Genomic DNA, 202850 nt, shown 5'->3' with positions numbered 1-202850 from the left:
AGACTGACATTTGTTGCAGAGATTAGGCAAAGCTGGAAACATAATGTGCCTCTTCTCGGGTGTAATATAAAGCCTATTTATAAGTTTAAACTGCCTCTCCCAAATAGAATTAGATGCCAAGGCTTTGAAAGGACAACAACACAACTCATCCCAAGCCTCAGCATCTATAACGCCTACATCTGATTCCCATTGGCCCTTGACTTTGTTAGAGTTATCCATTCTAAGATCAGAGAGAATGTTATAAATCTTTTTAGTGATACATTTTAGTTGGGTAGTTTTTACCATGAGTGATTCTGTAGGAGAAAGACCAAACCCTCCATTAAAATCCTTCAATTTAGAAGTAATATAGTGCTTTACCTGAAAGTACTTCAAAAAATCCTTATTGGTCAGACCAAACTTGCTTTTCAGTTGATTAAAAGTAAGAAGAGAGTTCTCATGAACAAGATCACCCACTGTATTAATCCCTAACTCTGCTCTTTTAAGATCATCATAGCATATGAAAATATTACAGCAGTACTACCTAGCTACTATTTTTAGTATGATAATGTGAAATTCCCAAGTAAAGTTTGAAGTAGCTCAAACTGTAAAAACCAGCACTGAGCCCTGTTACATTTATATACAGTGTTAAAGTAATGGCTACAATCTACAGCCTTTAAACTTGTGGTAGTTGGAGTTAAAAGACCAGAGACAGGGTGATTACAACGATAGCTGTAACTTCCGTCACCCCTTATATTACTGGCATCGAGCAAGACGAAGAGTAGAGATGACACTATTAATTTAAGTACATTTGTTTTAATAACACAAGAGCACACATTCATATTCATGAAGGACCATGTTCATCTAATCTCAACCTCTCTAAAACAGTATGTTGAATCTTATCAGTGAATGTCCAGTATATTGCAATGAATAGCATTTAATTTCATGGAGTATGCACTGTCACCAAAACTGCTTAGAGTCAGTACAACCTCCTGATCAGCCTCAAACATGTACCGTCAGTCCGGACTTACCTAATTTCTCCTCTCTTCCCTCAGTATACCATAACACACTCTCCAGATCTGGAAGAGAACCCTGTGTTCCCCTGTATTTACCATAACTCTTTTGTGTGAAAATAAACTCTAAAACATTAGTTTCTTTGTTGGTTCAGCATTTAGGCTCACTCTTGTTATCAACCTCATGGCCTTTTTTGACAATATCACAATGAAAACATGCTGTAAATATCGAAATCCGTGAAAACATGGCTAATCCCGCTGATTTAAAACTAAAACTTTAAAGCTGCTGGAGTTGTTTTAAGCGCAGTTGTTTTAAACTGTACTTCACCAAAACCATGGAATGAAGTACAAACTGTGTGTCACATTGTCACAGGATTGCACTAATTTGGATGATTTAGAAAATGTATAAAATGTTGTAATACTTGATTCAGGCCTGCTGCTGACTTTCTATTACGCCTCTGGAAAGAACACACACTAAGAATATCTTGTTAATCAATCAATTGAATTTCACGTTAGTCTGCAACAGACTGAAGCTATTTCCACATCTCCTTTATTGGGCTGTGGGACAGTTGGCCAGTCTCAACTACAGACCCTGGACCATTTCAAATGGCATAGTTTTTGAGTTATCATCATAGGGCGTGGCCAACCTATCCGCCTCAAAAGTGGTGAGAATAACCGTCAGACCATCATGGCGATTCAGTGTGAACATTGTGAGTTTACATAGAACGGCCCACCTCGATGATGTTAAATGACAAAGCTTTTGAAGTTTCGTGAAAAGGTGTGGCCATGGCTGCACGTTGAGCTTGACCATTCGCCAATCTCTCCCAAGCTTCACGGGCATGATGAGAGTCGAGCCCTGAACAGATTGATGTGCCATTTGGCTGCAATAGTTAGAGCACCTCCTAGTGGGAAGAGGAAAGACATAGTAGGTTATAATCATTATTGATCTAGATTACATTTTAACTGGTGGTTCCAACCATGTTATGCGTCAGTTGGTCATTTGGTCAAATGGTACTCTCCATCGCCACCTAGTGGGCATAGGATGTGTTCAGCAATGCTCAACTATCACTGATAGTAGTATCAAACATAACACAAATGAATGCATTATTGTCATTAATGCATCTACTAACAAAATAAAAAAATTATTTCTGTCAGTTAAATGTGTTGTAAACACACTAAGAATATCTTAGTGTGTTTACAACACAGTTGTAAACACATTTAACTTCACATAATCCCTGGGATATCTTATAAGTATTAGAAAAAGATGCTTCAAAAGTACGTCTCCAGTGTTTCTTCATGAAAAATGTGTAAAATTACAAAGTTCTACTAGCTCATTGCCCAGACTGACCTGTCTTTATAAAACATAAAGTTTTTGTTCTCTTTTTTTACTATAAAAACAAAAACTCTCTCTTCTTGCTTTCTGTCTTTCTTTCAACAAACTTTGATTTGCTTTAAAAAAAAAAATCAAAACAAAAGACTCCCAGAAATTTCTGTACTAGATAGTGGGAAAACGGGAATTTGTTTGTGTGTCATTTAATTTTTTAACTATTACTTAAATATTTTGGAGTAGTATGAATGCCAGCTGGTGAAGTCTTCAGTCAGTACAAAATCTGTAAAACCTAAAGTTAAAAACCTATGCACTTCATCATTCCCCCCCCCGAAACCTTAGGGTAGACTAGATAGGAGTCTTTCCTCGGTCGATTCTGGCCCCCGACCTTACGTTTGACACCACTGTTCTAGAATCGTTGCGTGAGCAACACTACGTCATCAATATTGGACGGAAGACGGATCGTCACGTGCAGCCGTAGAAGGCTCCAGATAAACATGGCCACCTGTGTCAAAATGATAGGAGCTGCTAAACAACTGCACAGAAATTCGGCTTTTGTTGCTAAACTACACTGGCCTGGCGTTGTCTCCCGCTTGACCGAGACATCACCACTGAGCCGGCAACAGCCAGCGCGGTTCTACACCAGCATCGGAACCCCACAGAAAACATGCATGTCCCCCACCACAGCACTGACAGCTGGCAGCAGGCTGACCGGCAGACCTCGCCGGTGGATACGTGTCGGGGCCGTTCCACACTTCCAAGACAGTGTCCTCACCCGGAGCTGTGGACCGTATACGCTTCAACGTAGGATGTATGGAAACCGGGCAGGTGCGGGCTTCTCTGGACAGGATGGCGAGGACGGCGCAAGCTCCGGGGGAGAAGAGCCTGGGGGAGACGGCGGAGCAACTTACAACGGGGTTCAGATGACGGCTCTCACCCCCATGATGGTCCCCGAGGTGTTTCCCAATGTGCCTCTGGTTGCCGTTAGCAGGAACCCGGTGTTCCCCCGCTTCATCAAGATCATCGAGGTGAGTCTGATGTAACCTTGCACATTCTGTCCGCTACTTGGTCTGGTTGAAGGGAGGGTGACGCAATCACGCAACAAACTGAGAGTGATTTGACATTTAAACGGTCTTCGGTAAAACTTAGTACACCTTAGGTTATCAGAGGAAGTCCAGTCTTAAACTGAAGAGGCGATAGAGCCTTTTATTTTATTTTTTAGTGGTGGCTCCTAATCTTTGGAACATTTAGTTACAGTCATGTATAGTGTATATGTTTTATAACCTGTAAACTCTGGTTAATTAAGGTTGTTAAAATTGTGCTTCGGAAGTAGAAGTGTGTCTTCATTTCACTTAATGCCACATTACCATTATTATCTCAGTGTCTGTTTAAAACTACACATTTTGAAGAGAACACCATGTGACTGCCACAAAGGTGTGTGAGGAGTGGGTAGAAATGCTGTTGCATAGCACATTGTTTTTTGCTGTTTGTTTTTTCTTTTTTTTTAAATTAAGACTTAGTTTCTCTTCTTTATTTAGTCAATAAAGTAAAATGTCTCACAACCGATAAGGGCATTTTCCAGACAACCCCTGGAAACTACTGTTTATTGTATTCCAGTGTGTGATGTTTCTCTCTTCATGTCAGGTTAAAAACAAAGCACTGATGGAACTGCTGAGGAGGAAGGTGCGTCTGGCTCAGCCATATGCTGGAGTCTTCATGAAGAGAGATGATGCGTAAGTTTGGAAGTCACTTCTCCAGTTGAATTACTGATCACCAGGTTGTTGCATGCCTCAAGATGAATACTGATCTCAGTGGTGTGTTTTTGCTCCATGTGGTTATACAGTCTGAGTGTACTTTACAAATATAATTTATTGTTATACTCAATTAGTTGATGGATTAATCTATAGGATACTAGTTGAGTGGCGTTTTTAGTTTGACATCTGCATCACAGCAGAGGGGTCGGACTGAAGAAGTTACTAAAGCAGCTGTTTTCTTAAAGCATTTTCATAGAATTGCCATCCTTTCAGATGTCAGCACTTCTCCTTTGCCTTGGGGGGGAAACTGAATGCTAATTGATTCATGACGTCATCATTGTGGTATAGACAAATAATACGCAAAGAGCGCTGTAGAGCAACATCAGACTTCAGGCTACAGTATAATGCGGGCCAAGAAAAATAGTGCAGTGATTAATAAGTGAATCATCCAGTGCCAACTCAGACGTCCGTCTGATGGATCCATTAAGCTCACAAAGACATACTGCAATTGCTAACACTATTGCATTCCATTTATCCAACACTCACAGTGAGACCAAAGGCTTTGGGAAATGGTTAACCCTGGTAATTATGTTTCCCAAGTGGCAGTACCTGTACTGTATGCAGCATTGCAGGTGAAATAGAAAGGGATTTCATTAGGGCTGAACGATATATCGCATTTGCGATAATATCGCGACATGATCAAGTGCAATTTTCTAACCGCAAAGGCTGCGATTATACTGCGATTATATTATACAATTCATGGGCTGCATCCTCCTGAGGCCGCATTTGTAGACCGATTACGTCACAGCGACGCGCCGAAGGCTGTCCAAATTACTACCATATCCCAGAATTCATAGCGCGGCCCAGCCAAACTCCAGTTTCCAGCAATGGCGGCCGCTACTAAGTTTTAAAATTACTCATACTAATCTTTCTGGGTCACAAAATAAACTTTTAACATATTTTCAGGCGAGAAAGTAGTTGTGTAAACATCAAATATCTGCTCGGTTTATCAAGATATCCCATATTTGCAAAAGTGCTTCGACGTTTTCAGAGGCGTCTGCTACCCACCAGCTCGACAGCTAGCCGGGAGCTCGAGGATTACTGATGCGGCCGAGAACGGCACAACTCCCGGCACATCATTTTCAGATCACCGCGGAGTTTCGCTGCTCGGGTTAAACGTAATATATAAGTCACTTAGACAACCTAAAAATGTTATTGTTGGGCTTTTTTCAGTGTTTTGTTTGTTCGTGAGTAAATCGGTTTGGCTGAGATTAAAGTTATTAGATTAGATAAAATAAAACTTTATTAATCCCCCGGGTGGGTTCCTCCTTGGTTTTCACACAGCTGACTAAACGTCAAACAGAAAACTTATTAAACAGAAGTATGAGACAGTCGAGAATTTACGCCAGTGTCTGGTTATATTTTAGATAGCAAGAAGCAGACGGCCGAGTTTATTAAACTCCACCGAGACAGCGGTGACGCTAATCAGAACTAGCCTTCTGATTAGCTAATCAGAAGGCTAGACCGTCCAATTTCACGCCTTTAAACTTTAAAGGCGTGTTTGTGTGTGTGTTTATACAATTGCTATTATGTTTGCACTTTATGTGTAATGTTACTGACTGCAGAGATCAGTAAGATGTGTGTATTTTTTATTTATTAGTTTTATTTATTTAATATTATTTTTTAATTGAATGACTGTCTAGTAGTTCACAGATGTCGAAAAACTGAGTGTGGTAAAGCCACTGATTTTTTTTATGTATATTTCTGCAATCTGCACATTGTACTGACTTTCATTTTAATGTTTACACCAGGGTTCCTTGTCAGCACTTTATGCTCAGATGTTTGTAGGCTAAAAATAAACTATTGTGTATGTTCAAATATACTGTTGTGATTGAAGAAGTTAAATAAAAATGTCAGTCATCAATTCATGCATCACCTCATGTCATCATAACAGAGGTCTGTCTTCCAGGAAAGAACAGTTTAAAATTAATGTAATATAGTATTGGCCATACTATATGATGTATTGCTTGTCTTTGTTTAATAATACAGAAGACAAAGACCTTAAAAAATAATCGCATATCGCATCGCAATCGCAATATTGGGGCAAAAAATCGCAATTAGATTATTTTCCATAATCGTTCAGCCCTAGATTTCATAGCTGTTAAAAGTTTTGCTTTAAACTTTATTCACATCAGAAGACTGGACTGGCTCAAGACTTTTGCACAGGACTGTGCATCTCACTTATGCTGCAATAGGTGTAGGCTGCTGTAGGGCTGTTCGATATAACGATATATATCGGATGTCGATATGAAAACGTCTATCGTTTCATTTTACGCTATCGTTTGTTTCGTGGTGTCACAAAATAAACTGTTTACGACAATATTTTTTTATTGTTTTGGTGGTCACTGTAGAATTTCTTAAAGTTCTCTCTTTCTCTTATATTTAATATAACCACACTACGGACAGACAAACGACTGTTTTTAACAGTAAAACCATCGCGTGGCTCCGCCGTTGCACCTTCTTATCTAGTGCACGTCTTTTATTTTGACAGCGAATGCGCACCTGCGGACCACTTATGTGCACCCCTGATTATAAGGGACACTGTCGATTTTCAGAAAAATCAAAGGATTGATTTTAAGTGTGCCGTATTTTCCAAAAAACACGGTAATAACGACGGCCCGCGAGCATGCTCTATCAAAAATAGTGCTTTGTTGTGTATCTGATGGACGAAAGCTAAACCAGTTCCACACCACTGAAGTTGCAGCATTTTTACAAACAAATTCATGCGGATACCCTTTTGGTTCATGCGGATACCCATTTGGCGCCAGCTGCGGTCACAAGGCTGGAGCCAAACAAAAACACCCTGATAACGACTGTGTTTAGTCTGTTCCTTCCCATTCCATGCAAGGCCACCTGGGTTGGCTGGAAGACTGTTTACTTAGCCTAGCAGGGCGAAGGACACTGTCTCAGCTGAACTCTGGACACACACACATACATATACACTGATATGCACACACTCATCCCCCCTCCCTTTCCAAACGCTGTGGACATTTATGTGCTTTTTTGTGCAGAGGAGTTTTTTTGTTTCCTGTTCTCATGCTGTCCTCCGTGGGGTTTTTTTCTGTAACGCTACCGATCTCCGACCTGTATCCCCATGTGATGTCTGTGTTGTGTGTGTAAGGTCGGGGGGGGGGTCGTCCTATTTCACTGCAGGGCAACCTGCACGTGGCGAATAAAGCCTTGATTGATTGATTGGTTCATCCGTTTCATTCAGCAGTCCACTTTCGCCCTTCTCGTTCTCTGTCGCCGCCATGTGCATATGAATACAAAGGCACTGCTCATGCGCGTTTTACCCATATTCTATCGTGATATTTCATCTTCTTATCGTTGCCCAACATTATACCGGTATTACCGTGAACGGTATGATATGGCCCAGCCCTACTCTGAACATAAACACAAGCTATGCGATGTCTCTGATGTTTATCTGTTTCTACCTGTGCTGATGCTAGCATGACTAGAGCTAGCCAAGCAGCAGTAAATATGTGAAGCAAGGCAGAAGGATATACTCATAAAATGAACAGAATCATAAGAATATAAGACCACAAGCACTGCATATGTAACAAAGATATGTTGACATCAAATGGTATGTTATTTGAAATCTATATGAAACAATGACACATCTATTTTTTTCCCAATTTTCCAAATTAGCCTGTGATTGGCTTTAGTGTCCCAGAAATCTTATTTATATACAACTAAATATGACTCAGCAAATATGTTTTAAACGAATGATTCCTCACTTGATGACAAATCATCCATTTCCATATCTGCTGAGTCCTAAATTTGATGTCAGTGAGCTTATCAGTGGTTGGTGTTTAAAAAAAAAAAAAAAAGCCCCCAAATCCCCTATGAGCAAGCACTTGGCGACAGTGGAGAGGAAAAACTCCCTCTTAATAGGGAGAAACCTCTGACAGAACCGGGCTCAGGAAGGGGTGGCCTTCTGTCTCGACCGAGTGGGGTCCAAATGTTCACTGACAATTTAGTTGTATATAAATGTGATTTTTAGGACATGTTGTTGAGACCAATTAGGTGGAAAGGCGACGCAGCCAGTTCCGCTTCTTCTTCTTCTTCTTCTTACTTGGCGGAATCTCTGGCAGGCTCTTAACTTCAGTCTCGAGTTCAGCCACCTTCACAGTGAGCATTTTCTGTGTGTCTCATTGTCTTTGCAAAGATTCCTGTACAGACAATGCAGCTGACTCTTCTTTTTCTATCTTCTGTTGTTCTGTGGTGTCTTTTTCTTTCTGAGGCTCCTGCAGAGACATTGCAGTAGATGGCAGTGAGTCCTCTTTTTCCATCTTCTCCTGTTCTCCAGTGTCTTTTTCTTTCAGAGGCTCAGATTTTGACATTTCATTTGCATCGGTGGAATTTTGTTCTTTTTGCTGCTGTGGGATTTTAAGTGAGGAAGCTTTGGCTTCTTTCAGCTCCCACTTAAGAGTCTCTACCTTCAAATCACGAAGGGCCTTGTTGGAGCAGAGCTGGGATTTGAGGTCACTGATTTCTGTGTTGACTGTCTCCTGCTCCTGCCTATGTTTAATGTCCTGTTCTTTGAGTTGATTTTCAGCTGCTAGGAGCTGTTTCTGGAACATCTCTATCTGCTCTTGTTGATTCCTACATTGGACCTCAAATTCAGCCTCCTTAGAGGACGTCAGGCCTACAGAGTGTGTGTGTGTGTGAAGCCTCCTGCAGGGTAACCATCACCTCATCAAGTTTGACAATTGCTTCACTGTTGCTATTGGGCTTATTACTAGAAGCCTCCTCCAGCTGCTCTATGAGGTCTTTAATCGTTTCCTCAGGATTTCTCTTGTTCTCGTGCATTTGTGCATGAAGGTTGTTCACCTGAAACAGGTGATAAGAAGCCCTCTTGTTAGCAGCTACCATTTTCCAATAAAGGGCGTTCTGATGGCTCTGGGAGACTTCCAGTTGCTGTCTGAGAGCAGCATCTCGTGCCATGGTTTAAACTGGACACTGCCCTGATGGGGTCTAAATCTGGGATTGGGCTGATATTGCCAAGTCTCTCCATTAGGCCCAGGGTTTGGTCTGCTGGGGTTATTCACGTTTCCCTCTCTCTCCATATTTATGTCCTCCTTTGCTTTTGAGATAGTGAGGGATTCAGCTTTTTCCCTTTCAGAAGTGGCTTCAGTGTTTTCTTGCATTTCTTTATTTCTCGGGTTTGTTCCATCACCTATGTTGTTTTGAGCTTCAACAAGAGCGCAGGCATATGCCCGAGTAATTGGTCTTCTTGGTTCTTCAGCCACTTTTTGCTTTTTTGTTTTCTTTGGTTTCACCAACATTTCATTTTGAGCTTGTGCCACAGGAGACTTTTCAGGATTTGGTCTTCTGGCTTTTTCAAGCTCATTTTTTGGTCTTTGCAAGATTGTTATTTTTGGTGTGATGACCATTTCGGTTTGTGCTTCTGCCATCGTGGATGCTTCAGCGTTTGCGGCTGCGTTTCTCTGCGTCTGCCTTACCTTTGATTTAACAACCAGGTTGTTTTGTGTTTCTGCAGTCTAGGTGACTGACTGACCAATTTATCCACCTGATAAAAGCATTGTTTCATTTTCCTGGACAAGTCCATTTAAGAGACCTGCTCTCTGTCTGGTGTTTTGATAGTAAACATGTCTTTCTGTCTGTTGCAGTAACGAGTCGGATGTAGTGGAGTCTATAGATGCCATCTACACCACAGGAACCTTTGTTCAGATTCATGAGATGCAGGACTTGGGAGACAAGCTGAGGATGATTGTCATGGGACACCGCAGGTTAGATGTACTGCTATTACTGGTGGGTGAGAAATTTTAGGTTAAAGGGCATAGGGATTGGTTTCATTAGAACTCTGGAGACAGTGCTCTCACTTATGAGTATGTATGTTATTTCTTCTGTATATCATCTGGGCTGTAAGGATCCGGATCACAAAACAGCTGCAGGTGGAGCCTGAAGAGGAAATAGCTTCAACTGTGTCAGAGTTGGAGTCTGAGCCAGAGTCCCACCAGAAACCTACACAAAGACGCAAAACCAAACGCAGCCGCAAGGACCATCTCAGTTCTCTGCCAGAGCAGCTTGAGGACAAGGTGAGAAACAGGAGCCTAATATCACATATGCCTTCTATGCACGCAGTCGAGAGAAGGACACAAAGATTCATTTCACCACAGCGTTCATTTTCTTTTGGACCTCTTCTTAAGTTGTCTCGGCTTTAAATTAACTGCCAGTGGTGCAACGGATCACGGTTGAAGTTTTCTGAAATCCGAACGGATCCCACTCCACTTTTTAAGTCTGCTGGTCCTTAACTTTGGGAGAAGCAACCTGTCACTGAACAGACTCCTCTGGTTGTTTATGGCCGTGTGCAGAGGATGCCCAGCATGGTCCATAATGTCCATATTGCACCTTAATTTGTTTTTATATAAGTGAGTGGAATGAGTCTTCAGTTGAATGTTTTTTAATAGGCAAAAATACTTAAATAAGTAAATGGCGAGTCGAATTTTTGTTTTTGCTGATCCGAAAATTGATCCGATCCGTGACTTAAAACCGCGATCCTGTGAGATTTTTGATCCGTTGCACCACTATCAACTGTATGCGGTGGTCCAAGGGGGCGTGCTTTTACATAAAGTTATGTGTAAGCAAAACAGTACAAAGAAAAAGTCCTTAACAGGAACGCCTGAGGTTAAACCAACACAGTCGCATTGTTTAGGCAATGCTTCCTTGCACATGCCTAACTGCAGGAAACTTCAAGGTAACCACATATAGACTAAACCAGCATCGTTTCTAAGCACAGGGTTCACAAGCACACTAAACCTGCTATAAAAAAGCATGGCAGGTTTGATCAGATTTCCCCCAAATGTATATAATCACAGTGTAAGGCGTTTTCACATTGCCGTGTTGCTTGTGTCGTAGGTGTCGCTTGACGATTTTCACACACCCTGCGTCGTGAGACACAATCTTTGTGTCCCGTCGGTCGGTTGTGCACATCTTGAGCCGGGTTGAAGATACAACTGTACGGTTATGGTTTAGCTCCATTTTAATATTAATCCTGAACAGAAGCTCAGAGACATACACAGAGGAAGATGTTGGAGCAGTTTGAAATCGGTGCTTATGATTTAATCACACTCTAGATCTTGTTGTAACATATGATATAGAAACTGAACATTGTAAGAGTTTCTTGAAAACCCCTTTCTTGTCTGATCATTTCCTAATAACATTTCAATTTAAAATAATTGATCACACAGCAGTGGGGAGTAGAGTTCATTACAGTAGATGTCTTTCTGAACCTGCTGTAACTAAGTTTAAGGATATAATCCACCCGCTGTTATCATCTTGCCCTGGAACAACACAGAGCAGAGCAGCTACCTGAACACTACTGCAAGAGAGGTTGATTATCTTGTTTATAATTTTAACTCCTCACTACGTACGACTCTGGATACTGTAGCTCCTGTGAACAATAGAGCCTCAAATCAGACGTACTTGACTCTCTGGTATAACTCTCATACACGCACCTTAAAGTAGGTAGCTCGTAAGCTGGAGAGGAAATGGCATATCGCAAACTTAGAAGATCATCATTTGGAAATAGTTTGCAGCTTTATAAGAAAGCCCTCCATAAAGCCAGAACATCTTACTATTCTTCACTAATTGAGGAAAATAAGAACAACCCCAGGTTTCTCTTCAGCACTGTAGCCAGGCTGACAAAAAGTCAGAGTGCTGTTTTAGCCAAACATCCCTTTAACGTTAACTAGTAATGACTTCATGAACTTCTTCACAAAAAAATTAACCTTTAGAGAAAAAATTACTCATATTAATCATCTCACAGACATAACATTATGTACAGTTGCTTTCTGTTCCACTGGTATGTATTTAGACTCTTTTTCTCCAATTGATCTTCTTTCTGAGTTAACTAATGACTTCCTCCAAACCATCAACGTGTCTTTTAGACCCCATTCCTACAAAACTGCTCAAAGAAGTCCTGCCATTAATTAATGCTTCAATCTTAAATATGATCAACCTATCTCTAACAATCGGCTATGTATCACAGGCCTTCAAGCTGGCTGTAGTTAAACCTTTACTTAAAAAGCCATGTCTTGACCCAGCAGTCTTAGCCAATTATAGGCCAATCTTCCTTTTATCTCAAAAGTCCTTGAAAGAGTAGTTGCTGAACAGCTAACAGATCATCTGTGGAGGAATGGCTTATTTGAAGAGTTTCAGTCAGGTTTCAGAGCTCATCACAGAAACAGCTTTAGTGACGTTACAAATGATCTTCTTATGTCCTCTGACAGTGGACTCATGTCTGTGCTTGTCCTGCTAGACAGTTTTATCTGAGTGGCGACACCTATTGTTTAACAGAATACTGCAGCGACTTCTTGCTTCTTAACTGGGGGTATAAATCACTGCATCTGTGTGATGATGATGCGGCGGTGCATGAAGCAACCACAGCGGAGGGTACATTGGCAGCTTAAGTAAATTTAAAAAAAAGAAGAAGTTCCTTTTATAGAAGTGTGTAAGCTTTCAACATGACCTACATTTGTTAAGGATGGTTTGAAACTATTTGGTTCAGTCAGTGTCCACCAAGCTGTGCATCTTGGTTTTGATAATGTGTCATTAGTGATGGGTATAGTAATATTTATAGTTTACAGTTCTTTCCACATTGATAGTAATTATTTTTGTTCTATTCAGATATCAGAGGCAGACCTGAGTCCAGAGCTTCAACCTTTGCCCTCCTCCAACATCCTGATGGTCGAAGTGGACAATGTTCAGCATGAACAGTTCACCGTCACCGAGGAGGTCAAGGTACAGAAAACGCATCAAAGTAGCGCGTTATTACATCATCTTCAATCAAGTGATTTAAAAAAAAAAATAAATTAAACTGTTTGTCATTCTTTAACACACACGTCTGTAATGTCATGTGTTCTACAGGCGCTGACAGCAGAGATAGTAAAGACCATCAGAGACATCATTGCACTTAACCCCCTCTACAGGTCAGTTCTACCATTTCAGTTTTATCATATGCAATCTGTAAACTTTCATTTTACTTTACTTTTTTACTTTATACTGCTTGTAGTTTCAGGTTTCCATTCTATAAACCTAGTAAGGGTGTTCAACATCTTAAAGCAATTTCCAGGCAATCTGTGCTCGGTGCACCTTTTCAGCTGATGCTGAATTAGGCTGTTTTCTAATTTGCCAATGAAAACACTTTAAAGTCAGATGTTTATATTAGTACCAGGCTGTCGGGATGAAAACAAAATCCAACTGTAGTATTGATGAAAGGGACGTTTTCTGAAATGTGCTTGTTTGTGTGTGAACCAGAGAGTCGGTCCTTCAGATGATGCAGGCTGGTCAGCGTGTGGTTGATAACCCCATCTATCTCAGCGATATGGGAGCAGCTCTGACGGGAGCTGAATCGCATGAACTACAAGACGTCCTGGAGGAGACTAATGTGAGCAGTCTGCCTGCTTATAGACCTTTATGACACTCAGTGTGTGAGCATTTTCCAGAGCAACCAGTGATGTGCTAACTCGTGACTCCTTTTCTTATCCTAAAACTTGTTTTTTGATACACTAATAGTGTCCAGTTGATTTTCAACTCTGAGTGGAGTGTCTTTATTTGATTCTAATACCCTCGTTTATGCGTGTGTACAGACTTATTAAGAAACGCTTTTCTCATACAAAATAATAATAAATCAAGAAAGCAGCGTTTTTTGTTTTTTTGTTACTGAGAGATTACTACAGAAACGTCATCTCCAACTCTGCTGTTCTATTTCATGAAATCAGTGTTGCAGAGTTCTGTTCATTAAAAGTTTTGTGTGCAGTTCATTGAGTCCTGTTTCTGTGTCCATGCAGATCCCGAAACGTCTCTACAAGGCTCTGTCTTTACTCAAGAAGGAGTACGAGCTGAGTAAGCTACAGCAGCGCTTGGGTCGTGAGGTCAGACGTCATCATAATGTTGAAGTATTAAATAACTTCTGCTTAGGTTGTTACCCTTGGCCATTCATCCGTGTCTCTTCTATGTTCTCAGGTGGAAGAGAAGATCAAACAGACCCATAGGAAGTACCTGCTGCAGGAGCAGCTCAAGATCATTAAGAAGGTACACCAGACTAATCTGTGACAGACCACCTCTGTCTTCCCTTTGCCTGACAGACCCAAAGTCATTCAGGAGAAACACTTGGGCTCTCAAAAACTCTGGGGACTTTCAGCAGTCAACTGTCAGCATACTGTTAAGACACGTCTTACAAGCCAATAGTCTCAATCCGGCACAGCTGACACCTAAAGCACCTTTTCCGTTAGTACCTACTCCGATCGACTCGCCACGATTCAACTTAGATCGACCGGTTTTCTTTTACAAACAGTGCTATCTGACACACATGTCGTCAGAGCGTCCTGCGAGGTAATTAGTATGCGACACAAATGCTACAACAAAGGTGGACGTTGAGGCAAGAATATACCTGCAGCTCGGTCTGTGGCATTTTGTAATTCTCTGGGATCATGGCGATGTTTTTGTAGCCATTTCTTGTTTTCAGGTTTCAAAAATGGCAGATTTGATTTTTGGGAACTCATCAAATGATCAGCCATGTAGTGGCATGTAGTCGTCTGACGTCACATTTTAGCACCTGCTCGTATCGCTTGGAACCCCGGGCGAGCAGGTACTAAAAAAGTACCAGGTACTACAGCATGACGTAATTGAAAACTGACTGGATACTACATCAAATCACCTGTCTGGTGTACTTTGAACCATATTTTCCATTTATATGCTTTTGGTATTGTTCTCTTGGCAGGTGCATACACAGTTTCAGATTTAAATGCATAATTTTATCTTTATCATAGGCAAAGAAAATGTGAGCTGCACTCAGAGTACAGTAGGAGCATGCGCCGTGGATGCAGGTGTGTGAAGATGTGGCTCATAAAATATTCTGTGTTTTTGTCATTAGGAGCTGGGTCTGGAAAAGGAGGACAAAGATGCTATTGAGGAGAAGTTTCGTGAAAGACTGAAAGATAGGATGGTCCCTCAGCATATAATGGATGTGATCAACGAAGAACTCAACAAGCTGGGTCTTCTGGACAACCATTCATCAGAGTTCAAGTTAGTCGTCTTGTTTTAGTCTTCAAAGGCCTTTGAACCACAATACCACTTTACACTAAAAAAAAAACAGGAGTCAACTTGAAAACTACTAAACAGAATAGAGGGAAATGTAGTTTATGTAGTTATGCTATTGGAAAATAGAACAGAGGAAGAGGAAGCAGAGTTTGGCTAAGGATACTTTAACACGTGTTATCTGAACCCCTCTTTGCTCCATGGTGCGTGTGCGCGATTGCATTGGTATTTGCACTTATGCAGTATCTAACGAACCCAATCACTAAAACAGTCTCCTGGCTAACACGTTACCTTGGAGACTTGGGTCGCGCACCCTCACTTCCTTTTATCGCTCCATTTTCTAACAAAATGAGGCATCTTTGCTTTTTAGCTGCAGTTTTATAGAAACATCAGGTAGGTGTGATGTGTTTTGCATTTTATTTGATGTAGTTCTGCTCCCACCATATTTCGTGCACTCCAGCTGTGTGTCACACCACTCTTATACATTACTGGTGTATAAAAGACGTCACGAAGCGAACACCTGTGTGTCTCCAGTCACAGCTCCCCTGGCAGCCTCCTTTCTCCTTGGTCCTCTTTCTCTTTGAGTTTAAATGAAGTAAATGAGTCGAGACAGTATGACGAGCTTACGTAAAGAGAGACAAAGGAGAGAAGAACAAAATAAAGAAACGAGAACATTTATGAGAAAGGAAATCTCAGTTAGGGCAGCAGCTATTGATTATTTTAGTAACTGAGTAATCTCTCGATTAGTCCATCGATCAATTGAGTAATTAGATAAAAACAATAAATATTCAAAAGAGAAAAACCACAGGTCTTTCAGAATGAACTGTTTATTTCCATTTTAGGTATTACAATGTTTTAAAGTTTGGCTGCATACGGCATCTGTTAAAAATAACTTAATGGGCTTAATGTTGTCAAACGTTTTATTCATATGCTGCTCATAACTACGTCTCCGTGTAGCAAAGCTCCATCTGTTTTAACATTGGCTGTCCATCTGCTTGTTTTATTGACTATTTGCAATAATCAGGAATCTACTGTTTGTTTCAGTGTAACCCGCAACTATCTAGACTGGCTGACCAGCATGCCCTGGGGTACCAACAGTGAAGAGAACTTGTTACTGGACAGAGCGAAAGAAGTCCTGGAAGAAGACCATTATGGAATGGATGATGTTAAGAAACGCATACTGGTACGCACACACACTCTAATACTCTGTATTTGATACATCAGATATATCCACACCCACAGAACAGTGGATCCTTTTTTATAGAAATGAACATCTTTCTTTTTACAGGAATTTATAGCAGTGAGCCAGCTTCGTGGCACCACCCAGGGGAAGATCTTGTGTTTCTACGGTCCTCCAGGTGTAGGAAAGACCTCCATCGCCCGCTCGATAGCCAGAGCTCTCAACAGAGAATACTTCAGGTTCAGCGTGGGAGGCATGACAGATGTGGCTGAGATCAAGGGGCACAGGTATGATCTGTGCTACTGTTATTTCTGAGAGACCTTATCCTGGATTACATTGTCAGTATCATGTGCAGAGAAGGTGGCATCCTGCACAAGGGCAGATAATGGTAGAATTAAATGTGATGGACTATGATGGGATGCAAATCAAGATCAAAAAAGGCAACTGTGCACACATCCAAGCAACAAAAAACTTGGAGTGCTGTGGATTGAGTCGTTTAGTTGTTTTAATTGGCCAGTATTAGTGTATTCTTCACCAAAATTTGTAATCATGGTGGATTTTTTTATGTCACTACTAACTATGGAATGAAAAATGATAGGGCGGCGCTTTGCTAGTAACTTTAACTTTAACGTTCTCTGCTTTCCTGCTGACATGAGGGATGGCACTGATGAACAGGTACAAATGGTAGAGTAATAACTTATTGGCTGCTTGACTTTATAAAGGAAAAGTGAAATCTTCCCTGAATTAGATTTGGCTGGATGCCGCTTTCAGGTTGCCTCTCTGTGCGTCTCTGAACCAGTTTAAGACCTTCTGTAATTGTAGATCTCTTACGGATTAATGGAAACATCCACAGTGTGTCCTGGTCTTCTCCTCTGTGTCCAAATGGCAACAATTCAACTTTCATTTTGAGGAAGACGATACAAATCACTCACTGTAAAAATTGCATGTGTGTGTATCCAGACGGACATATGTTGGAGCAATGCCGGGAAAGATAATTCAGTGTCTGAAGAAAACCAAAACGGAAAATCCTCTGGTGCTGATAGATGAGGTGAGTGTTGTGATGATGCTCTTGTAGTTGTCTGTTGATTTCAGCATAACGTAACCAAAGCAACATTAATATGAAGGCCATCTGTTCATGTGTGATTTTTGTGCTGATACGATGTTTTAGCTTCACTTTGATAAACGGATATTTTTGCTTCATATAATCTGGCACTGAATGACATCTATAACTATAAGGTTCTGTAGTATATTGTTCGTGGCAGTGCTAAAATCATGCACTCTATATCAAAAAATGCCCAGTCAGTAAAAGGAGAAACTGTCAAATTAATTTAAAGCCACTGAGTTGTTTTGCTGACAGCAGTTTGAGAGATCTGTTCAGGGACCATCAGTAAGTCAAACAGCAGTGTGATAGTTTATAGGCTGGGTAAAGTAGAAGCTCAGGCTTCATACTGCTCTGCTCTGTCATATTTTTTACTTTTTTTTTTTTTCACTTTGCTGAGCTGATACAGTATCACGTCCTGTTCCTGCTACAACACACGTTGGGGGATAGTTTATCTGTGTAGCCCATTTAATTAACGTAACTTTAGACAGGTGTTTCATAGTGCAATCATAAAGTTTTATCTCACATAGGAGGTCATCTGATTGTTGGGGTTCTCTCTTTTTTCGGTATTAAACTAGCCTTTTTACCTTACAATGTAAAGTGCGTTGAGGCGACAGTTGTTGTGATTTGGTGCTATAGAAATAAAACTGATTGTTTTTAACCCACGCAGACATTAGGATAATGCACATAGAAGTGTCCTGCCCAGATGATGCGTTCAAACCCCGGCCATCTTGCTGTGAGGCAACAGTGCGTCCCTGTTCTGGCTCAGCCAAAGGCTTTCCAAGGAGATTTTAGAGCAATTCTTTAATTATTACATCCTATTAAGTAAAAAAGGGATTAACTAGTTTTTCAGCACTGTTCTAAAACAATATTTGTCTAATTATAACAATATTACACCAAAGACAGAAAGCAGTCCTACATATTTAGAAAATATTTAATATGCACATAGGACATATCCTGGTCAAAATTTACTCCAAATTCCTCTTGCCATCCAAATATCTGGTTATACAGCATGTTTCAAATGATTATTTTCATGGATCCAAACTGTCAGGCCAGGTCTGCAAGTGAACCTTGTGCACTGATTTTGTGATCTAACCGGTTGGCATGGAGTTGTTGGTTTCCAAGTTTCATCAATAGTTATATAACTGGTATAAAATGATGTGATGATGTTCATACCGTGTCATTACCAGGTTGATAAGATGGGTCGTGGTTACCAGGGCGATCCATCCTCTGCTCTGCTGGAGCTCCTGGACCCTGAGCAGAATGCCAACTTTCTTGATCACTACCTGGATGTTCCTGTCGATTTGTCAAAGGTAGGTACTGTGTAACGAGTGCTCCACAGCTCCTCATAATATGTGGTTTTAATGTGCACCGTCTCTCCTCCTGTAAAGGTTTTGTTTATTTGCACGGCCAATGTGATAGACACCATCCCAGAGCCACTCAGGGATAGAATGGAGATGATCAACGTTTCTGGATATGTGGCTCAGGAGAAACTGGCTATTGCTGAGGTAAAATCTGCAAATGCGGGTTACACGTTACAATGTCTGTAAAGCTCTGTTAAGGGATGAACACAGTTTGTTTAAATATATTACCACAGTGGGTGTTTTCATTGTGGTGGTGTAATAACGGCGAAGGTGACAGAATATGATGTGAACTTTTAATCTTCTTTAAACCATTCCACAAGCTCTTGCTCCCAGTGTAGTGCCAGTTACTTCAGTTCAGTTTGATTTAATTTAACTATTTTAATTACCATCAGAATAGAAATGTTTAGGATAAATATGATCACTCAGAATTAATTAAAGAGCTAGCCCAGTGTAGCTTAATATTTAGGGGAAATCTCAATATTTGGGCTTTGCATCCCATGTATTGTAAACTTGAAATAATGATTTTGACACAAGGTTTCTGCCCTTGGCCACCGCCCAGCATAGACAGTGCACCCGACCCTACAGCACCTCCTGCGGGTAGTGGACACGTCCTTTAATAAGTGGAAGAGATGGATGGATGGGCGGGCATTGCATATTAGCGTTTTCTTTTCTTTTGGCTCAACCTCAGAGTATTTTTTTTTGTTTGTTTTTTCATTTCTGTGTGTAGCGTTACTTGGTGCCACAGCTGCGCTCACTCTGTGGTCTGACAGAGGAGAAGGCTTCAATCTCATCTGATGCTCTCAGTCTGCTCATCAAGCAGTACTGTAGGGAGTCTGGAGTCAGGAACCTGCAGAAACAAGTTGAAAAGGTAAAATATTGTAAAAGTGCACTCAGAAAACAACATTCTGCTTGTAACAGAAGCTAAAGACTTCTTTGCTGGGAGTAGTGGTATGAATATAATGTGTGTATGTAGTTGCTGGTTCTTTGTGACAAAAACATCCTTTTTCATTTTAATAGCAGTTGTGCCAAAAATGATTTTTTTTTTCTGTGTCATCCTTTTTTTTTAATCTATTATTTATCTCCTTATTGTTCTTCGTTTATTGCCCACAGGTTTTCCGTAAGGTGGCGTTCTGTATTGTGAATGGTGAACAAACCGGAGTGATGGTCACTCCTGAAAACCTGCAGGAGTTTGTGGGTAAACCTATTTTCACAGTTGATCGGATGTATGATGTCACTCCACCGGGAGTGGTTATGGGGCTGGCTTGGACCGCAATGGGTGAGAAAGAGAGACACACACGCACACACAGCACCAGCAAAAGTTACCTGTACTGAGTGTGCATTTATCTCCTGTGCAGGAGGATCGACGCTGTTCATCGAGACTTCACTCCGCCGGCCTCCAGGAGGAGCGGACTCTAAAGGAGAGGGCTCATTGGAGGTCACAGGTCTGTCAGGAGTTTCCCATCTTGCGCCACCGCATTGAAAACAGTGTGTGGGTGTAGGAAAAAACATTCTTCCCTCAGTTAGTCCTTTACAAACGTAATCTGAGCTTTGTGTATTGGTCATAGGAGAAACAGAGTTAGAAAGCCTTCAAACCATTTCAGAGGTTTTAAAAACATGATCCTTAACAAATGCAGGTAAACTGATACTAAAGATGTGGCTCTCCTGCAGGTCAGCTGGGTGATGTTATGAAGGAAAGTGCGAAGATCGCTTCAACCTTCGCCAGAGCATTCCTTATGACTCAGGAACCGGAGAATCACTTCCTCATCAACTCCCACCTGCATCTGCACGTCCCTGAGGTAACCATTTATTTCATTTCAGTTCCATTTTATTTTAAATTTTATAAAGCGCCAAATCACAACAGTTGTCTCAAGGGGTTTTATATTGTAAGGTAAAGACCCTACAACACTGCAGAGAAAACCCCAACAATAAGGTGGTGCGGTATGACCAAGTATTTTGATGACAGTGGGAGGAAGAAAAGCCTTTTAATGGGAAGAAACCTTGAGCAGAGCCAGGCTCAGAGGGGGAGGCCGTCTGCCACAACCAATTAGGTTAGACTGACTGACTGAGTGCATCATGAGAATCCAGCAGCAGCCTACACCTATTGCAGGATTCAGGGTCACCTAATCCAGCCCTAACTATATGCTTTAGCAAAAAGGAAAGTCTGAAGTCTAATCTTAAAAGTAGAGATTGTGTCTGTCTCCTGAATCCTGACTGGGAAGAGAGAACAGGTGCACAGGCGACCTCCAGACTCACAAACAACTTCTTCCCCTGGGCCATTCGGACTGTTAACAAACATTGCCCACCCTACACTCCACTCCTACCCACCCACCTCACCAATCTGATCATGGTCTGAGTAACCTTCATCACTAAGGTCACTCACACACAGACTCTATACTCAGACCAAGTCCTTTTCCACTGCTTCCAAGCACTTTGTTCTCCAATTTGTGGTCGTCTATTGTTTGTATGCATTTCTCCTGCTTATTATTTATTCCTCCTGTCTACCATTTATATTTTATTCCCACACAGTTGGCATGCAGCACCCATAATTTCGTTGTACATGTACGATGACAATAAAGGGCTATTCTATTCTATTCTATTCTATTCTATTCTATTCTATTCGAGGGGGCTGAAGCTGAAGGCTCTGCCTCCAATTCTATTTTTAAATACTCTAGGAACAACAAGTAAGCCTGCAGTCTGAGAGTAATGTGCTCTAATGGGGTGATATAAGATAAGATAACCTTTATTAGTCCCACACGTGGGAAATTTGTTTTGTCACAGCAGGAAGTGGACAGTGCAAAAGTTATGAGGCAAAAATTAGAATACAATAAGAATAAATACAGTACACAACTGTACAGAATAGAATAAAATAAAATATCTTATCTTATCTGATATGGTACTATGAGGTCATTAAGATAAGATGGGGCCTGATTATTTAAAATAAAATAATAATATAAAGCAACTAATTAATTAGTTCTAACTTCTGTTAGTGTCAGTTAAAAGCCTTGCTGCAGCAAGAAAGATAAAAGCTATAAGGGACTTTTTAGCCTACAGCCTACAATAATAATGTAATGAATGCATGAACCAGAAATATCCTGCTGATGCTTCTTGCGATAATGGTAGAACTGAACTGTGGCTGGCAGTGCTCATTCCTGTCTATTTTCACTTGTTTCTAGGGGGCAACTCCAAAAGATGGACCAAGCGCTGGTTGCACTATTGTCACGGCACTCTTGTCCCTGGCAATCAACAAGCCCGTGCGTCAGAATGTAGCCATGACTGGTGAGGTGTCTCTGATGGGCAAAATACTACCAGTAGGAGGGATCAAAGAGAAGACTATTGCTGTATGTACAACAAATATTCTTTGCTCATTTCTTTAACATGGATATCGTTCATTAACTAACAGCTAAAGTAATTGATGCTCACAAAACAGCTTCATGAAGGATTTTGAGGTCAGTACAGCTCCCATTTCAGCAACTCTGAAGAGGTATCATAAATGTTAACATGGCCAGCACACATATTAATGTTAGCTGTTTAAAGAGTAGCTATTGCTCGATAGCTACATTAGCCATATACTAGCAGGTCATGTCTGTGGCTAACAATAATGAAACAGTTGCATTATTGTGGCAGCTGAGCAACAAGTTTTATCCATTCTGCCAGACTGTAATAAAGTGTGTTCATTTAACAGAATAACACAATTATTTGTGTTGAATAAGTGTTGAAATGTAGCTTACACTAGCCCAGGACAAGTCACCAGAAGCGTGTGTGTGTGTGTGTGTGTGTGTGTGTGTGTGTGTGTTAGCTGTCTGTCATGTGAACAAAAAATTATGATTACTTTCAGAGAAATCACTTGGAATCACTTTTAGTTAACTTTGGTCGTTTGCTCCTCTGTCAGGCTCGTCGTGCTGGTGTGACCTGTATCATCCTTCCAGTTGAGAACAAGAAAGATTTCTCGGACCTGCCAGACTACATCACTCAGGGCTTGGAGGTCCACTTTGTGGATCACTACAGTCAAATCTACCCCATCGTCTTTCCACAGAACGAGTCTTAGCCTGTTTTCAACTATAGCACCTGACCAAGATTGATGGCACTTGACAACTCAGTACCTATTTATTACCCAACAGCAATAGCGGTGTCATTCTCGTCGTACATGGTGAAATCAACTTGTTACTTTTTGACTGAATGGACTCTGAGGTCCTGTTATAGAGACTTGGCACTACATCATCTGTTGCAGTATCACAGTGGAGCAGCAGCCTTGTTGGTCACTCGCACATGATCCTGTTTTGGTTACCATAGAAGCCTTTACTGTGTGGGTACAGCTGTGACGGAGACAACAACACTGAACTGAAATGTGCCAAATATGGACACGGAAAGTCAAATGGTGACGGTGACACGTGACCATGTCACTGATTAGCAGAAGTCAGATTGAGGACTTTGCTGCCAGGCAGCTTGTTCATCCAGGTCTGTGGATGGACTCTTTCATAGATTTTGTGCATTTGTAGTATACCAGATGTCAGGATGATGATGTTGAAATCAACAATAAACAGACATAACTGAATGCTGTTGCCTGTTCTAGCCCACCTCTGACTGTGTGAGGGCATTTTAATGGTTTGATTAAGTTAAATAGACTGGAATTTATAAACCACTTTTGTACTCTTGGTGAGCAATTAAAGTGCTTGTTTCAACTTTATAATTTTAAAAAAGGAAGTATGTAATTAGATGAAAATGACAACAAATGATCCAAAAGTGTTGCAAACAGTCAAGTTTGAATCAGACATGATGAGAAAGATAAACGGAGTGTAAAAAAACTTTGATCACTCAGATTAATGCTATATAGATGCCAGAGCATTCCAAAGAATGAAGTGTTCTACTTTCAACTCGCGCAGCTTTTCTGCACCAAAGCTACTTCCTTCTTTTTCATTTTTAATAAAGTTAAAAACCCATCAAATAATGACTTAAAGTAAGTTTCAAAGTAACTTTTTTTTAAAAAATTTCTGCTATATTACTGTCATAGACCTATGCAGTGTTGTAGCAAAAAAGGTGGCTACGAAGGTCTATTGTGATTCTATTATTGGAATTGAATTGAGCCCATACACAGTTAGCACAGTGTCAGTGTACATCTCAAATACAACAGTTCACCACAAGATAACCCACTGAAAACTCTGTGGAAGAGATCAGGTTCAAATTAGCTTTAACATCCTGTCAGGCGTCTGTTTGGTCAAATAAAAAGCTGCTGATGCTACTCAAGCAACCCTGACAAGTAGAAGCTTATGTATGTTACATGTATTATCCATTATGTATTTTAAAGTGTGTGGTTATATGTCAGACACTACAGATTTGCTCAATGTAGATAATTTTGGGATAAAAGTAATTAAGAACTTGTTGCCTTTTCCTTTTTGTCTGGACAAGGAAACACATGTTTGTCCTTAAAACTGTGCCTACAGGTAAAGGCAAATAAAATCTGGGCTTTGACTAAGCCACTTTGTAAGCACCTGTCTGCTTTGGGTCATTCTTCAGTGGTTTTGTTAGTGTGTGCAGAATTCATTTCCTAAAAGGAACTGTTCCAGTTCATCAAACAGATGACCTCGCATCACTGTCACGCATTTGTATTTGGGAAGAGCAGTACAAAGATTAATCAGTGATGAGGATCCTCTCATAGACCTGGACCCGAACGTAGAGTTCTAATTTTTCTTGAAATAAAGGTGAACTTTTTGCCGTCTCTGTGATTACAGTAACTTGATACAAGAAGTTGCCTACCAGCAGATCTTCTGATGTCATTTGGATTTCATTAAACACAGTCTCTTGGGCTCGATTTGCAGGGCTGACCAGCCCTGAAAGCCCGGTTGTCATTAGATGATCGCTTGCATGTATCAGAAATCCTTTTAAAACCTCGCCACACTTAGTCTTTTTTGAACACACACTTTTCCAGCTGGGCTGAGATGTTCTTGAAACCCTGGTTGTCTTTGATGCGTTTGAAGACGCGATAAATGTCGCCTTCTTACCTTGTTCACGTGACTAATAATTGTATCTATATTAACCATTTCTGTTCCGTTCCTGACACCTGAGAATATTTTGTTGGCACTGTGACGGTGAGCGTAATGAAAATGTCCACGGTTTCCACGGAATGCAGATTTACGCACTACGTTAGCGTGAGATGGCAATCTGCAGGCGAACGACCACAGATTCTTACACAGATGAGTTTGATGCACAACATTTATCACGAAGACTTTGCTGTGATTAACGTGTGCAGGAGACGCTTTTGTGCTTCTTGCGGAGCACTGCTGACTCGACGATCGTCCTGAGGAGCAGCAGCGTGGGGTAAATGGATGGGAGGGTTCACTGGGAGTGACGAATGAATGAACAGCTGGATGATGGCATTCAACAAAGACATGATCTGAACCGCACTGCACTGATTTGCACTTAGTGCTACACTATCAAACCTGCCATAATATTTCGCTGCTGGCTCCCGTCTTTTGTTGACATCATAAGCGTGTGTGCGACGGCCCGCGGTCCTCTGCAAACTGTCGATTTTTTCCTCCCCTCTTCTACTTTCATTTATTTGAGGCAAATTATTAGAACCGTCTGCTAAGAAGGAATAAGAAGACGTCGTGCAGGTCGGACGTCCTTTTCTGGGTCTCCCACGTCCTTCCCCAACGAGGTATTTATTCTTCCACACGCATCCATCATGGTGCTTCTTATCTTATATGCGTTTGTCTTCGCAGAGTCCATTTAATCACCCTTTGGCATGCACGCTGCCATCAGATACTGGTTACTGTTATTGTGTAGCTTCTGTGTTATTAAGGTGGCCTTTAGCACAGCATATGACTGCTCGAGTGCATGTTTAGCTGCCCTTAAAGACAGCTTTTCTGGTTTCACTGCTGTCAGTCAATGGAAATATTTTATGTGTTTCATATCTTACATACAGATAAACCCAGTTCATGCTGCAGCAGCCCTGTAGTTACACAGTAGAGGACGTTTACAGGCGAGCAGCAGCAGCAGAGTGAAGTGGCCTTGATGGTAGATCCTTTTATGCAAGTCAAATCCTCTTGGCATGAGCTGTTTCTATGGTGACAGAGATTCACCAACTGATATGAATATGGAAAAGATTACATTTATTGAGATGTTAATCAGAATAAAACTACATTTACAGTCATGGTTTAAAATAAATTACACTCACCTTTAATTCTAAGGCTTAGGTCTCAAAATGCAGTAAACATAACCTCAGATAAACTACAAAAGCATGTCATAGTGTTATATTTATTTAACAAAAAGTAAGACCGAATGCAAACGCAGTGTGTGAAGTAGGCCCTTGCTGTTTTTTCATAAGAATTGAGAGGGTAGGTAGCAGCCAGGTGCTGCTAATCAGATATTTTTGATCATCAGGAATTATGACCTTCACTATCAGAAAAGAGGTTTTTCCACTTTATTGTTCTTGGGTATTCAGTTGTGTTAACACAATGCCAAGCAGGAAAGACATCGGAAATGGTCTCACAGAAACCGTTGTTGTTGTTCAATAATCTGGGACGTGCCATTTCCAAACAATTTGAAGACTATATTTTTACAGTAGAAAAATTATTCACAACTATAAAATACTCTGGATTAAACCAGCTCCAGGAAAACATCAAACACCAGCTGTTCGCCCTGAGACAAGTGGATAATTTGTGAAAGGTACAAAAAAAGCAAGAGAGGGTACGATCACATTTTTATGGAACCCTTTAAGTTTCTAAAATCACTTTTCACCATAGCAAAAAAGGGAATACCTGAAGACAAGGCAAGAACTAGACACACATTTTGACAAAAGTATACAATGACAAGAATTCGTTTGAGCCAACACCTAATCCAGCACCCATAAGAAGACAGAGAGTAATATGTTTCTTCGAGAGGAAAAGGTTGAGGCTCCCTAGATGTTTGAGGAGTATCGAGTTGTTTGGCCAGGAAGCACTTTTTCTCCATCAAGCATGATAGAGGTAGGCCTTTAAGTGCACCAAAATGAAACGATTATTAGAATCTACAAATACAACAATCAGAGTTGCTGCCATTTGTGTGAATGTGTGTGTGAATGGGTGGATGACTGAATGTGTAAAGCTCTTTGGAGTCCTTAGGGACTAAGTAAAGTGCTATACAGATACAGGCCATTTACCATTTATCTATAAACAGGGTGAATTTGGAAAGCTGGGATTGCAAATCAAGAAGCAAAATCTGCTTTTCTCCATAGTGACATTCTTGAGAATACACCTGGGCGTAGGACTTAGAACAGAGGTGGGGAAACTCCAGGCTTCAAGGGCCGGTGTCCTGCAGGTTTTAGATATCATCCTGGGTCAACACACCTGAATAAAATGATTAGTTTATTACCAGACATCTGGACAACTTCAAGACACGTTGAGCAGGTAATTTAGCCATTTGAATCAGCTGCTTGGGATCAAGGACACATCTAAAACCTGCAGGACAGCGGCCCTTGAGGTCTTGAGTTCCCCACCCCTGATTTAGAAGCATGCGACAACACTTTGGGAAAGCATCTGCATCAGACTGTATAGAAAAAGCCATGGCTGAAATCCACTAACAAGAGGAAACATCAAGATGTGCTTGGGCAGTATCCCAGGTGAAACATAGGTAGTGGATGAAATGTTTAGGTGTGGGGAAAATGGGAGTACCACCTCAGAAGAGTTATGAAAGAGAGAATGTTTGGCTGTATCATCAGATCAACATACAAAACTCTCTGACGGTGTGAAGTACATCATATTAACTGGTACAACTGAAATGATAAGGGGAGAGTATTCTGACAAAGAAGCAACAAAGCTGCAGTTCTGGACCCCCACACAGTACAATGTCTGATCTTGCTAACTTAAGATCAGACATTGTACTGTGTGGTAGTGTGTTGAACTCACACTGTGCTGCCTGCTTTATTAAGTTCGCAGTGCCCTGGGAAGATGTCATAAAGGAAGCCAATGGGTTGAAGAAACTACGGCGTAGTGAAATGTAGTGGAAGCAAGGCAGAGAGGCTACATGGCAAATATCTCTACAATGGAGATTAGATGCAGAGAATTTCTTGCATCATCTCAGTAAGACTCTTGAAAGGCATATGTATTAAAAGATAGACGCTGCAACTACGCATGAAAAAGAAATTGTTGGCAGAACATTTTTAAATCATCCTCTGATGAGCAACCGTTGAACCATGAAGAAACTTTCCTTAACTTTATTTGCAATGTATAAAAGCAAAAGGGAAAAAAAGAATAATTTTTAAGAAATAATTTAATTTGTAATTCATGGATGTGTTTTTCTAGCTTTTATTTTTACAATATAAATATATTCCTTATGCCAAAAAGTTGATTCATCTGGACGTAGCGTTTTCAATGGGAGAAACATTTTGTCACTCATTGAAGTGACTTCTTCCGTCTCAGCTGACTGCAGGTTTCCCCAACTTTATAAACAGTACATTTGCATAATGACTGAAACCAGCCCACTGAATAAACGGTGAGCTGTGAGGTCAGTTTCTTCATCACTGAGTGAATGGAGCTCAGTCTCTGTCTTTCTCGCTTTCTCTCATCGATATGGAGGTAATCATTCAAATAAGATATTTATATAAATATATAAGATATTTATAAGTAATAGTCTATAGTGGATAGTAGACTATCCACTGGTCAAAAGTTTAATATGCATATTGAAGGACATATCCTGGTCAAATATGACTCAGAGATTGTTCACAGTACTGGATGTCAAGGTAATGCTTCCTAATGTTCCTGCCTAGGAGAATCGTTTATAAATAATGTAAATACAACTGGTCTCAGCACAACACCCAGAGGAAGTTCATAATTAACCTTAGCTTGTCAAGAACACTTTCCTATTTACATGAATAAACTGGAGTTTATTAGATACAAAAGATATTCAAATCCCTGCAGCACAGTGCCTTTAATACCTGTCGCTTGTTCTACTCTATGTAGTAAAATATTGTGGTCAATAGTATCTAATTCTGCAGTGAAGTCTAGCAGGACAAACGAGAACATCAGTTCATTGTCAGAGAGGTCAGATCATTCTGAACTATCTCTAGTGCTGTTTCTTATTGTAAGCAATTCTGAATCCTGACTGTCAGATTTTAGAAGAATCAATTCAGTTTTATTTATTTTATATAGCACCAAATCACAGCAACAGTTGCCTGAAGGCACTTTATATGTAACATAAACGCCCTACAGTAATACAAAGAAAACAGAGAAAACCCCAACAGTCATGATCGCCTATGAGAAAGCAGGAAAAACTTTTTTAACTCTTTTAACAGGAAGAAACCTGCAGAAGAACCAGGCTCAGGGAGGGACAGCCATCTGCCCCGAGGAAGACAGGAGTAGACATGCTGTGGAAGGGAGCCACAGTTGTTAGTTAATAAGAATTAATGATTAAATATAGAGTTGTGTACAACTACATATTGAGTAAAAAGGTGACTGAAGAAGAAACACTCAGTGTATCATGGGAATCTCCAGCAGTCTATTTCTTTTGCAGCATAACTAAGGTAGGACCTTGTATGTGAGGAGCAGGATTTTGAATTCAATTCTGGATTTAACAGGGAGCCAATGAAGACAAGCCAGTATAGCAGAAATATGCTCTCGCTCTTTGTCAGTACTCTTCCTGCAGCATTTTGGATCAACTGAAGGCTGAGATATTGCACAAATGGAAGAAGTCATTTGTTTGATATGCACATTGAAGGATATATCCTGGTCAAAAATGACTCCAAGATTCCTCACAGTGTTGCTGGATGCCAAGGTAATGCCATCCAGAGTAAGCATCTGATTAGATACCATATTTCTAAAACTTTCAGGGCCAAGTACAAAAACCTCCCTTTTATCTGAATTTAGAAGCATTGAGCGGTAATCCAGGTCTTTATGTCTTTAAGACATCTCTGTAATTTAATTAATTGGTGTGTGTTATCTGGCTTCATGGGTAGATAAAGTTGGGTGCCATCTGTGTAGCAGTGAAAATGTATGCTATGTCTTCTAATGATACTCACTAAGGGAAGTATGCATAATGTAAACAAAATTTGTCCTAGCACTGAACCCTGTGGAACTCCATAATTAACCTTAGTGTGTTAAGAGGACTCTAGATCTGCATGAATAAACTGGATTCTCCATAATGACTTAAAGGTACTCCACTCCATTTAATATCTACAGCATGCTCTAATCGCTGTTATAAAGTATTATGGTCAATGGTATCAAACACTGCACTGAGGTCTAGCAGGACAAGCACAGAGAGGAGTCCACTGTCAGAGGCCAGTCGCTGTACTGTGATGAGCTCTGAAACCTGACTGAAAATCTTAAAATAAACAATTCCTCTACAGATGATCAGTTAGCTGTTCTACAACTACTCTTTCAAGAATTTTTTTTAGATAAAAAGAAGGTTTGTGATTGGCCTATAATTAGTTAAGACAGCTGAGTTAGCCTGTCAGCCTGGCTACAGTGCTGAAAAGAAACATCAACATGATTGTAATGCAGTGGCAGGAACTTTCTGAGCAACATTATAAAGAACAGTGAGCCAAAATTGATCCACAATACTGTGAGAGACTTCAAGTTGCCACAAAATGTGGTTCCACAAACCACTAAATCAAATGGGATACTACATGCTGCTTTTGCATTTTGGCTTTGTTCTTGTTCAGTTTTAATAAATAGGAATTGTTCGGAGTCTGAAATGTCACAAAAACAATATGCCAATGAGACCTTTGACAGAATCCTAGGATGTATCCATTGGATTGTATGGCTCAAGCTGATTTGAAAAATTGTTTGTTGTTACAGTATTATTTTCAGGCTAATTTGTGTAGGAGGGAATTCCTCCTCACTGACCATTTTACATATTTTTGTTCGGCCTCAAAACAAGTCAGAAGAATGCTGATCATGACTCATTCTGTGTTCTCACCTTTCTCAGTTTTATCTCTTGACGTGATGGCTGTGTTTTTGGTGCTTCTTCTCTCCACGCTCCTCCTGTCTCTACACTCCACTCCTCTACGAGCCTCTCCTTCCTGCCCTGTGGGCTGTCGCTGCTACAGCCTCACTGTGGAGTGTGGCTCCACAGGACTGAGGGACATCCCCAAATACATCCCTTTAACCATACAGGTAGGATCGATGCCCTAAGAAGATTCAATTTAATTCAAATGCAAGAAAGTAGTCCTATATATTTGTTTAATGTGAGCATTAAAAGTCGCCAAGATTCCGCACAGTGTTACTGGAGGACAAAGTAATGCTATCCAGCGTGAGAATATTTATACACACAGTGTTTCTAAGATTGTTAGGAATAAGTATATCCGCATGAAGTGATGGTGCTTTTTACTTTAGTGCGATCAGCTCATATGAATTTCAAAGCAGTTCTACAGTCCAACACTGGTCTCTCAATCTCCCATTGGAGAGCCGCGAGCTTCGCCATACTTGCGTTCTGTGATGTTGTCATTTCTTGTGCTCAAGGAGCCGATTTCTGAGAACTCACGGCAGTGTGCCTCCTCGAGATGTCATCCAATTTGTGCCCAGAGATGTTATTCCGAGCTAGTCCTTCCGAGATGTATCCAGTCTGCAGTCAGAGATCTTATTCTGAGTATTCACAGCAGCCGTAGCCTTTCCAAGATCTTATCCATGCTGACTCAATGGGCCCATTTTGAGAAACTCACGCCTCTCCCATCGTTCCAATCCCAGGGGGCAGCCTTGTGGGGGTTTGAACAGCCGGTTCCGCTTCCTTAATTCTTCGATAAGTCAGGGCCAAGCCAGCTCCGATCCGCCAGAACCCTGTTACCATGGTTCCGAATAGGTAGATATCTTCAGCACTCAGGCTCACCCAAGCCCAGACTTCTCGTTGAGAAAGGGGTGTCAGTTGCATTTAGGGACCAGTTGATCCAATCCAAATAAAATTGGTCCTAGCACAGAACCCTGTGGAAAACATGAACAAACTGCAGACTGTTAAATAGATGGAGCTCTTCAAATAAACAATATCTCTGCACATGCCCAATTAGCTGCTTTACAGCTACTCTTTGAAGAAATTTTGAGATAAAATGAAGATTTGAGCCTATTAATAGAGATAGATTGATCAGAGCATTAATCACAATGTATCAAATGTTTTAAGACAATAGTGACTAAAACTCCTCTTTTGTCCCTGCTCATCTCTCCATCCAGACCATCTTTCTCCAGGACAATGTGATTGGTCAGATCCGTCGACAGGACCTCACCATGCTGAAGCACCTGCACTATTTGTACCTGCAGGTAATAAATGCACATACACTCTTAAACACTTACACTAAGACTCTTTAGCCTTCAGTTTTAATCTGTTGACTACATCACAGTTTATACTAAGTATGGATTTGTATACATTCTAGCAATGGTATACGCTGTGTTTACTTCACTCAGTAGTATCAAATTATAGCGAAGTATTACCCTCCAAAATGTTTTAATGCAACAGAGGAAGGATTTCACTGAGCAGGTTTAAGAATACAGCAGGGTCGATGTCTTGTAAGGCTGTAGCAAAAGGTTGTTATTGCTAACTAAAACTAAATTAAAGTGGGTTGAAATTTTGGTTAACTGAAATAAAAATAAAAACTAGACTTTTCAAAATACATTGCCAGTCATGGCAAAAACCCATATAGGCCAAAATTGGCTCCAAAGGCAGATGTCTATCAAATACATGGCCTTCTATTTATACTCAAATTACATTACAGTTTTCATTGTTTTTAAAACCCAGCAGTGCACCTGCAACCACTTCAGAGTTTGAGGTATATTATATTAGAGGGCACTACTGTCACCATGAGCTGCTAGCCTGCAGCAGAGATAAGTAGTTGTAGACATCTAATGAACTTACCTCTTTCTGACTCCACACCGCCAGAAATGTTTAATTTTCAACTCTGTGGTCATCATCTCCAACCAAAGCTGAGAACATGTATAGTAACACTTTCCTTACTCCAGCAAACAGACATTAAGAAAATCACTGGCGTTACCTCTTATGAATCTATTGTACGTATTTTTTGAAACAGTGAAATTGTGAATTGAGTCACTCTCCTCCTTGTGCCAAAAACACTGTCAAATGTTAGACTGCTCCAAAATAAAAGGATCACAACAGAGAAGACAGAAAATGTGTTTCAAAGGCATCATCAGAAGTATTTGGAATTTAAATTTATTTATTTAAAAGGGACAGTGCAGTTTAACATAGTTCAAGTACAAAACATGAAACTGATGTAATGCACATAAGTTTATAGCTATTGCTAATTTTCAACAATAGTCCCTTGTTGGGCTTACAATCAAAATAGGTACATTTTACAATAAAACATAAATTTTCATAAAACCAAATGACATCATAGTAGTGGTAGTTCCAGGAGATTAACCAGAAGCAGACATTTTTCTAGTTTTCTTTTCATGTCCCTCTTCCTCTAGAACAACACCATCTCAGCCGTGGAGCCTGGCTCTTTCCAGAGCCTCGGTCAGTTATTGGAGCTAGCACTGAATGGAAACCGCATCCATTTGGTGACAGCTGACATGTTTCAGGGACTCGAACATCTACGCATTCTGTACCTGGCACGAAACGACATCACACGGCTGCTGGACTACACCTTCCGTGGCCTACCGGTACAGTCTCACTTTCCTGTTCAACACAGCAGCTTTGCTGAGCCCTATATGAAGCTTCATAGATAATGTACATCATTCTCTTGATGTCTCAGCGTCTGCAGGAGCTCCACTTACAGCATAATAGTATAGAGACGTTAGCCGACCAGGCTTTAGTTGGTTTGACTTCTCTGGCTCTGCTGGACCTGAGTAGGAATAACCTCCACACAATTGGCCCTGCAACACTGCGACCTCTAGTGAGCCTGCAGGTCCTGCGTATCACAGGTGAGGCTCCTTTACTGATGACATTGGAACCCATGTTGTGTTTTGGGTTTTTTGTTGGGGTTTTTTATACAGTTTCACGCATAATAACATCTGTTCACTGAGTTACAGATAGCTACTCATGTAGAGCCTAGTAATATGGTAATCATCATGACTCTTTAGGGCAGAACATTAAGTGGCTTCTGTCTTGTGCTATGCTGCAGATAATCCATGGCGCTGTGACTGTGCGTTGCACTGGCTGAGGACCTGGATTGATGAAGAGGGTCAGCGTCTGCTTAGCTCTGCAGAACGTCGACTAGTTTGCATCGAGCCACCACGCCTGTCCCATCTGAGCTTGGTGGAGGTTCCTCTCAACAGCTTGGTCTGTATCCCTCCCTTGGTGCAGCTGGAGCCCAAGAGGCTTGCAGTGCATCTGGGAGAGAGCCTCAGGGTGTCGTGCCATGCCACTGGTTATCCTCGGCCACAGGTAATGATAATTAAAGTGAAATAAAGTGGTAATTAAAGTTTTAATATTCTTTTAAATTATTTTGTTTTCCCCACCATTTGCCATAAGTCCTGCCTATCAAATGAGTGAATTTGTTTGTACTGGTCTTCTTTGACTGTTCCAAATACACTGCATGCAATCAGTGTGGTCAGCTAAAGTGGTTACTTCAATTTTCCTCCTTTTTTCATTTATTTAAAACATCTTGAATGAATCATCAGTTACATACTCCAGTTCAGGTTGACAGTACTGTAACAGTAGTATCTGTTTTTCTTTTTGTACTGTGATGGTTTATCCTTTGTAAGACCACTGAAGAAAGAAATGTCAATACCTTTTGCAGGTGACCTGGAGGAAAGCTTCCCAGGGTAAAGTAGTCCTTTCTCCCAGAGGCCTGGTTCAGGAGTTGGATGCAGGTGGAGGTGGAATGGGAGGAGCAGAGGAGCCCTCGCAGGAAGGCAGAGTCAGTCTCCAGAAGACTAATGGCGAACTCTTTGACCCCGACACTGGCAGTGGCATGTTGTTTCTCAGTAATGTAACTGTGGCTCATGCAGGCTTCTATGAATGTGAAGCATGGAACGCAGGAGGTGTGGCTAGAGTCACCTTTCAACTTGCCATCAACTCATCAACATCCTCCTCATCTTCTTCCTCCATCTGGGCTTCATGGTCCCAGGTGTCTCTACCGTACTCACCTGCCTGGCCTCGACTGAGGAGCCACGGTCCTGCTTTGGGCTCAGATGTAAGCCGGGAACCCCTGTATGCTCTGGGCAGCATGGCCTTCAGTGCTCTGGGAGCTGCCACTCAGACTGCCATTGCTGTGGGCATCTCACTGCTGACTTTGACTGCTCTGCTGCTAGTCGCCATGATCTACAGTCGACATCACCAACGGGACAAAGAGGCTGATGGGGCTGAAAAGGTGCATATATGTTCAATACTACAAATGTGATTGGCATATTTAAAAGTAGAATAAAGGCATTTATCCTCATAGTAGATAGGAATTTATGAATGAATTTTCAATTATTTGTCTGTGTCAGTGTAACACAACAAAATCAGAGGAAGCACAACAAGATGACAGAAGTAAAACTGCACTGACACACACAAATGTTTTGTCAGGTGAGCATTTTACATGGACCATCTGTTTGTCGAAAGAGTTTTGTTACAACTGAAGTAAAGTGCGATGTCGCAAATACAGACAAATGTATTGTCCATGTAAACAGCGTTCATGTTAACAAATTTTTGGCACAAATGGTACCTTATGACCACATGTGTCAAGATATGTTTTATGAGCTTATGTTACGATCAGTGTATCTGGTTAAAAATAACTGTTCTTGTTATAACTTTAAAATTTGTTATGTGTGATCAAACAAATCTGCAGCAGTCATATAACAATAGAGATACACACAACCTGATGATGTAGATGCGGTTTTATGTATTTAGGTTTGCTCAACAGTCTACATGTGTTCTGTGGACTGTGGAGGAAACTTTTCCACATCCCTCGGAGTATCCTCTGGGGTATGCTTTGGGACCATGGTGTGTCTGTCCTATTGCTATTACAGTAGCTTGGTTTACATTGCAAGTCCGACTTGTTCATGGTGCATGCTGGACTCCACCAGGGCTGCCCTTTGTCACCAATTACTATCCTACTTTTAAATATCCCACAATTAACCGAGGAGTCTAAGAGTCAAGTGTAGGGCTTGACCTTATGTGTTCAAGACCTTGTATGGAAAAGGATTTTAACTTTGATTCTGGATTTTACATGGAGACAATGAAGAAAAGCCAATATGAGAGAAATATAGTCCCAGTGCTCTCAGTGCAGCATTTAACTGAAGGCTTTTTGGGGAGTTTTTAGGACATCCTGATAATAACGAATTACAATAATCCAGTCTAGAAGTAATAAATGCATCAACAAGTTCAGCATCACTCAACAAAGGATGTTTCTAATTTTAAAGACATTGCACAAATGGAAGAAATCAGTCCTACATATTTGTGTAATATCCTGGTCAAAAATGACTCCAAGATTCCTCACACAGTTACTGGAGGCCAGTGTAATCCCATTTAGATTAAAAGATGGGAAGTAATGAAGTACAAGTACTTTGTTACTGTACTTAGAATTTTCAGGTATCACTATATAAAGACTGGCTCACAGCTGAGCCAGGGATCACACCTCCTCCACACATTACTTGAGGAAAGTACAACTACTCTGTATTCTGATAACTTTTTACTTTTACTCCCTTCATGTTTAAACAAATATCTGTACTTTTTACTCCTTACATTTTCAAAACAAACTCATTATTTTAGGTTCAACTGTATCATCTATAGCATTTATAATCCGAGTTAAAATGGGCCGGAAGAGGTGCAGGTTTCCGTAAGTTGTGGTTGCGGTACTTTAGAATCTAGCTATCTCTACACAAGAGGAGGAAGCATGAAAAGAGTGCTATTTTTAAGAAACGGGTAATTTGAAGTTCAATGTTTCTATCAGCTCAACAAACATCAGCAAGCACACAAACTGTGTGCAGTTTGTTGCACTGTGTCTGCTAGCTAAAGGAGAGAAAACGGTGCCAGATAACTTCACTTGATGTTGGACGACAGACAGGAAAGGAGAAGGAGAAAGGTTAGATTTAGAGAAAAGTTGAAGTACTGAAGAAACTTCCTTACTCAAATAAAACTGAAAAAGTACAGGCTTTAAAATGTACTTCAAGTACGAAAGTAAAAGTAGCTTTTAAGTAGAAGTATAGATAGTTGCATTAAGTAGAGAAAGCCTGTGCTTCTGCCATCTCTGTCCAGGGTAAGCATACGTTAGACACCATATTTCTAAGATTTTACAATACAATTTTACAAGTTCAATAACCCCAGTTTCATCTGAATTTAGAAGCAGGAAATTGGAGGTCATCCAGGTCTTTATGTCTTTAAGACAGTCCTGTAGTTTAGTTAATTGATGCATCTGGCTTCATGGATAAAGTTGGGTGTCATCTGCATAGAATACGAAATACGAATACAATACGAATGACAAAAATTGTATATGCAGGAATAAATAACACATTAATGTTTCAACTCACTGTAGAGTGTCTTCTCTTGTACTCATGTTTATTAAAATTATTACCAACATATGCCAGGGGGTCCACTGGGGGTCCTGCAAATTTTGGCCAGCCATTGGTGGTGCCCCTGAAATAATTAGCTAAAACAGCAAGTGATTGCTTTTTAAGTAATGGCTTAATCACTGCCAGTTTAAAGGCTTCTGATACATGGCTCGGTACATAGCCCAGTAATAGGGATATATAGATCATAGTCTAAATTGAAGCATTAATAGACTTCTCAAAGGACTTCTTTGAGCACTCTTGTAAGATGTAGGGGCCTAATGGACATGTTTATGATTTGGAGGAAGTAATTACTGGAGTTAACTCAGAAAAATCAATTCAGAGGCTAATAGATAGAGAGGCTAAATTATCAATAGAATTGGAAGAAGTACATAATGATACATCAGTCAGATGGTTATGAATATTTTTTCTCTAAATAGTCAAATTTTTATTTGTCAAGAAATGTGAAGTAACGACTGGTGAAATGCTTGGCTCGACAGACTCTCTGTCAGCCTGGCTACAAGGATGAATAGTAAGACTTTCTAGCTTTATGGAGAGCTTTATTTTAAATAGAGCAACAATCTTTTTTTCCAGGCTAAATGAAAATCTTCTAAATTAGTGAGATGCCATTTTCAGTGTTGATCAATTATTAAATCTTTTACTAACAGGGACTAAAGTTTAAGAATCCACAGTTTTACTCTTTGGTGCTATATTGTTCTTTCTTTGTGATTTTTTTTTTTAATGTTTTTAAATCATTTTTGCTAAAAAAAATTTGGTTTGTTTTTGGTGGTCTGGGAGCAACTGCAGTCTCTAAGGGGATGGAGTTTAGGGGATGACAGAAGGAGACAGGCTGCAGAGAGATGTAGACAGCAAGTCTGCTTCATGATCCCAACTCCAATTCAGGAATCCTGGCCTACAGAGCTGAAAACAGGCTACATTTATTACAAGAACCATTATTAATAAGGGAGGCCGAGGAGTAACTAAACCTCTTGCACATGGAGCAAGAAGGTGCAAGATGGACGGGTGAAGATGCTGTGCTTATAGCAAGTTAGCTATGAGCTAAGCTAAGCTAGCAAATCCCTACAGACACAATGACTAAATACTGTAAATATAATTAGCAGGTGGTTTAACAGAGTTTGCTTTGGATAAAGCAGATGGATATTATGAATCATCTGCACTACAAAAATCATCTTCATATTACACTATGAAAAAATATGTTTTCCAAGAGTTTAAATTAAATGGGCTAGCTACACAAAACACAAGAAGTGATAGTGTACCACAGAAAGAGCAAACACCAGGTGAGAGTGCCACCAACCAAGTTTAAGTATCTTGGGATCTTGTTAGTGAATGAGGCGAGAAGAAAGTGAGAGATTAACAGATGGGTTGGGGCTACAGTTGCAGTGATGCAGATGCTGGACTGGTCCATTGTGGTAAAGACAGCTGAGCATTAAAGAAAAGCTCTTGATTTATGTCCCTACTCTCTCCTGTTATCATGAGTTCTGGGTAGTGACCGAAAGAATGAGATCATAGAGGCTAGTGGCAGAAATGAGCTTTCCCCACTGGGTGGCTATCTCACTTAGAGATTTAGTGAGGAGTTCAGTTATCTAAGACTGGCTCAGTTTACAGCTACTACTCACATTGAAAGGAGCCAGATGAGGTGATTCGGACATGCCTCCTGGGCACCTCCTGCATGAGGTGTTTTAGGCATGTCCTACCAGAAGGCAGCCCTGGAGCAAACCCAGGACATGCTAGAGAGATTAGATCTTTTGGGTGGCCTGGGATTGTCTCAGTGTTCTCCCAGATAAGCATGAGAAGTTGGCTGAGAGAGGGAGGTCTGGGCATCCTTGTTTAAGCTACTCCACCAATGACCTGGCCCAGGACTAGTGGAAGAAAATAGATGGAGGGGGGAGTAAGACTTGTAATTTTTTAAAGAGGTCTTGAGCAATAGTTCTCCAATCCATCGTGGAGATCGTGGCTCAAGAGTTGGGAGTTCGCCTTGTAATCGGAAGGTTGCCGGTTCGAGCCCCTGCTTGGACAGTCTCGGTCGTTGTGTCCTTGGGCAAGACACTTCACCCGTTGTCTACTGGTGGTGGTCAGAGGGCCCGGTGGCGCCAGTGTCCGGCAGCCTCGCCTCTGTCAGTGCGCCCCAGGGTGGCTGTGGCTACAATGTAGCTTGCCATCACCTGTGTGTGAATGGGTGGATGACTGGATATGTAAAGCGCTTTGGGGTCCTTAGGGACTAGTAAAGCACTATATAAATACAGGCCATTCACCATTCACCATCTGAAAGTAGTTTAAAGTTTTTCTTCAGCCACTGGCAGATAATTTTCAGTCTAGTTCTTGTATGTGATCATTTTCAGATAATGTTATTAGTCAAAACTACTTACCACTGACCTGTGAATCACTCAAACATACAGGGAACTAGGGTTGCCAACCGTCCCTTAAAATACGGAATCGTCCCGTATTTAGAAACAAAAGTACACGTCCCGTATTGAGCTAATAAGGGACGCACTTTGTCCCGTAATACAGTGAGAATCAAAAGTAGTCTATAAATGTTTATGGAATTAACGCTTTGTTTGAAAACATAATTCCCAGCCCCTCTCCTGCTTTGTGACCAATGAGCTGACAGCACACTTATGACAATTCGAGTATGACAATTCAGATTACCGCTCATCTCATTGGTCGAGGAAAGGTCGCTTATGGAGAAAATACCGGAAGACAACAGATGACCACAACAAGAAGCATGGCCAACAGGGAAACAAACGCCGACACTGCGGTGCAAGTCTCGGACGACAGTACACCTAAAGCTGGGCAAACACTGTGCGATTTTTTTCAGTCGCGTTATTCAGCTCCTGCTCAAACTGCACGATTGACTCGCAGGGGTTAGAAGTTCGTATGTCACGATGTACTCTCACACTATACCGCCCGATGCTCTGATGCGACCTGAGAGCTCACACTGTGCCTCCATAAAATGAAGGTTATAACAGAAAATCTGTCGCTCGCTCTCTCTGTCTTTCACTCACTCACACAGACACGCACACCACCACCATCAACTTTGCCAAATTGCTAATGAAAAACATTGATCAGGCAGCTGTGATTAAGCAGCGATGTAGATCCAACTATTTTCACGGTTGTTGTGGTCGTGATAATTTTGTGAGGCCACATCGAAAAGGCTCGGATGAGCTTTCCAAAGTTCTACAAGTTGTGCCTCCATCGCTTGTGTCCAGATCACACGCTGCACAGCCGTGCTGCTCCGTCTTTTTCACCGACGTTTACCTGTTTGCGCGTGAGCAGCTGCAGTGACACCCTCACGAGCGATTGATGATCGGGAGCTGGTCGTGAGGTGTTAATCACTTCTCGTTAACCCACGTATACTACACGACGCACGATGAAGACCAAAATCGGGCCGATCACCAAATCGGTCGCATGACTCAAAAATGGTCTCAAAATGGGCCAAAAATCGCACAGTGTAAGCCCAGCATTAGAGCAGCAATATTTGTTCGCCCAGAGAAAGAAAAAAAGGCTGCGAAAGTACAGGGAGGAATGGGAAAAGGAAAACACTGGGCTGGGAAAATGCACGATAACGCCTATAAAGCGCACTGCACTGTGCCGGAGCACTTTTTCCATAGGCATGCTTCTAGTGGTGGGCACATGAAGAACATGAGGGGCGTGAAAGCTCGGGGAACCCTTAACCAATTTCTTGTCCACCAGGCCACGGCAGAAGCAGATATGGTATGTAAACACTGGTTTGTTTTTTTAAACCCTCTGGTTAAGGTTAATATGGGCATGTGCAGTGAATATCAGCGCTATGTGGCCAGAAGTGTGATAATATAACTTATTTTGTGTAATAAACAACTGCAAGGATAGATGATTACAACAAATTGATGACTAATACATAAAAGTAATACATAGATGAATAATGATGATGAGTTATGATGCGTAATCATGGGAACAAGCGGGTTTACAAACAGGAGCAGCTGATTAGCATTAGAAAAGCTGAAATAATACCTCAACTGAAGCCAATTGTACTAAATGCACTATATGTGCACTGTTACAAGAATATTTTTCGTTCTATTGCTTTCTATTAATTTATATAATTTTAAGTTAAGCAGGACAGAGTTCTTTTAAAGAAAGATTTACTTATATTCTCAAAAGTTAAGCATGACAGGCTTCTGTTTAAGAAGGAGACCTGTTTTATTGTGTTAATGTTGTCATTTTGAGCTAAAAATAAATGGCTAAATGATCATTTGTTTCCCATATGGTCATATCACAAAGAATATGCATCTGCTTAAATCAAATTCAAGTCAAATGGTTAAAAAATAATTTCACACACACAAAAAAAGAGCTACCACACTGGGAAGGGTGAAGACAACTGGGTTGCCCGGCCCTGGCCACGAGGTGTCCCTTATTTATTTTTCAGGGAGTTGGCAACCCTACAGGGAACCTAACATGTATATTAGACCCCTTACCAGCAGCCTGTGGCAAAAACACACATGTATTTTTGTCACTCTTTAGTTGAATCTACCAAGTAATGCCACACATAACTCAATTTGACAAGTATAAATTAGTATTTTTGTGCTAGCAACTTCTAAAGAGCTATTAGCCTAAATCTTGCATATCCCAGCGTGGTTTGCAGTCTATCCTTAAAAAACTGAAGAAACTATCTGTAAGATGAGGATGAACAATATCTAAAAGTTTATGTCTTCAAGATAAAGGGGAAAAATCCAGCAAAGACCTGACACAGGACCTAAGTAATGTATCTAGACCCTCTGTTGTAAAGCCTTATCAGAAACAATCTTAGTCGTTGTCAAGAAGCCATTTTTAAGGAAGGAAAGACTGAGGTGTGTTACACAAGACCTGAACTAAGAATCATTGGCAACAAATCTGATGGAGTGATGAATCCAAATTGTTGATTCAAATATCAATATATATATCGAGGAGGTCAGGAGTTTGATGTGTACAGCCATTTGTAAAACACAGTGGAGGCTCTGTCAAGGTTTGGGACTGCATTTCAGCCACTAGTGTTGGATATTTTGTCAAAATTGATGAAATCTTTAGCACAGAGAAGTATTGTAGAATTTTGATTGACCAAGCAATATCATCAGAAAGAGTCTGATTGGCAACAACTTTATTTTTCTGCCAGATGATAATCAGAAACACAGTGCCAGAATACCTGGATAGGAAAATACAATGCAACTCTATCAGTCACTGATAGTCTGATGAAGAGCTTGGTGTTGAGTTTTCTTGTAAAATATATAAAAAGAGGGGTGACTCAAGACTTTTGCAGGGCACTGGGAATTCAGTAAGAATCCAATAAAAGGAAAGAAAATGAAATCAATTAAATGGGGGCAGCGCTGCAGTGTTTATCACTGAGGGTCTTGGATTTGCACCACCTTCTTTTGCCAGTGTGGGCTCTCTATGTGAAGACTCCTTCCACAGTCCAAATGCTCTAAATTACCTGTTGGTGTGAATGATGGTCTGTCTCTCTGTGGTCACCTGAGCACGGGATAGCTGCGGTCCCTACATGTAACGCCTGTTTGAATTCAATTTAATTCAATTCAATTAAAGTCACCTCTAGGCGCTTTATATTGTAAGGTGTTTTTTTTTTGTCGTTTACATTGTCATATTAATGAAGGTGAATTTGAATTCACAGGAGGAGAGCATCTTGTATGTGAACGACTACTCTGATGGCCCCACTACCTTCGCCCAGCTGGAGGAGTATCGTGATGAGCGTGGCCATGAAATGTATGTCCTCAACAGGGCCAAGCCTGTGCTTCCTCCTGCTCCGCCAACAGCTGTGTCCACCACTAACCTGGGCTGTTCAGCACCATCCGATACCTCCAGCCACACCCTCTCCTCGGGCCCTGGCCAGACCATGAGCCCCACTCTGGCCCCTGACAAGCAGCAGCAGCAGGATGGTGACATACGGACCATGAGGAGAATGGCAGGGGAAGGAGGGGAGGCAGAGCCCGTGATCACATTAGAGGCAGAAGGAATGTTTCTCAACCACACAGGCCTCTTCATAGACTCTCCCATTGCTTATGAGATTCACTGCTAAAGGAAGAAAGCAATCCTGGAAGACAGAGCAAAATATGTGTGTGACCCAGTGGTTTACAGCTCAGCCTTTCTTGTTTATGGACTAACAGGAGGCCATTATTGGGATGTACCAAAAAAGGCACAGAAGTACTTTTCTGTGTGAAAGGATTTTCCTTCTGCAAAACTACACTGACAAATGTTAACGGAGTCAATTCCAGTACAAAGCAGAGCTCAAACTCTGTCTGACCTCTAAAACACAGACATACTGTGATGTTGTTTGCCAAAAAAGCGAGTAGGTGAGTGACTCGGAGTATAGGAACCTCTGACTGACCACCAAGACAGCTTCACTGTCCTGCACATGCTTAACTTTCACACATTTTAGCATTACTGGTGTGCTAACATCTGCCCTGTCAAGACCTCAGAGCTCACTGGGAGGCTGAGTACAGGAAAGAGAGAAATCATGGCCCCCTCCGGTTCATGAATATGTGGGAAATCTGTGTTATATAGCCTAACTGCTGTCAGTGTCTGGAAGTTTTAATTTAATCCCAGGGTAGAAATACAGTGCATTTTGTAATTATATAACTGTGTAGAAAAAGGTCAGTCTGAGTTTTATTCTCATTCTCTCTCATCATCATTTTACTCATCTGTGTTGCTTAGTGTCCTAACAGACACAAAAAATGAATCTCTCCTCTCTGTAGTATGAACTGAGCTCAGTTTACCCCAACTCTTTTGGATTTATCCGTCTTTATTGATACTAGCATGTGCGGTTGGGAATGAATCTGAGTTGCTGCTGAGTTTTCCAGTCCACACGGAGGCAGAGTTCTTAGCTGAGCAAAAAACATCAGCTATACGATACGTATTTGACTGCTTCTGAATGAACGAGCTGCTGTGATTGAGAAATAAAGTTTTCAAAGCAGAAAGAGACAAGGCTCGAAAAAACAAGAAATGAAGCTACCTGACTGAATGTTTTTGCTTTTAAATGATCACGTGTGAATTATTGTTGCCTTTATAAACTGAGAGAATCTTTTGTCTCTTTTCTCCTGTTCCTTGGATCTGTTTTTATTCTAAACATGTAGTCTAGCTCTTTACAATGATTAGAACACAGCTACACATTATTTTCGTGGTATACTTTGAAACTAACCACATACTCGGGGCATGCTTTCGTTATCTGAATTGACTCACAGTTAGGGTTAAATTACATACACTCACCGTGACATGGATTTCATGGTCATTTGGGGCTTTGAATTCTTTGAGCGGTTTGTTGCGCGTGGTGGAACGATTGTACAACACACATCTTTTAAAAACCGAAATCATTTACATTTTGTAGTAAGCGGTGTTGGAAGTTCTAATGTGTCTTTTACTTAACAAAGCCAAAGCCTATTTTCGTTAGTGATCATGACGAACAACAACAACTAGTTCTTTTTGCCATCATAAAAATGTTTTTTTTTTTTTTAAAAGAACCAGTATTTAAAACAATGGGGAAGTCTGAGGAATTCAGTGAAGATTTGAGGAGAATTTATATTTACACAAGTTAGACCCATTTTTGAACAACTACACATTCCAAGGTCATCATTTCAAACATTTGTACATAAGTAGAAGTTATTCAGATGTGTCACCACTTTGCGAGGAAAAAAGCCCAAACTGTCACCTTCAGATCACAGGAAATTCCACAAAGTCCACAAATAATCAACAGATTGGCGTCCTGTCCTGAATCACATATTGATGCTTATTAGAAGAATGGGAACATTTTTTGCAGTTTACAGGGAACAGTCCAGTCAAGGAATAAAGTTGCATCTCAGAATAATCAAGGATAGACAGATTTAAACACTACTGAAACATTTTAGACCCTCCTACCTGCACACTGAGAACCAAGGGATCTCTCAGGAAGAGTGATATGTTTGTAGAAAAACCTACCATGGCAATGTATCCCAGTAAGAACAGACAGACCTTTGCAATGTAGAAAACCCAGCTGCACAATGTAAATCACCTGGTTACTATAGCGATCCGCACAGTCTTGGTTTATGATACATGGCCCTTGTGTAAGTCCACAGAAATGTGGACAGTTATGAAAAGTGCGATTCAATTCCAATTTAATTTTATTCAATAAAATTGTATTTATTTAGCACCAGATCACAACAACCACAAGGTGCTTTATATTGTAAGGTAAAGATCCCACAATAATACAAAGAAAACTCGAAAAATCCAATTACTGATTTCTTAATGGTAGAGACTAATGAGGTTCAGAAGTGTGTAAAATTCTGTGTAAAACCAGTAAGATTTTAGGAACCAGTGGTTTACGATGGCAGAATATCAGAAAAATAAAATACACCAAGAAGAAACAGACCAGTCTGCTGATGCTGTCTACTTATCACCTTCCTAACTTGTGTTACACTGCCTCACAGACTACAGTTCAGTGTTCAACACTGTAGTAAATGGACTGGTTCTTATATAGCGCTTTTCTACTCTATCTGAGCACTCAAAGCGCTTTACACAACTAATTCATTCACCCATAAAGATAAGACAGCGTACAGAGCGGAGGTAGACGTTGTCCCACCGGTGCTCAGAAAAAACCTGAAGCCAAACATCCTTAAAACAAAAGACTCCTATGGGCACAGACAGGTCCCCTCCCCTCTCTTTATATGGAGAACAAGTGGAATGTGTCTCTGACTTCAGGTTTCTGGGGCTCACATCTTCGCTGAGCTCACTTTTTTCATCTGTAACTCCCGTAACACCTGAACCGTTTACTGAACTGGAAGAATTCCAAAGGTTCAAGAAAGCAGTGACTCCGCGCTTTTCAGGCGTATTGGGGTGATTACAGTAACCCCAGGCGCAGTGCTGCAGCAGCAGCGAGATTTGGATGTGGCACTCTACCTAGATTTATCGCAATGACCCTAATATCACTGAAAAAGCACAGAGTTGGTTTTAGGAACCATTTTTCGATTTCGCCAGTGGTTCAAGTGCTCAAGCAGAGTACAAACATGCCATGTAAGTACCAGTCCAGTTACCCCAAGCCCACTGTATCATATTAACATGTATCACGGTAATACAGCAGTGTCCGATTCTTTAACCTGCAAAGACCCCTGGTTACTTTTTTATGTTTTTAAAATGGCCCTTTTGGAAAGCTGTATGCTCATCAAAATATTTATTTTTGGTGTGTTTTACCTGGCTGAGCACTGAGCAAGTCTGTTTAGCAAGTGCTTAACATTTAGTGCATTTGGTCACTGGCATCAAGCTTACACAAGACAAAATTCCCATTTAGCAGCATCTTTTAGCTCTTTTAACATCTTGGGGGGGGGGGGGGGGGGGGGTTAATAAATTAGTTAGATAACTGCCATTGTAGAAATATACAATGAAATTGTGTTCAGTGACAACCAGCTGCACTGGATCACAAGTATCTTTTTGAAAAGACACACAATTGTGTCAAAAAGGTTGTTTCAAAGTGCTTTATGCTGTAACTACGTTGCAATGCAGAGTCAGCCCAAGGCATTACAAATACGAAGTGCCTGCTTAGGGTCCCTGAGGACAGAGGGTTTATTTTTGCACGTGTGAGTGATAATTCATATGTTAAAGGTATCAGTGTACAAAAAAGGAGTATTATGCAAACAGAGGAATGTTTGTGTAGCGATTTGTCCTGCCCCTCCGCTCTGAGCTCTGCTGGTAATGTCCAACGAGCAGGCTGAAGAACAAAACAATGTTAGAAGAATATATCCTCTAGGCACAAAGTACGGAAGAGGATTGGGGCTACTGGGGGAAGAAAAGTGGGCACATCTTTTTTTTCTTTTCCAGAATTCTGACATTAAAGTCAGAATTCTGACTTTTTTCTCAGAATTCTGGAAAAGAAGAAAAAAATGCCCACTTTTTTTCCGGTGGCCCTAATCCTCTTCCGTAGCAAAGAAAAAGAAGAGAGGGGGAAAAATAAAAACAAAAGCACAAACAAACACCAAGATAACGGTAAGTTTCCTCAAGTTAGGGAAATCTCTGTATGAATCATTGACATTTTGAGCCTGTAATTGGCTGTGAAGCAGGTCAGTAGGGATGGACGCTCGATACTGACTTTTCAATTCCGTGCCGAGTTTCTGAAGCACAGATATTTCAAAACACTGCTTTGAAGTGGGTTTCAAAACCCAGGTCACGTGATCATGACTAAATCCGAGATTTAGACAGGTGTCTTACCTGCTACTTCTAGGCAGTGCTTTGTGGCAGGATTCCTATTTTAAGAACCAGGGTTGTTTGCATTTACTGAATTAATGTTTTTGATAGTATGACTGCTATTTATTACACGCACATGTATAAAAGAAAACATCTTATCTCTCATTATAATTACTGTGGACTGTGAAGACCAATACAGACTATTGACTATGGACTATTACTTAAACACTGGAATCCACAATTTAATGAAATAAATATTATTTAATTATACAAATAGTAAACAAAAAAACAGCAAACATTTAATAACCAATCACAAAAGTCATGAGAAAAAAGTCATATTACTATTTTAAGAAAAAAAAAGTCAAAATGTCATGTAAATGGGTGTAAGCATCTATATCCTTTGCAGTCCACTGCCAGCCACTTCATTATTTTACAAATCCACTCTTCAAAGTTTGTCTGTTTATCCGTCTCAACAGATCTTTTCAGTGTGCTTACACTCATGTGCTAAAAGAAAAGTCATTTCCTTCCTCTTTTAAAGTACAATTTCACTAACTCAGAGGGTATAGCAACCATGGCAATTTGTCTTGAAACAACAACTGTAATCGCCACAATTTCTCAAAATAGATTTTTAACTTTAATCTTGAAATTTCAGAATAATATATACACATATATGTATTCCGCCTGTGCGGAACTCATGATGGGTTCCAGCTTTTGGCCAACACCTGCGAGACATCCTCTCACCTGCTGCTCATTATCTCAGCATTCCTGACACTACTGTGGGGCGATCGTGGCTCAAGAATCGGAAGTTTGCCTTGCAATCGAAAGATTGCTGGTTCGAGCCCCGGCTCCCACAGTCTCAATCGTTGTGTCCTTGGGCAAGACACTTTACCCGTTGCCTGCTGGTGGTGGTCAGAGGGCCCGGTGGCGCCAGTGACCGGCAGCCTCGCCTCTGTCAGTGCACCCCAGGGTGGCTGTGGCTACAATGTAGCTTGCCATCATCAGTGTGTGAATGGGTGGATGACTGAGTGTGTAAAGCGCTTTGGGGTCCTTAGGGACTAGTAAAGCGCTATACAAATACTTAAGACAATAGATCGACGCTACCCGTCGCTGGATTGTTGTGCCACTTGCGTCAGTGTAGCCCCGGCTCTAACTAACTGATTCACCCATCTGTGTTTGCCTTCAGTCTAATCTGTGTTCTCTTTATGAATAGACCTCCTACACCCATCTCTGTTCTTCCCTGGAAGTGATTGTCATTGAGTTTGTGAGTGACTTGTCTGCTGTGATAGACTCAAAAATTCTAGTAAAATATGACGATCAACTAGACTATTACAGCAAATGGTCCATTTGGGAACGTAAATGTGTGGGGTATTTTTTGGCCTTCAGACAACAATTCTGATTCTTACATTGCTGGACAGGAACAAAGAAAAAAGTGGAAAAAAGCCTTTTTTTATTTAACTTCTGCTGGTGAATGAACCCGTTTTGTAGTGTGGGCGGTCAACTGGCTTTAAAAGGTCAATGTTAAAACATGTGACATTATGGTTCATTAACAGACTGTACTTTAGAGTAGGCAAACAAAAGCAGACATTCAACCTGAAAACCTGGCAATGGTCAAAAGCTGGCATTGTAAAGCAAAGGAACAAGTCTATCAGAGAAAGAAAGAAAGAAAAGAAAAATACAACTTAAAAAAATGTCATACGTTTTCTGTATGATATTTAAATCACACCACTCATCCGCTGCCAAAGATGTTCTTAATGAATACTACAAGCTGTATCTTTACAGTATGTTGCAAGTTACTGAATAATGAAAAGCGATGGTCATGAATAGTAAGATGGCTGTCACGGCGGGTGCGCCGGTGTGTTTGTTAGAGTGGACCCAAAGAGGGGGGGGGTTATTACTAACCTTGAACCTTTCGAGGTTACAAAATGATGGCCAAAAATCTCAGCCTCGTGATTTTGTTGACTTTGTCAGAAAGCATGACATTCACACACTGCCGTTTGTGTTATAGTAACATTTCCAAAATAGATTTTAAATGTAACTGTTCTTTGTTAGTGTTAATAAGTTTCCATGAGCCCAGTCATTCATTCTGTATGCAGACCATAGTTAAAGAGACTGTTTAACTTTAGCTTTCACTACTATAAACAAATCACTTTGACAAGACTAAGGAAGAATAGAAAAAAAGCAAGAAAAACGGGATTTGTTCTTTTAAAATATTTAGTAAATATTTATTTAACAACATTAAACATAGTTTATGTTCTGCACTCTGAGGAGGTCCCGTAATTCTGTACTTGAGCAGAAGTAAATGGACTGGTTCTTATATAGTGCTTTTCTACTCTGTCTGAGCACTCAAAGCACTTTATACAACTAATTCATTCACACAAGCACTTCTTCTAATTTTAAGTGCTGAGTATCTAACAGTCATACACATTCCAATGGATGCATCAGAGAGCAACATGAGGTTAGTATCTTGCCCGAGGATATTTGGCATGCAGACAAGGAGCAGCCTGGGATCAAACCACCGACCTTCTGGTTAGTGGCTGATCTGCTCTGCCACCTGAGCTACAGCCACCCGAAGAACAGATGCTAGTGTTGAAAAATACTCCAGTAAAAGTTAAAGTACAGATTGAACTTCTTTATGCAAGTAAAAGTGAAAACGTAGCTCCTTGAAGAACATTTCTACCATCTATTTTTATGCAAAGCTGACTGAACCTTGTGCAATATTAATGTGACAATAAAATAATATTAGTAGATAGAAATACCAACTTTATTTCAGTCTAAGTTTTGATTCTAATCAAGGTACTCAGCTTGAATCAGGTAAGCAGAACATGAACAGAGAAAAAGAAGGATTTTTTTTAAATTGCCTACATTATAGAGGGTTACTTTGCCTCTTACCTTACAGTTTACCTCCTCACGTCAGATTCTCCAAAAGCCTAGAAACTTTTAAAACTGCTCTTAAAACTCACCTCTTTTCATTGGCTTTTAGAAAGGTTTAATTTATTTTATTTTATTTTATTTTATTTTATTTTTTATTTTTTTATTTGATCAGCGAGGTGTTTTACGAAATTGTGTTCTATTGTATTTTTATCTGTATTTACTGTACAGCACTTTGGTCAGCCTTGGTTGTTTTTAAATGTGCTCTATAAATAAACTTGACTTGACTTGACTTGACTACCTTTAAATAATAACACAGTTAGCCTACCTCAGTTTGTTTTGTAGTATGTTTGACAACATGGAAAAACATTATGTCAAATATACAGACCCAATATCTGATTTAAACACGAGGACTTAGATGTAAGCTTGAAAATGTCCAGTTTATCACCACTGAGCAGTCCTTACCTTTAAATCTAAGCTCTCTTCCTTTCCTGCCCTCTTTTTTTAATCTTTCTCCATCTCTGAGTGGAGTTAGCTCTTTCTTTTCTCTTCCTGTGAAATACAGCAGCTAGTCCTTTAGCTAGCAACACACTGTGTGACAAACTGCACAGTTTTGTTTTGTTGAGCTCATAGAAAAGTTGCATTTAAAATTACCTGCTGCTTAAAAAAATTACTGCCTTTACGCTCGCTGGTCTTCTGTAGAGCAAGCTAGATGTTGAAATACGCAACCCGAACTGATGGACAGCTGCAGTCCTTCTGTGTTGTGCCAAAATTCTACCTGCAGAGTATACAAAGTGTTTGTACTTCGTTACCTCTGACTGCATAAAAAAAGGTGAGTGAAGAAGGAAACAGTCAGAGCTTCATGAGAAGCCCCAAGCAGCCATGGCCTATTGGATCCAGGGTCACCTGTTACAGCCCTAACGAGCTGAGTCATCAAAAAGAAAAATTTTAAGCCTAATCTTAAAAGTAGAGAGCGTGCCTGTCTCCCCAATTCAAACTGGGAGCTTGTTCCACAGAAGAGGGGTTGAAAACTGAAGGCTCTGTCTCATTTTACTTTTAAGTACTTTAGTCAGCCTGCAGTCTGAGAGCGAAGTGCTCTAATGGGGTGATATGGTACTATTAGGTCATTAAGATAAGATGGGGCCCGATTATTCAAGACCTTGTACTTGACGAGGATTTTAAATTCAATTCTGGATTTAACATGGAGTCGATGAAGGGAAGCCAGTATAGGAGAAATATGCTCTCTCTTTTTTAGTCCCTGTCAGTACTCCTGCTGCAGCATTTTGGATCAACTGAAGGCATTTCAGGGAGTTCAGTAGGACATCCTGATAATAACAAATTACAGTAGTCTGAAAGTAATAAATCCATGAACTAGTTTTTCAGCTGCACTCTGAAACAGGATATTTCTAATGCTGCACAAACAGCAGAAAGCACTTTTACATATTTGTAACCTTAGTGCATAAAGAATTAGATTTGTCCACTTACATGAACAAATAGGTATCTATTGGATAGACCTTTAACACCTACAGCATGCTCTAATAGCTATAATTAAATATTATGGTCAACAGTATGAGGTCTGAGGTCCAGCAGGACAGGCACAGACATGAGTCCACTGTCAGAGGCCATAAGAAGATCATTTGTAAAGCTGTTTCTGTGATGAGCTCTGAAACCTGACTGAAACTCCTCAAATAAGCCATTCCTCTGCAGATGATCATTTACAGAAGCATTTTACAGCTACAACCTTATAAAGGAAGGTTGGAGGTTGGCCTATAATTAACTAAGACCGCTGGGTCCAGTGATGGCTTTTAAAGTAATGGTTTAACTACTGCCAGCTTGAAGGCCTGTGGTACATACAGCTTAATAACTGACAGAGGCTAATCATTTTTAAAATTAAAACATTAAACTTCCTTGAAAAGCCTTGTAAGATTGGGGTCTTTAAGACAAGTTGATGGTTTGGAGGAAGTAGTTACTGAAGTTAACTCAGTTTAGTTAGGGGAAAAATAGTCCAAATGAATCTAAGGAGCTTGGAAAGAAACGCATCCAGAGGTGCTGTGGCTTAGCTGGTCAAAGCGCCTGTCTAGTAAACAGGAGATCCTGGGTTCAAATCCCAGCAGTACCTCGCTGTTATCTTCTTCTTCTGTTGATGCGTTTGTAATTATCCAGTTAGGAAATTCTGGGAAGTCTGTTTCAAAGTTAAATTAATGGACTGGCTCTTATATAGGGCTTTTCTACTCTATCACTCAAAGTGCTTTACACAACTCGCCTCATTCACCCAAGAACTGTTTTCTATGCTCTTTCTAAGTAACTGCTCCTCTATGAGCAAGCACTTTGGCAACAGTGGGAAGGAAAAACTCCCTTTTAACAGGAAGAAACCTCCGGCAGAACCAGGCTCAGGGAGGAGCGGGGCCATCTGCTGCGACTGGTTGGGGTGAGAGAAGGAAGACAGGATAGAAGACATGCTGTGGAAGAGAGACAGAGGTTAATAACAGATATGATTCAATGCAGAGAGGTCTATTAACACATAGTGAGTGAGAAAGGTGACTGAAGAAGAAATACTCAATGCATCATGGGAATCCCCCAGCAGCCTACACCTATTGCAGCATAACTAAGGGAGGATTCATGGTCACCTGATCCAGCCCTAACTATATGTTTTAGCAAAAAGGAAAGTTTTAAGCCTAATCTTAAACATAGAGATAGTGTCTGTCTCCTGAATCCAAACTGGAAGCTGGTTCCACAGAAGATTAGTAGGTGACCTGCTCTACCTCTAGAGTGGCCTAAGAAATTTTATAAACAAAATAAACATGCAAATGTATACCATAAATTATATTTTATCAGTATTGTGTGTGGTTGTAGCTCAGGAGAAAGAGCAGGGCATCTACTACTTGGCAAGTTAGTGGTTCAACCACTATATAATCCAGTTTCTGACTCATATAATCTCTGACCTCAGCAAACACTTTCCTGATTATTTTATGTTGTTAGTCATTTCCAGTCAGACAGCACCATATAGTTATGATGGTTATAGTCCCCTTTAGATTCAAAAAGGATTGTGCAACATTGTAGCCTGTATGTGATTAACAGGTTGCTACTGTCTTTGATATTGTCTCTTGTGTCCCTGAGATTCTTCCTTCACAATGGGTGAAGGAAGTTAACTCAGAAAGTTCAATTAGTTCAGCTAGAGGAAAAATAGTCCAAATAAATCTAAGGAGCTTGGAAAGAAACACATCCAGAGGTGCTGTGGCTTAGCTGGTCAAAGCGCCTGTCTAGTAAACAGGAGATCCTGGGTTCAAATCCCAGCAGTACCTCCCTGTTACCATTTAAAACCACCTTCTTCTTCTTCTGTTGATGCGTTTGTAATCATCCAGTTAGGAAAGTCTGTGTATGTCCTCAGTTATCCAGCTCATGGTGCTCTCCAGATGCTTTCCTTTCCAAGCTCCATAGACTACAATGACCTACATGACTGAGAACCTTCACAGACTGTCTAAACAAATATCAGTAGCTGTACTTAATGAAAGTTATGAATAATTGTTTCTCTAATGGTTAAAACGGTTAAAAGTTCATGAATTAATTTCTAGTCAGCATTAAAGGAATAGTTAGCTCAACAGTGCTCTGACTTTTTATCAGCTTGGTTACAGTGCTGAAGAGAAACCTGGGGTTGTTCTTATCTTCTTCAATCAATGATGAATAGTAAGATGTTCTAGCTTTATGGAGGCTTTTTTTTATAGAGCAACAAACTTTTTATCCAGTCTAAATAAAGATCTTCTAAATTAGTGAGAATCCATTCGCTCCAGTTATCTGCTTTTAGGTGCCCATTTGAGAGTTATACCAGGGAGTCAAATACTTCTGATTTCAGGCTTTCTTTTTCACAGGAGCTACAATATCCAGAGTCTTGTGCAGTTAAAATGTAGTGAGATTACCAAGTGACATCTGCAGGACCCTTACGATTACTGTGACAGTGTCAGACACTGAATGTTTCAAAGTTAAATTAATGGACTGGCTCTTATATAGGGCTTTTCTACTCTATCACTCAAAGTGGGAAGGAAAAACTCCCTTTTAACAGGAAGAAACCTCCGGCAGAACCAGGCTCAGGGAGGGGTGGAATGAAAACAATTTTTTTTGGATGTACGCCACAGGAATGGTCTAAAAAAGAAAAATGTTTACTAAGTGCCTTGCTAGTTGCAAGTAAAAAATGTATAACAAAGAAATGGCTATTACAAGATGTACCAACTTTATAATTGTGGTGGGAAATAACACTTGAGTTTATAGGATGGAGGAGTTAACAGCGTATGTGAATAACAGAGTAAGTTGGTTTTTGTCATGCTTGGATAAATGGGTCCAATACACTAATATACATAAGCCGAATTTAATTCTCAAATTTTAAAATCAATAATCTGGCAACTGGTCACTCCCGATTGTTCAGTGTTTCTCTTTTGTTTATTTTTTTTGCAAATTGTGTTAATCAATACCTGTAACTAACATTGTAAACACTAAAACTCAGAATTTTTTTAAAAAAAAGATAAGTTATAGTCCCTTTAGATTCAAAACGGATTGTGCAACATAGTAGCCTGTATGTGATTAACAGGTTGCTACTGTCTTTGATATTGTCTCTTGTGTCCCTGAGTTTCTTTGTTCACAATGGGTCACAATGGGTTTCAAAATTCCATTAATACTAAATAACTGGCCCGACTCAAAGATTTGGTACGCTTTTGATGATTATGCTTGTGCTGATAAGAATTATCAGCCATGTTAAGTGGAAAAGTGTTAATCTTTTAGTCCTGTGGTAAATCAACACATCAACACTTTGCCTGTTGATGTAAATAGCAGTAAATTGCATTTCGCAAACTTTAGCAAATTTCTTTGTATGGTTTTTTGAAATAACCAAATTCTGCATTCTAAATGTGAAAGTCACACAAATACGTTTGCAGTAATTAGTATGCTGACTGGCACTTAAATGGTGCTTTTCTGATGAGAATGCAAAGTGCTTCTATACTTTTCACTTTCTTGAATCTTCATTACAATAGTTTTTTGTTTTTTTGTTGTTGCTTTTTTTTTTTTTTATTCTTAGTAAATTAAGCAATAAATCTGGCCATGGATGTTTTTTTACCACCTCCAGCTTGATGTAATCCACCTATACTTGAAAAAACGCTGTAGCATTGCTGGGTAAAAGTTTGTCTGAAGCTATTTTGATCTAAAGAGTTCTCTTGGGTCATTGGGTGTAAAATAACAAAAAACTCTCTCGGTGTTCTGGCATTTGAATGAAATGATAAAAATATGCTTAACCTCTTACAACCAAAATAAATAACAAAAAGAAAAGAAACAAAAAAGTTTTATTAAGTACTTTTAAGGGTGTGGAAACCCCTTAAAAGGATAAAGATCCATGTCCTTGTGCCAAACTTAGGATAGAAGTAATGTTTAAACAGCTACCCTGGTTTATTCTAAACACAAATCAAATGAACAAAGTTGGGCCAAATCTGAACTCTTTTCAAACATTTTGATTGTAATGATGAGCAAAAAACAAAATGTAAGATCTGCAGCTGCTAAAAATCCTACAATAACATCCTTCAGTTTAAATATCGACTGTGTACGCAGTGTGATGAAACTGACTGGTTCGGTAAACATTTCAAAATATGCTGAGCTCCTCTGATTAAAGTTCATGTTTGTCTTGTGGTCGCTTCTATTTATTTATCATTTATTTCCTAACCCACTGACATATGTTAACCAATCCACTCTATATAACAGCCCCGTAATAGTGGCCTGCTCCAGTCTTCTCTGCGGTACCATGAGGACGTTACGAGTCCTGACACTTCTTTCGGCAGCAGTCCTGCTTTGCAGCGCTGCCCCAGGTTTGGAGCCACTAACATGCAGTGAAGGTAACGGTCCGGCGGCAGCAGATAAGGCAGTGCATCACATCAATGAGCATCACGACCATGGCTACAAGTTCAGACTGCATGAAGTTCAAGGGAACAGTGTGGAACAGGTATGATAGTAGCAGTAAATGTGCGCATTTGCAGTTCACATTTGAGTATTTCCACTTTGGCAAGAGGAGCAAAGAGATAATAAACAACAAGCGGGACAAAACTTAAACAATAGAAGAGAGTAGAAAAAACAGTAGCAGTTCTATAAAAGCATAGTGAGTGACAAATCCAAGTCCACAATTCTTTTGAAATGTTTTTCTTTTTAAAAAAAAAAAAAATTATTAATGTTTATTGTAGTTTTCCAAACATTAGCTTTTCATGACAAAAAATCCTTAAAGTCTGTCATGGTGTTCCTGTGGTGATGTAGGAAACTGCATCAGTAAATATGAATGACAGTCTTACTCTCTGCTCTTTCCAGGTTGATGGTGGATGTAACGTAAAGTTGCAGCTGGATCTTCGGGAAACAAAATGCCACACTATCAACCCGAAACCCTTTGAGGACTGTGAAATACGTGGCATGGGAGAGCGGGTAAATGCAAAGCAGCTGTTTGCTTAATCCACCTGCCTGCACTGACTTCATGCAACATTCACCTCTGGTCAGAAGGTGGACGTGCTAATCTGGCCAAATTATGCAAAGTTACTTCAGTGATGTTATGAAATAAAACTGCATTCTCTGTGTTTCTCTGAAGGCAGTGAAGGCCAACTGCACTGTGTTGATGACTATAAAAGATGGTGATGCCGACATAACCAAATATGAATGTGACACACGACAAGGTGGGCTCTCTCTGCATCATAGCTGTTCACCATTTCACTGAGAAGATGCTACTGTAGATATGATCAAATACGATCATTTTTGATTACTTGTTACTCCAAGGCTGTTGGTCTGCCTGTTCAAAAACACACTCGATGTGGCCAAAGACAGACTTTGGCCAAACTTCCTCATTTTTCATAATTTGTCATTTAAGTTTGACTGCAGATAAAAAAACAGCATTTGTAAAAGCAGTACACTAATAGCAAATATTAAAACTGTGGCATTAAGTTTAGTTTAAAAAAATGCTTATTTAGAATTTAAATCATTTAACATGTCTCAAAAAAGTTGGGACAAGGGTGACAAAATACTTTGTGTGTAACGCTAAAAAAATACAATGAAGAAACTCACGATTGAAAAATAATTTCAAACAAGCATCCTAGTGAAGAGGAGTCTTTAGGAAGTAAACATGGGGAGAAGTTCATTATCTTGTGAAAGACTGCAAGGGAGAATATTTGACAGAAAACGCTAAAGAGCCTCAGCGAGTGACTTTTGGAATCCTCTGAACGTACACTCAGTACAATTCTTTGTGTGTTTGCAGAAAAAACTAACTTGGAGATGGTACACATCTGCCCTGACTGTCCTGTGCTGCTGCCTCTCAACAACTCTGAAGGTCTCAAGTCTGTTCGTGAAGCGACAGCAGAATTCAACAAGAACACCAGTAACCAGCATTACTACATCTTGAAGGAAGTGGGGCGGATATCAACTGGGGTACAGAGGATCCTTTTCTTCCTCCCCCTCTTTGTGAACTCATAAGATCAGTCATTGTTTAACTTTACACTTTCTTTTCTTGTAGTACATAATGGGATTAGGAATGAACTACTATCCTGAGTTTGCACTTGTGGAGACTTATTGCCCAATGGGCTCTAGAATCGTAATTGAGGCATGCATTCCACTTTGTCCTAACAGAGCTGTAAGTACAACTCACACACTTCAGAAAATCCTGAGCCACATTTTGATATGCTGTGTACTAAAATTAGTCAAGTGTTTAGCTGTGTGTATTCAGTGAGATCATGAGTACCACATCCCATTAAAATTATATCACAATGTTAAAGAGTAACAAGCGATTTACTGCACAGTTGTAAGAAGTATTAAATCAAATACAAACAATACAGATAACCAGCATTTCTAATCCCTAAATGACAAATACCTTTTTTATGGCTTATTCCTGTTAGTTCTCTCATTGTATATATCCTTCCTTTTTTAAAGCGTCATGCTTTCTGCCGTTCATCTTACTCCAGTCAAAATGGACTCCTGTCCACTGAGTGTGATTTCTATCCTGCAGAGGTGAGACCAACAGCAGCTTTGCAATAAATTTCCTTTTTTATGGCAACTTATTAAGAAACGACAACAAAAAAACAACTCTTGCATTTGTTGTCTTTGTTCTCAACAGAACACCACTGCCCTTGGGCCTGGTGAGAAGGAGCCTGTCTGTGGACGTCATCCACATGGTCATGGTGGCCCCCCTCCACATGCTCACGACCATGGTCGTGGCCCCCCTCCAGATGCTGCCAAAGGACGCCCTCCACATGCTCACGACCATGGTCATGGCCCTCCTCCTACTGGTGGCAAGGGTAAAGGGTCATTTCACCCCCTACGGCGCTTTCATCCATGTCACGGATTCCTAGTCAATCCTGACCCAGCTCTCCACCCTATTTGCCCCTGGCCTCTTCCTCACCGCCCACACAACTAATCCAGAATTAGCTGAACATTGCCAAATAAAGAACATGGTTGTTCTGCATGCAATGTGCCAAAATATAGTGCATACAAAATAAACCATCGAGGTGTTGACTACTTGAAGCTGGAGTAAGCACAATGATTGTTATTTCTGAGAATCAGCAGACTCAGAACAGCAGTTCTGAAGTTTGGTTTGATTTGGCATCTATTTAATTCCATTATGATGCTGGCAGCAGCAATGATGCACTCAGCTATGGGCAAAGGTATCAAATGCGAATCTATATGTACAATGGTTGGTGTATGGTTCACATTTTGTAAATTGAAGGTAAACTGATTTGAGGATAGAATATTACTAAACACAAAAAAACCCAGCAGAAAGCACATATTTTTATTTTGGACATTATACTAAATGCGATATTGGATCAATTTTAAGATATCCAGAAATGAAGTGAGACTGGAAAAGTTGTTTATTCAAGAGTACACTGTATACAGTAAAGCACAGTTTGGGGCAAAAACATAAGAAAAACAGAACAATTTTATTTCACATACAATAATACATTCTCAGTGATCACTAGAATTAACCATAAGAATCACTCATTAAAACAAATTTATTTAATGCAACAGTAGCAGTTTTGTACAAGAGCCGAAGACGTGACTTGATGGTTTTAAGTCCATTTCCATTGTAATCTTTCTGCAGATCCTGAAACTTCTGTTTTATGCAGAGAAGTAAGCTGAAGCTATAGATGGCTTTGTACTCTGAGGAAACTCTGAACACAAAGCAAGCAAACAGAATCAAATTACTGTTACTTATTATCACACGCATTCAGCATCTCAATCAAAAAAACAATTTTTTCTTCGTATTTTTTTTTTTTTAAAGGCACCTAAATTAGCATTATTGCCCCACAGATTTACTGCTGCATCCCAAAAAAAAAGAGTTACACTACTAAGCCATGAAATGAAAAACTTGACGCACTGAAATTAATATGTGGTAGATGCTGATCTTTAAAAGATGAGCACTTTTACCTCTTTGACGTGGATTAGATGAAAGACCATAGATCGAGATGCAATCATCTCTCTTCTCAAAGTACTTCGAATCCAGACCAGCAGAGTCTCCACTAAGGACAAAGAGAAAACACAAGCCTGAGGAACACAAAATCACTTTGCATTCCTGACCAAAGAGACATATTCACAATGAACATTTAAAGCAAACAAACAAAAAGAGTTTGTTGTTCTACCACTGGTATTGTCGTGGAATCAAAATCATTTTAAATATATAACTGCTGTAAATTGCATACTGCTATAAAGAAACACATTTATCAGCCTGGATAGAGACCTTAAACTTCTTCCTTCCCTGCTAAAGCAAGAGAGACAGCTATAATGATAGGGAAGTGTATTTCATTTGTACACAAAAGTACAATATCAGACAGAAATGGACCAGATAGTATCTGTAGCAAACTTTTACAGGAAAGTTAGTGAGATTTTGTGCCTATACCTGCATAAAACAGTGCTTATTATTCAGGTGAACACCCAGGTACCTATAAGAGTCCACTATCTCAATGTCCACTTCCTGGATTTTCACCGGTGTAGTGCTTCCAATTAGTACATGACCTGCTCTGCCTCCTGAGCTAGACCCAACCCATGTCTGAGAAGTGCACTAAATTCAGTTATACTAACATTTTTTTCTTTATATTCACATTTGATATGAGATTAATTACAATAAATGAATACCAATAAAAAAATAACATATATCAATAAATGTGTCTAAATACTTCCATTACTCAAAGATAATACATTTTATAAATTGCACAGTTTTACTTTGGCTCATTTGTCTTTGAGTGTAATGTATACTCAGTCATACTAAGTCAACAAACTCACATCTGTCTGTTTGATGACTTCCCGAGATGCTCATCAGTAAGATTGATCCCAGCAGCCGCCATGGGAGATACAACAGGTTTGGCTGTCTGAGGATAAAACTGAAGTGCCAGAAAAAATACAGAGATATCTTCAGGTGGTGTTAGTGCTGTTGATCTGCTATAATGTGCAAACATAAGACTGTTGCACAAAGACACAGTGAAGCCCCTTCAGACCTTCTCTCTACTTCTCCATCAGCACTCTGAAAGCAAACTGCTGCTCACTGATCATCGCCCCTCTTATTAACTTAGCTTCAACAACTCTTTCCCTTGGCGCAGCTTTCTCTCTCTGTAGTTACTACAGCTCTTCACCTGCTTTCTTAAACATTTGTCCCAGTACGCTACTTCTCTTTCTCAGGCATCCCGTCATTCTCTAAGCTTATGTTAAACTAGACGTGATTGTTTTGAATTGATTATTTCTTTATTGTAACAATGCTTCTTGTGAATAATGCATTTGTTGGTCAAACCCACGAAAAACCCACCAAATCTTTTCTGCATTTATTACTTCCAGGGTGGATTATTAGGTTCATAGGCTCATGTTGATGTGTATATTGTTAAATGACAATTCGTTTCAGGTCATTTAATGGAGAAGTTCGAATCTAATATAATGAATAGTTAATAAATTACTGTCTTCTGTGCGTAATTAAGTAGCGTACAAAAAAGAATGGGATGCCATCCCATATAGGTGTGTGACTGAGCAGGTGACCGGCATAAGGAGGTGGTGCAGGTGGTGCCAGGCTGCTGTGGCTGTGTACGGTCCTTCCACATGCTACTGAGGCCCCTTTTTGTTGAATGAATAAATTGCTAGATGCCAATATGTCTCAGACTTCAATCACCCAATCTAATAAATGTGGCGCAACCCACATGCCCAGTGCTGCTGTTCAACCTGCAAATGCATTTTTCTCACACACCATTTAGTGTAACAGCAATTACACAGGCTTTCCAACAATATAACATTTATTGCCAACAAGCATTGCTTCAAGAAAGAAACTGACCAAATTGAAATTTTCTTGCTTTGCCGTCTCTTACTGCCATAATCTCTCACTCAATGACACAAAACATATTTATATTGAGCTGAATGGCACAATAGGAATGAAGCTTGTAGTAATATCTAAGAGGAAGGATGAAGAATAAACACCATCAGTATGTTGTCACCTACCCCAAGTCCTGCTGTTGTGGTTGAGACTGCAGGATTCTCCAGTGATTCCAGACCCCGTGCTTTTCTGGACAGCTGCTTTTCATTTAGCTGCTTGTTAAGCCAATTTATAACTGTGGTAAAATGAAAATAAACACACTAGTAAATGTGCTACACTTAAATAGCAACTTTCATAATGTGAATGAGATTGCTATTCACAATACAAATTATTTGTCATTCACACATTTATCAAGGCAGCCAAGGCAAGGAGCAGATACTCACAGTGCATCTGGAAAGAATGTTTTTTATGTTATGACTTATTCAATAATGGAATTAATTCATTTTTCACCTCAAAATTCTACAGACAATATTCCATAATGACAAAATGTAAATCAATTTGTTGATTCATGTATAAACAGGGACTCAGAAGGAGGCAGACGCAGCATCTAAGGGGATGGGTTTTGGAGAGAAGCTGCAGAGAGGCGTGTAAGACAAATGAATCTCTGTTGCTTTGTCCCAACCCATCATGTTCTGGGGGTTTTAATAAATTTGTCCAGATTTCTAGAAATGAGAGCTCCTCCATCCACAATGGGGTGGATGCTGTCTAAAAAGACCAGATTTCCCCTGAATCCTCTTTGTCCTTGGAAGTCATCAAATAGAATCTGAATAGTATTTTCCAAGGCTTTCAGATCTCTCTGACACCACTTTTATTCTGTTTTAGCTATTCTGGTCTTCTCATTGGATGATGTTTGCATGAGTATACGTATACATGTATTTTATGTTCACGTATGTGTGCTTGTGTACATTTTTAATTCTTTTTTATCATATCATCCCTCTGTTCAGCCCTTTGGCCGACACTTGATGTCTTTTAAATGTGCTATTTAAATAAAGGTGACTTGAAAGTTTCCCAATCATCTTTAGAGCCCACTGATTTTTTACTACTCAGACAGCCAGCAATCAAAGGGAAATAAGTGCCTAAAAATGTCACTCCTGGTCCGATTAAGGAGGGTACCAGAGAAAATGACTAAGCCCAAGATTGTTTTGGTAAAGTTAGTCCCCAATTCAATATTCATTTAGTTACCTTCGATTGATGCAACCAGGTGTCATTACTGTTGACGTGAATTATAATTTTACAAAATGTACATTTAACTTTAACCAGCAGTTTAAAAATTTCCCTGAATGTCACCTGCTCTGGCCCCTGGAAGACAACTATGTCTTTTCAAGGGTCTGAAGTGAGGTCAGCCTAAGCTGCAAAAAGGCTACATTTACTACAAGTATTGTTATTACAAAAGGAGGCAGAGGAGTAACTAAATATCTGACACACTGAGCAGGAAACTGCAGGAGGGACAGGTATAGAGGCCATGCTGCTAGCGAGTTGGCTACAAGCTAAGCTAGGCTAGGCAGGCAAATCACTGTGAATACAATTAGCGGGTGAATCAACAGATTGTGCTTTGGATAAAGCTCACAAAGTTTACACTAAGAAATAAGATGCTATTTAATTAATCTGGCTAAGCAAAGACATAGTGTTTCTTCTTCACTCATCTATAGTTTCCCCTTCCCCCCCCCCATCTCTCTGCAGATGGCTGAGCCTGGTCCTTCCCACTGTCATCAATTTCTTGCTAATGGTTGTGTGATTGTTGGTGTTTCTAATATTGCCAAATCACAACTGTTGTTGTTAACGAGCGCTATATAAATAAAATGTAGTTGTAGTGTACGTCGCCATATGGAAGTGGACTCCATAAACACTGATGGATTGAGAAGCTTTGCTGGATTTGTAAACCTTAACGATTTTGAAGACATGAAAGTCCGTTTTCAGAGGGTCCATTGAACAGGACTAGCTTCCTTACCATTCTCATTAGTTTTCAGCACTTCTTTGGTTTCATTTAGCTTCTGTACCGTGGCCTCCAACTGCTCATTTAATTTTAAAATCTGAAAAATAAAAAGAATATTTTGCACTGGTTGTTATTCTTGTCAGGAACCTTAGGCTACATTTCACACAGGCTCACCAAATCTGGACAGCAGAATATTGGAATAACAACGCCTGGTCTAATAAGTCTCAATTTCTGCTCTGACATTTGGATGGCAGAGACAGAATGACATGAAAGGACGGATCCATCTCGCCTAGTATCGATAGTTCAGGTTGTTATTTTATTTTATGCTCACTTGCATTTAAAAGGACACAGTTCACACAGTACTGTACTTTTTCTTTTTGTATTTTTTTAAAGTACTTGTACTGATTTACTGGTTTGACTGATGAGATCTCCTTTACTGCTTTACCAAAAGAAAAGGCTTCAGTCTGTGACATACCTGTTCTTCCTTAGTGTTGAGCTGCTGCTGAGCGCTTTGTAGATCCTTTTCAACACTCTGAAGTTTCTCTGAAGTTTCCTGGAGAATCTTTTCCTGCGACACTGTCACAGTGTTTTTGACTTTTATTTTTCCTACTAAGGTTCGAACTTCTCCTTGCAGCTTCTTAATGATACCGTTAGCCTGTATGTATAAAAGAAAAAAAGGATAGATCAAAAAGAGGAGTTGAGCCTTTTCAAAACTCACAACTTCTATTTTTTCCCTATAACAGAGATGCAGTCCGTTCACTTTCTTTCCAAAGCAACCAATATCAGTAGAAGTGAACCAGAAAAGGGAGTGGTGCACGTCTCTTGTTCTGGAGCTTACAGGGAACGGAAGAAGCATGAAAAACATCAAAGACCAGAAAAGAGATAATGAAAAGCACACGTAACAGCTACAGGGGACACGTCTTCATTCTTTTCAGCGCATCTGTTCATCTGTTATAACTTTGCTCTTCTATGCAGCTGGCTGGAAGACCATCAACAGCACAAACAAGAGTCGCCCACAGCTACAACCATCGCCTCCAACTGGCTCACTGCAGGTAGATGGGCTATTCATTGCTCCCTACAGGCTGCGAAAGCACTGCCAAGGGCTGGAACTACCATTTATTTTAGTAATCGAGTATTCTATCGATTAACTGGATAAAAAAATACTTTTTTCTTGTTAATGAGCAACAATAAAGATTTTAAAAAGAAAAAACAGGTCTTTTAAGTTGAACTGCTGATTGTGCTTTCTAAAATGAAAACCAGTGTTTTAAAGATTAACTGCATTCATCTGTCAAAAAATGTAAAATTAATTTTTAATTACATTTAATATGGCACATAAAATTACATGGAAAATACAGAAATACTCTCAATTACAGCCAAAGGTCAAAGTCAAAGGGAGGTTCTCTGACTTTGTACTGTGACTCATAAATAGTTATTTATATTTTCTGATTATATGTTATATCAAGGAAGACTGAGTTATCATTTATTAAACAGCATTATTATATAAAATTATCCATCATCCATTCTCTATCCCAGCTACCATAGGGTAAAAGGTAGGGTACACCCTGGACAGGTGCCAATCTGATGCAGGGCTAGCACAGTGGCGCAGTGGTTAGCACTGCTGCCTCACATTCCTGGGTTTAAATCCACCATCTGGCCACTGCCTTACTGTGTGGAGTTTGCATGTTTGCCTCATGTCTGCATGGGTTTTCTCCGGGTACTCCGGCTTCCTCCCACAGTCCAAAGACATGCACAGGTCAATCTGTGATTTTAAATTCCCCACAGGAGTGAATGTGAGCGGGGAAGGACTAAAAAGAAAGTGTAAACTTCATCCTACTCCTTTTTGAGCACGTATATATCAGAGATATTAGTAGCAATTAGATTTTTTTCTACTTCGTTTTCTGTTTAAAATATATTTCATTATTTAGATTTACATATGTGAAATAAAAAAAAACAACAACCTTAAAACCTCCATTCAGATGCATGTCTGAAATCTTCTCCAAAACCTTTTATATAAAAGTCTTGAGTGCTTGAAATATAAAATACAAAACAATGGCTAATGACTGAGACGCCCAGAATGGCTACCCGAAGACTGGAATATCTTGATCCCAAGGATCCCCAAGAATGGATCGGTCCCAGTACCAAATACCAAGGAGCAAAAACACCAGCGACTGGTAGACAGAGAAGTCACTCGAGAATGTAAGACTAGACTGACGAACCTATGCACTGCCAAGACCCCAATATGTGGAAGGTCAAGGCAGCAGTGGTCCCCGTGCTAACCGAGGAGGCACTTGAGGCAGTGACCCCAAACTGTGCCAGTGGTTCCAGCAGATCCCTAAACAACATCAAAGATCTCTGTCTAGAAGATATAGCAAAGATTCTGTGCTCCAAGGCCCAAGGACTTGAGCTTGAAGGATAAAAACTGTGAGTTTTGAACACAAACACACAAACTGACAAACCTTTATCAGCTCCTCAGAAAGTGATTTCACCGTAGCTTCAAGTTTTCGAATCTGAAGTTCCTTACTTTCTGCATTTTCTTCCACTGATTCCTATAACAAAAAGCAAGCTGGTTAAAAATATCAGAAGGGCAAAATTTTATTAAACAAACAAACAAAAACCAAAAACCTTGAAGGCTTGATGAACAATCCTGATTTAAATTTGGCCTCCATCAGGGTAGTCTCCTGCTGCACCTCTTCATTTTTAGATAAACCCCTGGCAACCCCTCGTGCAATGCCATGTGTGTAAGTCTAAAAACAGCAGCTTGTCAACTTGAATTTTATTTTGATGAACAAAGTTTTTGTAGGCGATTCCAAAAACACATCTACCTTTCAAACATGCTGTGTTCGTTAGTATGTTGCAGTTGTTGCATGTTCACTTCATTTCAGGTTCTCTGCGTCACATGTTCTTCCTCAGATGCCTCCGGACATCACAACCAAATACCTCACTTATACTCTCATAGTAAAAAAACAAAACAACCCCGAGGCATTCTCGGGGCTTTGAGACCGTATACCAAGTCTTGTCACCAGTTATGACTTCCAACATAAAAGTTGGACCAGTCTGACACAGATGTTTATTTTCTGCATAACAGTTAGTTAGCAGCAGAGTTGGTAGTGGATGAGCGATGAAACATTTCTCCCACTGAAAACACAACGTCCAGACGAACAGAATCAACCTTTTGGGATTTACACACCTGGATGGTTGAGCGCGCATCAAGACAGAAGGATTCATGAATTAAACTGAATTGAAATTGAATTGCACAACACTGACATCCTGAGTCTAACCATTCGTCTGTACACGGTGACTCCTGGTGACTTCCTATTCATAACGTCATATCATTTCTCTCATTCTGAATCCTTAATGCCCCCCTGTCCCCGAGGGCTTCCTTACCTTCTGCTGCTGAGTGGCTTCCAATACTTCTTTGGTGCGGTTCATCAGCTGATCCTTATCTTTGACCTCCTGTTCCAGAACAGCCACTCTCATCTGCATCTGGCTCACCAAACGGTCCTTTTCATGGACCTCTGCGTCCAGGGTGCTGTTTTCCCTCCTGAGAGACAGGACCTGCTGCTTTAAATGCTGGCATTCCTATATGAAAGAGAAAGAAAATAATCAACAGCATTCTCTTGCTGTGGGGAGCTTTCAGCACGGCTTCCGCTGCCCCCATGATAGGATGATCTACAGAAGATGGACGGATGAAATTTATATCTGCTGCCAATACACAAATTATAATAAAGTTTCAAACATTAAGAGCAAGTCACCTGGACGCAATAATTCCTCATCCTAAACATTCACTTACCTCGTCTGCACCAACTAGTTTAATCTTCAGGTCTCGGATGGCAGACTCGTTCTTGTATTTCTTCTCAGTCAGTTCTCTGCACGAGGCCTCCAACTCTGTCAGTCGACTATTAAGCTGATGGCTGCTCTTTTTATGAGCAGTCTCCAGCTCCTGACGAAGCTGCTCTGTCTGCTGCTGAAACCTGCTCTGTAACTGGAAGACAGACAAACAATCTCCAACCATTTCTGCAGGGCAATCTTTAGCTTTGCTTTTGATCCCTATAGTTTCAAAGGTTCCAAATAAATGACTGCTTCCACGAGACTGAGCTAAGAACAAAGCCACACGTGGTTAATATTGTGTGACAGGGTTGTTAACTATGCAGAGGATAGTGTTAGTAATTTGTATGGTACGACCCACAAGCATAGACTAAGATTTACAACTGTGTGCAGTGATTTGTGTTCTACTTTTGAGGGCTCACAAATGTGTGCTCCGATCCACAAACAGATACAAAGAAATCTGATCACACGGAAAACGACATAAATGTGCACACATAAACCTGAATAAATCCTTCAGTGCTTACGAATCTGAAAATACATGTAACAGCCCTCTCGCTCACTATTAAAAAATTTAATGCATGTGAACGAATTGCCTGAAACGCACCGATACCACACTGCATGCCCACATGAGGTTTTGAGACAAATTTCACACTGTCATGCAGAATAGAACAGAAATATCCTTTATTGTCCCTCATTGGGGAAATTCATGTGTTCCAGCAGCGTGGAAGTGGCAGGCAGAAAGAGCTTGAGACAAAAAGCTAAGTATATAAAATAAAGAACAAGAATAAGAGACTGTAGAGGGCAAATTTACAACATAAGATGTCAATGAATATAAGATGCTTTTAAAAAACTGTGTAGAGCGATGAAAAAGCGACTTCTACACTTTATATTTTAGTCGCTGAATCAACATCAGATTAAATCTACTACTACTAATTGACACTTTATTCAAACGACCGATTAAAACTAGTTTAAAATTTGCTGTCAAAATTAACAATGCAAACATATCACTGCACACACTTGTAAATCTTAGTTTAAACTCGTGGATCACATAGTACGTGTTTGTATCACTTTTAAAGGTTCATTTCTCCCACTTTACATACAAGAAGGTAGTAAATGCAAAACACAACTAACAAAAATGTAGCATAAGCTAAGGGAGCTAATCTGAAGTTCCATGTTAATGTCACAGTAATTTGACCCTGACTAGGTCAACCTCGAGCCCTACAATAACCACACAAATATTTACATCGCATGCTTTTTAAGCACTTGCCATCTAAAATATGAGCTGACTTGTACGGAAGAGGAATAGGGCCACTGGGGGAAAAAAAGTGGGCACGTCTCTCTCTTTTTTTTTTTTTTTTCTTTTCCTGAATTCTGAGATTAAAGTCAGAATTCTGAAAAAAAAATTGATGAAAAAGTCAGAATTCTGACTTTTTTTTCTCAGAATTCTGAGATTAAAGTCAGAATTCTGACTTTTTTTTCTCAGATTTTTTTTCCAGTGGCCCTAATCCTCTTCCGTAGACTTGCTTTGAACAATTATTTTTAAGTAATTTCATGAATTATAATGATTTAAACTAATAAAGTTTAATAGATTTGTTTTCCATTTTCTACGTTTGATACGTTGGCATAAAGAAGTACAACAAAGTACTGAGTAATGTACACACCATAGTACTCTACAACTCAAAATTGAAAACCTGGAATCTAAACAAAACCTTGTAACTTTTTAGGAAATAACATTTTACTTGTGTGACTATGTTTTTTTTAAACAGATCACAAATCTGTGGAGAGATGCTCTTTCTCCAAATATGTTTTTTTAGCTGCTCTTTGCTCCAAGTCAGGTAAAATAACTTCTATCCTGCCGAGCTTCCTTAGACACAGCGCTGTGCACAGCTTGTTTTGACATTAATACCCATATTAAAAACATAGCTGATGAATTTGTGCTGATTAAAAGAGAAGTCTTGCCTCCAGAGCCTTGTCTCTCTCCAGCTGCAGCTCCTGAGAATGAAGGCTGGACAGCGAGCTGGTCTGAGTCGTCCACTCTGAGCGCAGTTTGTCCAACTCTTTGGTCTTCTCAGACAGCGTCTATGATCCACATATGATCACTTGTTCAGCTGCATGTTATAGTTACATAGAACACACCGTGGACAACGCTTTGTGGAACTCTTTTTAAATGTTGATCTGATAATTACAACTTTGCAGATTCCAGTTTTCCTTGCTATATTTGACCGCATACAAAATAATTGTTCAACTTTTGTTTAATAAAAAGAAATTACATGAAAAAAATCAATAAATGGGCAGTTTATTAATATAACATTAATTGCTGTAATGCAAGAACTACTAAACTGAGTACGTAAGTAAGCTGTATCATATCTTAAAAAATAAAAATAATGCACACCTGTTGAGCATAATTCAGCTGCCTGGTCAGATCATCTTCAGTCGTCTTAAGCTTCATTTCTAGGGCATGCTTCTCTGCCTGAAACAACAAAAAATGACACAAACATGACAAAACCTGTTAAAACTCAGTTTTGCTCTGAAAAACAAAATAATTATTTGACTAGACAATTATATTCAAACAAATGTTTTTACATAATATATATACACGTTGCCTTCAGCTGATCAAACTAAACTAAAGCTAAAATACAAGTAAGCTTGAAAACATGAAGCCCACCCAAGCAATACAAGCTCCCATCTTTGGGATTAACAACTACACTTAACATGTACATGACAACGTTTTACTTACATGAACTAACATTAAAATTTGGTATTTATTTAAAGGGTTGTTTTTTTGATGAGTGGCATAAAGTATGAAGAAGCTAAATGGAACCAACCTTCAGAGAGGAGAGACAAACTGCCAGGTAATCTTTAACCTCTTTGTCAGAAGCTTGAGAAAGTCGTAAAGACAAGTGGTTAAGGTGCTTAAATGCGTTTGTCTCTATGACACTGAAGTTGGCGGGACCTTCTAGCACTGGAGACTGACATGACAAATGAAGAAGAAATCTGTGGAAAGGACAACAGTTAGTCTGTGCAAAAGGGTTTAATTTATATCTTTCAAATTACTAAGTCAGTAGGACATATTTGTAATGTTTTTAAATATTCCAGTGATACTTAATGATGAGCATAGGGACGTGCAGCAAGCAACTTTATCGTTCACCAATTTCAAATTCCAAGGCTCACCCTCACCTTTACTACAGAGTCCTCTCCCCACTCTCCTGCCTCCCTCGCTTCCCCCCCTTCCTGACACCATGACACCCCCCTCCTCCAATCCCTCTCTCAGCAGCAAGACATCTCCCCCCCTCCCCTCCTCCCAAACATCTCCCAGTGTCACAGTGGACCAGGTCAGGAGACAACTGAGGAAGCTTCGCCCCAGAAAGGCAGCAGGCCCAGACAAGGTGTGTCCTAGGATGCTAAAGGCGTGTGCTGCTGAACTTGGGGAGCCGCTACAACGAGTCTTCAACCTCAGTCTGCGACTGGGGAGAGTGCCCGCCCTATGGAAGACATCCTGCATCGTCCCGGTCCCCAAAAAGAACCGGCCCAATGAGCTGAATGACTTCCGACCGGTGGCACTGACGTCACATCTTATGAAGACTCTAGAGCGGCTCTTCCTCAACCTCCTCCGACCACAGGTACAACATGCCCAGGACCCACTACAGTTTGCATACAAGGCGGGTGTCGGAGTGGAGGATGCCATCCTGTACCTCCTACACAGAGCCCACTCACACCTGGATGGGGGAAAAGGCACGGTCAGGATCCTGTTTCTTGACTTTTCCAGTGCCTTTAATACCATCCGGCCCTGTATGCTTCAGGAAAAACTGAACAGGATGGAGGTGGACCCCTGCCTGGTGGCTTGGATCTCCGACTACCTCACCGACAGACCACAGTACGTCAGGCTGAAGGACATCACGTCTGACACTGTGGTCAGCAGCACAGGAGCACCACAGGGAACTGTGCTGTCCCCTCTTCTCTTCACCCTGTACACCTCTGACTTCTGCTACAACTCTGAATTATGCCACATTCAGAAGTTTGCAGACGACACAGCCATCATGGGGTGTATCTGGGATGATCAGGAAGAGGAGTACAGAAGTCTGGTGAGGAACTTTGTCGCATGGAGTCACACAAACCACCTGCAACTCAACACCTCAAAGACTAAGGAACTGGTTGTGGACTTCGGGAGGTCCAGAGAAGGTCCACTGCCGGTTCAGATAGAGGGGGAGGAGGTGGAGGTGGTCAACAAGTACAAGTACCTCGGGCTGTGGGTGGACAATAAACTGGACTGGTCATGCAACACAGAGCACCTGTATAAAAAAGCCCAAAGCCGACTGTACTTCCTCAGGAGGCTGAGGTCTTTTAACATCTGCAGGAAGCTCCTGAGGATGTTTTACCAGTCAGTGGTTGCTGGAGTACTTTTCTATGCAGTGGTGTGCTGGGGGAGCAGCACAGCAAAGAGGGACTCATCCAGGCTGGAGAAACTGATCAGGAGGGCTAGCTCTGTGGTCGGCATGAAGCTGGACACTCTGGTGACAGTGGCAGAGAAAAGGACATTAAAGAAACTGATGGACATTATGAACAATGCTGGGCATCCTCTGCACACGGCCATAAACAACCAGAAGAGTCTGTTCAGTGACAGGTTGCTTCTCCCCAAGACAAGAACTAACAGACTTAAAAACTCCTTTGTCCCACACGCCATCAGACTGTTTAACTCCTCTCTGGAGGGGAGAGGGAGGGGAAACAGGAGGACAAAGGAGGGGGGAACAACTAAGCTGTAGTGCCTCTTCACCTCACTGTGCAATACCTTTGTGCAATACTTTTGTAAATAGTCAACAGTGCAATAGACTCAATACTTGAAATGTGCAATTCACTTGTATTTTTATTCCTATTTATCCCCTTCATATATTTTATTTATATCTGTCTCTGTATTTATATAAGTGTGTGTGTGTGTGTGTGTGTGTGTGTGTGTGTGTGTGTGTATATATATATAACATTCTGTAACTGTAACTTCTGTCGGTGCTGTGCTTTTTGGAAACCGAATTTCCCAGAGGAACCCACCCGAGGGATTAATAAAGTTCTATCTTATCTTATCTTAGAATCGTGTCTACTTTTATCACAGCGTCACTTGAGAAGGGATGACACTGGCTGATAAAATACATTAATTTTTTTCTCAAATATTTATTTATTGCTTTTCCAACAACATTTTAACCAATAGGAAGAGATAGTTCAAATAAAACAGAGGAGGAAATTAATTTTTTTTTAAATTGAGTGTATAATAGTAGTGTATGTACATCGTGTATGAACAGTGTTGGGGAAACACATAGATATAGTTATACATACTCTCCCATGTAGATCATTCAGATATTATTACAGAAAAAAAAAATTATATATAGATAAGTAAAATAAAACAAAACAACCCCCCCCAAAAAAAAAAAACAACAACAACAACAAAAATATATTTATGGCATATATTTGCTTAGCTTATTCAAACAGTGTGATGTCATGTGTTGGTTTTCTTCATACCTTGGACTGTCTGACGTTTGTTCGGAAATGCACAGGTTAAGCAGGTCAATAAACTTCTGAGGAAATGATGCAAAATCGATCAGTAGACCCTGTTGGACTTTCAAGCTACACAACAATTCAAACACAAATGACATTAGTTAATATTGAAGATGCTTTGTCCCTTAACTCTAACACAACACACTACTTCATACAAATCTTTTTACACTTACCTTTGGAAATCCTCTTCTGATATTGCAAGGTTGAAGAGAAAATATGGATCTATATCATCTGTTATCCGTACTAGAAGATCCTAATGTAATATGTAAAGAACAGGAAATGTTAAATGATATAATGTAAGTGTAGTGTAGTATATAGTATAGTTCTCTCTTTATTTTAAAACGATAAAACGTCCCACTCACTCTTTTGTGCACTGGACTTGTTGTCAGCTGAAGTTCAATTGTGACACGAATATTTGCTTTTCTGTAAAATGAAGCAATTAAACATGATGTTTGGTGACTCAATAAGTCCTATGTGAACTTGTATTTCAGTGTTCACCTCATTTCAAAAATCCACGAACAGAATAAAGACAGGAATATGAAAATGTTTCATTTTCCCATAAATGTTTGCAAAATACACTAACACTTGCTTCTGATTCTGCAATGCTTTCCATGCAGCATTCACAAAGGCTCACTTACCCTTATGTGAAGTAACTTATGAAGGCTGCTAACAACATTAGCATGTCACCTGCCTTTACCTTTCAGTATGCCAAAATATTAAAACACTGACTTAGCACTAAGTGTCCGCCCTTCATTTTCATCTATGCCAGTAATCTTTTCCTGTGTCTAATTTACCATCAGAACTTCGCTGGTACTGCTGCAGTGAACATTGCTGTCAGAGCACCATCTGGTTCAATATACAGATGTGTTCTCTCACAACTGTTTGTGTATGTGAAGCATAATTGCACACTTGTACAGTAAAAGAATTTTGAATGGTTACCAAAACCCAAAATGCACAAAAAAAAGTTCTACTCTGTTTCCATTATTGTGTATATTTACATTACAAGTATTCTGACAAAGACACATTTTTGTGATTTTGTCTCTGTAACCCACCAGGGTGGATTTTAAATCAAACAATCCAGATGCACCTAAAGTGAAGACATTTAGTTTTAATTCAGGGGTTTACCTGCAGAAACTGCTTAGGACACACAGCAGTTTGCATACATAGACTGCCGTTTTCAGAGGCTCAAACATAATTAGACAAGCTAAAGTCAAACCCACGGACACCACTACATGTTGCCTTGAGATGCTCTGCCAGGCCTCCAGCTGTTTGTCTCTGAATCTCTCAGCGTTGTCTTCTGTAACTGAAAAACATGCTGCTGGGTTGAGAACAGCCGACTAACTTTACCATTCAAGAATATCCCATTTCTTTGCCTTGAGAAACTCTTGGATTTGCAGTACGCTTTGCGTTATCATTCATTTGATTAATATTAACGTGCTTTGCATTAGTCTGTGCAACACGTTTGTTTGTTTTCCCCGGTTGGATTCGACCGACAGCTGTTTGCCGCAGTCAGGATGGGGAGGTTTCGTGTGTGCCGACAGAATAACCGTAATTATTCTTCTCGTCAGGTGTAACTTCAAACCAAGCTGTTTAAATAGTGCGTCCGTGTCCGTGTGCACAGGCTTACCTTTCCTCGCAGTCCCTGCATCTGACATTAACCTGCAACACTTTGTTGAAGAGCTCCTCCATGACAAAACCCGTCTTTCCCTGCGGTGCCGCTGTGACGAGTCAGAACATCGATCAACGTTAAAGGTTCGTATATCAGAGTATTTCTGAGTGATGCTGGTTTTCATCAGTCAGCTGGATCAGTAGTGTTTGGTATCTTTCAATTTGGCGCTTTTCAGGCGCCAACCGTACAAACGGAACATATGGTCCTTTTTTTGTTCTACGCTTTAATGGTGGACGGCAGACATGAAGCCTGGTACCGACACCGCCACCTGCTGGCCACAGTGGAAACAGAACACAGCGACCCACACGGTGATAGTGTGATACATTTCATTTAGTTTAGTTATAATGATAGAAATTGCTTTCAGGTAGGTAAGTCCTACCTTGAGTAATCTTGAAGAATCTTGAATAATCAGGCCCCGTTTTGTCTTAAAGACCTTATAGTATGGTAAGGACTCCAATACAGCTCTCAGACTTACTTGTCATTCCAAGAGTGTTTAAAAGCAGAATGGGAGGGAGAGCCTTCAGTTTTCAGTGCCCTCTTCTATGGAACCATCTCCCAGTTTGCGTTCAGGAGACAGACACGATCTGCTTTTAAGATTAGGCTTAAAACGCTCTTTTGTGCATATACAGGGAGTGCAGAATTATTAGGCAAGTTTTATTTTTGAGGAATAATTTTATTATTGAACAACAACCATGTTCTCAATGAACCCAAAAAACTCATTAATATCAAAGCTGAATGTTTTTGGAAGTAGTTTTTAGTTTGTTTTTAGTTTTAGCTATTTTAGGGGGATATCTGTGTGTGCAGGTGACTATTACTGTGCATAATTATTAGGCAACTTAACAAAAAACAAATATATACCCATTTCAATTATTTATTTTTACCAGTGAAACCAATATAACATCTCCACATTCACAAATATACATTTCTGACATTCAAAAACAAAACAAAAACAAATCAGCGACCAATATAGCCACCTTTCTTTGCAAGGACACTCAAAAGCCTGCCATCCATGGATTCTGTCAGTGTTTTGATCTGTTCACCATCAACATTGCGTGCAGCAGCAACCACAGCCTCCCAGACACTGTTCAGAGAGGTGTACTGTTTTCCCTCCTTGTAAATCTCACATTTGATGATGGACCACAGGTTCTCAATGGGGTCCAGATCAGGTGAACAAGGTGGCCATGTCATTCGTTTTTCTTCTTTTATACCCTTTCTTGCCAGCCACGCTGTGGAGTACTTGGACGCGTGTGATGGAGCATTGTCCTGCATGAAAATCATGTTTTTCTTGAAGGATGCAGACTTCTTCCTGTACCACTGCTTGAAGAAGGTGTCTTCCAGAAACTGGCAGTAGGACTGGGAGTTGAGCTTGACTCCATCCTCAACCCGAAAAGGCCCCACAAGCTCATCTTTGATGATACCAGCCCAAACCAGTACTCCACCTCCACCTTGCTGGCGTCTGAGTCGGACTGGAGCTCTCTGCCCTTTACCAATCCAGCCACGGGCCCATCCATCTGGCCCATCAAGACTCACTCTCATTTCATCAGTCCATAAAACCTTAGAAAAAGCAGTCTTGAGATATTTCTTGGCCCAGTCTTGACGTTTCAGCTTGTGTGTCTTGTTCAGTGGTGGTCGTCTTTCAGCCTTTCTTACCTTGGCCATGTCTCTGAGTATTGCACACCTTGTGCTTTTGGGCACTCCAGTGATGTTGCAGCTCTGAAATATGGCCAAACTGGTGGCAAGTGGCATCTTGGCAGCTGCACGCTTGACTTTTCTCAGTTCATGGGCAGTTATTTGGCGCCTTGGTTGTTCCACACGCTTCTTGCGACCCTGTTGACTATTTTGAATGAAACGCTTGATTGTTCGATGATCACGCTTCAGAAGCTTTGCAATTTTGAGACTGCTGCATCCCTCTGCAAGATATCTCACTATTTTTGACTTTTCTGAGTCTGCCAAGTCCTTCTTTTGACCCATTTTGCCAAAGGAAAGGACGTTGCCTAATAATTATGCACACCTGATATAGGGTGTTGATGTCATTAGACCACACCCCTTCTCATTACAGAGATGCACATCACCTAATATGCTTAATTGGTAGTAGGCTTTCGAGCCTATACAGCTTGGAGTAAGACAACATGCATGAAGAGGATGATGTGGACAAAATACTCATTTGCCTAATAATTCTGCACTCCCTGTAGAGTAGAAAAGAACCAGTCCATTTACCACCAATGGTTCTCCTCAGTTCTCAGACATCCAAAATAACCTTTTTACTTCCTTTGATGTGTGTTTTATGCTCTAAATCAACTTAAATCACTTTTATTGTCACATCACATGTGGAGGTACCCTGGTACAGTACATGTGAGTGAAATTCTTGTGTTCAAGCTTCACAAGCAACAGAGGTGTGCAAAAATACAATAACATAAGAACAAGCAAAATATAAGAATGGCTAAATCTGAGAGTCTATTGTAAATGCAGAGTGTGTTTACGAGAACTGCAATTTATAGCATGGTTTTATTTACACTTTACACAGTGTCACCACTTTTTTGGAAATGGGATGATCATTTCAAATTTCTCATCAAAAGAGATCTTCACATTTGGAGGTCTGTTGGAGGTCCACTAATAAATCATTCTCATTATAATAACAGCAGATATGAATGAATGAACAAACACAGAGCCTGCTGGCTGAGTTTTAGAATAGCATGTTTATTAATGGTATATTTTTGCATAGGGAAACATACTCATTTCCAGAAATGACTTCATTAGAATCTGTCAATAGCAATGTCTAAATGTGGTTCTAAAGGTTGAATATCCCCCACAACAGATGAATAACATAAGGTCATAAACACTGGTTCAGACGGCTTTCACGCAAACATTATACATTCAAAGGGGATCAGACCGGTAAGTGCGAGACTTTAGTTTATGCCATGCAAAAATATATGACTGACAATAATTTCAGCTGAAAAACAAACAAAAAAACAAAAAATCCACATAGGAAAAAGTACTTAAAAGGCTCGGTAAAGCTGCCAAGAAACTACTTTCTGCTTGAAGCAGCAGCCCTTTCCACAGTAAATCTCGAGGTCAGGATTAATGTCAGAACTTCAGCTTTCCAATATGGAATGGAATGGACTCAGCTCTATCCAGATGTTAAAACTGTGACCAAAGTACACAATAATGAACACAGAGGCGTTCCCATATCGCTGTAACAGGGGACCGCTCTCTGCTTCACTGCAGCGTTGTTATTTTTAGGTACCAGCGTACCTCAGTGTGCATCATGCATGCCCATTTTAAGTGATAAAAAGATTTTGTTGTTGTTATCACATGGCTAACTCAATTCCAACTATAGAGTTAATGTGAAAAGGACGACAGTCTATGTGAATTGCAGTCATGCAATAACTGATGACATGTTTTAATGCCTATGCCTTCTCTGATGTAAGGGATATATGTCTGGAAGCAAGCAAGCAGTTTTTTAATATAATATCTGGAAAAGTTATGATGGAAAAAAAATGTTCAAATATGCATTCAAATATTCTCTGAGAAAAAAAACTTTCATTCATTACATACTATCTTGAGCACATGGAGTAAACTGTGCAGTAGCAATGTACTTTCAGTTACACAAACAAATCAATATGGCATCACTGTCAGGGGAAAACCTGCAGCTCTACAATCCCATTTTTAGTAACCAAGTGTGGTTTCCTGCTGTAAGTCTGAATTACAGGAAAGGTTTTCAAAGGCCATTAAAAAAATTAAAAAGCAAACATGCATTTCAAGTAACAGCAAAAAAAAGAAACACATATTAGAGTCACCAAATCAATGGAGTTGTTCCAGGAAACAGCAGCAGTAGGGTAGAGCATTGAATATCATTGATAGTTCATAGAAAAGAGCCCTCTGCAGTCCCTTTGTTCCTCATACAGCAAACAGTTCAACATCTGATCATCTGCAGCCGTGAAACTAAAAAACAGGAAGTACCACCTGCAGTACGACTGTTTGCTCAGAAACAGCTGTTCACAATACTGAACATGACCTGCTAATCACAATCATCGAGCAGTTTGGACTATGGTGTGATGCAGTGTAACATGAAATATATGGACACATACATTGATTATCAGAATTTGAACTATAATAACAGTGGCCGCCTAAACAGCACTTGTTTGTCTTTAAACCACAGAGTTTCAAAAAAATCTAGAGGGAACCAAGTCAACCCCACGCTCAGTTAACGCCAGTCTGTATCTGTGGCACAAAATAAATATGCATGTATTTACTGCACTGTGTGTTTGTGTGCGTGTTCGCGGGGGTGGGGTCTTACAAAAGACGGTGAAGCGAGCTAGCTTGCAGGGGGAAATAGTAGACAGTGGGTGAAAGCAAATCACAGAGCTGATTACTACAACTGACACATTATTATAACTGCATAATAATGATAATACAGACCTCCATGCACTGACAGCACAGTGGATAAATCAACTGATACAGATGCTCCGTTTGTAATGTGGCATCACATTTGTGCTGCATTTATAATGTTTTTCACGCGTGACCTATAAAAGCTGAAAATAGAACACAGCTGTAGGCCCCGAACGTAGTACAGCATAACATGAAGTACCATAAACTGCAAAACCTCTGAACTTTAGTGTCCCCCAAAATGCACACTCAGTGTTATCTCTAGATTTCCTTCAACTCTTTGGTTTGTTGTATGGCTTGTTACTTCAGGACCTGCACCGGTGAGGGCAACGCTGTTTGTCACCAAACCATGTAGGGTCTGAAAACAACACCTACAGCTTACAAAATACCTCCAACAGTAAAGTGATAGGCACTGCTTATTGACATTGTTTTTGGTAGAACTTTTCAGTTGCTGCTGCCCTGCTGGTTTATTTGAATAGAGCGAGGAACTTGATGAGTTTGCATGTCTGTACACTTTCGGTAAGAGGACAGTGTCTGCATGAGAGCCTGAACTGGTGTGTCGCTTTCTTTAAAGTTGAATTTTATAGCAAAAAAAAAAGAAAGATCATAATATCAAGACACATCACATGCCAATTATGATTAATTAATAGCTGTAATTCTTGATCAATTTGATCTTGATTTCAGTATTTTATGATATGATGATTTGATTATGATAGACCTCTATTTAAAACATTGTGTAAACATGCTGCACAAGCTTGAAATGCTATCACCTTAACAGTACTGGGCATGTGTCTTCCACTCAGCAGAGTGAGTGTGTTACTTAGGCATCCTGTTGTCAGGTTTTCATTTGGTGGGAAACAGAAATGAAGACGCACATCAACAGTTCACACTGTTTCCTGACAGCATTGCATCCAAAATGTGGATTTTAAGTCACGTGCCAGTAAACTGTGCGTACATTCTTTCCACAGGTGAAGGTTTGCGTGAGTTTCTATCGTGGTCGTCAGCTGGAGGAGAAGGAACAACTCCAAAGCTTGTACAGTTTTTTGTAAACCACTTGCACATTTTGCATGGGCATTTTTGGCTGTGATGTTTGTTAAAAATGTATTTGAAACTTTTAAAGCAACTAAATCTAAAAGCAAGTTCTATATTTCCTATACGCGTGAGGAAAAAACATGTTTGCAAATAGTGGGCCTCATCACAACTTAACCGCAATCAGACCCATCATAGGTTAATACTCTGCTTCATCGTTTTAACATTAAGTAAAGTACATAAAGATTTGGTAACCGTACAAGCAACACAGTCTGTCTTCATACAGTTTTGGATATATCACCATAGTCAGGTTACTAGATATCATTCAAGCCAAAATACATGTTATTTAAGGTTTATAATCACAGCCACTATCAAAGTCCATATAAAGCCCTGAATTAAAGCTTCTACCACTCAGCTTCAATCTATGATCTTCCAGCAACCATTACACTTTCCACTTTGGCTCATAATTTCTGATGGAACTCCCATCAGGAGGTCTCTGAGGATCCTCTGATTTGCTAAAGTTGTACACCTGACCAGGATTGGTGGGTTCTTGCTGTATTGCTACAAGTCTTAGGTCTGTGTGTGAAGAAACTAATACCTGAGGGCACGCCCTATAAGCTCCCATACCATCACCATCCTCAGCGGGTAAAAGTGTTTGTGCAACTGATGTGCAATAAAATGACCAGATATTGCTCTTTTCTAACTTGCTAGAGCGTCACGGTGCTGCCATTCTCTCTCTGTCAGTGTTTGCCCTATTATGGATGACGTGTCAGTGGTGAAGACCTTTATTTTTGAAGCAGCGATGGACCAGTATAGTCCAAGACTGAATGCTTTTTTAAGCCCTATTTCGTTTAATTTTCACCAAAATATTTGGATAAATGATTCCTTGTTTTTCTATGTATACCATTTCTGCACACAAGTACTTGACCTAAATATTTTTAACTGTTGACTCAACCTTCATTGACGCTTGCAAAAATAAGGCCATATTCTTATAAGTGTGGTGCTACAGTAAGAAGAAGCATTTCATTAGTCAAGCCCAATGAGTAATTTCAAACAGCTCGATCCTATAAAAAAGTTTCAATATTTCAGGACATAATTTATGTATTACAAAAACATTGCTACATGTGACATCACTGTCAACATTTCTTTATCACAATGACACATTTAGGAGATTGTGAAGTCTTAGCAGTTGTGCATTGTGTCATTTCACTTCAGTTGACGTCCAAACCAAACAGCTTTGTTGTCCACATTTTTCTCTAAGAGACACAATTTTCCCCATTTCATGGTTTCCACTTACTGTATAAGACAGCCACAAATGATTTAAACATTCTATACATCTTGATAACTAATAAGTGCATTTTGTATATATTTTTATACACACTGATGTGTTTAAAACTATAATTCTAAAGCAAAGTAATAATAACCCAAGGAAAACCTAAAAATAACCTAAAGCGAAGATGAGTAAAAATAATGTTAACTCAAAGTTATTTATGGCCTTTTATCACATGCTGAGTAACAGGATCGTCATATAGGCAATTGGACGGTGTTCTCATCACCAGTCATAAAGCTGCAAAGCCCTGAAATCTAAACCTGTACATGTTTAACATGCTTCCATTACATGGCAACCATACGTGGCCATACTAGCTAAAGCCCAACAAGATTTTTCCCTGCAATAAGAACCTTTAAATGTGTCTATATGCATCTAACATGGGACAATAAAACGTTAAGTAGATAGAGCTGAGCAGTGCCTCTGAAAATGGCTTTTGTTTGTATTGCGAACATTTAGGCAGGACTTACCACCAGACTTGACTTTCTCAACCCATGTTTTAGCCTCTGCAAAGTGTATTTTCAAATCAAAGCTTCCATCCATATTTAACCACGCCCAGAAAAAACATTTTACTACAACACAACGGTGTCCACATTTTCATATAACACATATCTAAGCAAATATCAAACAATGTGTGCATGTGACTTTACACATAGCAACACCAATAATGTTCACTTACATTAGCCCACAGACACCTCAGCCTACACGCCAGCCTTAAACAGCACAGCCACTGAATCCAATCAGCTATATGAGTGCAGGCAACACCTGAGTATCTCAGATAACACCAGAAAAATCCACAGAGTCTAAAGGAACTGGGAAAATACTGGGAACTGCAGTCTTTTCCATGTGTTCACGTGTTTTTGTTGCAATAAATCAAGCATGGGACCTAAATGATATATATGACAGCAGGTGTATATACTTGGAGGCTGGATCACAGTCTACAGTTCTCACACTTAGGCCTCAGTCACACCAGCCTAGAGACCTGTCAACTTCTGGGAACCTTCCAGTGAAAAATGAATATTTCCCAACCAGATGGCGAGTGGTTGCTGGGTGAAATTGCTCACACAGATGGTGCTGCATCAAAAACTTCCTTGTGATTGCTTTAGATGCTAGCAGACTGTCACAGTAGTTTGCATGGAAGATGCCAAGTTGTCTCTAAACACTACACCCGCAAGAGCAAAACTTGCTATGCAAAGTGAAAAGACAGGACATTAGCCTTCAAAGTAAAAGTCAAGCCTCACTGCTTCAGCCAACCAGCTGTAAAAGGCAAAACTTTTAGTTGGACGGCACAGGTTGTCCATTTCCGGTTTGTGTGGCACTTTTCACTACCGCTCGGAGTAGCCGAGGACACGTTTTTCTCATGTGTAGTTGCCAGATGGTAGTCAACTGATCTCCAGGCCTGCGTCACTGGGGCCATACAGACCAAGTTCACACTTTCAGTAGGTCATGATACAACAGCTGAGCTACCTTAATTGCAACCAAATGTATATTATTTAGGGAACAAAGTTGTTTTCTTCATACGACAGTAAAAAGAGCATATTTCCGCAAAGTTTCACACACTTCCTTTCACACTGTAAAAATTGCTCTATCTTTAGGATAACAGAGTAGATGATAAACAGCTAGTGGAAGCTTTCATAGAGCTTAGCCGTAAGTTACTATCTCAGGTGGCGCACCACCACAACCAAAAAATGTGCACTTGCTACACTGGTTAATGTCGAGTAATCACACATGCAGCTTTTTTGTACCGTGAAACATATGATCATGTTTCCATAAAATATTACTGTTCTTTAACTAAAGGCAAGGCACATAATGTGTTTTACGAAATATCGTGCAAAAGTTTAACAACAGAGCTATTATTAAATTCAAAGAAACATATAGCCTTCCATCCACTTCCCTCTGATGTAGTCTGCAGAACAGAGGGAGGAAAAGAAGGATGAGGAAGAGCAAGACAGAGATGGAGAGGTATTATCAAGTTGAGCCATGCATTGGTTAGGTCAGCACAGCGACCAGGACAGCACCATGCAATATACATCAGCTTTAAGACAACTTTAACTGAACCTTAAACTAAAATCCAGTTCATATCAACACTTTCTGTCCATGTCATTGATCCCTTGTAGGCACTAAATTAACTTAGCTATAGCCCCCAAACCGTGGGAAAGAAAAAGGAAATGCACCGACATCTCTGTTCTAATGCAAGGTAAAGTACATTTTAGGTGTGGCCTGACAGAAAACAGACAAGATCAAATCAAATTTCAAGATATAAGATTCAAATTATATGGGGACACGTCCAAGTAAGATTCCTTAGAAATTGATCATTCATGCCCATTCCCATAGTAACTCACACAAGCATTTATAAATGTAAAGACAACAGGAGGCAGGAGAAACAGAAGGAAAATGTTAAAATGGAATTTCTGTTTTTTGTCCGAATTGCTGTACAAACACACGCGTGAAGCCTGTCCATATCTGTGAACTGCTGTCTTTTTCTGCTGCTTGGTGCATTTTGGTGCAAGGCGTTTGCATGATCCCACAGATGTTTGCTTCCAGTGCAAAGTAATATCTTGCATGATCAAAACTGTAAATATCACTGGAAATCCTGGGTCCAATATTTCCAGTGACTATACCACCTGCTTTGCTAACAGTTCACTGGAAGCCCAGTGAAGCAATTTTCTATCTTCTTCAGCTGTTGAACTTCAGCACATTCTCTTTAAAGCCTCTGCTTTAACTTGAGCAGGTCTGAGCATAAACCCTTTTAAATACACAGCGCCACAAGCTTAGGGGTTCAGAATTAATCACGTAAACAAAGCTTCCTCACGCAAAAAAGTCAGTCATGAAGTTCCATTAGATTCTGTACTGGGACCAGTACCTACATTATATATGCTTCCTTTACGGACTATTATTAGAACACACTGCAAACATTTATTTTATCTACTGAGCCAGTTTTAGTGCTGTTGAGCCACATGACAAATTCAAATGGCTAAATGCTGCTGGGGCACATGCACTTCTCCTCCCCTTTTTTTCACTGTATTATATCCTAATGTTTACCTTACCATATAAAGACAAAACTGTTGTCGTAAACTGGTGCTATGTGAATATTATAGAATTGAATCATTGTCCTGCTGAATGATAAAATGTCCTCGGGTAAGTTTTCCATAGAACGTGGAAACAAAGCTCTGCAAGATTCTGTTTTCTTTTCTGAGAACAGAAAGTGTTCAGACCTACATCCTAGGGAGCATTGGGTTTCCTAGTTAAAGCTGAAAATATATGGCTCTCTGAACCAATATCCATTTTATTATTTCGCATTGAAGGTGCTGAAGCATAGGACTTGAAGAAAACTGTCATTGGTCAGACCACAGCAGTGGGGACACTTTAAAAAAAAACTTTCTTCCAATAAGAATATTTGTTTCCAAGGAGATGGAGACAAATGTGGGTCATGAAAACAGCCTACAACAACTACACCAAGGAACAATGTCTGGAGTTTTCTCTTACTCTCTGTGCACAGAAAGCAAGTGGAAAAAACTGACGGACTGCAGAAACAATCCAGCAGAAAATTTCCTGTGAATAATACAGGTTACTCGGAAACTCTTCTCGTGTGGTATCCAATCAGATTGCACTATCAAAAACACATTTTTACATCGTTACATCCACGGAAAAATAACAAGTGTTTAGGAAACTGCTTTAGACTCACCAGTTCTTAGAAATAAATTATGGCACAGACTATAATGTATTACTTCTTAAAAATCTTGACATTGTCAACATGTAACATTATCTTACACAAATGACATTGTGTAAGATTTACCAAAGGGCCATGGTGCACATGTCTACTACAGTTTCTTTTAGAGTTTACAATGAATTTTATTTGCCAGAACTGATGATGTTTAAGGTGCATTCAAGAATCTGATCCTCATTTTATTCCTTCTTTCATCGTTATGTTTTTTCACCTTTTTAAATGTTTCTGAAGATTTCAGTCAATGTTAAAATGTAGCTTGCAAGCCTTTCAGTAGACCACTATAGAAATGTATTTGATAACTGAAGCTGTGAAACGTCAGCGATAACAGAACACTGCTTTGCCTCGCAAGCAATAATGCAAACTCTATATCAACATTTACACAGAAAACCAAGGGCTCGACCTACCTTAAAATGCTTAATTTGTTGATGTTGGCACTTCAAACTGGAAAACAACTCTAGCACCGTTCTTCTGTTCACCTGTGTCGCCCAGCCCAGTCCCAAATCAAACCCTACTGCTGCTGTTCCATCACACGTTGTTCAGATTGGGTTGGGGTTGAACTACACAGAGCAGAACTTGTCAGGGACCACCACTTATTCTACAGCTAGACGACACACCCAGATTTTGTCCACAGTTCAAGTCATATATGCATAACATGCTCATCAGCATCAACACCTTCATCAAAAACAAAAAACAGTCTGCTAAACCTCCAGCTTGGCAACATACCACATCATAACTTTTGAAAGAAACGTATTTTACTGTAATCATAGTGCAGCACCTGCTTTATCTCTTTCTAACCCACCCACACACAAACACAGATCCTGTCATTTTGAGACAAACAGAAACTACAGGACATCTCTTCAAAGCAGGAATGAGTGTGGAAATGCAGGAACCATCACATTCTCATACACAATCATCTACAGACACACACGCACACTACATTACACAACCAGGCTACAGTTCAGCCACATTCAGCAGCCAATGTACTGCTGGCTGTGCTGCCACATCATCCAGGTATGTGTTTGCCTTTTGATAATTCTACTGAGGAAGTCACGTCAATGTCAAACACTGTACGTTTGGAACTGAGGTCATGGCCCACTCATGCACTCTAACATGGCATAGTAAAACTGGGCCTTGCTCCACACTTGCTTTCAGCTGTAGCATTGTGTGCTGTGGAGGAGGAGGCATGAATATAGCTCTTATATTCCACTATTACTCGTTGTTTTCTACCAAAGAGCACAATCAAACAGTCTTACAAACATGAGCCTTGCAAAGCAACTAAATAATTTCAGGTGGATGATTGTCAATAAAAAAGATGAAGCCTCTGTGTTTTGTTGGGAAGAGTGAAAGAAACTGCGCTATTCAGCTTGTAATTTTCTTCAGACGTATCAATGACATACTTAAAAAGTGCAAATAAACATTAAATATTAACAACCTCTTCTGGTCGGTTCAGAAATTAAAGGAGGCTTATTTGCATATATTATAAGCAGCACCTGCAGCGGAGAGTGGGGCATTTTAAGTGTTGAGGGAGGGATGAGGTCTATATAGGCCTTGTAGTTGACTTAGTGTCGAGATCCAGGGTACAGGGGTCAAGGCTGACATCCATCCCAGGGAAACAGGACTCATCCTGGGGACACAGTTAAGTTTCAGGCTTCTGAGAATCTGATGTGTTGATGCCTGGTTCTGGTCTGTAGTTCATTTGGACCAATGAAACCTCTGCATTAAGTCGTTACTTTTCTTTGAAAATATGCCATTTGTGACAAACATGTAATGTCATAAAGCATAGTTCATTCTGGGGATATAAAACGGCTGAGAGAGCCCAGCATCCTTCTTCCATCCAGGACGTCTCTTTACACATATATAAATATATTGCAACGTATATTTATATATATGTATGACCAGAGGTTAATACATTTTTCCTCTGGAAATGTCTTCACAACATGATTTTTCCCCCCCAGAAGTTTACTGTCATGACAATCACGTTTCCTCCAAAGTTCCCTCAGTTGCCCAAATACCAAGACTGGAAAGGAGACAGACACACAATTAAAACACAAATACAACGACTCAGCTTAGAAATGTACAAAGTCAGAGTTCCTCTCACACACAAGTATAATCCAGGACTTTCTTGATCATGTTGAACTAAACACTGCTACTGAAAATATTTATGTGCAGTATTAGGGAGACGTTTGCCAGCAGCAGCTACAACTCAACCTTTGAAACTTCCATTTGGGAATACACGACACAGAACTAAAAATACCAGAATTTTCCAGATATTGAACAGTGAAATCTCTAAATTTCTGGTGTTTGGGGTCATCTAATCCTTCCTGAAACGACTTTTACAATGAAGTAAACCATACTGACCTGCGCTTGGTAGAGTCCACCTGGGTCTCGAGGGGTGACTCCCACGAAGGATGATCGATTAGCTGGAGGGGTCCCCGGGGCAGAGTATGCTGAGGGTTAACAACAACAACTCTGCTCACTGTAGAATATTTGGCTGAATTAAGTTTGCTTATTGTTCGTCTTTCCCTTCAGAATTATCTGAGAAATTGATGTGAACTGGGCAGAGTATTGCCCATCTCCTCTTTACTCTATATTCTATAAATATATTATATTTATTCTGTCTGTATTGCAGGTTGGAAGTTGGAATAAAACCCCAAACTCCACAAATGTCGCCCAGCTTAGATCTGGGCTTTAAGTGTCCACTGTATATGAAATACAACTGACACACATTTAAATGTTTACACAGAAATGAGCAGAAAGGTAACAGCAATGTAAACAAAATATTCAATTAACTGCTAACTAACAACGACATTGTAACAACACTGTCTTTATCAGGTATTAACATCAGTCCACCTCCTGCGTCTGGACCTGCCAGTCTATTCTCATACCTCTTTTTACAAGAAAGTGCAAATGGGTCACCTGCTCAACCAAGTGAGTGCAGAAAGCAGTATCTCAAAAGGCAGAGTTAATTCTTTTCATATTGTGTTTGAATGATAATGACCATCTCCTAACAGTGTCGTTTTTGAAAAACATTTTCCACTTTTAATGTATGTAGTTGATCTGAATAACAGTATGGCATCAGATTTCTGTCAGAAATCACAAACTTGACAAAATATGAGAAAATTCTAATATCGTGCATTGAACATGGAAGTGTACACAGCAGCTTCCACTGAACTGTTTTATTCTGGGCAGCATATTAATATTTGCTTATACTTTGGAAAATCAAATTTGCAGCGTTTACTAATAACTTTTATTTGACCAGCTTGATACTGAAGATATACTGGAAGTTATTTGATTTTATGGAACAGATCATTAGTTGCTCTACTTGTCACTGATGCTCTAAGCCTCATTTTCACCGGTATTCACTGAAATGTTTTGTACAAACTGTATATATATGTATATATTATCTGTATATATAGTAGATTATTTATGACCACTTACTGGGTGATGTGGGGGAGTTTGCTCCTGCATCAGAGGACGTGGTAGTAGCTTTTGACTCTGTAGGAAGGGTCGGCCTAGAAAGGGAGGATGGGGGACTCGCCAGAGAGGGTGCAGGTCCAGGGGGTGCCAACATTTGTGACGAGATGTAGTGACTGGGCACTTTGACCTGGTTACTTCCATTCAGCTGGAATATTTTGGAAATATGAATTTTGTTCATTAAAGAAGCATTAAACCCACAGTAATATGAAATATGCTAGTGTTATGGACAGAGGTGATGTCATGTGCCCCTGAGGGGTTTCTCCTTAGGGTGGAGACTGGAACTCACAGGAAGTGGTCTAATTTATACATTGCACTGTGGATATCCAGTGTGGAATAAAAAATTAGATGCGATTTCCTCTTTCTTTTGGTTGCTGCCTTTACGGGTCGCTACAACAGATCATCTGCGTCCATCTCACCCTATCCCAGCATCCTCCTTGGTCACACAAGCCCTCTACATGTGCTCCTTTATTACATCCATGAATCTTCTGAGGTCTTCCTCTTTTCCTCCTGCCTCTCAGCTCCATCTTCATCATCATCCTCTGTCTGATATATCCGCACTCGCTCTCCTGCACATGTCCAAACTATCTCAGCCTCTCTGGCTGTCCTTCTGATGTCCTCATTTCTAACCTTCTATATTTCTACACCTTGCATGTTCACCTTTCCTCCTGTCTCCCTCTAATTCACGCACACATATCCTGACTTGCTTCTACCTTCACCGCTCCACATTCAGGGGTTTTTTTTATGTAAAAAAAAGTACTTGCTGCATCAAAGTTCTTCTCTTTGTGTCTTTTTTTACTTTTATGTTTATACATGTGGAGATATTGTCACTCTCCATCTATAGACAGGGGTGCGCATAAGTGGTCCGCAGGTGCGCATGCGCTGTCAAAATAAAAGATGCACACCAGATGAGAAGTTGCAATGCGCATTTGTGTACATAAGATTTTCTGGCTTCAAACAAATGCCAGCTCACCTCCTGCAACCACTTTTCCGAGAATACACGCTTCTTTTGCGGTTCGGACTCCTTCTGACATTTCTTTGGAGGTGGAGGAACACCAAAGTAATTGCTTAAAGGAGCTTGCTTCTTCGACATCTTTAAGAGTTCTAAACAAACGTCTGTCCTCCTCCAGAAAATCTTATGTACGCAAACGCGCGTTGCAACTTCTTATCTGGCGCACGTCTTTTATTTTGACAGCACATGTGCATCTGCGGACCACTTATGTGCAACCCTGTCTATAGTTACAAAGTGCTGCAGGTCTGGAGGAACTGCTAATATGGTGATTGAATTGGTTGCACAAGAAATATCTGTCTTCAAAAACATTTGTACTTATTTTTGCAGCATACATGTAATACTAGCTTGAGGTGCAATGGAGAAAGGGAATAGTGTGTTGGCTTGTGTTGACTAGATGTACTCACTGAGCTAGGGGTTTGATTGGCAGGGTCACAGGCTAATGAAACCAGATCCTTTAGAGGGTCTTGGGCAAGATGAGGAGGATAACGGATCGCTCCATGGGGGAAGTAGGAGGAAGATGGGAAATGAAGAGATGAGGAGGGATGTGGACTCCGGGACAGACCTGAGAAAAAAAATGACATGTTGTTCTGTGCATCCTTTAAGTAAATAACAAATTAACATATAACATTAACATTAACACACACACACACATATATGTGTGTGTGTGTGTGTGTGTGTGTGTGTGTGTGTGTGTGTGTGTGTGTGTGTGTGTGTGCTACTGACCACTGTGAACAGCTATAACAGGCCGGTGGTGCTGAGTAAAGGAACCCATTCTTGGTGAGTCTTCCTGGGGAGAAGGACTGTCCAGTTCTGCCTTCTTCACCGGGGGAGACAGCCCTAAATGAATCCCACAACACACAGACACACACACAGACACGCACGCACACACACAAAAGCACCCAAAATTTTCTGTCATTTGTACTTATGTTAGTTTCTCTAGAAATTGGTCTTAAAATAATATAATATATAATCATGAAGCACACGATCCTGACTCAGCAGAAACCAGTTGTGTACTAGACCACAGGTATTTGTATGGCTTATAATGGAAAGGTTTTCCAACTGTTTCCCTTTGTGCTGATGTTGCATTTTAAAACATTTTGTGGCACCTAACCAAAAAAGTAAGACATTGTATGTAAGTGATACTCAGCTCCATCAAATTAGAATCAGAATTTCCAGGTTAGGCGCCGGTGATTAGAACTTTGTTAGAGTGGCGTGAGGAACCTGTCATTCTTAAATGTCAGACGTGGTCTGCCGTTCTTCTTTGGTATTTGGAAAGTATAAGGCAAAGAGTGCAGGCATTGGTGCCCTTCCATGTGCATACGTGGGAAGCTGGAAATGAGAATAACAGTAAGAGCCCCTCCCAGAGCCCCCCAGAGTAGACAACGGTCACAGAATATGGACTGACTGAGTCACATAGCATAAATGTGGTGGGATGCAAAAGCTAAAGCAGATTAAAATGCACAGTTTTCAGTTTCAGTTTTCAGTTTTATTCGTCATATGCAAGTTAGCACAGGGTCAACATTGCAATGAAATGTGTTTGACGAGCAGCAGTCACTCAGCAGCATGATACAGTAGAAGAAAATATAATAAAATATAATAAAATAAATAAAATAAAATAAAGTAATTAAAAAAATAGAAAAATAGTAAGGAGCAAAATATTAGAGAGACGTGGTAAAAGAGAAAAGATGACTGAATATATATGTATCTATAAATATAAATATATGTACACTAGTGATTAAATAAGAAAATCTTGAAAAGAAATATGACGGGAGGGCAGATGGGATATTGTACAGGAATGAGCAGCAGAAAATTACAGTATTGTACTTTTTAAATATAAATAACAATAACAATAAAGTGGAGTGACCAGTGCAGATTAAACAGAGTACTTGTGAAGCTGCAAGTAGCTTCTGAGTGCGTCCTGTGCACTGTGTTGTATGTGTTTGAGTGTTGTGGTTGAGGTGTCGTATGGCTTGGTGGTAAAAACTGTTTTTAAGTCTTGTAGTCCGAGCAGACAGACTCCTGTAACGTCTGCCAGATGGTAACAAGGAGAACAGCTGATGTGCTGGGTGGCTGTGGTCCTTGATGATGCTGTGTGCTTTACGGAGGCATCGCTGGAGATAAATGTCCTGAATGGCAGGAAGCCTCGTGCCAGTGATGTGCTCTGCTGCCTTCACAACCCTCTGTAGTGATTTACGGCTGCTGGCAGAGCAGCTTCTGTACCAAACTGTGATGCAGCTCGTCAGCAAGCTCTCAATTGCACACCTGTAAAAATTTGAGGTGATGTTGGCGTTCATGCCAAACTTCCTCAGCCTCCTCAGGAAATAAAGCCGCTGGCGAGCTTTCCTGATAGCAGTGTCTGTGTGAAGGGTCCAGGAGAAGTCCTCTGTGATGTTGACTCCAAGGAACTTGAAGCTTCTGACCCTTTCGACCTTGACACCGTTGATATGGCTGGGCTGGTGTTCTCTGACTGGTTGTTTCCGGTAGTCCACTATCATCTCTCTAGTTTTGCTGATGTTGAGAGTCAGGTTATTTTCCAGACACCACTCGTACAGTGCCATCACCTCCTCTCTATAGGCCGTCTCATCATTGTCTGTGATGAGGCCGATGATGGTTGTGTCATCCGCAAACTTGATGATGATGTTGGAGTCGTGTTTAGCAACACAGTCGTGTGTGAACAGGAAATATAGGAGGGGGCTAAGCACACAACCCTGTGGCGTACCTGTGTTTAGGATGAGTGATGAGGAGGTGTGCTTACCAACTTTCACCACCTGGGGCCTGTTTGTGAGGAAGCTTAGAATCCATCTGCAGATCGGTGTTCCCAGCCCAAGGTCGACGAGCTTCGTGGCAAGTTTTGAGGGGATGATGGTGTTAAATGCCGAGCTGTAGTCAATGAAGAGTATCCTTGCATATGTATTCCCTTTCTCCAGGTGAGTGAGGGTGGTGTGCGTTGCCAGGGCGATGGCATCCTCTGTGGCTCTGTTTGTCTGATAGGCAAACTGAAGAGGGTCCAGTGTGTCAGGGAGGAAGGAGCAGATGTGACTTTTGACCAGCCGCTCCAGGCACTTCATGATGACGGATGTCAGTGCAACAGGACGGTAGTCATTCAGACAGGAGACCACTGATTTTTTGGGAACGGGAATGATGGTGGATGCTTTGAGGGACGTGGGGACCACTGACTGCCTCAGGGAGAGGTTGAAGATGTTGGTGAACACCTCTGCCAGCTCGTCTGCACACACTCTGAGTAGCCGGCCTGGGATGCCGTCCGGTCCCGGAGCTTTGTAAGGATTGACCTTTTTAAAGGTCCATCTCACAGCTTCTGTTTTCAGAGTTAAAGTTGCAGCCTCACTGTCCTCCTGAGGGTAGAGGATTCTGACGCAGACAACAGATCTGTTGTCTGCGTCAAAACGAGCATAGAAGTTGTTAAGCTCGTCTGCAAGAGATGCAGTGGGCTGAACACTGACTGTGTTGTCCTTCTTGTAGTCAGTGATGCAGCGCGCCCTTCATTGCAATGTATAGAAGGTATCTGCTGAGCCAGCAACAATATTTTTTTAAATGCCAAAAACCCGTTTGTGATGGTGCAATGTATTAGTAAACCTGGCCCTAATCTGTTCAGCAGCATGACTGTAAATAGGAAAGTCGATATGGTAGTCTTACCTCCTTCCATGTCATCAGTCCAGTTCCTGGAGCTGCTGGCTGGTGAGGAAGGTGAATGGTAATACTCCCCACCTGGACTATCAGCCTCTTCCTCTATAGAGCCAGACTTATGACGTTTACTCCTGAAGACACATAGAGAGATGCTCACACATTTAGGATCCTGGTTTCACTGAGCACCATGTGAGGAGATCAAGCATAGTCCAGTGTTAAAATGCATAAGATAAGATTACTGGGAGGCCATAAGGACCTGTGTGTGGGCTGAAGTCAACTTGCTTTTTAGCAGCATTACTGTTTCCCGTTTCATTCAGAGACCCAAATCATTTACAATCCAACCCTGGCAGCCCATTTTCATTTAACCATTTCTGGGCCTTTCTGGCCTTTGCTGCATGTCTCCCCCCCCCCCCCCCCCCCCCTCTCTCTCTCTGCTTTCCTGTCAGTCTCAACTGTCACTATTAAATATTATTAATATTATTAAATAAAGCCAAAAAAGGGCAAGAATCAAAAAAACATTTCTGTAAACTATTGTGTACTGTTATCATGTCAGATAAATTCTGTAAAGAATAAGTGGTGTTTCTTACTTTTCCAACCATATACTGATTTTAGTCCGCACAATAACACACTGCACACTTAATGTTCCTCCTAAGTGCAATTGATTTTCCAATGAATACTTGTTGCAAACTTAAGATGCCTAGTGAATAAAAACATTCAACTGGACACATTCTTTCATCTCCTGCTGAATTTGCAAGTCTGCCCACTTAGAAAGAAATGAACGGTTTCTCGTTTTTATGACAGTTTTGTTCTGATGGAGAGCGACAGAACGTCAAACAGGAAAACACATTAAATAAAAGTTCTGAACGGATTTTCACGTCATTGTGAAAAAAGTATTTGATTCTCAAGAACAACATGACTTAGTACTTAGTGGATGAGTAAACCAGCAAGAATGGTAAATTGTCTGATTCTTATATAGCACGTGTCTACTCTTCCAGAGCACTCAGAGCGCTTTATACAAAAATGCTACATTCACCCAATCGTACAAGCACTTTCTTCTATGCTTTTAAGTGCTTACTAACTAACGTTCACACACATTCATGCTCCGATGGATGCAAGAGCAACTTTGTCCAAGGACATTTGGCATGCCCACTGGGGTGAGTCAGGGATCGAAGCACCAACTGTCTTATCAGGAGATACCTCCTGAGCTACTTCTTACTGCTACATGCAGGAAGAAGTTTCTTGTATTTGGTTACCAGGTTTACACACATCCCAGGAGGGATTTCGGCCTACTCCTCTTCACACACTCTCTCTAAATCCTTTAGGTTTCTTGGCTGTTGCTTAGAAACTGGAAGCTTTAGCTTTCACCACCTTAATGTGCTTCATCTCATCAACATCCTGGCTGAGAGAAGGAGGTTCTCATCCAAGATTTTATTGTGAAATCATCTTTAGCAGAAAAACAGGCCAAACTATGATGTTTCCAACTCTGTGTTTGATTGTGCGGATGATGTTCTTTGAGTCACATTCAACCTTTTTCTGCCTCCAAACATGGCGGGCGGAGCTGATGTCAAAGAGGTCAAATCTGGTTTCATCTGACTGCAGCATTTTCTTCCAATCCTTCTTTGTAAGTGAGCAAACTTGCAAATTGTGCAGATATGTGTGTGTGATATGGCCGGGGAAATCAAAAGTTTGCCACAGACGTGTGTTTACCAGGCCGACTGAATGAAAAGCTGACTAATTCTTCACTGTGACAAAGAAGAAATTCTGCCAGTCTTTCCTGTGGTAGTTGCTCATTTATTACTGCCTAACATTAACCCTTCAGCACAGATACAGGCTTGTCTGAGCTTTATCTTATTTTTGGCACAAATGTACTATAGAAAGTTTATTTTTGTATTGGGGTCAATGACTAAAGGTGTTTCTGTACCTACAGTGAAAAAAGTAAGAAAATAGTAAGAGAGCAAAGAGCAAAACACGGCCTTAAAGAAAGAGACTTTTGCTTGAATAAATTCTTAAAGCTACTTTATCCTATTAAATGTGATTTAAATGAGCAATTCAGAAAACTGTGCTCTCCAATAAAACAAAGGCTGAAGTGTTAGAAAGGTTAAACAAGGACAGGGAAACTAAAGCAGCAGTGGGCTAAACAAGATGATCACTGAGGTATTTTTCTCAGGGGTATCCTGCCATACCTCACAGCACTGTTTACATGAATCTTACTGCAAACAGACATCAGAGCCTACAGTAACTGCAGTCAGGGGATGAGTCTCTGTACCATTTCTTGGCTGCTCATCCTTCCCAGTGAATCCGTTTTAAAATAGACAGGATTATTGGACAAATGGATTCCCTACTTCCATCTTTTTTCCAAAGAATTAAAAAGGTAAACCTCAAAAACCTACAACTCTCACACATCACTTGTCATCACTTACACTTTTACAGTGTAAGTGTAAACCTCTACCTTGCAGAAGTGCAATTGCTCTAAATATTTATCAGCCACCTTCTATTCAAAAGTTTTTAAAGTTGAAAAGACTTATATTTCAGCAAGTCGGTCCAATCTTTTTGATAATATTTCTGAAAATTTTCAGTCGGCTTTCAGTGCCCAGCCTTACCTGCAGGCATACATAAATGTACAGTACAGTACAGTATATGTGCAGTATATAGGCATCATCCTTTATATGTCAAAAAATCTGACTGAGCAGCTTTAGGCATAGACCCATCTTATGCTCTCAGAGTACATGCCTCCTGGTTGTCCCTTTATTATCTTTCTATGTATTTGTTTTCGTTCTCCTATATTTTAATGTGCACTTGCATTTTGCCTTTTATGTGCTTGAACATTCACCAGAAATTGAAGTCTCCATTTACAACCCTGTTTGTGTGTGCATGTTTAGGCATCTTTGTGAGGACAGAAAATTGTACAGTCCCTTATGGGGACAAAATGCAAACCCGCAGGTTTGAAGACATTTTTGAGGCTCAAAATGTGGTTTAAGTATCAGTGTTACAATTATGTTTAGGCATTCATTTTTCATGGTTAGGGCAAGCGGCTAGGGAAAGCATTATGTCAATTAGATGTGCTCAGTAAGACATGAAAACTAGTGTGTGTGTGTGTGTGTGTGTGTGTGTGTGTGTGTGTGTGTGTGTGTGTGTGTGTGTGTGTGTGTGTGTGTGTGTGTGTGTGTGAAAAATACCCGCTGGATGAGGTGCTGGCCAGTGATCGTCTGAGACTGACTGGCTGGTTAACAGACTGGTTGAGATCATAGGCCAGATGACCCTGGAGCTCCCCCACAGAGAAACCAGGCCCTACTCCTGTTACAACGGGAGCTACATGGGAAAAAGACAGATTATGAGTTACGCACTTAAAACAGAATATCAGGTACACAAAGTGTGTGGCAAAGCCCAATACTGTGCTAATTGACTAGTCTTTAATTTCCTATCTAGATTTCATTATATCTACTCACAAAGCAGCAAGGAAAGCTTTGTTAATCATGTACATGTAATTCACTGACTTTCACAGTCAACACTTAAGATTTTGCTATGGCCTCCCCCACTTAGTTCAGATCACCAGTCATACCAGATCAGTTTACTTTTAAAGGTCACGAATAAAAACAAAACAAGACAAAAGGCTGTAAATGTTTTCTGTTTGAATATTTTACATGGTTAATAAAAGAGACAGTGTGGTTTGATTCCACATGTTTAGAAATTCAATTTAGAGGAAATGACTTGAGTTGTTCTGTGGGTCCACTTTTATCCTGAGATCAAACTATCCTGATAGGATTGATGTACTCCACCATGACATGTTCTCCACCCCCAGGAGACAAAGGCGCTATAAACAGCTAAATGAGGGTGAAAATCGGATATGGATATCCTGTTGTTACCATATCTTACCAAAAAATAAGGCCAACAAATTAGAAATGCTGTGCTTTTCTACTTTACTTGAGCACTCAAAGCACTTCATACAGCATATCTCACTCACCCTTCTACATATAAGTGCTTCCTATTGAACATTCACACTCTGAGGAATGCATCAGAAAGCAACCTGGGGTTCAGTACCTTGCCCAAGGACATTTGGTATACAGACTGGAGCAGTCAGGGTTCAAACCACCAACCTTCTGATTAATAAACTGCACTGCTGCCTCAATTGACATCATAAAAACAACTTGAAATTGCACTTGCATTTTGTTCTTATATTCTCAAACTAGTCCAAGAATAATATGCCCTTCAACATTTTTCAAATTCAAATATTTAAACCAAATCTGTCAAGACAGAGCTAAAGAAGGGTTGGTGTTACAATGACAATACTAGCCTCTGTAAGAACACTGCCAAAGGTAGCGTAGCTGTGTAAAGGTAAACATAATGGTAAAGCAGGCTTACTTCTCGAGACCTGAACAAGCTCAGTAACACTAAAAACTCCTGATGTTACAAAACTCTCCTGGAACTCTGGACCATCTGCAAAAATAAAACAGCAGCAGTTACACACTAAGAAAATAGATAAACTAAGGTAGTATTTATATAATTACACTTTGGATCTTGATGTTTAATTGCCTAAATAGCTTATTTGGTCTTTGCAGTCCAAAGCAAAAATATAACTGATAGATTGGGTAGTTTTCTTAATTTATACAGGTCCATGTTTCCGCTTGTAATAAATATTAATAACAGCATTTAAAACTTGTAAATACAAGGCACAGCTCAGAATACTGCAGTCTTTGTTGTTACTTTGTGTCTAAGAAGTCAACCCATGCTCTAGCAAATTAGACTGTTTATGTACAAGATATTTATTTTATCTGATCATATTACCTGATAGAGACATATAGAGATATGTAAACAGATTAAAGAAAAATAAAGAAATATACTTTACATTACCCATGGTGGCAGTTCGACTGTCCTCCTGATCAGAACCCACACCAGTGCGACTGGGACTGCTGCTCTGCTCGGCCTCTGAAAGGAGAGAGCGAGAGTGAGACAGTGTTTGTGGATGAGGCAGAGAACAGAACAAGATTTCAGCAATTTCAACAAGCAAAGTAGGTCAGCCAATATATTCTTTCTTATAGGAAAATATAAGAACAAGCATATTTAAATATTGTTAGCTCCATCCTCAAAAAAGTTTAAAGATGCAGTAAAAACACAGAATGGATATGTATTGCATATTGTTTTTTGTTGTTTGTTTGTTTGTTCTTAACTGACATGCTCATCCAAAACCAGCAGAGGGCATATTTTAACATACTAACTGCATATTTTGTGACTGAAAACCATTTTCATGGCAGATTTTCTTGATTTGTTCAATGTGTTAAATAAGATCACTCATGTTCATTTTCTATTTAGCAACACAACAGTTTTATTCAAATACACCAGGCAAACAGGCATGTGATCACCATCCACCTTTTATAACCTGTTTATTAATGAAAGTCACCATTTTGCATTGTTATTCATACATTAAATCTTTAATTTATTCTAACTCAATTATCATAATTATTTTCTTAACATTAGAAAGTGCAGCATTTGTCCTAAATTATAGTACAACATAAAAAAGTCTCTTAAGACTTGCAGAACATATCTATTTAATGTTAAATGTTAATTTAAGGGGTTTTTTTCCCATTTGGGGACTAATGTTAAATTTCACACCAGTACAGGTTCTGACAATGATTAACGTGTGTTTGCATTTAACACAAATTATTCGACATCTGTGGCTAACAGATGAACACTGTTCTGACACTAATACCAAACTAACACATAGAGAATACAGAACGGCATTTTAAAGTGAGGAAAGTTAAACTTTCCAGGATATCCTGAAATCATAAGAACAAATTTTGATTTAATAGAAATGTAGAACAGAGAATCTTGAAAGAAAGAAGTTTTTTTTCTTCTTTACAACAAGATGCACGATGCATCGTCACCATGTAGCAATCTCATATTTTATCTAATATTACCAGAGGTCTACTATATCTAAATGTATACATGAAAGTCAGCATGAACAGCAATGTTGAAGTATGTAGTATGTAGTGCATACCTCTCTCTTGCACATAGTAAGCAAGGTAGAGGTCGAGCTCCTTGACAGAGACAGAGATGTGTCGAGGCTGGACACAGAGGACTGGATTGGAGCACTGGCCTCCTTTCACCAGCCGTTCACCATCTGTGCTTTCCAGTGGGATTCCTTTAAAAAGGATAACCATCACCAGGTCTAATCTCCACACCTTGGAAAAACAAAGCAAAAAAACCCCACTTATGTCTGACTAAAAACATGAGTCTCACTTTTGCTATGTTTAGTGTGAAACTGGTCCCCTGAATGGGCCAAGCATCCATCCTTTTCCTTGACCGCTTAAGACACAGAGTTACGGACTATCAGAGACTGACAGGCAGGGTACATACAGAGCCCCATTTTATCACAGGGCGAACATATTCAGAATTGTAACCAATTTAGATTCACTAATTAACCTTGCAAGCATGTCTTTGGATTGTGTAAGGAAGCCATAATACCCAGAGAGAACCAATACAGGCACAGGCAATGAAGCAAACAGTTAGCTATAAATTTAGCATTTCCTAATTTTATTAAGCCAACTTCAGGGTTAACTAAAATTGTATTACAAGTTTCATAAAGGCTATGATTTTGATTCGCTATTTTGCTTGACTGTCTCTGATTTTAGCGTCATATATCAAATACTTTTCAAGATATAAAATGGTCCATCAACCCACTTTCAGGCCTTTTTTTGAGGCAATGTTTGAACAGGAAGATCACAAATACAATTAAAGATCAGAGCCTAAAAAATTCACTAGCTTTTCCAACCATTAAAATAATGATGATCAACAACTGGCAATCTAACTTTTTAACACATTGACTTGCTCTGACTTCATCTGTTATTAGACTCAACTGGCTTCTTTGAAAATGGAAATGAACCCACCCACCACTTTAATCCCACTAAACATCTTGTTCTGATATATGGTATAAAAACTGTACATTTAACAGTATTCCCTGAAAACCCTCTTTTGTATGATCACAATGGACAACTGTACCCTCAAACACACAATAATAACATGGACTGAACCACCACTCACAACCACTAGCACTTTATATAGCCTCTGTAGGAATTATATCTCACTTATCTTAACTGAACTACTGTATAGCTCTGTGTAAATAATCATTCTGTACATTCGATAATTTTTAATCCTACAACTGTTTACAACTTGCATAGTTCCCATTTCTGTATAGCTGTATATCTCAGATTTCTGTAAAGTTATTTATTTCATATTCTGTATAGTTTTTCATATTTATATCCTGTTCATAGCCTGTTCATAGCTTGTACTCACTACAGCCTGTACATACTTATAGTTATAGAATATTCACAACATACTTCATACCGTGTACATTATAACATACCATAATAGACCCATTTCTGTAATATACTCACATATCTATATTATTGCTAATATATATTGTAATATATCTATATCACTAAAGCACTTCTGGATGGATGCAAACTGCATTTCGTTGCCCTGTACCTGTGCATGTGCAATGACAATAAAGTTGAATTCTATGCTATTCTATTCTATTCTATCACAAAGATAAATGTGTACACACGGGCGATACAATTCATTACAATATAAAAATAAACAGAAAAAGCTGTAACTAAATTTAAGGACGTACGGGGAGAGGTGGAACAGAGGGTTCAGGGGCACGGACAGTATGGTGATGGTATATTTATAAGACAGTTTCTTAACTAAAAATCAGAAATCTTTAAAAAGTAGAAAGGTTATAATATTTAACCACCAATTTTCAGCTGCTGTGAGTTGTTTGACCTCCTTTAATTAGGCAAGGCAAGTTTATTTATATAGCACAATTCAACAGCAAGGTGATTCAAAGTGCTTTACAGAGACACATAAAACAAACCTCCCTGTCTAAGTCTGGTTCTGCTGAAGGTCACTTTTGTTAGTTCATATATTTTTCTTGCTAGCCTCATGTTTGATGTAAAATCATGAAAAACAAAAACCTGATACAACCTTGCATTGTCACAAAAACCTTTTTAATGAAAAAGTCATGGAAAATAGCATTCATAAGACAAGGAAAATCAGCTGTTAAACCCACTCACAGCAGCGATTGTGCAGTTCAGGCAGAAACAAGCCGGCTACAAGTACAAACAGTAGGTAAATAAACTTACCTTCGACGGCAAAGTTGATGTCACTGCTAGTCTGAGTTAGACTGAGTTAGTTTAATTAATTAAAAACTGCTTGATATTTCACATCTTTGACAGCAATTTTAGTCTGGGGTTAGAAAAACTATCTGCATTTCTATCTCTCCAGCCAAAAGAAAATACAAACCAACTTTTTAATTTACCTTGTCAGCTTGTCGGAGACAGTCTATGCGTCTCATTTTGCCTTTCTGGTCAGGGTTTGATAAGACACAACATGCAGCTTTCTTCCCGGTGATTGATAGGACAAAGTCTTCCCTGCATTCAGGTCTAATATCCTTTCTTAGCTTAGCCAAAAGACGACTGGCCCACTTCTGTTTCACCTAGGAACAGAATAAGAAACAGAAACTCTAACTGAACAAGTCAGCTTTGTTCTAGCATATTCTTAGTGTAATTGGGGAAGATGCAATATAATATGGGTATGATATAAAACATTGATTGCTAAATATAAAAATCAGACTACTGTAATTCATTATTATCAGGGTGTCCTAAAAACTCCCCAAACTCCCCACTGTCACCAGTAAGTGCTTGCTCATAGGGGGTCGTCTGATTGTTGTGATTTTTGTTTTCTGTTTTCTTTGTGTTATTGCAGGGTCTTTACCTTACAATATAAAGCACCTTGAGGCAACTGTTGTGTGATTTGGAATTAAAATTATTAGAATTTAAAAAGTTAAAAAAAAACTTTTTAAAATAAAAAAAAGTAGTGCTTATTTCAGTTATCCAATATACTTATACCACCTCTGCCTTCTCCCCAAGTAGTTCATCTTTGACAGCTCTCTCTTCTTCTTTAGTCATCCTCTTCTCATGTTTTTTGAAGTACTTCCTTTTCCTGGCCTGGAGGTTAAACCACGTGTAGGCAAAGGCACGAACCTGGGGTAGCAGAGCCTCAATGAACGGATGGAACTCATCCTGGATGATAGAGACACACAGTACAGACTCAGCAATCAGTAACTAAACCACTAAAACTCAAACACAAAGAGTAGGACATGTAGCTTTGGATACTAACGATATACTGGTAACGAAACCCTTAACAATGAATCTGCTTCTTGAATATTTTGCCTACATTGTTTAGATTTGACTTGTGCATCAGCAGCAAGACAGAACACTGACATTTTACACATCTGGATAAGACGCACATACTAACAGTCTCTATGATATATAAGCTAATTTTATATGAAAAAATAAGGAATATGGTTTTCTGAGAAATTAAGTGTATCAGATCCAGACATATAAAACGTGCTATTAAAACGTTTAGAGATCCTCTTTCACATTAACAGAATGTAGCATTTGGGTACATTGCAACAGTCAGCCTACAGCAATATCCCAGAGCACAAGCAGCACACTTCACAGTAGAAGACTGCACTCTTCAAGTCATGTCAGTACCAGTACCAGATGACCAAGCCTATAGGTCTGATTCTTCTTTAATAGCCTTACTGCTTTCTTTTCAATGTATCAGAGAGCAGTAATTATGTTTTTTTAAAGGTAAAAAAATAGATGTTTTCAGGAACAATGTAGCTGTTCCAAATCTTGATACAGTGGAAAAACAGGGTCAAAAAAGAGCATGCATGAGACTTGTGTGAAACAGCTCCACTGTTTTGAATGTAATCAGAATAAAAATAATTAACAAAAATAAAAATGAATAAAAATAATGGGACACCGTGTGTCATTGTAACAGTGTATTTATGGCAATTTAGGAAAAAGCATAATAGCTCCACTTCAATTTAAATACTTAGAAAAACAATGTTTTCCATATCTACACATTTCAAAGCGATTCACTCTAAACTAATACAGACTTGTAGGGGTAACCATGTAACTCTTGGAAGGCACACAATGGTAAAAGTGGCCATTCATTCCAAATTTCTCTTTGATATTTGGGCTGACTGGGGCCCGATGAATGTAAAAACAAAGAATTACCAGATTTTTTTTTTTACCTGATTTTTGTTTCTAAGAGAAATGAGAGCCACATATGAGGATATTCATTTAAAATTTCGATAGAACAGTAGCAGTATAATGTCCTCGTAAGTGGATACCAGGCCCTTGTAGAGCTAAATTGAGTATTTTGGTCTAAATAACCCAAATGTCCACATATGTGGACGCCAGGTCCTAGGAGGTTAAATAAAAATTATAAATTGAGTTTCAGATCATTGAGTGAAAAAAGCATTTTTTCCCTTACAACCTAGCCAGACAAAGATTGTCTGTGTGCCACATTCAGTCAATTAAATTTTACTTATATAGCGCCAAATAACAACAACACTTGCCTCAAAGTGCTTTATACTGTAAGATAACGACCCTACAATAATACAAGAAAAAGAGAGAAAACCCCCAACAAGCTCCTTGTGGGAAAGAAAAACTCCCTTTAAACAGGAAGAAACCTTCAGCAGAAACAGCCTCAGGGATCTGACAGTGAGCAGATGAAGACAGGACAAAAACATGCGATGAAAGAGAGCCAGATATTACTAATAACTAATAATTAAATGCAGAGAGGTGTATGAACACACAGTGAGTGAAAAAAAGGTGACTGAAGAAGAAAAACTCAATTATTCATGGAAGCCCTCAGCAGCCTACATCTATTGCAGCATAACTACGGGAGGACTCAAGAGTCACCTGAACTATATCATTTAGCAAAAAGGAAAGTTTGAAGCCTGATCTTAAAAGTAGAGATAGTGTCTGTCTCCCAAATCCAAACTGGGAGCTGGTTCCAAAGAAGAGGTGCCTGAAAGCTGAAGGCTCTGCCTCCCATTCTACTTTTAAATACTCTAGGAACAAGTAAGCCTTCAGTCTATGAGAGAAGTGCTCTAAAGGGGTGATACGGTACTATAAGGTTTTTAAGATAAGATAAGGCCTGATTATTCAAGACCTTGTATCAATAACAGACAGTCCTAGTTTCAACTCATTATGTGAATAAAGCACACGTGTCCACAGAATCAATTTCTTCCATTCCAAACGATCCACCACTATGAGCAAGACAAGGGCTGTCAAAGGACATCAGGAAGAAAACTGTTGATGTGCACAAGGCTGGAATGAGCTACAAGAAACGTGGTGAAAAGATGACAGCTGCTGGTGCAATTCTTTGAAAATTGAAAAAATATCAAATCACTCAATTTGGAGTTTCATGGAAGATCTGGCCTCATGGGTGAGGATGATCATCAGGCATGGAAGAAAGCACTGCAGTCAGATAAAACCAAAATCGAACTTTCTGACCTTAACGTGACCCGCCACTTTTAGAGGAAGAGAAATGCTAAGCATGACCCGAGGAACACTAACCATTTTTGTGCTAAGAGTACGAGAAGACCAGTGGGAGAGACCTTTGAACAGGACCATGTACTATAGATTTTCGGACGAGAACCTTCTTCCCTCAGCCAGAACAGTTAAGGTCATGGACCAGTCTTGACAATGACCAAAAACACACAAAAGGCTAAAGATGAAGCACACTAAAGTCATACCTCGGCCAGGCATAGCCTGTCTCTACACCTCAGTCCTATAGAAAATCTGTGGAGGAAGCTGAAGTTTCAAATTTCCAAGCAGCAGCCAAGAAACCTGAAAGATTTAGAGAGATTCTATAAAGTGGAGTCAGTTAAAATCCCTCCTAGGATGTCTGTAAACCTGGTGACCAATTACAAGAAACTTCGTACTGGTGTCTTTGCCAGCAACGTCTCAACCAAGTACTCAGTGAGTATTAGGCCTTTATAACTATACAGCATCAACAATATGGTCAGATCTTGGGGGTCCAGGGCTGGCAGCAAGGTCACTGCGTCCACCCAGCTGAATTCTGCTGATACATTAATTCCTACAATTTGATCATAAAAGACTTAAACACCACCACTGCCAATAAGTTACTGCAGTGCAAGCTCAGTTTAATTGTCTAATTCACAGTAGTTTAGTCCTTCTGCACCAATCGTAGTAACCAGCATGACTGAGGAGAACACTAAGCAGTTGACCCTAATGTGCACAGTTTGCACAGTACCAGCATGTCTCTTTGAAACTAAAAAGAGGTCATTTAATCTGGTGCGGCTCATTTCAAAGCATGACACCAATCAAAACATTTTTTTTTAAAAGGGAATATGTTGAGGATTTTGTGCGCTCACAAAGAGCTGTGTTGTGATTTAATTGATTTACTTCAGTACTTAGAGAAAATGTCTTTGTTGTCTGCCTCCTGCTTTGCCTATAAGGCAGATATTTTTGCACTTTTATAACTGAGTCTACATTTCACCTTGACTGTAGTTTGTATAAATCATTTTATCCTTTTTTTGCCTTTTTTGTATAGCAAAGTGACTTGATACCAAGGTATCATGTCTGTGAAAGTTCTCAGTGATACCTTGATACCAAGGCTTTCCTACATTCCTACCACAGTTGGTTCACATGGTCTTCTAGCGAGCCAAATGGTTTGCTGTAGTTAATCCAGTTTGCTCAAAGACAACACAAAGTTGCAAAGTTATTGCTATTATTAAATTCTAATTTATTGTTAGGTCCATGGGATTTTGGACACATTCAAGCTCACATTAATTTGACAAAAGTTACATTATTCCATGTCCATGTAAGTTCTCAATCATCCAGGTCATGGTAATCTAAGGAGTTTGGAAAGAATGGCGACTGGACTTTAAGTTTCTTGAAGACGTTTCACCTCCCATCTAAGAAGCTTCTTCAGTTCTAAAACCAAATGGTGCCGAGTCACAGGTATTTAAAACCTAGTGGGAGTTTCCCTTAAGAGGGTCATTAGACCAACTATTGATCACATGAGTCAAGGTGTCAAAAAGGGTGTGGGTTATTATTAGCAGAGGTTTCAGGTGAAACCATTGTGAGAACTTGTGAGATGTGAGTGGCGCCTGAGAAGGGATCTCAAAACTGGATTGTAGGTGGCAGACAGTTTGTGTCCTTAGCCACCCCCTCTGTTCAAGGATGGTCGTTCACAGTGGACAGAGATGGCTTCTTTCACTCCTCTTTCAAACCGACTGTCTCCTCTATCCAAAATGTGAACATTGGCATCCTCGAATAAGTGACCTTTAACCTTTAGATGCAGGTGTAAAGCTCAGTCTTGTCCTGCCAAGGTGGCTCTTCTATGTTTTGCCATGCGTGTATGGAGTGGCTGTTTGGTTTCTCCTCACTGTACTGCAGTTTTGTCCTCAGGATGAACCAGTTTTTGTATGAAGTAGCTTAGGAGGTCATGCTTGTAGAAAATTCTCCTGAGTTTCTCTGATAAACCTGCTACATAAGGGATGACCATGTTGTTCTGTTTGTCCTTCTGATTCTCCCTAGTTGGTGTGCGACCTTCTTCCCAGTTCATCTTTGCTGATTTGATGAAAGTCCATTTAGGATAACCAAATGTTTTAAGAGCTTTCTTTACATGTGTGTTCTTTTCTTTCCCTTCTGCGCACAGCACAGTCCAGAAATGGCAAACTATGACCTTTGTCTCTTCCCTGGTGAACTTTATGTTTTTATCCACTGAGTTGATGCGAGCAGTGAAGGATTCAACTTCTTGGGCAGTGGCTTGGTGCTGTCCTTTTGAAAGAACCAAGAGCTTTACTTTCTACTTCCTCCATGTGAAGGTTGACTACAATGGATGACAGTGGGAAGCCCATGACACATCCATGTTTTTGTCTGTATAAACCCTTGTTGTATTTAAAATATGCTGTGGTAAGGCCGAGATCTAACAGTTTGCACATTTGTTTGGGGGTAAAGCCGGTTCTGTTTTCTAAGGAGCTGTCTTGCTGTAGTCATTTCCTGACAGTTTCCACTACCTCAGTTGTAGGTATGCAAGTAAAGAGTGAGACCACATCAAAGGACACTATGGTTTCATCCAGATCCAGTGTAAGTTTCTGGACCTTGTTGGTGAAGTCAGAGTTTCTGATGTGATGGATATTAAATTTGAAAGGCAGTTTTAAAATTATTATTGAATTGACAAACAAAACAAAAGTTATGTAAACCTACATGGCCCCATGCAAAATAATAATAATTACCCACTAAACCTAATAACTAGCTATGTCACCCTTGATAACAAAAACTGCAAATAAGCATTGCAATTACTCGCAATAACTCTTCCACATCACTATGGAAGAATTTGACCCACTCTTCTTCTGCAAAGACGAGTGGGTCAAGTGTTTTAATTCAGGCACATTAGACGGTTTTCCAGTACGAAAGGCCCGCTTGGGCTAATACCATCTCAATCTGATTTAAGCCTGGACTTTGACTAGGCCACTTTATTTTCACTCCATTTCATTTTGCTTTTTGAGCAACTTAGAAGTGAACTTGCTGGTGTGTGTCTGAACTAATGGCTGTTCCTTCAAGATTTCCTTGTAGAGAGCAGAATTTACGGTTTCATCAAGTACAGCAAGTCGTTTAAGTCGTGAAGAAGCAAAGCAACCCCAGACCGACACACTACCACCACCATCTTTGACTGTTGGTATGATGTTCTTATGTAAATGTACTGTGTTAGTTGGATGCAGTTAGTTGACTAAACAAAAATGGGGTTAGTTTCCTTGGATGTTTTACCTTCAGGGTTGGATACTCTGAGCTTAATTAACAATTTCCATTTTATGTGTAGCATGATTGATGACATCACTACTATGCTGTCTACAACCTAGAATGACGAATTTGCAGTTTTCTAAATGATTTTGTTGTAAGCCCTACTGAACAGCTTATGATGTATTGTAATAATTTAACTTAATGTTGGCTGTTTGCAAGAAATAAAAATGAATTCATATTATGAGTTAAAAAAATTATAAAAACTTAATCCATCACTTAACCCAGCTGCCTTGGCAAACTCTAGGCTAATCTCCTACCTTCCTGTCATCTCAGAAATTCTTGAAACTAACTATAAAACTGAAAAACATGCTTACCGAGGCTGGATTATTGGAATTCGTTATTATAAGGCTGGAAAAGTTGTGTATTTCTTCATATTTCTCCAATAGTTGCATTGTTCCATAGTTTTACTGTTAAATCTGAAATTAAATTTGAAATCATTCTCCTCATATACAAGGTCTTGAATAATTAGATTGTATCTCATCTTAACGACGTCATAGTACCATATCACCCCATGAGAGCACTTCACTCTCGGACTGCAGGCTTACTTGTGGTTCCTAGAGTATTTAAAAGTAGAATGGGAGGCAGAGCCTTCAGCTTCGAGGACCCTCAGATAACCTCTATACTTGTAAGATTAGGCTTAAAACTTTCCTTTTTGTTAAAGCATATAGTTAGGGATACTGGGTGTGTTGCCATGATGCACTGAGTGTTTCTTCTTCTTTTGACACGCACTATTCGTTTTTAAGCCACTTTGTATTTAATCATTAGTTATTATTAATCTCTGGATCTCTTCCACACTGTATCTTTTGTCCTGTCTTCTTCCCCTTCCAACCGGCCATGGCAGTTGGCTGCTCTTCCCTGAGCAGGGTTCTGGCAGTAGTTTCTTACTCTTAAAAGGGAGATTTTTCTTCCCACTTTCACTAAGTGCTTGTTCATAGGGGGTTGTGTTACTGTTGGTGTTTTCTCTTTACTTTTGTAGGATCTTTACCTGGCAATACTAAGTACCTTTAGTACATAGCACTGTTTTTAGTGCTATGTAAATAAAATAAAACTGAATCTCTGTCTGATTTCCACACATAGCAGGCAGCATTAGACAGTGCAGCTTTATGGAAATATAGCATTTTTGAAGAGTTAAAAAAACCTCCTGCGTTTGTAGAGTGCATTGACTGGTCAGTAAAACTAGAAAGATGCTATGTAAAAAAGTATCACAATCCTTCCTGATTCCTTTTGTTTTTGCATATTTGTCACAGTCACATATTTCACATCATCAAACAAATTTGAATATTAGACAAAGATAACCTGAGTAAATAAAAATTTTCATTTATTAAACAAAAAAGTTATCCAAACCTGTGCTATACAAAAAAGTAATTGCCCCCTAAACCTAGTAAGTGGTTGTGGCAGCATTCAGAAGTGAACTAGCCTGAGTTTTAAGGCTTGAACTACTGGCCAGACATTCTCCTTCATGGATTTCTGGTAGAGAGCAGAATTTGCGGTTTCATCAACTGCAGCAAGCAGCAAAGCAACCAAAGGCCATAATACTACCATCACCATACCAACAGGCTTGTGCTGATATGAGGTTCTTTTTATGAAAGGCTGTTAGTTTTATGCCAAATAGTTTTCCAAAGGTCTTGGGGATCATCAAGGTTTTTGTCAAATGTGAGATGAGTCTTTGTGCTCTTTTTGGTCAGCAGTGGATTTCCCCTTGAAACTCTTCCATGCCATTTTTGTCAAGTCTCTTTCTTACTTACATTTCTTATCACGAAACCTGACCTTAACTGAGGTTATCTGTGATTAATCTTTTAATTTTTTTTTCTTTTTTCGGAAAGCTAAGTTCAATTTCACTAACCACACTCAGGGCTGATTCTTCCAGACCTGCTGAATCAATAAGTCACTTAAATAGAACCTTTCTGAAAAAGTGTAGTAGGCTAAAAGAGCTCAAATACCAACACATCATGGCACAATCTAAACAAACAGATGGGAAACGAAGTCCTTGACATCTAATAGTCTAGAAAGAGTTGCAAAGCCATTTCTAAAGATTGAACATGGAAAAAAACCACAAAAAACATCCTGCTGATCTCCAAGACCTTTGGGTAAATATTCTGTGGACTGATGGGACAAATGCTGAACTTCAGGGAAAGTTTGATTCCTATTACATCTGCCATAAAACTAACACGGCATTTCATAAAAACAACATCATACCGTGGTCAGACATGGTGTAGGCTTGTGCACTGAAGCTCAACTGTGTTTGGGTTTTGCAGCAGGAGAATAATCCAAAACACATCAACAAGCCCACCTGTGAACAGCTCAAAAAAGATAAAAAAAATGAAGGTTTTGAAGTTGTCTAGTCAAAGTCCAGAATCAAACCTGATTACGATGCTTTGGGAGTTTAAACAGGACGTTCATACTGAAAAACCTTCGCACTCATTGCTTCAAAAGGTGCCACAACCAGTTATTAGATTTAGGACACAATTTGTCTTTCACACAAACCCAGATAGATTAGGATAACTCTGTTTGTTTAATAAATGAAATCCTTGTTTAAAAAATGCATTGTGTATTTACTCAAGTTATCTTTGATAATCTGGAAGATGCAAATGTGAAAAATATGGAAAACACTAAGAATCAGGAAGCAGCAATTAAAATACAATTTTTTAACTTTGTTGTTAAAAAGGGGTTTTTTCCAGAAATGACACCACTGATATGTAAACTACTCTTGTCCACAGATACTGGGAAAACACTTGAACACAGATACACACTTGCAGATGCACACACAAGTACATGTAGGCAGACAAATCTCAAAAAGTTACTGTAGAGAAACTGAAGTCTGTTAACCAGTAACTTCAATGCATTCCAGCTACAAACTCCATGTTAATTCCAGCCCCTGATCAGCAGGTTTGCTGCAGTCTGCAGGATTTGTTTCAGCCTTCGCATATGTGCCTGCTTTTGATCAAGCACGAATTTATATTGCGACACTGTTTGATTGAAGATGTCAGTCACCAAACAGAGTTAGGGCACATATAACCAGGACTGTCAAATCAACAAAGGCTGTCTAGACTAAAGCTTCCTTTCAAAGTGGGAAAGCTTTCCTTTAACAGCTGAAGTGTAACAACTGTGGTGTAGTTTTACCTGAGACAGCGAGAGGGACGAAAACATCATTTTGACGAGATGGAGCTGAATCACAGCAGGCTGTGCGTTAACATAAACATTTAAATCCTCATAGCGTACTTATTTGTTTTTGGAGATATCTGTATGTTCTTCCATGTCGGGATTCAGTTAAGCAGCGATCCCTCTGGGCGGGAGAAAACGCTGCATTTCCTGGGCTGTTAAAATGGGCTTTTCCAAAGAATCCACATATGAGAGCGAACGACTGCTGTGTCAACTCCAGAAACGATCACACGCCAGAAAAGTTTCGGCCCCGGAAAAATGTCCCGCGGGGGGGAAAAAAGAAAGTTGTTCGGAAAATATGGCCAGAGGTTTAACGGAACATGGGAGTTGTGTCATTTAGAGAGGGAAGGAGATGAGGGGGCGAAGAATAAAAGACAGAGCGCTGAAATGACGTTGTGAATTCAGCCCATCCCAAACTATGAGCTTAAAGCTGCAGCTGCGCTCTCACTGCCCAGCTGCCCTATAACGCGCACAGCACTTTATCTCAATAACAGCTGCACCTCCGTCCTGCAGTCTTAAAAATCATGGATTCAAGGTGTTCAAAGTCCTGACCGACTGCATTCTAGTGAAATGGGAAGCATTAAAAACCTGACCAAGGTTTATATTATAATTGGATATCTCATCCACAAATCGGCACAATGGTTCCGCGATATACAGGCAAATGGTCAATTAGAGACACCAACACCGATAAGTGTCCTATTAATGTGTTAGTAATCCAACCACGTGCACCCAGAACCTTCTGCAACGTACCCCATCACCTTAATAGGTGTTCAGCAATATCATCAACAGGCACAGCATGTGTTTCACAGTATTTTCCTGCTTCTCAAACCATGTGAGTCATCCTGTCCTGTGGACACTTGGAAATATTTCATCACAGTAAAAGTGATTACTCAGAATAAGTTTGTTTGGCTTCACTCGACCCTCTAAGGTGACTGTTGACCAAACTTTCCAAACTGTGGCAGCAAGACTGAGTACTCTCAGGGTAGATAAACCTATTTCTGTTCCATTCGGCTTTAAATGTTGCACTGGTCTGCACATAGCACCTTTTAACCTTAGTGGTTAAACAAAGCACATTACAATGTTATTGTCCATTTTTCCACAATGAGACACAATAATGGTGGCAGAGCTGGCATGCAAGAGAATGGCATGTGATAGCATTGTTGTGCCTACAATTAAACTGTATCCCATATTTCCTGCAATTACTAAGTACTTTATATTGAATTGTATTGATAGTCATAATTATAAGTCAGGGTATTTACAAATGTTTTATATACACATTCAACCAACAATAAGTTCCACTTATAGCCTATAATCATACATTTGTACTTTCATGATATATTTGTATAACACGCATGTACTTCCTTTTCTACTCAGAATACTTACTTTTGATATTTAAATATAGTTAGCTCATAAGGACTGGTTTTATTCGTGTGGTACACAGTTTACAGTAGTCGTTTTCAACACTGGATTTACAAGATGTGAATACCTTCACATAAAGTCCCAAGACACAAGAGTCGTGTACTGTGTGAGCAGGGGCATGCCATCTCAGTCGGTTGAATAGGCTAAAGCTTTTCCTCAGGCAGACATTCCTCTGGGTCATGTACCGCATTTAGAGGGACTGATGAGGGGCAGCATCTGACTCTTTTCTACTCTTGAGCGGATTCTCGGATGTTTGCTCACTTTGCAAGTTGAACATGACTCTTTGAGTGTTTCCAACTGATGTGGTTCAGGAGGACTGCCTCCACTAACTGTATTTTTTCTCCCTCTTTCAGGCAGCTCTCTGACTGGGCTGTAAGCCGGGGCAGGAGGCCCTCTGTCGGCCTGTCATTCTAACTCAGCCCGCTGGCTCTAACTGCGGCCATTTTCTGCTGACTAACACAAATGCCCAGAAACATCCACACATCCACAGCCGAGAGGAGGAGGCGGAGGAGGAGGCTTGAGCTGAACTTCAACTTGGCCTTCCACCGTCCCGCGTGACGAGTGGAGCGGTGGCGGAGGGCCTGCTGCTGCACGCGCTTCAACAAAGCCCCTAGCTCAACAACTTTCACCCCCTACTCCACACCTGATACGCACACAGCAGGGCATATTTTCCGCTTAATCGGTCGAAGTCAGGGCCCGGAACCCATAGCCTGTGGGAAGAAGCTTGTGTAACGCTAATACGCCACGTTCAAAACTTCATTCAAAATTACAACAGTTAAAATAGTTTTTGTTTTATCGCTGGCCTAACTAACATTCCGTGTGTAACATGAAATCATTTCGTGTCTAAATACATTTTTGGCAAATTCGGTGCGCATAAAATACTCAGAAAGAGCTTTACGGCAACGAAATTTCCACTTTCATAATCGTAATTGCTGCTGGCTTCCGCCTTGCACTCAGCGTTTGATGGAAAACGTCAGCTGGATAAAAGGGCAACCCGACAGGCAAAGTTAAGATTTTATTGAAGGGTGGGCTTTAACGTGTATCATATGTGTGCCGAATTTAAGGATGGGCCCTGACAGTTCAACCTTGTTCCCACTTATGTTTTGACTGCGTGTATATTTGTTGTCATGCGCAGGACAATTTATTTTGCCATATTTTGAATGTGATTTAGCGGGCAGAATCTCTCCAGGAAAACGCCAGGGATCGGACCGTGTTCAAATGCTGAAACAAACTAAAAGAAAAAATGAGAAATACAGACGCAGGCTTGCTGACATTAGGACGGAACTATCGCACCGCTTTCTGCTCCACTTTCAGCTGCGTAGCCTGCGTTACTCAGTCAACTCCTCGCATTGCGTCTTTTTCGGAAAACACGAAACAGCACACCAGTGGGAAGGGTTGGAAGGGACACACTGCTACATTGTTGTACCGGAACAGGTTTTGTCCTACCATGTCGAAGCTGAGCCGCCACCGGGGAAAGTTAAAGCTGATATCAGTGCCTGCCCATCTCGCGCTGTCGTTCGTTACCATTCCATATTCATGTCTACCATTGTGCGCGTGCCAGCTGGAGTATAACCGCGGTGCTCGAGACCAGAAACGTCCCGCGTCAAGCTTCGGGCTCCACGGCAATAACCCCCCCACCACACGCGCGCGCGCGCACGCACACATACACATACACACACACCGCCTGGAAGGCTGCGGCAGAACAGACCAGTGTTACATTAACCTTCCACCTGTCTTCTGTTCAGCGTTCTCCTCGCTTCTGTTTTCCTCATATTAGCTCTTCTTCCTGATACTGTGAAACGTTTTATTCCTTCCTTTAGTTTTTTTTTTCACTTTTTCCTTTCTCACTTTGTTTGACTGCTTTGTGTTCATGTCTCTTCACCCTTTTTCTAAGATCGTAGATGAGCAGATTCAGTCCTTAGAGAGAATTAAGGGTGAGCCTTCATCTACAGTAGTCAGAAATCCTTTGCTTTATAAAGTCTAAATATTCACTTTCTGCCAAGGTTTGAGCTTCATTTGTCTTAGTTTTTTCCTTGGGATACACTCCATAAAGTGAAATGCAGTGTTTTGAGACCAGAGCTGTGATTTTATTATTAAATTAAAAGCTGAACAATTAATGAATCCATCTGCTGTTCCTGCTGTTCGACAGTTCCAATTAAACTACATAAACAGTGGTAACAATGTAAGCTTGTGAAGATTTAACTGTGATCAGACAAGGCTCTCGTGTCTGTGGCATGGTATCTTATGTTTTGACCTCTATGGATTCAGTCAATCTATTGCCGGTACTAAAAAACGCAAAAAAAAAAACAAAAAAAAATCGGAATCTTTTGGTACAACGTGCCATATTTTATTCCTGTTAATGTTTGGCTTTGTTTAGCATTCACTAAAAATAATAAATTAGTAATAATGCACATAGTAACGTGTTACTTTGTGGAATCTGTATGTAGACTGAGGAGATATACATATAGAAAGCATCAAAGTACTGATAGATCTGCTGCTGGTCACCAGATGTCAGATTTCCCATCTGGGTCCCGACAGTGTGCCTTTCTGGATGAGCAACAATACGGACCAGTCATTAATAATCAATCTATAACTTCACATTAAGCAGTCTGTGTGAACTGAATAACCACTAACAGCAAAACCAAAGCATTTCCCAAAGTGGGATGAATAAAGTATTCCTTTTATCTTTATTATTAATTCAAAGCATCTTTCATGTATTTTTTTTTTAAAGAATGCATAATGATTTCAGCTCATTCATTCAGTCATGAATGCAATTTATCATAGAAAGCACTAATGCTAAACTTCCACTAACATGCATATTTCTCAAGTTTACAACACATTTGTTGCACACATGAATTAATGTTTCTTTTACATTCTTTAATAATTATCCAAATATGTATTATGTGATGGATACATGAATTTACATAAATAAACTTAGAGGCATGTAACTGCCTTTAAAGAGACATTTTGCTGGTTTGCAGAACAGTTGTGGATCCTAGCCCTCTTAGGCTCTTCCTGTGTCCGCATGGGTTTTCTCCAGTTTCCTCTGGTTTCCTCCCACAGTCCAAAGGAATGCATGTTAGGTTAATTTGTTACCAATTAGTCTGGCTTCTTGTGTAAGGTGCTCTAAATGGTCAGGAAAATTAGAAATGTGTCATGCACATCATGCCACATCATGTGGTTTGCCTGTTTCGTCATCATTCGGGTTCTTCTTCCAGGTTCCCTGTTACAACGTAACCCTTAAAACTTGGATCTCTAAAGGTTTTATCTTTATGAAGCTACCTCTAAGCACAAAACGTGGGCTGGGAGGTGACCTTGGAAGCCTGCAATGAAAAGTTGGTTTGTGGTTTGCAGTTTTTTATTTGAGTAAGTGGTATCATAAATAAATTGCCCAACACAAATTGGCTGGGTGACTGGCTCTCTGATAATATTTTTGCTCCTTACAAATGAGAGAAAACTGTTTAGGCTGACCTTTTACAACACAACTAATATATTTTATCTAGGTGACTGACAATGCGACTCGTCAGGGAAGCAAACTGTGTTATCAGTAAAGAAAAGAAAGAAAGGAGATGGAGAGGAAGTGAAGTGAGGCAAATAAGTTGTTAAAACAAAATGCAACTAACAAGTTTAGGTATGAACAGAAGTTAAATACAGGGACCCAGGGTCAGATGCGAAACGTATCCATCATCATCATAACCCAGCACAAATGAACACCATGAAACCCATCACTCAGAGAGAGTGAAACAGCATTAGTTCCATCTCCAAACCATATGACACAAGGTGAGCTCAGATAGTGGCAACTAAAGATAATCCCAAGCAATCATTTGAATCAACAGCAGGGCAAATTTTTGAAGAAGCCAGTGTGTTGGATTTGAATCCTCTGGCTGACTGAGGCCTTTCTGTGTGGAGTTTGTATGTTCTCCCCATGCCTATGTGTGTTCTCTGGTTTTCTCCCACACTTCATGCATACATGGGTTAGAGTAAGGCTGAGGAATGAAGGTTAAAATGTCGTAACATTTTAAACCGTGCAGACTTGTAGATATATATATATTTATTACATGGGGTATATGACCAGTAATTACTGGCTACTCTAATGGCCAGACTGTTGTGTACATTACAAGAAGGAAACAGACAGCTTATGTATAGGACTCAGAGTTCTATGCAGCTGTCTATAATGGATACATGCATTTTGATCCTCTTTGAGTCTACTGAGTCTCATCTATGGTAACACATGGTGAGACATCACTTTGTAAACTGTAAAACTGCAACACTATGAAATATTATGCCGATCTATAGCATCTTATACTCCTATACTCATAATACCCTGTACTGCTGAAATGTATTCATACATTCATACATTTTAGTACCTCCAATGGAGCTCTAACACTTCTGCGGTCTTAAAGAAGGCCCAACAGCGTCTCCACTTTCTGAGAATCCTCAGAAAAATGGACCTGAAGAAGGAGCTGCTGACCGTCTTCTACCGCTGCTCCATTGAAAGTGTGCTGACATATTGCATCGGTGTGTGGTTCTCCAGCTGCACCACAGCACACAGAAAGGCACTCCAGAGGGTCATCAACATGGCCCAAAAAATCATTGGACATCCTCTTCCCTCCCTGAAGGACCTGTACAGCACTCGCTGTCTCAAGAGGGCACGCAGCATCCTACGGGACTGCACACACCCAGGACACCGGGTGTTTAAGCTGCTGCCGTCTGGCAGGAGGTTCAGGCTGCTGAGGTCCCGAACAAATAGACTCAAGGACAGCTTTTACAACAGGGCAATAGCCCTGATCAATGTAAATAGCTGACCTGACTGGATACCTCCCTGGACTTTTTAGGGGGAGGTAACAATGTTTAAAACGATAACAATAATATTTATATTTATAACAAGGTGCAATAATAATTAATGTGCAATAATAACAGTGTGCAATACACATACACTTATTCTTCTTTTTTATACTAAGTTAATATACTGTGTTGTGTTGTTTGTTACGTTGTGATGTGTCATATCGTGTCGTGTTGTGTTATATGTAGTGCCGACGTAGGACAGTTTTTCCAATTTCATTGTACTACTGTACTATGTATGACTGTGCAATGACAATAAAGAGTTATCTTATCTTATCTTATCTTATCTTATCTTACATCACAATAACACATATTTTTGTGAAGTGTTGTCTTTGCACATCTTATGCATATTTCATGGTTCTTATTTTCGTCATCACTTTACAAACTGTTGAACTACATAATTTAAAGCATATTTAAAATATTCTTTGCAGATTTTATATTCTTTTCTCTTGTAGCTTTACTATAATCTTTTTCTAATATGTTCTTTGACAATGTTTGCTCTCACTTTCCTATTTTTCATGTTTTTTGCTTTATTATTCAGAATCAGAAACAGAATATTTTATTAATCTCCAAGGAAATTATGATTGATATGCGCCAACAGTCGAAGACAAATTCCTTTTAGAATTGTCTTCAGTTGTCAGTAGAGACTCTGTAAGCTTCAAACAGCATCCACGTTAGGATCTGCTTTGTGTTTAAATAACTGATCTTCCCTATTGGACCAAACAGGTATCATTATACATGAGTGTGTCCTAGAAAAAAAAAAAAGAGTAGTTGCTGACTCAGCTTACTGCAATCTGCATAGTGCCCCCTGCTGGAGGCATACATGTTCACTCACACAGATGCATAAACTCTCTGCCTGAAGGTCTTTTTACATGCGCAACTTAAAAGTTGGTCATAGTGCTGAAATATGAATAGTAGTAACACAAAGCAGAGAGGAAAGGTAATCTTTGCATAATCCCTAGCAGTTTATAATTTCATGGAGTCAGCAGACAAAATGAGATGTTTTGGCCGCAGGCTGGATCTGCATGACTGCAGAGTGAGCAGGCACAGAATTGCAAATGGGTATGATTGGACTTAATTGTCTGCCCAGTATCACACTTGATGCCCAGTATCTTTTCTTGCTGTACGTCTTTTATGCCCCCCTATCTTTTGTGTGTGTTTGTGTTGCTGCTAGAGGGCAGTATTTACCTTTTCACTGTAAATCAAAGCAGCTGTGCTTTTTAGTGGGCACACTCTCCATCTAACCTTCTGGAGCTGTGTTTAGGAAGGCTATCTAATGCCTCTCTTAGCATCCAGGGGACAGATGTTGGGGAATTCATTATCTGCTTTAAGACCGCTCAGCTGGACTTTCAGCGCCCAGAACCTCAGTTTTAGTCCAGCATGTTGGACAGCTACTATCAGCACTTTTTTTCCTGCAAATGTCAGGTAAGCTATAAACATGTAGAAATCCTGGATGACTCCCTCAAAGTACAAACCGCAACAATGAGAAGACAAGTGTTGTTAGAGATCAACTTTTAAGCAAACAAGCTTGGTTGATAGTGGTGGTTTAGGGTTAAAGGTCATTGTCACCACCTATAAGATCATACCAGGACCCTACAGAAGTTGCACTGCCTGTCCAACTCCTCCAGGTTGGCAGTATGTACCACTGACAGAAGGTTTGCTGTGTCTTTCAGCACAGTCTCAAGAGCATGGAGGATATTCTGGGACATAGGCATACATGTGACAGATATGAAAGGGGTGTAGAGCATGTGTGGAGAATGTTATGTTGCCTGTAACATCGTTGAGTATGAGTGATTTGGTGATGAGTCAGTCATGGTCTAGGGAGGAAATATCCAATGGATGGACGAAAAGACCTCCACAGGATAGGCCAGTGGTTTTCAAACTCCATTGCGGTTTATTTCACACCTCAAACATTTAGCAAACAATTAAGCAAATACAAGTAATCTTCAATAAATTACAGGTAGTAATAAAATACACTACTAACTCTTTTACACTATGTCCACACCTGCACGGGTATTTTTGAAAACGCAGCTGTTTCTATGCGTTTGGACATTTCGTCCACACGTAAACGGTGTTTCGAATCACCGAAAACTGAGATTTTTTTAAAACTCCTTTTTGCGTTTACGTGTGGACGAGAAATACAGAGTTCGTCAAAGGCATGTGCCCTTTTTCACGTCACGCAGTGCGCCATGTTATTGTTTACATGAGATGAATTGCAGAATGGCAGATAGAGACAAAATACTGTTAATATGACTGTCTTCAGGTTTTACACCTTACATATACACACGCAGTTACTGTCCCTCTATTTAGAAAGGCAGAGGCGTCACGGTGTGATTATTTTGCGTGTAGTTGTTTTTTTCCTGTGTAATAATTTTCAACATTGCTATCAATGCATTTTTCAAAAAAATGCCTCTCTGTGCAAAATAGGTTCAAAAACATGAAAAACTGTGGGATACTGTTTGTCTGTGATTTAGACAGGGGGAACAAATCGTGGCAGGATGAGCCTGATGTTATTTGTATCCAGCTGTAACTTTACTGTATAACGAGCTAACATCTCCAAAATGTCAGGAGTAGTTAGTCATTACAACAAGTGTTTGTGAACTAAAAATCAAGAATGTGCGATACTGTTTGCCCATGATTTGGAGAGCCCAGCGCTGCTCCCGACGCAGGGAAAACCAGTTCTGCAGGGGAGACCTACCGTGGCACTTGTGCAGGTGAAGCCAAAGGGCAGACATGCTTCACCATATTTTCTAGTCTTTGGCTTAGAATGAAGTTGGTTTGGAAACATATTCAGCGATGCTTCATCTCCTGCTTTGCGTTTGTGTGGGCGCCCCGTCAAAAACCTGTCCATTATGCTAGCAGTTTCCAAGCGTTCTTTTTTTCCCCTCCCTTTTCATGGCTACTAGCCTTGTTTTGACTTGTGGCTAATACTCCTCTTCACTGCTGTCATCTAGTAAAGGACAATCCAACTGCTCTTCAGGCAGGTTAAGTTTTGAAGCCCTGGTACTATTGGGTGTTCTTAGCTTGTCAATGGAGCACTTTACTGTCAGACTTGTATTGGATCCGAGCATTTGTGATGGCAACATCAATGAAATGACTGATGACACCTATCATTCATTTCTTTGTTCAGCATTCGGTCACACGGAAACCTGGACATGAGCCTTCTGCTACAAATATCTTCTGGAGCTTTCCCAGACACAGTCAAAGCCATCAGTACTGTTATAGTGTAATGGTAAATGGGCTGGTTCTTGTATAGCACTTTTCTACTCTATCTGAGCACTCAAAGCACTTTTACACACATACACCAGCATAAGTGTATGTAGCATTTCTATGTAGCATTCACACGCATTCAAACTCTGAAGGATGCATCGGAGAGCAACTTGGTTGCCCAAGGATATTGGCTGACAGTCCAGTCTGTCTTATGGCCTCATGGTCTTATGTTTTACGATCATAAGCTAGTTTGCTTGCCGTGAGCAAGCCGTCAAACTATTTGGTGAATGATGGTTCAGGCCTCCTCCAGACAATCATTAGAGATGCTCCCCGACCCTCTTTTCGTAGCTGCTTATCTCCTCTTAGCTAGCATGGCTTTGGTTCTTCAATGTAGTTCCAATTGCTAGAAGACCTTTTGCGAACAAAGTATCTGCGATATTAATTGTTGTGCAGTATCAAGCAAAGAATATGCAAGTTCCTGTCTGAACATATTTAACCAATTGCAAGACAACTCCTAATCTTTTTTTCCTGAATGCATTTTCCCCTTGGTACACAAGGAGAACAAAGACTTTTAGGCCAGTAGGGTTTGGCTTACGAGTGGCGAGGTACACAGGTCACTAGTTTTTAGCAGGGATAACACATAGACAACCATTCACACTCACATTCACACCTATGGCCAGTTTAGAATCATCAGTTCACTGTTCTGTTAATCTGTACATCAGTGAGCATTATACATAAACACACATGCACTCATGCTAGTTAACAGAGATGCAGCGCATAAGATGAGCAAATAAACCAGCAATATGAGGTTTGTTTGTTTTTTAATTAACAATATAGTTTTAAAGGATAGCAAAATTCTAACTAAACCTTACACACACTAATTCCCTATGTTTTAGCAATACCAATCTGACAAAGTAATATAAAAGATATATATAACCAGAGATCCATTTTTTATGTGTATAATTTACATTGTAATTTTGCTTTAATGTAGGTGAAAAATCAGAATTGCTCACCCAAGCTTTAAGATGCCATTTGAGTGATCTGTGCGTTCCTAATGCTCTTTTAAAGAATGAAAAGAAATTAGTTCTGGCAAGCAAAAAGACTTCCTGCAGAAATGGGAGCAGCTCAGAGGATTAAGAGGGGATGTTCTAAGTGCTAAGCACCAATGGCTTCCATTCAATTTGATCACTGTGAGAGAATTTAACTACACAAGTACAAGACATTTGTTAGACTTTTATGAGTCTCCAAAATCACTGATTTCAATTCAAACTTTCAATGCTTAGAATTTTTATTTAACAAAACAGTAACAACCCCCCCCCCCCCCCCCCCCACACACACACACACACACACACACCCAGCATTTTAAGTCAACAAAGATACATCCCATGTTATTATTTTCAGTATTGCAAAGCTTCTGTGTAAGTTCAATAAGAAAGATCTATAATCCCTCATCTGCCTGCTTTCCTCTGTTAGGTTGCTTTTCAGTTTTTCAGCCACTTTCTGTTCAACCACTTTGCCATGCTGTCAATCCTAGTACTGCCATTGTTACTCTAGTCCAATCAATTGCCTTCTTTGAGCCTATCAGCCTTCACTTTGCATGGCATAATTCTTTGCTCTCTGTCATTTTCCCTTTCAGACTCATTCATACAACCCACCTCCTCCCCATCTCCACCTCACAGTCACCTCAGTCATAGCTCCATCCAAGCCTCAGTTTTCATCTTCACCTTCTTCTTCTAGTTGCTCAGCAGTCCTGAGCAAGCACTTTAGCAACAGTGGGAAGGAAAAACTCACTTTTAAGCTGAATGCTCTGCCTTCCATACTACTGCATACAACTACTACAGATGGGTTTTTAAGTAATGGTTTAATCACTGCCATCTTATAGGCATGTGGTACTTAGCCCAGTAATAGGAATAAACTGATCATATTTAAAATTATAGTATTAATTAATGGCAGGACTTCTCTGAGCAGTCTTGTAGGAATGGGGTCTAAAAGACACGTTAATGAATTGGAGGAAGTAATTACTGAAGTTAACACTGAAAAATCAATCAGAGAGAAACAGTCTAAAAAAATTAACAATATTACTGAAAGTAGCTGTACATAATAAGATTATAAGTAATTTTTTCTCTAATGTTTATTTTGCATTTTTGAAAAAATTTATGAAATCATGACAATTTAAGGTTAAAGGGATGCTTGGCTCAACAGAGCTCTAACTCTTTGTCAGCCTGGCTGCAGTGCTAACAGAAACCTAGGGTTGTTCTTAATTTCCCTTAAAAAAAAAATAGAGCAATAAACTATTTTTCCAGGCAAAATAAAGATCTTCTTAATTAGTGAGATTTCATTTCCTCCCCACCTTACAGATTATCTGCTTTAACGTGTATGTTTCAGAATTGAATGCTTCTATTAAATTGGTTTTTGGTGAAGACCGAGTCTCTAAATATGCAAGGCCTTTCCTGAAAAAGATATTTTCTGTTTGAAGCACATGTTGTGTATTCCTTTCAGCACTGAATGATGCAGCACTCAGTGGTGAATCGTGTTCAGAGCATGACAGCGCTCTGACCTGCACAGTGAGCTGTGTTCACACAGTGATTTCTGGAAGTATTTCTGAGACCATGCACTGATTTCCATTACATAATCATACCTGGCCTTATAGCAGTGCTGCCGAGGGCCTTAACATTATATAAACATTTATAATAAATAAATTATAATACATTACATTACATTATAATAAAATTTAATATAACATTAAATTTTTTTATAGAGCACTCAACTTTTTTTTTAATTGGGTTTGTAATTTTTATAAACAGAATTTTATAGAATCAGCAGTTCTATTAAGTTAGGATCAAAGATACTAGGTGAATTTTCTTAGACAGTGTAAAGTGGAACCTATTATACTGACATGACAAGGTGTAAAAAAAAAAACCTCTTTCAGACATTAGGAAAAAGGTTTTGGATGCTTATTAATCTCCAATGGACTGAAAAATTATTGAAATAAAACTTACAATTATCTACAAGTTGTGAACATTTAAAACAACGTCTGTTCTTTCAAGAACTGATTGGCTCAGCAAATTCAGCCCAGGAGCAGACCGTTGTAGGCAAAAAGAAATTTGAAATTTCTCAACCTTGAGATTTCTCAGTTTTTCAAAAGCAACTGCAACAGATTCTGTTAGCAGTAAACTTTTAATCTATTCACATTTTACCTGAAAGAAGCAAACTTTTTAAATTTCGTTAATAAGCAAAATCCAGATTAACATGACATAGCTGAAAAACTACTGCCGTAATGTGAATGATAGAAACAGAAAACAACCGACTCTCTTATTTATGATATATTTGATGGACACACTGTATCTAGGTCTCTCTTTATACAGCTTAAGCCAAATTTGAAGTTGGCCCATTTGGGTGCAACTCAGCAGGGTTCTTGTAATTCCACTTTGATATAACTGTGCCTGACTATCCTGCGCAAACAACTTTAACTTACAATAAACTGACAAGAGCACTGCTTAGAGGTAAACGAGAACAGGTTTGAACCTTGCTCTCCATGCGATTGATACATATTTGCGTGGGATTTATGTTTTGTTGCATTTCTGCATTTAGAGCACAGTTACCTTCAATGCATGTGCAAATCTCTGGGCAGATAAACAAAAAAATGTTTTTAAATCTGTTCCTTCCATTTACTATTTTATACACTGTTGGTACGATATAAGTTGCAGTATGTGACAGACATGAAAGAACACTTTAATAGTTTTCATCTGTCTGTCTGGGACTGTTTTCGAGGCTTCTCATGCTATCGCCCTTGCTCCGCGACCACTCCTCTTCTTCCCTTCTTACAAAGATTATTACTGCCAGCTGACCTCCTACACACCACTTGCCACCCAGTAAGTTGTTTAAATACAAATAAGATGGCGGTATAAGAAAACACTGGAAGCAGAGTAAATACTACAATTATCATGCTTTTGTTTTGTTTTGTCATGTCACACAGTCAAAACAATACAATATCCACATCTCTGCAGTATTAAAGTGTAGAAACCCTGAATGTTAGCCATGTCTTTAATAATTCCTGATCTAATCTGAACAAATCCAAAAGGCACATGAAGCTCAACATTATTTTAAAAAAGCCTCAAACTACAAAAACATATCAAAATAAGTGACATTAAGTTACATTAAAGTACCAAGATAATGGACAAAAATGATCTTAGTCATTTTTTATAACATATGGTGTGTTCAGCACATTTGACTGAATATAAACAAGAGGGCAGAATGACACGCAAATTTAATGCCATATGATTATAACGTGATTCATCATAAAACATGAGCTCTTATTCTGACTCATAAACAATGTGGAAACAGAAAAGGGATTAGAGAACAACAAGCCCTCTGTCTCTCGCTCTCTTTCTCACACACACACACACACACACACACACACACACACACACACACACACACACACAGAGTTCAGCACCCAAACTCCAGCGCAGACCTCACACTCACTGAAGGGCAGAGCCGAAAACAGCAGTCTGCTGTACGTTCATCCCTCATAATTCATAATTAAGATTCAAAGTTTGTTTAAGGAGGAATGAATCCTGTGCAAGCTGTTAGTGTTGTTGCTTTTTCTGTGGGAAAAAAAACTCCAACTTTATTTTATATTAAAATTAAAATACCAAACTCATAAATCTGACAAATAAAATAAAAACAGATTAGCACCATAGTGCTCATTATTATTGTACTCACCATCCACCATGTCTTGGCACTGACATCATAACACAACTGCCACTTCACCGAGCTGTCTGCTTCACCGCATCCTCCTGGTGCAGATGACATTGCCATGACAACAGAAAGGGAGCAATCAAACCATCAGTTCATGGCTTTTGAGGAAAACAGAGGACTCGATGATAAGGGATGAGCTGCGCTTCCCGTGCTTTTGTCTGTATTTCTCAGCCTTTTTCGGATGCAGTCCTGTGCTGTTGTAGTTCAGCTCTGGGTCTTTATACAAAGTTCCTGAGAAGAACAGAGCAAGAAGCAAGTGGCAAACTAATGCCCAAACCGTCCAGTATCTAAAAAGAAGGGCTTCGATGTTTGGTTTCCAGTGCAACGAAGATTAATGTACATTTGACATATTCAAGAATCCTCTGACATGTGTCGACACTTTGTATTGCTTGTGTTTGATATATTCTCCCTGCTCAACAAATCAGTCAAGCCTCCGAAAAACAAAAAGTTAGTTATATTTAGTGCAGTTTTAAATAAAGCCTACATTATAAAAGCACAAAAAAACAGCCTTGAACTATATAGGAACCCTGATCCAGCACCGTTTCTCCTCTCTGTCCCACTGGACTCCCACTAAATCCAAAAACTATCAGGCAGAGAATTTCAAAAGTCCCACTCCACCATGGTCCATTTCCAGTCGTCAGCTTCTTGCATTTCTTTCTTCATACAAAAGCCGAGCTGCTTACCTGTCACGTTCTGTCCCCCACAGCCTCGAGGGAAACCTCAAACTTTGAACTCCAAACAAAACTCAATGTGATATTGTTCTCTTGTCAGTTATGCTTCCCCTGATCATTCCCTCATGTGGCTCCTGACAGTCTCTTCATTTTGGAAAATCAAAATAAATAGGCATTAGTTATTTGTAAGTACTGAATATATTCCTGTATTGTTTTTCCAGGTCCTTTCAGCACCTGTCCAAGTTCAGCAGTATCTCTACAGAGAGTCCCATTTAAAAAAGTTCAATCAAGCTCCATTCTTTCTGACAATTTTAAAGTGGAGGAAAAACAGCAGCCAACAACCAAACCGACAAGCCAGCCACCCCCTTTCTTTATTCCACTGAGTGGGCTGTCACTTTGAAGAGGCGGATTAAGAACTAGTAGACACACATGCGGGTACACACATACATCAGATGCTTGTTGCCAGCTGTCTAATCACATACATGTACAAAAACATACACACGTTGCTTTAAAAAACACTAATGTGCAAATAAAACAAAAATGAGCCAAAAACCCTTTAGGTCGAGATGTCCACTGTGACTCAGTGCTCATTTTGAAAAAATGCACTGACCTTTCTCTGTCTCTCACTCGCTCGCTCTCTTTTTATCCAACACCCCCACAGCAGCACGGGCTGGTACAGGGATCCTCAAATCTAACGTCTTCAGTGGTTCATGGAAACGTGAAGTTCTCTAATGTCCTATCATTTCAAATCTTTCTTATGTTAGGAAGAGACACTTTCGAGTTATTCCACAATCAAATTATAAAACTCAAGGTGAGAAGAAAAGATGATACGTGACTCTGAGAAGCTTAAGAAAAAGTGGATACTAATACTGCGAATACTGAGATTGTTAATACCCTAACTATTTGGGAATTCACAACTATATAATTGCTCCTAAATTTGCTCTGATTCTATTGTTTTGTAGTATGTGAGTTTTCTGTTATGATTGTTGTGCTGGAAACTCACACCTGCCCATTCTGCTCTGAGTCTCCTCTGTCAGCATGACAAAACGTGTTAAAATTATACGCCAGGACCACGGGAAGAATCTGGTGCCTCACAGCAAAAAAGTCTTGCATTCGACTCCACCACCTTGCTGTGGAGTTTGCACGTTCTCCCCGTGTTTGTGTAGGCTATCCAGGTTCTCTGGTTTCCTCCCACAGTCCAAAGACATGCAGTTGGTGAGGTTAGGTTAACTGGTGATTCTAAATAACCATAGGTTGTCTGCCTCTCTGTGTTAGCAGGGTGTACCCCATCCCTCGCCCTATCATAGATGGGATGGGCTGCAACCCTGATAAGAAAGAGGACGTGTGTATCGAGTCAGATGGACATAGCTTTGGCCAATACCCAAGTAACCAGGTGAGTCAGCAGACCCTCAGGCTTTGAAGCTTTGACTCCAGCACACTAAGGCCAGTGTACGTGGGCCAGTTTCTGAAGCGTTCATTCAAACCATACTATTAGTTTTCCTACTCCACTCCCCTCTTTTCACCACCCGTGCATTTTTGTCCCTTTAGGAATTTATGTGCATTTAGGTGTTAATAGTCTTGATCTGCTCTCCCCTGTGCTTTTGTGTTGCCACGCTTGCTAGTTGTTTGTCTCTATATTTGTCATTTCTTTTTTATCTGTCCACAAAGTCCAACCAATTGTGGAAAAGCCCTTTACAGGTCTTCTTCCTGTTAAAGGAACTTCATCCTCATAAGAGTTTGTCTAGTTATTGGCATTTTCTTTATCTTACTTTATAGCTGATCTTGAGATGACTGTTGATGAACTAATGTTATGTCAATTAAAAATAAATGAGCCAAACTGAACTGCTCGGTATTGTACCTCAGCCGAATGCTTCTGGCTTCCCAGGAACACGGGGTCCAACCATTTTGGAGACCTGGGGGCTGCAACAACTCTACAGACCAGTTTTAGCAGAAAAAAACTAATAGTAAAATTGCTGTTTTGGTTAAATGTACCCAGCCACTCACCCACCCACAACCACACACACAGTCTCGCTAGATAGATAGATAGATAGATAGATAGATAGATAGATAGATAGATAGATAGATAGATAGATAGATAGATAGATAGATAGATAGATAGATAGATAGATAGATAGATGTCATTTCGAATCATACTTCCTTCACAGGGATTTTGCAATTTTCTTTTAAAGTAAATTAACCAATTTACAGTACTACCTCTGCCCTTTGCTGAGCTGCCTTGTCTAGAGGACGGGTGGTTTTTCAGGGTGTGGTGACAGTGCGGTTGACTTAGTGTCTATGTCAGCCCATAGAGTTATAGCCTTACAGCTGAGGGCTTGAGGTCTCCAGATCAGGCCAACCACAGCCCACTGACGAGAAGGTCAATACTCCTCCACCAAATGTCAAACTGCTGTTTTAGGCTTGCCTTAAACTGGCATTATTATTTAGGGTACTATTGTTCTTCCCTGGTCTTTTTAGTAGTTTTTCCCTTTAAATGCCTAAATACTGCTTTAAATACTAGAGAGGATGAAAACTTACTGAGGGTTTAGCAGTATGAAACAGCCCACCTCTCACCACACACATGCACATAAATTTAAAACACAATCTTGTAATTACTAGTTCAATCAATCATCTCTAAGGTTCCACCCCCTCACTTAATTAGACAATTAACCTCCCTCAGAGGTGTAAACATGCAGCAAATCAGGCATAAACACAGCACTGTTGGTCCACAAAAACAACAGGACATAAAGGGAGTAAATTACAGGTCAGAATAAGCACACACACACACACACAGTCCAGTACCCAAACCCCGGAACAGACCTCACACTTACTGAATGACAGAGCAGAACAAGCCTCTCTTTTCTTGACTTCAAAATCTGCTCTACTTTCTTGCATTCATGATCGTTGTCCAACAAAATGTAATCTTATGATTCACATTAAACACGATACTTATATATAATCAGCATAGCTGGGATACACAGTTCAATTTGGTTTTATTTATATAGCTCCAATTCACAGCACCATTCATCTCAATGTGCTTTATACATTTATATAAGAACACTGAATTAAAACAGAAAGCACCCCAACAACAATCTGATGATGTCCTGTGAGTAAACACTTTATAAGAACCTTCAGCATGACCAGGTTTAGGGAGGGGCAGCCGTCTGCCTAGAGAAACAACAAACATATTGATATATATTTTATTTAATAGATATATATATTAAACATATTTGATTTATATTTGGTTGTATTTGAGCAGAAACTGAAGTGGCTATACACATGCCCTGTAGTTTGTGAAGTTCAGACAGTTTTTGATTTATTTATTCAGTGGGGTGGCATGTTGGTGTGGTGGTTAGCACTCAGCAGGACGGTTCTGGGTTCAAATCCAGGCTGGGGCTTTTCTCTGTGGAGTTTGTCTGTTTCCCCCATGTCTACCAGGTTATGTCCATCTATCTTCTTCTCAAAGACATGCATGCAACGGGCTAGCAACTTCCCAAGGTCAACCTTGCCTCATGCCCTGTGACAGCTGGGGTAGGCTCCTGTCCCCCCAACCCTGAACTGGATGAATAGAAGATGATGGGTGGATTAATACACATACCAGATGTTATCACAGGGAACTTATTAATTTATTAAAGTAAATACAAATCTGCTATTAAACACTCACTTCGGGACAGTGATTCCAGCTCTTAAGCAAGCTACAGTGGAAAACAGCGCTCGTGAAGCACAGTGGGCAGCAGTACGTGATACACAGATGTAGGGCAATGGGGCTCTTGATCTCTGAAGCCATTTAACAGCTTATAAAAGGCTTAAATGCTTTGGCACCACCTGCTGGATGTTTCCAGTGCTGCTTTAAACAACATGACTCTAGATCAGGCTTGGCCAACTCCAGGACTCGAGTGCCGGTGTCCTGCAGGTTTTAAATAGTACTCTGGATCTACACACCTGAATCAAATGATTAGTTCATTAGTTCAAGACATGTTGAGGAGGTAATTTAGCCATTTGAATCAGCTGTGATGGATCCAGCAGGACACCGGGCCTCGAGGCCCAATTTTGCCAATACCTGAAGGTTTTCAAACAACTCTTCCTCTTCCTCTCTGGGGGATCTGCCAGCATCCACAACACTGAATTTGGAATAATATGTTGTTTGGTTATCTTTTGAATAGCATAGCTCAAAATGTGTTAAATGTATTTATGTCTGTAGCATTTTTAGCTCCCACTGGTCCACTCCTGCCACCATTGTGCACTCTTACCACTTTTTTTCCACTATGGTGACTGTGATAAGGAGGGAGCGGTTCAAAGAAAAGAGACGTTTCAGAGTCCTGTCGATGGATGGTTTGATCTAGTGAATAAAAATAGTTCTTTATGGATTAGAGACATATAATGTGCATAGATGACAGCGCTGCATGAATAACTGAGTTTGCAGTAGGAACAGGAAGCTCACTGCTGTGGTTTGTAGCTGACGTTACTGGTTAACAACCTTTAACAGATTCAGCTTCTCCACAGTAACTTTTTGAGTTTACCTTCCTACATATACTTGTATGTCCATCTGCAATCGCATTTCTGTACAAAAGTGGGGGTTTTTTTTCTGTGGATGAGGCTTGTTTATATATCAGTGGCATAATTGCTGGAAAGAGACTTATTTTATTTGTTGTTGAGGGTTTTTTCCATTTATTTATTTTTTTAATTGAATTTTGAATCATTGTCTTGCTCTTAAGCTTCAGGGCATGAACTGAAGCCCAGATATTCTCCTTCGGGATTTCCTGGTAGAGAGCAGAATTCATGGTTTCATTATTCACAGCAAGTCGTCCGGGTCCTGAAGCAGCAAAGCAACACACAACCATGACACAATCACCAGATCTGACTGTTGGTATGAGGTTCTTCTTCCCAAATACTGTGTAAGTTTTACTAACAGACAAGTTTTGTTTCCATCATTTTTTTTGATTCTTGATCAACATGCATATATTTTCTCAAATACATTTATGAAGGATACAAATTATTTAAAAGCACAGCTTTATGTAGGGATGCATAAAAATTAAAAAGACGACAGGATATTGGAAAAACAACTTAATCACACCACTTCTTCTTCTTTCATTTATTCTTGATTAACATATGAAGCAGTGGGATTTGGTACATCAGGTGTGAGCTCCAGTAGCTCTGGTTAACCAATAAACCAGTAACCAACCAGACCTAGTGCATCATTGTAAACATAACCTTTAAAACTAAATATATCATATTTTGTTTTATTTTATTTGCAAAGAAAAAACCCAAAGTAAATTGCAACATTTATTTTTAAAGAGCAAAATGTAAATAAATGCCTGATGTTGCAAATACAACACAAATCAAAACTTAATTTGTTTTGTAAAATGTTTAACATAATTTATAATTCAGCAACAGATTCTATATTGATCAAATATTTGATATAAAATAACTCTAAAATGAATTAAGACACTACATGTAGGATTTAAATTTCCAGTTTTCCAGAACAGTTCTTGGCTTTGCAAATAATCTCTCGTCTTCCTCCCGTTTCTTACATCTTTCTCCATCTGTCAGTTTTGCACATGAATGTTTTTTTCCTCTCGCTGGAAAATACAGCAACTCTTTATTTAGCTCACAGACATGTTTTGCGAGAAAAAGTGCTTTTTGTCTTTGCTGATATTTTCTGATATTTGCTCAACCATCAACTTAAAAACTCGATTTATAGCAATATTCACTAAATATGACCATGATAACTTTATTAAATAAAAACAAGTGAGTGAGTGTGATTTAGCAGAATCGTGCTCTTCAGTTGGTCATGAACAGCTACAGACTGGTTTGATGAATTTCAGCTCCATCCGCCCCTGCTGGCTCGTCATAACCATCCTCCCTGCAGAAAAAAGACAGTGATGATCAGACAGGTTATTTGTTTAATCGCTTTTACCTGTAGCTACCTTTGAATACCGTGAGTGACTTCATAATGTAAGAAAGTGCATCCAAATTTATGTCTAATGGATGTGAATACTAGATATTTTTAAAGAAAAACAAGGTTATTAATTTCACCACCAAGTTAACTGGTAATTGTAATGCAGAAGTACAGTTTCTATTGTTGCTGTGGAGGGAGGATGTGGTCTGTGGCTTAGCTGCAGGGGAGAGGTGGTACAGTGGTTTCAGGGGCACTGCCAGGGGAGGCTGACTGACCCAGCTGTCAACGATGGTCTAATCATGCCTTACCTATTTCAGTAGCACGCTGGAGCCTGGCAGAGGGAGGACAACACTGGGCTGGCATTGAGAGACAGAGACAAAACGAAGGCGGCTACTGAGGCCTGAAAAAGCCTTTGTAAATAAGCGTAGCCCATACACGCAGTCCAGGTACCGGTGAAGATGGTTGAGGAGCTGCCCACTCTGCATCAGGAGATTGAGGCAGTGCATCAGCAACAAGATGAGATGCTACAGACCCAGGCCACAAGACGCAGGCGTGCTCAGAGGATCCACCAGGGAGCCCTCAGCCAATGGTGGCAAGACCATGGCTCCTTGCCCCAAAGAGGAGACCCTCCATCACCACCTGAGGGAGAGGAGCTGCCCTGTTCATATCCTAGTAACCTGTTTCTCTCTGCGTCCCTTAATTCTGATTAAAGGATGTGCCAGATTGGACTAGGTTTAACAAACTGATGGGCAATGGCATGATGGGCAATGACATGTGATGTCTGTGCTGCGCTCAGGGGGATATCACTTTGTTTTAGTTCTTGTGGATTATGCAGTGAGATGTCTCAAAGCAGCGCTGCTGCTTAGCATTTTTGCAAGGAGTGTAGCACAGATGCTGTTTTAGTTCACCTCCTGAGTCAGCATCCCAAAAGGGATACAGATGGACCACGGCACCTTGTCTCACACTTTAAAAGAACACTATGAATTATTGGGCTAAAAGTCTGTTCGGACCAGCGTCTATCACTTGCGCACTGACAGGTTAGTGGGGCATATGAAGAAGACTTTAAAGTCTACGACTCGTAGGTTCATTTACAAGGATGAACACAATTGGCATCACTGGCTAGACCCACTATTGTGGTTGTGCATGAGGTGCCGCAGGACCCTGCAGGATTTTCTTCCTTTGAGCTGCTGTTTGGCAGGAAGCCATGAAGGTTGTTGGAATTAATTAAAGAAAATGGGGAAGAAGGTACAGGAAGGCTATTAGTGTTAGGTGCATGCCATTAAGCAACTTAATTCATTTAAAAAATAATGTTACAAAAGCTTAGAAATAAAGCACACCCAGGGGGCTTGAGCTCCTGGCATAAACATATAGGTTTACAGTTCATCAGCATATTTTATTTTCATTTCAGTAGATTTTCTATTGATTTGTTGTTGTGTAAAACAAACAGCCATGGATGAAGTACGGCTGCTTCTTCAAGTCAAAGTTTGTTTATCAGGTGCCTGCTAGCTTTTTCCCAGTCAAGGTTTTAATGGTGATTACAGGAACAGTGCTGCTGTTTTGGATGCTAGAGAAATGCACCTGAACTGTGTCTGCAATGGTTCTACCTTTTCACTCTTTGATGTGTGTGTGTGTGTGTGTGTGTGTGTGTGTGTGTGTGTGTGTGTGTGTGTGTGTGTGTGTGTGTGTGTGTGTGTGTGTGTGTGTGTGTGTGGGCGTTGGCCTCCTTGCTCTAGGCAACGGGGCTAGCTTCTTTCTGCTAGGGAGGTTTTACTGTGTTTACTTTTTATTGCTGTTTCGTATTGTAGTAATTCAGTTTTTACATCGTTTTATACATTATCTATGCAATCACTGTGGTAGTTTGTGCTCGTGCAGCACACTGTGCTTCTGCCTAGAAATAAATGAACTTTACCCTACCCTAAAAATACTGACTAATTGTGAGGTTTGGTTTATATGCTGTGACATCGCTCATCACCGTTGCCTCCACCAGTGTGTGAACGTGAGAGTGAATGAATAGTGGAATTGTAAAGCGCTTTGAGGGTCTCGAAAAGCGCTATATAAATGCAATCCATTATTATTATTATTATTATTATTATTATTATTGTTTATAAAGTAAGCTATGCTTGCATTCATTTTTGCTACATGAGATTTCATATATTTCATATTTCCTCTTTTTTCCCTAAAACAAACCTTTTCTTAAGTAGTCTTTGAATAACCAGAATAATGAAGACAAGGAGAAGGAAACCGACAACAGCTGTCAGGCCGAGTAGCCAGGGCTGAAGGGACACTGGCTTGGATCCTTCTGCTGCTCTCATGCCATTTTGAACACCTGCACACACACAGACTTGCATTATTATTGGGGGGGTTCTAATCACCAGATGATATTGCACTTTGCACAGATTTCCTGTAAACCTTACCCTAAATGCTTACTCTAAACTTGGGTCTACCATAAGCTTAAACTGATTGTTTAACATCATAGTTTAAAGTATGGGTGCTTCTGTCTGTAAAAGGAAGATGAGTCCTCAGTGTGTGCAGAGAATTATAATGACATTTGTGATATCAATGCATAACTGTAAATAAAGTGAAAGCCAATTTAAATTAATTTGTATGTTTTTAATGACATAATCATTTTTTTTAAATTTGACGTTAGGCTCAGAACTGCTCCTTATCAAAAACAGAGCGAGTCAGAAGGACAGAGTTTACATTCTATTCATTTCGATAGACCTGGTAATTATATGTAACCTGGTGGAAGCAGTTTGTAGGAATAATTGTTCCTACAGGTTCACACCGCACTGCAACAAGGGTCTCATATGTGACATCTTCAATCATTAATGAACAAAATATGGAAACAAAGTTGAGTAACAAAGAAAACACATTTTATGGTACCACAAAGTGCCATAATTAGACAGATTAGTGTTTCACAAGAACAAGCATTTTAGCGTTTAAGGACACCAGGTTAAAATAAATCAAGTAACTAAACAATGACCTAACGTCTGAGCTGTAAACAGTATAGCAGATAAAAGAAAATCAGACACACCGACGCACATATATGTAGACAGCAAGACGATATAACCCACACTTGTTTGTAGTAAGAAATACAGAATTACATATGAATTCAAACAGAAGGCGGGACATGTTTTACCTCTGTCAGCTAAGCAGATGGTGGCACACAGCAGCACGCATGACAAAAATATTTTCATTGTGAATTCAGACCAAGTCGATCCAACAGCTCACTAGAAATGGGACTCCAGCTCACCTGACTTTCTGAGAAAACACATGCACCTAACACTAACTGGGGTCAAAGTTCACAGTCCACACAGATAATATCACAGAAAGTTATTGTGCTCTTACATTTCAGCATTTTCACGTGGTTCATGTACAGCCATAGGCCTCATAAGGGACAATAGTTAATTAGGCGAGCACTGCTGAGTAAAAATCACAGGGCCATTACAAAGAATCTGAATATACTGAAATATTTTATAGCTTTAACAGCAGCAGTTTAACTTGATTGCTGAGCCTAGATTATCCAAGTGGCATTCTGGGCAAAAAAACAAACAAACAAAAGCGCTTCTTTCTGCACTAACATAATAATCTGGGTAGGCTATGTAAGAGAATGAAACAAGTAGGAGTTAGGTAAGCAAAGGAAAGCAGAGGACAAGAAAAAAAGGTGTGCCATTTTTATGGAAGTTGCCTACAGAGAAATTGCTTTGCTCAACATTAAAGTTGCTGAGAAAATCTTCAGTATGCCGACATGTCTGTGTCCTGATGGTAGATTTAACATGAACTCGAAGAAATTAGATTTGAACTCATAAATAAACTTTGTCTCTGTTTTCAATCTAATGTCTGATTCGATCATTCAAAAACATTAGTGAATTTTTATTAGGATATTTCCTTTGTGGATGGATGTATACACCGTGTGTACATCTATCTTAGAGTCTCAGAGCTTATCCCAGCTGCTATGTGATGAGAGGCAAAGTACAAACTGTAGCACAGCAATTTAGAGTCATTAATCTAACCTAACTCTAATTACCTCGGGAGGAAGCTCCAGAGAAAACCCACGCTGGAGAGACCCACGGTGAGGACATGCAAACTCCACACAGAAAAATCAGATCATGGTGGATTTGAACCCGAGACCAGGGATGGGAGTTTTGATGCTGACGTTTCCTCACTGTGTCGAGCTCCCAAAGCACAGATGTTTCGAAATACTGCTCTGAAGTGGGGTATCACTGGTGCTCTTATGGTTTTCAGATTGTTTGTGCCAAAAAGCGATGGTCTGCCAAAAAGTGATTACCAGTATTTAAACTGCTGAAAGTAATTTGTTGTCTTTAATATGTGAAACATATGTCAAATCCATCCCTCATGAATGACATCAAGTCACAAACAACATTTCTGCCACGAGGTAGAAGCTGTAATCAGTTTTTTTGGCAAAGTGACTTGTATATATTGCTTATTTGTCCAGTTAAAAAGTCTTGTTGACATTAAAAATGTCTTTTTGAAGAGAGACCTGGCCAAGAAAGCAGCAGAAATGGCAACAAGTATAACAATAGTCCTATAAAGATATTTTAAGTGGCCAAACACTAATCACTACTAATCACTACTCAGGACCTTTTTACTGTGGTAACCTTAAATGCTATGTCATAATCAATATAATAATCATAATTTTTTAAGCCTTTCTATTGAAATCTAGCTGGCTAGTATCCATCAGACATCTGTGTCCACGGGTATGTAAGCTCACGATCCCTGTATGTCTGTCACTGAGGCTTTGATGCAATATAACTGCAGCTGGAGCTGAACTCCTGAACATTTAGCGCCCCCTGTTGAACCCTTTGATATGACAGCGTGTGTAACCTGAGTGTGCGAAATACTTCCAAGACCACATCAAGCCAGAGTTTGAGTCGTAGATTTTTAAGTTTTAAATGTCACTTGTTCGTGTTTAAAGGATATTTTATTTCTTATGCCGCATAAATCGATTGATTAGAAGACAAAGTGTGAATAAAGGACTTTTATTCTGAAGGATCGTAAACGGAAACGCTTTTAATTTTGGCGGAAGGCTGTGGGTGGGTGAGGTGCTGAGGTTAAACATCAGCTGAGTTCAACGCGGGTTTATTTCACCATGTCTCGATTCAAAGGGGGGTGTAAGGATTCTCTGGCGGGCTTTAAGGTGCAAACGGCAGAGCCGACTGTTCCGTACGGCCTGCTGAAGGCGGCCCGGAAGAGCGGGCAGCTCAACCTGTCCGGCCGAGGACTGAAAGAAGGTAATTTTATGTTAGCTCACACATACAGCACTACTAAAAGACCAGATCTGCCATTGATTTAATTAAAAAAAGTAACCTAATATATTATAATATATAATAATAATAATAATAATAATATGACTACACGTTTTCTTCCTCGCTGGACTTCTTTCAGTATATATTTTGACTGAACAAACTGAACCTTGATATTCCCATATTGCTCATGTTTGAACACTGACACATGATCCTGCCTGTTTCCAAAAAGTATATTTTACGCCAGTGTAAGTCTCTCTGCTTAATCTACACTGCTTGTTAATGTAATCATGTAATCAACCGGCCACATGACAGCAACCCATTTATTCATGTAGACAGGGTTAAGACGACCTGAGTATAAATAGAGTATGAGAATGGGGAAGAAAGGGGATCTAAATGACTTTAAAAGTGGGAGGATTGTTGGTGCCAGTCTGGCTGGTGAGTATTTCAGACACTGCTGATCTGCTGGGATTTTCCTGCACAACCATCACCGGGGATTACAGAGCATAGTCTGAAAAAGAGAAATGTCTGGTGAGCAGCAGTTATCTGGGGGAAAATGCTTTGTTGATGCCAGAGATCAGAGGAGAATGGTCACAACACTTTGACCTGTTAGGAAAGCAACAGCAATTTAAAAAAAAAAAAAAAAAAAGTTAGCTAACAAAGTCAGACAGATAAGGCTGAAATGGTTTGGACATGTGCAGAGAAGGAATAGTGTGTGTATATATTTGATGGATGATGATGAAGATGGAGCTGCCAGGCAGAAGGAAGAGCTTTATAGATGTAGTAAAGGAAGATATGTAGAGGGTTGGTATGGCAGAGGATGCTGAGTGAGATGGAGGCAGATCCACTGTGGCGACCTTCTGAAAGGTAGGCCCAGCCGGACAAAGTTTATTGTTCTTGTTGCTGTTGCAAAGGTTAAGATGAAACCTGGGGTCCAGGAATTTATTGGCTTTGTTACTTTGTGACTCGTACCATGTTGTGCATACCTTCATGGCAATGGTCTCTTTCCACAAAAAAATTACACTGGCCTTTGTTGTGTCAGGTGAATGGTAAATGGCCTTTATTCATGCTTATACAACTTGCCTCATTCATCCATTCACACAAGCATAGGTTTATGGTTTGTCTAAGTAAGCGCTTTCTAACATTTGCACGCATTCATATTCTGATGGATTCATCGGAGAACACACAGGGTTAAACCTTGCCCAAGGATATTTGGCATGGGAGCAGCCAGGGATCGAATTTCAACCTTAGTAGATGACCTGTTCTATCTTGTGAGCTACAGGCACCACTTTTTCTTACTACTACTATTATTTTTATTATTATTATTATTATTATTATCATCATGGGAGCATAATCCTATTTTTACTTTCATGTTGTAGGCCAGTTATGTGAATGGAAAAAGTGTTATGGTTGGGGTTAGGCAAGTAAAAATTAGGCTTGAGTCTCCAGGACATGAAATGAATTTAATGTCACCAATACTGCGTAGAAACCCGACTAACACGTGGCTCAGTTCCCCAGAACGTCTATCGTCTAAACATCGACACACCAGAGGAGGCCCAGCAGAATGTGTCCTTTGGAGCAGCAGATCGCTGGTGGGAGCAGACAGACCTCACAAAACTACTGCTCTCATCCAATCAGATTACATTATTGTCAGATGACATCAGCCTGCTGCCTGGACTGACTACACTGGATGTAAGTAGTAGAAGCCTCAATCAACAAGCTAGCTGAGTGTATGTCTATTATTTGTGTGTGTGTGTATATATATATATATGTGTATATATTACTTTTTGGGGGGGGGGGGGTTCTCATGTTTTGGGTTTTTTTTTTCTTCCCCTCAATAATAAGCTAATTGCTAATGCTGTGTTAGTCAGAGACAATACATTCAACTAACCTAACAATGCAGTAAAACTATGTTGAACAAAAGCTGATTAGAATTTGACATGGAAACATTTTTAATCTAAAAATGTTTCCAACATATATTTCTGTTTTTAAATGGTAAATGGACTGATTCTTATGTAGCGCTTTTCTACTCTCCCGGAGCACTCAAAGCGCTCTATACAACATGCCACATTCACCCAATCACACCAGTTCTCACAAGCACTGCCTCTATACTTAGTGCTTTCTAACTACTTGTGATACAGTGCATGAAAGCTACCAGCAAAGATCAAAACCGTTTTATTGTACCAGGCTGTAAACGGGACTGTATGGGCAATTGTCTCAGAATTTAAAACTAGCCTCAAGTGCTGATTAGAGGAAATGCAGTTTCTGTTTTCACCTGTGAAAATTATGACTTGAAATCCAGCTAATAAACAAAAAATGTCAACTTTTGTTTTACCAGCTACATGACAACCAGTTAAGTAGTTTACCCAGTGCTTTGGGAGAACTGCAGAATCTTCAACAGCTGCGACTCAGGTACACACACTCACACACACCATAAGTCCATAATCCTAATGGGAAAGAGAAATCTGAAAAAGTTTGTGCACACTCATAATACTCCAATAAAATATCTTATGTTACAATACTGTGCAACAGCCACCCCAGTTTGTTTACATTTTGCCAGGAAAATAGATGTAGCGGTTTATTGAAATGTGCAGATACACATGGAAATACAGTATGTAAGGTGTGTAATGTGTTTGAAAGTCAGTATGTGGTATGACCACCTTTTATTTTACAGCCCAGCCTGAACTCTGGTACTCAACCACAGTCTGGACTATGGTTCAGTGGGTTAGCGCAAAAGCAATCTCCCTGTAGAGTGTGTTTGTGGCTGGAGGCCGTGTACAGACTGTGCAGTATACCCGGTCTGCTGGCCAGTCTTGTGTCCACTGGAACCACAGAGGGAGTTTGTAATCGGTTCTGTTAGTTTGTCCACAGTCCAGTTTCCAAGATGTCAGCTTCAAATTCTCTGTGATGATCGATAACGGCTCAAGCTCATTTAGTTTTGGTGAAAATCAGGTTTGGTTGCACCAAATATGAAAATCAGTAAAAACTTTCATTACCCAAAATTAGTTATGTATTGTTTTCAAACTTCACAGTAGCAGACTAGGCCTTGGGTAACATGAATACTTAGGTCGGCTAAGGCGAACTAAAAAACATTTAAAGAAACCATATCAAGTCATATGTCGTGTGAAAGTGCAGGAAAGAGCTGTACACTTTATTTTTTCAAGATGTCACAATAGATCTAAAACTCTCAAGTTTGTACAGCTTATGGAAGCCAAAGATTTCAGCCACGTCTGCTTCAATCATATGGATAAAGCTAAAATACACCATTTTATGATGTAATCCTTCAAGGTCAAAAGTCAAAGTCACACGAGTTAAGAAAAAGCTTTAGTTTCTGTTGGATCAACTCCAAACTTCAAAACAATATATTAGTCATTGGAGAACAAAACCTAGTTTTCTTTGTTTGAGCTCTTTAATGTTTAGTTTAACTCTTCATAATCATACGTACAACAGTACAAAAGAGAGACGAGCAAAACAGTAAATGAAGACTAAATACAGAATTTGCTGGAGCTATCAGTCATTTTAGTAATGGAGTGTCCTATTGATTATTCCACCAGTTCATTGTATAAGAAATACTTGTGCCTTATTAATGAGCAATAATAAATATTCAAAAGAGAAGACACTGCAGGTCTTTCATAAATGAGGTCTTCATTGATTTCTATTTTAGAAATTGCAGTACTTTAATAATTTAAGTGCATTAAACAGCTGTCAAAAAACAAATGATGTATTTACATGAATTTAAGTGTGCAAGTGAAAGAGAGGGCTTGTGTCTGCAGTCCTTTAAGAAGCATGCGGGGGCTGCAGTGAAGAAAAGTGAGCATATCAGCATTCTGAAGTTGGCAATAACTAGTGATCTGTTGTGTTTTTGTTCTGTGTGGCCAGTCATAATCAGTTAGACTCTCTGCCAGTTGAGATGTGTACTCTAAAGAACCTCCGTAGCCTCACACTGCAGCAGAATCTGCTGGAGAACCTGCCAGAGGATCTGGGACAGCTCGCGAACCTCACAGAGCTGGTAACTAATGCATAATGCATGCACTCTAGTGTGTCTTCCTCTCTCTCCTGTATTGGAAATGCATTGATAATCCATTTATTTCCCAATTAAAACAAAGTGGAATGAAAGACTGAAATGGAATGATGGTCAATTTCTGTCCATCCTGTTGAATGATTAAAGGACGCGTCTAGCAACCAGCTGAAGAGCCTGCCCTCCAGTTTCGGGTGTCTCGTCAGTTTACAGAAAGTGAACCTGTGTCACAACCAGCTTAGCGGGCTCCCAGACAGCCTAGCCCGGCTCACAAGTAAGAGTTGCAGAAGTGCTTACAAATAAGTTGTGAATGAGAAAGCGTTTGTTCCGGCGTAACAAATTATTCCATCCATTTATTTTCTTCAAAAGCAGCTCGCAGGTTGGCGACCACACCGAATAGATGTTTATAAAAAGAATGCAATAATATAGATTTGACATAAAATATGCACTAAAGTATAAACATCTATGTATGCATATGACCACAGCCTTATAATTAATAGTCTGATAGACATCAAGATGACCAGAAACAGACGAGGATCAGGAGAAAAAACAGCCACTGGTGACAAATGTATTTGTGGTTTGAGGAGAAACGGTAGAGAACTGGGCAGGTGTTTTGTTTAGTGAAGGACCATAGCTATTGTTAGCTAATGTTGTTTTATTGAATAATAACATAACTCTGTGCATATTCAGATATATCAGAATTGATTTTGTTTACTGTTGGAGAATTGGTGCTTATCTAAAAGATGAAGATCAGCTGCTATAAAGCAAAGCAAAGCACAAGCAAGTGACTAGAGGGAGTGTGACAGAGGGTAATGTTTGATGCTCACATTCACACCTATGGCAGACTTCGATGTTCAGATCAGTTGCATTAAAAAAAACAGCAACAATAGTTCATGCAGAGCCTTTCTTTTGTTTTTTAAATTTCATTGAAAAATAAACGACGGCATCAATGCCGATTTTTGTGGTCGTGCCGGGTGGATTTTGAATGAATATCCAGCAAAGCTGCAACAGCATCATGGCTCCTCCTCTTGTTTCCTTCTTGTAAATTCACTGGAATTTTATTTGTTTGCTTGGGGTTCTTTTACCCCCCAGGTAGAACAATGGTGCAGTAATCAGCACAGACACCTTATAACAAGGTTCTGTGTTTAAATCTTTGTATTTATTTCTGGATAACACAATAGTGTCATTTTATGTCTGCCATAATGTTCCACACAACAGAAAATATTAATATAAGACAAACTCGTGAATGAATAGGTCACAGTAGTACAGCTTGAGCTTTATTTTGGGCAGCTCTCTCTGTATTTTTATGTTTGCTACAAGCTGGCCAATAATTCCCCAAGATGTGGGTGGAGGGACAACAAGTTATTTCTTTGACATACACTAAGGCCCTGTAATAAGATGGGCATGTCAGCAGCTGAAAGCTGTGTTACTTTTTCTGGCTTTTTTGAACTCTGGTTTAATTTGGCAGATGTTAAGCTGCTGGACTGCAGTGACAATCAGCTGACTGAGATTCCTGAAAGCCTATCGGAGATGCTCGCTCTGGAGCAGCTTTACCTTAGACATAACAAGCTCCGCTTCCTCCCAAAGCTCCCCGCACCTGCGCTCAAGGTATTAACAGCAAAATGATGTTCCAGGAATTAAAACTCCTTTGTGGTGTGAGTGAAGCTGACGGTATTGGAGCAATGACCAAATCGCTCTGCGCTCTGTATTGTGTCTGAGACATGCTTCTGTGCATCCATTACTCTGGCAGTGCAGAAAGATGTAACTGTGTGTGTGCGTGTGTGTGTGTGTAGGAGTTATATGTGGGGAACAACCAAATTGAGCAGTTGCAGACGGAGCAGCTATCCTGCCTGACAGCCATCTCTCTTCTGGAACTCAGAAACAACAAGATCAAAATAGTCCCTGAAGAGATCACTTTACTGAGTACGCTAACGCGCCTTGACCTCACCAACAATGACATTACCAGGTAAGCTTTCAGTATGATGACACACTGCTCAGTAAACCTTTTATACCTGCAAGCAGCCAGGATGCGACTGAATTCAGCTGGAAGGAAATATAATCACTGCTCTACACTGAGAGCAGCTGCATCAAGTTTCTAGTGCCATTAGTCTGAATTTATGCCTAATTTGTATTTTATTCTCGTTTTCTTTATTTCAAGTATTTCTTGATGTTATATCTGAAAAGTGTCCACCTTTTCAGAGTAAATCCTAGCAGGTAGATTTTCATACAAATAATATTTTGTGTCCTGCCAGCCTTCCAGCGTCACTCAGCCTGCTGCCCAATCTGAACGTGCTGCTGTTGGAGGGAAACCCTCTGCGAGGAATCAGGAGAGACATCCTCTCTGTAGGTGACACATGAGGACTCAAATACAGAGTATGCATGGTAAAACAGAGGAAAGGAAGAGAGAAAGGAAACGTGGCAGCTGAATATGTAAAAACACTGAAATCTGCATTTACAGGATTATATGGAGAAGTTGTAATACAACGTGAATTCCAGAAAAGTTGGAATGTTCTTTAAATTTAAAAACTAAAAGACTTTTAAATCACATTAAATATTATTATCTTTGAGTAATTCATTATCTGCAGTACATAATATCAAGAAAATATTCAGAGAATCTGGAGAAACGTTGTCTTTTCTTACAGAAAGGAACCAGTGAGCTTCTGAAGTATTTGAGAGGAAGAGTTAAAGGTAAAGTGGTTTTTTGCCCTACCTGTATATGTAAATGGGATACTAACTAGTAGTTATGCTATATAAATGAACGTGCTAACACCTTATTAATACCTTAATAATGCTTAGTAGTGTGATGGTATTGCTATCAATGCTTTAGTTCTTCTTGTCCTGGGTGCAAATCTACAGATTCTGCTGTCCTTACATGATCTTTTGTCTGTTTTTTGTAGAGGAGCCTGACAAAACAGATGGAGGAGATACAGCTATGATGTTACCCAGCCAGGCCAGGGTCAATGTGCATGACATTAAAACTCTCAAGCTGTTGGCATACAGGTTAGTTATATAGACTGGTTTCTGCATTTCCACAGGAATGTGCATGTACTCCGTCAGGGAATCAGAAAACTATACTCACCAGGCTCTTTGTGCTGGTTTTTGTCTTTGCTTTGTGCTGTTGGATTTGTCTTCATACCTAAATACTAAGAGAAAGATCATATGTGTCTTCATCCGGATAGGGGTTTGTGTTGGTGTGTGGGACTTTAGCCTCAGGCTTATAGTGTTAAATGGTGATTACAGGTCATTTTATGGAGAAACACAAAAGTAATGTAACGAGTAGTTACATTACTTTACATTACTAGGTTTATATCTGGGACTCTCCACCATTTGACCTTAGAACTGAAGAAGCTTCTCGGATGAGAGGTGAAACGTCTTCAAGTAACTTAAAGAAGTCCAGATGCTTTTCTTTGCAAGCTCCTTTGACTGTAACGAGTAGTGTAACAAATGACTGACTCGTGGGAGTAATTAAGTAACGTACGCCATTACTTTTAATGTTCTGTGTAATAATTACTGTTTTGGAGTAATGACCCAACACTGATCCCAACAAAGAGGAGAAATACCCCCAACATGCACAAACATTTGACCACATCATGCAATTAATTTGCAGAATGTAAAGTCTGTGATATGCAGTTTAGTTATGGTGGTAGCTCACAAAGTAGCGCCAATAGCAATCGATGCGAGAATGAATAGTTAATCAAGTGGACAAGGGATCGAGACAATGGGATTGCTAAATTCTTATCAATTCCCATGCCTAATAATTATTGGTTATTACAGTATATTTACGCTAAATACTCCAATGTGAATGTGTTTGTGACCAGTGACAAGCAAGCAGGGAGTATCCCAGAGGAGCTGTTTGATGGTGCAGCTGGTCAGAGCATTGCCACAGTTAACTTCAGCAAAAACCAGCTGACTTCAGTTCCTCCCAGGTACACGCACACTCCCTCGCTCTCTTTCTTTCACACACAGAGCATCACTGTGTGACAGACGGTAAAGCCCCAACAAAAAGCCATTTTAATGCAGATGATTGCAGGCTAATCACACTTCTGTCTGCAGGCTGGTGGAATTCCAATCTTCGCTGTCAGAAGTCAATCTGGGTTTCAATAGACTGATCAGCTGTTCACCTGACATCTGCAAGTTACTCCAGCTTACACACATCGATCTCCGGTACGCAGACACAGCCGACACTCAGATATGGACAGAATCTATTTCAGGAAGCTCCCATTTATTATATAATATGCAAATTTTGAGTCCAAAGTACAGAAAGGACAGAAATCCACCGCATCATTCATGTGTGTGTGTGTGTGTGTGTGTGTGTTTGTGTGTTCTTTTGCTTTATTTTTGCCTTTCTAAATCAGACACCACATCATTGCAAACCACTGCCAACATTTTAGCTCTGGAGTCTCCCGTCCTGTCCTGTTTAAATTAAGCTATAATCTGACATTACATAATAATGGGTGTTGTTTTTAGTACTAGTCAGTAAGATGTATGAAACCTCTGAAAAGGGAAGGGTCAGGTGTTAATATTTTATGCTGTATTTGTTTCTTTCGTTTGTTTTAGGAATAATCAGCTGAGTGATTTACCGTCTGAAATGCAGAACTTAACTAAACTACGTTCCATTATCCTCGTTTACAACAGGTAACTTAACTCCACATTGCAGCCCCATCATCCAGCATTTTTTCATCACACCCCGCACACACATACGCAGCTGCTCGAGGGAGCAGCCACAGCAGTCCCAGCGCCTTACTTGGATTCCTCCTTGATGTCTGATCAGCTCTGAGGCGATCCTGACATGGCTTGCACATTACCCCATAAAGCACTTCAGTGCTGTTAGCTTGTAATGTTGTGTGTTGTGATGTTCCATATACAGCTTGTGATCCATTGCAAGACCTTCCCTTGACTGACCTTTCTGAGCACCACATCTAAGCACTAAATAAAGAAGAGTGTGCAGGATGGAAAGATGGAACTCAGTGGGATGTGATCTAAACCTCTGCCCTTAGCAGCTTAGCATGAAGCATCCACTGTTGTCTTACTCGATCTGATTCCACAAGGGATGTCAGCTGACATGTTGATTCCTGCCTACAGTATGTTGTACGGTTTGGACCTCAGAATATGATGCTGTGCATTGAAAATGAAGTTAATCACAGACTAGACAATGATCCTCTGCTCTCATGAAACTAATAAGAAAAATATGTTATCGTCATGGTCTTAGCTACAAATCGCTTCACGTTGTTGTCACGGAGTTCGGCCTCCTCGCTTTGTGGCTCATAAACTGTAGGTAATGGAGCACATGTACAGTGGTTCAGTAAGTTGGCCTGTCTGACCTGTGTTTGTGTACTCGGTGTATTTCTGTTGCTCACAGGTTCAAATCCTTCCCTGACGTCCTGTATGAGACCCTTTCTCTGGAGACTATATTGCTTGCTAATAACCAGGTGTGTGAGGTGGATCCTAGTCGCCTGATGAAATTGACTCATCTGTCAACACTAGATCTGGCAAACAATGACCTGCTCAACATCCCTCCTGAACTGGGCCTGTGTACCAGCCTCAGGTAAGGACCTTACTCATTATTTATTTTATTTTTTTAAGTGAGATCACTTTATCCTGCTGGATAAAGCAGATGCTGACAACGTTTATCTTTGAGGACAGAATTTGAAGTTATAAATGACAATATATGCTTCTGTGAGCATGTCACAAAATGCTAAATGGCAATAATATCGTACCATGAGTGAAGTATCATGATAATATCATATCATGGGCTGTCTGCTGATTCCCACCTCTATACCATAAGTGCATCTACTTAAAATCGCAGCCGAGTTTGGAAACACTGTAAATTCCTGTAAGATGTACAATAAATTCCTCACAAAATGAGTTGAATTTGGTGTTGTTCCTCAGGTGTCTGAGTCTGGAGGGAAATCCTTTCCGCACACCCAGAGCAGCAATTGTGGCCAAAGGAACAGATGCACTGATGGAGTATCTGCGCAGCCGCATACCAACGTGATTTGTGACCATGTTTGGATCAAGACGTTTAAATGCAATCTTTTTACATTTTTTCACACATCTATGAAAAATGGTGCAGACTGCTTTTTGAAGATGTTAAGGGTAATAAAATTAAACCATTGATCTGTTTTTCTTTTTTCCATGGATGCGAGTCAGAATAGGATTTATATTGTTCGCTATTCTGCGGGCAGCACTTCTCCAAATAAAGTTGTTTGGCTAATTGTGACTGGTGTGAATTTCATAACATACTAAGTACAGCTAATAGCCCACTAAAAGTATGAAAACTAAAAAGTGCTGTTTATCTGAGCTCTGCATAGAGTTTATAGAACGTCTATACACACTACAGTCCATTTGAAAGGTTTTAGGTCCACTTTTCGGTCATGTTGTCAGATCAGTTCTTTTTCCCTCATTAATCACAGTTACATAACAGAAAACACCTTTCAGTGTAAATTCATTTATAAAAACATAGCTGATATGTCCAATATAGTAATTTTTACCCTTCAGCTGTAAAAGACTGATAGGTATTGTTGTCACCCTGCCAGGCCCGCGTGTAATGTTGACATCCAAGTTTATGAACACAATAACTTGAGAAAGACTTTCGATTGATTCCATAGAGACCTTGGTCAAGGTCAAGGTTAGAAGCCAAGTGTTCTGAAAATCTTGTGAATATGATAAGAAGGTGGTCAGAATTTTGAAAATGATAAGATAGGTTTGTCTACTAGGAGGCTGACAACACTGTCGAGAAAGGTGGGACAGAGAGAGATCAAGTCCCCCTGACATCACATCTGATTGGGGATAAAAGGTCTTAACATCCAGCCTCATGTTTAAAATGATCATAGTGCTAAAACAGAGCTTCTAGTAAATCATTGATTTTGATGGTCTGAGAGCAGAGAGTCTCTATGGGGATGCAGTTTGTGGAGGATGACAGAAAACGAGAATCTGCAGAGAGGCGTGTTAGACTGCAACTCTACTTCCTGGTCCCAGCTCTGGATAGTCATGTTTTGGGGAATTTGATACATTTGTTCAGATTTCTAGGAATGAGAGCTGCGCCATCCATAGTGGGATAGATTCCATCTCCCCAGCCACCTCCTCCAAGATTTGGGGGGACACCAAGATGTTCTCAGACCAGCCAAGTGCTCTGGGGCTTCAACCAGGGAAGCATCCTTGTCAGATATCCTGAACACCTCAACTGGTTTGTTTCAGTGTGGAGGAGCAGCAGCTCTACTTTGAGGCTCAGCCACCCTTCTTCTGCAGGACCATTGGGGTCATGTGTTGGTCAGCAGTGAAGGATGGATGTCCTGGAGGTGTGTTTCCTGACTTTTGAGGCTAGCTACTCTGATATTTTTTTAAATGCTCAGCAGCCTGGCTTATTAATAAACTACCAAAATAATAACACTTAATATACCAGCTTTCATGTCATGAGCACAACCAGAAGGAGTGTTTTGCAACTTCCTGGTTGTCCAAACTTCTTTTTTAATTAAAGCAGAATCAGTCCAAATCTAAAAGCAAAATCAAATGAATTTATTATTCAACCAAATTGCACAGACATTTTAAAAAAATGATAATCTGGCCATGACAGACACACAGATAGAGACACATGGACAAGAGAAACTACGACTTTGGAATCTCATAGTAACTACCACTAATATATCCCCAGCACTGGGAGAAGAGCCGAGTTATTTTAACACTCCCATGCAACTACAGGTCAACACACAACTTCTAGCATCCTATACGTCTTAGAAAAACAGAAAAAAGGTAGTTGTAGTACGTGTGTGTGTGCGCTGTTGGAATGACAGGCTGGTTGTTGGTCGAGACCGAGTATGGATGGTTGATGTTGAACGTGGATCTAAAAGTCTTCAGAGCACCACTGTATACCCACTTTTGCAAAATGGCCAAACTCCTTACAATATTTACAAAAATATAAAATGTAAATAAAAATACAAACAAATTTTCTTTTTAAACACATTTTTGTTACGAAAGGAGGACTGAGGTGTAGAAGGTTTGCTGGCTGTCTTTCAACAGTGTCGTCCTCCGTGCAGAGTGGGCGCTGCAGACACTACTGATCTGTCTTCTGCTTCTTGCTTTCAACCTCATCCTGAAAACCGAGAAGATCGAGGTTAGAGGTGATGCTGCACAAAAATACAACACCGCTATTGATGTTTTGTTATCCCCCTTTTCACAAGTAAAAATGAATGTTTGCCAGCAGGTTAACAAAACATATTTCAAAGACGTGCTCTGAACTTTTCTATCCCTCACTAAAAAACGTTTCAGGTAAAGATAACATCCATCCAGATACGTGTTAAACAGGACATTGTTTTATGTTTTTATTATCATTATTATTATTATTATTATTATTATTATTATTTAAAGGAATCTTAGATAACTGTTGGATTATGCACTGTAAATCTGTAGGGTTTTTATAATTTGAAACTATACAGAAAACTGAGCTAAAGTTTCAAATATATGATATTTTGAGTATCAAATCTGGGTTCAGGATAAATAACACTGAAGCCCTTCAGTGTGACTGATCTGCTGTAACCCTAACTGTTCTTGCTGTTTTTAGCATAAAAAGCTGCTCCTGTAAGCTGGACACATCCTCACATCGTCATCGTCATCGTCATCAGCTGCTCTCTTCCCCCTCGGTCCATCAATGTCATCTTCTTCATCGTCCTCCTCGTCACCTGAATACAAAAAGATAAAGCTTGTTAGAATGAAACAGTAGAACAAATCGAGGCTTCAGTTCAGTATTTTTCACCCCACCTGGATCACACTGTGACTGCTGTGACTTCTAAACAGATGTCTTGTCAAACTTTATCAATAAATAATGCAGACAAATTTCTATCTACTTACATGAATAATTGGTCTTATGTGTAGTTATCCATCGTGTGTATGATTCATAATTTAGATATGTAGCAAACCCTTGGCCTTCTCTCAATAAGCTTCACGATGTAGTCACCTGAAATGGTTTTCACCTCACAGCTGTGCCTTGTCAGGGTTCATTTGTGGAATTTCTTGCCCCCTTAATGGGGTTGGGACCATCAGTTGTGTTGTGCAGAAGTTAGCTTGCTACACAGCTGAGAGCCCTATTTGACTACTTCATATTATGGCATGAACCAATCCGCTAAGTACAGAGAAACAACAGTCCATCGTTGCTTTAAGAAGTAAAGGTCAGTCAATCTGGAAAATTGCTAAAACTTTGAATCTGTCCCCAAGTGCAGCCGTAAAACTATCAAGCACTATGACTAAACTGGCTTACACGAGAACCTCCCCAGGAAAGGAAGACCAAGAGTCACCTCTGCTGCTGAGGGTATATATTTCTGAGTCACCAGCCTCAGAAATTGCGAGCACCTCAGATTAGAGCCCAGATAGAGAGACTGCAGGTATCAGGCCTTTATGGCCAAATAGCTGCTACAAAACCACCACTCAGGAAAAGCAACAAGCAGAAGAGATCTGTTTGGGCCAAAAACAAGAAGGAATGGCCATTACACCAGTGGAAATCTCTGCTTTGGTCTGATGAGTCCAAATTTGAGATCTTTGGTTCCAACCATCGTGTCTTTGTGTGACACAGAAAAGGTTGAATGTTGAATCCTCACCCTATCTCTAAGAGAGATAGGGTGAGGATTCATTTCCCCCATTTGGATCTGTGATCTCATTCTTTTGGTCACTACAGCTTGTGACTGTGGGTGAGGGTAGGGACGTGGTTGACCAGTAAATTACAGACCCAATATCTGATTTACAAACATGAGGACTGAAAATTTCCAGTTTATCAAACACCACTGAGCAGTCCTTACCTTTAAATCTAACCTTTCCTCTTTCATATCTTTCTCCATCTCGGAGTGAAGTTAGCTCTCTTTCTTTTCTCTCCCTGTGTAATACAGCAGCTGAACCTTTAGCTAGCAACACACTGTGAGACAAGCTGCACACAAGCATCTGTGTTTGCTGATGTTTGTTGAGCTCAAAAACATTCAAAAATGTTGGGAGGTGTTACAAAAATCCAAACTCCTAAAATGACCCCAACACTAAAAACAACGCCACGTCTGCTTTTTCCTCTCACCTCTGCATTATATTGATTGACATGTTTTGTTGTTGTTCTGTTTCATCACCTCTTTGCTCAGCATGGCATAAAAAAAAACCTACCTTCTCTATCCTCCTCCTCTTCGTCGCCCACATCCTCCTCATCCTCCTCTACCTCATTGTCTTCCTCACCATTTTCCTTTTCCTGACACGGTGAGACAGATTTATGTTGGTCACCAGTAACACACAAGGACTATCCACGTCCTAAAAGGTGCGAGAGGCGTTAACAGGAGCTGTTCTTACATTTTTGCCATTGGCAGCAGAGTCTTCTCCATTCTCTGTCTCTTCAGTCTGTTTCTTCTCCTTCAGCTCCTGAAACAAAACATATTCTCAGACATGCTGGCCCACTTTTATGAATGCAGGAAGAGCACATGATTAAATGAGATGACCTAATGACCAAGTGTGATCTCAGCATAACTCACTTTATGGTTTCAGAAAATTTTTTAGGAAAGATTATTTAGTTTAGAAAGAGAAAATTGAGCAAAAATGAGAAAAAGGTAAATATAAATTGCATTGACTTAAAGTTTAACTAAATACGACATCTGTCAAAAAACTAATGTAGTTTTGTTTTTTTGTTTTTTTGTTTGTTTTTTTTAATTGAACTTTTAATTGCAAAGCAGGAAAACAGCAGTCACCAGCATATACATACACAGGACAAAGATGCATCTACATGTATAGCAGGACGTGAGAGGCAGAAAGAAAAAGCCAACAGCAATAGTAATAAACAATGAAAAAGGTTAACAATCGTCCCTTTGTTGCCAGGCTAAATCCCGTAAGCCCGATTTCAACCTCTGAGCAGAAGGAGTGTCCAGATAGGCCAAAAAAGGGTCCCGGTAGAAAAGGAAAGGTTTGTCCTTAAGTGCCGTAGAGAAGGCTTCCATTGGCACAATACTTATCACAGACTAGCCAATGGTTGATAGATGGAGCCTTATCAGAAATCCACAGTAAATGGTAAATGGCCTGTATTTATATAGCGCTTTACTAGTCCCTAAGGACCCCAAAGCGCTTTACATATCCAGTCATCCACCCATTCACACACACATTCACACACTGGTGATGGCAAGCTACATTGTAGCCACAGCCACCCTGGGGCGCACTGACAGAGGCGAGGCTGCCGAACACTGGCGCCACCGTGCCCTCTGACCACCACCACAGTACCATAATGCACTTTCGAGCGTAGTGTAGCAGTATGTGAAGGAGATCTTTGCTGCGAAAGCCGGCAGGTAGCTCATCATTTAGTCCTAACAAGCAAGTCCTTGGACCCAGATGCAGTCGGCAATTAAATATAACACATAGCTTATCTATGATCTCCAAAACTGTAGAATAACAGGGCAGCTCCACAGACAATGAAAAAAGGAACCAACAGCAGACTGACATTTGTAACAAAGATTAGGCAAAGCTGGAAACATTATGTGTCTCTTCTCAGGTGTAATATAAAGCCTATTTATAAGTTTAAACTGCCTCTCCCAAATAGAATTAGATGCCAAGGCTTTAAAAGGACGACAACACAACTCATCCCAAGCCTCAGCATCTATAGCGCCTACGTCTGATTCCCATTGGCCCTTGATTTTGTTAGAGTTATCTATTCTAAGATCAGACAGAATGTTATAAACCTTTTCAGTGATACATTTTAGTTGGGTAGTTTTTACCATGAGTGATTCTGTAGGAGAAAGACCAAACCCTCCATTAAAATCCTTCAATTTAGAAGTAATATCGTGCTTTACCTGAAAGTACTTCAAAAAATCCTTATTGGTCAGACCAAACTTGCTTTTCAGTTGATTAAAAGTAAGAAGAGAGTTCTCATGAACAAGATCACCCACTGGATTAATCCCTTTTTGAGACCAGTCCGCAAAACCAGCCCGAAGACCAGGTAAGAAGTCAGGGTTTTCATGAATAGGAGTAAGTAGGGAGAAACAATTAAAATATCCTTCCAGGCGCCTGACTTTGCGCCAAATAATGAGCATATTCTTTAGCACCATATTATCTTGTGTTAGAACTGTGGCTTTACCTGAGGAAATATATAGCAGGTTCCGCAACGGATACCCTTTAAAGAAGTGGACTCAGCGCTGAGGTAAATAGAATCCGGATCGTCCATAAACCATTCTGTAAGAAATTTAAACTGTGCAGCCAAGAGGTATTGTGGGAAGGAGGGAGCGGCAAGACCGCCTTTCTGAACAGGCAAACACAGAAAACTGTATCTCAGCCTAGGTCTTTTCTTACGCCATATAAAAGAAATAATTGAACCATTTAATTTTGACAAAACCTTTTTGGACAGAGCAAGCGGTAACATCTGGAATAAATACAAGAGGCGAGGGAGGATATTCATCTTGACCAGGTGAATACGACCTAAGAGAGACAGAGGGAGGCTGCACCACCTACCCAAATCGCGATTGATGGTCTAAATCAAAGGGGTGTAGTTCAGACTATACATTTCTTTTAGATTCGGTGAAATCTTTACCCCTAAATAAGTGAAACCGGAGTAATGTAGTTTTTTAAAGAAAACATTTTCTTAAATGCAAAAATAGATAAATGATCTAAAGTACTGTAATGTCAAATGATATAAGGTATACATGCAACATAATACATAAAATAAAACTGTCTGTTAGGCTTTCTTACGTTAACAGTGGGAAAAGGTTCTGACAGTGTTGTATCTGCTGGATGACATAGATTAGGTATGTGTTCATGAGTATGTGACTTTGTGCAGGTGTGTGTCTGCATGTTTACATGTGCAAAATGATTGAGTGAGTTTGTTTTTAAGCCTTTAAAGGAGCATGTGGTAGCAGCGGTGAAGAAAAGTGAGCATATGCACATTCTGAAGATTTTGTCCTGCTGAACACAACGTTATGATGCTGCACATGTTAATAATTAATGTCAGTAATCATTTGGTGCAACGTAACAGCCCCAGGCCAGTGGCTCATGATCCACAACATTTTTATTAGTCTGTGGGGGAAAAAAGCTTTTCATTTTATATTTTTAAATATTAAAACAATTTCATTAACACAATATTTTATAATATTTCACTTTAAATCTGAAAAATAATGTTACAAAAGCTTCAAATAAATACTGTCTAGTACACCTCATGGCCCCCTTTAGACTCAGGTGTTGCAGGTCACCTGCAGCAGCCTAATCTAAACGTGGTATCAGACTAAGTGAACAGTTCATCTGCATATTTTAATGTAGCCGTACGTCTGTAGCTTAACTGTAGATTTGTTGCTGTGTAGAACAAAGAGCCGTGGATGGAGCAGCTACAGGGTTTGCTTTTCTTTACATTGGAGTTTGTTGATCAGGTTCTTTGATGACGGGCTCCTGCCAGCTTTACCCACTGAAGGTTTTAATGGTCATTACAGCTAGAAAAAAGTTTTCACTCCAGCTGAGCTCAATGTGTCGTCTCCTCTTTGCCCTTTGTAGTGCACAGTGTAGACAGACGTCAAGCCAACGTTAATATGTGACATTATCATCACTGCTTCTGTTGTGTTACCAGGCTTTCTGTTGAAACACTGGGCTCTGCGTGGGCTTTATGTTGTCGTACTTTTTACTCACATGCATGCTTCTAAATACGTTTCTATTGCAGGTCTATTTTTTGTTACAAATGTGGGCGAGCGTTACAGTACGGAGGAGTATTTTTGTTTTCTTTTGTTTCTTTTAAACAAAATGTGCAGATTACAGTTGTTTACAGGCTAGCTTCCACAGCTCCTATACCCTCTACAAAATGTCTTGTGTGGTTGAGTTAGTGAAACAAATTGATCGACCATCTTGTGACACAACCTACATCCTCTGTATTGCACATGGTGTAACCATCGATATCCTTGCACCTGTCCACTGCAGCCACTTCATTTTTTACAAATCTGTCCAACTCTTCCCTGACCAGATGCAGCTTTCTGCACCATCTTTTCAACATTGGAGTGGATAGACTGTAAAATCTAATTAGTTCACAAAACTTAAAAAAAATTAATCAAATATGCAAACTTATTGCCTAAAAAAAAAAAAAAAAAAAAAAAAAAAAAATAACGAAAAGAAAAACATACAAAAAGCTTATTTAAAATAACCAAGTTAGGGCAACTTATTAATTATGAGTACATTGGTCATAATTAGTTCTTACAGAGTTTTAAAAAAAAAATATGCAAGCTCGTGGCCTCAAAAAAGAAATAAGCGTACTTAAGATCACCAACTTAGGACAGCTTCTTCATTGTGAGTACACAGCACTAAGAATATCTTGGATTTTCTGAACAATAGTAAATGTTTGGTCAATGACAAACATTTCAAGATCAATTATATTAAAAAAAAAAAAAAACTTCTGAAAAAAAAAAAATTGTGGTAAGTTACTATTTTTAATTTGTCTACATACAAACTGAATGCAACTAAAATCACATTGCTTTTTATATTCCTTGAGTTTAAGAGATTTCTAGTTCAACAACACTCAGATATAAACACTGTCAGTATAATTAAAAACACTTCTCGTAATGTAGTTAAAATCAGCCCAACTTTTATTTTCAAACGCAAAAAAGTATATCAGCCAACATACTGGACACTGTTCTGCTGAACAACAAACAAGTATACTGCCGCTATAGTAGCCTGTGTTATTGAATTTTATTTTAAATATTACCAAATGTAAATTTCATATTTATTTGTTACACAATTTAAAGCTTTAATAACCGTATAATGAAACAAAGTCCTAGTTTCAATTTCTGTCTATCTATCAAATGTTCAGTGTAGTCTGTAGCTCTAACACCACATTTGTTGTGCATTTAAACACACAAGCTTGTAATACTTTAAGGATGTGAAGGTCCTGGCATTACTTTCAAAATGACTGTCATAGATTTAGGTGATTCAAATATAAGTGCCTGAAGAAAGTCTTTAACATTGTCCCAACATCCCCGTACAGTGGCAGTGGATGTGGGTTGGAGATCCAATGACCTTGAAGATGCAGGTGACCATCTTCACTGACCACACCATCTGTGACGGAGGACTCATCTCTCCTTGCGTTCTGCAAGGAAACAATCATATTCTTTAGAACTCATTCATTCTCTTCCGCTTATCCTTTTCAGGTTGGCGGCGGGAGGCTGGAGATAATCCCAGCTACCATAGAGAGGCAGGGTTCACCCTGGACATGTCGCCAGTCTGTCACAACACATGAGACAGGCAACCATTTACACTCTGATTCACACCCACTTGCACTTTCGAATAACCAATTGACCTAACCACATGTCTTTGGTCATGGGATAGTCCGGAGTACCTGAAGAGAACCCACGCCAACACGACCATGCAAACTCCACACAGAAAGGCCCTGGCCAGGTGGCGGAATCGAACTAATCACCGCGCTGCCCATTCTTTAGAACACCAAGTTATATTTGCTCTTAAAACATTTTTTCTGCATTTTAGACAATCAAGTTACATTATTACACTGTTTTCAAAAAATGCCGTCAATTTGATATAACCAATTATGCCATCCATCCATTTTCTTCCACTTATCCACAGCTGGGTCGCGGGGGCAGGGGCCTAAGCAGAGAACCCCCAGACCGCATGTCCTGGGTCTGCTCTGGGGCCTCCTCCCGGTGGGACACGCCCAAACCACCTCGACTGGCTCCTTTCGATGTGGAGGAGTAGCAGCTCTACTCTGAGGATGATTGCAGCTGTGGCCCCAATCCATCTGCCAATCTTTTGTTCTTCTCTCTGCTCATTTGTGAACAAGACCCCAAGATACCTAAACTCTTCCATTTGGGGCAGCAACTCATCCTTTAGCCAGAGTGGACGCTCCACCCTTTTCCAGCTGAGGACCATGGCCACAGATCTGGAGGTGCTGATTCTCATTCCCGCCACTTCACACTCAGCTGTGAACTGCTCCATTGCGAGGCGGAGGCCACCACCTGGCTAACCAAGGCTGGTAGGACTCTTCCTTCAGCTTGATGCCTCCCTTCTGAGATTATCACCACGACAGGCACCAACCACCTACCGGCCGCAGCTCCTTGCTGCAGCAGCATCAGCTATGGAGGTGCAGAACATTGTCCATTTTGACTCAATGTCCCCACCCTCCCTTGGAAACTGTTGAACTGGGATATTAAGATCTCCTGAACTGGGGCTTCTGGCAGGCATCCCATGTGCAGCCTATATGCTTGGGTGTGACAGGTCTGTCCAGCATCCTCCCCCACCACCTGATCCAACTCAGTTGAGTTGATAGCTCAAACGTTCAGACTTTGCTATATACTGTACAGACATTGTGGTACCTCTAAACTAAGTTTGTGAGATATAATCTTTCAAGAAATGCAGCCCAAACTGTTGTTTGTATTTACTTACACAACATGTCTAATGAAATGTACACAAAGTCCTGCTTTAATGCGTCTGAGGACAACAGCATAATGCAGTCATATCTGAGGACTAATAACAGAAAGCACGAAAAGCTTGGTAAAGAAACAATTTCCCAAAGCCAAAGAATAAATTAGAGGAGTAAAACAGGTTGGTCTAAAGTATGATTAAACATTTAGCATGATTGATATAGATGACACTGAATATTACTAATCTACTGGAAAACAAAAAATACTTACCACTCAACTGATGTCTGTCCAACAGCTCCTTTTCTAGACTTGCAAGAGTTCAGTGTAATGTGGGCAATCATTAAACTCTTTCAGTCTAACGACAATTCTGCAAACTCTGAGAAATCTCTGACAAAGTAAAAAGAAAAAAGAAAGAAAGAAAACAAGAATAAAAACCAGCAAATTATTCAGAAGCAGATTAGATGCCTAATGGCTGTGCAACCATAGATAACTTACAACATAAAGTTCTGTTGTTTACAACATAGAACTTAATGTTGTTAAAGTTGTTACTTGTTACAGTTTCTTGTTACAGTTTCTAATAAGCAAGATGACCAGATAAAACTTGTGGCTGTGTTTATATCTAACACAGGCTACCCCAAAATGTTTCTGGATGTCTTAAATTTGACTTTCACAACAAAACTTGTATACGAATACAGTTTTTAGTAAAAAGTAATGGTATTAAGACTACTTTTTTAAAAATGTAACTAAGCAGAAATGTTGCTAGTTAAATAGAATAGAATTCAACTTTATTGTCATTGCACATGCACAGGTACAGGGCAACGAAATGCAGTTTGCATCCATCCAGAAGTGCTTTAGTGATATAGATATATTACAATATATATTAGCAATAGTATAGATATGTAAGTATACTACAGAAATGGGTCTATTATGGTATGTTATAATGTACACGGTATGAAGTATGTTGTGAATATTCTATAACTAAGTATGTAAAGGCTGTAGTGAGTACAAGCTATGTACAGGCTATGAACAGGATATAAATATGAAAAACTATACAGAATATGAAATAAATAACTTTACAGAAATCTGAGATATACAGCTATACAGAAATGGGAACTGTAAAAGCAGTAATGTAAAAGCAGTTTGTTTATGTTGATAAAGAATGGCTAGATTTGACATTCACAGATGCCGCAGATGTAGCCATAAAGCATTAAAACAAATGCAGGAGTTTGAATACATGCTTGTAAATTATTGTGCTTTTGCCACCTAACAGTTTGTGTGAGGTGAAAACATGACAACGCTGCTAAGAGGCAAGGCAAGGCAAGTTTATTTGTATAGCACAATTCAACAACAAGGTGATTCAAAGTGCTTTACAGAGACATTAGAAACAAGAACAAATAAAAAGCATGATTTAAAATTGAATAAAACAAGCAAATAAACTAACTAACTAATTAACAAACAAACAACAGTATATAAAATCAAAACAGATAAAATCAGAACAGTAGATAAAATCAGTAGTTAAATGTAAGTTTTGAAATTTAAGCTTAAAGTGTGGATTTGGTGCTTTATTCAAATGCAGCTGAGAACAGGTGAGTCTTCAACCTGGATTTAAATAAACTGAGTGTTTCAGCTGATCTGAGGCTTTCTGGGAGTTTGTTCCAGATATAAGGAGCATAAAAGCTGAATGCAGCTTCTCCGTGTCTGGTTCTGACTCTGGGAACTGATAAAAGACCGGATCCAGATGACCTGAGGGATCTGGATGGTTCATACTGGGTCAGGAGGTCATTGATGTATTTTGGTCCTAAACCATTCAGAGCAGGGCTGCCCAATCCCGGTCCTCGAGAGCTACTATCCTGCAGCTTTTAGATGCATCCCTACTCCAACACAGCTGAATCAAATGGTTTGATTACCTCTTCAGCATGCCATCATGTTTGGCAAAGGCCTGATAACAAGCCATTCATTTGATTCAGCTGTGTGGGAACAAGGATGCATCTAAAAGCTGCAGGACGGTAGCTCTCGAGGACCGGGATTGGGCACCCCTGATTCAGAGCTTTATAGGCCAGCATCAGAACTTTAAAGTCTATCCTCTGACGGACAGGCAGCCAGTGTAAGGACCTCAGAGCTGGACTGATGTGGTCCACTTTTTTGGTCTTAGTGAGGACTCGAGCAGCAGAGTTCTGAATGAGCTGTAGTTGTCTGACTGATTTTTTAGGTAGACCTGTAAAGATGCTGTTACAGTAATCAAGCCTACTAAAGATGAATGCATGGACTAGTTTTTCCAGGTCCTGTTGAGACATCAGATCTTTTATCCTTGATATATTCTTGAGGTGATAGTAAGCTGACTTTGTTATTGTCTTAATGTGTTTTTCTAAGTTTAGGTCTGCATCCATCACTACACCCAAATTTCTCGCCTGGTTTGTGGTTTTTAGGTGTATAGATTGAAGTTCTCTGGTGACCTGTAATCGTTTTTCTTTGGCGCCAAAGACTATTACCTCAGTTTTGTTTTTGTTTAGCTGGAGAAAATTGTGGCACAACCAGTCATTGATTTCCTCAATGCATTTACCAAGAGCCTGTACAGGGCCTCGGTCTCCTGGTGACATTGTGATATATATTTGTGTGTCATCTGCATAGCTGTGATAGTTTATTTTGTTGTTGTTTATAATCTGTGCCAGTGGGAGCATGTAGATGTTAAACAGAAGGGGTCCCAAGATGGAACCTTGGGGAACTCCACATGTGATACTTGTCTGCTCAGATGTGAAGTTACCTATTGATACAAAGTATTTCCTGTTTTCTACGTATGTTTTGAACCAGTTTAGTACAGTTCCTGAAAGACCTGTCCAGTTCTCCAGTCGTTTGAGTAATATGTTGTGGTCAACTGTATCAAATGCTGCACTGAGATCCAGTAAAACTAGGACTGACATTTTTCCACTGTCTGTATTCAGACATATGTCATTAAACACTTTGGTCAGAGCGGTTTCAGTGCTGTGGTTCTGTCTAAAACCTGACTGGAAGGCATCGTAGCAATTATTCTGTTTTAAGAAGTAACTGAGCTGTTGGGAAACTGCTTTTTCAATGATCTTACTTAAAAACGGGAGATTTGAGATCGGCCTGTAGTTGTTCATTTGTGTCTTGTCAAGAGCTGCGAAAACGTCTCGTCTCTTATCTAATGATTTATAAGCTCACCTTTCCCATTTCGAATCAACAACAGTTAGTTTCACTGAGAGAAATGTAAACGAAAAAGTTAAAGCTGCAGGGTTTATGTTTTTTTAACCAACAGAAGCCGAGAGGCGGCAGCATGCTACAAGGCTAGGCTAACACTGGCTAGCAAGTTTATAAACCTGACACTGCAAGAAGGCAGAAAAAGTAAATTATTTACTCACCAAATCAGCACACCTCCTATAAGAATCACAGTAATGCCAACAATAACCACTTAAGCTGAAGCTTCTCCAGCTGCATCCAGGTTTGCTCATCATAGTCCAGAAACAAAAAACATACATGCCATGAAAGTGGAGGAGGAAAGCAGCCACATGGCATTTTTAAACCACATCATCTTATCCTTCCACTGAAGGAAGACTGCCTTTTGCAATTTCTCTGCAAAGTCATGCCATGATGAATTAAAACAAAATAAAATGACCATTTCACATGGTTTTAACTGGTTTAGTAGGCATTTGTATGACCTAAGATGCATGTTCTCAATATAGTTCTTTGTTTTTGTGTAGAAACAAAAAAAACAAACAACAAAAAAAAATACTAGGAATAAAAAAAGCAATGAGAAAAAGCAAATCAAAAATTTATTAATTTTTTTTTTTTTTTTTAGCTGTACAGCTGGGTGACTTTATATAAAATTCCAATAGTGATACAAACTGTCAGATAATGAAGTATCTGAAGTACAATTTCATTAAGTCACCTACACAGAGGGTATGGCAGCCATGGCAGTTTGCCTTGAAAACAACAACCGTGATCTCCACATTTCAGCTTTCCTCAAAATAATAAGGAAACACCACAGAGAAAGCCTCTCATCACCACAAACCAAAAGATTAGACAAAAGACTAATTACCGCATCATCATTATTTATCTATGCCTAAAACAAATAGAAAACAAATACTCAAAGTGAATATTTTTGTCAGTATGAGCGCAAAACCTCTGGGTTTTTCCCTCCTGTCCTCACCTCTGTGGAAATGGGATGCCAGTTATCGTTTACAAACACAGTGCTTCGACGCTTTAAGTTGCAGTTGGCTGGAAAAACAAAAGTTATTTTTAACAAAGTAGTTTTCGGTGCCTTTCATGAACGCTCACTCTGCTTTCCAGTAGCACGCTCTAAACAGAGCATATTTACATGAATGCAGCATTTCACAGGATTCCTTCTAAACATGGCTGAACAGGACTACAAATCTATTCTTCACTCGTGAAATTGGGGTACATGATGCTCTGTGCTGAGTTTGCATAATAAAACGCGCGTTTGCACCCTGCCACTCCAGGTCTTTGGAGTGGTTTTCCAGTGTCTGTGTGCTAGTTTAAGTGCTTGATGAGTTGTTGGACTGCCTCTGTGTGGTTAAGAGACTGAAATAATCTCCATGTCTCTCATCTTATCTGATTGCCATAAATAGTTCTTAAAACACTGAGCCTTTGCCTTGGGTTTGATAACTAAAGGCTCCATATTAAAACGAGTGGATTAGACTGAAATTTCTACTTACTCTGAATTATTCTTAGACACTACACTAGGTTATCCAACTAATTAGGCTGCTTTTGAAGGTGTAATGATTATTCAATTGACCTGAGGTCTGCTGATGTAAGAAGGGCTGATTACATTTGCAAAGAGCATATTATGAACAGCACATTATGATTGGGAGCTGAGCCCCCCTAAGAGTTTGAACCTAGAATGGCACCTGGTTAGACGAAAGGAAGGCTTCCACCCCTCGTGGAGCGCGCGAGTCGGCTTGCAGACAGACATGCACAGCTTCACGGGCACGGCTCGCGCGCCAGCTGTTTGAATTAGCGTGTACCTGTAGAACACCCTGCGCCGCGTCGCTCGCTGTCAGCCTTTGTTTGAAATGGAGCTGCTCGGAAACAAACTGAGCAGAAACCACCAGCGTCCCCTCGGCATCACTCAGTACTACAGTACCAGCGGGTACACGAGGCGCGAGGAAACTGAGACATTAAAGAAAACTCGGTTAAAGAAGAAGAGAGGCCCGAGGGTCGGGCACAGCAGCCTGCCTCCACCGTGACGACACGCTCCCAGCTCCGCTGAGGGCCACAGTAGCAGTGAGGTGGAGCTCCACATGCATAAACTCAGATTATTGCTCGATCGCGTCACTGGAGTTACAGACAACACAGAGCTGGACAGTTAGAAACATGCGTGTCCACGCCGTTTCACCGCAGCGGAACTACCATTTGCTTTTGTGAATGATTACACGAATACGTATCAGAAGCACTAACAATGAAGCCGATATTTACTATTTTAAACCAAAACCAGAACAGTAGTTTAACAAGACTAGATGTGGCTCTGTGATAGTCCCGCGGTCGTGAATGGAAACACTCGGTGCCGGGCGGGAGATAACCCACTCTGCTATCCTACCTCCATCCCTGAAGGTCTTTATTTGCTTTCGGTCACTGCTTCGACTTCTAAACGTTCCCCAAACAGTAAAAGTAATAGTTCTGCGCGCCTCAGCCGGTTCAGTTCCCTCAACTATCCGAGAGTTTGGCGACAGATCGGGACAGCCCTCACAGAACACACACCTGCATTGACGAGTACAGCGGCCGTATATGTAGTTTGTGAAATGACAGACAGGCATCCTACACTCTTAGAAAGGATGTGTTAAAAAATGACACAAAAAATGTGTTGTTACACTATTAACACATTTTGTGTAAATTTTAACATAACATGTGTAAGAAAATGTGTAAACATTGAAAAAATGTGTAAAACGCTTAACACACTTGATGTGTTGCACAGTTTAACACATTTTGTGTGTTATTTTCAGAATCTAACAACAGGACCTAAAATTAGCAGCTCAGTAATTTGATGCTAGCCCTGTGTTTAGTGAAATAAATTGTAGATTAACAATGTATTATAACTATATTAACTGAATAAATAAAATGTTTAGTTATTGTTTGTTTTCCTTAATCCTTTCCTCATTACTTTCAACAAATAAAACATTTTATAATGTAATGTGGACCAAGGTGTATGGTGTACTAAAATTCTGAAAGAGGATTAATTTTTTATTTCTCAATATGTATAGCATACCAATTAATGGCCATGGCTATACTATAAGCATAAGTATCCACAAAGAACAGGCTTAATTTTGACCGTAACATGTGAATACAATTGAAGCAAAAGTAGAAAATGAAATGAGTAAGAACACACATGCTTAAAATTGAAACAAATTCTGCCCAGCAACATGACATACCGGCGGCGGGAAGGGGGCGCTATCTTTCGCGCCAATGAGACAAAGGAGACAAAGATGGAGGTTACGTCGCCTAGTATGTTGTCAGACCTTACAGTAAGTATCATTTACCAGTTTATCTTAATGTACTGAAAATATGCCGGGGTTCTGGAAGAATGTGAATTTATATAAAATATAGGAGTTTAGAGTTTAAGTTAATTACTGCTTAACTATACCTAGCTAACCTTAATGTAACAGTCTTGCTAACATATCCTACTCTTAATTTTATTATTAGTTCTTGGATTTCGTGCCATACTCCATTAGAGTTAATGTGTTTTGGTAGTATTTTTATGTATTACTTTATTCATGTATTTATCTATTTACTTTATTTATGTATTAGAGTATTCAGAAATTGCTCTTAGAACCAGTGTGGTAGTTGGCTAGCGGCTCCGACAGGCATTATGTTGTCTATGAGCAACGCCAGAGTCAGCACCTAACCGTAGCAGTGTTGAGTAAAATGACAATATTGTCGTTAGCTCTGAATATAGCAAATGTAGTTATCACCGCGACCATTCGTTTACTAGCAGAGAATAGGAATAAAGACTGAGTAACTTTAACATGAAATATACCTCATATTGAGGAGATAATTATTTTTTCAAGCAGTTAAAGCAGTTTTTGCATCTAGTATGATTAACTAAAGTATGTGCACATTCTTTTTTAAGGCTTATTGCTGGAAACATGCTCTGATATAGTTTCTTTTTTATGCAGAACTTCTGAGGAAGTAATAGTCAGTGTTATTTAAAAAACCAAACAACAGCAACTTGACTATGCAAATTATCTTACTTATTTAGCCATGTGTTTCATTTTTTCAGCACACATATGACAACTTAGAATCTGTCAAAGTCCTTGTAACCACTTTTATAGATGAGAAAGAAATTTGTAAAAAAAAAAAAATTCTTATTGTCAGCAGTGCCACAGACATCAGACATCACTATTAGTCAGGATCAGATTTATTCACCAAGTAGCAACTAGAAGATAAAATCAATTTATTTATTATTCAGAATTTCTTTTAGTCATTGCGTTATAATCACGTAGTTAAGAAACCGCCTTCTTCTGCTGCAGCTTTTTGAGTAAACTCGTGCTTTTATGCTCTGTGGAAATTTGCTGTCATGACTTTGAAGATTATTGCAGAGAGGTAAAGTGTCTGGTGTTGCCTTTACACAGTCTACCATTACCACAGAAGAACAAAGTCAACCCCTGAAGTCACTCAGGAAAGCCCCACAGATTCTTAAGGAGTATGAAACCTGTCGGTGCCATCGAGGAGGCTCCTTGTGAAGACTTGCATTGGGGATTTGGTGGAGAGGTGTGGTTAGTAAGTATCGCACTTTACTGTACTTTGTTAAAATTTTGCAATGAATGTTTTCCTTTAAAAATGTTGAAGTGCACAGAAGTAAAAAAGTTTACCTTTGTTTTCCAGTTACCCTCTTAGTGCAGAGAAGCTAACTGTAGCAAAAAGCATCCTCACCACTTTTCCACCCTTAAGTGGCAGGACAGGGGGAAGGATTTGTAAGTAAATTTAGCATTTTAATAATGTAAATTCCACTACATACTGTAAATTGCACTTGTTCCCACTTACTGTGTATCGTTTAACCTTTATCTAATTATTTATTAGAGCTTTTTTTCTCAGTTAAAATTGCTCAGCTGTTACCCATATACCTCTGTCCTTTCTTCCTCAGGAGCATTATTATGATCCAGTCTCTCATTGTGGATTCCTAGAGACTAAACTGCGCAACCTTAGACGGAATCTCGACCAGGGGCAGAGACATTATAAGAAGCGAAAAGTGACAGATGACTGTGGTGAAGACAAGAAGCTCAGGCGAGAGGATGGGAATACCAGCAACACAGATGAGTGGGTCACCCAAGTTATTGCGGCCCTCAGCTGAGAACCTTCCAATTATCATGTCAGGCATGGAGGAAACATACACCAGTCTCAGAGCCTGGAATATTCGGAGAGTACCCACGGTTTTTGGACATGCCAAGTCTGGTAAGTTGCTTGGTTCTCTGGTAATGGTTTATGTACTCCTTCTCCACTCAGTTGTGTTTTGCATACAAAGTATGTAACAGGAGTCGATACATTTGGAGGTATGTTTATGAGCTCCTAGTGAATATTTTGAAAGTTTTATAACTTCAGAGTTTGATCATTACTCCCTGCGCACTGATTACAATGAGCATCACTTTTCACATGGTCCAAAATCTTAGTCGTACCACCAAATGACTATCTAATAGTAGGGACATCAAATGACAATGCAGAAAGTGCTGCTCGTGGAAGTGAAAACCCTACAAAAAATCACCTAAATCTGTATGAAACTCTGCTTTCAGCAGCACTATTTTCAACAAAAAAGCTCTACAGGACAAACCGCAGATAGACAACATAAGAAATTGTCTGCTAGAAAGTTGAACATCAGCTCAAAAGTCCTAATTTTTTCTCAGGGTCTGATGGGACCCAAATCATAGCTAAAATTAAGGAATAATGGACTTGTATTCAAATACCACTCCAAGTAAATTGTTGTTTCACTGTGTAGGTAAGCTTGATGTGGAATGGGTAACAGAAATGTGATACTGTAAAGTTTGATTTTAGCCATACAGCTACCAAATGGACAGAATGTACTTTTGATTTAATGTATTTAATGCTTCATTTTAAACTTAAACACTTCTTTTATTTCCGTAGGCTGAACTTGGAGTTTGGCAATTTTACAGGAGGAAAGGTGGATCTCTTTTTGCGAAAATGGGAAGCCAGTATCATTCCGAAGCTCAAATCAGTAGCTGCCCTGGAAACAAGAACCCCCCCGCCATGTGTTAACACACCTACTCCCACCAGTTGGTGCCAGTCGTTGCAGCCTTTTTTGCACTGGTATGTATTCAGTAAAGTTCTCACGGTATTTACTAGGGGGTGCAACGATACACAAAATTCACGGTTCGGTTCGGTTCGATACTTTGGTGTCACGGTTCGATATTTTTTCGATACAAAAAATGTTCATGCATTTTTAATTTGTCATTTATTAAAATTATAAATATATATTTTAACTCAAAAGTACAGTTTTTAAATTTAACCCTAACCCTTGTGCGTGTTTTTTATTTTGACAGCGAATGCGCACCTGCGGACCACTTATATGCAGCCCTGGTTTTTTAGCTCATCATATTGCAGCCACAGAAATTCTTTTGTCCATGAAACCATAAAGCTGCTCTTTCTTTTTGCCTTATAGTCTGATTTGTCATAACTTCTCCGTTTTGTGGTAAGCTTTTCTTTGGCTGTCACTTCTTCACCCTGACCTGTCTTATTTGGCTCAGCAGAACTGAAATGCTTTTACACACTCACTCACAAAAACTCAGCGATTCTCTGCGCGATCAACCTCTCACATGTTTAAGCTTGCTGCGGGAGATTTCACTTGTCATGTTTGCATAGTAAGCTAACGATTAATAAGACGATGTCAGAGGAATTGGTGCACAAATTATCATCACTCACAGATCAGTACTGTCGCTCTCTATACACAGTTCACACGATTGCAAAGTGAAAGCAAAAAAACAAGCGCAAATTCAAACGCGACTTCAATATGTCACATATTGACAGTGGCTCACCGATGCCAATGACATAATTACCCAGCTACATTTCCGAAAGAATGCAAAAGCATTGACATATATTTTTCCTACAATAGCCCGACGGGCAGGGAAGAGATAGATTTTGGTAGCCCGACTGAAAAAATCGCTAGCTCCGGGACGTCGGGCTAGCGATATTGCAAGCCCTGTATCTGATTGAGGAATCACTCATCTTTGGAAAAGAGAGTTTATTACAGAGAAATGGCTCTTTCCAAAATAAAAGCTATACTATCCGCTTCTTCTGGGCTATATTCTCAGCAGCATAAGGAGAATCACGTGCTAACAGCTGTCTAAATGACTCGGCTAAAGTTAGTAGCATGCTTGCTTTTTTTTGTCTGCTTCCACTTGTCTTTGCACTAGGATGATGTCGGCGTAAATGTGCAGTCATATTCGTTGTGTTCCCACTAGTGCTTTCAGGTTAATCTCGTTGAAATGACCTTAACGCCACAACACGGCAAATCTCCGTTAACGAGCTACCGCCTATCGCTCCGTGCATGGGGCTAGACGGCCAACACATTAACGAGCTAACTGCGCTAACACACTAGTTCACACCAATGTAATTGAGCATTGCATGGCACATCCAACATACTGTTTTACTTTAGTCCATGACTCGCTTACCTTCAGGGTCATACGTCACATGAAAACCAAAATAATTCCAAACGCCAGATCTGAATGAGAGTGGGGGAGGTCCATCTTGCAAGGAGAGCTTAACTTCTGTCTCACTAGCTTGCCCTGCGCTCTTCCTTCTGACTATGCTGTCTGTGTTGAGCGCTCAGTGGATCTGCGCTCGACAGTGCAGCCTAGGCGGAGTAGTCGAACACAGATTCACTGAGCGCTCAACACAGACAGCATCGTCAGAAGGAAAATTGATAAAATAAATTACAAATGTTGTATTGTTCGATACATATGCGTACCGAACCGGAAGCACTGTATCAAATGGTTCAATATCGATACGAATATCGTTGCACCCCTAGTATTTACCTGAGGAAAGCATTTGTCTACACCTCACTGAATACTATCTTTATCTTCCCCCATCTCCAAGCCTGGAACAAGTATTGCATCGCTTTGCAGTGATCCTGAAGCATCATCCACAACACACCAACCCCAGCTGATATGCATCGGTGATCTAAAGAGGGCAACCAGGCAGTACATCATTGTTGCTAAGAATGACAGAGTAACCATTTCTCTGAATGATGGCCTGACGTGTGCTGTGGATAAGCTTTTCAAACTGTACTGGGTATGTAACTTGTCCTATCCAGCACCACTTGGCTCCGTCTTCACCTTCTTTGAGTTTGTCTATGACCTGCCGCTGTCCACCCAAAGGAAAACCAAAGTACTGGAGCTGATTGCACAGATTAAAGGATGCAAGTAAAATGTTCACCTGTCCAAAATGTAGAGAGTCTCTGTTCACAGAGGTGAGAAACCTCATTTGGCATCTTTGTCAAATACACTGCTTATCAGGACTGACCATTTTTATGCCTATGCAGTGGAAAGGTCAGACAATATGAACTGATTGGCTGAAATTTTTGATTTTTGTATTTAAACCCAAGGTACAAAATTGTATAACCTGGATGCTATATTCGCCAAAATGTATGTTTTTCTGTTTGCATGCAACTGCACATTTGTTAAATGTTGACAATTTGTTGAAGATGACAATTGTTACCTTTAAAAATTTTAATTCATGTATTGTCTGGATTATATCAGAACATTATATATATATATTGAAAAAATTGAAAAATTGAAAAAAGGGCAATCATATATATGATTGCCCTTTTTTCAATTTTTTTTTGACATTTTAATGATCTAGAGAGATAGAAAGCTAGTCAGATATGAATTTTGTTTGATTTTGTAAAGTAAAAATTGTGATATAGCTTTGGCTAAAATTGAATTTAAAACATTTTAATTGAAAAGATTCTGACAGTTGTTGTTCATTCAGTTTGTAATGATTTATAATATGCCAAATAAAAAATGGAATTCAATAAGTGTATAATATATACCCATCTTTTTTCTCCTTTTTAAAAAAAAATTGAAATGTACACATTTTAACACATCTTTGTGTCAAAATAACACATCTTTGTGTTTACATTTTTTAACACAGAAGATGTGTTAAAGGAGCAGACACATTAATTGTGTTAAAACTGACACATCATGTGTTGTCCCTAATCTGATGCAGCACATGTGTTAAAATTTAACACATGATGTGTCAATTTTAACACATCCCTTCTAAGAGTGTACAATCTCTGCATGTCTGACTCTAAATGAAACTGGGAGGCGGTATTAAGCTGCCCACCGAGGAAGCTTAGAAATGTTCCCTGTGCCAAAACTAGTACCTTAATAAGCCCGTCTTTATTCCTCATCCATTAGCTCCGATCCTTCAGTACATATGTCAATGGATGGCAAATGTGTAGATTTATATTAGAATTTCGTGCATACAAGCAGGTCATAATGAATATCATCTAGAAAACTGGTAGTCTTCTTTTTCATACGCACTGTGCTTAAAATAGAAAAATTAGTAACATGTTACAGTTATAAATGGAAGCAAGAGTTAGAAAAAGCATCGTGCCCTGTCTCCTTCTATTGTCCTTACCTTGGTGCTCAGTTCTCCGCTGCTTTCCACCTGGCTGTCTGCCATATTAGATATATAAAAGGAAATTATTAATATCCAGTCAGAATATAGCAAAAAATAAAAATGAACGTATTGTAATTATTCCAGCTGCTGTGTTAAGATAATCGTTGCGCTGTCAGCTGCTTGTCCGCCAGCTGGAGCTCCCTTCTTTATAGAGCAGTGGGCGGAGAAGGGTGTCCAGAAGCGAACTGTGATTGGTGGTTTGGCTTTGACAATGTCCAGCCTACTATTGGCGAGGGGAAAACAATACCCAGCCCTCCTTGTGAGTGTGTGTGTGGGTCCTGACATTGATACACTATAAATCTCACACATGCTGTGTTGCACACACACACAGTGCATGTTTAACTTGAACAATTTCACAAGCTAGAGCCTGCACTTTATACTTCATACTACAATATCGTGGCTCAAGAGTTGGGAGTTCGCCTTGTAATCGGAAGGTTGCCGGTTCGAGCCCCGGCTTGGCAGTCTCGGTCATTGTGTCCTTGGGCAAGACACTTCACCCGTTGCCTACTGGTGGCGGTCAGAGGGCCCGGTAGCGCCGGCAGCCATTGAGTCCCTGAGGACATGTCAGTGGAGTGCAAATGTGTAGATTTATATAATTATATTAGAATTTCGACGCTTTACTATACAGACCATTTTACTGTCATACATCTGCTGTTCAGTTGTGTAAGAAGCATCGCCTAATTACGCGTATTGAAAGGAGCGATGCTGAGGTAAAATACCCCAACAGCATAATGGGCAGGCACCTAGATTTTACTTCAGTAAAAGTACTAAAGTATTTCCAGTGTCATTTAAAAAGCTGTCATCATGCTATATTACACTCCTTTATTATTATTATTATTATTATCATTATTATTATTATCCTTCGGAAGTGAACATGCAATAAGATTTTCCTTGACTTTTTTTAAAGGAATAATGCAATCAGTTTCTCTCAGTACTACATGTATCAATTGTATGTGTAGTGGTTGTTATATATGCTTAGCCTACGTGCCAAGATGTGCCAAGATCGCATTTTATGTTCGTTTTTTTCGTAACTGACTATTGCTTCTATTGTCTTTCTATTTGTTCCCAGTTATAGTACTTCTGTATAAGAATGGGAAAGAGAAAGGCTGGACAAGGTAGCGAGATATAGAGAGGAGGGAGAGGAGGGAGGACGGAAGCTTGGTGGCAGGATTGGAAAGGCGTTGTGGATCCAAAGGAGGAGAAAGTGTGAACATATTAATATGAAAATATTCTCTGTGGACAGGGCTGCATTTATTTTTTTTTTTTTTTTTTTTGGACATTTTCATAATGCGTAGTAGGTTCTTTACTATTAAAGGAAATATTCAATAATCCTAGTAAGACGTTAATACTGGAACTACAAAGTGAAGAAGAACGCTACACTGATTGAATCCGTCCTGTAATCAGGATAGCTTGCATTAAAAATCCCACAGAGGGCTTCGGGGGCTTCCCTCACCAACATGGCGAGTCTTGGAGTCCGTATTGCGTCTTGAATGTTTAACATTTGTCCTGATTGGTTAGCAAACCGGAGTTAACGTAAAACTGACGCTTTGCGCCATGTGAGTGGCTGACAGAGCTGCCAATCACGCAGAGCCGCTTATGAAAGTGTGCGCGCTGTCGGGCAACAGACAAAGACAGGAGCGAATCGGAAGCAGGTGGACGGGCTGTTTCTGAGCTGCTCTCAGGCCTCAGAACTCAAATGAAAGAACCTGAAATAACGCATTTCGTACTTTTAAATTAAAGTTACGTAATGTTTGAACACATTACAGAGCAAACTATGAACCAGTATGTAACAAAAGGAGAGATCCTTAACACACGGTTAAATTCTTTTGTCTTTTTATATCGTCTGTGTCACTTTTCATCAGAGACATCCCAGAGGTCTTGGAGGTGGAGAAGAAATTCCAAATATGAGCGACCAGATGGTTGCAGTGGGCACAGCAATCCTGGAAGAACCAATGTGGTCGATCTCCATCTCTGCTGAGTGTTAGGTATTTTAGTACCATGGGAGCATTTACTGGATATTGTTTTATAGTGACATTATACAGGAAAACTCTGTCATTCAACAAGGTTGAAATACCACAGAGATCACTCCCTCAGCTACATTAGTTTCTTAATCTTTTAGACGCCTGTTGAAGGCCAAATGGTTTGTTTCAGATTTCACTAATGAAAGAACTCTTCGTTTTGTGCCTTGAAAATATGTCGCTGAGATAATCACAATTGTAGCTGAACTAATAAACTACACAAAGGATGCTTCTTCACCCAAGGGCAGGAAGACGCTCCCTTATCTTGGTCTGTACTGGTTTAAACTGATAAATCTGCTGTCTCATGAATTTTACCCTCTATATAAACTGTTGTACTTGTGAATAAAGTTGAGTCACTTTGGGAAGACAATCTAAAGCAGTCTCTGTTTTCTTGTTCTCCCAAGCTGCTCCCGAGCTCGTACTAACACGCTGAATGGCATGCTTGAATATTACTTGAGAATATATTTGACTGTGTTACAGACTAAGGGACATTCTCTGCTGATAGGTGAAGGTACATTCTCTGCTGATAGACGTCCACGCCTCGGAGGAAGCCGATCCACGGAGTAGGCCCTGGAAACAGTTTCCTTCACTGAGACTGATGCTTGGCTCAGAATTTGGCTTGAACAGCCCATAGGGCCAACCTGGCCTGTATCAACAGTCTGGCTGCTGTTGACAATGTAAAAATAATAATATAGAATAGAATAGAATAGAATTCAACTTTATTGTCATTGCACATGCACAGGTACAGGGCAACGAAATGCAGTTTGCATCCATCCAGAAGTGCTTTAGTGATATAGATATATTACAATATATATTAGCAATATGGGCAATGTTTTCTTGGATCATTTTAAATACCAACAAATCATTGTTGCTGGTCTTTACTGCCACAACCTACCCTTTTCTAATGACCACCTGAGTGCCCCTCCAAGTCACAATCATGTAAATAGAGAAAACAATAGTACCAAGCATTCTAACCAGTGGGTGGTATGAAGGAGGATGCAATTGATGTTTCTTTCGGAGTAATTAATGTTTGATTTTAATTAGGGCTATAGAGTAATCCATCGATTAACCAAGAAATCACATAAGAAATACTTTTGTCTTATTAATGAGCCTTTGGAAAGCTTCATCAAATACATATTATATAAATAATATACAATGATTACTGTCATATAGATAACAGAAAGCGAGAAAGACCAAGACTGGTGGGTGAGCTCCATTTCCTCACATCAGCAGAGAGAGCGTGGCACACTGTGATGTATAATAATTCAAATATGTCAATAAAAACCGACTCTGCTTTCAAGAAGAAAAATAACACAGGAGGGTTTTTTAGCTCTGATTCTGTCTGGTCTCTAGTTTTTTTCTTGAATTGTGCAGGGCTTGTCTGCATCTTACACTTGGTATACGTGACGTGACCTGAACATAGGACAAGGACTATCAAAATAAAACAGGAAGCACAACAAATAGTCAGACGTGGACGAAGACACACAACCTTAATGCTGGGAACAGGGGGGCATGACTGATTTGGAGAGACAGAGAGGGCACCTGGAACACGGAGTCAGAAACCTAAAGACTAAAAACTATAACATAAGCACAAAAACAATAAAGAGAACCAAAACAATGACTGACACAAAACCAAGGAATATTAACAAAACTCAAAAAGACATGAACACTGGGTCACCACACCCAGGACCATGACAATTCCTCTGCAGATGATCAGTCAGCTGTTTGAAAATCACTCTTTCAACGATTTTTGAGATAAAAAAGAAGCTTGGAGCTTTTTAAGTAATGGTTTAAATACTGCCACCTTTCATGGTCTGTGGTACATAGACAATTATTATAGATAGGCTGATCATATTTAGGACTGAAACTTCATTAATGGTAGGACTTTTATGAGCAGTCTTGTATGAATGGGGTCTGAAAGACACATTGATGGTTTGGAGGACGTAATTACTGAAGTTGACTCAGATCAACTGGAGGAAAACAGTCTAAATGAATATCAACGCTACTGAAAGTAGCTGTACATAATTTTATGTCTGTGAGATGGTTATGAGTAATTTTGTCTCTAACCTCTTAGGACCTGACGTCCACATATGTGGACATCACATTTTGGGTTGTCTAGAACAAAATACTAAATTTTGCTCTGATATCCACTCATGAGGACATACTGCCACTGTTCTATCGACGTTTTAAACGAATGTCTTCATATGTGGATCTCATTTTTCTCAGAAACTAAAATCAGGTAATTCTTTGTTTTTGCATTCATCAGGTCCCAATCAGCCCAAACAGCAAAGAGAAATTAAAAATGCATGCCATGAAAGAGTTCAGGTCTTAGGAGGGTAATGGTGAAAATGATATCTGGGAAGAAGTTCATGAAGTCATTACAAGTTTATGTTAAAAGGATGTTTGTCTCAACAGCGCTCTGGCTACAGCGATGAAGAGAAACTTAGGGTTGTTCTTATTTTCTTCAATCAGTGATGAATAGTAAGATGTTCTGGCTTTGCGAAGGGCTTTCTTATAAAGCAGCAAAGTGTTTCTAAATGATCTTCTACATTTGTGATACGCCATTTTCTCTCCAGCTTACGATTTAGCTGCCAGGGAGTCAGGTACTTCTGATTTTAAAGCTCTATTGTTCACAGGAGCTACAGTATCCAGTGTCATACGTAAAATTATTAACAAGATAATCAACCTCTGTTGGAGTAGTGTTCAGGTAGTGTTGGTACAAGGCATTGAAGAAGATAACTGTGGCTGAAATATATTCTTAAACTGAGTTAAAGCGCTTTGAGAAAGACATCTGTGATGAACTCTACTCCCCACTGCTGTGTGATCCATTCTTGTAAATTCACATGTTATTAGGAAATGATCAGACCAAAGAGGGTTTTCAGGAAACACTGTTAAATGTTCAGTTTCTATGTCATATGCCAGAACAAGATCTTGAGTGTGATTAAAGTGGTGGGTGGGTGCTTTGCCGTTTGCTGATAGAAATGTTGCATTTAAAATTACCTGATGGTTAAAAAACGTGACTCCCTTTATGCTCGCTCGTCTTCTACTAGGGGTTAAAAAAAACAAAACACAGTCCCACTTTAACACCTGACTTCCTGACTTTGAAAACACGGTTCTGACTCTCTCATCTTTTATGCGACATCCCCTGATGATTCATATACAAACAGGACTAACTTTTATGTGTTGCTGTTCCGCAAATTGGTAAAAGTAATGAGCCTGTTTTGAAAATGTAAGGAGTAGAAAGTTGAGATATTTGTTTAAAAATAGTTTTCGTTCCAGCCCAGACCTGAGGAGAGCAGCTGCTGGGCTTTGGGAGGGAATATTGTCCCATTCTCATCTTTCAGAGCACTGCAGCTGTTCAGCAGTCCCTGGTCTCCATTGGCCTTTTTCAGTTGTTCAAAGGTTTGCACTACAGACATGCCAGTTCAGCACCTGGACCTTTCTACTAAAAAGCCATTCTGTTTTCCAAATAGAAATAAACATTTTTATTCTCCTGACTTTAGAGCAGTTTTCCACTTTTCCTCAGTCCATTTTAAATGAGCTTTGATCCAGACAGGATGGCTGTGTATATTTTTTATTTATTTATTTACTGCATATAATTGTACTTTGAATTTGAAAGGTAACAAATGGGTATCAGTGTTCTGCATTTGCTACTAACACATTTACATTGGCTGACTGCACTGATGTTAAAGTTTTACTCATAACTAGCAGCGCATGCATTAATCACTGCTTCACAATTCCAGCCCCTATTTTCAGATACATTTCTACTTCCTTCCTCAAATCTCCTCTCCCTCTTCCACCATCACAGGATTGCTGTAATCCTATTTGAAATGGCGGATGAGACAAACATGGGAGGGAGGGAGAAGTGAGGCACCGCAGAGGCTGCAGGGAAACCCAGAGTGGAGCTGCAGTGTAAAGTGGAGCTGGACTGACCTAACTGCTTTGAACACAGTTAACTTACTGAGAGTCAGCAACTTCAGCTGTGCCTGTTGAATCAACCGCCCCACAACTGTGAAGCATAAGGATGGATTTTTCCTTTGAATGAAAAAAGCAAAACCATAATGAAATCTAAAGCTTCTTTCTTTCACTGACATTCACTGGTCTTTGAGGGTCGCCACATGGTTGATTTCCAATCCCAGTTAGCATAAAGCTAGTGTAAGATTTAGAGTTTAGCACATTACCTTAAACATCCTAAAAAGTACCTGATGTAACCCAACAGGAGCAACACACCCTGTTAACAGCATCACTGAAAAACTTCACCACAGTGCTGCAAACTAGTTTAGCCTGCAAAACATTTTTTTTTCATGCAAACTTTCAATAGCACAAACTTAAGTTTTGAATGTTTTTTTCCACAAAACAATTCAGCAACACATTGTTTATAGATCTAATATCCAAATATAAACTAAAATAAATTAGAACATTATATGTAAGATTTGCTTTTTCAAATGATAAAGTTTCACTTCCTGAGCAGCCCTTACCTTTGAAAATAATTCATCTTACAGCTTCCTCCATCTCAGTGTCATTTTTCTCAATCACTGGGAAATAGAGCAGCTGTCCATGAGCTAGCAGACACACTTGTGACAAACTGCACAGATGTACTTTATGGTGATGGTTGTTGAGCTCTTTAAAAAGCTGCATCTGAAATTACCTTGCACTAAACCAAGCTGCCATAACTCCCTCTACTGCAAAGTCTAGAGGACACATGAAGTTAAAAAGTGCCAGCAGGGCAAACCACAGATTAAGCCTCCAAATAAATCGTAGGAATTTATTCACGATTAACTTCCACCATTAAAATAAATCGGAGCAGAAAAAGGAAGCGGTTCAATGTCAAGGTCTCCAAGGCCACAACAAAACCTCACTCTTACTAGAAAGTAAAGAAACACCATTCTCAAGATTGAAACCAAAACTCTAAAGAGGCCAAATGGACAGAAGCGCTTGCTGCTCTAGCTTTATATGGGAAACCTGAAAGGAGAAAGTAGCTTTCTTTAAGAAAGGTCAGTGAATGCAACCTTAACCTTCTTCTGGAGCACATCTAGAAAGCAGTATGCTCTCTGCAGCATGTATATGATTGCGTCACCTATTTCCAGATTGGATCTATGTGCAAACTGCTGGTCTCTGGTGGGCATACTCCCACCTTCATCACATGCGATGTCAGGGCAAAACGCCATAAACCTGACTCAGGAATCACACACAGCAGGCTGACACAGATCCATAGAACACACCAGATCCTGCACTGGTGTAGTGCCTCCAGCTGTCCCAACTAGTAATAACAGTCAGTAATACCACAGGAGACATCCATCCATTGAACTTTTCCACTTCTCAGGGTCGCGGTCGGGCTGGAGCCAACGCTAGCTAGACAGCCTGTTGGCACTTGGGTATTTTGGTATATACAATTATATTACGTATTAAGCTGTCCTACAACAAACCTTCCAGTAGGCTGTTTGATATTGCATTTTCCTTTATTTTCCTTTTCTTTAACAGTTGTAGTCAAATCTGTGGAGCCTGCATGTTGTCCCAGCACTTGTGTAGGTTCTCTCTGACTTCCTCTCACAGTCCCATCACATGCATGAGTTGCGTTTTCTGGCAATCCTAAATTGGCCACAGGTGTGACTATGAGCATGAGCGGTTGTCTGCCTCTCTGTCTTAACCCTGCAGTTAACCTTTGACAGCTGGTTAGTAGAGCGGTGTAACTAATAGAAATGAGAACTTTTCCTAATAAACTTTATTAATGCATAAGATGGTCTGCTAGCAGCAGTGGCTGTATTATAAACTCACACACATGTGTAGATGGAGCTAACATTCTCATGTCATAGCTGTAAAGAGGAAACAGGAACATTTATTGATAAAACATGTAAAACGAACATCGGCAGCCAAACTAGACAAGCGGCTTGGAGACGTTTTAGGCCAATGAGCTCCTCCTGACAGAAGTCTCTGATCTTCTTAAGTATCCATATGTACTGTTGCATAAATCCTTCAACACAAAAGTCTCTGGTAAAACTGGATTTTGATCTTTTCTTCAACAAATCTGTTAGACATATTCAATGTGGATTTTAATAACGTCCCCTTTATGTATCACTAGACAACTCATTGATGAAAGTCACTCCGACACATGAGAGAATTAAAACAAGAAAAACCATAAAGAAATCAAGTTTCCAGTCATGTACGTTGATTTTTCCAGTAGCACAAAGCAAAATCAACAGCCTCTGCAAGAGCTCGTGTCCTCTTCATCACTTCTTTGCACCCATTGTCAAACTGAAAAACAAGGGAACACCACATTAGCGTACACTGTTATACACAGTTAAACTCAGAGTCACAACTCTGCTGTCGAGCACAACACTGTTCAAATTTCATGTTATCAGGAGTGGAAATAAACTCAGTGGTAAAACGTAGAAATGGAATTTAACAACCTTGTTGAAAAAGCTGAGTCAGAAGAAAAGTGCAACACAGAGCAGAGACCAGATCCTTTAGCGATGAACAGGCAATAAATATTAAACATTTCACTTATTAAATTTAGTTGAACTAAATCTGTATTTACAAAAATAAAGGCACGAGTTTCGGATACGATGCAGATGTGAAGCCCGTTAGCTGTTTTCTTGCTTATGTGTTGTGGACAAAATAGAGACTGAAGAGTGTTCATACATTTTCCAGAGGAAGTAGTTTGTGTTTTTATTTGGTACTATATAAAACTAATGACTGCTGCCAGTCCTGACCTCTCGTCAAGTTGACTCGAACTGAGTTCAAGGTCATTGTGTGTTATTGCATTTACAAACTTCAGTGTGCATGCTGCCCACCTGCCTGGGTTACGACCAGGGATGGGCAGTAACATTACTGTAATCCAATTACTTATTTCAAGTAGCGAGTAGAGTAAGGGATTACTATTGCAAAAAGGTACTGTAATTGTCGGGCTATAAGCCGCTACTTTTTGCACAAGCTTTGAACCCTGCGGCTTTTAGTCAGGTGCAGCTTTTCTATGGATTGTCCGTGATTTTTGTGATATCGTAAGACGATTTGTTTTGTTTGTTCCGCTGTTGTACGGCACTACGTTGCCTGGCGGAAGGGCATGTGATCAGACACACAGTATCGGGGTTCAAGAGTGGTATGTTGGTCACATGCCCATCCGCCAGGCAACGTAGTGCCGTACAAGTAGCGCGAAAAACAAACTTCAAAGTAGCGCTACGCGTTCAGCGGGAGGCGTGGATGACGAGCGGCGATAAACTTGCGAAAAGCAAGTTATGCTCAACTCCACCGGTGGAATCTGACAGCGTGGAAAAGTGTGAAAACATCCACGATCACCAACGGATTTCGAAGGGCTGGACTGCTGCATGATGGAGAGGAGGACACCGCCACGGCCCTTCAGAGGGTGTTCGACTCTGACACTGACAACAAAGGAAAGAAGCTGAGAGTGGATGACGAAGCCATCCTGAGCCTGTTCGTTTCCGACACTGGAGAAGAGGACTTTGGTGGTTTTAGTGCGCAGGAAGATGGTGGTGAATGACTGACTTTTCTTCTTGTTAAAGCCGTGTCACTGCACCTGAGCCTAAAAGGTAGTCCGAATCTATTTTTCTGGTGTGCTGTAGGTTATTGTTATGTACTACATTTGTTACTCATTTATGAAGCACAGCACATGTGCAAATATGTACCCATAACTTGTTTTTCAAAATATTAATAAAAGGGGTGTGTCTCCAAACAGCCATCTCTTTCCTGACAATTCCCTTTGTGCATATTCTCTTACATATGATGAGTCAACATTGAAACACCTGCGGCTTTTAGTCAGGTGCGGCTAATGTATGTACAAAACAGGATTTTCCCCTGATTTTAGCTTGTGCGGCTAATATTCAGGTGCGCTCTGTAGTCCGGGAAATACGGTAATTAGATTACTGTTTCTTCCTCATAAGCACGCTGCGTTACTAAACCGCGATTTTGTTTGTGAGAGTGTCTCATGACAATGACGTACGAGCGTGCGACGTGTGAAGATCAACGATGGATAATATAGAGTACGACCATGCACTGTACTTTTGAAAATAAGTCATGAGTAAAGTAATAGGATTACTCTCTTGGAGAAGTAATCAGTAATTAGTAACTAATTTTTATTTTCAACACTGGTGATCACAATAGCCTTTCACAGCTGATGGGGTAAAAAGTGCCATGCTTTGGTGGAGAGGTGTGTTTGAGGGGTTTTTGTTTAGAACGGTTTGTTTTTGAAAAGTTACATAAAGACCAGAAGTTTAATAATGTAAAAGCTCATCCGGCTCCCTCATCATTCGTAGGTCACCGCCCGTAAAGCAACTTTGAGCACAGTTTGTGGGGGAAACCATTAGGTGATCGTCACCTGCAAGTTTTGCTAAAATGTTAAAAAGACTCTACGAAGAGCAGCAGCTGAACTGTGGACAGATGGACACTGGAGGCCTCAACATGGCACAAGTCCTTCAGCTGGATGAGCTAAAAAGTAAAGACTGTGCTTTGTTTTATAAACTAATAAAAGTGAATTTAGTGAAGGCAATAATGTTGCAATTGAATTTATGTTGATGCCAGCAGGATATTTTACAGGAAAAGAAACACTGTTTATACTTTCTGTTAAAGTGATGTAGATTAAGACGGAGGTTCACAGGGATCTGGCTGCTTTACTCACTGAAATGTAAAGTGTTGTTTCACTTTGTAACTACTGAGCCATGTGCAGTCTGCTGATTGTGTGCAGATGCCAACAAAACTGAACGTGGGAGTTGAGCTTCAGCCTCCGATCGTTCACAGTCAAGACAAGTGGAAACTAAAAGAGGATGCAGCGTCCTTTGAAGTGATGCAGATGGAAATTAGCTGACAGCGAAATCTGGTACAAAACTGGTAATCTGTGCATGGTCCGAGTAATAAAATGAAACAATGAAGCGATGCAGACATTTGTGTGTTGGTCTGTATGTTTGTGAGGGACAGAGACTGTGGGTAAACCTACTTGTTAAAAAGTGCCTGGTCTTGTAGGTTTAGGACCAAACTGTCAGCATTAAGATACACCTTGTTCTGAGACGATGCCACCTGGAAGCAGACACAGCAATTATTAGTCACCTCCCAATGTTGGGAGTTAAAGTCTACATTTTCACCTCGGGGAGGAATTCTGCTGATTACTCAAAAGCCAGAGCACGCATTTCTGGGATTTTACTGAGTGTCAAGACAAAACAGAAACGAAGCCACAGGCAATGAAGGAGCGTACTGACCGTCTTAGCAATGTTCTGTGCCGCTCGGATTCTCCTCAGCTTCAGGTAACCAGGATTCTTAGTCACTGCTTGGCCGAGCTGAAGGAAACAGTTTGTGTTTAGATTATTAACGACATTCATACAATATGACAAGAAAGGTAGAGAATGATTACTTTTGATTGTTCTCTATGGATATTTACGTTTCTCACAGTTCATTCTCAGCACTTGTTTTGCTGTCTGACTCGGGTTACATACATGTGTGAAACCGTAGAGGTTTCAGGTACAACATCCCGACTTCCAGTTTGCACGGAAAAGACACTCCCATAATAGAGAACAACTTTATTTCTTGGCTGACATGTAACAGCTTCTCAGAAAAACAGCATTTTGTTGTGCAGTAATAACTGCTGCTAACACTGCACCGAGACAACGTCAGTGTCTGCTTACCATTTTAGCAGCTTCAGCCTCTCCTTCAGCCTGGATGATCTTCTGTCGCTGATCTTGTTTGGCTTTCTCCACATAGAACTGGGCCCTCTGGGCCTCTTGCTGAGCTAAACACAAGACAACAGGCGTGGTCAATGCAACCCAAGCAGCCACATTTACTTCAGAGACAATAATGAAAACTATGGCAACAGCATTTTCGCTGTTTGTTGCTCCAGTGATGCTAATGACAGACTGGAGCAGTCTGATTCACTGTTTGATAACACTGTGGTATACTGAGCCTTACCAACTTGCTTAGCTTCCACAGCAGCAGTGTATTGGTTGCTGAAACTCAGCTCAGTAATGGCGACATCATCGAGAATGATGTTGAAGTCTTTCGCCCTTTCAAATAGCTCCCTGCGCACCAGCAGAGACACCTAAACGAGACACAGCAACACAAGTATGATCTGCACTGTGTGTCAGCTTAGTGGAACGACTGAATCTACAGTCGAATCAGCTGAATATTATAGTTACTGTTCTGGATCAACTTATCAATGCTGATTACAGTAACTGGCCAACAGGAAAAACATGAATCCCCCCCAGCAGTGCGAAGGTGCTGCAGTACCTGTGCTCTCTGTGTGATGAGCTGGGAGGCATTGAACTTTGCTACCACAGACTTTAGGATCTCGTTGACAATAGACGGGAGGACTCTCTCATCGTAGTCCTTCCCCAGCCGTTGGTACATGGCTGGCAAGTTGGATGCCATGGGTCTGGACAACACCCGCACTCCAATATTCACCATCTGCAGATCTACAAACAAACATGCACACACCAAAAATGACTGAATGGTTTCTTTGCCACCTCTCCAACAAGTTTTGTTATATTCGCCTTTGTAACTCTGAACTTAAAACAAATCTTTCGCCTCAGTTATTATACTGGCACATCGATACATTCATCAGCAGCTGTCTCAAGCACGAGCTAGATCACTATTACAAATAACAAATAAAGAATCGAGATAGAGAGTGTGTGACAGAGAGAGAGTGAGAAAGCCCCCCATGTTTGTTACCTTTGCTTCCAGTCAAAGAGGAGATTTTTCTGGGTTTAGCTCTGATATCGTAGATGATAGGGTACTGGAACCAAGGGATCCTACAAAAGATTTGAAAGTCATAGCAAAGCTGATCAAGATTTCGAAGCATACTCACATTTAAGTTATAAATGACTTAGATATCATGTGCTGTGATCACCTTTAATATTCTTAATTCATAATCTTTTTTTAAAGGTAATGTCTTGACCTCACCACAGAGCTCACAGCCCATTTCATGTCTTTATTATATTATATTATATTATATTATATTATATTATATTATTAGATGAGTGGCTGAGGCTGAAAAACAACACACATACCATAGGAGCCAACACATGCCAATTTGTGGCCACCCACACAGTTTCCGCCATGTTTGGCTGTGGCTCATCTCCTGCACTACGGCAGTACTAAAGCCAATGGTTTTCTTGTAGTTCTTTGAAACCAAAGATCTAAAGGCATCAGTACAGCTGGGCCATGAGCCTACACAGAGGTTTGTAGTCACATGCTCTAACTATTTACTGTCACCAGGGGGCAGCATCAAAAATCTCTAGAACCAGCCAAGAAGAGCAAAGTCCAAACCTAAAGCGCTAAAGTAAACCGAGTGTGCTTCTCATCTTCTTCACATTTTTTCCTGCACTTCTCCCCTTTACAGTCAAAGCTGGTGTCCGTTTCTTTTCAGGTACACTTGTCAATCAATCAGCATTTAACCTATGCATAGCAAATGCTGCTGGGCTACGAGCTGTTGGTTTTTTTGGAGGACTGCATACAAGGACATCTGTGTAAGTTGCACACACAGAATCCTTCACTCTGCCTAATCATGTACCTCTCAAACAAACATAAAAGTGGTTTGGAAACTGCTTTGGGTGTCATCAGGCAAAATGACTCACAAAAATAATAGTAAAAAGTTGTTTTTTTTTAATGAACTAAGAGTCAGTTTCTCGGGGAATATTCAGGGAGATTTCATTTAATTGTGCTGAGTGCAAAATCTGTATCATTAATAGATTCACATAAATTTATCTAAAATTTATCTTGACACTAGCTGTAACTCTACCTGAAATGTAGCCCTTCAGCCAGAACTGTGTCCATCTGCACCCCTCCGATCCTGTTGAAGATGATGGCTCTGTGACCACCCTCCACTGCTCTCACACACACACACACACACACACACACACACACACACACACACACACACACACACACACACACACTATATTAGCATGACTGAAGTTGTGAAACCTTGCCTTGTCACCATCTTTAACTCGATCAATAAGTACAGTAGTACAGTTCTAGTACACAGCATGTTATTAACAAAATTCATCATTAAAGTTTCTAAACAGGTCTTCGAATCTATTTCTGTAAATAACCATAGCATTACCCAGGCTGCCACAAATTTAAAGCATGGTCTAAAAATCCCACATTGTGTTTACCTGTGTAGGTGGCTTCTTTAATGCCATATGCCAATGCACCAGCTCCAAGAAGCAGTTTCACTCCTAATCCGGCTCCTCTGCCACCAGATGAGGACATCCGACCAGCCAGATCCCTCAGGTGCTGGATGAACCGCTGCAGTTTGTGTTTGTATGTGGTGGCGAGAGTGCAACAACAAAAATACAATCAGTATCTTGGTGCGGTTTACGTTTATGTCAGGTGTAAAGCTTAATTTTTCTGATTTATCATTTAGCTGATGGAGCTATGATGGTGCAGTGGTTAGATAAATAAATGGTAAATGGTCTGTATTTATATAGCGCTTTACTTGTCCCTAAGGACCCCAAAGCGCTTTACATATCCAGTCATCCACCCATTCACACACACATTCACACACTGGTGATGGCAAGCTACATTGTAGCCACAGCCACCCTGGGGCGCACTGACAGAGGCGAGGCTGCCGGACACTGGCGCCACCAGTAGGCAACGGGTGAAGTGTCTTGCCCAAGGACACAACGACCAAGGCTGTCCAAGCCGGGGCTCGAACCGGCAACCTTCCGATTACAAGGCGAACTCCCAACTCTTGAGCCACGATCGTGATGGTTAGCACCATCACCTCACAGTACCAAGGTTGTGGATTTGAACTTAAGGCTCTGTGCGTGGAGTCCGCATGTTCTCCTCCCACAGCCTAAACACATGCATGCCAGCCGGGTTATTCATACACATGGATGTGGACATGAATATTGGCTGTGTCTGTGTTAGCTCTGTGATGTATGTGGGACCTGTCCACGGTGGATCACTGCCTTCCGCCCACTGTTAGCTGGCATTGGCATGTTTAGGTAGTTAAGAAAAACGATGAATGCTTGAAAACCATATGTGGTAGTAGAGAAGAAACCCGCTATCCTTAAGCAGAAACAAGGTCTAACAGTAGCTTGCCGGCAGGTTTGCCTGTATAGCCCAGTTCAGGTTACTCTACTAACAGAAGGTCAGCTACATGTAATCTCATGATATTGCCTACAGTGTGAAACATCTGCCTCACAGCGAAAGGTCGCCCTGTCCCTCTATCTCCTGCCCTCACCTGTATCGTGTAAAGCCTACTAGATCACATACAGCAGTTGTCGCTGCTAACCGAGCTGTTAGTGAACTACAACGAAACTAGCAAAGCTGCTCAATCTGATGGAGCATGCTAACTTAGCCTCGTCACCAGTCACATTAGTGCCAGATAAACATGTCGCACAACAATAAAGATCATGCTGTCTTCATTCAAAACCAGTCACATTTCAAACACTTACATTCGGCTCCTTATTCGCCATGTTTTAAACGTCAAAGCCCAAGGTCGACACAGATGGAACCCCTCCGCGTGGGCCGCAAACTACACTGGGACATGTAGTCCCCTTTTTCTTCGGCATTTCACGTCATAAAAGCATTCTCACAGAAGTAATGCTGCCCCCTGGAGGTCTCTGTTAGCCTCCAAAATCCAGCCGTCATCTACAGGGTGGGCCATTTATATGGACACACCGTAATAACATGGGAATGGTTGGTGATATTAAAGTCCTGTTTGTGGCACATTAGTATATGTGAGGGGGCAAACTCCTCAAGATGAGTGGTGACCATGGTGGCCATTTAGAAGCCGGCCATCTTGGATACAACGTTTTTTTTTAATAGGAAGAGGGCCATGTGACACATCAAACTTATTGGTAATGTCACAAGAAAAACAATGGTGTGCTTGGTTTCAACGTAACTTTATTCTTTCATGAGTTATTTACAAGTTTCTCTTTGTTCACAGCCATTGACATGTCGAAGAGGTTAACACGTGAGGAGCGGATCGAAATTGTGTTGATATCTGGTGAACGCAGTAACCGGGTCATTGCAGCAGATTTCAATGCAAGACACCCTACGAGACCACCCATCTCCCATGCTACAGTTAGCAAACTGCTTGCTAAGTTTCGTGAAACTGGTTCAGTGTTGGATTTGCCAAAATGTGGACGCAAGAAAACTGTCACTAATGAAGAAACATCAGTGGCTGTCCTAGCTTCATTCAGCAAGAGCCCACAGCGTAGCACTCGCCGCATGTCACTGGAGAGTGGCATTAGTCGAACATCCCTTCGGTGGATATTAGCTACTCACAAATGGCACCCTTACAAACTCCAGCTACTGCAGCATCTCAATGAGGATGACCCAGATCGGCGCACAGAATTTGCAGAACGGGCAAAACAAAAATTGGAACAGGACCCTCAGTTCACGCAGAAGATTTTGTTCAGTGATGAGGCAAACTTTTATGTGAATGGTGAAGTTAACAAACAAAACCACCGCTATTGGTCTGACACTAACCCACATTGGATGGATCCCTCCAAGACTGTTGGAACAACAAAAGTGATGGTTTGGTGTGGTATATGGGGTACAACGATAGTGGGTCCATTCTTCATCAATGGAAACCTCAAGGTCACTGGATATTTGAAATTGCTACATGATGATGTGTTTCCCTCTTTATGCACTGAAGCTGGCACGTTCCCTGAGTTTTTCCAGCAAGATGGTGCACCACCACATTATGGGTGCCAGGTCCGAGCATTCCTAGATGAACAGTTTCCTGGAAAGTGGATTGGTCATCGTGGGCCAGTTGAATGGCCCCCAAGGTCTCCCGATCTGACCCCCTTAGACTTTTATCTTTGGAGTCATCTGAAGGCAATTGTCTATGGTGTGAAGATACGAGATGTGCAGCACCTGAAACTACAGATACCGGATGCCTGTGCTGGCATTTCTCCTGCGGTGTTGCTATCAGTGTGTGAAGAGTAGGAGAGGAGGGTTGCATTGACAATCCAACACAATGGGCAGCACAGTGAACACATTCTATAAGTGGTCAGAAACTTGTAAATAACTCATGAAAGAATAAAGTTACGTTGAAACCAAGCACACCATTGTTTTTCTTGTGACATTACCAATAAGTTTGATGTGTCACATGACCCTCTTCCTATTGAAAAAACAAAAGTTGTATCCAAGATGGCCGGCTTCTAAATGGCCACCATGGTCACCACCCATCTTGAGGAGTTTGCCCCCTCACATATACTAATGTGCCACAAACAGGACTTTAATATCACCAACCATTCCCATGTTATTACGGTGTATCCATATAAATGGCCCACCCTGTAGAATTTACCCAAACAGTGTTTGAGTTTCTTCTGCTTGCTATGTGATTATTTTTTGTCTTTTATCCCAGTGGATCATCTCACCCTGTCCCTAGCATGTGCTTTTTCCTCTCAGCTCCATCTTCATCATCCTTTATCTGATATATCCACTCTCCCTCCTCTGCACATGTCCAAACCATCTCAACCTCGTCTCTCTCACTTTTTCTCCAAACTGCTCAGCCTGAGCTGTCCCTCTAAAGGACTCAGTTCTAATCCTGTCCATCCTGCTCACTCATAATGAAGATCTGAACATCTTCAGCTCTGCTTTCTTTCTTTGTTTCAGTGCCGCTGTCTCCAAACAATACATCATAGCAGGTCTCACTACCATCTTGTAATCCTTCCCTTTCTCTCTTGCTGCTATCCCTCTGTCACAAATAAACACTGAAAACGACCTACAGTATATTAAGTACATTTCTAAACATAATTGTTCAATCCATAAAAAAAAAAATCCATAAAAAAATCTGCATGAAACTGAAGAGATTTCCACATCAGTGCACTTAACACCCACAACCTAGGCTGAGAGAAGCTGAGCTGTCAACTGTCAAGGTGGTGTGGGAAGATGCACTGATGTGGAAATCTCAATCAAATGTCCAGTGTGGATGTGGAGGCACCATCTGGCAAAATGCCTGCTCCAAGAGCAGTAGATCTTTGGTCAGGATCCAAATTAGTCAGATGCCACTCCTCTATTTCTGGCTGTAAAGTTGCTGGTACCTGTCTCAATGGTGGACGCCAAAAGTGAAGGGAGCAGGGGAAGCAATCGAGTTCTCTCTCCTCTTCCCTTGGTTTGTTTCTTGGATTCTGGAGCCAGCTGACTAGTATCTGCAGTGAAGTAAATGCTGTGGGGCTGTCTTGGTTGACAAATCTCTGCTGCATTGTGTGGAGGTCAGGGACAGTCCCCTCTGGATTGGCAAACTGGGATGGTGGTCCCATGGGTAACTAGGGGAATGACATTCCTTGGCCTGTGGAAGTCTTTGCCCCAGTACTAGAGAGGAGACTCCACCTGTTTTTTGGCCTAGCCATAGAAGAGCATATCAAGTCTTTACCTGCGATAAGATACTTCAGGGTGCATGGGAATTTTTCCAACAACTCTACATGCATCATTTGAAATTGGGGAAATTGTTTCCCAACCAGGTCGGGGAAAATTATTAATTAATAAAATAAACAGAACGCATCATGTTATTCCAACATCATGTAACTTTAATCCACACCTCCCATTATATTACAACACAAATCTATTTTACAAAGCCCAGATAGGAGCTAAGAAAAACACATAACGAGGTGAATGTGTGAACTACGCAGGAAGCCAAAGCTAAAAATCTAGTGAGAATATGCAAAGCAAAGGTGTTGTAAAAGAATTCAAGCTGCTGTTACCATCTGGATCTAGCTAAGATAAAATGACGCATGTTTTGGTTTCACCCTGATAATGATTTTATTCAAAGTGAAATATCAGAATTAAGTCATGTGAAGGTCAATTAAAACATAAATTAATGGAATAAAAGCTTGTTTTGTTCTACCAATGAATAACAACAGTTTTTAATGATGTCATAACTGTGTGAAGGTTTCATTTTAACAATTCATGGAGGAGTGTAAAAAAAACAAGCAAACGTGTGTAGCCCTCTATCAGACTACATTGAAACCACTGTTGCAAACATTACATTAAGCGGGTTTGTTCCAGTCACGAGTCAGCCTGCTAAGGTTAGTGCTTGTGAAAACTAACAGGGGATGAGCACTGCAGTGTTAGACGGGCCTCATCAACTCATCAAAGTGAAACATTACGAATGGGTTAATGTGTAAAGATTAATATATCCACAAATGTATATTTCTTCCATTTCTCCAATAAAAACCGAGCAATTCTAATCAATGACTAGAAAAAAACAAATTGACCATCTGAGGAGGAGAAGAGTGCACAGGTTGTGCTCCTTCTGTTGCTCAAATGAAGGAAGGAGGCTGCATTTCACCTGCTTTGGAAAGTCACCCTTACTAGTAAAGACATACCATGTGAGAAATGTGGGCGCTCACAGACAGCCTCTGAAACGGGAGGCAGCCAGAGGAAATGAGCTCAATTCAGTTCAATTTTATTTTATATAGCGCCAGATCATAACAACAGTCGCCTCAAGGCTATACTACTTTATATTTGAATTATGTAAAATATGCAGTGCTCATTGTAACAGGTTTATACATTTTATCTGAGTTGTCAATAAAATTTGTAGCACCTAAAATGACAATAAGAGCTTTCATGTCATCCCCGACCCTCTAGTGCAGGAGTGGGGGAACTCCAGGCCTCGAGAGCCGTGTCCTGCAGGTTTTAGATGTATTCTTGATCCAACACATGATTTAAATGGCTAAATTACCTCCTCAACATGTCTTGAAGTTCTCCAGAGGCCACTTCCAGAGGTAGTGAACTAATCATTTTATTCAGGTGTGTTGACCTAGGCTGATATCTAAAACCTGCAGGACATAGGCCCCCTGAGGCCTGGAGTTCCCCCACCCCTGCTTGAGTGCATCACCTTCCCTCAACAACAACAGTCCATCTTTGACCAGCCATGACATGACACATGGAGATTAGAAAACATGATATCTATTCACAGAAGGTTACACATCTGTTCTGTTCCTGAGTAAATGCTACCTGGGAGTGAGATAGGGCAGCACTACAAAAAAGAAAAAACACAAGAGGGCTTCCCTAGCTGACTTGAGATCAGTGATCACGTGTTTACAGTGAAACAGTCTGAAGGGGAAAACAGAGAGAGAGGTGATCCTGGAACAGGGGAAGCAATCGAGTTCTCTCTCTCCTCTTCCCTCTTCTTCCAAGGTCCAGAGGTTTTCAAGTCGAGACAAAACTAGAGAACACGAGCTCACTTGACTGATTGTGGCGCCACAGCTGGGTTTCACCCCAACATGCTGATCCCACGTCAGCAAAGAGCTCTTTACCGCTGTGAATTGTAGCTAACCTTGGGTATTTACAGACCTTGGCAGGGTGTCAGCATTCAGGAAGGTAGACTTGGGGGGGTTAAATGTCAGACGTAGAAAAGCCGTACCCTGGAAGTACTGACATGCAGGTCATCGTCGAAGAACTTGGTCTCTATGATAACATTACCACTAGAAAACAAAGACAAGTGTCAGCCTTTAGTAAAAGTGAAACATAACAGAAAATTCACTACAACAGGGCAAAAGATACATGAATGCTGCGCAACTTTGTACAGCTGTGACTGGTAGAATAAAAGGAAACTAAATGTGGGACTTGACTTTAATTATGATTAGCCTGCGCTTCCCAAGTCATCTGTTTAAAGACGACCTCCGGGCGCACTGAAAGAAGAATGTAGGGCTGCTGAACGACACTTTGTGCGGTTTGAAGCTCAGCGACTGGATCTTTTATGATTCAGTCGCTGAAAATCCACAAGGCGTCTACGTGCAAATGTTCAGATCATCAGAATAAAATGCAGGTATGTAAATATATTTCAGCCAAGAACATAAGACCACTTGTGTGTTGATGTACACTTTGTATCGCTATGGAAGCAGGCCTGATGTAGCTCAAGGCCAGATAAAAGCCTAGCACAGCTCTATGGCATTAAAACAGAGACGGTCCAAGTACAGAAACACAAAGTACAGGAAACATCTGAGCAGAGACTCACGTTAAAACATTGGCTGGCATCATCTGGGACTCTGGAGCCGCTTCTATCAGAGACTGCCATGTGTTGGTGGAGTTGGGGATAACGAAACCAAACTCAAAGAACCACTCTGGACAGAGAGACAGAGGGCTCAATGCTGCTGCTCTAGCACACACTATCATTGCTATTACTATACCACCATGGCCTAGATATTAGTTCACAGACATTTCTCTTCTCAGGTGGAAAACAGCAGCACAAACATGTTATGTGGGTGTGGATTGTGTGTTTTCTCTCTGGAACTGTGCAGCAGGGTGTCAGGGGGATTACTGTACTGCAAACACAGTGAAACAGGGAAGTGACGACAATGCACAACAGGTTCCAGGGCTGTGAGCTGTCTGTTCTTCTCAAACCGCCTTCTAGTAACCCTGCACAGGTTTTCCTTCTTTCAGATTTCAACTTGCTTGATTATAGAATCTTATAATTAATTTGCTAATGAATTCACAAAAATACATTTTTATTTGATTTTAATTCTGAGCATTTTATCATTTTTGTTTTTTTCATAATACTATGTAGCAACTGTATTCATTGGTTAACCTTCCTAAGACTACCAGGCCTTCATTTGTCCCTACACATGGTCAAAACAACAAAAAGCTGTTAGCCTCCTAGTAAACGCACCTATAGTATCAATTTCAAAATTGTCTTTTTCTCAAGTTCTCACATTCACAAGATTTTCAAAAAAAAAAAAAAAAAAAACTGACCAAGTCCAAGTCATTGAGATTTGAACTTGTCTGAGATTTTTAGTAGACACAGCTATGGTATCGATGCAAAGTTTCTTTTTTGCCTTGTTCTTGAGTTCTTGCATTCACAAACCTGGGTGACCTCTCACCCGCCCACCGTGGTGACGACATAACGCAGTCAGCCGATTACAGCTGAGGGGTCGAGGTTAAGTGATGATGCTATGTGAAAGGGAGGTTTACTTCAAACATGTTAACATCTTCAAATAGCATTTCACTGCTCACTCTGTGGGTAGTAATCACTTTTAAGGGAATAATATTGTATTTTGTATATATTCATTTTGGTCTTTGTTTTTTTTTTTAACAAATTTTAAACACATTTTAATAAACTTGACATAATTTGGAGTAAAATAGGTTTAATCTTACACAGACTATATTATATGAGACAGATAAGATATGGATAACATATAGCACTTTTCCAGCAGTACCTAGTCGACTCCGTTTTTAACATGTTCAGTTAGCTACTGGTCCCTGTACCACATGTGGATAAGAGGATGTCTGTAGAACCAGACAGGAACATGCAGGGCTCCATTCATGTGGAAACGAACACTGATCTGTCAGTTTTCACATATTACCTTCTAAACACTGTCCTTTGAAGAAAACTTTCTGCTCCAGTCTGAACTTCTCCAGCTTCTCTGAGGAAGAAAAGTTGAGCTCTCTGGACACTGCTTTACACTTCAGGATCTTCTTTGGGACACGAGCTGAAGAGACAGATATGCCGTATATAATTAACTCTGCTTACAACAGCTAGGTACGTAACACCAGCATTCAGTGTTTTCATTTGTGGGCCCAGGACCTAAGACTTTATAGACATAATTATACAGGCTACAGGTCAGCATGTAGGATCAGATCAAATCTGTCAAGGCAACTGACCCCTCGTCTGCCCTCCCTGTGCATTCATGCACCTTGTAGAACAGAGTGTATCGTGGAAGAAGTGGCGGATAAAGATGGAAAAAAGCAAACAAAAGTAGCAAAGTGGAGCTGAAAAGCTAAGACAGAAATGGTAAATGGACTGGTTCTCTTTTCTACTCTACTGGGGCACTCGGAGCACTTTACATAACATGCTTCATTCACTTGTTCACATCCATTCATACAAGAACATTTTCCATCCTTATGTGCTTCCATCCAACATCCACACTTCGACGAATTGTTAGCATCTTGCCCAATGATACTATGGCATCCAAACCAGAACAGGCAGGGATTGAACCACTAACCATCTAATTAGCACGACCGCTCTAGTTCCTGAGCTATAGCCACTCTGATACAAGAAATGGAAGCAGCAAACTGTGTGAAATTAAGCGACATGTTAGTTGTTAGGGCTGCTGCTACACTGACAGCTGTAGTCCTAGCAACAACTAGTAACCAGCCTTTGCAGTCACAGGAGGCTGCTGCTGCTCACACTTGCTGTGGAGAAGTGCAGGAGGAGAGACCGCAGGCCCAAGAACAGCGCGAGAACGACAGGAAGGTGTAATTACTATGGTTTAAAAAACTGATGGAGGGATATGACGGGGAAGGGAGAGAGTGAAGAATAATGAATGGCTGATTTGCTGTCCACTAACAGACAAAGTTTAGCTTTTTACTGTCACTAAAAAAAAAAAAGTTGCATAACCCATTGATCATTATTTCACTTCAGTAACTGAATTATCAGGTTAAATGGAAACCGAGAACAATTGTGAGTGTAACAAATTGATCAGGCTCCTCAGATTTGCGGGAAAATCTGTGATGACAATGGAATTCATAAAAGACTCCCTGCTGTCAGTGCGATATCGTGCTGTCAAGTAACTTCTTGAACAATAATGGACAAACACATTTTTTCTGCTTGGTCGTCCTGTGTTTTACATTATTTGAAGGCACAATGCCACAAAACATTTTATGATGGATGTGATGACTCCACTCCTGTTTACCTGCAACAGTCGATCCTGATAAACAGTCATTTCCGACCTTATCTGTCATTTACAAAAGAACACATTTATTGTTTGTGCTGCACACAATTTTCACTGGAAGAGTGAAACCAATTTCTTCCAATGTTAACTAGAGGCTGGTTTCTACAACAGGATGATTGAAAACCGCAAAATCACTTTTGGTAACATTAAAAGGTCAATCTGGTGTTTTTTGAGTGGCCCTCACAAACGCCTCTTCAACATTATAATTTTTAAACTTAAAATGATGTGAAAAAACGACTTTGTCTAAATATACAGCCTCTAAATAAACAGAGAGAAGGATACTGCATATATAGAACAATCAGTATTAGCTGACAATGTTGGCTTATGAGATGAGTGGGTTTTATTATGAATTAGTGGGTAAACCATCTGATAAACAGGTCTTGAAGATTTGTATTTAGTTGTTCTCTCACAACAGATATGACTTGAGAGTGTCAAAAGCGCAGACATACCTTCGTGCTCTACTCCCGGTACAGAGAGGTCCTCCGTTCCCTGCCACAGCACTTTGCCCGTCTCTGCATCCCGAAGATTCATCCAGTTTCTAGCAGGAAACAGTTAAGTAACAGTGTCCTAACCAAAGTGAATGCACCACTCAAATACACACCGGTAGACTTACTGGGAATTTCTGCTGCAGTGGGAGATCTACAAAGTAGCTATGCTGTAACCTAGCGTGTACCTGACCTACACCTCCCTGTAAAGTCCCTACATGTCAGGTCAGCGCAGTGAGACTTTTCAACATGCATATTTTCAGGCTCTTTCCCTGTCGTGTTACCCCATTGCCAACTTTTTCAAGTGTTTGCTGCCAAATTCAAAATATTTGAAATTTTGTATTCGTATCATTTCCAATTAAAGATGATCTTTTCCCAACAAACAGCGTGTACTGTGAATAAAAATTATGGATCTGGATACTTCTACAACTGGTGTTTTCAAAAGGGACATGCTGCACTGGAGACATCAGCCAAAAACCAGTAGAAGCTTACGTGAAGGAACTGAAGCTGTTCTTAATGCGCCATGCCCTCACTTAATTCCAATCAAAGCAAAATGAAAACTGGCAGGATATCTGGTGAAGAAACACAACCTCTGATCAGCTCAACAATATTACTGCAACAACAGCAGTACTACAACTTAACACTGGTCAGCCATTAACACCAAAGCATGGTACCCTGGAACAAGTATTCCCTCAGACTTCATGAAGCCTGCATGCTGAATTTCCTACTGTAGTACAGAAGTGCTGACTGCTCACGTTAGAAACAACAGGAGGACAACAGCACAAACCCACAGAACAACCTTAAAACCATCAGAGTACAGATTTAAATTCTCAAGCACTGATGGCTGGAACATGTTGAAAATGATGACGTTACAACTTTTTTTGACAGTGTGTCAAAACACAGGTGAAAAGCAGACCTTTAATACGCTACTATTATTATGAACAGTCATCTATCATACACTGTAATATGACCTTTGAAAATTTTCTCATAATGCACTTTCAACCTATGGTAGCTACAATTAAACCCCACCCCCACAATAATCAGAAGAGGCTGGATGGATAAATTGATGATGAACAAAAAGCAATAATTTTATATGTAACCTAACCAATAGAATTCTGGAGTCATTTTTGACCAGGATATGTCCTTCAATGCACACAGTAAACAAATATGTAGGACTGCTTTCTTCCATTTGCGCAATATCTCTAAAATCAGAAACATCATCTCTCAGAGTGACGCTGAAAAACTAGTTTGTGCATTTATTACTTCTAGGCTGGACTAATGTAATTTGTTATTATCAGGGTGTTCTCAAAACACCTTAAAAAGCCTTCAGTTGATCCAAAATGCTGCAGCAAGAGCACTGACAGGGACTAGAAAGAGAGGGCATATTTCTCCTGCATTGGCTTCCCTTCATTGGCTTCCTGTTAAATCCAGAATTGAAGTTGAAGTCCTGCTCCTCACATACAAGGTCTTAAATAATCAGGCCCCATCTTATCTTAATGACCTTGTAGTACCATATCACCCTATTAGAGCACTTCGCTGTCGCACTGCAGGCCTACTTGTTCTTCCTAGAGTATTTAAAAGTAGAATGGGAGGCTTTTTTCAGTTTTCAGGCCCCTCTTCTGTGGAACCAGCTTCCAGTTTGGATTCAGGAGACAGACACGATCTCTATGTTTAAGATTAGGCTTAAAACTTTCCTTTTTGCTAAAGCATATAGTTAGGGCTGGACCAGGTGACCCTGAATCCTCCCTTAGTTATGCTGCAATAGGTGTAGACTGCTGGGGATTCCCATGATGCATTGAGTGTTTCTTCTCCAGTCACTTTTCTCACTCACTATGTGTTAATAGACCTCTCTGCACTGAATTATACTCATTATTAATCTCTGGCCCCCTCCACCGCATGTCTTTTGTCCCGTCTTCCTCCCCTAACGCCAAACAGTTGCAGCAGATGTCCGCCCCTCCGGGAGTTTTTCCTTCCCACTGTCGCCGAAGTGCTTGCTCATAGGGTTATGATTGTTGGGTTTTTCTCTGTATGTATTATTGTAGGGTCTACCTGACAATATAAAGCGTCTTGAGGTGACTGTTGTTGTGATTTGGCGCTGTATAAATAAAATTGTCCTCCATCCTTACTCCTGTATCTCCTCCATCTTCTCAACACTCTTTTCACTCATTACTCGATTTCCATCTTTATGTTTAGAGATTGAAAGGCTGCTGCACAATCTTTTCAGCGTGATCTCTCTGCAAGTCCTTTGTCCTTCCTTAGTCTCCAGCTTCACAAACTCACTATGAGCCTTTGCCACCTCTTTCTTTGCTGTAAACCTCTCAGTACACCTGTCTATTTTCTTCATCTCTGTGACTATCACACTTTTTCTTTGCCAACCTCATTCTTTGAATATTTTCATGTACTTCCTCATTCCATTACCAAGTATCTTTATACTCTTTCTTAAATACAAGGGATATGTCAAACACCTTCTTGACAGGTTCTCTCACCACTTCAGCTGTACATTCCCAGTCATCTGATAACTTCCCAACAAACCCCACAGCATGTCCCAGCTCCTTCCTGAACTCTGAGCAACATGCTTCCTTCTTCAACTTTCACCATTTAATCCTTGACTCGCTTCCTCTTCTTAATTTCTAAAATCATCCTACCAACTACCATCAGATGCTGCTTAGCTACATTCTCCCTTGACACCACCCTGGAGTCTCATATGTCTTTCAGACTGCACTCAGGGTGAACATAAGGTGACCTTATGCCACCCTATGTTCCTCTCTTTTCTTGTATGTTTGACAGTCCTTTCCATCCTTTTTGCAAAATCCACTGCCACGTAATTTTCCACATTTCCTCCCCAACACCATCACCTCTGTTCCCATAACCTACATTACACTGAAATTAACAACTCCCACCCGCCATAGAGACACTCTGCACTGACAACCGTTAACGTCACATCTTCAATTTCCATCATCAAACTCATGATCCCACCTCACTCCCTCTTCATCCCCATAACACTGTTCACATCCTCTTCCTTAAAAATTACCCCCACGCCGCTTCACTTCCAATCTAAACCATGGTAGAATAGTTTGAATCCACCTTGAGTGCTTCCCTTGCTTGTTAATGAGCCCCCAGTGAAAAGCTGCTGCCTCCTGCACACACAATATATCAACCTTCCTTCTCTCCGTATCACCCAGCTCTCTCCTTTTACCAGTCGGAGTCCCTACATGTAGAGTTCCTACTCACACTTCTGCATTCATGCCTTTCCTTCTCTCTTACCAATGCCTAAAACACCTTCCCCTTCTCCTCTGTCTTCATCTTCAGACAACAGTAGCACAGTTTCCACCAGCAGCCTGTTGGCCAACCCCCCAGAGGAATGAAAGTCGTCATATTATGGGATTATTCATTAGTCATCTGTGAATAGTGTAATGAATAGTGGATTTCTTATACTGTTTTCGAATTTGCTTGAAGAACACAGTTCTACAAATGTGTAAGCTTTATGTCACAGATGTCCTTAATTGCCAAAGTTACTTTTCTATGTTTCTATAATTGCTATTATAATTTTCAAATTTATTGGATATAAGTACAACATGTTATTATTTTGATTAAGATGCCAAATCAGTTATTTACTTCCATTTTTGAACTGAAAAGGTAGTTTTAGTGGTCACATGTTTATGTGATTAGTAATTCATTTCTGACCTCCCAGAGAAGTCCACTCAATCTTCACTACAGTGAATACAGTCATTTATAGTTTGGAAAAAGGTTTTTGGCCCATTTGTAAAATATTTGTTATCTGTTGAGCCCTGTACATGGTGGCTGTGTGGCTTTTGTCCAAACAGTGTATATAAGAGACTGAGTGGACTTTCACATACCCTCCCTGTGGTTGGGTCTGTGCACAGTTGTCTCCACAGCCACTCCACTTGAAGGGCACCAAATGTACATACCTCCTCCAAGCTAAGTGTCTGCAGTTGACAGCTGTCCGTGGCTGAGTCTGCAAGGGAGTATAATCCCAGCCGTATGGGTCAGATCCCACTGACAGCACAACTCCATTACCTCTACTAGCCCCTCCCCCTTCCTTTGGCTTTCTAGTAAAGTATGCTGAGTTGAACAGTTTCACTAATCCCTCCATGCATAACCAGATCTACACCATCCAGAAGAATCCTCTTTACACACTACCAAAACAAAAAAAAAGGCTCAGAAAATAAAAACCATCACCTCCACAAATGCTTTACACCCAATAATGTATGCCCTTATTCAATTTACTTCCAATCACTTTCTCACAGTCTAAAACCCATACACACTTCAGCTCCAATAACATCATACAAAATTATACCATAGCCTCCTGTGGGTCTGCTGCAGGTTGTGTGTGTGTGTGTGTGTGTGTGTGTGTAAATCACCAGGGTGCCTGCACAGACCCGTCAGAACATCGTTAATGAGCCCCCAGTGAAAAGCTGCTGTCACATTTTAGTCTGCATTTATTTTTTAAAGACATGTTAATGGCTCCAAGTACTGGCAACTTCCTAACCCCAACATTTATACAACTACTGACCTTTAAGCCATTTACACCAGAATTCAATAAGATTTGATTGTGGAGCTGCCAAAATAGCTTTTATAGTATTACATGTTAGGATAAACAAAGAATACAATTTTGATGTCCATTTATTTTGAGGTGATGTTCACAGCACATAACTGCAATTTTAGGAAATGGAGAGAACTTTTCTCTTTGCTTGAGGTTTTACCATCAATTACATTAGCTGCTTATATTTTGCCTTTAATTTACAACTAGTAAACCATAAAAAGAAGATGAATAGTGTTTTGAGCTGGCATACAGTTAAAACAAAGGTCATTATTTTACTTTTTTGATACCTAGAAAGATATCAAAAGATTGAAAAGCCAGCTGGAAACACTGAAGTACCAAACACTGAAGTACCAAACAGCAGTCTTTGTGCTTTAGCACAAAGACCGCTGTGTAGCTCTTTTAGTTGTCAGTCTCTCACAGCAGCTTGCTGAAATCTGACTAATCCTTCTAGAAGACTTCCTTCCAGTTCCAAGGTGTCTGAAGGGGTTTCGTAAGAACATCCTGGCCATTTAAAATCATCACATTTCACCATTTACAAATCTGATGACTACTCAGTATGGGACAAAGTGACATAACTTCACAAACACTACTTTAGTATTATATTAGTTAAACAGGGCTGTTGTCATATTGGACTTTATCTGTGTTACCATTACACTAAAGAAGGGAAAAAGAAAATTCTCTTTAGCCCATTTCAATAAGGACAGAAGGCAGTAAAGCTCCATTCCACTAAATCATGGGTTTAACCATTACCACAGTGCATCAAGAGGTCTGACCAAACAGTTAAAGGCATGCAGTAAAAGTGCTGTAGAAATGTGTGTGAATGTATAAATCAAGCCTGCAGTAAAAAGTGCTCACATAAAGCTGGTTCTTAACTGGTCAAGTTAACCCAGGATGTTCTAGTGTAGCTTCAAGCTAATTTACATGAAAGGGTGACACTGGCACAGACCATTAACCATTAAGCACACAATCCCCCCCTTTCTTTTCTGTAGACTTTTTCTATAGTAAGATTTCTAATCTGGACATGCTTTTCAGTTTTTATGTTTTCTGAGCATCAGAAATGAAGTGTATTTGTTTAATTCTGTGCGACACAGGTTATAACATAGTTTTACTCGTGTGTTTGAGTGCTTCTAGGCATGTCCTTCTATTTTACAAGTGTTTTAATGATTGTGAACTGACTCAGCGCTGAGTTCTTATAAGATATAGGCAACCTAAACATCAGATGTGTGCTTGAAACACCTCCTTAGCTTCTGCTTCATGCTTATGTTACAGCATGTGTACACAAGGTGTAACCCCTAAAAATAAGTCTACAATGATAACCTACACATAAGACTATTGTGATACTACTCTACCGCACTTTTACTGCATGACTTTAATCACTTTGTCTTTTTTTTTTCCCCTTGGCTAAAAAAACAAACAAAACACCAGCTTCAGGTTTAGTTTACAGACTGATGTTCTGACATTTGTCTTTCAAACTGGATGCTACAACTCAGAATTAATGAATCAATCAATGACATGTTGAGCTGCATCAAGCTTAAAGAGACTCCATTTACCTACCTAAATGACTGAGGTAACTTATGCTGAACACTTATCCTGCACAGCATCTCCTATTCTCTAATCACAAATCTGTTGCTCGGTCACTTTCTCAGACATGTGCTGGATGAGCGCTAACAGGCACACCAAAGAGGAATAAAATTGACTCACTACATGAGTACACATTTAACAGGTCATACTGCAATCTCCAATGTTGCTCTGGTGGTTAGCATACAAATCCAGAATAGCTGCGTGGAATCAAGTCTGCCATCATCACACAGAGAGGCGCACCTGGGTTTCAACTTCCAGCATTACGGAACCATACAGCAGTCAGACTATGCTCAACGCGAGTCACATACCTGTGAGGCGCTTAATAATAGTTACAGGAGGCACAACAGTTACTTCTCAGCTACCTGAGCAAAATCTCATCCTCATCATGTGCCACAGGTACTACAACTGCAGGCGAATTCACCCTCATGTGGAAGCTCATGTGAGCCCACAGGTCGTCATTCAATGAGCTGCTGTTGTGTCCGTTCAGACACTGGAACACAGCAACTACACAACTCCGTGCGCAGAGACTGTGGCAGGTTAGCTTTAGCAACTAAGCTTGTTGTACAACAACATCCATCCTGCTAATGTGGCTGCTGCATCCTGTCCTATGCCTTTACCCAGACAGCTAGCTATTTAGCTCACTGCTGTGTTTCTAACATTCGCGCAACACAAACAGGAAAAAGGATACAGTTTGAAGCCCTTCAAAATTTCCTTGGCCCTGTCTTCGTCTGAAGACATGTCCGAAATGGTTTGTTTTCGCTCCTTACAGATAACCTAGACTTTTCTGAAAAAAGACGGCTGCTGTTCACGTTAGCTTAACTACTTGGCTAACTACTAGTCAGAATTCATCTGAAATAACGTTCACTACTCTGCTGGACTGCAGGCTAAATCTGATCCGATAATGCAATCAGCTAAATATACCCAGCTAGCAAACGGGCTGCACACAGCCTAACCAGTGAAACGCAAGGGAACCACTATCAGCCAATCACAGGGAGAATAGCGAGCAAGGGCGGGACTAAAACGGATAAAGACGCGTCACCAGTGGCAACGCCACACACAAAGTATTACATCATTATTGCGCTGTCTGTGTGCTTACTTCTTTTATCATTTAAGCACTCACTCTCATAAAACGCAAAACTAGGCGTGTGTTCAAATTCAGGGGCTGCCCTTAAAGACCGGAAGTGAGCGGCTGTTAAACTGGACCGTGTCCCCTACGACGCTCGGCTCTTGTTGCTTAGCAACCGCGACAGTAGACGCTGCATCCGTGATGGACGACCGAAATGGAGAAAATCTTTAATTTATGTCATTTATTTTACTTTTATTGGAGCAAAATTGTATTGTTTCGTGTAATGTATGTGAGAACACCACAGCCGTGCGCGGACTCCCTTTAGCCAACAGTAATGTTAACTTTAGCAAGTAAACTAGTTAGCTATAGTGTAGCTCAAGACACTCATTTCACTCATTTAATTTTGACGGTGCAAAAACTAAAAGGTCTTATATTATACATATTTTATTATATATCCTGTACTTACATCAAAACGTAGCTCAGAGATAGAATTTAACTCAGTCGTCCTAAATGTTACATTTCAGTTCAAATTCAGGGTATTTAGTTCTAATTCGTATTATTTTAAACCTGTATGACTGTGTCACAAATAATTATATACTGCGACCCCTACAACTGTCTGAAAGCTTTAGTTATATTGAAGGGCAATATCCCTTAGTGACAGCTAGAAATATGTGATCCTTTTGTAGGTTTTAAATAAAATGCAAGGTAAACGGATGTAGTAAATATTCTTTTATTGGATGAGAAAATTGTGCAGTATAATTCTCTTAAGTTGTTAAAGACGGCTGGAAACTGTGGTTTGCACGCAGAATCCAAACAGGGCTGTCCTTCTCCAGGACCAAACAATACTAAAAACAGACATGTTCATTGTTGGTGGCAAATCTGTGTGTGCATACAATTTTACACAGTACGACTGCACCAGGCTTATGTAGAAGTTTTGAGCACCCCTTATATCTTTATAATTTGCATGGAAAATGGGAGATGGGTGCAGCAATTTACCATTTTTGCAGATGCTAAATCTTTTGATACTTATCTGGATTCATAATTTCATCGATTTTAACAAGATCTCCAACACCACTGGCTGAAATGCAGCCCCAACCATGAGAGAGCCTCCATCGTTTTTAACAGATGCAGGCTGTAAATTTTTTAATTTGGATCCATCACTCCATTGGGCCAGTTGCCACGGATTTTCAGTCCAGTTCTTGTGTAATGTGGCATACTTCAGGCTTTTGTTTGTTTACCTTTCTTAACAATGACTTCTTGAAAGCAACCCTTCCACTGAGACCATTTCTGATGAGGCTTCAGTGAACAGTACATGGATCAGCTGAAGGTGGAGATGCATCTCTCAGGTTCGAACCTGACTGAACCTCCTCAAATTATTTTTCTCTGCACGTGATCAGTTAGCGGTTTACA

At 40.1% G+C, this 202850-nt stretch overlaps 9 protein-coding genes, 2 long non-coding RNA genes and 2 other non-coding genes across 17 annotated transcripts; 7 read left to right on the top strand and 6 right to left on the bottom strand.

Moving 5' to 3' along the window:
• Positions 1–2771: 2771 nt before the first annotated feature.
• Positions 2772–24319, top strand: lonp1 (lon peptidase 1, mitochondrial). Its single transcript, XM_086270140.1, has 21 exons — positions 2772–3344; positions 3961–4049; positions 9764–9883; positions 10024–10192; positions 12783–12896; positions 13023–13084; positions 13413–13542; positions 13946–14029; positions 14121–14189; positions 15031–15182; positions 16239–16377; positions 16483–16661; positions 17335–17422; positions 18664–18786; positions 18865–18981; positions 19565–19705; positions 19948–20113; positions 20193–20279; positions 20506–20633; positions 22011–22175; positions 22727–24319. Exons 1-21 carry the CDS (start codon positions 2814–2816, stop codon positions 22880–22882), a joined length of 3009 nt encoding a protein of 1002 aa, XP_086126266.1. The 5' UTR covers positions 2772–2813; the 3' UTR covers positions 22883–24319.
• Positions 24320–24919: 600 nt separating this feature from the next.
• Positions 24920–44285, top strand: LOC147309869 (leucine-rich repeat-containing protein 24-like). 2 transcript variants are annotated; one of them, XM_086270142.1, is made up of 8 exons: positions 24922–25489; positions 30733–30920; positions 31965–32051; positions 33213–33404; positions 33497–33665; positions 33866–34128; positions 34484–35056; positions 42868–44285. In XM_086270142.1, the coding sequence occupies exons 2-8, from the start codon at positions 30750–30752 to the stop codon at positions 43270–43272; spliced, it is 1860 nt and encodes a 619-aa protein (XP_086126268.1). In that variant the 5' UTR covers positions 24922–25489; positions 30733–30749; the 3' UTR covers positions 43273–44285. The 2 variants fall into 2 exon arrangements, with proteins under 2 accessions (XP_086126267.1, XP_086126268.1); XM_086270141.1 differs by having other exon boundaries at positions 24920–30920.
• An 8027-nt stretch (positions 44286–52312) lies between these two features.
• On the top strand, positions 52313–52386 carry trnat-agu (transfer RNA threonine (anticodon AGU)). The gene has a single exon. It is a non-coding gene; the product is annotated as a tRNA-Thr (tRNA).
• A 1109-nt stretch (positions 52387–53495) lies between these two features.
• On the top strand, positions 53496–53569 carry trnat-agu (transfer RNA threonine (anticodon AGU)). The gene has a single exon. It is a non-coding gene; the product is annotated as a tRNA-Thr (tRNA).
• Positions 53570–55917: 2348 nt separating this feature from the next.
• On the top strand, positions 55918–58787 carry ahsg1 (alpha-2-HS-glycoprotein 1). The gene is made up of 7 exons (XM_086268545.1): positions 55918–56241; positions 56598–56708; positions 56869–56953; positions 57529–57698; positions 57784–57900; positions 58197–58274; positions 58381–58787. Exons 1-7 carry the CDS (start codon positions 55918–55920, stop codon positions 58678–58680), a joined length of 1185 nt encoding a protein of 394 aa, XP_086124671.1. The 3' UTR covers positions 58681–58787.
• sass6 (SAS-6 centriolar assembly protein) lies at positions 58616–74789 on the bottom strand. Of its 2 annotated transcripts, XM_086268544.1 has the most exons (16): positions 74535–74787; positions 73270–73330; positions 73081–73160; positions 72872–72976; positions 70192–70360; positions 69759–69836; positions 69326–69445; positions 67332–67523; positions 66926–67120; positions 65998–66087; positions 64017–64196; positions 63557–63638; positions 61734–61843; positions 60540–60637; positions 59688–59779; positions 58616–59431 (listed from the first exon to the last, which is right to left on the bottom strand). In XM_086268544.1, the coding sequence occupies exons 1-16, from the start codon at positions 74594–74596 to the stop codon at positions 59379–59381; spliced, it is 1767 nt and encodes a 588-aa protein (XP_086124670.1). In that variant the 5' UTR covers positions 74597–74787; the 3' UTR covers positions 58616–59378. The 2 variants fall into 2 exon arrangements, with proteins under 2 accessions (XP_086124670.1, XP_086124669.1); XM_086268543.1 differs by having other exon boundaries at positions 58616–59779; positions 74535–74789.
• Positions 74790–77253: 2464 nt separating this feature from the next.
• On the bottom strand, positions 77254–114197 carry nfic (nuclear factor I/C). Of its 2 annotated transcripts, none has more exons than XM_086268322.1 (13): positions 113885–114197; positions 102080–102250; positions 101488–101664; positions 99169–99352; positions 98025–98099; positions 97536–97610; positions 96353–96485; positions 93186–93307; positions 90255–90368; positions 89936–90093; positions 88484–88667; positions 87404–87492; positions 77254–87062 (listed from the first exon to the last, which is right to left on the bottom strand). In XM_086268322.1, the coding sequence occupies exons 1-13, from the start codon at positions 114107–114109 to the stop codon at positions 87042–87044; spliced, it is 1728 nt and encodes a 575-aa protein (XP_086124448.1). In that variant the 5' UTR covers positions 114110–114197; the 3' UTR covers positions 77254–87041. The 2 variants fall into 2 exon arrangements, with proteins under 2 accessions (XP_086124448.1, XP_086124449.1); XM_086268323.1 differs by lacking the exon at positions 113885–114197 and adding an exon at positions 110981–111377.
• A 16825-nt stretch (positions 114198–131022) lies between these two features.
• LOC147309863 (uncharacterized) lies at positions 131023–135077 on the bottom strand. The gene is made up of 3 exons (XR_015125788.1): positions 134958–135077; positions 134006–134144; positions 131023–131782 (listed from the first exon to the last, which is right to left on the bottom strand). It is a non-coding gene; the product is annotated as an uncharacterized LOC147309863 (long non-coding RNA).
• Positions 135078–136854: 1777 nt separating this feature from the next.
• lrrc40 (leucine rich repeat containing 40) lies at positions 136855–147318 on the top strand. Its single transcript, XM_086269372.1, has 15 exons — positions 136855–137070; positions 138593–138774; positions 139421–139494; positions 140962–141091; positions 141251–141374; positions 142569–142708; positions 142894–143066; positions 143353–143443; positions 143743–143788; positions 143998–144100; positions 144919–145026; positions 145154–145264; positions 145658–145735; positions 146460–146645; positions 146990–147318. The coding sequence occupies exons 1-15, from the start codon at positions 136929–136931 to the stop codon at positions 147093–147095; spliced, it is 1794 nt and encodes a 597-aa protein (XP_086125498.1). The 5' UTR covers positions 136855–136928; the 3' UTR covers positions 147096–147318.
• Positions 147319–148592: 1274 nt separating this feature from the next.
• LOC147309860 (uncharacterized) lies at positions 148593–170239 on the bottom strand. 2 transcript variants are annotated; one of them, XM_086268385.1, is made up of 5 exons: positions 170056–170239; positions 151412–151480; positions 151232–151313; positions 149696–149775; positions 148593–149189 (listed from the first exon to the last, which is right to left on the bottom strand). In XM_086268385.1, exons 1-5 carry the CDS (start codon positions 170098–170100, stop codon positions 149151–149153), a joined length of 315 nt encoding a protein of 104 aa, XP_086124511.1. In that variant the 5' UTR covers positions 170101–170239; the 3' UTR covers positions 148593–149150. The 2 variants fall into 2 exon arrangements, with proteins under 2 accessions (XP_086124511.1, XP_086124512.1); XM_086268386.1 differs by having other exon boundaries at positions 148593–149183.
• On the top strand, positions 163677–166719 carry LOC147309861 (uncharacterized). The gene is made up of 5 exons (XR_015125679.1): positions 163677–163931; positions 165039–165186; positions 165292–165380; positions 165551–165858; positions 166543–166719. It is a non-coding gene; the product is annotated as an uncharacterized LOC147309861 (long non-coding RNA).
• A 7316-nt stretch (positions 170240–177555) lies between the features above and the next one.
• Positions 177556–185709, bottom strand: LOC147309859 (prohibitin-2-like). The gene is made up of 10 exons (XM_086269325.1): positions 185513–185709; positions 184226–184358; positions 183850–183934; positions 182781–182860; positions 182340–182524; positions 182022–182151; positions 181742–181845; positions 181319–181396; positions 181060–181139; positions 177556–178367 (listed from the first exon to the last, which is right to left on the bottom strand). Exons 1-10 carry the CDS (start codon positions 185531–185533, stop codon positions 178343–178345), a joined length of 921 nt encoding a protein of 306 aa, XP_086125451.1. The 5' UTR covers positions 185534–185709; the 3' UTR covers positions 177556–178342.
• A 2867-nt stretch (positions 185710–188576) lies between these two features.
• On the bottom strand, positions 188577–201442 carry pde6d (phosphodiesterase 6D, cGMP-specific, rod, delta). Its single transcript, XM_086269453.1, has 5 exons — positions 201063–201442; positions 194194–194282; positions 192377–192502; positions 191032–191137; positions 188577–190498 (listed from the first exon to the last, which is right to left on the bottom strand). The coding sequence occupies exons 1-5, from the start codon at positions 201110–201112 to the stop codon at positions 190417–190419; spliced, it is 453 nt and encodes a 150-aa protein (XP_086125579.1). The 5' UTR covers positions 201113–201442; the 3' UTR covers positions 188577–190416.
• Between the last annotated feature and the right edge of the window lie 1408 nt (positions 201443–202850).

Source organism: Aulonocara sp. 'chitande type north' Nkhata Bay, linkage group LG17, assembly GCF_057382095.1.
Source record: "Aulonocara sp. 'chitande type north' Nkhata Bay isolate Kocher_YH1m ecotype deep benthic linkage group LG17, A_spYH_male_GT1.1, whole genome shotgun sequence".
NCBI lineage: Eukaryota > Metazoa > Chordata > Actinopteri > Cichliformes > Cichlidae > Aulonocara > Aulonocara sp. 'chitande type north' Nkhata Bay.
This window is presented reverse-complemented; position numbering and strand designations above follow the sequence as displayed.

Excerpts from the sequence above, each read along its gene's own strand:
- lonp1 (XM_086270140.1), top strand. The coding sequence starts at position 2,814 with ATGGCCACCTGTGTCAAAATGATAGGAGCTGCTAAACAACTGCACAGA. Across the intron at positions 4,050-9,763 it reads TTCATGAAGAGAGATGATGC|TAACGAGTCGGATGTAGTGG; the intron begins GTAAGTTTGGAA and ends TGTCTGTTGCAG. Across the intron at positions 14,190-15,030 it reads AGCTCAAGATCATTAAGAAG|GAGCTGGGTCTGGAAAAGGA; the intron begins GTACACCAGACT and ends TTTTGTCATTAG.
- LOC147309869 (XM_086270141.1), top strand. The coding sequence starts at position 30,546 with ATGTATCCATTGGATTGTATGGCTCAAGCTGATTTGAAAAATTGTTTG. Across the intron at positions 30,921-31,964 it reads ACATCCCTTTAACCATACAG|ACCATCTTTCTCCAGGACAA; the intron begins GTAGGATCGATG and ends CTCTCCATCCAG. Across the intron at positions 33,666-33,865 it reads GCAGGTCCTGCGTATCACAG|ATAATCCATGGCGCTGTGAC; the intron begins GTGAGGCTCCTT and ends GCTATGCTGCAG.
- ahsg1 (XM_086268545.1), top strand. The coding sequence starts at position 55,918 with ATGTTTGTCTTGTGGTCGCTTCTATTTATTTATCATTTATTTCCTAAC. Across the intron at positions 56,242-56,597 it reads AAGGGAACAGTGTGGAACAG|GTTGATGGTGGATGTAACGT; the intron begins GTATGATAGTAG and ends TGCTCTTTCCAG. Across the intron at positions 57,901-58,196 it reads CACTTTGTCCTAACAGAGCT|CGTCATGCTTTCTGCCGTTC; the intron begins GTAAGTACAACT and ends CCTTTTTTAAAG.
- sass6 (XM_086268543.1), bottom strand. The coding sequence starts at position 74,596 with ATGGAGGAGCTCTTCAACAAAGTGTTGCAGGTTAATGTCAGATGCAGG. Across the intron at positions 69,837-70,191 it reads TTTGTCTCTCCTCTCTGAAG|GCAGAGAAGCATGCCCTAGA; the intron begins GTTGGTTCCATT and ends TTGTTGTTTCAG. Across the intron at positions 64,197-65,997 it reads TTTCTGAGGAGCTGATAAAG|GCTAACGGTATCATTAAGAA; the intron begins GTTTGTCAGTTT and ends TTATACATACAG.
- nfic (XM_086268322.1), bottom strand. The coding sequence starts at position 114,109 with ATGTGTATGTGTGCGTGCGCGCGCGCGCGTGTGGTGGGGGGGTTATTG. Across the intron at positions 99,353-101,487 it reads GTCTCCGACAAGCTGACAAG|GTGTGGAGATTAGACCTGGT; the intron begins GTAAATTAAAAA and ends TGTTTTTCCAAG. Across the intron at positions 90,094-90,254 it reads TGTTATAGCTGTTCACAGTG|GTCTGTCCCGGAGTCCACAT; the intron begins GTCAGTAGCACA and ends TTTTTTTCTCAG.
- lrrc40 (XM_086269372.1), top strand. The coding sequence starts at position 136,929 with ATGTCTCGATTCAAAGGGGGGTGTAAGGATTCTCTGGCGGGCTTTAAG. Across the intron at positions 141,375-142,568 it reads CAGCCTAGCCCGGCTCACAA|ATGTTAAGCTGCTGGACTGC; the intron begins GTAAGAGTTGCA and ends TTAATTTGGCAG. Across the intron at positions 143,444-143,742 it reads TCAGGAGAGACATCCTCTCT|AAAGGAACCAGTGAGCTTCT; the intron begins GTAGGTGACACA and ends CTTTTCTTACAG.
- LOC147309860 (XM_086268385.1), bottom strand. The coding sequence starts at position 170,100 with ATGGCAGACAGCCAGGTGGAAAGCAGCGGAGAACTGAGCACCAAG. Across the intron at positions 151,481-170,055 it reads GCGGAGAACTGAGCACCAAG|GAGCTGAAGGAGAAGAAACA; the intron begins GTAAGGACAATA and ends GTTTTGTTTCAG. Across the intron at positions 151,314-151,411 it reads CTGCTGCCAATGGCAAAAAT|GAAAAGGAAAATGGTGAGGA; the intron begins GTAAGAACAGCT and ends TCACCGTGTCAG.
- LOC147309859 (XM_086269325.1), bottom strand. The coding sequence starts at position 185,533 with ATGGCGAATAAGGAGCCGAAT. Across the intron at positions 181,397-181,741 it reads AGGCTGAAGCTGCTAAAATG|CTCGGCCAAGCAGTGACTAA; the intron begins GTAAGCAGACAC and ends TGTTTCCTTCAG. Across the intron at positions 181,140-181,318 it reads CACAGAACATTGCTAAGACG|GTGGCATCGTCTCAGAACAA; the intron begins GTCAGTACGCTC and ends GTCTGCTTCCAG.
- pde6d (XM_086269453.1), bottom strand. The coding sequence starts at position 201,112 with ATGTCTTCAGACGAAGACAGGGCCAAGGAAATTTTGAAGGGCTTCAAA. Across the intron at positions 194,283-201,062 it reads ATTTTGAAGGGCTTCAAACT|AAACTGGATGAATCTTCGGG; the intron begins GTATCCTTTTTC and ends GTTTCCTGCTAG. Across the intron at positions 191,138-192,376 it reads CAAAGGACAGTGTTTAGAAG|AGTGGTTCTTTGAGTTTGGT; the intron begins GTAATATGTGAA and ends CTCTCTGTCCAG.